The following is a 271,567-nucleotide window of genomic DNA, read 5'->3' as shown; positions in this document are numbered from 1 at the left end:
TTAAGATCCAAATTATCGTTTCAGACTAAACTTTCTTTGACTAGTGCGCCCACGTCAATTGATAATACATCACTCTAACTTAAGTTTTTTTACTATGTAAAGCACCTGTTCTGTCTTTGATAAATTAAAAAATGAAATGGAATACAGGAAATTTTATAAACATTATAAAACGCTTTTTTAAAATGTACTTCTGTTTCTGTTGCAAATATTGAGATTGTTTTGTAGATGTAGATGAATGTCTCTCTATGCCTTGTTTAAATAACGGCAAATGTCAAGATGATGCGAACGCCTACCAATGTGTTTGTCTGCGTGGATACAGTGGACCTACATGCGCAAAAAAAGGTAATAAGTTACAGCTATAAGATATGAATTTTGATATTTTTCTGACTATTATGTCTTATTAGTTGAGTCAATTTAAACGCTATTTCTCATTTAAGGTTTTTGTCTGGTATCGTTCTTTTGAGTGCAAGAACATTTCGAATTTCTTCGGCATCATCATTTACAATTTTAATATTAGACCGCTTTTCAATATTAATTCTTTTTTAGATTTAGTTTCTGGAAAATATTCGAACTCTGTGTATCTTTTAAATAAAAAACGCAAGGGTCTGAATACAAGTTTTTTGCTCAATTTTTGTTTCCAATAAAGTGTTTTGTGGATCTACTATGACCGCATAATGCTGTTTGTTAATTATTTTTTTTTTATTGTTGTATATTTGCCTCCGTTATATCCTTGTTATACATATCATGTAAATTAGGAAAAGAATTGTAAAAGTAAACTTTGAAATGGAATATAATATGACATACAGTAATAGTTCTCATGTCATTTTGGATTATGAATATTTTGTAGATGGGCCTAATTCAGTTGAATGTGGAACACCATATTTTAAACCTTATTTAATAAGTACAAGAATAGTTGGTGGAAATCGTGCGAAAAATTTCACCTGGCCATGGATAGTACAGCTACGACTTAATGAAAAACATGAATGCGGTGGAGCAATTATAGCTCCGAATTGGATTATTACCGCCAAGCATTGTTTTCTCTTGTATGTACATCTAATAAGGTTCAGTTTTACTTCATATTGAAATATCGTGTGATATTTCAAAGACGGCCAATGAATACCTATACTGTGATGGTATCAGTATTTACTTAGAGTTTAAGTTCTTCAACTTTGTACTTATTTGGCTTTATAAAAAGTTTGATATGAGCGTCACTGATGAGTCTTATATAGACGAAATGTGCGTCTGGCGTACTAAATTATAATCCTGGTACCTTTGTTAACTATTGTCGATAAATATCTAATAATAAACTATTTGAAGACTTCGTGGAATTTTACGATGAAATGAAAAACAATTGAAAACAAGGTGTAATACAAAGAAAGAAGATGTGGTATGATTGCCAATGAGACAACTCTCCCCAAGAGACCAAATGACACAGAAATTAACAACTATATGTCACCGTACGGCCTTCAACAATGTGCAAAGCCCATACTGCATAGTCAGCTATAAAAGGCCCCGAAATGACAAATGTAAAATAACTCAAACGAGAAAACTAACGGCCTTAATAATGTACAAAAAATTAACGAAAAACAAATATGTAACACATCAACAAACGACCACCACTGAATAACTTGCTCCTGACTTAGGACAGGCACATACACACAGAATGTTGCGGGGTTACACATGTTAAAGCATGCACGAAAACTTATATGTATCATTTATTTATACTTTTTATATTCTAGATAAAAGATATGATTACAAGTTAACAACTAAAATTGATAAAAAGTTGAAATAATTCAAGAAAAGTCGCCTAAACATCACGTCTCCTTATTTTGATTTTTAACAGACAAGTTAAAATTATTTTTATTTGTATTTTTTTATCATTATTATAGAGTTAATGATGCATCAAAGTGGACAATTTATGCTGGTAAGACCCACAAGTCTTTACAAGAACCAGCAACACAACAAAAAAGACAAGCTGTCAAAATCGTCGATGCAAAAAGTCCTAACCAAATTCTTCACAAGGACATCAGCTTAGTAAAAGTTGATAAGCCATTCCATTATAATAATTATGTTCGACCAATATGTCTGCCGACAAAAGAAGTCAAAGTCGGAGATACATGTGTTGTCAAAGGTTGGGGAGAGACACAAGGTACATTGTATACATTAGTTGCATAGAAGTGCTAATTTTTTCGCAAAATTAATGGGAATTAAACCATTACTTCAGAAAATTGAAATACTGCCCTCAGAATTATCAATACAGTCCTTAATCCATTACAATTCTATAATAATAAAAAGTTTCCAATTTTTTGTTCTGGTTATTTTCTTCTTTCTGAAATGAGAACTATGTTTTCGATTATCATGTTTTCCTATTTTGATTATCATAAGTGTAAAGATGATATTTCTGTAATGTTGTTCTACTATAGAGTGTCAAATTCAATATTTTAACAGGTACTGGCCATAAAAATGTACTTAAACAGACTATATTACCGATTAAGGATACAAAGAAATGTAATACAACCATCAATCCAGTTTTGAAGGGACAAATAACAGAAAACATGTTTTGTGCTGGTCACCAAGGTGGCGGACATGACGCTTGTCAGGCAGGTAGATTTAAAGAAATTTTCCTTCTGTTCAAATGCTCATTAGTAATTGACCAACAAGTGTATTTGAATGTCAAAGAAAAGTATTACTGAAAAAAAAACATACTGAAAAGAAATATAGGCGAATCGAATCAATTTCAATAACAATTTACGTAGAATATCAAAAGGTGGCATGCAATTGGAAGGTTGAGTGAGATATCCAACGAGATTTAACTCGCGCCTCTCCTTTGAAAATATCTCTGCCAGCCCTAGAATATGACACTTTTGTTTCACTAGTTCAGTTTATTGACAACATTTGATATCGATAAAGGTTGTATAGACTTCCCTAATTTGAAAATATCTTGGAGTTTGGTATTTTTGTTTTAGATGTGTATTTGATTGTTGCATATTTATGTTTTGCGTATATTAATTTCATAGGGTGATAGTGGAGGACCATTTGACTGCACATATTCTGACAAATGGTACCTTTCAGGTATTGTTTCATGGGGTATAGGCTGTGCAGGTATGTAAAGCCTAATAGCACTAGTTATAAAATGATAAAATTAACAATATAGAGATACACAATATATGTGGTACCATTGTCAATGAGGCAACTTTTCACTAAAGTTCAAATGAAGTGGATATAAGCAATTATAATCAATGTTATAGCTCAGCAGAGTTTACGATATTTGTCATAATTTTTTTTTTTAATTATTTGAAGATTCCTACTTTCCATTTAAGTTCAAATAAAGACAACAGAAGTATACCGCTATTCAAAAGTTATAAATCGATTAAGAGAAAACAAAATCCGGGTTACAAACTAAAACCGAGGGTAACAAATCAATTTTAAGAGGAAAACAACGGAACAAGGCATTGTTAAAAGTAAATGTAATTGCATTTTCACAATAGGCGGCATGGTGAGAGTCTCTTCTAGGTTATAGAAACAGAATTATGCATTTTTCAATAATCAATTGGATTGTATTCATATGAAATTGCGTTGTAATTTGGACAATGACATTAGTACAAACATGTCAGTTGTTAGTACGTTTTACCTTATAAAAATGGTAAATTCTGATGATATGAGACATATGCGAAGCCTTATCAAAACGAAATAGCTTACATATCTTTGTATAGGATTGTTTGTTTCAAAACACATTTTGGGTAAACAGTAAAAAAAAGATCAAAAAATCTATCTTCAATCCAATCTTCATTCCCCCGCTGTTTTTGCATTGTTTCATTAAATTATAAACAGAAATTTTAATTGAGAAAGAAAATGCATTGTAAATAAAAGCATGTCTTACTGAATATTATTATGTGTTTTTGGGTATACAGTTATTCTATGATATGGCAATAATGACTGTTTAGATATCTTGATTAATTAAGCACTGTTCTTAATTTTTATTTCAGAGAAAAACATGCCTGGTGTGTTTGTTAATGTGATGAATTTTGTCACATGGATCACTAGTACCATAGCATTAGATTGACAAAGGTTTTCTATGCAAAAAGCCTACAGTTAGATGTTAGCATCGAAGCAATATTTTTATCTCGCATAGTTTGGTGAATTTTACTTGCATTCATAAAAAAACTTTGAGAAAACGAAGTGCAAGTGACGAATATACTGTTTATCGTGAAATCCTTCAAGGATCATTTAAGATTCGTACTTCAACCATCAAATAGGATCGGAATATGGAGATTCTCATTCTATTTCAATATCCGAGTATGCATCTTTATTTTTGAAATTCAGTATCATTATTAATATAGCTTTTACTTCTACTATTATACAGATATAAGATGCGGTATGAGTACCAATGAGACAATTCTCCATCCAATTAACAATTTAGTTTAAAAGTAAACCATCATAGTTCAAAGTGCAGTCTTCAACACGGAGCCTAAGCTCACACCGAACTGCTAGCTATTAAGAGCCCAAATAATGAAGGGAAAATATACATGAATTGAGACAAATATGGAGACAAATTTTTTTTTTTGCTTTCTTTATTGTTATACACTCTATAGTAAAAATGGAGATGTGGTATTTTTTCAATAATACAATTATAGGCAATGATCATCAACAGTGAGCAAAATTCATAAAAGCCATTTCAATTGTTTCTATCCAATGTAGCCTGGAAAATCCAAGGGACAGTGATTGTTGTCCTGTTCGTGGTAACTAGTTTCAATGAGAATCGCTTAAAACAAATCTATACGACAAATGAGATAATGTCTTTTTCTCTTTCGTGCATTTTCCATTTTTAAGTAGTAACATTCCAGCAGCTCAGGTTTTGCATTTCCTTGACGGAGGGTTGCTGCTCTTAAGGAATCTATTAAACCAAGAGTTCAAGTGGAGAAGTTGAAATCATCCCTTCGTTAATTTTACGGACGCTATCATGAGTTGGTTTGTTTTTCACAGATGACGACGGATACGATCCAATTTTCTTAACTACAATCCCAAAGGTGCCTCGGTGGCCGAGTGGTCAAAGGAGTTACTGCTGTAATCACTAGCCAGTCAACACTGAGGTTGTGAGTTCGAACCCCAATCTTAATTGACTAGGATTGTCACTTTTCCTATTGTAGGTCGGTGGTTTTCCCCGGGTACCCCGGCTTCCACCACCAATAAAAACTGGCCGCTACGAAATAGCCTTAATGCGGTGCTTAAAATATGCATTAAAATACAAAACTAAAAAAATCTATCTACAATCCTATCATCTTCCCCCGATTGTGACCTTCAAAAGAGACATTTCATCGAGTTTGTACTAGGATGAGAAACACAATTGGTACTTCATATAGAGCAAGATCTGATTTACTAGTTAACGTTTGCTGATGTATATCTTTTGTTTTTTTTACTGTTGTTTACTTCATTAATCAGGCCGTGAGTTTTCTAGATTGAATTGTTCTACATTATGCATGTCACGGCTTTTTATAGCTTGCTGTGTAGTACAGTTTTTTTCTCATTGTTGGAAGCCACACAGCTGGTAACTTCAATGCCATTCAGTCTTTGTTGAAAAGTTGTCTCATTGACAATGGTATCTTATTTTTATATTTAGACCTATACTCGGAGTCATCTAATTGTTACAAGACATTTCATTGTCTATAACTAACAGCTCAACAACTTTAAAATGATTTCATCCAAATGCTTAGATAATGATTTTCGAATTCTGATATTGCATTTCAAATCAAGAAATTCTAAATGAGACATAAATCATAAAAATTTCATGTTTTGAAATTGAAATTGAAAAAATCAGTCTTGATCGAACGTCGAATCTCAAATGATACTTGTGGTCTTTCGCAATAAGGTCAGTAACTCAAACAATATTAAAGGTAGTAGGATTTTCCTGCCGTTCAATTACAAAACCAAACATAGTTTTATTTCACCGTATGGACAAATCCTGGAATGACCTTTTTGATGACAGAAGACAAATGTTGTTTTCTACATCATATCGTATAGGTTATTCCTAAATAAGGTCTCAAACGATCAAACAAATATAAAAGAAATATGGTTGATTTTTTAATGCAATAAATAACTTTTTCACTATCTTATTATATTTTGTTTTATATATTGAGTACGATAAAAATCAAACGTTTCCCTTTTTGCTTCGATCAATTGCTCAAAATCAAAAAGTTCTGGAAACAAATTGGGATTTGAATATTAAATTTTTATTGTAAAAGGTAGGCGAAAAATACCAAAGGGACATTCAAACTCAGAAGTCGAAAACAAACTGACAATTACAAGGCAAATAACGATAAATGGACAAACAGCAGTACACATAAATCTACATAGAACTCTAATAAAAGAATGAGCAACTCGAATCCCAATTGAGGAAAGGGGGAGGGGTAAGGTGCTCCGGAAAAGTAAGCAGAACCTACACCACATATGATAACCATTGTGTTACTTATATAAAATATGTTGATAAGTTATATCAAGTGATTAGGCATCTTGTGATAGCGGACTGGTAATCGACTCTTATCTTACCCTTAGCCATCACTAAATTAAAGTACAATAACCGATATAAACCAACACTGACTCATCCGAAAAAAAGAATTGCAACAAACAAGCAAATACAAAACAGTGCACATGCTGATTGTCAAAGCTGCTTTACTGACCCTACTTGATAAAACTTTAAAGAGTAAATTTGAAATCAAAGGTTTCACTACAAGTATCAAATAAACATTATCGATGATTCGTGACAATGAATTCAATGTTAGACAAATATGAGCGGCTTTGATCATTCCATGCACCAACTATAGTTGAACTCTTACTCGTCATATCCCGGAAACATTGACCAAAGATCCATGAATAATGAGGCTAAGGTCAGATGAACCTGCCAGTTAGACATGAACACATCACAATTGTTCAATGGAACATATATAGTTGACCTATTGCTTATAGTGTTTGAGAAAAAGAATGAATTAGGAAACTTAACATTGACTGATGACCATGAAAATGAAGTTAAGGTCAGATGCTCTTCAACTGCGTACTGTATTTGGCCTTTTTAACTTTTTTGGATTCGAGCGTCACTGATGAGTCTATTGTAGACGAAACGCGCGTCTGACGTATATACAAAATTTAGTCCTGGTATCTATGATGAGTTTATTATGCCTAACAGTCATGTGTACCATACAATCATTCCATCTACAAAATATAAATAAAATATCTTGCTCATAGCTTTAATTTCCTAGAATGAGATCAAACACTTAAACTTAACATTGGCCAATGTACCTTAAATATGAGGTAATGGTCAAATGAACCGAACACCTAACAGTCATTTTATATACCAAATATTATAGTTCACCATTTACTATAGTATTTTTACATCCAATGAACCATGAAAATGAGGTCCCGGTCATATGTATATATCCTCTACCAGACATACATGTACATCTTATAATCAAACCATGCAGTAAATATAGTTGGAAAGTTCCTGACAGACATTGGGACCTAACAAGTTACCCATATACCAAATGCAGTTATCCTATTACTCACAATAGGTAAGCAATTTACTTGACAATGCATTTATTTTTTCAAATCAGTTGCTGAACCATAAAAATTAAGTCAAGTATAAACATATGACCCCAAACTTCCTCAAAAAAGGTATTTGTATACAAGGTATGAACCTATCGGGTCTTCTTCCCTTTGAAATATAAAGCTTTACACAGATAATTTACAATGACAATATAATAATAATTCTTATTGCTCGCCTTCAACTACGCTGATCTCAGGCGGCATAAAACAAACAACACATCGTTACATTGTCCATACCATTGTCAGTGGTGTCTTATATATTCATTATTTGGAGAATTTGGCATTGACTTACTTTTGAAAAGTTGTGTTTTACTTAATCATCATTTTGTAGAATCTGAACAAATTACACCTATGATATATTGTACAGACACTTCTTTATCAAAGGCTGTATGTTGCCCTGTATATATCTTTTTGTTGTATGTAAAGCTGATGCATATCCCACTTTTCCTATTATCCATATAACGAATCATTTAAAAAATTATTAAAACAAACCAAACAATTGTGGTTAGTTTTATTTGTTTGCTGCTTTGCAATATGTATAGTAAATTATAATTAAATATTTAATCAAAGAGCTGATAGCTCTGGGGTTGAAGAAGGTGAATAAAAGGTAACTTGAATTACCATAAAAGCAGCCCCACTAACCCAGCATGATTTGTTCCATTATCTTTATGACATATTTTTTTCTTCAAACAAGAATGTGTCATAAGTACATGGATTTCCCATCCGTACAATCATTTTCTATGTTCAGAGGACCGTGAAAATTAGGTAAGATCTTTAATTTGGCAGTAAAATTAGAAAGATCATATCATAAGGAACACATGTGTGTTAAGTTTCAAGTTGATTGGATTTCAACTTCATCTAAAACTACCTCGACCATAAACTTAAACCTGAAGCAGGACGGACTGACAGATCAGAAAACATAATGCCCATAAATGGGGCATAAAAATAGTAAGACTTGTTACATACCTGCCAACTTTTGAAAGTTCCTATGGGGGTTTTTAGTGCACGACAACAATTTTTAGCAAAGTATTTTGCACGATCTGGATTGTCTAGAAAAGTGTCAAGCTTACATGCCTTTTTCTTAAGTCTGTTTGCATGATTCTAGTTATTATATCAGTAGAAAAGATGAACATGTAGCTAGCAGACCAGGGTTTATTTTCTTGTGTAAGAATATATGATGCTCGTTGAAATTTCCAATTTTGAATTATGCACGAAGATGGACCATTTACAGGTTGTGAACAACACTCCAAATGAGGGGTAACCCTAGTCCAAATAATTATAACGTCTGGCAAGGCTGTTTTAATTTTTTTCTGGGACGCCCAGACGTCATAATTATTTGGACTAGGGTAACCCTCTGAAAAACTACTATTCAGCATTATCTTTAATGATTTTATTGTGGTACTGCATCATTTAATTTTGTCAATCAGCCATGCTTTCATCCTTAAGCAGTGTAAGAACACTCTTTGCAGATGAAAATTTACCTGCGGCAGTGCCATGTTCACGATTTTATGTGTTCTAGACGAAAACAACAAAGTTCAAAATAGAATGTTAGAAAAATCTTCAGAGAAAACGTTTTTGATTGGCTTATTAATTTGATCATGAGAAACACAGAATTTGATTGGCTGAACACGATTGTTTTACTTTGTGAACAAAATAAGGAACAGATGATTTTCACTAAATCGTGTTTTAGAGGTTTTTTTTAACGATACCCTTAATATCAATATCTTTTTAATAAATGCAAGGACGTATTATAAAAAGTCCTTGATAAGAGTGAAGAGAATGAACACAGGGCGACGTACTGTCTATATAGTCGAAAGAACTCAGGACGAACAGACCAAGGGCGAACATGTAAACTAGGCGAGTCGACCCGATACCAAATTCATGCATGCGTACTACAAATATCTACATTAAAAACATCCGGTTACAAGTAAACAAACAACTTTCATGTAGATGAGATGAAATCTAATAATTTACATAAATAAAAGGGTACATATTTACGATAGTGATTGTTTTTCTATCCTAATTAACAAATAAAATGATTCAGATGCTTAATCATGTGTAAAAATCGGTGTCAAGAATCGGAAGTTGTTATGAAATTGTTATGCACAGAAACAGATGCGGCATACGGAGGTTCAATGATTTTAAAGTCGGCACCATAGGTCTTCAGAAGACTTGAAGTCTTTTTCCACCAAAAATGTATAAAAATATAAATCAAATATCACAGTATATGTACTATTATTGCACTAAGCCCTTGGTATAAATTACATTACAGTCTACTGAATGAGCACTTCTTTTTCACATATTCAACAAATCATTTTAACAGCAATCAGATTTTATCTTTGTTTTTTTATTATCCTTTTCGAATGAGTCATCAAAGGTGTTTTGATTTTGTTGGTTAAATAAGCTAATATGTTCATCTGGCTGTTGACTCTCTGTTGGAAGTTTTAGGATATAGTCAATGAGGAAATTCATAGCATCATCTAAAACAATAAAATAAATAGAAATAGATGCAAATAGATTCATATAATATTAGTTCATTTGAAATAGATATAAGTATTATATAAAACATGGAAAAGGTTTCAAAAGATACAGCTTGTGTATAGTTCTCATAATCATTTTTTATACAGTAAGCTTTCGGTATGTACAGATCCTATAACAAAAATAACAGCTTGTCCAATTTAGGATTCTTCTTCTTTAAGTAGATCCCTCCAGCGTTGGGTGCTAGCTGTGTTCCCTTAACGGATTAGTTTTTAAAATGTTAACATATTCACCAGTTATTCCAAACTTAAAATGTAGAAAAGAAATCCTCCACCAGAACATTGCACATGCACAAAATTTATTTACAGAAAAGTAAATATTATATACAAGGATAACCCATACGTTGATTACTAATCTTATTATACTTTCAAATGTTAAACAATTAAGGTTTAAAAATCGTACTAAAGACTTTATATTTGTTTGTTGTAATGATGACTTTAAAAGTTGACAAGAAAAACTATATGAATTCAATTTTTTTTTGTTTAATTTCTTTTTTTTTGTTAATCAAATACTAGTATACAAATAAGATATAATTGTTAGCCAATCACAAAGCTGTTAATATCATGCTATAATTCTAAAAACATTTACAATGACTAAAGTAACTGAAGATTATTCAACAGTTTCCTTGAAATACATTCAATAACAAACATGCATCTATGTATATAGAGTTCAGACTTTTATATATAAATCTACTTTTGGCAAAAAAACAAACCTCATGAGTAAGCTCTTTTATACTGTAAAAAAAATCACAAAGAAAATAGGTTTCTCATCTATATTTGATTTGAATTTCAAACATAAATTTTGTTTAAGGTGGTACCTAACACTACAGGGAGATAACTCTGTAAAGTCAGCTAAACGTTTTAATTACGTTGTGTTGTGAAAGGAATATTAAGCTTCTCAATGATCAAAATTGGTGGTTGTCAAATTGCTATATAACCAGTGTAATTTTTCTGACAAAACGGTAGGTTCAAAATTTTTTAATTTTTTATATTTTTGTTTAAGTGTCAAAGTAAATACTTTGACAAAATTTTATGAAAATTAAACGAGCCAAATTAATTTTAGTGAAAGTGTTGGGTACCACCTTAAGACAATAAATATGAACAAAAAGGAAATGAAAAGTGGGCTAAAAAATAAATTCATTATTTAGAAGTAATATATTTTATTTTCATTCAGAAACTTTTATTTACAGATTGATTGACAGATAGATAATGTAGTGACAGTTTTCAACAAAGATATATTTTAAAGGAGCAAAAAAGCTGAGTCAGGCCTTGTTTATCAAAGACCATCAATTATATGTCAAATTAAATTTATGGACATACCATAGATAGCTTTATATGGTATCTTGCACATGTAGATGAAACGCGCGTCTGGCGCACTAAATTATAATCCTGGTACCTTTGATAACTGTTGACTCAACTTCCCAAACTATGAAACATTTATTTTTTTCTTTGTCAAGTAAGCAGTCATCTTGTTGGTAACTGCTGGGCAGGTTTTTCTTTATGCATTTTATTTATACAATAAAAAGTCTAAACAGGTAAAGGGTTAGATTTGTGTGCATTTGAAACCTATTTTTAAAAATATCATTTCTTGAATTTTACACACTTGTCAATAGCGTCACTGTGAAATCAAAGAAAAGGGAAGTCCAATATTTTGCTGCTGCTGAATTTAATATGATAGCAAGAAAATCTTTAAATTTCGAATAAGATTTTTAAGTTTGCAGTTGATTCCAATTAGCTTATCAGATGTAAATATGGTTATTCAAACTTGTTTAAACACCAAGGTCTAGCTAACTATAATACTACTATTCTGAACTTCTAGTTAAATTTACCTATGTTAATATTATTTTTTGCTGATGTTTCAAACCAGTTTACAATGTTATTACTTTGACAGAATTGTGACAGTACTCTGGAATCTACAGTAGCATTCTCCATATCACACTGAAAATAAACCAATCAAAACTTTTAACATACTACCTATGTATTTCTCTTCTTTTTTTTTTGTCCTGGCCAACCTTTATTAGACTACAATTTTGGGGGTTTTATTATGAAAATGCTCTAAAGCAATAAGCTTTTGCATAGATATATCAAAAGCTGTTTCCATTGTACGATTATAGATAAAAATAAAAGGAGATACAAAAAAATCATTAAATGAAAAGCCAATTTTTTAAAAAAATAGTCAGGTTAGGTTATTACACTAATAATTGGCATTTAGGCATGAACACAAAGTTAGAAACAGATTTGATGACTCCAATAAGAAAATATATAGATGAAGTCTTCATTCTAAGGAGAGTACACTATCATGAGACAACTGAGGTAGTCACAGAAAATCTTGTCAAACTAAATGAATGTTTAACAAAAAAACAAAAAAATCGAATACCAGTGTACATGGTGGTACCGTGTAGATGAAACCTTCATCATCAAACAATGTTATTATTTAAAAAATGCATCCAAAAGATTAACATTGAAAGACACTTAATAGTATAATTATTGGTAACTATTTAACATAATCATACTTTATTGGCTAATAAAACCACTGGCACTGGTTCCTGATTGGCCAACATTACTTTGGAATGAACATCATTTAGCCACTGCGAAAAAAGAAGGGAAAATGGGAAATAATAATTATGTAAAAGCTTTATATATAAATAATTACATTAGATGTATGTTTCATTATAATACGTTATTCTGATTGGCTAACTAGCAATCTCTTGATATTCCTTAATCAATTGCATTACACAATGCAACTTTTCATTCATGATGACACGAGGTCCCACAATAAAGTGCACAGGTAAATGAAATAAAAACTTGATAAAAGGCGTGTTTTCATGATCCTATAGGTAAAAATGTAATTATAAGTATTGAATGCTTTTTTTTTGTAACTTTATAGGGTTGTAAAAGCGTTGACCGTGCGCACATTTTTAGTATAAAGCGCTTCCGCGCTTCATACAAAAAGTACTTCGGTCAATGCTTTTACACCCCAATAAATTTACAAAAAAGAGCATTCAATTCTTAAATAAATTAAGATTAGATTCAAAATACATGGAATGTTTTTAGACTTTTACAACATTTTTTTAGTTTAAACTGCTATTTCTATATCCAACTATTAAATTTAAATGATGAAAGGCTGCTTAAATATCTTATAACTTATATGAAATAATGCAATACAAAGCATTTTAAGTCTTTTAACTTATAATCAATTAAAATCATATAATAATCAATAATTGCAGTGGAGTCTTAACTGCAACCTAACATCTCAGACAAAATTATTCTGAAATTATTTTTAAATTACTTTTAGTTATCTCCCTTGATCTGATATCAAATGCTTGTTGTAGTGTATCAATTTAGTGCAATAAATGCAAATTAAAAAGTTCCACTAGTGTTTTCTACATAAGATTTCTACAATATACTGTATTAATTTAGGGACAATCTAATTTGAGTTTAGCTGCAAAACTGTCATGATTTTTGGTCAATTTGCAGACCATATTTAGATTTAAAATTTCATGACTCAAATATTTTTTTAAAATGTTTAATTTCTTTCCCCTCTGTGCCTTTTTTTGGCTTAAAAGATGAAGGAATACATTTCTACATTAGAGGATTTTTTAAAGACTTTTGCAATTTGAGATTTCCCATATACACTGCCTATGGTAACTATACTTTAGATTTTCCTTTGGTTACTATACTCCAATGATAATTTTCAACATTAATGTTTCCTTAATGTTTATCAATTTCACAAACTAAGCAAATGCTTACCTTCAATACAGATTCAAATGTGGCTGGTCTGAAATTAGAAGTGTAAGTGAGATAAATAATATGTTAGGTCAAAGGTCAAATGTAAGTGATCAGTTACAACACTTAAAGGTTAAACATCCACCTACTCATAATCCTATAGTATACATTCAGCATCTGTTAAATCTAAACAGTTTTTTTTTCAAACAACACTCTGAAAGTCTTTTGTGCTTATGTTTTGTTAATGCACACCCTGCATCATCTGCTTTTTTTCAATCAAAATTCATTTTCAAACAATCTTAAAATCAAATCTGTCAAAGACATTCTGTGAGCTTCGTGAACTTCTATGTTTTCTCATTTATTCATTGTTTTGGAAATACAAAAAAGAAGATTAGGTATGATTGCCAATGAGACAACCCTCCACAAGAGACCAAATGATACAGAAATGATCAATTAAAGGTCACCATAGGGCTTTCAACAATGGGCAAAGCCCATACAGCATAAAGTCGGCTAAAAGACTTGTTGATATCTGTTATTACTAAACTGTAATTTAATAAGAATATAAACTTTACCTTGTGAGATCAAAAACTATAATAGCTGCTATTCTGAAAAAAATAAAGGATATTTTAGAGTTAAATACAGTTATTCTGTACCTATAAATGATTTTTTTTATAATTTTTTATTATCTATAACTTCCAATTTACAACATAATATACACAAAAATAATAGCAATATATAATATATAAATCTATAGATATTATCTAATCAATACATCTTTCTATTAGGAAGCATTTTTTTTCTTTTTTTCTTCTTCAAATATACAAATATGAGCTGAGAGTAAAGCAGTTTGAACACTGGGGAGAGAGGGAGAGAAAATAGAGAGAGAAAGTGAGAATAGTGTGGTGAGTTTTCAATAAAATTCATCTAGACATTGAATTCTATTTTAGTATGGTAAATACAGCATTTTTATTTATAACATGTATAATATCAAATGTAAAGTATATACATTTGTGTACTTTATTAAAATATTCCATTCTCTAAGAAACCTTTAAATGAACTTATCTTGGCCTTTTATAGCTGACTATGCGGTATGGGCTTTGCTTATTGTTGAAGGCCGTACGGTGACCTATAGTTGTAAATGTCTGTGTCATTTGGTCTCTTGTCTCATTGGCAATCATACCACGTCTTCTTTTTTATATTATATATATCTTAAATATCTATTTAAATCCAATACATTTCAACATTCCTTTTATAGCTTTATGGTTAAATAAAAAAATAAAAAGAAGTAACCAAGTGTATTTAATATTATCTGTAAGTGAAGTCTGAAAACTTACGCATATTTGTAATAAACTCTTGTCATCTGGCCAAATCTTTCATGTCCAGCAATGTCCCTTAAAAGTGACAAAATAGATTTCAGCATGACACAATACATGTACTAAAATTATAACATTGAGACATACTTTTGATAAAAGAATAATATGCAGCTGTCCAAATGTTGCAGTCAATCTACTAACTGCTCTTTGTGATGGTTCTACATTTAACAGTCAATCTACTAACTGCTCTTTGTGATGGTTCTACATTTAACAGTCAATCTACTAACTGCTCTTTGTGATGGTTCTACATTTAACAGTCAATCTACTAACTGCTCTTTGTGATGGTTCTACATTTAACAGTCAATCTACTAACTGCTCTTTGTGATGGTTCTACATTTAACAGTCAATCTACTAACTGCTCTTTGTGATGGTTCTACATTTAACAGTCAATCTACTAACTGCTCTTTGTGATGGTTCTACATTTAACAGTCAATCTACTAACTGCTCTTTGTGATGGTTCTACATTTAACAGTCAATCTACTAACTGCTCTTTGTGATGGTTCTACATTTAACAGTCAATCTACTAACTGCTCTTTGTGATGGTTCTACATTTAACAGTCAATCTACTAACTGCTCTTTGTGATGGTTCTACATTTAACAGTCAATCTACTAACTGCTCTTTGTGATGGTTCTACATTTAACATTTTTAATCATTTAGACCACAAAAGCACTTTAAATCATTTCTACAAAATTTTATACTTTCTTACCATAACTGAAGGTTGATCTTTGTGCTGTCATCCCAGTTAACTGTTTTCAGGGCAAAATCCACTCCAATTGTTAATTTATAATTTGGAGAAAAAACACCTACATATAAAAGAAATGCATATACTAATGAGATACAATGCATTACAATCATGTACAGATTACCTTCAACATATCTTTGTATTTGGTTGATGTTGATCAGATACAATGTATTACAATCGTGGTGAATTATTTCGATTCTAATAGGACAAAAACAGCAATTCTTTGGATTGATGCGCTCTAGGTGAAGGCAAATATTTGCCGTTCCAAAATATAAATGCACTACTCTATTGACATAAAAGAACGGATTAAACTGAATTAGTGACATGCTTAAATCATTAACAATAACGTATTAAAATAGGTTTAGTTGAATTTAAAAGATAAGTTTTCTTAAATGTCTTGTATGTATACAAAAAAAAAGACTTATAAACACATTTTAGCATCGTTTGTTTACGTTTCCTTGTTGTGATGATTTTTGGTTTCAGAAGCGTGTATTTTCCCGTAAAATGCTTATATTCTAACGTCAACGTTCTATGACGTTGGGTAGCTCATTCATGAAAAAATATATGATGTGGGAGTACATTCGGAACAGCCAATACCATATATTCATATTTTACCACAGTTGTGTACTCAAAGCGTTTGAAGGAAGTCATGTTAGAATCATATATAGTTTACCTTCAGTGTATCTTCTGATGACTGATGTCTTCCCTATAAAAAAATATAAATATAAACTTTTGCCAAGTTAGTTTTAAAATGTTAAACCTCAATTTATGTTGATAATTTGCATAAATGAAATACAGAGTTTTCTTTTAATTAGATAAGTTTTAAATACAAACTGGTGTTTTGATCTGTTGTAGTCTTTGTTAAATCCTTCCAAAATGGTATATACTGTAACTTCATGTGAGTTTGTTGTCTCAATAATAAATATTTTACAGTGAATTTTCAAAATCATTTTTTTTTAATCTAAATCTATTATGCATTTAAATGTTCATACACACAATTGGCATTAATGTCATTTTTCATTCTTTAATAGATTTAAGGAAAAACAGTACTATAGTTGAAGAGTTCCCAACATCAATTGGCAGTTTGATGGTTGCAAATGCAGTTTTACTGGCGACACATAATTTTCTTTAGAAGATATTTAAAAAATTATATGAGATATCTTATAAACTAAATGAACTATAATCTTATAAAGTATACAAGATACCTTATAAAGTATATAAGATACCTTATAAAGTATATAAGATACCTTATAAAGTATATAAGATTCCTTATAAAGTATATAAGATACCTTATAAAGTATATAAGACATATAATCATGATCATCATGATTATATAAAAAATGTTTAAAAAATATCTTTTAAACTTAACATTCTTAAAACATGCTTAAGAAGATAACTTATAAAGTATGAAAAGTGTCTGGAACATGCTCTCTTGCTTAAAGCCACATGTTTATTAAAACCGTGATGAAGTATCAAGGGGAGACAATCTTATACAAGATGGTTTCCAATTAAGTGGAATGAGAGTTACCTCCCATTGTACATGTTGTACACCTTTTGATTCTTACCAGTAAATCTTATGTACTTCACAGTATGTTATTAACAGGTGGCATACGTTAGATTCTTAGTACTTATTATTTATATTAAATTATTGGAGAAAAATTATGATCGTTAGTAGTTTTAAAGTGTTAAAGCTATCAAGTCCAATATATCCTGTCCTCAAGGCGGTCATTCCTCCAACATGGACATTCCCCCAACATCGTTCATAGTAGACTAATACAGCCCGTAACAGAGTAGTGATCGAATTTGCGTTTCTTTACCGTCAGAATAAGTTACGTTATCGACAAACTTATTTCAGAAGTGACATTATTTAATTTTCTTCATCGACAAAATATTTCATGTCCAACGTGTAAGTTTTCATTGTTTAAGTCGAAGTTTTTTTAACACAGTAAAACATTTTTTATAATCAACCTCTGTCATTGGCATTTTCATTTTAACGGTAAAGGATCAAATATGGGATCTCCGAAATTTCTATCATTTGTTACGAGGAAAGATTGCGATTGTTGGTTTATTCACACCTTTGAAGTATTAAAATTATTTCAGTGTTTATTTAAAGTTAAATTTATTTTCAAATCTCTTCTGTTTAAAATTGTCGAAACTTCCGTTTAAGATTTCTGTTGTAAACTATCTATTCTATAGTTAGGACCATTTTATAATAAATACCCTTTTGTACAAGAATACTTTCTTTATAGAAGTATAGATCTGCTGGTTATAGATTTTTTTTTTATAACTTTCATTATTGTGACGATGCGCTATGAAATTCAGATTAATTTATAAATGAAGTTGTATATAAATTTTTGGTCATAAACACATATCTTTTAAACAGTTCGACGAGTGCGTCAATGTTTCAGTAGTCTGTTTACTGTAAGTTACTAAGCTTGGCCCGATTAATCTGTCATTTATGGAAACTAATTCACCACTTTATGAGACATTCATTTTTATTTCACCATCAGACATGGAGCTACATTTGTAACTAAAGGAAAACTCTCAAATTAAAGAAATTTGACATGATATACTGAAACTTTCTTATAATCAATTAAACGACTGCTTTTCTTGGATATGTGATTTTTCACGGTCAAACTTTTTCATTGTTAACGGACATTTTGAGATTTTTTATTGTAAAAAAATGGTGTTTTTTAAAGAAATCAACATTCAAAATTTAGAACTTCATGAACATGTACAGGAAGCTGAATTATTGCACATCTATGTACTACTTAAACTTGTACATCGATCTGTTGCGTCCTTAAAATGTTCTGACCGTCCTAAAATTTTATGTACGGAAATTAATTTCAAATCCGAATTGAAAGTTTATGACACACAAAAAGAGAAACCAGAATCTCTTGATGACCAAACGTATGAACACGTTGGGGCGATTTAGAGCTTTCAGAAGGAGTGAGATTCCACCCTTGTTGAAAGCCTTGCGGAGACCTCTAGATTTTTAAATTCCCTCAGTTTTTCTCATGGATGGAGTGTGGTCTCTCTGTAAATTACCCCATATCTTTTCATTTTCCTATTTACCGAAGGTTACATGTGAAAATTTCCATTGGATCATATCTGTTAAACTAAATGTACAAAACAGGCTCAAGAAAAGGCGAAATTTCTTTTTCAAACCCGAACTGGAAATCCATTTTTTTTCTAACAGAGCACCTTACATTATCGTCAATGAGTTCAGGCATGTGAAAAATTATATAATCATACACAAGAAAGAAACCCTGAACAGGCTTTCAGCAATATTTTTTACCTATTTAATATTAAGAAAATATTAAAATGTACATGCATTTGATAAAGTACAGATATAACAGAGAAACTGCCCGGTATCCGACGTAAGAGTACACTTTTTACTGCATGCGTAGTCGGGTGCGTTCACTACGAGGACACTTGTACCCAACTACGAGGGAAGTATGAGTACAGAATCGTCCCATACAGGACATTTTCTATGTTAACCTAGTATATTATCTGACAGTTAAGAATAGAATCTGGTCAAATTTTGAAGTTGAACATGTGGGAATTTTTTATTTTTGCCACGGACCATTTAATTTTCATGGAGGAAGGGGCCTGGTAGTTTTTAGATTTTGACTTAAAAAATCTGCTGCCTCAATATTTTGTCATATGAAAAAAAAATGTCAACAAAATTTTCCTGTATAAACTGTAATAGAAAACAGAGAAGATGTGTCTATGAGACACAGATGCTCCCGCCAAACAGGAAGTAGACGAATGACAGACCTGCAAAGGGGAGACACGGTACAATTTACCTTGATAAAGCTGCAGACCAAATATCAAACCATTCCGACATACACAAGCCGATATATATTTGACAAAAATTTTATAGACCGGACGTACAGACGTACAGACAAGGGTAAATCTTAATGCCCCGTCGCCTAAAGGCGGGGGCATAAAAATCTGACCAGCGATGCGGTTATTAAAATATTTTGAGATATATAACTATATAACCCCCCGCCCCCTTTTTTCCCCTCCTGAAAATCAAACTGTTTCGTGCCTTAGCAGATGTGTGTTATTTCAGCGTGGCGACCAAACATTTTCAAGAACTCACTGGAAACGATCAAGATTCTATCAAAATTTGGTTCCTATTTAATTAGTTGTTTCATTTACACAAGCACGGTGGGCCATGGAAGTATCAATGCAAAATGTTCACACTTCTTTGTCAGCTATAGAGCACATTTTTCTTTAGAAATACAGCGTCTAAAATGAATTTGATATACACTGCAATGAATTATTCCAAACATTTAACTGTTAAACAAGTATTCATATCTTCAAAATTTCTGTGCATGAAAATACCAAACTTTTTGTTTCATATTATTAGAATTATTTTCAATATTATCGGTATTAAACTTGATAATCGACACATGAAAGTTTGTCAGCATTGTCAATCTTTTTAACGTTAAAGTACCAATAGTTTGGTCACTGCTCAATTAAGTTTGTCGATAACGTAGGTAATTTTGACGGAAAAGAAACATCAATTCGATCACTTCTCTGTTACGGGCTGTATGAAATCAACTGGTAGAAAACATTGCAGCTTAAGATTTAGGACTGCCTTTCATCAGTTTGACTAACCAACCAAGGGTCCATGTTTCTTTGCCATTTGATTGGGTTTGTTTGTTTTTTTTTTAATTTCATAATTTAGGCAAATTTACAATGAAACCTGTGACCAATAGATTAAACTTATGAATTCGAAAGGAATCAGTAAAATAGATACTAGATTAAGTCTGTATGATTTCCAACAAAATTCGTTTACCAACACCAAATTCTCCAATAACAAGAATTTTGTACAAATGCTCCTTCGCGGCAGTGGGCGCCGCCATTTTATCCTCATGTGATACGAAATAAATCACATGATTTGATAAAGTCATAATACGGAAACACAACTGTCCCATATATGCCTAGCTGGTACATATATCATAGACTGGTTCGCCTGTCTAGATAAATGTGCATATTACATATTCCCAGTCTACATATATCAGACAGGTGCGAGATATATAACAAAACATATCGTATACCACCTGTTTCATATATCAGATAAAGTCCTGATATTCTAATTTCTTATGGTTGGAACATAATATAGCGACAGCCGTTATGGGTATGGAGTTGCTACATACACATATTTCGTTCCGATATTGGATATGATTGGGTTTTTTTTTTACACAAATCAGACAAACCGTAAGTTTTCTGGTTTTGACCTTTTATAGTTTATTATGCGGTTTAGGTTTCATATAGACGATATTTTTTTTTCAAATAAAATTACCGTAAAATCCGACATGTGTTGTGTACAAGATGCAAACTTAAATGTACAAATTATAATTAGTATAGCTGAGGGTTTTTGTAAATGTTTTTTTTAACCGGTACCTTTTTGCACCGATGAAACATTTCTTTGTTTATTATCGTAACCAGGGACTGTCCCTGGCGTTATGTCTTTAATCAAAATTTAAATATATACCTAAACCAGATATGTCTCTGCTTCAACCTATCAATATTATTTAGTGCTATTCTCCTTGTCCTTAAACTTCAAATAAGGACCGTAACCTGAATGGTTTAAATTATATTTTTTTTCTCTACTTAATATACTAGTTATTTAATTGCAGCAATCATGGTCTTGGACAAAAAGAAAAGCCGCGTGTTCGAAAACCAGATCCGATCAACCATATAGTATTTTATTAAAAAGACTGATTATTCCCCATAGAAATAATAATTATATATGGAATATCATTGCATTGAAAACGTTCTGGTCTACATTTTTAGTTTTAATTGTCCCTTGACAGATAAAATATGTGCAATGCGGTGGACCTTGGAGTTCCGTTCTTTGATATTTTTTACTTCATACTCGGACGTTAATAATAAATTTGGTTTGAGCATTATACCACACTGGTATTTTTTCAAGTGTTCGTTTTATGCTACAGTTGGCTTACACGGTTATCATAAAATTTGCCTTGTGCAGGCTAAATTTAAAACAGTAACTTATTCGCACTTTCTATTCTTAATATTTAAGATCATTTAACCCACCGTGGATCGACCTTATATTCTCTCGACCATAGATAGCCTGCGAAGCATAGCGGTTTTAAAAATAGCTTTTCTCGTATAAACAGTCAATACAAATGTATGATGAATGAATAGTACTTTAAATAAGCTGAGAATGCAATTGAATTTTTGAATTACTCTTTTGTAAACCATATAAATTCAAACGATACTACACTGAGTATAGAACGCTAGAAGATATAGTCGAGTTTCACGTTGATAGTAAACAGGCTCATACCAGGATCCTGTCCTCAAGCAACCATAACTTGATGAACTGTAAAGATTGGCATTAACGTAGAACGCTATAAACATGATAAAGACCCAAGTATAATTTCTACATATCAGTTTTCTGGGAAATAGTTCAACGGATGACACTATCTGACTTGTAATCTGACTCTGAGTTGATCAAATTTTTACTCCTACTCACTAAAGTTGCATGCACAACAGGGATAAGCAAAAAAAAAAAAAAAAAAAAAAACACTATTAAACTATTTGATTTGACTCGGAAGGGGACCGAACTAAATACATAGACAGAAAACCCATGTATATGGATTTTAGGATCTATAGGACTGAGTTTTGCCCGAATGAAATACATTGCTATTTCAATGGCGAGAATCTGAATATTCTAATAGTTGTTAATTTCTGTGTCATTTTTGTCTCTTGTGAAGAGTTGTCTCATTGGCAATCATACCACATCTTCTTTTTTTTTTTACTACTGTAACAGGCTCTTGATTTGGGAATGTTTAACCTGTGACAGTGGTGTAACAGCAAAACATAAGAACAAACTATAAAAATCATTTGAAAAAAGGCTTAACTCATCAGATCGCTACAAATAAAAACAAAACAAAAAAACAGACATGGCATGGCAGGTTATAAATGTATATCTCATCCCTAACAACAAAAAAGCGCAAAAGCGCAGGAATTAGCTAAACACATTTTTATTGAGAACATGAATATTTTAAATTTCAGCATACTGTCACAAACTGTACACATAGTATAACGGGGCTTTCTTGTGTGTGTTTTAGGACTATGTCATTATTTCGGATCTACGTATCCGGGATCGTAATTCATGTTGCCCGTTAATATAGGGAACTAGCTATAGTATATATGCCACCATAAAGTCACTGTTAGAATTGAACTAAGTCTCCTTAATGTTCACATGTTTAATCTTATAAAAGTACATGTATATATAATATATATTCACAATTATAACTTCCAATACACAACGTTACTAAATTCCAGCTCTATAAAACATGTTACTAGTACTTCAAGCTACTACTCCAATATAACTGACCAATACATAAAGTTTCTCACAAGATTCAGCTATACACATGTTCTTAATTTATGTAAGGCATTGATTAATGGTCTTAGATTATTTGGATAAACTATTGCAGTTCAACTGTGCAACTAATGTATCGTATAAAGTGTCACATTAAACAAGATGAAAGGTCATTAAACTGATTAAGAACTGACCATCAAATCTTAGATGGAATTGATTACGCCACATCACTCCCCGCTAAACAAAATTCGTTTTCACTCGAATTAAAAAAAATCATACCAAAAATATTACACAAAGTAAAAAGATAAGGGGAGGAAATGTGAACATTAAAAAATAAACTTTTTCTTTTACTAAAACTACTTAAAAAAAATCTAAACTAATAATAATGGAAAAAAAATAATGATAATTGCTATACCATGTAATTTATCAATTTACGTCGTGAATAGTTGTGGAAAACTTGCAAAAAGATTAATCTTAAAATCTAAATTAACAATTATCTTTTCAACTTCAAACTCTTGATATTTATAACTACAAAAGAGGCACTAAACAAAAATCATAAAAATATATAACACAAGTTTGACAATTATTAATCTATTCAAATACATTATGGTAAGGTCTTTCCGGAATTTTGACCGTTAATCCAAGCGTAAACAAAATGATAAAATAATTAAAAGCATCAATTAAAATCAACTAATCATTATCTCTGGGCAATCCAATTCAGAAAATCAGCATCTCATTAGCTGCAATTTTCACTTCTATGTGACCGTATCACCATAGAACTACCAACACTGTAAATCATCTTCACATGGACACTCCCATGAACCTCCAACTAGTATAAGCAACCCTTCTCGGTTAACTTAACTACACCCAATACGCCCACTCTCGTAATAACAAGAGATTAAAAATTAGCTTAATCAAACATGTGTAAACAAAATAAAATGCAAAAAAAAAAATACAATAAAAAACTAAACCTAGGCATAAAACATTCTGAATGGATAAAAACATTTATGAAAACTTAAAGTTATTTACAAACATGAAAATATTGTCCACATGACTTCTTCGGTTTGAACGTGCGGAGCCACTTCTTCGAATCTTTCATCAGGAACTTGTCATTTATAACGGTTCTCTGCCGGTTTCGGATTGACGGATACGCCAGTCTACTCTGTTATTTACATTGTACATATATACATTGTTACCTACACAAAAGTTTCGATATACAAGTTACTGCTAGTTTTTTTTTTTTTTTTGAATTGATTACGCCACAATAGATCTACTTGTAAATTATAAGTTAATGGTAAGACAATTATCCCCAAGTGTGTGTGATTATAATGAAGAATAATTATATACAAAACAACAATATTATACAATACAATGGTTGAACCAAAACTCAGTATTATTAATATTTTATATATGATCATAAGTGTTGTTTTTGTTTAAGCAGTGTAGATATGGTTGTTCACTTGATAAGCAGTCGTAAAAGTCAAAGTAGCATGGCATCCTGAATGAAATCAACGACTGTGGGAATCAATAATTTTGTTTTGTACATATTGTACTGCAACACGGGTTTATGATTTTATTTAATTTCTTTTTATTACTATAATAACATATTTATGAAATATTTACATGTTTGATAAAATACCTGGACGATAGTGTCAACAGAATGAAAACGTGACTACAGATATCTATCAAGAGTTAGTATTTGTGAGTCGTTCTGGCTTGCTGCTTAGGATATTAAAACAGTAGGGCGTTAGGGCGTTTCCCCCAAACATTCTGTAAGTTGAATAAGTCAACCTTCTCTCAAAAGCCGCCTACGAATGATACTTACATCCTTTCACATTAGAATCTTTTAAATAAGATTTCTATATATGTTAACCTTTTCTTCACATCATTGAATAATTTCACAGCTGATCCAATTACGTTTGTGCACTGATGCAGAGATTGGGAGATAAATGAAGGAGAGAATTTATATACTTACTTACCGATCAGAGGCGGATTTAGGGGGGGGCAGGGGGCTCGGCCCCCCCTTTTCCAGAAAATTTTGGTTGGTTATATAGGGAATCACTGAAGCGTGACGGAATCGGACCCCCCTTAGGCAGTCAGTGGGCCCCCTCTTATGAAAATTTCTAGATCCGCCACTGCCTATACCTTTAAATAGGCTTGCTATATAGAAAATCATGCGCTGTACATAAGCAATTGGGATACTAAACAGATATATCATGTTAAGGAGGGGTATTTTCGAAAAATACAAGTCGAGAGAATGTTAAATTTCACGAGCCGTAAGGCGAGGGAAATTCATTCTCAAGACTGGTATTTTTCGCAAATACCCCCGAAGAACATGCTATATCGGAAATCACACCGAATGTTAATGTTCAAAAACGCATTGATGATCGTGACTTTACAAGCGTCCAGTCGGATAGAGTAAATTTTTTTGGCAAATACCACGGCAGAGAGGGTAAAAAGGCAAATCCTTTTTGGCAAATACCCCGGCGGCGTTAAAAATGAACGATATTCATTTGAAAACAGTAAATTGGTGAAAAATACACTAGCTATCAACCAATCAAAATCCCGGATTCTTACATGAGGTGTAATTAAATACTGTAGAAACATTAATTTTCGTGGGGTTAAAATTTCGTGGTTTTGTCTCTCTGTAAGATTTCATGGGGATTTAATTTCGTGGTTTCCTTAAACTGGAAGTGGTTTTATATGGAAGTTAAATTTTCGTGGGGGGTTTAATTTCGTGGATATATTCTTTCCACGAAATAAACGAAATTAAATCCTCCACGAAAATTTCTGCTTTTACAGTAAATAAAACAACATTTGTTATCAGTCTCCAAAAAAAATGTCATACAAAACTATGAATATTACTATCAGCATGTTTTGTCAATCATGATATAGGAGGAATAAATGAATACAATACAAGTTTGATAATATTGTATCTCGAGAGAGAAGGAGAACAAAAAATAAATAGAGATTTTATTAAAATACTAGTAAACTAGATAAATTGAAGCCAGCATATAATCGAAGCTTTAAATTATGGTTTGAACCTTTTACTTACTAATATTAAAAAAACCTGTTCCAATATAAAAACAATTACTCTTTTCCTCACCAGTTACATAAAAGGTAAACATTAACACCAAAACTCTGTGGAAACTGGAGAGAACTCAATATCATACTAAAAATATTTACCGGTAAAATATTTGCATGTTCAACGCTTTCTTGTATTTACAACTGCATATACAATTACTAAAAAGAAGCGTTACATTCTTATAATTACATCTTTATGCTACAACCATACATGAAGATATGAGAACATTCAGCCTCTGTCTTATATTTCTATCCATTGTTTTATTTAGTTGTCATCTTAGGGTATTTGAAAAGCTTAGTATTTCCAAGAAATTGTTATTAGGCATTGTTATCATAATCCATTTCTGGGGTCCATTATATATTTAATCTAGGTCATTGGTTCGTGCTGAGTACAAATATAGTGTCATCATCAAATACCGTAATGTAATTTCGGCTTGAGTATTCACAACAATGCAATTCATAAAGACTGAAAAACGACAGAGTACCACTGAATTTACTAGTATAGAACTTGTACAATTCATTACCACACTTTGAGTTCTTCCTAATAAATAAGATTCTTGTGTTCTCGGTAGTGAGTGGTCTATGGGATTCATGTACTGTATCACTGGTCTTCTCCGTGGTTGTGATTTAGGAACCCATACGTAGCAAAGGCGTTCGAATCCAATCTTAATTGACGAGGAATGACAGTTTTTCTATACCAAAGGTCGATGGTTCTCTCCGGACACTCCGGCTTTCTCCATCAATAAACACTGACAGACACGAAATAACCATTAATCAATCAATCAATCAAATCATTTCAGAATTAACTAGCTATCATTGCTAGTAATAATTTGAAACGAAGAACCACACTCTATTGAATGCATTGCTTATCTCACAGAAATCAAAGAATGTAATCTCTATCCATTGTTATACGAAAATAATTTGAAATATATGTACTATGTGAATTACTGCTGAATCCCTCAAAGTGGAGAGCCGTGGTTGAGTGGTTAGCGTAACGGACTACTAACACAGAGATTCCTAGTTCGATCCCCGTTCCAGGGAGAAAATTTCAGGAACTAAATTTGCGGCTCTCCCTTGACACCATTTGCGAGTATGGTCTTGAGAAACGATGATAGTTTATATGAAGGGACGATACATAGTTTTAGTGGAGCGATGAATGTTGAAAAAGTCGCTTAGTTAACGATTTTAAATTACCTAAATACCTCATGGAATTTTAAGGTCTTAAATTGTTTATCGATTATTCCGCTTTAGAAAAGTATTTGTCGCAAATATCCAATGTGGTACAAATGACGTTAAAAATAGCCTTTACTGACGTTACCCAACTTGCATTGAATACCCCACTGCTGATTCGGTAGTCAAATTTCACAACAAACCCGTCCTAAAAAATAATTTGTGAATGAAATTGGTAAATACAGTTGTTCTTGAACTTTATACAAAGTAAGGGCATTTCCAAATAGTCCTAGATATAATGCTTAATGCATCTGATAATGGTTGAAAATAACACTAAAAATCAGCGTTTTCCATCTAGCATTATTTGCACGTGCAGTATAGGTGTATTTTAAAGGCACAACCGTGAAGCCGCCGTATAATACTTCAATCGACCGTCACCCGATTTACTTTTTGGTTTATTCCTGATAAGATAAGTATTTGGCTGAATATCTGCTTTTATCCAGATTTCAAGTCCGAATATTTGTCACAGATTTACCGACATTGTTGTCCCACATTCAGCGATTTAGCGAAGGTCATTTGTAGTCATTTTCAAGCATATTTCTTGTTCATTTTATAATTTCCGAAGCCTTGTGATTAATTTATGTTGTTTGGTATTGTTGTTTATTCGTTTTTGTTGAATTTAACTGGGAAAGTGAATTTCATTGTAGGGTTCGTTTGTTTTTCAGGTGTGTTTGATTTGTTTTTATTCAATCAAATGGACAATTTAACAATCTCGTTAAAACTGGTCCCGCCAGATGCCAAAAAAGGAAAGTGGAAGTTTGTGTTGACAAATGCATTATCTACGATTCTGTTATTGATTGAATATCAATAACAACAACAGAATCTGAAAGAAAAGGTCTGATAAATGCTGCAGCAAAGAGACGTGATGATTTGTTCAGTTATTTTAATGAATTCTGCAATAAAACTGCAAGTGAATTACCCGTTTTTAGGTACCATAGGTCATGTTATAAAAGCTATACAAGTAATCAGAATTTAAAATCAGTATCATGTTCTTCAGCTGAAAAGGAATCACCAGATTTTAATTCCGATTTATCTAATTGTTTGGTGTCTGAAAATAATGATCCCGATACATCAAAGTGTATAATTTGCAAAAAATAATGTCTCATAAAAGGGTGAAAACATTACATACAATTTAGTCCAATATTAAAGATGCTACTTTTAGAGCATGCGACGATAAAATGATTAATCGAATAGAGCAAGATAATTTGCTCAATAATACAGTGTATCACGCAGCATGTCTGACCACATACTTGGCATATATACCAAAATCCACTGATCAATCTGCGTATGATTTGGCATTTAGTAGTAGTTTAAATTATAAACAGAGACCTTATTCGTGACAAAAAGTCTCTTGTTTTGTCATCACTTTTGACAATGTATCAGTCTTTTTTACCTGATAAAATAAGTAAGACATACTGTAATTCCTCTAAACTTAAGGCTAAACTTGAGAGGTATATTGCATTTTTTGCTCAACAAGGACAAGGTAAATCTAGCATTGTATTTGCTAGCGATATTTCCATTGGAGACGCTGTTAAGACAGCGAATCACATCTTAGCAAAATTATCAATGCTTGAGATAAAAGCCGACTTAAGTAAATGTAGCTCCACCAAAACCAACGAACAAATCGGTATGCATGTACTTAATGAAGCATCCTCAATATTATGACAAAAAATGGAAAATGTTTTATATATCTGGAGGTTATTATCCTGCAAATAACCAAGTATCGTTGAAAATATCAGAAGCAATGTAGCCAACCTGTTTGATAAGTTTTGTTACTTGGCTTCTTGACAAAGTCTTTTTAAACATTTTCTTCAGTATCAATGAATATTTCGCATGACATTCGGAGAAAATGTGCTGCTCTCGCAGAGTGCCTGGTGTTAAATTGTAATTACATAATTACTCCATTTAGTAGTATTATGCCGGTCGTTCATGCTTTTGGTGGGTGTGACTCCACTTCAATTTTTTTCGGAATCGGTTAAGAGTCGGTATTCAACCTCTTTAGAACAAAACCAAGCCGTTTCGGTAATATTGTAGTCTTAACGCACGATGATGTTGATGGTGCTGTAGTTGCTGCTAGAGTGCTTGATGTTGCTTTATATATACGACTCGAAATACAAATTTAAGAAATATCTCAACGATTTAAATTTGCTGAGACATCAGTTTGCTATCAATAAAGATAAAAGTCTGATAATGCTTCCGCCATGTGAATCCGTATTTAAGCAACACGTACTACGTACAATGTGGTAATGCAAAGTTTGGTTGTCGGCAAATCTAGCCGACCCAAAATAACGGCTCCCCATGTGCCTTTGTTGGAAAACTGCGCAAAATGACAAGTTAGAGCCAGTTTTCTCTGAGGGACAAATGACATCAGACTTTCTACAAGATCTAATTTGTTCGTGTAAGGGGGAAAAGCATGCCAGGCAGCATGTGTTTGCAATAACCAGGGTCTTCTTTGCACTGATTTATTTTTGAAAAATAGCAATGGTATTGTTTCTCTAGATGAAAGAAGGATAGTTTTAAGTGATGACCTTTGACCTTGATTTTCGGTATAATTGTACCAGATTTTATATTTACGACACATATTTTCAAAAAGTACAGGATTTCAGCTTTCCAATGTGCTATGAAAATCCCATGAGGTATTTTGGTAATTTAAATTTCTAAAATTGTCCTCTCCGACGTTCCACTATTTACCCGTGTAAAGAGAGAGACACATCTCTTGCACGAAAAAGAAGCCTTTGTAGATTTCGAAAAAGAGTAGGCTAATGCCGCTACAAGGCAGCACTTGCACCCGCGAAGTGGAAAATATGGAAGCGCATATGGTACACCCCTTGTAAAGTTATTTTGTTGCTAATAAGTCGGAATTATTAGTCAAGTTGTGTGTTATAAGCTGGAATCTTATCATCAAGTTGAAGTCAAGTTGTCGGAATGATGTAGAAAAATTGTTTTACAATGTCGACTTGCTGATATAAATATAATGGCATAGTAATAAGAAGCCGGCATGTTGAATTCAACTTGTTAATTGATTAAGTCGACAACTTGTTTATTTGATATTAAATCATCATGTTGAAGTCAACTTGTCGGAATGATGTAGATAAAGTTTTTATTACAATGTCGACTTGCTAATATAAATGTAAATGACATAAAATAAGAAGTCGACTTGTTGATTAATTAAGTCAACTTGCTTATTTGATGTTAACTTTATTCGTTCTCACGGTCAGATTCCCACGGTCCGTATTTTACTTCCTGTCCTGACACATTAATGATGGAGATCGACAGCAACAGCAGCAGCGGGAGCAGTGGAAACGAGTCATAAGTAAGTTTATATTTGTTTTCTTTGGAGACTTAGCGTTATATTTTAATATGAAGCAATACTGAACACAAAATGAAAAAGATCATAGGGAGAAAAAACGTTATTGTTTGAATGAAAGGGCATTGAAAAGTTACAGTTTAACGTGACCTGTGATAAGATCTAGAGTAAGACGTCTGCTACTATTAAAGATATATTCTACTTAAAGGGTTTCACCCCTCTCCCCACCATCCCATCACAAGTACACTACCCGTTCTGTACGACTGTCAATGAAAAATGGAAAAAAACTGAATGGTCCCTCCCTTTCGCCTTTCAGAGTCCTTTGTAGATCAATCTCCATGACTCATTTAATTCATAACAGCTAAGCAAAAAAAATTTAGTAATCTAAACAAATAATTTGATTCACAACTAGCAGGGTGGATCTTGTCATTTATAAGGGTTGGGTATGGGGATCCTAGCCCACGATAAAGGGGAGTTCCAACTATATGTCCCCATTCAATTGCATTGATCTTCCAAATAAATGTAAAAAAGGGTTCCAACCCCGGACCCCCTGGATTCGCCACTAATGCCAGGTAGAAAAGCATGATGCGAAACGAAATATGTGTTCACTTTATTTTGATATTGACCGATTAGAAGATTTTGCTATTCATTAAACATTTCAATTGAAGAAATATCGTCTATTTCAGCTGCTTGGTCACCTGCCCGTCTAATAAATGGTCAAAGACTATGGAATCAAGCAATATTTTAAAGGTAATGTTGAAAGTAAAACAAAGAAATATGTTGCTGACATCGAACATCAAATCAACACACTTTGGCTTAAAAACAAACAAAATTTGTCAAAACTTTCTTGTATAGTTTTTATAATGTTTTTCTTCATTTAGACTAATCAGCTCCATCTTCGTGGAAAGTATGAAAAAGGTTTAATACTGTATTCTGATTTATTTTTTTTAAAAACTGCACCTTAAACGGCCAAAAATTACAAAAAATAAAGGATTACCAAAATAGGAAAAATGAGCACACATTTACACGGCTCTAGCGAAAAATATAGTGAACCATGATATAAAGTTTTCTTCATATTTTGTCTAGCATGCGCAGTAAAAGCGAGACATGTAGGTACGGTTTTACAGGCGACGGTGAATATATGGCGTTAACATTGCAACCAAGTTTGCTGTTCATGTCTTTATCTCGTGAAGCATAACGAGTAAGGTTCTTATATTTAGGATGCAGATTTCCTACATATTGTTCTTGCCAGTCAGTCATGTGCCATTTATCTTTGACCTATTTTAAATGCTTGAATGACCCTGAAGAACTCTAATAGTCAATTTTGCAACCGAGTTTACTGCTTAAGTCCATATCTCAAGAAATAGAAGTCTAAGGTTGATAATATTTGGAATTAACGTCTCCAACTACAAGGGGATGATAGTCTGAAGTGTAATTTTAGCTTTGACTTAGGTTGATGATATTAGACAAGGAGGTTCCCCACTACCAGGGGATGTCATTTTGATACCTGTAATTTGATCTTGGCCTTGTTTTTATGGTTGATTGACTTTGACAATATGCGACCAAATTTTATAAATTAGTCAATGATTGATAAAGAACTAGATATCATGTTTAAGGAGGCATGATGTTACAACAAATTTAGCAAAAATTGAAACATATTTTTTTCATAACAAATTTTATTCGTTAGGTACACTATTCGTTGTTTCTTTAAGATATGGTACAAAAATCAACCAAACAAAATAAATTCGTTTAGGCATCAGATGACTTTTAAAATGTTTATTCGATTGCAATATGCTTGAAGAAGATATGTCCTCTTGTTTGAAAATGAAAACATGTTCAAATGTAAAAATATCATATGCTTATACCTGATACCTATAACGGGTAAATTTATAAATGAAATATGTTATAAATATCGCCATGAAGATTTATTTTGGATTGTCAAAACTTACTGTGTATTTTTCCATTTCGTATTCCATTAAATGTGAAGGCGCAGCGCATTTCCTAGTAGTTTTATAGTAAGCTGATGACGTCACAGTGAACACCCTATTTAGATATCAAGCCAATCGGATTTTTCATTTTATCATTACATCATACGTGTAATTTCTATCTTTATGTTTCAGTTACTCTGTTGTCTCCTTTGTGTTGCTGATCATGACGTTACAGGAATACCTTACCCAGGCGATGATGCTTCTGTGCCTGAACTAGTCCAATACTATCATCAATTATGCTACACGTCCCTTCAAATATGTGGATTTCTCTTGTTTGTTCACGGAACATTCATGAGTTGTTCCATGTTAAAAAGACTTAAGAGAAGATTAAATATCAGACGGCGTAACAACCAGTCGCCATTACCTACAGTTGTAAGGACAATCCTGGCTTTACACCGTAATGGCCTGTCTAATGTTGGATACAGGTATATGTGGAGGACTCTGAACATAGGCTTTGGACTTTGCGTCACACAATCAAGAGCAAGGCTTTGCTTAAGAACAATAGACCAACAGGGTGTACTTAACAGATCGCGTCGAGTTCTTCGAAGGAGAGTGTACTACAATAGAGGACCAAACTATCTGATTCATGTCGATGGTTACGATAAATTAAAACCCTACGGCATAGCTATACATGGGGCAATCGATGGATACTCTCGTAAACTTTTATGGTTGATAGCAAGTCCCTCCAACAATAACCCCAGATATGTCGGTTACTGGTATCTTAATTGGATCAAACAAAGAAAGATGCTTCCAAGGGTTGTTCGATCGGATGCAGGAACAGAAAACGTCATAATGAGGGATTTACAAAGATCGTTGCGACATAATCAAAACGATGAAATGTCGGGACAAAATTCTTTTCTCGTCGGCAGATCTGTTGCAAATCAAAGAATAGAAAGGCTTTGGGGTACACTAAAAACGAGTTTCACCCAGTTTTGGAGAAACCGTTTCCAGGATTTCCAAGACACTGGACTTCTTAATGTATCGTGTCCAGTACATAAAGAATGTGTTCGATTTTGTTTCCTCTCCGTTATCCAACATCAATTGGACATGTTTGCTGAGAACTGGAACTCACATAGAATAAGAAGACAACGTGCTGAAGTTCTAACACCAAGTGGTATTCCAAATATGTTATACTATCAGCCAGAGATCTTTGGTGGAAGAGACTGTTCATTTCCTTTACCATGTAACTTACAAACAATTGACAATCTCATAGAGGAATATACAGAGAACTTTCCAGAGCATGGCTGTAGCAATGAATTTATTAACATTGTTGAGTTGCTTACTGGAAACAGACGAGATCAGTTTCCCATCATCACATCATACGATGACGCAGAGCTATTGTTTCGGACATTGATTGCTGCCTTACCGAATTGAACATTTGCTATACATTTTTTATACAATAATGATTTTGCATAAACATTTTTTTAGAAATTAATTATATATATAATATATAGGTTTGATATTTGGTTTTACCATACAAGAATTAAATCAAACAAAATTACTAGGAGTTACTATATACTGTTTCTTGGTCTAGATTTTTTGTTGTTGATTATGGTAAATATAAAAGAAAATACTCTCTACGCCTAGTGCAGCATGATACGATCACATTTATCAAGGGAACAAACAGTAGGGCAAGTGTTGATACAAAGCTCATGCCTGATTTGTAACGCCTGGTCTCGGCACAAAAAAGTTTGCCAATGGGATATGATATTCCTATGTTGATCGCATTCGTTTGAATGGTTTTGTTTCTACTTTCTTGTACTCAAGGATCTAGTTTAATGACAAACTTTTTGCGCCAATACTTTAGGATATGAAACAAAAGACTATTAAGAGGCTGTATCGCTCACATCAACCGTGGCTACATAAGCCAGCCCAATTTAGACCCCGATATAATAGGTATGTTCCCCGTTATTGCCCATCAAGGATGGATATAGCACTGCTTGAAAAGTGTTCATACAAAAACAAATGTTATCAAGTTTGGTCTCAGTAGTTTTGTTTAAGATCTTTGAACCCCCTGGCCCTCAGCTCAGGGTCCAATGTTAAACTATGTTGTTAGTAATTCCTGCAATCTTGGGTTATAGTCTTGAACCTACCAGACATAGTTTGCCTGTGCATTTTAAAAGATCATTGTGACCAAGTTTCATTGTAATTTGCACTGTACTTTTAGAAAATATCTTTCAATAAATTTCGCCATATGGTATAATCTCAACTACGTTCGTCACTGGCAATCAAGTTGGATTGTACCCTGTCCTGCCGAACACAATTTTGCTAGAAGGCCATCCAATGATAAGTTTTGCTTCAATTTGCTTAGTAGTTTCTAAGTAGAAGATCTTTCTATGCATTTCCAAATAAGATGCACTTACACTACGTTTTCCGCGGGCGGCCATCTACGATTGGAGACATACCTGACAGATATATTTATTGTAAGGATTTACTAGTAGTTTGTTTGCAATTAGTTCTATAAATTCTGTGTAAAAATGTGCTCCGTAGAGCGTAGCAAGTAACGACCGTATAAAGGGTACATTCGGGTAAGTGTTGACCCAAAGTAAATGTAGACATCTTAAATTGCTAGACTCCATCCAATTCAATCGCCCCGAAAGGGCCAATCACATCTCTAGACCCGATTTGGGCCTCTTGTTTGTTGGAAACGATAAACAAAAAACTTAAAAAATTAAGTAAAACACAATGTATGAAATCTACAAAATAAAAATATAAATCTATAAAGTATACACATGTCGAACAATATTTTTCGTTTCATCAAGTTGAAGCATTTTCAGTCTAGATCCTTTTTGGTACTCTTCTTTTTCAAAACCGCCAACAAATTACATAATCCATTAAAATACCTTCATATGATTTCTGTTCCAAACATCTTCATCAAAATCGGACAAAAAAAAATTGATTTCCAATTTGTTCTTGGTTCACCCCTTTTGGCCTTGTGTTTCTCAAAAACGGTAAATTCAACATCAAATATTTAAAACTATCTCCTACAGGGTCCAATGTGAAATCGTTGTTCCCCTCGGAGGCCTTGGATCAAACCAAAACCGGCCGGAAACAATTTGCAAAGGGAACTAGGTTTTGTTCCAATTGGTTGTTTTGAGCAACTGTTTAACTATGTTCCCGCTATGCCAGATCGTTTAAAAAGAATCAATACAAGAACCAATGTAAACAAGTTTGGTTCCAATTGACCTATAATTGTTAATGTTTGTGTCATTTTGGTCTTTTGTGGATAGTTGTCTCATTGGCAATCATACCACATCTTCTTTTTTATAAGTAAGTTCAGAGAAGATATTTGAATGCATTTCATACAAGTGTGGCAGTTAGTAGATAGATATAGGAAGATGTGGTGTGAGTGCCAATGAGACAACTCTCCATCCAAATAACAATTTAAAAATTAAACCATTATAGGTTAAAGTACGGCCTTCAACACGGAGCCTTGGCTCACACCGAACAACAAGCTATAAAGGGCCCCAAAATTACTAGTGTAAAACCATTCAAACGGGAAAACCAACGGTCTAATCTATATAAACAAAACGAGAAACACGTATATATTACATAAACAAACGACAACTACTGTACATCAGATTCCTGACTTAGGACAGGTGCAAACATTTGCAGCGAGTTTCTGATTTAGGTCTGGCATATCTGGAAAGTAGGATGAAAACAATTTTAAAACTAGATCATCATTGCTGAGTGTTATCCATGCCCGCCGTCATTTTACACCAAATTTATGAAATTTTGGAAGTCTTTTCGAATATTCTCTAGAAAATCTTCAATGGGTTTTTAATTTTTTATTGTAAATATACACACTGCAGTTTAATATTCATAGATCAGTAAAAAAAATATATTGTACTCTTGCATCCAATCACGGCGTTTCTAAGTTGACTTCCTTCATCTGCCTTGGGTACACAAAAGGCCAACCTAATGTTGGGGAAATGTAATATATTGTAGTACCGGTTTCCCTTTAAATGATGTTTTAATTTTTTTTTTTTTTTTTTATTTTTTTTTTACAAAACTTTGGAATTTGCCCAACAAATTTTGCATGCAGTATCACAATAATAATGATTTGTCCTCTGAAACGTCAAATATTACTTTTGAATCATATATTTTCTTGTTTTCCAAAAACAAATGCGTTAAATTTCCATCTTAGAAACTGCCAACTTTAAGTTTGAGAGTTTTACTCGAGGATGGTATTAAATTTATGTCTTCATCAGTCCAATGATCCTTGATTATATGTGCATCGAAAATTTTAATAAAAAGAGTCAATAAATAACAAAATGATTTTGGTTTTGGGATTTAAAGGCGACTACTAACACCGTAAATTGATGTGTATACCCAATTAAAAGTGCTAAAATACAAAAATGTGACCACAAAACTTTTTATGAACAGAAAGAAATTTAAATCTATATACTAGTCTATCATTTAAAACAATTTGCAGCAGTGTTTTATTCCGGAACTGTTATATTATAAAAAAGAAGATGTGGTATGATTGCCAATGAGGCAACTATAAATATCCACAAAAATGACCCAAACATTAACAACTATAGGTCATCGTACGGCCTTCAACAATGAGCAAAGCCCATACCGCATAGTCAGCTATAAAAGGCCACGATAAGACCGGTAAAACAATTCAAACGAGAAAACTAACGGCCTTATTTATGTAAAAAAAAAATGAACATTAAACTGTTAACTAAGCGTCTCTTTTGAGATCAGTTGCAGTACTGTAATGCCAATTATATAAAGAGGCACAGCCTGGACACTGTGTTATGTCTGGACGACCTGATCACTATAAGGCATCAGCCATATTTTGTAGCTGGGTCCTAATAAACCAATACATAACTGAACATACAAAATGTGTTTACAAAGAAAGATACAAGAATAACAGATACTAATAACATCTGTTTCATTGTTAATTTTGACTCAATCAGTGCCCAGATGAAGTATAAAGGCAAGTATATTCAACTTTTTAAAATGAATACTTGAATGTTTTGATAACCCAAGTCAAAGTGGACAGCAGTTTATTAGCATTCACAGTTCTAACTAATGACAGCAGTTCATTAGCATTCACAGTTGACAAATTCAAGGCAATGGCTAGTTTGCATAATAGGCATTTCATAGCAGTTTATTTAGCCTTCACAATTATTAGCAGGTTTTTGTGACGAAAATTTTAAATGAGATACATGTACCCCAAAAAACTGATGTCAGCACTGAATATTCATGAGAACTGGTATACTAACAGCTATCAATAATGCATATTCATACAAAGTGCTAAGTTGATTTTCTAAGCTGTACATCAGAGAAACAGATTTCACCACTAATAACTCGTGTATTACAATATTTCTCCATTCTCCACAGTAAAATTTAAAAAAACTAAGAAAGCCTAGCACTTAAAATATTGAAAATTGACTGTCTCCAGTGGAGAAATATTGCAACACACTTGTTGCAGTGGTGAAACTATATTAATTCTCTTTCTCTTTTGGATTTAAACAAAAAAAAAAATAATACACGTAATAATAATGTTATGTAATATGTAAAACATTGTATTATGTTTCCAAAATTATGTTTCCAATTTTGGAAACAAACTTCAGTAACATACATCAACTTCATTAAAAGAGGGACGAAAGATACCAGAGGGACAGTCAAACTCATAAAATGGATTGTTTGGTCAATATTAACCATAACCAATCGGCTATTTGCAGCCTATGTTTACCTAATACTCCCTCCCCGTTTTTCAAGTCTTGAATAATGAATATGATGTATTTTTGTTTTTTAACAAAATCATATTAAAATAGTCGTATCTTCATTTTCAAATAACATCTTGCACTGCAAGTATATGATATTAGTTTATTACATTCCTGCCAACATCAACTATTCTATTTGAATAAACCAGTATCCCCCCCTTTTTGGGCTGTCTGTGTGATTTCTGTTTTCCCCTACAAATTTATGTCAGAATATACACATGCATTAACTGTAACTTCAACTTACTGTACTGTGGGTTTGTGAATGCATTCCATTTAGCCTAAATTATAATTTATAATTGACAAAAATAGTTTTTCACTAGCAAGAATTTACACACAGTTTGGAGCCAAAAATGCACATTTGATCATTCAAATGAAGGTTTACTTTCAAGCTGAAAACACAAGTCAGGTCCAAGCATTTTTATAACAAAGATTAAAATCCAATCAGCTATCTAACTGCTATGGAACTGCTGTCATAACTGTTGTCCAATTGACAACACTTTAAAAGGTACCATGACTGCTAAGAAATGGTCAAATTAGACAGTTTTTTCAAACTGGTATTATATGGAATGCTAAGAACAGCTAAAATAATGCCAAAAATATGAAGAACTGGTAAATAACAGCTATTAGCTAACGATAGCAGTTCAGTTTGACTTGGTAAATTCATAGTTTGGGTGGAATTAATAAAGTGATGACTTCACCGAATATTAATCACATTTTTCTCAGCAACTACCCATCTTTGAATCCTGATGGACAATTCATTATGTATTAATGCCATACCCTGGGTGCAATCAGAGAGCAATTAAACATTCACTTCCTCTTTATCGTGGACTTCATTTTATATGGCCTCAAACAGTTTTTGTGGTTGCATATTGGTATGGCATGAATTGTGAGATCTGTTCCTTCCTATGCCAATTAGAACCAAACTCTATCACAAGTATTCACGGATGGCGTCCTTTAAAAATTGTGTCTGGTAGGTTCAATCTATAAGATAACTGCCAGCATGGAACATAGTTAAACATTGGACCATAAGGAAAGTCTTTGAAACTACTTGCCAAATTGTAACCAAACATGGTCAAAATGGGTATCCAGAAGGTTCGGGTCCGATCCAAGATGGTTAACAACATGCCACAGATCTTAATTGAACATTTGAACTTAAAAGGGAAAGACAATCTAAGATAGCTGAAAGTATTTGGCCAATAAGGATCAAAATTGATCATGGTGGTCCTTGGAATGTAACCTTTTTATGCAGTTAAGCTGCTTTATGCAAGCACCCTGGATTTGTGTTCTACCCAATAAATGCTGAAATACTTGCCATTGTTCTTATCTAGCTGGTAACTTTGCTATTTATAACTTAAAGGATAGTTTTTTCATACTTTTCGTTCTGGATTACAAAAGATATGACCAGAAAAACCTTAAATGATCGATTTTCCCTAAAGTTTTGAAGTTGCACATAGGAAGTAGAGCACATTAGGATTCCTTATGTTGTTTATAATCCCCCGAGTCGAAACAGTCGAGATCCCCACCTTTAAATTAAACCATATATATTCATGATTGAGAACTAATCAAATGAAATATAGGGAGAGTCCTTAGGGTCACCCTACAAACTCCTGTTTGATAACTTAGAAACAGAAATTTATATCCAAAATTTTCCACTTTATTTCATCTGGATTATAAGTCTGCTAGTCACTGATGTTTCAAATAATACTTCCTCAACCATATATATCCATGTATTGGACAACATAACAAATCAAATGAAATATACTAGGATCATCCCACCCCTCCTGTTTGAAAACTTGATAACGATTGAGATCCCCACCCCAAACCATATATATGCATGTATGGGACAAGATACAAAAACATTAAATGAAATATTAGGGCAGTCCCTAGGGTCACCCCATCCCCTCTTGTGTGTGTTTTGAGAACTTGTAAAAGATTGAAAAACCAACTCCTAAACTAAATCATATTCATTCCTGTTTGTCATTTCAAAAAGATTGAATGACATACAATGTCAATCTCATAGGCGTCACATATGCATGTCTTTCTATGTTGTGATGTTATGCTATTGTTTCTGTAAAAGGGAGAAGGTTTGGATCCATTAAAACGTTTAATCCCGCTGCAAATGTTTGCACCTGTCCTAAGTCAGGAATCTGATGTACAGTAGTTGCCGTTTGTTTATGTAATTTATACGTGTTTCTCGTTTCTCGTTTTTTTTATAGGTTAGACCGTTGGTTTTCCCGTTTGAATGGTTTAACACTAGTAATTTTGGGGCCCTTTATAGCTTGTTGTTTGGTGTGAGCCAAGGATCCGTGTTGAAGGCCGTACATTGACCTATACTGATTTACTTTTTTGAAATTGTTATTTGGATGGAGCGTTGTCTCATTAGCAGTCACACCATATCGTCCTATATCTATGTCACTTTGATAGACCTAACCAACGTGTACTAGATCTTGCCCAATTTTCGGTGACCATAGGAATGAATAATTATTGAAGTTTTGTTTGAAAGACTTCATAACAGCATTATGTAACAATATTTTTTTTTGATAATTGTAAAATTTTATTGATGGAAAATAATTAGTAGGTTTAAAGAATTTCCCTTAATTATAATTTGAATTATTACTGGTCCTATAAAAATTTGCATTTTCATATGGCTCATTATAAAGAAAACATATCTTTCAAGCCCAAGAATGTTTGACCAACTGTTTTTATAATTACCTGCCATTTTATTCCAAACTCAGACATCATAAACTTGGGGTGAAGGTGGGGGACATTAACATTTACTATGGACAGGTTAGTCAGACCTCACCTTTGATCCTTGTAGTAGTAAACATTTGTCTGATTTGTGTCTCATAACTTTTGTACTGTTGAACACAAACTCAGTTTTCTTTCCAGGGAAGCAAGTCCATTCATACTTTTACAAGCTCTTACTAAAGGCAACTTGAACTACTAACAGTCAACTTATACCAACGTTAACTATCAACTAGAAGAACTACAATCATTGCAAACTTGTACCACTGCAGACTCATTACCTTAAAAAAAATATACTTGATATATGCGATGCTTTTAAAACTTTGACAAAATATGAATTATTTGCCTTAATGATTAATTCATTAAATGAACATAAATGTACAATATATGACTGTCTAATGTTTGTTCATTTTAAAAAAATCTTTAAAAAAATTGAAGCAACATTGCCACAGTTTTTATAATTATGTTTGGCTTGGTTTTTGGTTAACTGCCTACAGCGCTTACGGTGCTTTGATTAAATTATGTCAGCAGTTTATGGTACCATCCAAGATTACCGCAAGAGGGAAACATTAAAACATTCGACCCTATAGGAAACATTCAAAGATATTTTCCAAGATGACCAACAGCTGTTAACAGAGTTTAACATTTAAACCTATGGTAAAACTTTCACAATTGTTTCCCTCTGGAACTAAATGGTCAATTAGAACCATACTTGGTCTCAACGACTCTTAAATGGTACCCTTTGAAAATTGTGTTGGACAGGTCAAGGTCCGTTCCAGTACATATCATACATCATGGAACTTAGTTTAACAATGGACCTTTAATAAGGAAAAATACTTCAAAGATCTTTTCTGAAACTTAGTCACAATGGTCCTTGGATCACTTGCTTTAAAATGTTAGTCCAGTAAGTTCTTTTCTAAACAAAAATTGTTGACAACATACATGTAACATATCAAAACATAACAGGACCTTAACATTGAAGAATCTTTTCCTCTGAAATTACTTGGCCAATGGGGTTATTGAGTGCAAACAATACATTTTCTTTTAAGATAGGGTTGTTGTATATCAAATGAAAGGTCATGATATGAACATATGAAATATCAAATTCCCGACCTCCAAAAATAAGTTGAATAGGGTTATTAAGTGCAAAAATCAAACTTTCTAGAACATGGAGTTGTCGCATATAAAATGAAAGCTCATATACTCTATGTTACATATATCATACTTCCGATCTAAAAAAAATTAGGCGGATGAGACCATTAAGTGTTATAAGCGAAAAGTTTTAGAAGGTATGCTTGTCGTATATCAAACGAAAGGTCGTACAAAGTACATTACGAAAACATCACTTTAACAGGAAAGACCTTTCAATTGTTTTACAAACAATTGAGATACTAGTTCTAGTTTGTAAACTGATGTAATAGAAATGACTGATGCCAAATGTGATGCGCTAAAATATATCTAAGTGAATGAAAACCAAAAACTGAAAACAACATATAATTTAATTAACAAAGTACAACTTTTATTATCACATGCCAAAGGTAATCAGAAATGGAGCATTCAATATCTTCAAACTCGTACTTAGAAAGCATGTAGCAAATGCACTAATGTACTATGGAGGCATGTAGCAAATGCACTAACCTAAATTCTGTTTTGAGAGCTTGGCTTTCCTTGGTTGGACTGAATATCAATCCTTAGAGAATGAATTCAAGATAATAATCTAAAACAAGAGGCTGGCTGTCACAACGACAGCAAACCGGATTTATTATCATTTATTTTTGTCCTGCCAATATCACAAGAACCATAACTGATGGACGGTGAAAGTGAAAATTGTCAGTATCAAATTTGACCTCCACTTTGTCATCAGTATCAACATATTAAAATTTGAAAAGCTTAGATGCAACCACTTGAATGGAAATGCCATTTCACATTCTTTCAAGAACCATAACTCCTAAACGGTAAAAGTCAAAATCGTCATTATTGAACTTGACCTTCATTTTGTCATCAATAATAACATATTAAAATTTGGGAAGATTTGGTAGAACAGTTCATGTGTAAATGCATGGACACGACTGGAAACTTCAATATTCTATCTTTCAAGAACCATAACTCCTGAACAGTAAAAGTCAAAATCGCCATTATTGAACTTGACCTTCATTTAGTTGTCAGTAACAACATATTAAAATTTTAAAAGCTTTGGTTGAACTGTTCATGAGTTAATGCACGGACACGACTGGAAACTCCATTTTTCCATCATTTAAGAACCATAACTCCTGAACGGTAAAAGTCAAATTCGCCATTATTGAACTTGACCTTCATTTAGTTATTAGTATTTTAAAAGCTTTGGTTGAACGGTTCATGAGTTAATGCACGGACAACATTTGATTGCCGCCCGCCCGGTTGCCGTACATCCCCAATCAATAACCGACATTTTTGTCCCTAAAATCCGGTTAACGAGTTCTATAAAATATATAAGTTTCTCAAAGGTTTTGCGACGGTGCAAATATTAAACTTTACAATATAAATAGATATCCTTTACCAATGAATTCAAATAGCAAAAGCTATGCTATTTAACAAATATATAGCGAATAAGCTTCATCTAAATCATCAAATAAAGAAATATGAAATCTATAATTTTAAACAAGGGAAATAATGATGACATAATAAATTTTGTTTATATAGATTAGACCGTTGGTTTTCCCGTTTGAATGGTTTTACACTAGTAATTTTGGGGCCCTTTATAGTTTGTTGTTCGGTGTGAGCCAAGGCTCCGTGTTGAAGGCCGTACTTTAACCTATAATGGTTTAATTTTTAAATTGTTATTTGGATGGAGAGTTGTCTCATTGGCACTCACACCACATCTTCCTATATCTATCTACTAACTGCCACACTTGTATGAAATGCATTCAAATATCTTCTCTGAACTTACTTATAAAAAAGAAGATGTGGTATGATTGCCAATGAGACAACTATCCACAAAAGACCAAAATGACACAAACATTAACAATTATAGGTCAATTGGAACCAAACTTGTTTACATTGGTTCTTGTATTGATTCTTTTTAAACGATCTGGCATAGCGGGAACATAGTTAAACAGTTGCTCAAAACAACCAATTGGAACAAAACCTAGTTCCCTTTGCAAATTGTTTCCGGCCGGTTTTGGTTTGATCCAAGGCCTCCGAGGGGAACAACGATTTCACATTGGACCCTGTAGGAGATAGTTTTAAATATTTGATGTTGAATTTACCGTTTTTGAGAAACACAAGGCCAAAAGGGGTGAACCAAGAACAAATTGGAAATCAATTTTTTTTTGTCCGATTTTGATGAAGATGTTTGGAACAGAAATCATATGAAGGTATTTTAATGGATTATGTAATTTGTTGGCGGTTTTGAAAAAGAAGAGTACCAAAAAGGATCTAGACTGAAAATGCTTCAACTTGATGAAACGAAAAATGTTGTTCGACATGTGTATACTTTATAGATTTATATTTTTATTTTGTAGATTTCATACATTGTGTTTTACTTAATTTTTTAAGTTTTTTGTTTATCGTTTCCAACAAACAAGAGGCCCAAATCGGGTCTAGAGATGTGATTGGCCCTTTCGGGGCGATTGAATTGGATGGAGTCTAGCAATTTAATATGTCTACATTTACTTTGTGTCAACACTTATCCGAATGTACCCTTTATACGGTCGTTACTTGCTACGCTCTACGGAGCACATTTTTACACAGAATTTATAGAACTAATTGCAAACAAACTACTAGTAAATCCTTACAATAAATATATCTGTCAGGTATGTCTCCAATCGTAGATGGCCGCCCGCGGAAAACGTAGTGTAAGTGCATCTTATTTGGAAATGCATAGAAAGATCTTCTACTTAGAAACTACTAAGCAAATTGAAGCAAAACTTATCATTGGATGGCCTTCTAGCAAAATTGTGTTCGGCAGGACAGGGTACAATCCAACTTGATTGCCAGTGACGAACGTAGTTGAGATTATATATACCATATGGCGAAATTTATTGAAAGATATTTTCTAAAAGTAAAGTGCAAATTACAATGAAACTTGGTCACAATGATCTTTTAAAATGCACAGGCAAACTATGTCTGGTAGGTTCAAGACTATAACCCAAGATTGCAGGAATTACTAACAACATAGTTTAACATTGGACCCTGAGCTGAGGGCCAGGGGGATCAAAGATCTTAAACAAAACTACTGAGACCAAACTTGATAACATTTGTTTTTGTATGAACACTTTTCAAGCAGTGCTATATCCATCCTTGATGGGCAATAACGGGGAACATACCTATTATATCGGGGTCTAAATTGGGGTGGCTTATGTAGCCACGGTTGATGTGAGCGATACAGCCTCTTAATAGTCTTTTGTTTCATATCCTAAAGTATTGGCGCAAAAAGTTTGTCATTAAACTAGATCCTTGAGTACAAGAAAGTAGAAACAAAACCATTCAAACGAATGCGATCAACATAGGAATATCATATCCCATTGGCAAACTTTTTTTGTGCCGAGACCAGGCGTTACAAATCAGGCATGAGCTTTGTGTCAACACTTGCCCTACTGTTTGTTCCCTTGATAAATGTGATCGTATCATGCTGCACTAGGCGTAGAGAGTATTTTCTTTTATATTTACCATAATCAACAACAAAAAATCTAGACCAAGAAACAGTATATAGTAACTCCTAGTAATTTTGTTTGATTTAATTCTTGTATGGTAAAACCAAATATCAAACCTACTTATATTATATATATAATTAATTTCTAAAAAAATGTTTATGCAAAATCATTATTGTATAAAAAATGTATAGCAAATGTTCAATTCGGTAAGGCAGCAATCAATGTCCGAAACAATAGCTCTGCGTCATCGTATGATGTGATGATGGGAAACTGATCTCGTCTGTTTCCAGTAAGCAACTCAACAATGTTAATAAATTCATTGCTACAGCCATGCTCTGGAAAGTTCTCTGTATATTCCTCTATGAGATTGTCAATTGTTTGTAAGTTACATGGTAAAGGAAATGAACAGTCTCTTCCACCAAAGATCTCTGGCTGATAGTATAACATATTTGGAATACCACTTGATGTTAGAACTTCAGCACGTTGTCTTCTTATTCTATTGAGTTCCAGTTCTCAGCAAACATGTCCAATTGATGTTGGATAACGGAGAGGAAACAAAATCGAACATTCTTTATGTACTGGACACGATACATCAAGAAGTCCAGTGTCTTGGAAATCCTGGAAACGGTTTCTCCAAAACTGGGTGAAACTCGTTTTTAGTGTACCCCAAAGCCTTTCTATTCTTTGATTTGCAACAGATCTGCCGACGAGAAAAGAATTTTGTCCCGACATTTCATCGTTTTGATTATGTCGCACCGATCTTTGTAAATCCCTCATTATGACGTTTTCTGTTCCTGCATCCGATCGAACAACCCTTGGAAGCATCTTTCTTTATTTGATCCAATTAAGATACCAGTAACCGACATATCTGGGGTTATTGTTGGAGGGACTTGCTATCAACCATAAAAGTTTACGAGAGTATCCATCGATTGCCCCATGTATAGCTATGCCGTAGGGTTTTAATTTATCGTAACCATCGACATGAATCAGATAGTTTGGTCCTCTATTGTAGTACACTCTCCTTCGAAGAACTCGACGCGATCTGTTAAGTACACCCTGTTGGTCTATTGTTCTTAAGCAAATCCTTGCTCTTGATTGTGTGACGCAAAGTCCAAAGCCTATGTTCAGAGTCCTCCACATATACCTGTATCCAACATTAGACAGGCCATTACGGTGTAAAGCCAGGATTGTCCTTACAACTGTAGGTAATGGCGACTGGTTGTTACGCCGTCTGATATTTAATCTTCTCTTAAGTCTTTTTAACATGGAACAACTCATGAATGTTCCGTGAACAAACAAGAGAAATCCACATATTTGAAGGGACGTGTAGCATAATTGATGATAGTATTGGACTAGTTCAGGCACAGAAGCATCATCGCCTGGGTAAGGTATTCCTGTAACGTCATGATCAGCAACACAAAGGAGACAACAGAGTAACTGAAACATAAAGATAGAAATTACACGTATGATGTAATGATAAAATGAAAAATCCGATTGGCTTGATATCTAAATAGGGTGTTCACTGTGACGTCATCAGCTTACTATAAAACTACTAGGAAATGCGCTGCGCCTTCACATTTAATGGAATACGAAATGGAAAAATACACAGTAAGTTTTGACAATCCAAAATAAATCTTCATGGCGATATTTATAACATATTTCATTTTTAAATTTACCCGTTATAGGTATCAGGTATAAGCATATGATATTTTTACATTTGAAAATGTTTTCATTTTCAAACAAGAGGACATATCTTCTTCAAGCATATTGCAATCGAATAAACATTTTAAAAGTCATCTGATGCCTAAACGAATTTATTTTGTTTGGTTGATTTTTGTACCATATCTTAAAGAAACAACGAATAGTGTACCTAATGAATAAAATTTGTTATGAAAAATTCAATTTTTGCTAAATTTGTTGTAACATCATGCCTCCTTAAACATGATATCTAGTTCTTTATCAATCATTGACTAATTTATAAAATTTGGTCGCATATTGTCAAAGTCAATCAACCATAAAAACAAGGCCAAGATCAAATTACAGGTATCAAAATGACATCCCCTGGTAGTGGGGAACCTCCTTGTCTAATATCATCAACCTAAGTCAAAGCTAAAATTACACTTCAGACTATCATCCCCTTGTAGTTGGAGACGTTAATGCCAAATATTATCAACCTTAGACTTCTATTTCTTGAGATATGGACTTAAGCAGTAAACTCGGTTGCAAAATTGACTATTAGAGTTCTTCAGGGTCATTCAAGCATTTAAAATAGGTCAAAGATAAATGGCACATCAGTGGCGGATCCAGGGGGGGTGTTCCGGGGGTGCGCACCCCCCCCCTTTATTTTTGCCGATCAATGCATTTGTATCGGGACATATGTTTTGCACCCCCCTGCACCCCCCCTTTGCCCTGGGTTAGCACCCCCCCCCTTTCGAAAATTCCTGCATCCGCCCCTGCACATGACTGACTGGCAAGAACAATATGTAGGAAATCTGCATCCTAAATATAAGAACCTTACTCGTTATGCTTCACGAGATAAAGACATGAACAGCAAACTTGGTTGCAATGTTAACGCCATATATTCACCGTCGCCTGTAAAACCGTACCTACATGTCTCGCTTTTACTGCGCATGCTAGACAAAATATGAAGAAAACTTTATATCATGGTTCACTATATTTTTCGCTAGAGCCGTGTAAATGTGTGCTCATTTTTCCTGTTTTGGTAATCCTTTATTTTTTGTAATTTTTGGCCGTTTAAGGTGCAGTTTTTACAAAAAATAAATCAGAATACAGTATTAAACCTTTTTCATACTTTCCACGAAGATGGAGCTGATTAGTCTAAATGAAGAAAAACATTATAAAAACTATACAAGAAAGTTTTGACAAATTTTGTTTGTTTTTAAGCCAAAGTGTGTTGATTTGATGTTCGATGTCAGCAACATATTTCTTTGTTTTACTTTCAACATTACCTTTAAAATATTGCTTGATTCCATAGTCTTTGACCATTTATTAGACGGGCAGGTGACCAAGCAGCTGAAATAGACGATATTTCTTCAATTGAAATGTTTAATGAATAGCAAAATCTTCTAATCGGTCAATATCAAAATAAAGTGAACACATATTTCGTTTCGCATCATGCTTTTCTACCTGGCATTAGTGGCGAATCCAGGGGGTCCGGGGTTGGAACCCTTTTTTACATTTATTTGGAAGATCAATGCAATTGAATGGGGACATATAGTTGGAACTCCCCTTTATCGTGGGCTAGGATCCCCATACCCAACCCTTATAAATGACAAGATCCACCCTGCTAGTTGTGAATCAAATTATTTGTTTAGATTACTAATTTTTTTTTGCTTAGCTGTTATGAATTAAATGAGTCATGGAGATTGATCTACAAAGGACTCTGAAAGGCGAAAGGGAGGGACCATTCAGTTTTTTTTTCCATTTTTCATTGACAGTCGTACAGAACGGGTAGTGTACTTGTGATGGGATGGTGGGGAGAGGGGTGAAACCCTTTAAGTAGAATATATCTTTAATAATAGCAGACGTCTTACTCTAGATCTTATCACAGGTCACGTTAAACTGTAACTTTTCAATGCCCTTTCATTCAAACAATAACGTTTTTTCTCCCTATGATCTTTTTCATTTTGTGTTCAGTATTGCTTCATATTAAAATATAACGCTAAGTCTCCAAAGAAAACAAATATAAACTTACTTATGACTCGTTTCCACTGCTCCCGCTGATGTTGTTGCTGTCGATCTCCATCTTTAATGTGTCAGCACAGGAAGTAAAATACGGACCGTGGGAATCTGACCGTGAGAACGAATAAAGTTAACATCAAATAAGCAAGTTGACTTTATTAATAAACAAGTCGACTTCTTATTTTATGTCATTTACATTTATATTAGCGAGTCGACATTGTAATTAAAACTTTTTCTGTAGCATTCCGACAAGTTGACTTCAACATGATGATTTAATATCAAATAAACAAGTTGTCGACTTAATCAATTAACAAGTTGAATTCAACATGCCGGCTTCTTATTACTATGCCATTATATTTATATCAGCAAGTCGACATTGTAAAACAGTTTTTCTACATCATTCCGACAACTTGACTTCAACTTGATGATAAGATTCCAGCTTATAACACACAACTTGACTAATAATTCCGACTTATTAGCAACAAAATAACTTTACAAGGGGTGTACCATATGCGCTTCCATACTATGTTTCCCAATCCACTATGCATACATATGTTTAAACTATTCTATCCAAGTGGAACCAGACTGGTTATATAACTAAGGAACTTGTTTGTTTTAAGGGATTATAAACATGAAATGATGTATATAGTGTTATTTATGGTACCTATTAAATCGACATTCAACAAACGTTAAGAGGCAAACAAAACATAAAAGCTTCATGGGTTTATTTCAATTTTACAGACAAAATTATATAACAGAGTCAGGTGTCTAAGTTTTATGATTTGTTTGTTCTACAAAAAAGGGTAAAAAAATATAAATCATTTCTCTGACACTTCATATTACAATAATATCCTTTCAGATGAAAACGTAACCGCATGGAAAGCAATACAATGTTCCTTGTGCTACAATAATATCCTTTCAGATGAAAACGTAACCGCATAGAAAGCAATACGATGTTCCTTGTGCTACAATAATATCCTTTCAGATGAAAACGTAACCGCATGGAAAGCAATACGATGTTCCTTGTGCTACAATAATATCCTTTCAGATGAAAACGTAACCGTATGGAAAGCAATAAAATGTTCCCTGTGCTACAATGCAAGTTCTTCAAAATATGTAATTATAAGAGGCCTTCTCCATACAGTTTCCTCACGTGGTGATCACTTTCTTTGACACCTGGCATAACATGTTCTTCAGCGCAGTCATTAAACCCTTATTCACTCTATACCATGTCATTGAGAACATTATTGTTGCTTGTTAGTTGGGGCTATTTTTTTTAAATTCAAGAAATGGCTTCGGCTTTATGAAAAAAATTGTACAAATTAAGATAAAACAAATTTCAAACCTCTTCTTATGTACACCCCCGAGTTGCATGACAATTATCACTGGTTTAATCAAGAAAATGTCGAGTATTTTTATGTGTTTAATGTCCCAATTTTCATTATAACCACTATAATGCCAATTTTCATTATACTGTGCCCGCCATAATGCAGTCTAAGTTCTCAATGTCCCAGACGCTCAATGCCGTGGTGTCAGCATGATAAAACAGACATTTCGATACAAATATATTTACAAATTCTTAAATTGCCTAATAAAGTAGTAAATTCTGTTAAAATAATACTACCTTTTGATTCCTTTTGCTGTTGCTATTTGAAAGTTTTTATGTATACGAATTTTAGCGAGCAGTATAGGTATTGTACGTTTATATTGTAAATAAAAGTTTCGGCTAGCAAAAATAAGTTGCATAGTTCCCTTATGTAAACCATGGAAGTATTATATAATACTTTCATGTGTAAACTAAAAAGTGAACAGAAAAAATTATCAAATAATCATATATTATAATCATTACAGTTGGAATAAAATTTAGATTTCTGTGTTTTTAGATTCATCGGACTGCGTCTGGCACACACTGGCAATGCTGTGTTCCATTATTTATTCGTTTTTACAAGAAATTTTATGTTTTGTTTTGATGCTAGAACATGAAATTTTTTTTTTATTTAGCAAAAATTACTATGATGTTCATGTCAATGGAGCTAACAGCAATTATTCCAGAAATGTCCTACGTGGATATATAAATGTGCTCAGGTGCGCCACACAAATATTTTAGGTTTCAATTTCCATAAAAAAAATTAATAGCCGGTTTCTCATTCATTTAAATTTATTTAATGGACTTGATCTGCTTTTCAATGTGGTTCATTGTAGACCGACTATTACAAGTTTTAAATTTCAAAATATGATCGTCATACACACGCAATAAATATAAATAAGACACAGTCGAATGTTTATGGATAGGCTTTCATGACTTAGCTGTATTTGATTTTTTTTTTTTTTTTTTTTGAATTTTGGGTCCTTAATTTTCTTTAACTTTGTACATTATTTCGTCTTTTAACTTTTTCAAAAGGGCACCACTAATGAGTTTTTCGTAGACAATTGACACGGCTTGCTTACAAAATTTGAGTCTTGGGATCTATGATAAGTTTATGATTAAGAGCTACTTTATATATATATAAGTTATATTTGGTAACATTTTTACAGTTTAGCTAGGTCCCCATTTTGGCCTTAAACAGAGTGTACAAACTACTAGTATATAGAACATTTAGACAAATGCAACAATACGATAGGAACAAAAATATACAGCATCATCATTATTGTCATGTAATAATTTAAAAGCCAATAACACAGTCTACGAGTTAAACGGATAAAAACATGAAAAACTATATAACATTTATTTAATATGCTATAGTATAACAATGAAGTAGATGTATTTAGCGGGTTCAAACATGATTGTGACAACTCAACATGGGAAATAGGCAATACATATGAATTTGTAGTGAAAATTCATTGAACTAAAAGGATATTTATAAACAAGACTATGCAAATAGCACTTCGAAGCGATAGTAACCTTAATCTAGAATGTTTAAAGGAAAAACATTAAAAGAAAATTACGTAAATCTGCTACCCTAGAACTCAGTAATGGCAAGTGTTAAAATTGTTTTCTCGTTTGGATTGTTTTATTTTTGTCATTTCGGTGCCTTTTATAGCGGATATATAGGCTTTGTTCATTGTTGAAGGCCGTACTGTGACCTATAGTTGTAATTTCATGTCATTTGGTCTCTTGTGGAGAATTGTCTCATTGGCAATCATACCGGTTTCTTGTGGAGAGTTGTCTCATTGACAATCATACCAAATCGTCTTTTTATTTATATACAAGTACACACCCGTGATATCGCGGGTCCGTGACTGAATTAAAGTATATAACTATGCCTAAGCCTTATTTTAGTAATTAGTATTGTCATCTGATAAAGTCATGTCGATTATAAGATACAAAGTTTTCTGTGCGTTCAAATCTTTCTGTTTGAACCCGTCGACCTGGAACTTATCAATTATTGGTAATATTAATTATTTGGAAAACAAAAGGTCCTGGCTATCCAGGAATGGAGTATTTTTTAATTAACAGCATTGTCCTATATTAGTTATCTTAGAAAGTCTTGCTGATTGCTGAATAAAACTACAATAGAGACCAATTTGACAATGATTGAATTTAGTAGTGTTAGCCCTTTGATTATGACCCATGTATATAGCAAAATCCTAAATACACCGTTTGGTGGTGCGCCTGTCAAATGCGGAACGTACAGATAAGGTAAACAGGTGAATATACTATTGGTATCGGTATCGGATTCGACCCGGAACTTGTTAATTATTGGCAATATTAATTATGTGGAAAACAAAAGGGTCTGGAGTGGTGTAATTTTTAATCTACACCATTGTCCTATATTAGTTATATATAGAGTTGAATTCTTTGATTTGTCGTTTTTACCCGATGACGGCTGACAAATTGGACCTCGTAATTTTAGTATTATAGATAATTGTATTTTAACATGAAATTTGAAAGACGACCTCTTTTGACCTTTGGTGCCCAAACTTGTTTAAATAAACCAACATAATCTTAAATTATTTTCTATTTATGTTAACTGTTGGGTATAAAAGGTTGATTATGATCAACAGATACATTTCTTCAAAGGGTCGTCAGGACACTCTTTGTGAAAAATAAATACTGAAGGAATGATTACAATCGATGAACCGTCAGGGCGGAGATGGTTGTTTGTTGACAATACTAGCCACAGAAAAACATTCACACAATTGTAATGACTCAATCTTTATTGTCTAAGTTAAATGGCATAGCTATTTCTTTTGAATATTTTATGAAGGTTATCCACAACAGTTGTATAGAAGGCATATTGAATATCGTATACAATCGCTCTTCAAAATACATCAACACGTAATCTGCAATTATCTAAAGACCATTATAAATAATTATATATATTGTTAAATCTTAAATTATTCATCTTTAATTCTTTTAAATTTATAGTCTGTTAGAAGAGTCTACCAGTATGCAGCAATGTAGGTTGGACAACAGGGCTCATCATATATACGAATTTTGAAAAGGGGACTTATAGAAAACTAAGACCATCTTGTCCATAATAACCACAAACCACAGACAAAAATCAAATCAAGCCAGTTTTTACCACTATGCTTCCCAGTTACAAAAAATCATATTGACTTCTAGCTAAGTTAAGGACTTTATTTCAGAAACTTGAATAACACATTGAATAGTTTGTGAGTAGAACGATTTAGAAAATACGAAAAAGAACAAGACCGATCCAAATTGAATGTCTAAAGTGACAAAGATTGATACCTTGTTTTCAGTATGAACATGCTATAAATACATGTAGGTGTACCGGTATTTAATCGGAAAATGTTGTCATCGCAAAAATATCCCCTTAGAATTGTATGGATGGGAATGAACTGCATAACATCAACTACTTACATGTAATAGAGGAATAAGGTAGTAACAATTTACATGGAGGCCGTATGGTAGTCCATAGCTGTACTTAATAAAGGGATAAGGTAATAACAATTCACATTGAGACCATATGGTAGTCCATAGCTTTACTTAATAAAGGAATAAGGTAGTAACAATTTACATGGAGACCGTATGGTAGTCCATAGCTGTACTTAATAAAGGAATAAGGTAGTATTAACAATTTACATGGAGACCGTATGGTAGTCCATAGCTGCTTAAATCAGCTTCATTTGAACGCTGTTGGATAGTTGTCTCATTAGCCATCCTATCTCATCTCCTAGAGATTTTTAGAAACTTGAAATTTGAAGTCCGACCCTTTTACCTGCATTTTGTTGTGTGGTTGGTAGGACTACTGATTCATGAGAAGTTGTTGTACGTGACAATTTATGGTTGGTATAACTACAGATTCAAGTTAAGTTGTTGAACATTAAGGTTTATGGTGTGTAGGACATGGGAACAGTATATGTTCCTGGCAGGACTACTGATCCAGGTGAAGTTAGTGTACGTTAAGTTTTATGATTGGTAGAACTACAGATTCAGATGAAGTTGGTGTACGTTTAAGTTTTATGGTTGATACACATGTCGGACTACTTATTCCGGTGAAGTTGGTGTACGTTAAGTGTTGTGGTTGATAGGACTATTAATATACAGGAGCAGTTGTTGTACGTTAAGTTTTTATGGTTGTACGACAACTGATGATTCATGTGAATTTGGTGTACGTTAAGTTTTATGGTTGTACGACAACTGTTGATTCTTGTGAAGTTGATGTTCGATTGTAATTGAATAAGACAGAACAGAAATATCAATATTGACAGATTCGTTGCATTTTTAATTTTTCACTCTTTGTAAAAATAAATACAACACAAATTAGTCCCACTATAAAATAACTTATTTAATGAATGGCTATTATCTATTTTGAATTTATTGAACCATAAAACTAATTTTTGACTCTTCACATTGAATAATCCGCGAAGCGGATTATGTAAAATGTGAAGAGTCAAAAATTAGTTTTATGGTTCAATAAAATCAAAATAAATAATTGCCATTCATTATAAATAAATTTCTATCAAAAATAAGGCTCAAAGAACTTTTTATATTATTTATATTAACAATAACAACGTACACACATGTTGGCGTATGAATACACAACGTCAGAGTGGGCGTGTCACGATCAAAATTGACAACATTGAAAATAAAACTAATAATTTTAACCAATCAGAAGACAGTAAAAACACCAAATTTATTTATTAAAACTTGAATAGATTTGAACACCATATCGCGCCATGAAGCGTTTCTTTTCGTTGCCATAAAAACGTATTACACACCTATTTCATGTCAAACTACTGACTTTTAAATATAATAATACCATATAAATATCAAGGTCATACTTTTCCGTTAATTTTCATTGAAACGAAAATCGCACAAAAATTTATAATCGGATTAATCCATGATCAGGGTTTTCCTCAAAAGATATTGTAAAATGTATTTGTTGAAAAAGTATTAAAGCTGTTATAACCACGTCTGCTGTGTTCACCACTTCCATGGTTCAACAAAAACCGCGAACCTCAATTGTAACTCGATGGCAGCATACATATTTTGTTTTATAAAAATAGATATACTAGTATGCCGGAAACCTGATAATCGACACATATTGTCTACCAACTTTAAAAATCATTTGTTATTCAATAAATCTTAAAATATTCTGTGATGAATTTGCATAGTGATATCAAATCTCTACAACAATCAACTTAAACCTGAGAACTTATTTATGGAATCAATGTTTTAAATATATTATCATTCTATGTACCTAAATTTGATCGCAAGAATTTTGTGAAAAGAGTCGTTGGTTGATAACAAAAAGTTAAGCCGATGAACTATGAAATCGAATTAACCCTCAATCAGAGTTATATTTTACAATTGAGCCTAGTTTCATTGTGATACAAGTGTAACTGTGCTTTAATACGTCTGTCGTAAAGCATTGAACTATGAATTCAAGATTAAACACAATACTCTAGACTTTTATGTTGGCAAACGATTCTCTTGGGTAGTTACATTGTGCTCTCTATACCAAACCACTTAGTATCTGTATATCAGAAACATAAATCAAATATTTTAACATGAAACGGACTTGTAAATGGACGGATACGCAAATAGAGACAGAACACGCATATTGCTTGACATGGCGGGACGTTTAATACTGTGGATTTTTTTTTCAAGAGTACCAATGTTCGTGGATTGAGGAAAGCTCACAATTTCGTGGATAATCGATTTCGTAATTTTTCAAAAGTTTGCATACAAGCCTATTGAAAAAATAGATTTGTTGAAAATTAAACTATGTGGTTCACCTCACCCGTTTCTTTGAAATCCACGAAATTTAATATCCCACGAATAATGAAACCACAGTAATACATCTACTTTAATTTTCCCAACCAATGAAAATTGACGGTACTTGTACGATGTTGCTTGAGTTTCTTTTCTGTATAGTTAAAAAGGAAAGGAACACGTTGTTTGTGGTCGGATGATTCCATGATATTATGATCGTTGGTCGCAGTGCACTTAGACTGACTTGATGATAATGTACATGCTGACACATCAGCTTTAGGTTGACTTGATATTAATGTACATGATGACACAGCGGTTTTAGTCTGACTTGGTGAAAATGTACATGATGACACAGCGGTTTTAGTCTGACTTGGTGAAAATGTACATGATGACACAGCGGTTTTAGTCTGACTTGGTAAAATTGTACATGATGATGCAGCGGATTTAGTCTGACTTGGTAAAAATGTACATGATGACACAGCGGTTTTAGTCTGACTTGGTAAAAATGTACATGATGATGCAGCGGATTTAGTCTCATTTGATGATAGTGTATATCCTGACACAGGTGTTTTAGTATGAATTGCTGACACACCGATTTTACTGTCTAAAATGTCTGTATCTGATTCTAAATTAAAATCATTAACATCACTAACTAAAGTAGTAGAACCTAAATCGTATTCTTCTCTCTCGGTTTTGATATTACAAATGGTGGTATCCATGGTATTTACAGAACCGCCCTTTTCTGTATATGTTTTGTTTACATCTATACCTAGAGGAGAATACACACTCTCAACGTCACTTAAAGCTATATTCATTTTCTCTGAATATCCACTGTCTGTATCACTTAAAAATTTACCACGAGGTGAAAATGCGTAACTATGACTTCCTCGTGGTGAATTAAAAGTACTACTAGATTCAATTGAGGAACCGACACTTTTTATTTGAGTTGAAAAGGGATCACTCTCTATATAAGGATGTGGAGATAGAATCAACATATCTTTTTCATTTGAAGAACAATTGCTAACAAAATCTCGTTGTTCAGTTTGTTGATCAACAAAAGAATGCACAGAAGGACCATTTCCAATAAAATGACCACTGTTTTGGGGAATTTTAGTGGCAAGGCCATATCCTCCGTCATCCGGGTCTCGCTTAATTCTTTTTAATGGCATCATTTCATTGTCATGTTCTTGTAACAAGGAAGTATCTTCGATATATCGAGGTGATTTACCTATTGAAGCGGACACTTTACCCATTCGATTATCAATCTCTTTTGATACATCACGGGCATGAATTTTATTTTTCTTAAAATGTGTTAAAATGTGGTCTTCTAATTCCTTCTCTTTTACAAACTTTTTATCGCATATATCACACTGATGTTCTGTAGAAAAATCAGTATTAATAAAAGTTCGTCTATCGACATCGCTGGTCAACGAGACTGTTTCATTAAAGTGATAGTCGGGTATGAAAGAATCACGTGCAGGACTATATGTCGTGCCCTCCTTTTCTGATTCCGATGTATCACATGTAGAACTGGTCATGTGATCAATTCTCACGTGTTCTTCTAATTGTTTTAGTTGAGAAAAAGATTTACCACATGCTTGACAGCAACAAGTTGTAATATTTGAATGAATCAAAAGATGGCACTTTAAAAGTTGAAATTTTGCAAACTTCTCCCCACAAAATGAGCAATCATATATAGTTTTCTTCCTTCTAAACTTGTTAATCATTTCTCTCTCTGAATGTCTGAGAAAATGTGATTGGAGATCTTTTGAGGTTCTAAACGTGTCACAACAAAGATCGCATTCAAACACTTGACGATTTTCACTTTCTGACAATTCCTCAACATTGCTGATTTTTTTCCTGAAATTACTGGCATTTTCGTTCAAGTGAATTTGTTCGTGATCTGATAGAATATTTTTACACAGAAAAACTTCGCCACATATGCCACAGGCATAAGGACCTCTCGTGTGGTAATTATACTGTTTAGAAAACGATTTACCACCCCCATATTCAAGTTTGCAAATCGTACACGTGCAAGGTGCATCACCTTGATGTCGAATCAAAGTTTTCGCCATATTGTTTCCTGCAGAACACAGTTTTCTGAATTTATGAGATTCATGCAATTTCGGAATGGCAGATACGTGACCTGGCAAATTTGAATTTAGCTGCATATTTTTATGAGTTGATTCATGTTCCTTTAAATGGCGTTCGTGGTTAAATCCAGCCCCACATGCTTTACACTTGTAAGGATATATCCCTATATGAGTCAGAATATGTTGCTCCAGAAGGTTGTCAAACAAAAATTCTTCTCCGCAAACAACACACGTGTAAGGATTCTTCGATTCATGAGTTTTTATATGAGTATGTAATGATTTTTCCGTCAGAAACCTTGCATCACAAACATGGCACTGATGAAAAAAAATTTCTGCATGTGTCTTCATATGTTCTAATAGAAACATATTATTAACAAACTTTTTCCCGCAATTATTACATTTATGTTCCGATTCTGCTATAACATGTGTTTTCAAATGTTCCTGAAGTTCGTGTTTCCATCGAAATTGTAATTTGCATATTTGACAAGTGTTTATGACGAGGAAGCTGTTGTGTAGCGTTTCATAGTGAACATTGAGGTAATGTTCTGACCAAAATTTTTGTCCACATCTTGCACACTCATAATTCTTTTCTGAAGGATGTGTTCTAGAATGTCGTATCAGAATGTCATATGATCGAAACCTTTTATTGCATACATCACATTTAAAAGATTTGTTGGCTGATGGGTTAAATTTAATCGTCCGTTTGAAGTTAAGCGGCAACATGGCCGTTTCTTGGTAACTGTCATCGGAATCAGTAGTTTCCTCGTGATCTTGTTCTTCACGATGGATTGTTTTAATTCTGTTTGCTTTTGATTGACAAACTTTACAGCTACATCGTTTCTTTATTTTATCCTTACATGTACCAAGATTATACATTGTTCCTGAATGTTTCGGCTGTATTCTCTCTAAACTCGTATCAGATCCGTCAGAAAGTGTAAACGGTTCTTCTTTCACAAGAACAGGTATATCCTCATTACTGTCGTTGAGATGTTTGTCTGTTTGGTTTCTTGATTTGAGTTCTGTGTCGGATAAATCACTTGTTTTAGAATCTTCGTCTGTATTACCATTACAAAGTTTATTTGCTATTAACTCGTTGAATGTGTTTTCGTCCAGATCTTGTAGTTTTGTTTTCATAGCTGTCTGAAGACCTGAAAATAAAAAAGATAGGTCATAAAATGCATGACATGACTAAAATGTTAATCCAATTTTTTTCAGACATGCATAATAAGAAAAGTTGGTATAATTCAATGACTTCATTATCAAAATATATAAACATATAATTAATTTTTATTATAGATAAATCTCAAATTCTTACTATGAAATATAGTTTTAAAAGGATTATTTTCAATTTGAATAGATTAAAATGAAAGAATAATCAAATCAGTTGTGGTATTAATCTTAAAACGATGGCAGGAGATATATGAATTGGAATCAATTACAGGCAGAGTATTCAATAAGTACACATTTATATTTCAACAAACGGTTCTACATTCAAAAAATGAATAAACATCCGAAGTATTTTTTGTCTTTCAAATTCGGTTCTTGACAAACATGCATTCATTTCAGGTTCAAAAATATCCATTTGATTTGTTGTTAAATTTTTTTATTTAAAGCTTACGAAAAGAGATTCTTAATAAAAAAAAAACCGTAAAAAAGTTTAATTTCAAACGAATTAAACATTTTCCAAATAAATCTACCCGGGTGCCTAGCATTGGTTTAAGTCAAAGTATCGGTTCACATAGCTATACTTACGCTTGTTAATCCGAAGTTAAATTATTGACCAACAATTCATTAAAATAAGTAAAATAATATTTACAAATGGAATTTGTGATGATAAATCATAAATAAGAATCTGCTTAGCGTTATATAAATACATATATCATAAGTTAACATTATTTACAAAAGATATAAGAAGATTTGGTATGAGTGTTTATGAGACAACTCTCCATCCAAGTCACAATTTGTAAAAGTAAATTATAAAAGGTCAAAGTACGATCTTCAACACGAAGCCTTGGATCACACCGAACAGCAAGCTACAAAAGCCCCCCAAAAAGACCAACTTGTAAAACCATTCAAACAGAAAAACCCGTGAACGGTCTAATCTATATATAAAAAAACGAGAAACACTTATGAACCACATCAACACACGACAACACTGAATATCAAGTTCCTGACTATCACTTAACTTACACTAACAGTATTACATAACCAGTTCTGAACATGTTTTTGGAAATTATTTAATCATGAAACTTCAAAGTGTTAGGTGACTCTATTCCTATAATGAAATGTTACACGAAGTCATTGTTTTCAACAGACATCGGAAGTTTAACCATTAAAAAAGTAATAATATTCATCATCAAAGCATCTACACTGTGTAAGAACTTATTATCCTCGAAGTTATGTATATCCCTGCATCAAACACAGATGGTAAATAGAAAGAAAAGTAAACTGTCATCTCAACATGAACAGTAAAGGTAAAAATAATATTATTGTTCACTTTTTTTGCAACCGACACTTGAAAAATGATTGAATATTGCAGACAAAAACAAACAAACTTTACACACTACATGCATATATTGTCCGGATTAATCATTAATGTAGCTCTATACAGGGGGTGGATTCTTGGCTCACTCTAAACCACATGCACATCTTAATATCATTAGATTATACATTACATTTTGATATCTTATTACTTATAGCATCAGAGCTACCAACAAAAACTTAAAGTTGAGCAAGGAATCATGAAAATAAGGTCACGGTCAGATGAACCTGCCTGAGAGTAATTATACCTAGAAATCATTCCATACCGCAAATATAGTTAATCTATTGCTTATTGTCAGAATAACTAGTATGCACGCAAAAAAGTAACTTCCGATTACCAATGAAAAGAAGTTCTAGGTCACATGAACCCTGCAAAACATATATGAAACCTTAAAATTACAAACATTTATAAGCCAAATATAGATGACGTATTGCTTAAAGTATCTGTTATGTGGACATCATCTCGAAAACTCGACGTTGACCAATGCTGAAATAGTCCGATGAATGCTGCTAAACGGACATGTTTATATAACAAATAATCCATACACAACGAAAGCTTAACATTGATCCATGCGAAAGATTAAATTTTTTGTAGTAATCGAAACAGATATGACATCTTCGTGTGTTATTTTATTACTACCCTTCAATTACAAAATGTACTTTTCGATATCTTGTTATCTTTATCGTTTTCATGTTCAGATTTGTTATAACTTGATGCATTCATTGAAGTCTGTCAAAATATTATTTACAAAATTAATGTAATAAAATAAGAAAACTAGCGAAATGTTGTTTTTATAGATTTTAATTTATACAGACAGACGTATGGAGTTCGATGAAATGTGTAAAAGAAGACACAATAATTAATACATGTAATACGAAACTAAAAAAACCTCATATCACAGTAATAACGTGTCCTTTCAAACGTAACGAAACTTTTACTACACCTTTTTTTAAAATACTTTTTACCTCGTTTTTATTGACTTTTTACTTAGTTTTTATTGACTTGACCACGTGAATGTTTAAAACATTTAACATTTAACTTATATTGCAGCAATTAAATCTTCAATTGAAAAGACGAAGCTTTGTTAAATGTGGTTAAAACTATGTTTGCTCTCTTGCTTTTTAAGTTTAATGGTTGGTTGGTTGGTTATTTTGTTCTTACTTCTACAGTCTTACAGTATTTAGGTTCATTCTTTGATTATGTTGATTAATACACATGTTTTTCATAATCATGCATAACATTGAGAATGGAAATTGGGAATGTATCCAACGACAACAACCTGACCAAAGAGGAGTAGAAAACAATCCAAGGACACAAATGTGTCTTCAACTCAGCCCCGGAGCGGGCTTCAGCTGGCCCCTCATGAAAAAGAGTACTAGTTCAATAGTTCAAGGAAAATGGACGACGTCCTAAACTCCGAAATATACAACTGAATTAAAAAAAACAAACAAAATAAAACAACAACATACAAGACTTACAAAGTCCAAAGGATCATAACTTGGGACAGGCGCAACAATGCGGCGGGGTCAAACATGTTTTGTGAGACCTCAACCCTCCCATATACCTATGAATAATAAACATTACACAGCAACACGCACAGCAAAAGTTCAGTTAAAAAGAAGTCCGATGTTAGAAGAAGCTTAATTATATGACAATGATACATACATTAACAAAGGACCTCACGCACTTGCCAGACATGCCAGCTCCATACATCAACTAAACTTATTAAAAGAATATGCCTTCATCATATGAAAATTAAGCACAATCCCTGTCGATATGGGTTTAGTTTCATACAATCATAAAATATATGAGAGGAACATTACTCGTATCATGTCAATGACTGATTTTAGAATAAATGTGTTTAATTTCCGATACATATATCCAACGCATAACAGAATTATAGACAATTTGTAAAACTCTAAGCACCGTATTCAGCAGGTTTTGTTTGTTACCCTCCTTTTTCAAAGCTGTATTATACATTAATCAATTAGCCTTCCTTATAAAAAACCCTTTTAGACACGCCTTTTATTATGAAATACAAGTCGAGAGTCGATTTATCTTGGTGGAACAACAGAAAAATCTATAATTCCTGGTCGCCATTGAATTGAGAAGTTTAAAAATAAAGTATTAATATCGCTTCATGTTATTGTCGATGACATTTTTCAATAAAATATTACATGTACTTACATGGCAGCATTTTTAGTTAGAAGTTTTTCAAAGTCCTTACAACACATACAGTGTATAATCATAATTATGGTGAAATATTTATTTAAAAATGGCATTTCATAAAGTTTGATTCCAGTGAACCATATCGAACACGGTTTAGATTTTACTACATGTTTGAAGATAAACATACTATTGTATTATTAAATCCTTCTATTGATTATCATATTACGATGTCACGTCAAAGGTTTCTTTTGAACACTCGGGTAGTACGGCATTTTACGCATCGTTGAACAATATCACCTTTGTTTTATTTGAAGTAAACATTGGTGTACTAGAACCAATGAATTCGAGCAAGGTTGCTTTGATTAGAAGGTCATAGAATATAAGTTGCTTTGAAGTAGTAATTATAAATGGAAGCCATAATCTGTAACAAAATTTCCATTGGAAGAGCAGTATTCGTACAGGGACAGATATTATAGCATTGTTTATAACAAAAGGAATAGGGGCAAGGCCTGGTTTTGGCCCAAGAAAATAAAATGTTTGATATCTATTTCAAATTGGCACATTATGTTTAGAAATGCAAAGGATCAAGAAATATAATTGAAAAACATCACAATTACGTCATAATATGTACTAATTTCACAAAAACGATGAAATTACAGAATATATGCAGTTTTCTATCTTTATTTCCGTTGAGGAAACATCGTGCGCAGGCAAGAAACAACAAAATAATTCAACAGAAGCTTTATTATAAGTATTGACATAATCTCACCAAATATAAAGTTGTTTCTTGTGTGCGCATATACTTTTTCAATCTAATATATAATACTTAAAATTTGATGAAAATCAAGGAAATCACGAAATTAAACAAAATATGCAAATTAAGTCATGATTTGTTTTCATGGTCACTTGTTCAATGTCAAGTTTGTTTTGATTTTCTGAATACCTTGTACCTTAGTCAAGTTTTCAGTAATTTAAAAAAATTGAATGTATGATAACTTTTAAATTTGCAGTAATTTTTAAGCCAAATACGGGCCTTATTGCACCTACTCTTTTCTTTATGATCCTCTGTTGTTAGGAGCGCATATAGTTTACAACTATAGCTTTGGATTAGTATTGGTACCAGCACCCATTTTTTTATAATGATTGCTGTTAATAAGTAGTCCGTACTATACTATGGTAGTAAGATAAGGGATATAGTTTACTGTGGTTGCTGATTTGCCATGCGTTCTAAAGGAAAACAATAAGGCTTGAAGACGATAGATAGCAAAGAGACAAAGATACTTCATTTTTTTCTCTCTATTTCATCAATTTCTGGATTCAACAACAAAACAAAGGACGAGGAATATCCCTTTGATTTTTTTTTATCAAATTATCCCACTGTATATGAAATTCTTCAATATTCAGTATAATTGGTTAAACATTTCCTGTTTTATTGAATCTTAACTAGGCGAATATTTGTTTTTCTAACAATGAATGGAAGGTATTTTAGTCAAACTTACAAAAGGACAATAGCACTCAAACAACGTTTTAAACAGTTTTTAACAACTTAAAAATAAATAGAAAATGATCGAAATATGTTTCAAGCTAGTTATTGTGAAACCAAATCACTCCTTTTAAATTTTTGCCATATCTAATTGCTTTTTAACTGCACAGTAAACTTTAAAAATGAAGTCTAAGGTGAAGGCAGTTTATTAAAAAAACATTCAAATGTAATCAGTTGTGCGTGAGATTGATTTTGTTTGTAAGGTTTTATGACCACAAAACCTCGGAAATTTTGTTGAACAAGAAAGAAATAATGTGCGAGAGAGGAATTATGTTGGTAAAATGGGTGGTATAACGAAAACGCCTAAATGACAAAGAAGTTATCCGAAGTTTCATTGAACGAGAAATTTAACTTGTTAACTCTAAACACATACATATGATCCTTTAAAAAAACAGGAAACAGCGTTTTTTCGTCAACAAATGTGGTAGATAAAATGAAAAGATGAAAAAGTATATGCCAACCAAATATTAATGTGGATATGATACTTGTAATGTGTCAACCCAAATATTAATTCAATTTTGACAACTTTTTAGGACGTCAGTAAAGTATTTAATTTTAATGATTATTTCAAGTATCACTGTACTATAGATCCAACCATTGGTAGTCATATAAGCTCATCTTTATAATAGACATGGTTTCAATTGTTCATGGAAGATATTTAGTTTACTATAAGAATTAACTGCAAATATTAAGTTCTCATGCATGTCATTTTAAATACTTGGGGTATTATAAATAGTAACGTCATTCAAATTTTATTTCAGTAATGTTATCCCTGTCTTCACATAAAACGAAGATGTTTTATGGCGCCAGAAAACATAAAAGTTTGTTTTTTTTACTTTGCCCAATGAATGTGAATTGAACAAGTGTGTGATTTCTATATATATTTTTTGCTTTGAGCATCACTAAAGACGCGTTTATTTTTGAAATACGTATCTAGTGCAGTAAAATTGGTACCGTTAATGGTGTTAACGAAAAAAAATTGTGATAACTGTCTCTCTTCAAAATCTCACCTGTATACATATATAGAAGTAAAAAGATATGGTGAGAGCCAATGAGACACAATCGAGGAAAAGTTTATGGGAATGCCTCAATTGCTACAAACGAAAACATATACGTGGTTATCTGTGTCATTGTAGGAAACACAAGCTCATATCAGTTACGAGATATCTGCGCAACAGAATTAGTCGATTTCGCACTTAAAACAATTTTTAGTTTTTTAATTAAATTTTGTAAAGACCAAATATGATAGAGGTTAACAAATGTATGTAAAAAATTGTAAATAATAACTAACAGACCAGTGTCTTATGAATGTCTTTAGAATAATTAATTTATGTGTAATACTATAGTATGTGTTGTGCGCAAAAGTGATCATACTTTCATCAATTTATTTTTGTTCATATATATATATAAAAAAGAAGATGTGGCATGATTGCCGATGAGAGAACTCTCAACAAGAGACGAAATGACTTAGAAATTAGCAACAGTATAGGCCATCACATGGCCTTTAACAATGAGCAAAACCCATGCTGCAAAGTCACGTATAAAAGACACATACATGACAAATGAAAAACGATGCAAACGAGAAAACTTACATAGTTATTCGTTAATTATAAAATAATGAATTGAAATATTACAGTAAAACAATTCTTACAGCTGTACGTCATTTTATAGTATATCCTATATTCTCTTGAACGTCGACACCTGTATATGTAACACATGACAATTATATTGGTTTTGTCTCATACCTTATCTTCTTATTTTTCTATCTTTGTATAGCATACACTTGTTTACTCGATTTAACATACAGAGCAATGGGGATTTGTTTTCTCACGAGTTTCACAAATAGTCTGAAGAAGGAGGCGTATGGACCAGAGTATAGGAGCTGGAAATCCGCCACATTTGACTAACTTTGAAAGCTCTGCAAATTTGATTTATAGTTATACACAGTAGTTTTCTCGACATTTTTACATTTCGCTTCAATGTCGGTTTCTATTAACGCTTACCATACAATAGGTAGGCAGTTAGTCAGTCTTTATAGTTGCCTACATAGTTTTTTTGTTCGTTCAATGTTGAAGGCAGTTAGGCAGTCTTTATAGTTGCCTACATACTAGTAGTTGTTTTGTTCAATGTCTGCCTTCAACATTGAACAGTTGCCTACATACTAGTAGTTGTTTTGTTCAATGTTGAAGGCAGTTAGGCAGTCTTTATAGTTGCCTACGCAGTTCTTTTGTTCGTTCAATGTTGAAGGCAGTTAGGCAGTCTTTATAGTTGCCTACATACTAGTAGTTGTTTTGTTCAATGTTGTAGGCAGTTAGGCAGTCTTTATAGTTGCCTACGCAGTTCTTTTGTTCGTTCAATGTTGAAGGCAGTTAGGCAGTCTTTATTGTTGTCTACATACTAGTACTTGTTTTGTTCAATGTTGTAGGCAGTTAGGCAGTCTTTATAGTTGCATACATACTAGTAGTTGTTTTGTTCAATGTTGTAGGCACTTAGGCAGTCTTTATAGTTGCCTACGCAGTTCTTTTGTTCGTTCAATGTTGAAGGCAGTTAGGCAGTCTTTATTGTTGTCTACATACTAGTAGTTGTTTTGTTCAATGTTGAAGGCAGTAAGGCAGTCTTTATAGTTGCCTACATACTAGTAGTTGTTTTGTTCAATGTTGTAGGCAGTTAGGCAGTCTTTATAGTTGCCTACGCAGTTCTTTTGTTCGTTCAATGTTGAAGGCAGTTAGGCAGTCTTTATTGTTGTCTACATACTAGTAGTTGTTTTGTTCAATGTTGTAGGCGGTTATGCAGTCTTTATACCTGCCATCATAGTTGCTTACATTTGCGTTATATGGGATCTTGTGGACAGTTGTCTAAGTTGCAATAGCACTTGATGTAATTATTTTAAGTTATTTGTTATAATACAAAACAAGCACACGTAATTGAATCTTACAGTAAGAAAACGATAAGATAAGAAACTTTTGGTGTTGGTATCTGTCTTCTGTGAATTTAAAGCAACGCGTTACAATAATTCGTAGTTGGTAGATGCACAGATATACAAAGCAATAATGAAACACTTATTCCACATTTTGTATCAGTATAATAGAAAACACTCTTGTCAAGGACAAGATTGATACAGCCATTTCAAAACCAACGGAACCCGCATCGATATTCATTAAGATTATATTAAGATCGTAGTCAACAAGCAGTCCATTAAATTCAGATAAAGTTTTTATTTCTTGCAATACAATGCAGGCAAAAGGGTTGTACATAAAATACATAAAATGAATACTTACCATGTTGAGTTTCCATTTGTAAAACAACAGACTTATATAGTTATGACAATGATGTAAGTAATACAGGTGTCACAATAACATATTGCTACAGTATATATAATAATATATATATATATATTATTGAATATCTTCACTTCTATTGATTAATGTACATTGTATAGGAGATGACCTATCAGAATGGTATTTATAAACCATCACGAAAACTTCCGTATCATTATAAATGTAAAATGTGTAAAACAACATAAGCATTTAAAAGAACGGTATAAAGTAAAGTATTTGATTTAGTTAAACACAAATATCAATTGGTATATTTTCGGATAAAAAATATCTAAATATATATTGCTATTTGTATTTTATTTATTTTTGACCAAAAATAGTGATAATATTCTTCAAGCCTTAATCAACTGATTATTGTTCTTATGCTAAGCTGTTTCAACAGTGCAACGATAGGTTCTTTTGTACACACATAGTTGTTTTGTGGTTTGAATTCTTAAACATTTTGTTATTTAGGGGTCTTTTGTAGCTTATTTACCGTATGGGCTATGCTCGTTGCTGTGATGCCTTGTAGCCGTGACCTTTAGTTCCCTATAGTTGTCTCACTGGCATTAACTTGGAAGCTAGCAATCCCAACAGCCACTTGGAAACAAACAATCTATATACGCACATGGAAACTTACTATTCCTACAGCAAATTGGAAACAAACAATCTCTTTACGCACATGTGAACTGACAATCCCTATCCGCACTTAGAATCTTACTATTCCCACAGGCACTTGTGAACTGACAATACCTTTACGCACTTGAAAACTAACTTTCTACTGTCACTTGTGAACTGATCATCCATTAAGGCACTTGTGCACTAACTACCCTTTAAGGCACTTGTGTACTAACTACCCCTTAAGTCACTTATGCACTAACTACCCCTTAAGGCACTTGTGAAATAACTATCCCTTCACGCACTAGGAAACTAACTATTCCTAGACCTACAGGCACGTTGGAACAACAAACCTACACGCTCTTGACTTGAAAGCTAACAATTCCTTTAGGAACCCTGGAACTAATAATCCCGACAAACATTTGGGAACTTAATATCCCTGCATGAACTTAGAATCGTACTTATCATATAGGCACGTTGGAACAACAAACCTACTCTTGGAAACTTACAATTTCTACTGGCACGTGTAAGCTAACAATCTCTAGAAGCACATTGGAACTTACAATCCCTAAGGATAATGCACTTATCCTACAGGGACTATGGAACTAACAATCCGTACACACTTGCAAACTAGCAATCTCTACAATCCCTTTAGTTTAAACATATTTATTCATCATCATTACAGTCCCTTTGGAACTAACAATCCCTAAAGAGACGCAGGAAATTAAAAAAAAAAAAAATAGGCTCTTAGGAACTTATAATACCTACTGGCACTTGAAACTAACTATCGCTTTACTCATTAGAGAAACACTCTCCTTTCACGTAGCTAGGAATTTATAATCTCTATACGCTTTTGGGAACTAAAATATCTCTATACGCATTTGGAAACGAACAATCCCTACACGCACTTTGGAACTGGCAATCCCTACACGCATTTGGGAATTAACTTTTACTACAAGTGCTTTGAAACTAGCAATTACTTCATAATATTACTCGGGTCCAAGATAAGAAAAATGGCTCACTTACTTTTCATCAATTTTGATGGACATCTGGTTACCAATAGAATAAGACAACATGTATACTATTATCATTATTAGCATGTGCGCGGTCTAGGTATATATCTACCTCTATTTCATAGTTCTATAAATAATATTGATTCAAAACTAAAAGTATCATTTCTGTTATAAGGTTATCGACTAATTATGCTTGAGAAGCGTTACATTGTTAATTCCTTAGGATAACGGATGCCACATGTTCGTTATGAGAGTTTTGTATAGTTACAAATAAATTATTCATATTTAATTTAATGGCGGACAGTTTTTTTTTATTTTAGATACTTTGTCTTAACCCGAATAATACAGTCGTTATATTCCGCTGATCTACGAAGGCTACATCGTGTGGGAGAAAATCGGACACGGAAAGGGCTTGAATTATTCGAGTTAACTTTGTCTCCGAATTTTTGTTGGTTTCAATTAACTACTTTTGGTTAAAGCTGATCTTTTTTTATTTTTTGTATCCAAAGCTATTCTCCGTAATTGTTTCATCCGTCGGTATTCATATTCTTACATGGTTATTCCATGATATTGTTGTCACAGATAGTGCTCCTTATTACATCCTCTTCAATACATGAAATTTCAAAATAAGAATGTCGTCTATGTTTGTTGGATCACATTTGTTGTGTTTATCATTGAGCACTGACTAAATAGTAAGTACATGGTTTTGTACCTATTAATGACAGGGTTCAGTACCATAAAGCTATTAAAAGTTTCACCCTCTGTTGGACCTTGTCAGTTGTCGTTGTCTCCATGTGATCTTTGTGCAATAAATAAAAAATACGGTCTATTCACAGTCCAAGGTTTGACTTTAAAAAATCACTATTAAACCTAATTGCTGTATAGTGTTATACAATCATGTTTCCTTTATCCTATAATACACCGATCAAATTTGTCGCATAGTGTTTAATAGAAATAATTAATGTGATTTACTCGATTTCTCTATCAAATACATTCAGTTAGTGTTTTGGTAACAATTATTACATCAACGGTTGCCCGACCTATAATTTCACCTCAATTTGTAAAAAAAAACCAAGAGTTTTGTATTATTTGAATATGCTCTCAATAACTGTATTGAATATTTAAAAATCAGTACATTTATATTGTATTTGCATTTAATACCTAAAAAAGAACACGTAGAAATGTTTTACTATGGAAAGATTATTTTAAGACATGACATGTCATATCGATATCCTTCAATGATTTATGAAGTGGTTAATGAAACAAGTGGCCTTTAGTTGATAACATGACATTATAAGCTATCTTGACATTTTAAATGGTGTGAATTTTCGTAAAGAAAAACTTCATGTTTAAAATGAGGGAGGGGGGGGGGGGGGGGGTCGGGGTGAATACCTTTTGATGTTAACCTGTTTTGGCCTTTTTCAATGTCTTGTTATCTGTTATCTGAGATTTTAAACTGTTAAATATTTTCAACCCAATGTGTTGACTCTTATCAGCATTTTTGCATTTGTTGTTAACTGTTTTTGCCAAAATCAAGGTGTTGTTAACATGTTAAAAGACCCCTTATTGCCCCCCCCCCCCCCCCTGAAATCTATATATCAACCAGCGCTTAGTCCTATTCGCCTCCTGTTGAATAGTTATATATAATGACGAAATATTGCATTTTAAAAAAAATATTTCAGGGATCCTGTTTCCAAAATAGCGTCCATGTTATTTGAAAATAATAATTCAACTCTGCACTGTATAATAGGATATGATTTTTTGGGGGGTAGGGTGTAGGGGTGTGGCGGTTTGTTGGGAGGGGGAGCTGTTCCTGGAAATCATTACTTTTATTTGAAAAAAAAAGATGTATCATATATATGATTTACTGATCAGAATCTGAAAATATACGCTTACGTGTATTGTAATGTGATACAATCTAAAGGTATTCAAATGTTTCCTGAATCTCATAATCTCCTTTTAGAATGTGAGTATAGACTATAACAAAGCCGTCACTTTATACTTCATCTTGTTAAGGAAGTCATATTTACTAGTCACCCGTAAAGTTAAAAGAAATATTGATAGCCGACATTAAATGGCCTTTCATAAACAAGTGCATGAAACCATGAAAAGCAATATAGTATTATAAAATCAACCCTGTTATGCATGCGTGTCTTTTGCTCATGGTTACAGGTAAATATTTTTGTAATGCTTACTTTGTATGCAATTAACTTGAATTTGATTTAATGCGCAATCCAATGCGGGGCTGTCATTAAAAGGAAAACTATTGCATATTATACAGATGTGTTACAAGATTCCATAATTTTGATAAGCTGACGGCAATCGAAAGGTATATCAAAATAATATTGTATGTCCCAATACAATATACATGTATTCTTACAATAACATAGTAAAACAAAAGAAAAGTTGGATTTCACGTATTATTTCATGGTTAAAGCATTAAAATGAAGTTTTTTATTTTTTATTTTATGGGATACTATGATTACTAAACGAACCATGCAGTTCTTGAAAAGAATTTCACCTGCACTATAACAGATCGATTTTATTCCTCACGTTTTCAAGGGGAATCATTAAATTCTCAATACTCTATACAGAATTTGTCAATATTTACAGTTAAACACACAAATACATAGTACATGATAACCGATCAATCAGCAAGCTACCAGTAACGGGTAGACATAGAAATGGTATTTAAATGCCGAACTTAAAATATTAATTGTGTTCTGAGAATCATATTTCTTAAAGCCTGGCCTCTGGTTTTATCGGTGAATTGAATATAAGTAAAGAACTTACGTGTATATTGACGGGTTCTCATGGTGGAACCTTATATTGATTGCACTTTCATCCGACATCCATCCAATCACAAACAGTTTATGATTACCTGTTCTGACACACATTACAGATTCCCATTCACTCATGCAGTCAACAGTGACGATCAATTGAATTGTATAGAGTATATCGCATCAATGATATCTTTATTAAAACAACCTTGTTTTCTATTTTTTAAATTCGCATTCCCAAAATATCTTTTGGAGGTAACACGTACAACATTTTTTATCTATGACCAGGACACTCTGACAATACAATTACTTCCGCTCCAAAATGAACAATAAATATAATGTCGCTGAATTAACCTAATGAACAAACATCTTTCATTAACCAAGAGTAATATCGAAAGGAAACTCTGAAGAGAATTCAATACTCAAACTTTAGCTATCTTTTTAGTATAGTAACTGGATAGTAAGTCAACAAGATTATAGAATAATTTAAGATTGTGGCTATATTTTAAAATTTAAAATACCGCGCTTTTTCTATGGTGCACCATATTTGCATAGTAAATGTATAATGCGATTGTATAAATTTATAAGGAAACTTTATTTTCTTTTATTACAAAAATTGTAGAATGTTTTACTAGGATTTCTCTGTATCATTACTGTATGGTTCTTTGTGTCTGCTTTAATATAAACTACCATGTGAAAAAAAGCGGCAGAATTCTTTTTCTAAAAGCCTTACCCCATTATTTGCTTCCGAATAGTCAAGTGGCTTTGAATTTGTGTAAAAATAGCTTTGAAATTTTAATTTTGAAATGCTTGTTACATACTTACACGTGGTCTTTGAGCAATAATTGACACGGCTGCAAAAACATGGAATTGGTTATGCAGGTTCTCTTGGTAAATGTATCCCCATTGTATTCATCAGACACAAACACATATTCCTGCGACTATTTAGCGATAACAACTTTTGAATTACGAATGTTGTAATTCCCTGAATAGTTACTGCAATTCCTTGTCCGTACTTGCTTCTTCACTCGATCACGTGTTCATTATTCCTTTGAAAATAATTGCAATTAGTCAACCGGGTAGCTATTTAAAATCAAAACATCTAATATTACCTAAAACCGTTATGTTTGGCGGGTGTTTTAAACATTTAACTACTACGTTGTATGTTTACATCAATGGAACAAAATAATAATTTAAAAGTTGTAAAAAAGTTGTAAAAACTCACCTTTCTTATGTCTAATAATAGTATAACAATGACAAAATTGACAACTATCAAGTACTGGGTCATAAGTAGCTACATCTTGTAATTCACCATCAACCTTTAATAACTGGGTGGGTTTTCTATGATATTTAAATTGAAATAAATGTAATCGGATGTTAATACAATAATCATATTTTTGAATACAATTGTGTATACCATTCAGACGGGAACTAAATGGGTATAGTCTAACGCTATGACTAGAAGTATGAGAACATATTTGTTCCTATATATACGTCAACTGGGTGTGAAATATTAACTCTGTCGATAGATTTTGTTTAGATAAATTCAAAAGAGACATTCCACTATTGATATCAGGCAAATCCGATTTCCTTTTAGGAAAAATGTATTTCCCTTTTAGGACCAAATACCATGACCGTTTTTGTGTTAGATGGATAAATGACCAACCAAACTGGCGACTCACACAGCATGCATTTGCAAATACGTAGATTTCGATAAAGCTTCGGATAGGAGTAATGTACAGTTGCTTGCAAAATTTCAATTTTTTAAACAAAATTGATTGAGTGACATTTGTTTTTATTTCTAAACTGCCGGCGGTGTACTGATGTAGGGATGATCCTGTCTTTTCGTTCTTCCATCTGTCCTACTTTCTTATCCGCAATTTCTCACATAATGTCTTGAACTTTCACAGAATAATACTCACAAGGTGTATTTTGAACCTTTTATAACATTTTATCTGAATGATATTTATGCAGGGTTTTCTGTGGGATTAAATTGACGTCGTAATATCTGCATATTAATATATACTATCTGGTTATAGAATACATCTTTATTCGCTTCTTTACCTGAACCCGGAATCAGAAATAAATGAAACTTTCTCAGAATATATACAATACAATGCCATTGTACACCTCTTTTTACGTCCGAATTATTTTGGGGTTTCCTTTACCAAAGCATGGACTTGAAAGTCTTTGTCATTAATTATTTTGGGGAATCGTTTCGTAACATTAACCCCTTCTAAACCCATTACTACAATTCATATGAATGTATTCTCCGTCTTAACCATAAAATAAAATTGTGTATCTTCTATTCATGGATTTGGCTTGTGGTTGGCTATAACTTTGTGACCATTAGTCACAATACCACAATTTTAGAAATTCCAGAACTTCATGTATATCATATATAAATAAATGGATAATACGAATAACACAAGTGTGGGGTAATAGTCAAGGAAACGGCAACCCGGAAAACAAGCGTAAAAGTAATAGTAAGAAAACGTCTGGTAGGGTAATATCCATGATATTATATCATCACGAAAGAAGTAATAATAAAAAGTCTTTTACTATCTTTCAATGTATCAGTTTTGTCAAAATCTTTCTCAAATGGCTAAAAATTGCCAAAATTAAAATTAGAATAAGTAGGATTGTACCTAATTCCGGGAACGAAAGCAACATGAAACTCGTTCGCAACACTTTTAAAATACAATTCATACCTTCAAGACTCATGTAAAATATTTGTTCACTTTTTATGCATGAATTAAAACAAAAAAAACTAAGCTATGGAAAAATGGATATAAAGTTCGCGGACTTATCACACAAATATCAAAAGCACACCTTCAATAGGATTTTTAATGTTCTACCATATTTAAGTACCTTGAATTTTGAGATTTTGTTTACCACAATTTTGGATAACTTCCTAGATTTTTTTTTATATAATCTACATCGTTAGATTTGTTAAAAAAATTTCTTTGGTTTATCAACCACTTTCCAAGTGACAGATTGTGTGTCCTAGAGATGCAAGATATACGCAACCAGTACCATAATTATTATATATGTATAGACGGAGAGTAAAAGTATAGCAGCTTCGTAAAGTAGTAGTAATTACACTTCAGGTATGAGAAATAATTCTTTTTTTTCTTCAAAATATATAAATAAGTTTGGAATGATAATTATGCTTCAATGTCAAATATTTTTATGGTTTACCTTCTATCTTGTATTTTTAAGAACAATTCAATAGTTGACTTTTTCTGTGTTGACATGAAAAATCATGCGTCGAATCCTTGCTTCAGTGACATCGTTACAATATCTCCGGCAACGTGTCCAGTAACTTTTTCCTCTTGCATAAATTAGATTCAGATATGTACAATAAAAATTCACAAGCTAGTTCCTGGTGTCACAAACAAGCAGTTTTACGTAGTTAATTAAAACAATATAACAAACAATTCAACAAAAGTTTAAATATACCAATTCTACGACATATATCGACTGGATTAGTTTAGAATTAATAGTATATATCTGTATGGCCATCTGCTACTTTAAAACAGTATTGTCTGATATAAAATGTTTTTCTAAAAACAAATGGTCTTTTCTCAGATTTAAAAGATAAAAAAGTGAGAGATGTATTTTCTAACAACGTTTTAAAAAAATCTACATAATTGAATTTAGCTTGAGGATGCAACAATACGAATGTTCTACTTTTTATTGATACTTAATCTTGCTACACTCATAATAAAATTTGTAAAATATAATTAAAATTGTTTCTTTTCTTAAAAAAAAAACAACAACATAGGACCACTCGAACACCTGCGTTATAAAAAGAATATAGCTTTCGCTGGTCGAGTAATGCTTGTCCTCGTCGTCTTAAAGTCATATGAAACGAGTGGGTGGTGAAACAAATGTTTATCCAATTCTTTTACCAATGCATTTATATATCATAAACTTACTCCTCTGTGCACGATTTTCTCATTTTTTACGCAAATAAAACGTATAATCGTCATTTTTTTTTCTCTCTGTCTGTTATGATTTAACAAATATGGCTGCTCATTAATTGCCGTGTTTTGAAGCCGAAGTTTACCGATTGTCACCTTATAGTAAACAAATAACAAAAAGCATGGGTATTGAGCACGTGTTTAACATGTACAATCAGAGAATTGTTTATTTTAATGACAGATCAATGCGTATTGCGACCACCGGATTTTTACGAGGAGGGTTACGCTCAGGTCACTAAGCATACGGAAAATATGTCGGCGAATTGCTTCCTAAACTTCTTCTAAATGTTGACAAATTAAAGAATTTTCCTAAGAAAAAAGTATATGTACAAAAGTTGTGTAATGAAAACTATCCATTTAGTTATGCATATGGTTTTTTTTTAATTTGAGGTTTCTTATGACTTTAATCTATGGTTTTACACAGCATGTAATGTATAGTGGCAAGTATAGATGGTGTACCTTTCAAGTCAGCTATTTTTGTCTTAAACGGAAATTAATGCATCAACAGCATACAGTTTTTAAAGAAAAGTATATACATGTATATGTACTCAGAAATTACAGATTTGATGATTTTAAATCCGAGATAAATGCATTATTATTTTTTATTTTCATTTAATGTAAACTTTATAGTTATTGTATTTAAAATTACATAGAAAAGAAAAAAGGGGATCCATGCCAAAGATGACTACGAAAGAAACGAAACGAAATACTTATTTGAAATCTATCTCTTTTGATGGCGCAAATGACCATACAAAGTTGTGGTCAATAATGTTTATTTTTAGAAACGAAGTTGTCAGTAATGGGTTACCGTACTTGACGTGTGTACTTTGGATGAAAATAAATAGATAATAGCAAATATGTCTACTGAAGTAAATATTTCGAGCGAAAATTTTGGGAAGACAAATGATGGACAAGACATCAAACTGTAAGTAAACAAACTATCAATATGATGTCTGTTAATATAAATAGCAAATAAAAACGCCCACAGTAAGGTTACAGATTTCATATTATGAATGTAAATACCAAGTTAAAGTACACATGTTTACACGTTAACCATAAGCATATGATATTCATCGGAAGATAGATTTATAAATAAATTATGTTTAACTTATCAATCTAACAACTTTGAATTGCAGCCTTCATAAATGGGAAAACCCAGAACTGTGTAGCCAGGAAGCTATTAAATGTTCCACGTGCACCATTACACAATAAGAACAATTCAAACGAGAAAAACCATTGTCATTGTTATAACTTCAAATGAGAGACATAATGCAGTTGAAAAGCTTTTGTCCTTTCTTAAGCTAAAATACATATAATGTTTAATGAGGTTAACTAAATGCTGTTATTCAAGTTTAAAATACTGCATTTGTTGTGTCTACTCATCGGTTTGGCAAAATGTAACCCAATGTTATAAAAGAATAAGTGATATAAGTCATTATTTTATAGATTTACAATGACCAACCAGAATAAAATGACAATAAGGGTAATCAGTTATGGTGCAATAGTGAAAGACATTTTGGTTCCCGATAGAGACGGTAATATAGCAGACGTAAATCTAGGCTTTGACAATATTGAAGGTAATTACATTACATACCAAAAGTTTGAAAAATTGGAGGTATATTTTATACTCTGGATACGAAATACGAATGCACGTTATTTTCTTGAAATCTATGTTTTCATATTTTGTAAATATGAATAAATTTTACTTAAAATTCCCTCAAAAATGTTTTGTTTGATTGTTGTAAAAATGGTCAGCTCGAGAAAAGTTTGTTAATTATGATGAGTTTTTCTCTACATCTTATGATTTGTTGATAACTAAGACTCAAAGTCTTATCATACTCTTTTGTAACATAATAATGAAGATGAGGTATGATTCCCTATGAGACTATCAAACGAAGTTCAAATGATGTGTATTTAAGCAACTCAATTTATACACTCTATCAGTGATTACAAAAATATACCTTGCAATACAAATTGCAGAACTTGATTGATAAAAAAAAAATGTGGGTTGAATGCGAATGAGACAACTCTCCCCACCAGACACCAAATGACATAGAAGTTAACTATTATAGGTCATTGTACAGCTTTTAACAATTAGCAATGCCCATATCGCATCGTCAACAACGAAAGGCTCTGACGACACATGTTAAACAATTAAAACACAAGGCAACTAGTCTAACGGCATAATTTATGTACAATACAACAAAAGAAAACCACTGAATTGCAAGCTTCTAACATCGCCGGACAGCCACACACAGAATGTGACGGTGTTTTAACATGTTTGCGGACGACGTCAACCCGCCCCTGGTATCAGTGGCGGATCCAGGGGGGGGGGGGGGTTGGGTTCCGGGGGTTGGACCCCCCTTTTTTTTGGCCGATCAATGCATTTGAATGGGGACATATAGTTGGAACCCCCCCTTTGTCCTGGGTTGGGAACCAAATGGCTGGATCCGCCACTGGGTATAGTGGTGTTACGATATGAACAAACTATGAAAATCATTTGAAAACGGCGTAACTCATCGGATTGATATAAAGCAGAAAAAAACAAGTAATACGAAATCACACCGGATGTGGCAGGGTATCTTTATATCCCAACAAAAAAGACATTTAGTACAGATCTGAGAGTACTCGCAGTATACTGACAGCAACATCAAATCCAATAGCAACTATTACAAAAATCATGTAGATAAGACTAGAATATTCAATGGATTTAATCTAGAGACGTCAAATCTCATTAACAATTAGAGAAAACCATAACCTTTTGCAAAGCCAAAATGCAGGTATTACAGATTGTAGAGCCGTGAATTTTCATAAGTAAACTGTTTATTTGTAATTTACTGATAACACAAGCAATATTTATACCTATACAACAATATACAAAGATCTAATTACAGTGTTGAATTGACAACCTTTTAGAATAACTTAACTTCGATTAACTTACAATATCAGATTACGAACAGAGAAATGATCCGTATTGTGGTGCTGTTTGTGGGAGAGTAACAAATAGAATTGCTGGTGCAAAGTTTACGCTTGATGGAAAAGAATATAATCTTGCTCAAAATGATGGGACGAATCATTTACACGGTGGAGTAAAAGGCTTTAATAAGGTAGGTCACAGGTATACAATGCAGCATTTCCAAATTGATTAGAGATGTATACTTATGCATCTACGATATAACAAAGAAAAAAAACCAATCATACATATTATAATTATAATCTTGCTAAAACAAAATCTCATTCAAATTTACAATACGTGCTTACAGTTGTTTTAATCATATTTTTTCAATGCTTTTAAAAGTACCTAGACCTATGTCACATTGTTGAAGACAATTTCGACTAGTCATAATGTTAATTGTCGGATAAGTTACAAAATGACACGTATACCACTACGCAATACGCCTATATCAAGTATTTAGTTTCTAGATGCTAATGTCATCATAGGTTTTTATTCACAAAAGTAAATTATTTGAAATGATCTTTTCATACAGGTTGTGTGGAATGGTTCTATAAACGGTTCAAAAGTCGAATTGACCTACACAAGTCCCGACGGAGAAGAAAATTATCCGGGGGAAGTATCTGTAAAGCTGACATATGAACTCACTAATGACAATTCATTGATATTAGACTATACTGCAACAGCCAATAAAGCTACGCCAATTAACTTGACTAATCACTGTTATTTTAACCTAAATGGCCAGGTAAGATTCATGTTCATTTCTTTTGCTTTGATATCATATTTGTTACCCCCGAATTATAGAGGGGTATAAATAAAGGCAACAGTCTTATGCCGCTGTTCAAAAGTCATAAATCGATTGACAGAAAACAAATCCGGGTTACAAACTAAAACTGTGAGAAACACACCAACTATAAGAGGGAAACAACGAAACAACAGAATCACTAAAATGTAACAAAAACAAACGACAATGCAACATACATAGAAACGAACTATTAGATATCAACTGCCATACAAAATAGGGTTATATTGCAATCAAATTCTGTCCGTTCGTCTAAAATGATTCGTCAGCGTATACGTATTTGAAACACTACTTAACAGAATGACTCCATATTGGTCACCAGTCAGCAACTGGACAGGAATGATCCAAACGTTCGAGACCCTGTCCGTCAGACACGATACTTTGATTTTTTAGATATAATAAATGAACTTAATTTTCTCTCTGTCATACTACTGAACATAATGACTACACTTTCGCTCCGCCGCCAGACTTTACATAAGGAAAGATATTTACTCGAAACCTAATAATGGAAATGAAAAAAAAATATGTTAACAATATTAAAAGGCAGTAGAAAGATTTGGTATTGGTGCCAATGAGACAACTTTCAAACAGAGACCAAATGATGTGGATGTATGCAACTATGTTAAGTCTTAGGTGACCATCATACTTAGGACTAAAATAACTTCATATTAACTATGTTAGGTCTTAGGTGACCATGATACTTAGGACTAAAATAACTTCATATTAACTATGTTAGGTCTTAGGTGACCATGATACTTAGGACTAGAATAACTTTATATTACATGACACTAGCTAACTGACACTTTTGTCTGATGCAGAGTTTATCGGGTACGTACATTTACCCGAGACCTTTATCAAGTATTTTCCACTGAGTAGAGGAAATCAAACACAAAATATACAAAAAATTGTAAAGCATAAAAATCAGTGTCTTAACAGAGAGTTGAAATCGTTCAATGTTGCAGGTAAGAAATCTAAAGATGGGTTAAATCATTGAATTTTAAGTTTGAATTGTATAATTCTATGTATTACTTTTGATGTGTAAATCTGGATTAGATAGTAGATAAATGAACTGCTTATAACAGTCGTAAGAAATAAAATAAATATTGCACCCTTGGTATTTAATAATTTCCGCGTTTTTTGTTATTTTGAAGAAGAAAAACATTTTAATAGTGTACGATAGATTTCAATACTTCGTTGTTTTATCGTTAACTCTAATGGTTTGTATCAAATTTAAATTTAAATTACAATGGATATAGGGTTCGCCGAATATAGACGACCACGTACTGACAATACATGCGGATTCCTATACAGTGCAAGACAAAGCTTTTATTCCGTCTGGTAAGTTTTGATTTAAATGATACCAAATCTTTAAATAGTCCAGTCAAGTTTTATGCATTTGAATGCATTCAAGATAAAGTATAAATAACTATGTAATTAACATTATAAATAAGCAGATCCAACATTTTGTTTCACGTATAATGAAAGCAGTAAGAAAACAAGCGGAAGTCACCACCTAATGTCTTCATGCATTTCAAATTTCCCAATATTCACTGCATTTTAAGCCTTACATATCACATTTTAAAATCATAAGCAAAATAAAAAAAAAAAAAAAAAAGAAAACTTCATAAAATGTAAAACAAAAGCAAAATCACAAAAAACGGATAGATGCCTTTATAATCGCATTCTGGATAAAAAAGAAAAATCCATCTATTATTTTACTACAACACAAATACAGAAGCTGTCAATACCTCTACCAACTTATTTCTGAATCGAATCATGATAAAAGTCACAGAAAGCTGGAAGTGATTCACTCTATTCTTGTAATGATATACATTTGGTATCTCTATTTCAAACTGGTATCAATGGGAATCCTTGCGTCTGCGGTTGTTTTGATTTAATATTAATATTTCAGATTTTGTTTTCTGAAAATCCCTTAACTATTTTAGTGTATATATAATATATGACTTTGACCTTGAAATCTGTGATGTCAAAATTCTACTGTCATAAAGTTTGTACCAGTAATCTCCTTCGAAATGTTAGCCAAATCTGTCATATAACTGTTCTATGATTTAGAACAGGGGAAGTAAGCCAGATTTCCCCGTAAATCACATTTATATATAAAAGATTAAATAGAGAAAAAAACTGCGGTCTGAATGTGTTCTTGGTTTTAGATGTCCAAAACCGTTCTAGAGCAGAACATGGTTTTGACAGAAACTGTTTCAGAACAGTTTTGATGACAGTTCATGGCAGATGTTATGAGTTGTTATAACTGATTGCAACTGTATATTTATGTTTCGGTGCAATGTCATGTTTTGTTTTTTAGTAAATAAATATCTATTATCCGGCAACCCATTTTTTTTGTACTTTCTCACTCCATTGGTCTATTTTAAAATAATAACAATATATCTTTGATCTACCACATGACAAGTTATTTGTGATTAATCTTTCTGTATGTCTGTTTTAGTTATTTATGGTTTGCCTTTACATAGATATAAGGACCTTAAAATCAATAAGGATATTGTTCTCATTTTAGATGATCATATGTTTAAGAACTAAAGGTTGCAATCTAGTATAAGGTTCTTGAGATATTTGTCGAAAATTCCTTTTATACGATGTATGTAACATAAAATATTGTCCTCAATGAAATTTTGTCTGTCGGACAAATTTGTATATAAAATATTTTCCACTGACAGTATTTCTTAATGAAATATTGTCCTTGTCCATGAAATTTTGTCACCTCCTTCTGGACAATATTTCACTATGGAATTCTGTTCATGACAATACTTCTCTATGAAATACTGGCTTTGAAAGTATTTTTTAGTCGAATTATTTCACTATAAGAAATAGTACACAAGCATGCAGCATGCACATTTTTAGATTTATAACTGAAATTGTTTTGTATAGTAGAGAACTTATATTATTACTACTAGTGAGTTTCAAATTTGCATAGAAACATTACAAATGGTTTATTATAGATTAAAGAATTGTCTTAGCTCTAACGTAGGTTTCATTTTATTGCATTATACTGTACACATATAAGACGTAATGTACTGACAATCGCTTATTTTGTAAATATATACACAGGCACATGTCGCCGAAAAAAAATATATGTTGATAACCTCCCCTTCATTAGACAAAATTCCATGACAATCTGTCTATGAAATATTGTCTCAATACTCACGAAACATAACCAAAATATAACCTCCCCTTTCACAGGACACAATTTCGTAGTATTTGTCTATGATATATTGTCTTAATTCACACAAAATATAACCTCCCTTTAACAAGACAAAATTCCATAGTATTCATCTGTGAAATATTGTCTATATACAGACACAATTTCACTATGCAAATTTGTCCTTCTCTGGACATTTTTCCATAGACGAGGACGATATTTCAGGATACATAGTTATGAAATATTGTCTTGTGGTACAATATTTCATAGGACAGTATTTTGCTTTACATGCACACACATTTTGACCTGGCAAGAAAAATTACAGGTGTTTTATTTCCCCAAAACAACGTACTATAGATAATCTATAGATAAAGACTAATTTTAATTATTGAATATATATTTGAAGGTGAAATAGCCAAAGTGGAGGGTACGCTTTACGACTTCCGCAAACCAGAACGTCTAGGTGACAGACTAAGCAGTATAGATGATGGCATAGGTTTGACAATAAATTACTGTGTTGGTGAAAGCGGGAAAATGAAAACAAGTGCAAGGTAACTTTTACAGTGTATTAATAACATTTGGTATTTGATTGAATACTGTGGCAATAATTTTTCCTGAAAGATTGTTTTAAAATTTTCCATATGAAAACATTAAGGTGTGAACCCAAATGTATTCCTAGTTGTTAAAAAAATCAAACAATCCGTATTTAATCACTTTGATTGTTATCATCGAAAGTGGTGACGTGTAACGACGATTATCATTGCTGTGTTTACGCCAAAGGGTTGAGTTGAATTTATGCATTACATTCAATAAGGCGCCGGGGTTTCTAGTTCCCGAATCCAGTAGTCTTATCTCCAGAGAGTTATTTCAAGGTGTCAGAAGATACTACTCATGTGGTACATATCTTTATACTTTTGAAGGAGGGGAACTCTCTTTAAAATCTCTTTGAAAGGAATAAATAATCAGACTGATAAAATGTAAATGTTTATTGCTTTATAATGATAAAAGAAACTGGTGATGTTATTTAAACAAGATTATTACTTGCATTTGAATATTTAATCATATAGTATTACTCGATTTATTTCACTTGACTGGGCGGAGTTTAACCGGTTCGCTCACAATAAACCAGTCCATCTATAGATAGGTGTTTTAGGATAAACTCATCAAATAAAGTGTCCAGTCATTGTTTTGTAAATTCCTTAGATGACACTGATAGGTGATTAGAAATCAGTAATAATTATAACGGCAATCATCCTTATCACACACATCGACGAAAGAGTGTGTTTTATGTGTAATGATAAAATAGAAGACGAAAAACATGTAATACTATCATGTCCTTTATATGCAGATTTGCGCTTTTGTTTATATAGCGAAGCTATGAAATATAATGTAGATTTTAATGATTTGTCTGATGATGATAAATTTGTTTATTTATTTAAAAACATTAATTGTTATGATATGGTTGCCAAAACCTGCTTTGATATTTTAAGTAGAAGAAATACCTTTTTATATTCTTAAAATGAAATTATTTTAATAATCGTATGTATTTTAACTAGTTTTATATAGAAATTGTTTTATAGTCTCTCATAATTCTTAATAGAATGGTACTTGTAATTTATATTTGTGTATTGTCTGTTTTATAGTGTGTATATACTCTGTATGTACTGTATATTTATGTATTGCAAGTAGTGAGACTTTAATAAAATATTGAATCTGAATCTGAATCACATCTTCAAATAGACTGCCCTTATGCAAATTAAAACGTAAACTCCGCCCGATCAGGTGAAATAACATTGGTAATATCATAATCACTACAGAAAAAAAAATTATAATTGTAGTGTCGAGCATCCTCCATCTGGTCGTGTGTTGGAAGTCTCTTCAACAGAGCCTGGTCTCCAGAGTTACACTTCATACTTCTTAGATAATGTCAAGGGTAAAGGTGGCGCCATCTACAAACAGTTTAGTGCAATATGTTTGGAATCACAGCATTATGCTGATAGTGTTAATCATGTAAGTTTAAAACGTAACTAGGCAATAAAGGAATAGCAATTTAAAACATAAATACTTTTGAAAAATTGGATAGCTTAGATATTGTATTACGCATATTTTGTATAGTACGGTAATTGATTTTATATAATGCATCAATAAAAACTGTATCCAATAGATATAGGATGATACAAAGAAGTGGTATTTGTGACTAAGATATAGGACAAAGGAAACTTTTATTAGTATAAAATTACTTATATGCAGATATGAGGGGTTTTTGTAGCTTAATGGCCCGGTCACAACAGATCGTACGATTTTTTTGTCGTGGACGATCTATTAATTATAGTTGTCGTGGCATTGTCGTGCAAAATGTCAAAAAAATATTTCGAGTGTTCACATTAGCTACGACATGTTCACGATGGTTCCACGATGGGTACAGTACAGAAAAAAAGAATTGTAATTGTACTGTCGTGGGTTTGTCGCTAGTGAGTCGTGTGATAGTCGTACGACAGTCGTAGAACAATTGTGAGTTGTTTGGGGCTGTTTTCAGGTTTTCATGTCATGGGATGCATGTGTTACTGTCGTGCCACTGTCGTGCCACTGTCGTGCCATTGTCGAACGACTGTCGCACAACAGTCTCTACTAGTAAATTACTAGTATATAAAGGCTCGATTTTTTGCGTGCGATTTGCCATTTGCTTTCAATATTGTTCAGTGTCATTATACATTCTGTCCAAATAAACGACGTTTTTCGTATTAATTTATATTGTTCATCTAGTTTAAAGCAGGATGCCCCCGAAAAGAAAAATTAACAAAAGAAAGGTGGTAGCAGTAAACGTGGGTTATATTGACCAGACGGAGGACCTCCTACCAGAAGCTGAAACAAATAACGATTCGGAACGTGATGGAGACGACCCTGCTGATAAAAATGTCGTCACTGTTACAGGGGGACGGGAAGGAGTCTATGGACGTTCACGCAGAATTGTATTTTTCTAAATAAAACAAAAATATGTCGCACGACGAACGTTCCACTGTCATATGACAGACAATCAATGTTGTGCGAGCATCGTACGAAATTGGTAATATTAAAACAATCGTGCGACTGTATTAAGAGTGTCTTGTGACAGTCGTGAGATTGTTTTTATTTAAATTGTTTGTTTTGGTACCCACGACGATGCGTTTATCGCACGACAGTGGCACGACTGTGGAAAGACACTCACGACAGCCACAAGGCAGTGACACGAAAAATGTAGTCGTGTCGCTGCATAGATGTGTCGTGGGTTCGTTGTGACCAGGGCTTAAGCAGTTCCAATTAATAATGTTTGAACCGTACCTATCAAATGTTAAGGTTTGTTGTAACTTAAACATTGCCAGTTAATCATGCAAGTTTAAACCTAAACGGTCAAATAGATCTCTAATATGAATTCGGGAAGATATTGTTTTACGTCAATGAGAAGAGATATGCGACAACCCAACGACAAAAACAACATAAGACATCTAAACTTGAACAATAGACATGAAGGCCTTAAAATGAAACATTTTAAACTGTTTTGAAGAATTTTTTTTTTATCGAAAATCGAACTGTGTTGTACATTGTATATTATTTATCTATTCATAAGAAACATTTTAATTATCCCTTCTAAGACCATTGTCTCATATCTATTTCTTTAAAGGATTTTTTATTTATTTTCAGGACAATTTTCCAAATGTTATAATAAGGCCAGGAGAGACATACAGACAAACATCGATTTACAAATTTTGTACAGTGGCGTGATTAACACTGTAAGCTGCGAAAACACAAAATAACCAACAAAAAATAAAATTTTAGAACGGTCTTCACATCATATTACCTACTTAGAACATAAAACAATATGCCTGATATTACAGGCTACGCAAGCAATGACGTATAATATCGAAGAAACTATTTATTTTTGTCTTGAGCGAAATAGTTAAAACCTATTTCAGAAACACATATCGTATTTATTGAAATTGTAAACATATGTTTGGTTTATTGAAACTATTTTGTTCTGCTGCTGGGTGAAATGTTATTCCCCTAAGGCACCAGTGATCAGTAGCTAGTGCTTCAATATACTTCTAAATTCTACGCATGCTAAGGTAGTAATAATTTAAATCCCCAAAATACTGAACTCCGAGGAAAACTTCAAAACGAAAAGTCCCTAATCAAAAGGCAGAATTAAAGTCAAACGCTAAAACACATCAAACGAATGAACAACAACTGTCATAATCTTGACTTGTTAAAAAATGTGTTAAACTAAGCAAAATGATGATTATTAAATACATTACAGAAAACTGGAATTATGAATATTTTGACACAGCTCGTTTTCACATTGATGAGTGTAATTTTTGAATAATGTTTTATTTACTATTGAGCTTTCGAAAGAGGTGAAGGGTCGGTTATTGTCTGAAATCTTCAACAACATGCCAAAACACCTTTCTGCCCCGTGGTCTTGTATGAGAATCCGAGAAATGTAAATATCATACGTTTTTCCTGTGCAGACATGCCGTTCTCTAAAATATACAACTATATGTAAATAATTCTTTAAACCTCTTTAAACCATGAAAATGGAAAAGATTTAAGGCAATATAGAAGTATACTGATGTTCAAACCAATTTAGATACCAATACGGTTAAAAGGTAAAGCTGAGGAAATCATATAAAATCCAGAAGTGAAAACGTATAAAAACTTATAAAGATAGTACTATGCTTAAAAAAGTGAACACCGAACGCGCTTTTCGTGTACCAAAACTGATCAGTGACGATAGAATAAAAACGTGAAAAGGCCAAATAAGGCCGAAGTAGAAGTACATTGACACAAGAAATTCTCAAAGTTTTTAAAGTTGGTGGTAAGTACCGCACGAGCGTGACTTTGATACTAACAAGTCTTATCTGGTAGATGCGCTTTGAAACCAATATAACATTCGAAAGCTTATCACCTTGTATTATAAAAAATGTCTTTCATTTACATATCATTATTTGATATCATAAAATTCTGCCATTTATGTAAGTTCGCTAATTCGGCTGATTGATGGTCCTAATTAGTGCTTAATATAACTTATTAGTCAGTGATATTATTCATTGATATTATTCACATTACAGACTAACATATAGGGAAATCACTAAAAAGTATGGTTTTATGGGAACAATGTTGGTACCTTTGGTAACTATTTACACCACTGGGTCGATGCCACTGCTGGTGGGCGTTTCGTCCCCAAGGGTATAACCAGGCCAGTAGTCAGCACTTCGGTTTTGACATGAATATCAGTTAAATGGTCATTTTAATAATTTTTAATAATTATTTTTTTCGAAAAACTAAGGATTTTTTTTTATATTCCAGGCATAGATTACCTTCGCCGTATTCGGCATAACTTTTTGGAATTTTGAATCCTCAATGCTCTTCAACTTTGTACTTCTTTTGCTTTACTACTATTTTGATCTGAGCGTCACTGATGAGTCTTATGTAGACGAAACGCGCGTCTGGCGTATTAAATTATAAGTCTGGTACTATTTGTCATATATACCATGGAAGTATTATATTGACAGGAACTACTACGACCCGACTTCAAACGGTTCATCTGCGATGCCGCGTACCATTTAATGACATGTTAATTAACTTGAAACATGGCACTATATTAATACACCAGCGTGTGGCACATTGCGATAAAGTCATGTGTCGGTTGTTTCCGGGGTACGGCAATACACGAAGAAAGCGGATGTTGTCATAAATCCTAAGGAAACAGTTTATATATATATACACACGTGTATAGATGAATGTGAACGAGACATACAATCATTAATTCCAAAGAAACACTTTGACAATGGATGAATTTGAGACAAATAATATACCCGATGATTTTTTTTTCCTCACATTTTGAAAGTGAGATATATTGTTCGTGTAAATCGGATGATTCGTCACATCTTATCGAATGTAAAAGCAAAGAGTGCAAAATAAAATTTTATCACATACAATGTGTTGGATTGCAAATTGGCAGCGATGGACCCTTGGATTGGATATGCTGTGAATAGTTTTATAAATTGACCATAATTTGTTTAGTGAGAGTTTTATGTCTCTAGCATATTTTGATTTTTCGTATGGTAGGTGGTGAGCAGTTCTCTTTTCTGTAGTTCCACATAAACGACAGTTATAGTCTGGGTCCATTATTTACCATATCTGTTGACAAAAAAGACTATATTGGATTTGTTTTAAAGGGTTGAAGGGTAGAAAAAGCACATCATAAGTTGTGATTGAAAGTTATTTGTCTTACGTCCAGTGGCATGTATTTCATTCATATTCGGGACTGTACATATTGAAAATTGAGCCGATTTAATCAAGATTTTAAAAAAGACAATTTGATTATAGAGCAATTATAAGACTTACTCCAAATCCAGGGTTGGTATAACACCATGTTAAATAAGGCAGTAGAAGTTGATAACTTTAAGATTTGTCCTTGTGAGAAAACAACTTCGGGTCATAAGACTTTTTTTAAATCTTGGCTAGTATTGGCATAGTCATACATGTTCAAATGATAAAATACTGACCATGGCTTTATATGATCGGAAAGGTCTTTCAATTGCGGGTAGACATGAAGTTTTTATATTCACAATTAAAAAGATATTAACCAACATTATATAAATAGCTACACAACGAAGTGAGATCTCTGTTTTCTTCTGCTGTATTTTGTTGATGTTGGTACTTGTTCGATTAATTTTCGTATTTTAAACTGGAAATTTCTACTTTCCAGGATTATCCAGTACCTTAACTATATAGATTACTCAAAACTTCACAGTATTTATTTTTATCAAATATATTTATTTTTAACCGGCGGTAACCGGAACACACCTTAATTACGATTTAAACTTACCCCACAAACTAATGAAATATTGTCACTCACCATTTCAAAACGTTGTAGTATTCAAAGTTCTCGTCCGATTTTTTTGTTTTGTACATCAGTCGATTTGTTTTGAAAAATTGAATAATTCTGAAAGACCACAGACGAGATTGAAATAAACAAAGGGGTTTTCCGACAGGTATTAGAGATAACCTTTCGCAATAAAAACCACGTGATGATAAGAAGTATGTCTGGTCAGTTTAGGACGGCGGCATCGCACATGGTCACAAAGGGCTATTAACGATAACATACTAATTAGTCAGTTTCCATATCTTTTCTACAGAGCTCCCCGGGTTATAAATAAGTGCTAATAAATCGTTGTAGTTCCTGTCAATATAATACTTCCATGTATATACCAAACAATTTTCACTAAATTGAAACAACCCCATTGAGTTAAAACTGCAAAATCTAAAGATACGGAAAGGCTGGAAATATAAGACATTTGTATCTCAGTTAGTAACAATTGTTTTTCTCAAACTGCACGGTGTACGTAAGAGTGCATTATTACATGAAATTAAGTTATTTACATCCATCGTTATATGTCACATATGTTTGATAAGATCAAAGGTTATAATAGTTAAGAAACCTTTGATCAAATAAAAAAATGAATTAATGTTTTAATTTCTTCGAATTACATTTATTTATAAAACAAATGCATATTGAAATGTAGATTATAAAACATTAAATACATTGATTTTCTATACAAAATAAATAAAAAAACAATCGCACAAACTGAATTATTTACAAATAATTATAAAACTTTTCAAAGATTTTGACAAATTATTTATATAACTAATATCACATTTCCTAAGATCTTACATCATTATTATGCATTTCGAAAATTCATAGACCAAAACGTAGCTTTAAGGATACATACAATGATTATATTTGACTGCTTGTATCTTTATTTTTTTTTCATCACAAATATCCTTTCTGTAAGTGTGACTGCATTTTCAAAAACAAAGAGTCTGCATAAATTGGAAAGGCTAAAATGTATTGTGTATCAAAGTAATTTACAACATTTACATGTGCTCCTCTGCTTTTTGTCTACAGGAGACTTGTTTACAGTCACAACTATTTCTTTCACAAGTTCGTCAACACCATCTTCTGACAAAGCAGACACTTCTATATAACTTTCAGCATTTGTTCTAATAGCCATTTCAGTAGCTAGCGTAGGAGAGACTTTTATATTTGATTTCACCTGAAGTATAAATACATAACTTTGTCATTAAATCATTGCTAATATGATCTTATGGTACACTGCATATGTTTAGGCAATTCAAATTTTGTGCGAGTTTTCAGTGACTTAAATCAATTATTCTTGCCTAGAATAATTTATCAAAGAGGGGGCATATACTAATTAGACAATACATGTCAAGAACTAGAAAGAAAAAAAAACCCAGATATTGCCATGTCCGAGGGAAGAAAAAATAAACTTAACAGCAGTCAATTAAACAACACCCCTGATTAACAAAGATTTTTAAAACACTCAAACTCCTCACAGTAAGTGCGAAAAGATCTCCAGCTTCTGCTCCACTACTGACACCCACCGTTTAATCCTGATAAATCTTTGATGTTATATAACCGATCATTTGGTATCACAACATTGCTTTGGTTAATGTCTCTTATCTAGTTCAAAGAAATTACTACAGTTTCGACGTCACAAATTCTCTAAACTATTGAATTCCAGAATTTAAAAAAAGTAGGAAATCTAAACAAGGATTTTTATGACAAAAGATAAGACTGTTTCGTTATCAGTATCAACAAAGTACATTTAAAAATAAAAAAAAGCACTTATACAGCACCAAACACCCTTTTAAATAACAAAGGGTTAAATCTGGTGCTCTGGTCGAATTTGCAGTTCCTGTTACACTAGACGCATCTGTTAGGTTGTCCATTTCAAGTTCAAGTCTGGATTTCATAAACGAGGAGTAGAAATAGGGATTATCCAACACTACTGTAGCATAGTCCACATCGTTCAAGCAATTCATATATAATGTAATACATCAATAAAATCGGATAGATTAATCCAGCTTAAGAAACTCTTTACGCAATAGCTTCCATATAAACAGCAACCATGTATTAAGGCTATAATGAAGGTAAACGCGAGCTCTGGAATATCGTATCTCCTTATGGACATATATCCGATATGCAGGTAGGACTAAAATGTCGCTAAATAACTGAAAATGATTTTACCAACGTGACTTGATTTCCACGCCCAACACAAAAACTAATGCATAAGGAAGATAATAATAAGAAGGGCTTCTGTTTATCTGTGATGAATATATACATTTTTAAATAAGGGTGAAGGTTTGGTATCATTAAAACGATTAACCCGTTGTTTCTTGTTTTTTAAATATAGATTATAGTTTAGTATTTCATTTTATACAAGCTAATTAGACATTTATTTACCTGTATATCTGGCGTTTCAAATCTTTTATCAATCTGTGTTCCGACTAAGATAAATGGTGTGGTTGGTTGATGCATGCGTATTTCAGGGATCCATCTTTCTTCAATATGTTTTAAACTTTGTTCATTTTGTACAGAAAAACATACCAGAAACAAATCACATTTAGAATATGACAAAACTCTGAGTTTACTGGAACTTATGTCATCCTAGAAAACAAATTGGTTTTGGGTTATACTATGTAGGCTTAAAGACTTCACATATTTTTTTCAATTGTTGGTACAAATCAATGGAAATTTTATTTTTAACGAGACGAAATCCAAGCAAGGTAAATTTAGACAAGACATCTAGTACTTACACTATTACATAAATTCTAAACAGATAAGAGTTACAAATAAACTTTCATTAACAGAGACTTTAAACACTTTGTCTATATGTTTAAATGTCAACCACCTCCCCAAACAAAAAAAACCCAAACAAGCACAAACAAAAACAGATACATAATGAGAAGTATTGAACAATTAGACAATAGCTATTGTTGAAGCGCTTTGACGTCCAACACATATATTGTAACTTTTAAAGTTATAAAAAAAAATGTTTATTTAAACATAACACACACACACACTAGTAAAGAATATTCAATATTAATCAAACGCAAGGATTTATTCATGTTTTCAAAATTATTTGATTAAGTCGTTGAGAACCTTTTGTCGACAAAAAAGTTTAAAGGGGCACTAGCTACGAGATATATAAAAAATCTAAAGTTTAATTTTTTTTGTTCAATCAATAATGAAAGTGAAATAGTGAAATAACAATTCGCTTTTTGCAGCCAAAAAGGTTCAATTTTGTCAAATTACGCTAAGAAACATTGATAATATAGGTTTTCACTTGCAAGTGAATGAGTCGACCTCTTTAAATCCGTATTTATGTGAACTTCAATTTAACCCCTAGCTAGAGATTGACAACGCATGCATTGTACGTGTACTGGTTATTTAAAGAAAAATAATGTCAACAATGAAAGTGAAACTACGGTAAAGCATTTGATTACTAATTCTATGCACATAAAATCGTTCTTATACGGTTAAAATCAATGAGAAACATCTATTTTTAATCTATAAAATAAAATCAAACAGACCTATACAAATCCAATTGCACATGTTGGTTCAATCTATTCATATCTTTATTTATGTTTACATCGCTTATATGGTCATCTGAGGTCAAATCGATAGTTAATTAGATGGCGTCTGGACTAAAATACACACGAAACTAACCTATATTTTATCTACCCCATGCTCTGTAAACTTTATTTTAGACTTTTGATAGTGTGGATAAATGTTTTACATTGTTATAAATCAAATATGAGAATTTGAGTCATATCGGTGACCATGAATTTGACAGCTAGAGCCCCTTTAAATGCCAATAATAAGTACAACGGGATGAGTGGATGTATTTGGCAAAACCTTTAGGAATTTTTTGTTCTCAATGCTCTTCAACTTCGTATTTATTTGGCCTTTTAACATTTTTGATTTGAGCGATTTGTAGACGAAACGCACGTCTGGCGCAAGTAATAAATTTCAATCCTGGTATCTAGGATGAGTTTTTTTACAGCCTAACAAGCACATAATCTGAGCAAATCAACTGATGAGTCCTGAGCGCGCCAAGTAATGGTCTCGACCACACTGTTGTGAAAACGATTCTATATCACTGGTTATGTACAGAAACTGTTAGGGGTCAATAAAATCGGAGGGATTTTTTTACTTCTAAAGTCCCTCATTCGTAGCCATCAGAGAGAATGGCGCCCAATTTCTCGTCACTAGGTTTGATCACATTTGTGTGTCAATTTACTAATATTCTAAAGTTCTGAAGCAGAAATTCGAATACATTTTCAATTGTCCAATACAAGCAACATTTTTTTGAAGGAAGAGAAAAACTGCAGTTGAGTTTAAAGTATACGGAAATAAAAACAAAAGCTAACAAACTCATATTTTAAGCACTTATGAAATTAAAAAAAATATGTTCCCATGAGAATCAACCTAACACAAAGCTGACGTCAATTCATAATACACAAACCTTTTATGGAAAGTTGAACTTGTAAAATACATTATAATTCATCATAATCCGGAAAGAGGAAAACTTACCCGACCGGAAGTATCAAATAAGCTGAGGTGATATGGTACATTATCAACAAATATTGTTGCTGAAAAAGTGGAGAAAAATTAAATTATCTAACGAATAAAAAATTATTAAATTTATGTGCTGTATGGATACTCATTTTACATCTTGAATAATCAACTTATAGACCTGTGTGTGCATAAGATGTATTTAGTTACAGCAATCCGGCCTACAAATTAGACAATATACATATAAATGTACATTAATAAAAAAAAATACCTGTTTTGCAAATATCGAAATAAAGGTATAACAAAATAGACTTTTTGATATATGATTTAACAAAAGCCATTATGATCTTGAACGTATACCATTGTTTGACACCTAAATCTTACGTCAATATGTTTTTTTTCATTCTGTTGTTTTGCTTCGATAGATCTATTTCTCTTTATTTCCTTTACCTCGTATAACTTCCTCATGTTTATTGGGATAATCTTATATGAAATCAGCTTAATGAATGAATGGATCTAGTAGTGAAAGAAACGGGTTGGAAAATAAAGGCAACAGTAGTATACCGGAAAACTAAGGAAATATATAGTTGAAAAGGTTCTTTTGGTACTTATTTTGAATAAAGGATAAGTATTGAATTTTTATTAATATATATATAAACCTACAATGTAGACATTTGAGCAGTATATAAAGATACAGATATATTTCATAGGCTCTTTACTTAACTTAACCCGACCATGTGGGATAGACGTCTATGGAACCAAAAATGAATCCTTGATGGGAGAAGGGTTGAAACTTTGAAAAAAACCCTTCATCTTAATATCTTTTCTCCCGGGTCTATTCTGCGATTTTCACGCTTACATTTACATATATATATATATATACTATTACTTTACCAGCAAAATTGTCGAACATAGTAGGTACATATTCCGCTCTGAACTCCTTAGATGTTATTCTGGAGGCAAGAACAGTTTTACCACATTCACTATCTCCAACTAATACACATTTTAAACTAAGTTTACCCAGCAATTCATACTTCATGGCGCAGATGTCTCACTTTTTATCGTAACATTTGTCGATATTTATGTACAGTATTGTGATTAAGAATATTACAATGTAGATAATGTATAAATTGTGTATCGGAAAAACAGGAAAGAAATGAAAAATTCACATTTCAGTGAAAAATCAATAATATTAATGTATACATGTAATGATGTTAAGAGGGGCGTAGATACGGATTTCCTAGTATTTCGTACTAATCAATAATTACTTGTGTAAGTGTATTGTTTTAACTCAATTTTCCCGAAAATTATTTCGTGAATGTTTTATTAAGTTCAAAACTTTTTGTTAAAACATTGTTGTGACGTCATTCTCTTGTTGTACCCGTTCTTTATTTCAGTGATTGGACTAAACAATAGTCAAAGGACTGAAAAAAAATTATTCACACAATGTTTTTCAAAATTATCGACGTCATCTTTTATTACAATAATTTCGTCAATCATCAAGATTGTTTCTAAAATAATTTACATACCTGATGAGAATAAATCTTGACAAACGGTGTATTTGTTTTTTTTTCAACTTCTTTGATCTTGTTAAACAGTGATTTAGGCAAGAAATAAACTAGTACTTTTGTGATTTTTACATTTTCCTGTATAATACGAGAATTATATCCTCTACTTAACCTGTTTTTGATCTTCTTTTGATTGAAAGAACTTTATTTTGATTTTGCCATGTGATTATGGACCTTCCGAATTGATTTTCCCTAAGTTCAGTATTTTTGTGATTTAACTTTTTATTTGATTGGAATAATTTTTACCAATTGTGATACTTTTGCTTGCCATGAAGTAATGGTTTCAATCTAGATTGTGCGCTCTTAGACGTTATTTTACAAAAATATTTAGCCCTAGGTATCATAAATGTCACAAGCAAGGAACTGTGAAATAATAAGAACGAATTATGCAGTGTTTATCTTAACGTAGGCTAATAGCAAAGATCAGAAAAACGTAGGCTAATAGCAAAGATCAGAAAAAAGGTAAGAAGAAAATGATTCTCATAAAGGCTAACAGGGAAGATCTATCCGCAATACCTGTAGCATGTAGACATTACTTTTCACATAGTTGACCAGCAAAGACCTGTCACAAAGTAAGGAGAATGAAGAATTGCATATGCTTAGGTTAAACAAATAGACCTGTAAAAACGTACGAAGAAATTATTGTTAACTAAGTTATGAACAAAGACATGGCAAAATGTAAGATGAAATTACTATTCATTAAGTCTACCAGCAAAAATCTGTAAAAACGTATGGAGGAGTTGTTTATCTTATAAGCTACCAGCAAAGATCTGTAACAGATCATCAAATATACCAGACGTATATTAATGAGTGCACCAGACGTGCGCTTTGTCTACATAAGACTCGAGATTGTCACTCGAACTAAAGTAGGTGGAAAGCCGCACCAAATACAAAATTATAACGCATAAATAATAGAAAATTCCGCAAAGCTGTTCCAAATACACTAAGGTATTCTATACCTCGCAGTCCATGTCAGTATATAAGTGCGGCTACTGAGCTGGTGATACTCTCGGGGACAAAACGTCTTACAGCAATGGCATCGACCCATTGTTTGTAGAAACGAATATAATGTTCATGTACTTATGTTACCAAACAAAACCAGTAAAAAGCTCAAAGAAATTAGTTTTTCATAAAGGATACACAAATATTTTAACACAGTAGGAAGCAATAAGTTTACATATCGGCTTCAAGGAAAGATAAGTAACAAAGTAAAAGTAATGTAGTTTTCATATATGTACTGAGGTTACCAGCAAAGAATGTAAAAATGGCATACGAAATTAGTTTTCATGAAGGTTATTCGCATAGATCCATAACAAATAAATCAGTTGATATAGAGGTAAACTAGTTCTTTTTTAGTCGTTTGTATTTGCAGATTAGTGTTTTGTATTCGTTCATATACTCTAGGGATACGCATGCAATTTTCAAATACTGATGATTAATGAATTTAGTATTGTGTGAAAATTAAACAAATGACACGTATTCCACCATAACAAAAGTAACAGCGACAATTGAAATAAAAAGCAACACGACTCAAAGATAAGTCGATGTGTTTTAAATGTATATGTGTAGTGATATCTGCTTCAATAGTGACACCATTCATGCAAGCTATTATGGAATATAAACAATGACGTTTTTTTACAGTTTTGCCAATTATAAATTCTTTTAAATTTATTGGTTATTGAATGCTCAATTTTTGTTACCGGCAAATTAACCTATTAAACCTTATTTCCTATAGAAAAAATGTGAATAAAGGGAATTGCTATGGTGAACACTGGAAGCAGCACCCAAAATACAAAATCAACAGACAGATACACAAAAGAACAAAACCAATCAGCAAATAATTATCCCCAAAAAGGAAGGACGTCATATACGATCTTCAACAAAAGACCGGTACCTCAACCATACTTTTAACCATAATTCGTCCAGAGTAAAAAAAAAGGAGGTGAATAACTTAATAGAGGCTACCAAAGTTATGTCACCAAAACATATTGCCCAATATGACAAAAATATATTAAATTATGAGAAAAAAGCACCACTAATGGGGTTAATGACTAAGCCTTAATTATCTCAGATACCCGAGCCATGTGTAAGTATTGAACAAGTTACTTGATATCACAATCAGGCAATTATATATTAGCCATGCTATAATCAATAATAATAATCTATAATGCAGCATTCCGATGTATTGTGCACATGGAATGGAAGCTGAATATCAAACAGATTATTGATTTTTGATAAAACGTACAAGGTTAAACCTTTTTTCGGACGCCAACACCTTCCCTACTTACAGCATGACATCAGTACAAATTATAAAAAATCAGCCGAAAAGGACTAGACCCATCAGGTCCATAGTAAACACAAACAGGCTAAAGACACAAAACACCAGTTTCTAGTACTCGCAGACCAGAGCTTATTACAACTAATATTTATATACAAAAAAGTAAGATATTAACCAAAAATACCGAACTCCAAGGAAAATTCAAGACGGACAAATCCTCATCAAATTGGAAAATCATCAGTTCAAACACATCAAACGAATGAACACTAACACTATCCGCACAGATCCAATGCATTTAGTGAAGAGATGCCAAAAATAGTGAACATGAACATGTGCAATGTCAAAATGTAAGGAAGGACAAGATGAAGGATAGTAAGTGTTCATAACTGCGTTCTTTCTTGTGTGCATAAAACAGAATATGTTATATGTTGAAAGGTTATTTGTAATATATCATGCTATGAATTGATTTAGGTGTAATAATGTACTTTCAGACATGCGAATGAGATAACGCCATACTTCTTATCACAGATAAGACATTCAACGACTTATTAGTAATTTCAAAATAGTTAGTGCGTAGATTTAAAGAAGATGTTAAAGTTATTGCTGTTGACTGTCTTTAGTTGCATCACTATGGGTAAGCGTAATGAAAAATATAATACTGTAACACGTCAAATAATATTTCTGCCTTTCTTGTTTTTCTTCTGTAAATTTAGTTTGTTAGTGTTTTTCATACTTACTTTAAGTGAAACTTATATTTTTAGGTTCATCCTTTCCTGCTTCCCAGACAACTACAGCCTGCCCTGTGGCTCTGACTAATTGTTTAAGAAATCCATGCGAAGGTGCACCATGTCCTTTACGAAGAACAGCAACATGCGTGTGAGTCTTGTGAAATAACCAAATCTTTTCCAAAGGTATTGAACATAACCATCCAATACCCATAAATGAGGACATAGAAAATTAAGTCATAGCCAGAGGAGCAATCGGATTCATATATTTATTACATCATTCGTACAGTCGTAGTTCGTGGATTACATTTTGTTATAAAACTTATTAAGATAAAGACTGATGAAATAAACAGTATCGCTTCCATTCAAACGAAGTAATAACTTCTTGGATATAAAATTTTACGTTAAGCTAATTCCAGGTTGTAAAGTTTGACCTGAAATATTGACTTTCGTTTCGAGACAAAATTAATGTTTGTTTTTTTATGGTTTTTTTTTTAAATTCAGAAAATATTGCGGTGTTTTTATTATGCAAAAACGCGACAAAGTTATAATCGCAATAATTCAAACTCGCATTTTGAAATTTTTCTTATGAATTAAACAGGTTTTTTTCCAAATCGCAAAAATTCAAATCGCATTTTAGTATAAAATGACAAAATCGCATTAATAAATGCACGCAATGAATTCTGAATTTACAGTATTTAGATAGATATAAGAAGATGTGCACGTGGTTTGTTTGTTTAATGTTATTTGATGTAAGGGCGAAAACCATAAATCTTAATGGGAGTCAATTCATGAACATTCGCCTGTGTTTAATTTACTTTTATTGCAAGGGGAAACAATCCAAGTTGCTCATGACATGATTATATAATTAACAATGTGTCAACATTTAATTTTACACAAGGAAACTAGCTGATGTAGTATATTATAAGAATTAAAATTGCATATTTCTCGTAGGGATGATCTGATTCGAACGCAATACATTCTCTAGTCTGTCACTTCGGACCTTTCATTCTCTCTCCGGCTGATTTTAGTATTTTGAAAGAGTATGCACGATTAACGTATTAAAAAAACGTTCCAAAAAAGATCTTAATTTTTAGTGGAATTTCTGTATGAATTAGTGTAAGCAGTTATACTAATAAGTCATAAACAACGACGTGTTTTTTTTTTCTTGAAATCTAATTAGAAAAACTACAATTAAACATGAATGTTAACATGATTTGGTGTTTTACTACGTTTAATTTTTTCGCCAGTTATCCATACCAAGAAAACATTAACTTTTTTTTGACTGTTTAACTATTTTGACATACAATATGGTGGTCTGCTGATTCAACTTAAAACGTTTTAATCTGTTTGTTTACAGCAGTTTGAAACATAATGTCCATAGTTTTACAGAGGAGGGGAAAAGGTGATAAGTAAGGTGACTTTAACAACTTTGATAAAATAAAAAGTTGGTTGTGGGCCAATAAAACAGCAACAAAACAACACCAGAAAGCAAAAATTATTCAATGAGTTCAACATAATGTCTTCAGCAGAGACGAGTGCCCAAACAATATGTTATCTCTAAATCGTCTATAACAGTCGTGAATAAAATCATCAGAAAAAAATCAAACACATATCATTTGACAAGGATGAGATTTTGGCGAATCATAAGTCCTTCATGGCTTCAAAGAACATTGCATTAGACAACAAATCGGAGTAACCTTGTTTTATTTGATACCTTAGCTTCACAAAATCCCGTACAAACAACGGTACATTACCGGATCATCTGCATGTTCGATTGAAGAATTGTGCATGACATTGACAACAATTGTGTTCACAGTGAAAAAGAGTTTTCAGAAATACAGTGAAACTGTTTACTCGCGTAGTATTAACCATATGTGGATTCTTAAAAACTGTAAAGAACTTCTTGATAACTTTTAATTTCGATCTTTTTCTGACATTAGTTTTATCAAAACTTTAGATTTTTCAACCCTGTAATCCACCATTCCACATGTGAAATTGAAAAATAGTCAAAAAGAAATAATCTACAATGCTTTTCAACATAAAAATGGTAGCATTCGCTTTTGGGATACCATACGGCATAATTTGTTAAAAGTAAACAAAAAGGTTGATTTTTACACAAAAGAATAAAAATCAGTATACTGAAGTCCATATTAACAACATATGTGTAGAATTTGGAGGTAGACTTTTTCAACAAATTGACACGGCTTCCTCCGCTTCACTATTAGAGTTATATCTCGAATTTGACAAACACGGTCATCTCAGTACCAGGATCTTTGACAAATGAGACGATTTTCATCTTGAATTTATAAATTTCCGCCACCTTTATAGTAGCAATATACCAATTTCACCTGCATATGGGATATAAATGTCCCTACTTATTCGTTATTCGAGAGCTTTCAGCTCCAACTAAGACGTTGTAAACGTTACCAAAGTCTGACAGAAGGTTGATGAAACATGGTATGCCAAAATACGTCTCGTCCTTTTTCTAAAAAAAGTTCATCAGAAGGTACTAAGACCTTGTTGATAATTTTCCGTATCAACTTCCACAAATAATACAGGATGGTCTTGAAGTATAGATTCTGGGTACTGAGGTCTTAATACCGTGTTGTGTATTCTTTTTGTCTTTATGAATATAACTTTTACAGTTTAGTCTGTTTTTGGTGATATCCATTTGACGTGGCTCTATACTTATACATCCTGTCGTTGTGTTAATGTTCTGTGGTACATTTTTTGGTATTTTTTGTCTTTCATTTTTTCTTATGTGTTTTGGCTAAATGCCTTTTGTGTTTCTTTGTTACATCTGACGTGGCTCTGTACCTATACATCCCGCCATTGTGTTATTGTACTAGCATGGTATCATTTTTGTATGCTTGTCTTTCATTTTTGCGTATGTGCTGTTGTCTATTATATGCCTTTTTGTGTTTCTTTGTTACATTGACGTGCGTATGTACTTATACACTCCGTTATTGTATTATTGTGCCATGTTAAATTTTTGTATCCTTTTCTTTCCTTTTTGCTAATGTCGTTTGTCTACATCATGTTTATGCCTTATTGTGCTTCCTTGTTACATATGTTTGCTTGTGTTTTTTTTTATAGTGATTAAGATTATAACACAATATTGATTGCTGTTACCCCTATTTTTGACACTTTTACCTATTATGTCTTTTTGTTTTGTTCACACATCGTTGTCAATATAATGAATTTTTATACGACTGTCATACAAGTGAGATGTTTAGCTAGCTATAAAACCAGGTTTAATCCACCATTTTCTGCATAAGAAAAAGTATGTACCAATTCAGGGATATGACAGTTGTTATTTATTCGTCTAATGTATTTGAGCTTTTGATTTTGTCATTAGATAAGGGAATTTTCGTTTTTAATTTTCCTCGGAGTTCATTTTTTGGGGGATTTTACTTTTTGAAATCGTTGGATACTGTTTTATATATCATGGTTTACCGTACATTTGTTTTGTTTAAGTATTTTTCTTCTTTTCAGCCCTAACTACTGTGGTGGATGTTATGACACTTGGTATGAAAATGGAAAACGAGTTTACTGTTGGGGACCATGATGAATCTTATAAGTGAAAAAAGTCGTTGCTGTATTTTTCTGTTTGTATTAGTGAATTATAATTTGATGTACATCAAAACACTAGAATATCTGTGTCATATTTTTTTGTGACTTGTTTATTAATTAAATAATTAATTATTATGTTTTTCCTATTCCCAAGATTTCAACACGACTCCACAAATCACGCCCTGCAATGTTATTAAAAAGTATACTTTTTCATCTCTGAAACTTACGTTAATAACATTTTTCCAAAAAACAATCGGCATTCAATTGGTAACCAATTGTTCTCATCTTCTTGTCAACGTGTTCCTTTATTCATATGGGGCACTCTCCATACAACAGTTTCTTGCAAAGAATGAAAAAAAGCTAGCATTATCACGTTCCGCTTTATTGATGGAGTATTCCACGTCTAGAAATTGACAACGGATCTTGGTTTATAGAACAAAACTTCAAGACATAAGGTCCGAGACCACAATTATTTCGTAGTGCTTTTCTTTTAGAACATAAATGAAAATTAAAAAATCCCACCTACGCTTTCTCAATGAAATTTCTACAGTGTGTTGTACTACTTTTGGGACAAATTATATCAAAATTATAGAAAACTTCATCGGCTCTAACTCAAAATATGGACAATTTTATGTTTAGGGCATCTTGAAATTTTTTGACAGCTTCCGAAGTGCTAGTTTTTAACCTTTTTCAACTGGACCAACTCACTACTTTCCTTTAAAATTCTGGACACAATTTCTTTTAGTGTAATTTCACCCCCCCCCCCCCCCTCCTTCCCCCCTCACTTGCCATTTGAGGCATAAAACATGGAGAAATAAATTTGGAAGGGGTATACAAAATATTGGCAAGTAACCCACTGTCAACACTAGGGACTGTATGAAAATCAAGGGACGACAATTGTGGTCTCGGACCATAAGAGATGATTTCGCTTCCCAATTGTGAAATTTCAATTTCTATATAGCAACACATGTGTAGCAAGCGTCTGGCGTAGGAATATATATCTTCCAGTTGATATGACATTCAAGAGCTTGTATTTCATTTCAAGATTTTCATTATAGATGATTCCTTCTTTCAAGGAAGCTACTGTGTCACGAATTTAAATTGGTGCAGTTGAAGTCATCCCTTCGAAAACTTTACGTACAGTTTGTTGAGTTGGTTGACCGTTATATATATGGGATACTCGACTATATATTAAAGTATCTGTTTGAAATATGACGACGGATATATTCCAATTGTCGTAACCACAACCTCAGGATGTGATCTATTGGAAAAGACTTATTACCGGAAATGTTATAATACAGGCAGCACGACTCAGACTTTCTATGTTGTGTTTTGTAGTCTTTGGTTTGTATTTTGGTCGTTTTTCGTTTTTGTTCTCTATATCACGTCAGGTCTTTGTTGACTTATGAGTTTGGATATTTCTTTGCCCCTTTTCGCCTCTTGTTTGTCGTAGGGAGGATAAATCGTACCTTGCAAAAACAATCTTATGTTTTTTATGCCCCACCTACGATAGTAGAGGGGCATTATGTTTTCTGGTCTGTGCGTCCGTTCGTCCGTCCGTCCGTCTGTTCGTTCGTCCGTCCGTTCGTTCGTCTGTCTGTCCCGCTTCAGGTTAAAGTTTTTGGTCAAGGTAGTTTTTGATGAAGTTGAAGTCCAATCAACTTGAAACTTAGTACACATGTTCATTATGCTATGATGTTTCTAATTTTAAAGCCAAATTAAACTTTTGACACCAATTTCACGGTCCACTGAACATAGAAAATGAAAGTGCATGTTTAAGGTTTAAGTTTTTGGTCAAGGTAGTTTTTGATGAAGTTGAAGTCCAATCAACTTGAAACTTAGTACACATGTTCCCTATGTTATTATCTTTCTAATTTTAATGCCTAATTATATTTTTTTTAATCCAATTTCACGGTCCATTGAACATGGAAAATGATAGTGCGAGTGGGGCATCCGTGTACTTTGGACACATTCTTGTTTTTATTTAATCTCTGAAAATGTTAGGAATTTTACAAATTGCATTATCATATCTTTAATCCATGTATTTTAGAAATGTAAGACTCAAGTTCATTTTATTAATAATTTCAAAAACATTTACTGTTTCCTTGGTTGTATTTTGTATCGTTAAATAACCCAGAGTACTCTGAATATACTGCCAAAATTTAACCAATGGATTTACTTAAATTCGATTTAAAAAGCAATTGTAATTGTCATTTATGATATTAAGAAGTTTCAGTTTCACATGGGAAAATCTATGCATCAGAACAAAAGAAACGATTGCTCGTTCTACATGTATGTTGTTATTATTTTTAAAAAGGAGATATTGTATGATTGCCTATAAGACAACTATCCACCAAAGTTCAAACGAATTAATTTTAGACAACCGTACGGCTTTCAACAATGAGAAAAACCCATACCGCATAGTCGGCTTTAAAAGGCCCTAAAAAATAATTAAAGACCCTCTCTCTTACTGTTGTGACGTTATAAATTCAATAAATGTATTCTATACATAAAATGTATCCCGGATTAATTGATATGTCAGGAATATTGATACCAAAAATTGCTTAAAACCGTTACAAAAATTTTGACTTGAGTTTGGTTGTTACATTGGGAAACTTATTTCAAACGGGATATAACCTGCTAATGTAAAGTGACGTTAGTCAATAGAGCACGTACATTTCCGGGTACGCTTATTGAATGAATTAAAACGTAACTTCATGGTATTGCTATACAGCTGTGAACAATAACGGTTCTACATTCTGTTGATCATATTACCACGATGTTTTGGATTAATACTTGCTAAATCTGAGTCAAATTATAGGCCTTTCAAGAAATATAAAGAATCTATAGGTTTGTCTGGTTCTTATTTTTCTTCCCTTTATTGAAACGATTCCATGAATATTTCAATTTTTAATCCGGTATTTCTTATAGTTTTCTTTTAAATGTCAACGGGGAATACGGACGTTTATTGTTTTTTATATCTATAATCCTTGAGTGATTTAGTATTTGCATAATTGCATACATGTTATATTTGCAGGACTTGACTGTTCTGTGTGTGATGGATTTTTGTTGTTGCAAGTTTAATTTCTTAAAATTGTGATAAAAAAATGGAAACGATGGAAAATATTTTACACATATTGAACAGTTGACCAATTACAAATATGTACTGAAAGCGTTATTGCTGCATCCATCAGTCGAATAAATAAAGATATTAAAGAATAAAAAAAAAGAGTTAATGAGCTATTGTCTTTTTCCAATGAATCAACATTTTCACTGTGTTATTTTCAGTAGCCACCCTGAAAATAGATTGAATAAATAAATTGTATATAATTCGAGTATGAATGGAAGTTTAGTATATGTGGATTATGAAAAGTTATCATAGTTCATAGATACATGTACAAGGACCATAGAGAAACAATGGATTTTAATTAAAATGGAAAGATAAAACACAGCCGTATTTACATCACCCCGTATTTGTCTTTAGTTATTGTATTATTTATATCTTAAATTTGAAAATAAGTAATCATAAGACCATTACAAGAATGCCTATATATATATGACAAAAATTACATGTACTGCTAATAACACGAACAACAAACACATAAACAGCGTAACATTCTCTGTGTAAATGTTATTCTTAACATCCACTTCATTTGAACTCTGGGGCCGGTTTCACGAAGCTATCCTAAGACATGTCATAAGACATATCTTAGGACATGTCTTATGATCCTCTTATGACTATCCTAGGACATATCTCAGACCTCGTCTCGAAGCTGTCTTAGGATCATCTTAGCTAAGACATCCTAAACCTGTCGCAAGTTATTTAAATTTTCAAATATAAATATGATCTACGGAAAAAAATCATGTAAATGTAGTATGTCTTACCATAAATTATTCTAAACGTATTGATTGATATAATGACATAATTTGCAAAATAAATATAAAAAAATAAAAGTAATTTATATATAAATTATCTTTAAACAATACATCAACATCAATATGAAATTTTCAATGCAAAATTAAGAAAAAAGAATATAAAATTATAACATTGTTTTGGTACAAGTGAGTTAAATTCAATTTCGACTTTATTGGTTATAAAAGGTTAAGAGATAAAATCGTGCAATTTTTATATCAATACATCGAATTTTCATTGTTGACAAATCCTGATAATCCGTCAATGTATATATGTTTTAAGCAGGAACAGGAGAATAGATAATTACTATACTATATATAAAAATATTAATTTTCGCGAACCATTTAGGTCACGGAAATTCCAAAATATGGCATCAGTAAGGAGAGTTGTACAAACAATGTAAATACACAGAACCCCATCCAAACTTGCTTTAGCTAATAGTATTCATCTTTTTCTATTTTATATGTACTAACAACATTCCATTTTTCTACAATTTCGATTGAAAAATTCCAAAATCTGAGTTCAAATAGGTCGAATGCCCCAAATAAACGTTGTCTGATTGGTTGAAGTACTGTGGCGTCGATGATAAGCATAGAAAGCCTCGATGTAAGCACACGCTTCACAGGAATAAGGAGAGTTTTACAAATAATGTGAATACACAGATCCTCCATCCTATTTATGTTTTGCTGAAAATGTTGCAGTGTTCATCATTTCTGTTTTGATTCTGCTAACAAAATTCCATTTTTTCTATAATTCCGATTTAAAGATGTGGAAACCCGTAATAAAAATAGATGGCCTCAATGAGTTAAAGCAACGCAAAAAATTCCGTTAATACGACCCTGAGTTCAACCGGGGTTATATAAACCGATTCACAAATAAACATGGTAAAGATCTCCTTGCGCTCAAATGTAATTCTTAGTGAAGTATACGGGTAAATTCGTTTACGGAAATTTATACACACTTTATCATTAATATATTACCAGGCTTTTGCATATTTAGGAGATAACTGTATTGTATTTTAAGCTTGGCCTTCGTAAAACGTAGATTTTACTGTCGCAAATTGAGTTTACCTAGCGACGCGGAGCGGAGATAGGTAAACGGATATTTGCGACAGTAAAATCAAGTTTTACGAAGGCCAAGCTTAAAATACAATACAGTTATCTCCATTCTAATGCCACATATTAAAATAAATGTCATTTAATAAATAGTTTGGTTAAAAATGGCATAAATGAAAAAGTCCGCGAAACTGTTGCATTGTCTTTAGCATCTAAACAATGTGACGTCATGTGTTTACTCTGGATGTCAAACATGAATACTTAACATATTTTTACTTTCCGTACGCTTCAGAATGGTTTCAATATAGACTAAAAGAAGATTTTGAGGCTGAAAATGTGAATATCTTGTTAATTTTTTGAGAAATTACATATCCCAGAATTCAAAATGGTGGCTTTCTTAGTTACGGACTGGTAGAACGTGGAATCTAACCCCTCAAAATATTTATCAACGACCAATGAAAATTATCGTTACAAACTAATTGCATTAGAATCACGTTTTTGTATGCTCAACTTTAGTCAAATTCAATTCTATACATTTTTTTTTACGTAAAGCAAAAGGAGTAAGAATATTATTTCGCGCCAATTTAACCAGTATCATCACCATCATCAAAATTATTTACCGTTATCTTTGTGAAATTTCAGTTATATAGTTTATTAATTAGAGAAATTTTGGTAAGTTTTACTTATTAATGTTAAGGTTCTACTGATGTGCTTCTCTAGACCTTTTTGACGGTCAGTTTTATCCAATTTATCTCAATATTATCCCCGATGACAGAAATGTCAACCCGACCTGTTCGTGTCAAAAGTGAAAATCGCATCTATTTGATGAACTAATTTCTTCATAAACTGTACATGCATTATTTCTGTATTATTTGATAACCAATCACATTCACGTTGCATGTTTGCATGATAATGGGTTATGTATTAGTGGATTGTAAGGGCGATGCAACATGTGAGGTCTGCGCGATCACGTGACATTATTATTTGTAAACAAACATGCTCCCCGTGTAACACGTGTGAATTATCCTTTGAAAGTGTTATGAATCTTTCAATCACTATTTTATGATATATTTTTCTGTTTGTTTTTAGGTTTGCATATCAGTAGTCAAAGTGAATTAGACATAGTTCTGAGAAGTGTGTTTTTTTTTTAGAATTAGAAGGTAAGTCTACATAACTTCATAAGTCATTATTTAACTGAAGTTTAAAAAGATGACTAAACTTTCCCTCTAATTCTCCCTCTATTTTTGAAACCTCCATACCAAATTAAACGGCATTTGCTCCCCTTGAACACTATTTGGCCCCTTCCCTGTCATTTCCCTTTAAATTTGCTCAAAAGTCATACTTTTAGTCCATTTACAGTAACGGCTGATTTGTGATTTTACCATCTTAAGTTAACTGCAATTTTCATATACATCTTATTGCTATTTGTCTGCCATTACTGGATATCACACAGGTTCCCGTAAAATTTTGACGTCATAAAACAAAATATCTGACGCCACAATGGAAAAGTGATTGTTATGTAACCGGAGAGCATGTATCTACTCTACAAATTCATATCGTCACCACCGGGATTCAAACCTCGGTCGTCTGCAGAGATGCAAACAGTTTTTTTTTCCTGTCAGACAATGGGGCCTACAGGGTACCAAGTTTTGCCAGACCCATCAAATTTCTGCCAGACCCATATTTTCACTCAAAAATAGCTTGAATAGGTGACTGGTTTGGTCTTTTACCGGGTTTCGACCCACTTACAAATTTTATCGGCCATGACATATTTCCTGAACTTATCAACTATGCTTAATAGACCTCCTTCCTAGAGAGCGAATTTCTAAAACAAAAAACATGACGGAAATACGGAGAATTGTTCGGGGCGAGATGGACAAGGTACGAAAGACTATTACTGGGCGGAAATACTGGTTAGATAATAATAAGATATTTTTTTTCAAAATTAATATAAAAAACGAGTGTAATTTATATAATTAAACGTATAACTATCCTAAGACCATCATAAGACACCTCTCGCGTTGTCCTAACTTTATGACCAACTTTAAGAGATGTCTTAATTTAGGACCGCTTTGTGAAACCCACTTAGGACTAAGATATGTAGTAAGACCATCCTAAGACATGTCTTAGTCCTAAGACAGCTTCGTGAAACTGGGCCCTGGTGGATAGTTATCTCATTGGCAATCATACCACATCTTCTTATTTCGATATAAATGTAGGACATTCAATGTAAAAGTCTCTGGAAAAATGACATTTAATCATTTCAAAGACATGTTAGACCGAAAACAATGGTCATTTTTATTCTTTGAATTTTTAAACGGTGTTAATAATTTTAGTAGCGTGAAGTCAAACAAGACGTTAATTTCAAAACCAAAACTGAAACTTTAAAGTAAAACAGTTGGATAGATGGATATCTGTTTAACGTCTAGTAACAAATTAATAGCATATTCAGTTTTAGAACATGTTAGTGTGATATGAGCTCTGCTTTGTACTAGTAGACAGACACGCTGAGGCGGTTTTTTTTTGCAGGAAGACATGACAGTCATACTAACCGGACACATTCTGACTCTGGGCCAAACAAATCTTTGCTCTTACTGCATAATACCATATGCTTCCCGGATAAGCACCAAATACCAATTCACAGTTTTTGGTGTAACCTGGCTGGGTAATAATTGATAATATTCTGTTCTATTTCTCAGCTTTTTAATTTCCATTTTTCTTGGATACGGCACTTTTTCTCTCACTATTGTATAAATTTGTCAAATTCTTAATTCAACTCACCTTAGGTAGCTTTTGTCCGTACTTCGTTCTTTTGCTATATGGCTTTCTATTTTTCTCGCGACGTGTCCCGCCATTATATCTATTATAAATCACATTTCTTGGCCTATTATTTCTGCCTTGGCGACGATTATTAGATCTGCGCTGGGGTGCAACTCTCCCATTGGTTCCTCTATTAGCCATGTTGCCCATTCTTCCAACTCGGGGTGTATTAGGTGCGACCATATTAGCTGATTCTGATAATCCAATCCCGCCTCCACCACCAGCCATATTGCCCGATAATCCAACACTACCTCCACCACCAGCCATATTGCCCGATAATCCAACACTACCTCCACCACCAGCCATATTGCCCGATAATCCAACACTACCTCCACCACCAGCCATATTGCCCGATAATCCAACACTACCTCCACCACCAGCCATATTGCCCATATTACCAACCGGCCGGGAGGCACCAGATCTAATCATACCAGCCGCTCCCCTAGCCATGTTGTTCATTGGGTTACCCCTCTCTTCTGCTTTTACATAATCCTCTACGGGCTGATCTGGATCTACTGGAGCCATCGGATCAGGACTATTTGCCCTTGGTGTATAGGCTTGATCTCCAAACATCGGATCTGAAACACTGACTGTGTTAGGAGCTGGTCCTTCAGCAGCCATGCTATTCACAGAAGCATCAAAACCACCATCAAAACCACCAGCAAAACCACCAGCAGAACGAGCCCTTTCAACAGCTCTATTTACAAAAGGATCAACAGCGCGATACTGATTATCAAAAGAGACACTCTCCATTCCAACATTGTTGCCTCCTTGAGATCTAGCTGTTGTGATACAGAAGGAAACGACTACTATAAGAAGCTTCATCTGTAATACATAAATACATAATTGATTTCTAGTAAAATTACGACCAAAAAGATCATATGCATTACCAGGAGGTCTATAATTCTTCAATTCTGCATGGTCCAACGAGATTTTGAGATGTTACAATCTTTAATTCGGTGTTAAGCGTCTTTTTACAAGTCTTAATATATAGTATTTTTAAGAAATATAAAAAAAAATATTATAACAAATATATATGTAAGTATGGAATAAACAATGATAGTCCATTGTTTAGATAACTCAATAAAAAAGATATGGACTAGTTGGTTGTAAGTATTATGTAAAAAAATGCATGACATATTTGCGATTTCACTTTCTCATATGTCGTTTTATACTCTTGAAGATATAGAACCACTAATTCAGGCCTAGTCAGAAAGAACTTACAAGAAAGTAGTACATGTTTTAAAACAGTTCCTACGTATAGCTGTATCTTTGTCAATAGGGGGAATATTTGAGTAGTTTTTGTATCAAATGAAATCTTGGGGACTTGGATAGCTGTAGAACCGTATTGAAATTTTTATTTGAATAATAAAGAAGTATATGAAATTTTAATAGGAGGGCACATTTGGCCTGTTGTTCAGATCAGAAATTCCTGTTTTTGTACTATCAAACTTCCGGGAACCAGTACGCTCTTATATGGAATTAAAGGTATGTTGATTTTTTCAGCACAAGTCAGGATAAGGTACACTTTTGACATGAAATAACTGCCACTTTAAATAATTTACTTATTATTTGGAGCCAAAAAAGACGTTTATCGAACTTACTTGGTTAATTATTCAAATATAAAAGTGATTGTGCAATAAAATTATTTAATACATAGCCGATTGATAAATAATCAAATATATAGACAATGAATAAAGCCTCCAAAGTGGGTTTATATGAACCTCAATATTGAACTCATACAAATTTTTGTACCACATCTTCTTATCTATATATTTACCCATACATGACACAAACAGTAAGCTTTATTAAGTAATATTAAGTATATAACATTTATGACTGTTAGTTTAAAGTATTATTTCTATCTGTGTACTGCTACCTAAAAATGATTTCAAAATGTTAAAGTAATCGAAATACTGTGGTGTTTGTCTGCCCTAGGCTTAATGCTCTTTAACTTCGTATTTGAATCGGCCTTCAAAATATTTTCATTCGAGTCGCACTAATGAATGATAAGGTGTATACGATTCACAAGTCTGACATATCAAATTATAAGCTAAGTATCTTTTATGGGTTTTTGTTTTTTATTTAACCTGGTTTCAATAAATTTGATTAATTATTTCCGACTTCCTTATCGTCGCTGGGCTTCTAAAATGTCGTATATGACTTTTTTGGCTAAAAATACCTTTTGACACCAATGGTCTCGGCGGGAGGAAATCTTTGGTATAACAAAATAGAATACAGTTAGACCAATCAAAATGTGTGAAATAAGACATATTACAAAATTGCCAATGTCAGTTGCTTGTAAAGTTTGCTTCCAAAATGTTGTATGAAAACTTGAAAATCGTTGTAGAATGTCTTTGGGAAAAAAATAATTGTACATTTCTTTATTTCCGTGAAAATAGTTTAAGTTCTTGGATAATCCATAAATGTCAAAGTTTTTATTTCACTGCTATTTACAAAAATGTTCAAGTTCACATACGACATTTTGGAAGCATGCATTTTTCCAAAATTTTCAAAGCCTGTTTGTGAGATATTTTTTTATTGAAAAATTTGTAATTTACAACATTTTAGAAGCCCAGCGACGTTATGTTCTTTCCTCTAGTGTGCAAAGTATTGGTTCTATGTGTTATGTGTTATTTTTCGTGCATAGATACTGTGAAATAACAGGTGATCAACACACTTGATTCGCACCTGTCATTTCATGTCATTTCACATTGATATTTAGTAACATGATTACTGATACCTAAAAAATCTTTTAAATTAAAATACCGCTTTATAAATTTAAATGAGAAATATCTAGCCTCTAAAATGAATGTGCCAAAATTAGTGTGAAATTAAGCGTTACCTTTGTAGTTACAAAAAAATATTATATTATTATCGAAAACCATATAAAGACCAACAATTTTTTTTTGTAGACGATTTGACAGAAATTTAGACAGTGACAATGTTTCACCCGCCACATTAAGTAGGTGTCAGTCCGAAGTCAGTAGGTTTTTCGTTTATCGTTATATAACTTACATAAATCAAGCCGGATTTTCTTGTTTTATTTGCACGATTTTTTTCATGACTGGTCTTTTATAGCTTTTTGCTCATTGTGGAAGACTGTACGATGACCTACAGTGGCTAACATTTGCGTCATTCGTTCTCTGGTGGATAGCTGTCTCATTTGCAATCATACCATATCTTCTTATTTTACATTCATAATTGTGCTCATATTTTTTTCTCTCTTCACTGCATCTATAAATTCAGTATCAAAACCCATCAAGCATAATTGATTGTAATGAACTCATTTGAAAAATACAAATTTAATAGAAGAAAGAAAGGACACTGTTGTAAGCAAATAAGAGCGGTACGAATTAAACATCATGTTAATACATAGTTTCTGATAAAAAATATTAAAATAAAATATATGGTGAAGCGAAACAATAATTGTGGATTAGAATATTTTGTAAACTTTTGCAAAATTTGTTTATTATTATTTAGCGAATTAAATCAAAAGCAGAAATAAAAACTTACAGTTTCTGCAGTGCTGTATTTTAAAGATTTGTTACTATGAAATCACACTTTTGCAGAAAGGGACTTTGATGAATCATTTATACAATAATAAGTTTTTAAATCGTGATAAAAATATAAATGATACGAAAACAATGTTATTAATTCTTGTCAATCATATATTTATTACAAAACAAACACATAAATTGAAAGTTTATTTGAGGAATATTAAAACTCAAAAATTATAGCGAAGACAAATGTCGCATATCTAAAACTTGTTAATGACTGTACTATGTGTATAAAACTAAAAGTATTTAGTTATTCCTTTTAATAGTTTCAAGATAATTGTATTGGTAAAAAGGAAAGAATGAAGATAAAAAACTGTTTTCTTGTTACATAATCACATGTAAATATAATGAAAGCACAAAGATGAATTAATGGTATACTAAAAGTTTGATGATAACTGAAAGGACCGTGTCAATGAAAGTATCCTAGGATATGTCCTAAGATAGGTCTTAGGACATTATTTAGGATGGTCTTAGGACGTGTCTGAGACATGTCTTAGGATGTAAAACAAAGCTGTCTTAGGACAGTCCTAACTACGATGGTCCTAAGACCATCCTAACACATTTATTTTATTGAAAAAAATATGGAGAGATTTCTATGACATAGATTTTATTGTAATTTAGTACCTATATGTAAAGATAGGGAGGATGACTCTTATATTGAAAACAATTAACGTAAAATTAAAGTTAAAGTTATAACGTAATACTAATAAATACGTTATTAAATATTATAAAAGATATAAATAAATTTAATGCGAAAACAAAAGTAAATAGTAACAAAACCTATTAAATGCGACAGTCGTGCAGCAATTATAGTAAACTAGTTTTGTACTTAGGTCCACTCGATTTCATTACATGTATCGAATCAGGATTATTAAAAAAGAAGTAATTTTTTCTCCATATTTAAATTAATATTGCACCGTTTTGATAAGTCGCAAAAAATGTTGCTTATGATGATAATATTTTTTGGGCTTCAGCACAGCATAATTTAATATAATACAATTGAATCTTTAACAAATATTGAAAAATATTTTGTTTTATTAATTTAATTCTAATAACAGTATATGATAGTTTAATATTGTATTGGTATTTTTAGTATTGAGTTTATGCCATATTTGTTGTTTTTATTACGTTTTAGGACATTGTAACCTTTAGGACTATCCTAAGACACCTATTTGTATATCCTAACTTTAGGACCAAATTTAGGACATATCTTATTTTAGGAGACTTTCGTTAACCTGACTTAGGACTAAGACGTGTCCTAAGACCATCCTAAGACATGTCCTAGTCCTAGGACAGCTTCGTTGACACGGCCCCAGGGGCCGTGTCAATGAAAGTATCCTAGGACATGTCCTAAGATAGGTCTTAGGACATTATTCAGGATGGTCTTAGGACGTGTCTGAGACATGTCTTAGGATGTAAAACAAAGCTGTCTTAGGACAGTCCTAACTACGATGGTCCTAGGACCATCCTAACACATTTATTTAATTGAAAATATTTGTAGAGATTTGTATGACATAGATTGAATTGTATTTTAGAACATATATGTAAAGAGAGGGAGGATGACTCTTATATAGAAAACAATTAACGCAAAAAAATTTAAAGTTTTTACGGAATACTAATAAATACGTTATTAAATATGATAAAAGATATAAATGAATTTAATACGAAAACAAAAGTAATAGGTCACAAAACTTTGTGATATTCGTGCTGCAATTTTTGTACATAAACTAGTTTTGTCCTTAGGTCCACTCGATTTCATTACATGTATCGAATCAGGATTAGGTAAAAAAAGAAGTAAACTTTTTCCCATATTTGAAAATATGTTGCTTATGATGATAGTATTGTTTAGGCTTCAAAAACGGCATCACGGAATAAAATTTATATAATACAATTAAATTTTTAACAAACATTAAACAATATTTTTTTTTATTAATTTTATCAAATGATAGTTTAATATTGCATTAGTATTTTTATACGGTATTGAGTTTATGCCATATTTGTTGTTTTTATTACGTTTTAGGACGATGTAACCTTTAGGACTATCCTAAGACAACTAATTGTGTATCCTAACTTTAGGACCAAATAGGTCACAAAACTTTGTGATATTCGTGCTGCAATTTTTGTACATAAACTAGTTTTGTCCTTAGGTCCACTCGATTTCATTACATCGAATCAGGATTAGGTAAAAAAGAAGTAATTTAGGACCAAATTTAGGACATATCTTATTTTAGGAGACTTTCGTTAACCCGACTTAGGACTAAGACGTGTCCTAAGACCATCCTAAGACAGGTCTTAGTCCTAAACTTTTTCCCATATTTGAATTTTTTAAATATGTTGCTTATGATGATAGTATTGTTTAGGCTTCAAAAAATGCAGCACGAAATAATTTAATAGAATGAAATTCAAAACAGTGTGGCTGTGGCCATTGATTGACACATTAAATTCATGCATTGACTGGGACAATTTTCGTGAACGTTTGTCTGTAACGACCACTGTTCACGACGTACCTACGATAGACATTTAAACTGTGGGGTCACTAAAGGTTTCTTAACGGCTTTAATTATAAAATAATTCGAAAAATTAATCAGGAATAACCTATATGTTTTAATTTATATAATTAATATAAATCAAAACATCGTGTTATTTCTGATTAATTTTTCGAATTACTTTATTAAGGTGTTGAAAACCTTTGGTGACCCCATAGTTTAAGTGTCTTTAAAAAGTACATAGTAAGCAGTGGTCGTTACATACAAACGTTCACCTAAATTGACCCAGTCAATGGTTGAATTTAATGTGTCAATCAATGGCCACAGCCACACTGTTTTGAATTTCATTCTATAATACAATTAAATCTTTAACAAACATTAAACAATATTTTTTTTTAATTAATTTTGTCTAATGATAGTTTAATATTGTATTAGTATTTTTAGTATTGAGTTTATTGTTGTTTTTATTACGTTTTAGAACGATGTAACCTTTAGGACTATCCTAAGACACCTAATTGTATATCCTAACTTTAGGATCAAATTTAGGACATATCTTATTTTATGAGACTTTCGTTAACCCGACTTAGGACTAAGACGTGTCCTAAGACCATCATAAGACATGTCTTAGTCCTAGGACAGCTTCGTTGACACGGCCCCAGGAACCTTAAACAGAATAATTACATTGAACATACTAAATAACGTTTGTATACTTGTCTGATAAATAGATTATATCAGATGGCTCTTCACAATATCAAATCCGAATCAACCGAAAACACCGATTGAATCTCAAAAGCTAACCAAGGCCGTATATGAAACACTTTATAAGGTCTGATAACGTGTGTAATATTTGCAGACACTGATCAATTATTGTGTCGGAATGAATTCTAATTTCTTTTTTTTTTTAAATAGTGTAGTACGTAGACATTGTGGTGACATCGTCACCGTGGAAATTTTTTATGTTTAAGCTTTGTAAAATTTGACACGTAAAACACTGTTGGTAATAAATTTTAATTGTTGGAATACTCAGTAGTTATTCGAAGTCGCAGAGAGTCTATCGGCATATAGTATATCAATGGAAATGTTGGATGGATATCGACTATGAAATAGAAATCTAAAGGAAAGGAATTTAAAGACACAGAGATCATTAAATATGCAAACGCTAAATATAGACTGGTGTCTATACAACAAAGCGAACGAATTGGAAACTAATCTCAAAGGTTAAGAGATTCCAAAAGGAACAATGCCGCACAAAAAAAAAACGTCTTTTGTGTCTTAAAAACATATACTTTTTAAATTTTTCCATGTGAAGCTTAAATATGCAAAGTTGTAAAAGGACAATTATTACTGTTAGTATAAGAATTATTTAAAGTATAATTTCCTTTGGTTATATTTACGTGGTATAATTAAAGAATTCTTGTTTATCTTAAGCAAACATGGCTTCAAGACTACGGTGTGTTATTAAATCATCAATTTAGACTGATATTTTAGTTATTGAATTTGGCCATACACTTTACTGACTTTGGACATGCACATTCAGAGTGTGGAGAGAATATACATGTTTGCAGGAGGACAACCCCCCTAACCTAGGACTCTCGCTTAACAGCACAGTATAAAAACAAACAAACAAAAAATCAAATGAAGATGGCTTTACTCATTGTTCGAAAAAGCATAAAAATTAACTAACTAAAAAATAAAGACAAGAAGTACAGACCTGTGAGTTTTCGCAGTTACACGTACTTAAAGCAAATTCAGAGATAATAAAATCGCATATCTAAGTCTTAGATATCAACCAGTACACACATCCAACTTACATTATGGTATTTCAAATGCAGTTTTTTTTCTTCTTAAAATGGGCTTACCACTAACCCGCTTATTAATTTCTAAATAATTTTCCACAATATAGAATGCAGAATAAAACAGTAAATGTGTCAAAGAGACAGCAACCCGAACAATAAGTCTAGATTAGTAGTGGGGATGATTGTGCTCACGTTAAACTGGTTTAATGGTATCAAGTTAATAGTTGATGAAAACAACTGGAAGATGCAAACAGCATGAAAAAAAATAATCGTGGTATTCTTCTCTCTCCATATCAGTAGAATGAATACAACCACTCCATTAACAGTTGAACAAGACACTATAGTCGCAATGGGCATTGACTACCTTTTCTTTTGTTTTAATTTGGAAAGAGATAGTTTCAGATGTTTTCATCAACATTTCAAAATATTTGTCCATATTTAATATATTCTAGCTCTTTTAACTATAATCTTACAATAACAATAGTAGTGTATACGTATTTTCCACCAGGGAGGTAAGATCAAATTTCAAATATCGCACCACTGCGCATTCCTCTCGCGTACTGAATGTGCCATGTTTCCATCAACTGATAAAAAAACAAACTTTTTCGTTTCTTTTTGTATTTTGTGTATGAAATCAAACAGTTATTCAGAAATTTCAAATTATCATTTCGTAGTGGCTTCAATTTTCGTAACATGATTATAAGATGTGATACGATTGTCAATGAGACTAACTTTTGAATAGAGACAAAAATAAGAAGAGGTGGTGTTTATTTCTGATGACAGAATTAAATGTCTGACGTAAGTTCGGCTCAACGTGTCATAAAGTAGACTCATACTGCATTATATGTTAACCCGAAGTTCGAAAGGTTTTCATGTTTAGACAGGTACAAACGTCGATTGATTTTGCATCTGACTATTACATTTGTTATTCCGTCAACCAAAATAGACTTCATGAAAATATGAGCAAATGATGAGGGAAAATTTGAAATTTTAGATAGTTGAGTTATAGTTAATATACATTGTACCAGGAAATATTGATAAGCTGTTCATTGAACAATCTGAAAATGAATGAGCTATTTCAATGGCCTTAAAGCAACCTATTTATTCCCTAAATTTTTACCGATAATGACAATACCATGCAGTTAATTATGACAAATACTTTAAATGTATTTTTAACTCTAAGCTCGAAAATAAAAATGCAATTTCAAGAATAATGCGAAATATTGATTCCACAAAAAGTCTTTTTAGATTATGATTACATAAAATTATTTACATCAGGCTTAAAAGTTGATTCCCCAGACGCGCGTTTCGTCTACATAAAATTCATTAGTAAAAGCCAAACAAGTACATTGTTGAAGAGCATTGAAAACCCAAAATTCCCAAAAGTTGTGCCAAATACGACTATACCACATCGTTTACTACATCAAGCAATGAGATATTTCATAAGTTTTTTTTTTAAAGTAAGGTTTCAAATCAAACGAATAATACTCAAGTCTGAATGCCATTTTGCCTGTGCATAAAGGCGACAATAGTTAACAGGTGTTCAATATTTCTAAATCGATAGAGAAAACAAATCCGGGTTACAAACTAAAACCGAGGGAAACGTACCAACTAGAAGAGGAAAGCGATAGAACAACAGAAACACTGAAGCTGATAGAAACAAACTACTGCAATATTTCTGACTTGTTGTAGGACATTTATAGGAACCTGGTTTTATGGCTAGCCAAACCACACGCTTAATGGCAATATTAAAAATATCACTGATTTTTCCCGCAACTACCTGTTTATGTAGATTTTAGACAAACAGTTTCGACAAGTAATTTGTAAGATTTTGTATCAATTGTACATTTATTTTTACGAATTTCACAATAAAAAAAAAAAAACCAAAAAAAACAAACAAACAAAAACAAAACAAAACAAAATAAAACAGAAACAAACTTACTGTATCGATGATGCTTACAGTTTGAGTCGAGATGTATTTCTAAAAGTCGGCCAAATGAAGTCATACCTTTACAAAAACGACATTGATGAATCGGTAATTAGATATGTATTTCAACAACAACAAAATTTAATCGTGGATAAAATTTGAATAATAAATAACGATCAAATAAATATATGCCAATCATTTGTGTTACAAAGCAATATGTATCAATTAAAAATGTATTTACGGAATATCGAAACTCCATAGGGTTAAAGAAAAACAAATGTCATACATCAGGCACATGTATTTATAACTGTATGATTTTGTTGACTAGATGTTTCTATCCTTTATGATATTTTCATTATGATTTAATTGGTCAAACCAGAATAAAAGTGGAGGCGTTTCAACGTGAGAGTGTAACATTATCCCATGCAAATCTATTGAAAACAGATACAATAATTTAAAGAAATTCCCAGTCCTTCCGTATACGTGACCCAACACCCAACTGAAAATGACAAAACATCCTGTTATTTTACCTTTATATTTTGAAAATGTGGTAGAATTTAAGTATTGTTATCTTGGTTGTTTGTACCATAGCGTCATGGAAAGTGCAAAAAAATAATTAAAAATGTCAATTTATATTATTCACGAAACAAAGTACTTGTAATAATTAAATATACATTTTACCAATCATGTTTGTAAATTTGATATTTTAGTCTGGGAGAATATAGTTCATTTTTTTAGTCAACGCCTAAAACTCAGTTTTCTGTGTATGCCTGTTCAAAACCAGGAGCCTGTTACTAACTTATTTTTTTTCTCTTTGCTGTTGCGAAAATATTGTTTTATAGATTGCGTCAAAATCATTGCACAAACAACAAGTGTATCTGTTGCTCCTTTGATACTAAGTCTTGATAAACCATATAGTCTTTGGTGTCCGTCAGTTTGTAGAAGTCGTCCCTCATCGTTTGTTTTCAAAACATGATTACAAAACTAGCGGCCCAGTTGGAATCAACTTCTGTCATTAAATGTGATTTTCAAGTTTTTTGGGTTCTAAAAATGCATCAAATCCTCTTTTTTTAACGACCGTGGCCACTGAAATAGTCAATTGAATATATTAAAGCAAACAAAATAAAAAGTTTGTCATGACCATCTTTGTAAATAAAAATCTAATTTTAGTCTATAGTAGTTATCAATTATACAATCAATTGCCAAACGAAGCCAATATACTATAGAACTGATATTTCTTCTACTTATTCTTCTAATTCAACCAGACCATAACGTTCATTATTCTAACACTTGCTTATGATATTTGGCATAAAAATGGAATACCATAAACAGTGTGTCACATATCATCTTGATCTGCATGTGCCCTTGATTTTGCTTCAAGGCGCGTACATTGTTTATCCTTTTGTGTATGCTTTTGATATATAGCACATCAAAATGATGCGTAACGTACCACTGAAGATGACGTTTGACTTTGCTACGGGATTTGTATATATTCATCCCGAAACCATATACAATCTTGCTTGCCATTTCAAGAACTTGAAAGTTCATTTACGGGTTTGCCTATTATATAAGCGATTGTGAATTTTACCGTACATATCAAAACGTCGACGCCAATATCTCGATTTTTGGCGTACCATAGATAAGTAGCAATAATTGTTTGAGTGCTATTCAACCCCCTTATATCATTAATTTCACAACAACGAATAGACTTAACATTCCCAACCATTACACACGCATATACGTTTTATTTTTATTTTCCATGCTCCAGAAGGGTAGGCAGACCCTGCTCCATATGTGACACCTGTAACTTATTTAATGAAAAGTATGTGATATCTTAATTTTGCTATTATTATTAGCATTGGTTAGAACCCTTCAACTAAGATAAGTCGGGTAGGAATGATACACGAACCTCTCAAATTTAAAAAAAATGATACTAAGTATCGAAAATATCTCTATGCTAGCCTCTACGATGTAATGTCATTGGGAGGGGTACTATTCGCATCAGATCGTTTTGGTAAATTACCAGGAAAGGTCATTATAAAAAAAATCTCAACTTGTCAAATACCTGTTTTACCACTCTGAATCATTGCTCAATGAGTCGTTGAATAACAAAGACCAAAAAGGAAATTATAACCAAAATAATTTACATATATAAACTTATATAGTTCAAACTAAAGTTGACTTGATAAACCCCTGAGTCAGTTATTATGAATTGCACTCTTGTTGTTAGGTGAGCGATAAGCCACATATGAAGTAATTATAAAAGAGCCTGTAGTTATTCCATTTGTGTGAACATGCATTCTTATTATGGTTAATGTAATTTATTTATGTAAATTCATTGTAAACATGCAATCATATCTATACTATTAAACGAGAAGACCTCATTTTGTGTGTCGCTTCTCTTCTTTCCACAATAAATTAATCATCATGCTTCTATGTCCTATAGGTACATGGCATAGTCACATTTGTCATCCATTCATATGAATATTCAGATTGAGTTATTTTGGGAGAAAAACGAGAAAAAAAGCGTCCGGATATTATTCCGACATTGGACAAAATTTTAAGTCAGGTTAGACTTCCGGTTTGCGTTTTCTTTATACTTTGAACATACATTTACTACGAATAAAGAGTATACTTTCTATCTGATATCATTTTCAAGTTAACTATCCATGGCGGTCACAGAGTTTATTAATTGAGAGAGTCTGTATAATATATCAATGACCGCTGGCCCGTGGATCGATCAGTAAAGTGAGAATTAAAAGTAAAAAAAACAAATACACTTTATCAAGTTATAGTAATGAATGTACATAATATACAGATATAAGCGCTAAAATTATCCATGTGTTATAAAAATTAATAGAAACAAAAGGGGAATTTTTTTGGGGGAAAGACGGAGCCGGGCTAGAAAAACAACTGTCATGTCCAAATGTACCTATGACTTTTGATACCTTTTCCGAAATTCATTACAAAAAATTTTTGATTTCAATAAAAGAAGATGTGGTATGTTTGCCAAAGAGACAAAAATGACACAGAAATTAACAACTATAGGTCACCGTACGACCCTCAACAATGAGCAAAGCCCATAGCGCATAGTCAGCTATAAAAGGCCCCAAAATTACAGTGTAAAACAATTCAAACGAGAAAACTAACGGCCTTATTTATGTTCAAAATATGAACGAAAAACAAATATGTAATACATAAACAAACGACAACCATTATTTACAGGCTCCTTACTTGCATGTTCATAATATACCTAATATATGTTCACACTGTACTTAATAGAAAACAAAAAAAAATGGGAATTTTTTAAATAAAGAAGAAGGGATAAAAAAGATATTTTCCTGTCCCCAAGTACCTATTCCCGAAATTTTCAAGTCATTAAATCTTCCTACAAAACTTTACATACTTGAACCACGCTCTGAATGCCCGCGATTTCGCGGGTGTGTTCTAGTTGGTTTTTAATTAAGTTTACCGAATTACTAATTTTTATGATTTTACATATTATTTTTTTTTTGATATTATGATTCATAAAAACTACAATGGTTTGTGTTAGTTTAATGTATCACAGTTAAAACTGATAAGATAATTATATGTCTTCTACAATACGAACAAAACTAGTTTGCAATGTTTATTCGTTACAAGAATTAAAAGATATGCAGAAATTGTTTACTGTTTGTTACTGTTCCTCTTTCTAAATATCATTGCAAACTGATTACGTGTTTTTCCTTTCTGAAAATTCTTAATGATAAAAATGAAGATTTTGCACATCATTTCAATAGATCCCCCTTCCCCTCCTTTGCAAAAAAGAAGGTTTTTGTGAGTTGTAAAACAGTTTATTCTATAATCATAATAAAGTTGATAAATGATCAGACAATGTCACTACACAGAAACGCAGCACATACCTCAACAGAAGTGCCGGGTTAACCACGGTCACTACACAATATGCAGCACAAACCTCACTAGCACTGACAAATTGATTCAGTTAAGGAAGGGTAAAGAATTGTTGTCCCACTTGTTACATCGATCTTGCTACTCATCTTCCCCTCCAGCGGTTAACAGTATACACACCTTTCGGAATGTCTCTCGTCTAACACTAAGACATTACTTCATTCTTATGCAAGCTTTTACTATAAGCTAATTATGTAGCCCTAAATCATAAACGAATATGGATGTTTGAAATGCAAATAGAAAGTACTTCAGCACAAAGGTTATGCAAGGAACATCTGCAGCTCATAAACAGGGCAAAATGTTATGTCTTAAGGTGAAAAAAGCATGAAAAATTCTTACATAAAATAACAAACCCTTGGGTAATTTATTATCTTGTATGTAATTTAATAGTGATATCTGTATTGGTATGAGACTATCTAACACATTAAGGTGTCTTAGATATACAGAAGATGTGGTATGAGTGCGAATGAGACGACTCTACATCAAACTCACAATTTGTAAAAGTAAACCATTATAGGTCAAAGTACTGTCTTCAACACGAAGCCTTGGATCACACCGAACAACAAGCTGTTAAGGTCCACTAAATGACTTGTGTAAAACAATTTAAACGGTCTTATCTCTGTCTATTTCTGCGGACAGTTTATGATAAACAATTAAAATTTCCTGGTCAAGTTCTTCTATTTTCCCCAATGTGATCGAAATGTTATCTTTTTGTTGTGAGAGTAGTAGAGACTTAAGGTGGTACCCAACATTTTCACTAAAATTAATTTGGCTCGTTTAATTTTCATAAAATTTTGATAAAGTATTTACTTTGACCCTTTATCAAAAATTTTGAACCAACCGTTTTGTCAGAAAAATAACAATGGTTATATAGCAGTTTGACAAACACCAATTTTGATCATTGAGAAGCTTAATATTCCTTAAACAACACAACGTAATTAAAACGTTTAGCTGACTTTACAGAGTTATCTCCCTGTAGTGTTAGGTACCACCTTTACAGGAGATGGAGATCTTACATCTGTTTCCTTTTGTGATACCCTGGACTTATATATTTGGTACCCGTGTCATCTTTTGTACTGCTTACGTTTTCAGCTTTTTACCCCACATACTTATCTATTGTATCCCACTCTGTGTCTTTCCCCCTCTTACACCGTTGAATAACCACCTTCATCATTGTGCTCTATTTCTGCTAGATCTAACTCATCTTAACTCCATTTTGAGGGTAATTAAAAGTTGGTGTTCTGATAGTTTAGCCACGATGTTGGCCGAATACTGCTCTCAACTGCCCTTTCATCTACAACGTGTGTAGGCGTGAGAGCCAGCACAGTCAGATCATATCTGTTTTCATTAATATAATTCTGGTGAAATGTCATAGAGTCATGACTGTCATATACAGCTGCTTTTATCAAATGGTTCTTATGTATGTTGCATTGGCGTTTGTTTTTTGTTGCACTCAGTGTTTCTGTTGCTTCGTTGTTTCCCTCTTATAGTTGATGTGTTTCACTCGGCTTTAGTTTGTAACCCGGATTTGTTTTCTCTCAATCGATTTATGACTTTTGAACAGCGGTCTACTACTGTATCTTGACCTTCTACAATAGATTCGTTAAAAAGCTGAATCGCAACATTCGTTCCCACAGGGATGTTTCTCAATCAGTACATCTCTTTAGTCTATCATATGATTGTATCAGTCTGTTTGAGCTTTATCTCAAAGAAGGGTATTTGCATTTAAGAAATTTAAGAAATGAATACGTCTCAACCTATGGCGATCTCATTTTCTTACTGTATCATATTTTGTGAATCTATTCTATCAAATAGTTTTCCAATACTATATGGATGTTCTACTATTCTGATCACAGTCCCCTTTGTGTCTGTTTCGAGATGTTTGTTATTTCTGCTGTAAAGTTGATGTACTCCTTTCAGACAGTAAATTGAGAAAGCCATGAAATGAGGTACATTTCCACGCAGTAGTTGAATAGGTTCTCATGATATTTATGGTAATTTACAAAACCATAATCTTCTTTGTGTTTTTACATACTATTCTGCTTTCTTTGTATATAACAATTTCTTCCACGTTTACCAATTTTCCCGAAAATTCATAGAGCTAACATTTTTTTTTGGTTTCAATTTTAAATTATATTCACTGATCTTTTGATTATTTATCAAAAGTTAAGACTTATATCTTCGTATGTTTTACAACGAACTATAATATCACCAAAATATCATAATACTGGCTCCCATGTAATGCCTCGTTGAACGAGCTGAATATCACGTTGAAATGTGGCTGGACGTTGCAAACAGGCCCATATCCATATTTTAGACGAGTATGCTCGAATATTTCATATTTTGTAATGAGAGCAGTATTGTTGCAGTGCTCTTCTTTACTAGTAGACTGATAATATTCCAACACAATATCAAGTATCAAAATATGTCACAACCTGCAGAGTATAAAGAACAGTTTTATTTTATGAGTAATGGAAATGAATCCTTGATAGTTCTATCGTTTAACAAACTAAAATCAATGTACCAACAAAGACCTCCGTTTTTCTTTGTCACCAACGCTTGCGATGCTGCTAATTTAAAATACTAAGTCCAATGTCTCCAGCATACAACATTTGTTGTTCAACTCTTCTTGCTGCTGAAATCCTAAAAGAGTCCTTTTCATTTTCATCTTGTGTGTTGTGTGCTATTTAGGTCCTGTTTGGCAATCACATTTTTGTATTTCTTTCTACTTATAATTGTTGATTCAGTAGCTTTTTTGTTTGTAGAAAATTTGTATCGAAGAAATCCTGATTGGACACACATGCGTTGGAATATAGTAATGCTTTGGGGATATGTTTCTATTATATATGAGCTGATGAAATTTGATTAACAATCTATCAGAGCTACAGCATTATTGGTGACTTGAATAGGAAGTACTAGCAAATGTTTATGGAGTGACCACGATGCATCGTATCAATAAAGTCATTTTCACAAAGTGAGTACATTGGGAAAAAGGATTAAAAAAGTTTTGACTTGAATATAGGACATCAAATTAATCGTATATCGGCATTTAACTGCAAATATTTTACATAGTGTAATAAGACGTAATACTTACATATATAGTTTATAACTAAATTATGATATAACATCTTGTATAATCATATACTTCAATAAAATGTGACAAGGACACTCGTAATTAGATCATTTAGGATTTGAAAACTGTGAAGTAATGAATATATTTTAGAAGTGAATGTAGTATTACATATTAAAAAACATGAACTCAATTTGTAAAACATCATTTAACGAATCCTGAATGATGTCGCACATCAGAAATGTCGTAGCATGCTATCATTATTGTTACATCGAACAATCCGTAGTAATCGGTGAGGAACGTAGCGATTTAATCGTGCTAAACGGATTGCAACAGGTTGGAATGCATTATCTACTAGACATGTATTTCACCTTGTGAGATAGTTTAGTCTTTGTTCTTTGCAGGTGACCATAATTCCTTTCTATACGAACAAAAATAAAGCTGAGAAAAAGCCATCAATTCAAAACGAAGAACTAATAACTTATTTGTCGTTGAGTATCTTTCGCCGATTGTCTCTTAGTGGTATAAACAACAATATTTCAAATAAATCTAAAAATTAACAAAGTACATCTGATTCAAGAAGCATTTATTACCCTTCAACGATGAAAAAAACAATAATGTGGTTAAACATTAATATGGTTAAATTATCATTTATGTCAATGTCACATAATTACAAATAATTTTAAAGACATTTCCGTCTACTTTTTTTTATAACACTATATTCTAAATTTAGCTGTTCGTCGATTAAAAAACTAAATTAATTGATATCAAAAGATTAGGGACAAATGCACCTGGGAAAACAGTCCAATGAAATTTTAGAAATAGACTAACATATTACTATAATGCGATTCTTTGTCAATACAGTTGCTAGAAGATTTTTAGCGATAAACTAAAGAGTTTATAGCTACAAAAAAGACTCCCTTAGTGTCGAGTAGGAACACAAGGTCTATAGTATATCATTGATAGATACAAATCTCTGGTATTACTAGAAAAAAAAAAACATAATGGTTCTTGGTTGGATATTAAAGGGATATTAGAAATTTTATATAACCACCAAAAAGTATTAATATTTGGAGAGACAAAAAGCACGAAACAGATGGGGATTTAGTGAAGAAACAGTGTCTTTGACATCTTTTTTGTTATGTTCTCACCGCTAAGCGAAGGAGTATTACGTGTTACGCTTGATCGTCCGTCTTTACGTCTTCCAATTTTCGTTTCCGCACTTTAACTGAAGTTTGTATTAAACTCGCAGACAGATTTTGAATTTCGACAGTGAGTCCCTTATCGTTCTAGAGTTATGTCTTTTATTGCTTGACAATATTATTTCAAATAAACTCATCATAGATACCAGTATTAAAATGTGTACGTTTGTTTCCTCACTATAACCTAAGGCAACATGACACGTAAATGCACAATATCAGGGATCTTTATGTTTTTCCCCAAGCAATTGAGGCACGTAGTTCGGCATATGAATATCGATGGGGTGGATGTAAATAACTAGTAAACTTTTGAATATAAAGAAAATTTAATACTTTTTTTCTGTAGGATGCACGTAAATATCAAAAACATGTTGAAACATAGCCTTTGAATTGCCTGTTCTCAAAAACGTTTGATACGAATTTTCTTAATTTTGTTATTACTTAAATTTCCGTTTATTGATATGAAAATTATAGGGATCACCGAATTTGTTTTGCTGTAAAAGTAATTCAAGTGTTTGTTTCTAAAACGTGAAACATAAGATTACTAGTCACGATGTCATGATTATTTTCACTAAGACAAGGAAACTTGAGCGGGGGCATTTGTGTACTAAAGCACACTCTCATTTTATTTCATCATGTTTCAACGTCCAAATCATGAAATACATTGACATAGTATAATAAGAAAAGATCACAAGTAGAACTGAATAGGCTGTTTGGTCGTTCACTAAGCTTTAAACTGACTAAAAGTCTAACTAAGTATGAAAGCTTTCTTTCAAATGGTCTCAGAGGATTTGCATTCAGAAATTGCCATAATGTTACATAGGTAAAATAGTTGTCAAAGTTACGATACTCCCACAGAAATGGTCAAATTAAAATGACGGTACAGAATGATCAACTAAACATAATAATACAATTCTACTTAGTGTAAAATCGTTCTGTCCAATTTTTAAGTCTATGAGAAGTTTTGATGAAAATTTTATTGTGTTACTTTATAATAGAATTTCCTCAAAGTAATATTTAGTAAAAACAATTTCTCTTGAGGAAAAATATTTTTCCCTTGAAAAATCTTTTGATGAAATTGTTGAAGACAGGGACATAAATTTTTCAAAAGTGGTGCCAGAGCCAAAACGTTTTAGGACAAATATTAAGGAACAAATACCAACCAAGTTATCAACTTAATTTTGACTTAACTCCAAAAATTAAGGTGACAACTTTTGCACTCAATAGAATTTCAAACTTTTCCCGGACACTGTTATTTCCCCCTTCCCCTCCAAAATTAAAAAATAAAACAAGTGATCACGCAGCTATACTAAGCATAGAAGTTTTCTGCCAAATGACAGACAGCATTTGCTTTCAAATGTTTTTGATTTTTTCCATTTGATAAGGCTTTTGAGTTTTCCTTGGGTTTTTTTTGTTATTTTACTTTTAATCGTGTAACAATAGTGAAAACAGAGCGAAAATCCTTCTGCGAAATCAAAATGACGGTATTGTAATAGTATGTACGCACCATGATGGACAAACATCTAAAAAATCAACATGAGGTTATGAGTTTTCTGTGATTCATTGTGTATTATTTTATTTTTCAAATACGATATGTAACGGTCTTGCAAATCATTTGTCCTCAAAACTGGGTGTTCATTTCATTTGTAGAGCAGGAACTGCATACACTTCTGGGGCACTCGAGTTATTGCTAAAAAAAAATTTTGGGTGAGATGTTTTTGGAACATTATTAATTTTGTCTTCTGACCATAATGTTATTATCCTTCCTTCGAATTATGGTCTTTGCTTTACTCATTATACATTAGTATCTCAAGTCCTTCTATAACAGAAATCCTAACTTTTCATGACAAATAAACATGTTGCTTGTATAATGCATTATTTAAAGCAGTTAATCATATACATCTATCAGGTTATTAATCAAAGGTACATAGTGCAATACAAAAAAACTTCGGAATTTTAGTATTAGAATAAATTTGAGACAGACATCAAAAGACACAATCCTTAGATTTTTCAAGAAAATAGCAATTCGTATAATTATTTTCGTACAGTGCAAAACAATAAATTCCATTAGAACCGCAAAGTCATTGACATTCAGTTTGCTTATAGATTTACAACTTTATAACACTGGATTATGATAAATGTAATGATAATTGAATTAGACAATTTGTGGTCTATGATTACAACATGTTTTAGTCATCATCTAATTAGAACACCTATCTAGGTATAAGTACGATTCTTGTTATTGTATCATAACGAAACAGACTATTTTAGATTAAAAGGTTAAATTTATATATGTTTATGCATATGAATATATTCGAACTCAGTTTGTGGAGATAGGCAGCGACAACACCGGTTACATGGTGTCTAACTTTCTAGATCACTCTTCAAACTAGACTATATTAATAATAGCTTTGTTTAGTCGGTCGATGATCTTTCTCATCAGCTTATTCCAGAGGTGCGTAACAGCACATGATGTATGGTGGCGTTGAGACGGTACATCTGTGCAGTTCGTCTTCATTTTCACAATTTTGTAAAGGATCACAATGTTATTTGTCATACTATCACATATCTCTCTTTTAAAAAAAAAATCTATGATACATACATATATTTCATATCCTCCTCCTTTGGTATTTGCGGGATTGCATGTGGCAAAATTTTGAGTACTTTAAAAATTTTCATAGCGACAACATTGCTCTTTAAGGTCGACCACCATTTCAAGTAGACAATGCCAATTCCTAAGTTCATCAACAATTTGTAAAGATATAGGTGAATTGTACACGTATTTTTCTTCTTTCTGTTCTATGTAAAAATGAACATTGTGAACTTAGAAACCTTTCGCACTTCTTAAATAAAAATCGGAAGCATGGTCATCATGATATTTTTATATAAAACACGAAAATCGTTTAAAAATAAAACCCAGATTGAAAATAAAATAAGGGTAAAAGAAGATATAGCTCATCATTTGTCGCGCAAATGGAAACACATTAGAACTTGCATTTTCAGGCTAAATAATTTTGAAAAGATTGGTTTTTTTTTTTAATTTTTGGTCAAATTGTTTTAAGAAAACATCATAATGTTATCTTTCCCATTTCAAAAATATTCAAATTTTTCATCAGGGTTAGTACCTGGATCACACAATATATATATAAATATCTGCCTTCCGAAGTTTTCAAAGGAACATTTGATTAAGTTTTCGATCCAAGGCGGGAAAAGACTTGATGATCCGCAAATCAGATAGTTAGTTAATCATTTTCAGTTTACCACCAAGGAAGATAATTTATCTAGAAGGGCAAAGTCAGATGATTCAAATTCAACGAATAAAGTACCTAGGTTTTTCGTGTGTTTCTTTGTCAAATATGTTCTCCGATTTATTTATATTGTAGTCCTGTAATGTTGTGTTGTCATTTTAATGTTATATTTAACATGGCCATTAAAGCGGGAGGTTTGGCATGCCACAAAACCAGGTTCAACCCACTATTTTTGTCTTTAAAAAATGTCCTGTACCAAGTCAGGAATATGGTCATTGTTATATTATAGTTCGTTTCTGTGTGTTGCATTTTGGCGTTGTTTTTCTTTTGTGTCGTTTGTTTCCTCTTATATTCGAGTATGAATTCACATTATTATAAGACGTGTCACGGTACTTTTCTATCCCAAATTCATGTGTTTAGTTTTGATGTTATATTTGTAATTCCACTCGGATTTTGTTTAATGCTTAGTTCCGTTCCTGTGTGTGTTACATTTTAATGTTGTGTGTCGTCATTCTCCTCTTATATTTAATGCGTTTCCCTCGGTGTTGGTTTGTGACTCGGATTTGTTTTTTCCTATCGATTTATGAGTTTTGAACATCGGTATACTACTGTTACCTTTATTTTCCATATGGTTGTATCTTTTGTTATCCTACCATATCTCTATTTTTGTATTCTTAATACTTACGACAACTCTATGATATATTGGAATGAAGATTTATACCTACTTGGTATTTAAATCCTTGTAGAAATTGGCATGTCCAGATTTGTACTAGGAAGATCCTCAATTGTACTAGGTATATACATCAAATGAACACGATTGAATGACATGATATCAATATTTCGAGTTACTTCTTATTTACTTATATTAACGAAGTAAACTACAATGAAATCTTGTCTGAATCATTTGTTGAATCAAACGTTGAAGATTATTGTTAATTGGTTTTTGTAATGAAATGTAACACATTGTGTTATTCATGTTGTAAAGCCATATTTGCGAAATGTATTATAAGTGAACCTATTCAAAAGGTTTTTAAAAAGATGAAATTATTAAACACTGTAAGTATTTGGTGCTTCCGAAGTGTTTTACTGGATTTACATTCACCACGAACGCCCAACCAAATAATTAGAAAGCCACTTATTATATGATGTATAAATACCTAAATACATGACTACCTATATGACCAATAAAGGCAACAGTAGTATACCGCTGTTCGAAAGTAATAAATCGATTAAGAAAAAAAAACCAAATCCGGGTTACAAACTAAAACTGAGAGAAAAGCATCAAATATAAGAGGAAAACAATTAAACAACAGAAACACGGAAGTGAACAAAACACCAAAAACAGACATAAAATGAGATACTAAAATTCATCTGAGGCCAACGTCTGAGTGTATTAGAACCTTAGCTTCTTAATAGTGTTTAGATTCACAAGAAAGTGTTAATAGTACACCAAAATTCTGTCTATTATAAAATATAGTTTATTTATAGCTCTGTTCTTTTATTTTGTTACCCTGCTTACACATCAATATGAGCAACCGGAAAAATAGAAAACAAAATATAAATCCAGTTTTTTGGTTACAGTTCAGCCTCACATGTTAGAATTACAAATACAAAAAATGTAAATGATACAGAAATCAACAACTATAGGTTAATGTACGGTCTTCAAAAATGTGCAAAGCTAATACCGCAAAGCCAGCTATGAAAACTTTGATTAATATATAAGCTGTTAATTCAAGGAGTCTTTGAACTTTCTAATGAACAAATATCCTTACATTTTCTACATTTGAAAATGCCTGTACCAAGTCAGGAATATGACAGTTCTTGTCCATTCGTTTTTGATACGTTTTGTTATTTGATTTTGCCATGTGATTATGGACTTTCCGAATTGATTTTCCTCTAAGTTCAGTATTTTTGTGATCTTACTTCTTACTTTGAAATTTGTTCAAGATTTTATTAAAAGGTCAAAAGATTTCTTCTTCTTCATGGAATACCATTGATATTGACACGGACCATCATCATCATCTTCACAGAATAAGATTATCTCCCACTCTTTCATTCTTCTTTTCATTTATGTTTTATATACTATCAAATGTTTGCACCTGTCCTATGTCAGGAATCTGATATATGGCTGTTGTCGTTTGTTTATACATGTTTCTTGTTTTTTTATATATAGATTAGACCGTTGGTTTTCCCGTTTGAATGGTTTTACACTAGTAATTTTGGGGCCCTTTATAGCTTGTTGTTCGGTGTGAGCCAATGTTCCGTGTTGAAGGCCGTACATTGACCTGTAATGTTTTACTTTTATAAATTGTTATTTGGATGGAGAGTTTTCTCATTGGCACTCATACCACATCTTCCTATATCTATCAAATACATTTTCGCGGTTTATTATCCTCATTATCAATATCATTTTTATATTAGGATTTATATGGTATCATGGAGATGGCTGCATAAATATGATTATGATTAATATAATAGATAAATAAACAAATATCTATTTGAAGAGGACAATTATTAGGTTTCTAATTATTTACAAAAAAAACTTTGATTTAAATGTGTCTCGTCCATTTTCTTCAACTTATTTTTAATCTGACTTCGACAAAATTGAACCAAGTTAACTGCTAATATCGATTATTATCTCAGAATTACGTTCTTGTTACTGTTTAAGGGGTGGGATTGTAGAAATCGAATCTAATGGAACATTATATTGTAATAGGCTTTAAATCAAAAGACAAATATGTTTTGTTTTTTTTTTCTTTTTGCATCCTTTTATCTTTCTTTTCTAAATGGATTATATGCATCTAACACTCACCACCATTTTCTCCTCAGAACACAGTGATTTATGTACTGAAGGCAAACTGTTTTTCCTCACATAATTCATCTACAAACAAACATCATTCTGAACAAATTTTATCATCGTTGGTGCATCAAAGTACTATTATAAATAACCTTAAAAGTATTGCATGTTAAATAAAATCATTAGGAAAGGTGACAAAACACATTAGTTGACGATAAGGTCATGCATATTAAGATTTTTGTAATTCTATTGATATTTCAAAGCGTTGATACAGGCATTTACTGCATACTAACAATGTGCACACGATCATCACTTTTACAACAGTATAAAATTACGGAAAGAAGCATTCAATTCTTATTGTTGCATGTATTTGTTAACCTTTTTCCCCTGTGCATGATTGTAGTGACATTGTTATAAGAAGCAAGTGCAGTCATGATTGATGTATTTTCATTAAAAAATAAAGAAATACAAGTTGATTTTTTTTTCAATTCATTCTTAAAAATAATATGGATTGGATTCTGTCATGTATTTCTATATTATTCAGGGTTAGAACAAATTAAACGAAATTTCTAATAGTATGGCTCTGCAAAGTAGAGCAACAATAATGAAGCTCTTATTCATTTTGACTACGAATAGAAGATGAGGTCATGTCGGATTTACGGATAGAAATGTTTGCTTGCACCAGGCCACTTTAAATTTTCACCTAATGTTATGTGTTCTTAAACACGGAAAGAACATCAGCTTTCACGTTCCAACCATGATTGCACGTGCCTAAATATTGACACATCCAAACAGTAAAATTGGAGGTTGTAAACTAAAGGTCGTCTAGTTTTAATTATGTATATACTATTTAACTTAAATCATTATTTCAGTTCATTGTAGTGCGTTTTAAGTTTTTTTTACACAAATCGTTAATTTTGACTTATTGAATGATTTTAACTTTGATAGATGAACATCCTACAGGTGGTTTCGGTTTTTTAAATTTAATTGACAATTACACATTGGCTACATGCGTGTTTGCATAAAAGTGGTAGTCTTCAATTATCGAATGCACCAAAACACAAAAGGGTTATTCAAAATCAAATTGCTCATGCCACAAACCAGAGAAAATAACTATTACACAATTTACAATTAAAATAAAAAATAGACAAAACTTTATTTCAATTTTCTCGCCAAAAAAAAATATCTTAAAAGTTGCAAAAATTTCACTTCGAGGAGAGACACTGCTAGGAGTAGCTGATATTCGTTCTTACTAAACTTATTGAACATGTTAAAAGATAATGATGACATATCAGAAATTCTCAATCTTAAGAAGTTCATAAAACAGAAAGAATGATTACAAAGATGATGTATGGTCCGTTACAATTAATTTTCATCTTATATGATATAACTACACATAACAACCAATTAGATTGAGAAACAAAAAAAAAACATAATCTGTCTTCTGATTATATAAGTTGTGAGTAATCAAATGTAACATGCCCTGTTACATGATAAATCATAATGTCAGGGTAATTTGAATTTCATTTTGAACAAGAAAATTTTTTTAGTCCTATAATACAATGCTAGTTACTAAAGAATGTTATATGACTGATTCAAACATATACCTTTCTTATTCAATTTATTTAGTAATGCACTTTGGCTTTGTTTGCTTCGTATCGTTCTGAGGAGTCAAACCATTTCCAACAGATTTGTGCAAATGTGTTTATCTTGTGTAGTTACACCACTGTCAAATGTTAGGGTTTATAGGTGTTTGACCTATGGACATGAAATGGAACGATACTGCAGAACATTTACAAGATTTCTTAGATCATTGCAATCAGTTCCATCACTCAATTAAATTTACATCTGAATTTTCAAGCGAGAAAATTGCTTTCCTCGACACCACCACATTTGTAAAAAACGGGGTCATGACAACTGATCTCCACACAAAGAAAACTGATAAACACCAGTTCCTTTCTCCAAAAACCCGAAACACTGCTCCAGGAGTATACCTTACAGTCAAGCCATCAGATTAAAACGAATTTGCTCCTCGGAATCCAAACTAAACTATCGTTTGGGACAACTAAAACACAACTGAAATCAAGAGGATGCAAGACCAAAAACATCACATACGCTATTGATCAAGCCCAAGAAAAAGATCGAGATAGCCTCATGGAATACAATGATAAGACGACCCGTGTAGATAGAATTCCGTTTGTTGTCACCTTCCATCCCGATTTGACAAATAGTTCATCTACTATCCGCACGCACTGGCGTCTTATCGAAAATGACTCTTCCTTAAAAAAAAGTTTTCCATCCCCTCCTATTATTACCTATCGCAGACCCAAAAAATCTCAAACACATACCGGGACATCAAAAGTAAAAAACAAGAAACTTCTAAATTTGGGTGTTACAAGCAATGATGTAGAAGCAATTGTAAGTGCTGTAAAGCCGCCAACACTGACCACTCTTTCGGCAGGACAGTAACAAAGCAACGATGCAACATATATGTTACATCTAACTGCAAAACGGAAAATTGTATTTATGTTCTTACTTATGGAACTTGCAAGCTGCAGTATGTTGAAACAGAAACTAAATTCAACATCAGACTTAACAATCACCGATCGTTTTATACAAAAGGAAGAAACTTTCCAATTACGAGACACCTCTTAAGAACAGGACATACTTTTGGTAATATCACCTTTCAAATAATTGAGATAAACCAAAATTGGGACTCCGAAAGGAGAAAACAGAGAGAAAGGTTCTGGATGCATCAGCAATGTACTCTTGAACCTGATGGACTTAATGAGAGAGGTGAAAAACAGTTCTACCCAAAACCAAAGGAATAAATCCTAAATTTCATTCTATTTAACTAAAACAACTATTTGTTTAGATTTAAGAATTTTTATGTACAATAAGCGGCAAAAATATGTTTTATATAGACCATCAATAAATATGTTAAACTTTTACACAATTTTTTTGTAATTCAAGTTACAAAGATATTTTTTGTCATGCATCCGATTTCACCTAGATAGATGCACACGCCCGATGAAGCTAATTTGTTTAGCGAAATATTGCGTGATTAATATATAAAATAAAACAACTAATTTTATAACACTCATTAGTGTGTTAAAATTACATTCTTAGACACAACTATATATATATATATATATATATATTTCACAACATGTATAGCAACATATATTTGGTCCTACAATGTTTTTTACTGTTTGCCTTCTTTCGTCGTTTTTTTTCCCTGAACGCACGAAGTTCCTTTAACAGGTGCTTTGCCCTATGCACCAATCTATAGTTTGATGGAATTTCCATGATGCTGAACAACAACAGCCTAACGAACATTATTGTAAATTAATTTGTATATTTACATGTAATTATCAAACGGTAGTATTGCACTTTCAAACTTTTGATATAATAATAAATAAAGATATGTAGTCTTTCTCCCTTCTTACTCTTCAAAATAAAACGACCATTGACGAACTAAATCCAATTGACAAATTTCTAGTTTTTAGTTTAAAATATATATATATACGATATATGTGTGCGTGACAATTTTTCGAGTTTTGACGATTCTATGTGGTCTTCTTTTAATTGCAATTGTAAGCAGCCGATATCTTTAATCATTTACAAAATGTAAAAATAAATATCTCTCTTCATCAATTTAATAAACATCGTTCATTTCAACAGTTATTGGAATTACCAATCTTACTTTATTTGAACCTATACAGAATACAGATATATGTATTTCAAAAATATACACTCAAGTTGGAAAACATAAATATCTTTTCATTCTTGTTTAAGCTTTCATGAATGCAAATTCTTCTTTTTTTCAACAAGGCAAACTCAAATGAGAGCTATTCCGGCTATTTGTATAACTATATTGACATTTCTTTTGGACATAGTGTTGTCTATGTTGGTTCCCTTTGTAAAATATTCAGAATGCCAAACTTACGAACTAACGACCATAGAAGTTAACGTTGCTTTTTTCGACTTTTGAGTTTTTATTATAATCCAATGTATATTCATTTTTTTTACAACGTCAAGTTTCTATGAAATTATATGACTATTTTATGAAAACGTTATACCAGGAATAATGAGCTTCTTTTATTTAGAACTTAATACCCGTTCCTTTGATACAATTATTGCTGCAAATCAAGAGAAGTGGTAAGTTTAGTTCAACAGCAGTTGCTAAACTTAAATCTTGGAACGTGGAAGATAGACTTCAAGAGTTCTTACCAAGGTTACAAGGGGACGCTAGATTTCACGTTTGACAAATTTCCAAAGAAGACTATCAGGGACTGCAAAAAATTGGTTCAAGAGCTAAAAAATAGATCTCTAAAAAAAAATATTAACCCGTTTAAAGTTTTTCTGGAATGAAAAATAAGGTTAAATCTAATCAAATTATGGTAAACAAATCATATCTATTTCAGCCCTTGGAATTGCCATGTGATGTGGTTTGTAATTCGAATGGACAAATCGGATAATAAGATACTTCAAAATATACGTCTCCAGTTGTTAAATCTTTATCTCCTTTTTTTTTACAACGAAGCACCGAGTAGTGCATCCATCTCCCATTCATTACTTATTCACGTCGAATGCAAAACAAAATACAGAAACGAAAAAAGTAAGAGTATCATAAAGAAATAGCATTAAGTTAATTTTTGGTCTGATAGGCATTTATACCACTACTTATCTTGTTTTTTTTTGTATACAGTGCATTTCAACGTTTGGTTTACTACATTAAATTATAGTTCTTATACATGCAGATTGCATTTACTCATATAGACTGTACGATGAAAGCTCGATGGTACTTTCTGATAACTGTTTGTCCCTATTTTCCGTGCAATACAATTCAAGTAGTATCATAACACATTCTCTGTTAGATAAGACATAATCTTAATTTATGGAGGATGAAATCACAGATGTGGCCTTATTCTCGACATACTCTGCTGTCTACTTTACTCAATTGTACCACGAGAGGTTGTGACTCAGAGACTTTAGTAAGCTGATCCTTTAATAACTATTGACTACACATATAATACATGTCACAACCCCTTAAACAGGTGCATTACCCTATGGGTCAAATTTGTTGTTTAATAGAATCTCCACTGTGTTGAACAGCAGCTGCCTTATGATAAGTAATCATGTATACATGTAAGTATCATATAGCAGTCACGAAATAATCAAACTTTTTTAACCATGTATAAGATATGCTACTGACAAAAACATAATTCTATGAAGTTGCTGCAGAAACTCTACTAAGTGAATAATAACTCTTATAATAATAAGATCATTCAAAAAAAATTATCCAATTGATCTTATTTCTAGTTTTCTCGTTTAAAAAATATATACTTTATATGTGTGTGTCTGTGTGTGTGTGTGTGATTAATTTTTTGAGTTTTGACCGTTTTGTGTGGTCTTCTTTTTAACGTCAAAGGTAAAGGTAATCATTTATAAAATGCAAAAACTAGAAACCTATTTCTATATTTGTTTTTATGAACATCGTTTATTTCAATAACTATCGGAATTATCAATCTTCTTTGATTTGAACTTCTACGGAATACAGATATATGTTTTTCTAAAATGTACATTTATGGTATTAGACAGAAATGTTATTATCTTTTTTCTGTTTGTTTTTATAAATGCAAATTAAAAGTAAATATATTGTTTTCTTTTTTTTTCTTCTTCAAGGCCAACTCGTCTTATGATTGATTGAACTATATTTTGTTGAAAACAAAGCTTATATAAAATGTGCCTTGGATCAGGGTTGATATACATTATTTTGAATGCTTAATTTGAGGCAACTGGCAGCTACAACGTTTCAATAGTCGTTTATCTTTTGAAACTTTCTAAGCAAGAACAATTCTCATTCAAACAAAAAGGATTTAACTGATCAAGATGGAATGAAATTAATTGCCAGTCAATCTTTTAAATCCTACTTGTATACTACACTGAAAGTATATTGAAGATCACGTATAAGGGAAATCTTATAGTTCTCGTCGTTGTTCTGTAGTACATTATCTATATGTATTTGATGCATGCTGCTGTCGCAAACTTCTAATATGCATACGAAGCATCATATATGCGTGATTATGCACTTCATTATAACGAAAATTCGTCAGATTAGGAATGGACAAGTTTATCAAGTGAAATGATTCAACAGAACATGCGATAAGTGTATTCAGTAAGATGAATTATAAGGGACCTGGAAACAGCTAATAAAATTCCATAGGATGCCGATTTTTGAAATGAAGATCCAAAGCCAAAGTTGAAAAAAGTTGGAAAATGAATTTCTAAAATATGGACAAATGCGATTTTTTGACGAAAGTTTGAAACAACTTATGCAAGACTACGAGTATAGTGTTTCGACAGATTCGTTTTATTTAATCAATTGATTTATCTGGATGACATTAAAGCATGAAAAGACGATTCATATTTGTGTAATATTCTAAACCTTAAAACCTGGGAATTTTTTTTTACATGCTAAAACAGGTCTTTTTAATTAATTTTGTGTGCAATTTTACCACAATCCAGATTGAAAGGACGATTTATTTATCAGCATGATTTAAATTGTTTAGTGTATGGAATTAACTGGGGATAGTTGTTTTGTTTTGCATCATTCAGTTGTGCATTTTTTCTTTTTTCTTTTACAAGACTTTTAACTTTATCAATTATCTTAACAAATAAAATAAAAGATTTTTATTTGGTGTTCAATATATTTTTTTCGTTACAAAAATCATTTTTAAACGATTTTTTTTATGTATGCGAGTCAAAATGTTCCAAGAAATCGAAGTTTTGGAGAAACTCTTCTTAGAAATTAAAATGTATGGCAGATCAGTATCAATGACAAAGATATCGTTATTTATAATGACTGCCAGTCTGATCTATTTCAGGTTACAGAATAGTTGCTGTGAAGTCGAAGGAAAAGAAAACGAAACCATAATTTCCAGAGCCTACACCTTTCAATCTCGATTGTTTCACAGAACATCCCAGTAACATTATTTTTTTTGGAGTGTGAAATTAAATGTTAAGGTAAGAGGTATTTCATTACGAATGATATCGCGTGTCCTTAAAAAAAAGAATGATAGAGGGCTATATCTGGTTAAAAAAAAATTGCAATAACGGTACACCGGTATCATCAGCATAATAGTCAGTATTTTGATACTGACTTGACTGAAACAAATCTATATGAAATTTAAAAATTATGAATAAACTAAGGTTTCAACTCACTAAGGCAAAGTTTATCTTCCATTTATTTGACTTTTTTAAGACCTTCATATTCTGTAAGCTTTCCAACTGTTTCAGTTCTTATACACAATTTGAATACGATGATATAGTTCGGCCACTTTTAAGTGCTAATCTGTTTTGTGTAATGTAATTGTGACGTCATTGCATAAATGGCTTATTGACATTATTTTTTGGGGGTAAACTTAAGTATGAACAGGAGCCTTAACAACAGATATTTTTTTCGCTTTGTTAATAAATTGTGTTTATATGTCTTAACGGAAAGGCTATATATATGAATTTATACTGCACCTGTGCTATTTTTGCAATATAATTGCATTGGCCTTATATTCATATGTGATATCAAATCCCTGCCGTCGAACGACTTGTTTTTTACGGTCTTTATGTGTTTATGGAGTGTTTTATATATGGCGTCAACAAACAATACCGGTTATTAAAGTATTCCATGTATTGACGTGATCTAAAACAAACTTTTTTTAAATTTCCACCTTGATATATTTAGAAATTATTATGAATCTTAGGTCCAATTCCCTCAGTCAAAGATGATCTGAGATAACCTTGGCTATTTTTTGCGATCGCTTTTGGTCATAAAGCTCTTCTTAGTTGCATTTGGCAAAACTTTTAGGAATTTAGGTCCTTAATGCTTTTCAATTTCGTACTTTATTTGGCCTTTTTAACTCTTTTTTTGATTCAAGCGTCGCTGATGAGTCTTTTGTAGACGAAACGCGCGTCTGGCGTAAATACATAATTTAGTCTTGGTTTATTCACATCTTCGGTACTTATACACCTTTGGTTTTGAGCGTTCCTGAGGAAGGTTGATCTTATAAAGCGCTTCGATAGCATGACAATAAGATTCATTTTAAAGATCTGGGTCGTAACCGCTTCTGGTGGACTATTACATGTGGTTCACAATGGTATCACCAGGTCAGTAATAAGTACTTCGATATTGACAAGTTCTGTAACAAACCGTCTTTAAGTTCCCCTTGATAAATTGAGAAACTATTATGAAACTAAGGTAAAAACTCTCACAGAAAAAGTTGATCTTTGATGCACTTGGCTATAATTTTAGATCGCGTTGGTTATGTTGTATGAAAAAACTATCTGCCAGAGTTCAAATGAAGTAAATGTAAGCAACTATAGACAACCATATGACCTAAAAAAAAATCCATATATTCGGGTATACAAGGCCCTGACATGAAATATGTAAACAGTAGACAATTCAAACGAGAAAAACTAACGGCCTAATGTATAACAAAACATTTAACTAAAAACACATAACCAACGACAACCACTGAACTACGGACACCTTAATTTGACAAGCTCATAAAAAATGTGGCGTGGTTAATCATGTTTGTGAGCTTTCAATCATCCCCTAACTTGTAACAGCGGTGACATAACATCATGAAAAACAAACCGTAACAATCAATTGCTAGTGACTGAAATCATATATCAGTACGTGAAAAAAAGAATAAAAAAATACCGAAAATTTCAAAAAGGGGTTGATGGTGTGTGTTGTTTGACAAAATCGAACTTAACGGAACGCTTGTGTGAAACATATCTGTTATATTGCAGACATAGTACAGGCATTTCCCGAAGAAAATGGAGGATTCATCCTGGTTTTGTAGTTAGCTTAACCCCCCACTTGTATGACATTTGGTTATAGTTGGGTTATATTGACTAAAAAAGAAACATACATAATAGGTTGATGTGAACATAATTTGGACCCAGCAGCAAAATATTTTTAAACGTACATTACAGACTTGCAACACAAATTACTTTTAAAAAAACCAACTTGTTTTACATTGTCATATTTGTGCCTTTTATAGCTGACTATGCGGTATGGGCTTTGCTCATTGTTGAAGGCCGTACGGTGACCTATAGTTGTAGATGTCTGTTTCATTTTGGTCTCTTGTATACAGTTGTCTCATTTGCAATCATACCACATCTTCTTTTTTATAGAAACAAATAAACGAATGAATACAAACCACTAAAGGAAAAGTCTAGAGCTTACCTATAAAATGAGGATAATACATACTTTTGTACAACAAAAACACTAGTACAAAAATAATAAACAGTATAATTGTGTATCATATAATGCTCACATGAACTACAATCAAGTTTTAATGTCCTAATTAATTTTATTTAAAATCATACCGTTCTACGCTTTACTATCGGTAGCTCATAAAAGGTTTGAATTAAAGTCATAAACAGTAGGGAAAGGCCTTCTGCAAAGCTAAAAAAAGACTATGAAAAATTTCAAAGCAGCAAAAACACAGGAAACATTTTAAGTCTTGCTTTAAAAATATTTCCCACCAAGAAGGTGGAATAAAACAGAAATAAGACTTTTTCTTTACTTTTTGTATTTCTACGTTGGTGACTGCACCTGAGATAAACAGATTTGTATCATTGTAACATCTCAGCTTCTAGGCTCGTCATGATATCTGCAGATTCATTCTATATATATGCATTGAGTTTGCTACATAAAAAAAACTGTTGACAAGTAGCACATAATAACTCACATCAACGCAAAAGACACAAAGTATCGAGCTTAGAGTACTCGCAACTACTGAAATCTTATTTAAAACGAGACCCATTGGTGGCCTTTGGCCATTTTCTGTTCTCTGTTCGGGTTGTTATCCATCCCTTTAATACATTGCCCATTTCCATTCTAAACTTAATTTATATAATTTCCACGAAATGATTCTGTTCTCAGATTTTTAAATTTAATGTTCTTAAACTTGATAAGAATTAAGATTTTTTTATAAAATGTTTTTACGTGTAGCATAAATAGTCGAAAAGTCATAGCTTTGGGACATTTTTCGAATATAAAGGATCACCAAAAGATAGTATATTTCAAATAAAACTGAGAATGGAAGTGGGGAATATGTCAAAAAGACAACGACCCGACCAAAGAGTAGAAAACAGCCGAAGGCCACAAATGGGTCTTAAACACGGCGAGAAAATCCGGTTTTCGGAGGCGTGCTACAGCTGGCTCCTAAAGAAAAATGTATACTACTTGTAGTTCAATGATAATGAACGTCAAAAGCCCGTTTGCTAGTATTTCGTGCAAAAATGATTTTTGTCAAAACAAATAAAAGCATTTAGAAATTAAACTGAAAAATAAATATAAGGAGTTATATATGAGTTCTGTATGTATAATGACAAACAGTTTCGAGTTTACAACTTTGGTCAGTATCTATCAGATGCTAAAAATATTCCTGAACCAGAGGAGATTGATGCAATTGATGTTAAAACTGCAGTTACTGAATAATTACATTGATAACTGAACACGCGCTTTCACTTTGCATGAATTACATTTGAACATGATCGTAAATGTGTATGCTGCATTGAACACCTGTTGGTGACCTTCTGCTGTTGTCTGTTCTATGGTCGGGTTGTTGTCTCTTTGACACATTCCCCATTTCCATTCTCAATTTTATGGTTGTCAGCTTGCATACCTCATTTGAGATACAGTTTCATAAACTATCCAATTGAAATTGAATAGAATTTTTAGATATTGGTTATGAAAATAAAGTTAATAACTTAATGCAGACGATCTTGTATTATTTACACAAATAAAGGCAACAGTAATATACCGCTGTTCAAAATCCATAAATCGATTGAGAAATAAACAAATCCGTGTTACAAACTAAAACTGAAAGAAACACATCAAATATAAGGGGAGAACTCTTAAACTCATAAAATGAGAAAAATTACAAAAAGTGTTAGACATTTTTGATATTTGATGTACTAAAAACATTTTCCTGTAAATCTCGAAAAATAAATAAAAAACTCATTTCAGAACTTAGTTTACACCAGAGTCAAATTTTACTTATGTATTTAATAATGATAATATGGAAACTGTTCCTCGATATTCTTATTTTGGTTTATTGTAAACATAGTTTTTTTTATAACAAAGCAATGGCAAAGGCAGTACCCAAACCTGCAAGCACGTCACTATGTGTGTTGTTTAGCTTATGAAGGTTTTCAATTTGGTACATTTTTAAACCCTTTAAATCACTTAAATCTATTTTGTGGTTTGTGGTTTTGTGTTTGCCTTTTTGTCTTTTCTTTTTTGACATTGCTTTATCTGTTAATTCGTCGACTTAAGAGTTTGAATGTCCCTTTGGTATTTTTCGCCTCTGTTTTATGTCTGTAGTTGATCTCTTCGTCTCGCTGAAAAATGCTGATATATTTTCATGATGGTATTTCTTATAAAAGATTTGCCAACATTTTCTTACCTTGATTTGATACAAATTTACCACATAATTTTAAGACATTTTTATACGGAATGATTATTTAGTCAAAATGTCCTTCCTTACGATAATTGCTTGAACCAAGTTAGTGGTTACTATAGCTTTCAATTCAAAATCAAAAAATGAATGATTTATAGAATATTATTTCAAAATAATTGCATTGCATGTATGTTTCATTATAATACGTTGACTCACAGCAATCTCGCGACATTCTAAAATGAATTCAAAATGAAATGTAACATTCATGATGACAAGTGCTTCTACAATAAAGTTAACAGCTAAATAAAAGAAAACATTGATAGGATTCGTGTTTTCATGATCGTAGCTAAAAGAATGATTATAAGTATATTTTGACGGTGCACGCATTTTGAAAATTAAGCGCTTCAAAATGTACTTCTGTCAACGCTTTTACACCTATATGAATTTACAAAAAAGAAGCATTCAATTCTTAAATAAAAACACCGCATGAACACTTCATTTCAGTGGGTTTTGTTTTATAAATCTTGATATAATTTCATTTCTTGCTTACCTTGGCAACCACATCTTAAAGATGCATTCACATATAATAATTACCGTTTTATGATCAATAACTCATCCTTTCTATAGTATCAGCAATCTCATTCGTGCGTCAAAGTTACTGCAAAACTACATGTATCCAATATGGGCGTTGTGAATAATATGTGATATCTATCAAATCTTTCTAGTTTTACTCATTACAGCAAATATACTGATGATACCGCAAATCGAAAAATGTAGATGCACCATGATTATGGGACCACTTTTCCTACAATAAAAGACACACGAAGTATTAAGAGTATTATCACAAATATTGAGAGGACATTTACAAAAAATAAGAGTATTTTCACAAATATATAAGGTATAAAAATATATATAGAGTATAATCACAAACATGTAAAGAATACAAAAAGAGACACTACACACTACATCAACAATATAAAGAGTATAAATCAACAAACTACAGTAAATGCCCCCCCCCCCCCCCCCCGGGCCACCTTCATCGAAGAGGCTCGTTGTCGAGAAATAAAGAAAACGTTGGGATAGCGACACTCAAGGACTGTTAAAAAATGAAAATTCCAGACCCAAGAACCAACATAAACTCTTATATTTAAGCTAAAACAAAACATTACAAACACACAATGAAACAAAAGAATGGTTAAAAAGGCAATAGTAGTATACCGTTGTTCAATGGTTACATGTAACATCTTATTAAGATAAAATACAAAACTATGATTAAAAATTGATACAGATGCTAGTGGTGTAAACATCTTTTGATCATGTACACTATAACAATATAAGTCTTACATACTGTTTGATAATCGAAAGAACTGTATCGATCTTCCAGTTATTTCATTAAGTCATGTTATACAGAATGCGAAAAAAAGTATAGACATATTTGCTTTTTAGTCAGATCCGTATATTTTAATTTCTCTCAAAAAGTAATAAATGACAAAAATGCAATTAAACATTAAGAATAGTCAAAAGTAATTTTGAAGTAAAGAAGACAACGTTTGATTATAGTTAAATTAAAAAGCTGTGGTAATTTTGTACTTATGAACTGGATGTATCCTACATTTCAATTCAATTCAATAAAACTAATTTACACATCAAAATGAAATTAACATAACCAAAAAAAGTACAATTGCAACATGTTATAAAGACAAATATTCATAAAACATTTGAAATGTTTACTAATAAGCTAATGGATCAATTAGGAAGTGATAATAATATTTGTTATGAATTTAAATTGTACATAAGAAGAATATGCGTTTTATGATTGATCATCAAATTACGAAATTGATGGATGTGAAAATCAAATGTTGGTATGGTATAAATAAGTGTTCGAGAGAGAGGAGAGGACAGACCTGAAAGATTCCGGATCTTAACAAGCTAGGTATGTACAGCACTAAAAGTCCTAGAATATCACTTTTTACTGTCGTGTTTAAAACAGTAAACTTTTTTTAAACTTTAACTGTGTTTATTAAATGCGTTTTTTATACTTAAATTGAAATTTATAAAAATATTTGTTGTATCAGATATTATCCGACTTTGTCTGTTTTTATAATGTTCCTACGTTTGAGGTTTTTGTAAAATATTCATTTACTTAAAGTCTTTTGTTGAATTTAATAGCATTAACAGCATATGAAAAACGAAGCAGAACGAAATTTTATTTTAAAATGAATTATTTTTTTCTTTTAATATCTGGACAGAATTATAATCTCAGTACATACCTTTATTGATCTCACTTTGACACTGTGGATGTTTGTCTTCATTTGAGACATTACACAATCTGATAAAAATAACCATCCTGTGTCAAATCTTTGCCGACAGCAATCTGAATACGCTCTTTCGGAATACTCTAGTTTTGTCGAATTAAATCAAACCTTTACAAATTGGAAGGCTGAAATTTCATTGGCTGGTGTAATAATTATTTAAACATAAAAGTACATGAGATAAAGAATTGTAAAGTTTTGTACCACACTAAAATCTTACAAAGACAGTAGAACAAGCAATTTCTGCTCCGCTGGTATTTTATGTCGTTCATCTTGTATTTAATAATATTGTAGGTTCAGCATACCACCATGAAGTCAATTATCTGTTTAATATTTGTTTTCGTCGCCGTAAGTGCTGCTGGTAAAAGGAAATATTATCCTCAACCATACACCGGCGGGAATGGCTACACTGGTGCTGGAAATATGTACAGTGGGGTAAACGGTTACAGAGGTGCACCAAATGGTTATACTGGTGCACCTGCTGGCTACACTGGTGCACCAGCTGGCTACACTGGTGGAGCACCTGCTGGATACACTGGTGGTGCACCTGCTGGATACACTGGTGCAGCACCTGTAGGCTACACTGGTGGACAAAATCCCTACACTGGTGCACCAAATCCCTATGTTGGTGCCCCTAATGTCTACACTGGTGGTAACGCTGGTGCACCTGGAGGCAGTGGTGGTGCTAGCTACATGCCAGTGGTAAATGGTTATCCTGGTAATGTTGCTCCTTATGACCCAACTGTAGGGACCGGAAGTGGAGCTCCATATGACCCAACTGTAGGGACCGGTAGTGGACAACAAGGACAAGGAGCTAGTGTAGATGTTGGTAAATTGTTATCAGCTCTCGTTAATGTACTCGTAGAAAGCAAAGACAAAGCTCCCGAACCAACATACAACGGAGCAGTAAATGGACCTGCTTATGACCCATTAGGTCAAGGAGGTGCTGGTGGACCAATGGGTCCAGGAGGTGCTGGTGTACCTGCTTATGACCCATTAGGTCCAGGAGGTGCTGGTGGTCCAATGGGTCCAGGAGGTGCTGGTGGACCTGCTTATGACCCATTAGGTCCAAGAGGTGCAGGTGGACCAATGGGCTCAGGAGGTGCTGGTGGACCTGTTTATGACCCATTAGGTACAGGAGGTGCTGGTGGACTAATGGGTCCAGGAGGTCCTGGAGGTGATAGACCAGCAGCTGGTGGACCAGGTGGTCAACCCGAGCCTTGTGACCCTGCTGATCCATACTGTCAAGAGCCATGTGATCCTAATGATCCATACTGTCAAGAACCATGCGACCCTAATGTTGAATACTGTGGTGGTCCATGCGATCCAAATGACCCTGCTTGCCAACCCGATGTTGGTCCAGTCAATGGTGACTTAATGCCATATGATGGTCAAGGTGGTCAAGGTGGTCAAGGTGGTCAAGTTGGTCAAGGTGGTCAAGGTGGTCAAGGTGACCAAGGTGGTCAAGGTGGTTATAATGGTTATGTGAGTAATACTTTAGTTTTCATCTGTAGTCATTTTTGTTAATACATTTTTTTTTTATTTTGTGAGTTCATAAAACACGTAACGAAAAATTGAAATACTATAACTAGAATTTATGTTGTAATATCAACTTTAGTAAGTACTATGAGCAAATCGTTAAGGTAACCATAGAGGAACCATTTCTTGAGGGACCTAAATTGAACTAAAAAAGAGTAAATCATGTTAGTCAGTCATAGTATGTGTTGACAGATGTTAAAATGAGACAAACATAATTATTTGTGATATACCATCTATTTGCATACGCCATTGGCCCAACAGTTTAAAAACATTCAGTTTCTGATTTGTAAAATGATTTTTATTTCGCAGGAGTCAAATGGAGATAAATATGGAAACAACAATAAATACGCTAAAAAATATGGCGGCTATGTAAGTTTAAATTCTTGTCATATTTTGATATAATTTTTAAGTTATTTTTATCGAAACACTTTCAATTAATGATGAAATTACAATACTAGAAAGCATACGTGTATGTAAATATTATATAGATAAAATAAAACAAACCAAAAAACAAAAAAGAAACAGAAATAAGATCAATATTTACGATAATTGTTTTGTACAAAACTATGAGAGAACTGCATTGTTTCTAATGTTTTATTTTTTCTATATGACTCATCATTGATTTTATCTACTGTTGTAGGGTAAGAGAACCACAACTACACCTAAACCATACGCTAAACCATACGGTAGATCATACAAGAAAAAACCAACAAGAAAACCATATGCAAAGACATATTACACTAAAAGATACAACAAGAAGGTAAGGACTATTTGATAATTATGAACAATGATCGTCATTTAAAGTTTTATATAACGAAGATTCACAATTTATTATATTTTTTCAATTGCATTAATGACCTTTTTTTAAATTCTTGGATACATTAAGGATGTTAAGCAGAAAGTTTTTTAAAAATACAATGATATACCTTCAATTCTATAACGATGTATAGAACATTATCTAAGAAAAAAAAAATCTAAAATAAAACCGACAAGAGTATTTTACAAAAAAGGCCGGCACGTCAATTTGATTTTGGACAAACACAAGACAATCATTACCGGAATTTTAGGTAAATCAAATCTAAAGATGAATATTAATGTTTGAAGTGCAAATTTGTAAATATTTATTAATTTTTTTATTTTATCGATTTTATTTATTTCAGCCTTATGCACCAAAACCAAAGGTAAGCGAATTCGTTGTGAATTATTTTATTCAACAGCCTAATATCGTTAAAACATTTATGTAATTTAATTTAAACAATGTTATAATATTTTTTTATAACTAATAACCAATATTCTCAAATAAAAAGAAATATAGATTCCACAACTGCAACAAGTGTATTACGATATTTCTCCACTCGAGACAGTTAAATTTTAATATTTAAAGCGCGAGGCTTGCCGAGCTTTTTAAATAATTAAAATCTAACTGTTGAGAGTGGAGAAATATCGTAATACACGAGTTACGGTGGTGGAATCAATATCTCTAATGATTTGATCTTTCTTTTTCAAAGATTTGAGGAAAGTTGTGTACTTTTGATGTGACGTCATCAGACATGGTCGCATTTTTTTCTTGACGTCACAATAAGAAAATTCAGAAGAAAACAAGAAAATTTAACGTCACAATTAAATTTCAACCAATAATTTGCCGAGAACAGATTTTTCACTAGTGAGGAGAAATATTTTTCTCACACCGGCCAGGAAATGTGAAAATCGCACAAAAATTAGAGAAATAACAAGATTGCTGTAACAAACAAGCAATCAAAAACGAAATGCACAAAACATTTAACATGACGTATAAGGTTGACGACCAAATCGTATTCATTTGTACTTAATATGCCAATAACGGCAGTCGGGTGAGGGTGGGAATTTGTCTTTATTGTCAAGAACATTGTGATTAAATAAATATCTAACTTCATTCATGAATGTTCATGAGTTGAAAAAAAACTAAACGGTAGTGGTGTGTAACTTTTGCTGCTCAGTGGATATACACATGTACCTGAAAACAAGAAAATGTGAGCAAAGAATTTCAATTTCATGCACACACTAGGACAAAAATTTAAATGCAAATGTGTAAAGTGCCAAAAACGTGTGTTTTCAATCTCTCCTACTAATGTCTTTATAACTAACCAAAATAATTATTTGGAGAAATAAAAGTATTATGTTGTTTTATTGACTGAAATAAACTGACTTTTTCATTATCTTTTCAGGGTGGATATTAAACAGACTATATGAATGATATTCAGTCTGAAGAACTGTATTATATTGTAAAAGTGTAAATAAACTAATTGCAGCATACTATACTTAATGTTTCTTGTCATTTGAATATCAACCCTTACTTTTCGTCTGTTGTCTATGATATTTCCAAGTGTAATCTCTTAACTTTGCATTCAAATTTGAGACAAGATAGATTTCAATATTGTCTTAGGGTTTGACGTGTTGTTCCATATTATCAACAAATAGACTACCATTATAACACACCTTTTCGCTATTTGTCCGCCATTTATGGATATCACCCATGTTTCCGTAAATTTTTGGCGTCACAGTACAAAATATCTGACGCCACAATTGAAAAGTGATTGTAGTATGACGTCAATAGTTCAAGCGGTAAAAATTCTCTGGTCAGCCGGGATTAGCGATAAGGCGTATGGAGAAATAACAGTTGTAAATAATCAATCGAACCACACTTGCTCCACTCTCTGAATGAACAGGGACTTGTGCCGGTGAAATGTTTTAAATGTATTGAACTATTTTTTGTCTGCCCTTGTGAGATTTTTCTAAAAAACATTTTGTAAAAATCCTTGTACGATGATTCAATTATAAATTTTGTTTTCAAGGCACTTTTACAACAGTTCAATAGGTTTTACTTACGATTTCATTTGAAAACTTATTACCACAGAGATAAAACGAGCTTGTGATTAGATATATGAAGTTGTGGTATGAGTGCCAATGAATCAATTCTCTCATCAAAATCACAATTTGTAAAAGAAGTTATCTAGATTTTTTCCATCTTTATGAAATGTTTAAACCAAAGGACAGTTAATTGATCATTGCAATTGGGTCATTTCAGAACAATCAAAGAATATAGATTTAGATTTGAGAGTGTTTTGTTCATAATGATGTCATCCATCGAATCGACATATATTGCCAAAAACCAACACCCAACATAGCCACTTCTACCGAACCTGTATTTGCTGGATCGTTCGTCTTATCCTTTTATTAGATTTTGCAGGTCATACTGTGTGTATCTAAGGGCCAATATTAATCCCTCATGAACCTGTTCTATTCTCACTCAAAATAGACCCTCCTTCCCAAGGCTACTATAAATTGATGCTTTATAACATTGCTTATCACATACAGTTTTGTCATCTGTTGATAATATATTCCAGAGATGTTATGCCATTGAACAGAAAATTAAAATTTAATATAGTGGAATCTAAAAAAAAAAATAAAACGGTCTAGCCATTTAACACCGTTCATTAATTGATGTTTATAATAATAAGTCATGAATTATTATGTTTTTTTCCTCGTTTATGACATAAACATCAACGAATGAAATTATGAAACTAACAAATTCTAAAGTACCTACATCCAGGGTATACATAGAAATCTTCCTATTTCGCACATACATGTCGTTACCTAAATCAAACAATCAAAGCACAAACAAACCGGTAACGTGTATGCACCACATATAAACACATCACCGTTTTCGTGCATGAATACATATTAAAAAGGTTAAACAATATGGTAAAAGATATTCTTTATATAGATATAAGAAGATGTGGTATGAGTACCAATGAGACAACTCTCCATCCAAGTCACAATTTTTAAAAGTAAACTATTATAGGTCAAAGTACGGTCTTATACAAAGAGTGGGGCTCACGCCGAACAGAAAGCTATGAAGGATTTCAAATATTTTAGTGTAAAACCATTCAAACGTTCTAATCTATATAAAAAAAAGCAAGGAACGAGAATCACTTATGAAGCACATGAACAAACGATAACTACTGAACATCAGATTCCTGACTTAGGACAGGTGCAAACTTTGCAGCGGGTTTAAATGTTTTAATGATACCAAACCTTTACCTTTATCTGAAAAAATAGTGTAACATCACAACATAGAAAGACACACTATCAAATATCAACTGAAATAACGTAACTTAATCAAAGACGTAGTTGAAGAGAATTGAGAACCCAAAATTCCGGTGTCGTTAAGTACAGCTATGGTAATTAGTTATCAAAGATACCAGGATTATAATTTAATACGCCAGACGCGTGTTTCGTCTACATAACTCAGCAGTTACGCTCGGATCAAAATATTTATAATGCCAAACAAGTATAAAATTGAAGAGCATTGAGGACCCAAAATTCAAAACAAGTGCCAAATACGGCGATGGTAATCTATGCCTGGGATAAGTAAATTCTTAGTTTTTCAAAAAGCTCAATGTTTTGTAAACAGGAAACTTATAACAAGACCATATAATTGATATTCATGTCAACACCAAAGTGCTGACTACTGGGCTGGTGATAGCCTCGGGGACGAAACGTCCACTAGCAGTGGCATCGACCCAGTAGTGTAAAAAGTTATCAAAGGTACCAGAATTATAGTTTGATACGTCAGAGGCGTGTTTCGTCTATATAATCTATTTTAAAATGAACTTTTTTTCACTGCAACTTGAAAATGGATTTTTTTTTTCAAATAGTTTATCCATACTATTATAAAACATTGAAAAAGCACTCTATTTAATAATTCAGGAATTTCATGTGCCAAAGACGAGTGTATGCCTAGTTGCTGTTTGCCACACTTGATTTTAGTTTTTGTTTTATTATAAATCAGGCTGTTGGTTTTCTCTTTTAGATTGATTCTAATTTCTACATGCTGTTTTTTAAATAGCTTACATCAAACCTTCTTATTTTATAAATGTTGATATTAACTATGATAGTGCAATCCTAAATCTTAATTATCAATTGCATCTTTACGGCGGTTTTGTCTTGTGTCTTGGTATTTGTCCGCTTAAAGCTTGTTTCCGACTTAAAGTTTGAATCTCTCTATAGTATTTTTCACCTCTCTTTTTAAATATATCAACTGACTATATTCTATGTTATTCAAAGACTTTAAAAATTGGATATGATTACAATCTTACAGGTTTGTCTTGACAGTTTAATATTCATCTGTTTGATGACGCCAATTTATTATTGAAATACAACGGTATATTGAATACATTATCAAAATAAGGAAGAAAACACAAATTTAAATTACAAGGGGACAGTTATATAGTTAAATTTACGAGACAAGCGGACTTTGAAATGTTGATAATGCTTGAGCATAAAAAACAATATTGTTTGTTATGAGCATTCTAGAATCAAAATATTAAGTTTAAATGTGTGGCCCAAAGAAGTACTTCAAACCTTTGTGATTATGTGGGAGACCCTCCGGCATGACGACTTATATCAAAAGGTCTGTCACCATTAAAATGTTCAAACCCGTTTGCTTTCAGCTGTTTATTTTCTTAAAAGAGTCAATAATCTGAGCCATTTTTTAATCGGTCTTTGGTCTAAGGATGTTGGTCCCTAAAGGAGCTCAAATGTCAATAGACCACATTACTAGAATTTCCTCCATCATTTTAAATAATAAAATAAAAAAAACACACGGTCGATTTTGCTATACGTCTTCAGAAAATAATAAATATCAAATAACTATAAATGCCATTCCCAAGACTGGAGCCTGTTATTCAGTTGTTGTCATTGTTGCTTATCATATCTGTTTTTCGTTTATTTTTTAGTCAAAACTCAGGTTGTTGAGTTTGTTTTTACATTTTATTATGTAGGTGTTTTATAACTGCCTATACGGTAAGTATTTTGCTTATTGTTGAAGGTCTACGGTAGCGTACAATTCCTTACATCTATGTTATTTGAACTCTTTTGGAAAATTTGCAATCATACTACATCTATTTTTTTTTCTTTTCCTCATCACAGGTATTGACAGACTTTACATAACGACGAGTAAGCAACATATGAATTTAATTAAGATAAAACCCAAAATAAAGCTACATTTTATGTTCTTGGAATTGATTATTTCAAAGTAGTGCAAGACTTTATATTTCTTCAATATAAGGATTATATATCATATGCTCTCGTCGCTTGTAATTTCTAAGTCTGATTCTTCGTCATTCTCGGAACATGTTTCAACCTCAGTGTTATCAGAATCAGAGCTATCTTTCGTACGCAAATTTTCATAAGCTTGTATGCCGACGTTGTGAAACCCCTTGTTATTCCGCCGTTCACTGCCAATTGCAGGTATTACTGCTGGTCCATTTGGTTTTGGAACAATTCGATCCCGTCGCAAAGATTTTTTTCCTTTCCCTTTTGCTTTCATTTTGGGAGAAAGCTTCACCGGCGGAAGTGGTACTGATCTCAGATTTGATCGACGTGGTGGAGGGAAACGGTCTTTATCAAACTTGTCGGTAACCGGTTCGAGCGATCTTCTCGGAAAAGCAGATCGATCATACCCAGTGTCCTGTCGGGAAGATGATAATCCTTTCATCAGCTTTGCAAAAGTGATAACCTTCTTAAATCTTCTTTTCGCTTCCTGTTGTCTCTCGAATGGAAGTAAATCGTCAAGCGTAAAGCCATTCTTCTCCAATAATTCTTCTACGGTCATATCATTGACTGGGTCGCGTACGTACAAAGAGGCCTGCCCTTGTTGAAATAAGATCCTAGCACAGGAAATAAATCCATTTCTAGCAGCCATAACTATGGGTGTAAAACCCTCTTTGTTTCCATTATCAACTTTTAAACCTAGTCTCCGGAAGTGTCGAACCAAGGAATTTGTTCCTATATCATTACCAACCATTGTACAGTACAGCAATGGACTGTTTCCTGGAGAAGAAAAAACGGGATGTGTATATTTGCATTGGTTTCATGTTGTTTTATAGTTAAATGAAATACCTTTATAGTATTACTTATTGTCTATCTTTATAATATAACTTTATACGAAAAAGAACCTAAAAACTTTTAGAACAGAGACAAACAATCACTGACAAGACATACTTTGAAAAATCTTATCAGAAAGTATTTGATAACAAAAAATGTCTTTTCAGAAAATGATATTAAGGAATAAAAGCCTTAATATTTATGTGTTATTCAATTTCAATCATTCACTTATCTCAATCCTTATAAGGTGTAATACTACCATTGATTTTCCCCTATTAGCCATTGTTAGATTTACATTTTTCAAATAAATAGTGAAGTATTTATCTGTGTTTTAAATAAAGAAATACTTGGAATGACAAGAATTTTATCCTGTCCAGTACTATACACGAAATTTCACATAATACATGACATATCATTGCATATAAGAAAATAACCATCACTGGAAGTTAACCAATCAAATTTTTGTTCCTTTTTACCCGTTGTGTTGTCAGTTTATTTTCGATCTAAGGGTTTGATTGTCCCTCTGGTATCTTTCGTCCCCCTTTTGCAACTATAAACACCACTATTTAATGCTTAAGGAGTTTTGTGATTGTGATATTATTAATTAACTACAATCGCATGTATATGTTTTTAAGAATAGAGAAACTTTTGATAGTTCATACAGTTGCCCTAAATGAAAAGAGTATCTTATTTTTTTATATTGCTGTATTTTTTAATAGATTGTATTTAGTCCATATTACATAGGAGCTGCTTATGTGTTCAAAATGACAAAACGGTGAAAGAAAATAATACACGCGACATCATTGGTGCTTTTTCGGAGCAACTTTAGTATAATTATTGTAATTTCGAAATGTAAAATATGCCAACATGAATAAATTCTTCATTTGCTTTGTAATTGCATATTATATTAAATGAGTGAAATATGCAGCTATTCGTTCTTATATCAACCGCTGTTCCTTGAAGTAGATTTTACATGCCACACCATGAACTATACAGAATTGTACTAACCTTTATCATCCGTCGTGTCAGGATCTATGTCTCTGTGTTTGACGAAGACTTCTACAAGGTCGTTACATCTTTTTTCACAGGCGTAACTCAGTGGTGTTCTACCATTATCATCAGCAAGATTGACGTCTCCACCATGAAAGAGTAAAAGTCGGGATACCGAAGTGCGTCTCAACTCCTCCTATAAAGTTAGAATTTATACATCAAAATCAGCGACAGTCTTTAATTTTTCGATATGTTTTTGAAACATCAAGTGATTACAAGAATAAGGTGATTTAACGAATGTATTTTTTGTTTACAGTGATTACAAGAATAAGGTGATTTAACGAATGTATTTTTTGTTTACAATGACCCGTTACTCTCTAATAAAACTTAAAATCTAAGACAGAAGTAAGCAAACTATATATATTGATATTGTCACCAGAATCGCTTGAATAGTTTAGTTGACTAACAAGTTGAAAATCGTTTTTTTTTAATGGTGTACTTTATTAAGATCCAATTTATTAAATTTGTAGCGCTTTTCATTTTACATTATTAGAACTTAATTATTTTATTTTACCTACCTTAATAGTACAAGCTACAATCAAGGGAGTTTTCCCGTTGAAATCTCTGGCATTAACAATATTTCCTGGAGATGCCTCAAGAATAAACCTCACTAAGTGTTGTTTTCCTTTTCTAATGGCATCGAACAACATTCTCCCATCAGTGTCATTATCAAACTTTTCCTCGTTATTTGACATCCAGTTTACTAAGGAACGGATGTAGAAAAAATCAAATAGTTCAGCTCGCTGGTTAGAATGTTTCTGGTATTTCTTTAAAGTGGTGGTCATTTTTACGCCAACTTTTGGTCATATATTTTGCACGCTTCCAAATTTTCTACCAGACAGATAGCAATTATTTCCCAAGTAACACGTCAAAGAACATTAAGGCATGGTACAATCATACTTTACACGCTATAACTGAATGTGATTTTCATTTTACTAATGCAACATACGAATGTATATTTTTTATATCGTTGGTTTTAAGTCAACAACGACACATATCAAAGCACGATTCTTCTTTGTAAACTCTTGACTTCTCATATCTTCAATTAATAAGATTATGTTTACAGACATAAAATCAACTAATATTTGTAACATTTTTTTTGCTAATTAATACACTTAACGTTTCTCTTCTACATTCTTATCAACATCGCTTGCAAGCAAAACATACATCATGTTATGCTTTTCACTGTTAAATGTATCATGCATCTCTTTATTAATATTTATAAATTCCTTTTTCCCTCTAACAACACCGGATCAACTTAACAATCAATTATTTTCAGACGTGCCCACAGCGGTAAATTCAATATTGTTCAGATAATTCGTATACCACCAATTCAGTAAGATGGTACTAGAAAAATAGCAACTACTGAACATATCTCAATTGACTGCAAGCAAGTTGTCTGAACTGTATTAAATTAACCACAGTGAATACGTCTGCAAGTCTGAAAATTAACTGAAAGACTGAATGACTTCATATTTACTGTTGATTTTGTTTTGTTTGGAGCTGTTCAGATTAAAATGACCGTGTCGATCGAAATTGGTTTTCTTACTGAATGGGACTTCATGCATTTATCCGCTATTTACTCAAAAAATATGTTTCGCAATTCTGTAAGATGTAAGTGGATTACCAGATGTGGCTTCATTTTACAAACTAGGCTAACTGTAAAAACATAGCAGACTCACAGATTGACAACTATTTATATAATAAAAGGCCATGTTTTACCATGGACAAAAAATATATAATCGTTTGAAACAGATTCTGTGAAATATTCATTTAAATCTAGACGGTGATCTAGAATGTCTCATTATGTGGATGTAGGTATTTTATCTGTTTTAATTTACATCGCAGCCCCACTAGGCCACGATCGCAATACGATCTGTGAAAAAAATGCAAATTTTTACGATCGTAGTGCGATCGTGTAGATCGCAGTAAGATCGTATCACGGTCGTGGTGAGGTCTTCGAGATTGCGATGAGCGTGGCCAACTATGAACATGTTCAAATAATCGTGGTGCGGTCGTGGCGAAATCAGGTCGTATTAGAAGCATAGTGAGAGCGCACTAAGGTCGCGTTAAGATCGCAAAAATCGCTGTATCATCGTAGCGAAAGCGTGATTCTATTTGGAGAGACTGCGCTACGAACTCACAGCGACGTTATTACGACCTCACAACGACCATCACGTTCTCACTGCGACCAAACTACGCTTTCAGTACGACTATACCATGTTTACATCACGCTGTTCAAGACCATAGTGCGATTCTAGCACGCCCATGTCGTCCTCGTCACGCTCTTCTTGCGACCTGACTACGTTCATACTACGACCATCATTCTCATTGTCATTGTCATTTTCACATAAAATATTAAATCTCTCCAGGTTTTGTTCGTCTGTATGTAATTAGGATCTCTTGTTCATTTTCTCTAACGGCTCAACCATGCTTGACACGTCTGTGTCATCTCTGCTATCGTTCAAAAACATTTGAGCTTGATGGATCAGCAATAGGTTGTAATTTAGGTTGGGTTGGTCGGTCCAACATCTCTGCTGGATCAGGATTCGTTACTATCAGAGCTCCCTCTGTCTCTACGTCTACTCCTACTAACACGCCCACGTGTTCTAGTAGATTTTGGTGGCATGACTTTACTGTTTCTGAGAAATCTATGTATTAATCAGAAATAGAAGGAATGGAATAGTATTTGATATGGAACACGATGTTGACGTTATTGCTGAGAACGTAGTAAGATCGCCGTATGAACGTATTATAATCGTGGAAAGAACGTGCTATAATCGCAGTAGAAGCGTCGTAATATCGTGTTGCAATCGGATAACTCGTGGTATAGTCGTAGTGAGAACGTGATGAGCGTAGTAAGATGATGATAGTCTAGAAAAAGTCGTGGTATGAACGTGGCATACTCGTAGCGGGATCGTTGTAAAAGCGTAATGAGGACGTAGTATCATCGTGAAAACATCATACTGCGACCTCACCACGATCTGAATTAATTTTAGGTCGCGGTGAGCATGGTGCGATCGTGGTCTAGTGGGACTGGGGCTTTAGATTCATTATAAAAATATTGGTAAAATCAATATGTAAGCACATTAACATATATGAAACCCAATCAGGGAAAGGTTCAATAAAATATGATTAATATTTGTATAAGAGATATTGTGGACAGAATATGTATACTTTATTTTATGTTGTAGATTTTTTTAAGTATACATTCATGGAATATATATTTATGATTACTGAAATCAAAGTATTGGTTTGAAGAGTTGATTACACCCTGATTTAGATATCGAATAGTCTATGTTTTGCTGCAAAATCAAAGAGAGATTCTGTAAAAGTTCCATCGGATTTGGCTATACTTTTTAGACCTTTTGGATTATAGCTCTTCATCTTTTATATAAGCTTTGGATTTCAAATATTTTGGCCACGAGCATCACTGAAGAGACATGTATTGTCGAAATGCGCATCTGGTGCAAGAAAATTGGTACCGTTAATTTTATTTCATCGAGATTCAGGAAGAGGTTTATATGGAACGCCACAGCTGTCTTATGTGGAACTCTGATATTACTTTATGTTGTTTTATCATTACTTAATAATAGTTTGTCTTTATTTGATATGGTTTTGACATTACGTAATGATGTTTTAATATAACTCAATATGGACTAGTCATTACTTAATGATATTTCTATATTACACGATATGGTTTCGTATTGACTTGATATAGTTTTGTCATTACTCAATATGATTTTGTCATTACTCGATGTGGTTTCATCATTATTTAATATGGTTGTGTCATAAGTCAATGTGGTTTTACCATTACTTGATGTGTATTTGACTTAACGTAATGTAATTGTTTAATTACATGATGTGATTTTGTTATTTCGTACTGATTATTTGTCTATTCTTTATATGGTTTTAACATGACGTAATGATGTTTCAAAATTTGACCACTTTACACTACTTGATGTGTTTGTTTCATTATTTGATGTGGTCTTGTCATTCTTTGATGTGGTCCTGCCATTCTTTGGTGTGGTTATCCCATTACTTGATGAGGTAAAACCACGTGACCAATTCGGAAAAACCTGTTCTATTTTTAGATAGATTTCCCTGCTGTATCTGCATGTTGTATGTGCCTTTAATGCATTTGGCCATCCATCTAATTAGTGTTCAAATTAAAGTTTGGGTTGCTGTTTAAGTTAAACTTTGAGTTAGTTTTCGAATAAAAGTCATACTTATGATTAAAGTTCTAGTTAGCATTGAGTTGCGAGTTACAACTTTGAACTGCAGTCACTTCTTGAGGTAGAGTTTGGATTTGAATTTAAGTCTCATTTAGATTTATTAAGATTTCAAGTTGAAATTCGAGCTATTTTATATGTCTTTTTGAGTTCGTATTAAGATTTCTATCCCGAAACAAGGGCTTTTGCTCGGGCTTCCGAAAAGAGGGCTCCGGGATATGTGTACTAAATAAACAATGTTGCAGTATACAAAACGCAACATATGAGTTGAAATAAAATTAGATGTGGTGTGATTGCCAATGAGACAACTATCCACCAGAGTTTAAATGCAGTGGATGTTAGAAATTTAATCATATATCGGTAACCGTACGGCCTTCAAAAATCCGTATAGTCAGCTACAAAAGGCCACCACGCAGTATGTGAAAAAATTGAAACGAAAAAACTACCGGTCTATTTTCCAAAAAAAAACCAAATATGACACATATGTATGCAACGACAACATTTGAACTGCGTGCTCCTGACTTTGGTCAGGTACATTAAGAAAGTGCACGTGGCGGAGTTTAACATGTATGTGAGAAAACATCGAACTGAACCAGTAGTGTAACAGCACAACACGAGAAAAAAAATGTATACTAGACAAATCGATGCCCCGCACTCTACTCATTTAACCGCGTGTACCCCAAAAAGGACAAAGTTCAATTTTTCTCCCAAAAGAGGAAAAATAATAAAAAGAAAAAACCCTGACCACATGCACACCATCAATACATGTACAAACAGCCAGCAGAGTGATAAATTCCTAGCATTCAATCTTTAGTAGGAGTTATCTGGAAACTCCCTACTTATGCTAGTAAATTGCCCAAAAATGACAAAGTTCAACTTTCTCCCGAAGAGCACAAATTAATAAAAATTAAACCCTGACCACATGCAGCACACTTTCAATATATGTACAAACAGACAGTAAAGAGAGAAAACTTCATAGGATTCAAACTGTTGGAGGAGTTATGTTGAAATAACTATATACCCATAATGGGACGGAAAGACGGACGGACGGACAAATGTTAAACACTATGTCCCCAACTTTCAGTTGCTGTAAAGTTACGGTGGCTAAAAAACCATTTCAATTGGCTGGCGCAATAGATCGGTATGACTGGGTAATTAAAATCCATCGGGGTGATCTCGGGTTCCCCAGAAAGGTAAGGAGACTCTGCTCAACGGATGGCATCCGTCGTGATATTTGCGAAATTACAAACCGAGTGATTTCGTCTTATTTGGAAGTTCACATTCGAGTAAAAGATGAAGGTATTATGGTTACGACAAGTAGAACATGTTTGCCGTCACATGTGAAACAGATATTCCAAAAAGTTTATTTTTCAATTAGTGCGAGGTAGATCAGAGAATTCAATTGTTTAAAACTAAAAGATTGATATTCGTATATATGTTCACATGATCATTATTTTTTTTTTTTAGAATTCTTATTTTATAGTATTGATGCTTTGTCGCTTAGTCCGAGCCCCCTCCTCTGATTTTCCTGTGACTTAGGTGTGATTTGATTTGAAGTGTCTCATTTTTTAACAAAAACGTCTTTTGGTTTGTGTCGAGCCTGCGACATAAATGTAGCGGCAGTGAGACACAACAACGTCATCGAAAGTGGCGGGACCTTTTATAGCTTACTATGGGGTATGTGTTTTGCTCATTGTTAAAAACCATACAATTTTGTTTTAGTAAAATAAAACCGAATTAAACTGTTTTGACATGATAAATTTATTACCTCCATGAAGTGTTTTAAAACTTGTATAGACGTTTTTCTTCAATATCAAGAAAAAGCATCTACAGAAAAACATTTTTTTTTACATTTTTTGACCGATTAATGTACAGCCAATCAATATTACGCTTTTACACTGAAAGCAGCAATATCAGGCGAGACACAGCGTTCCGTGGACTTTTTTTACAAATTTATTATAATACTGCTTCTATTTGAAAACTTATAGATCAAATAACAGGACCAAGTGGTTTGGGGATATCCCAATTATGTCCGAAATACTGTAATTTTTTTTAAGATTTTATGTTTTTATTATTGTCTGCCGTTCCCCTTTTTCATACCAAATAGCTCTGAACAACCACTCGAACTTTAATTTGATTTTTAACTTTGGGAACACCCATCCAAAGCACATTAAACAAACGATCTGTTAAAAAATAGATTTTTTTTTCACATTGTGCATGGTGGCCTTATTTATGTAGCTGACTATACAGGGTGTTGAAGGCTGTACGGTTGCCTATACAGTATATGATTTCTTACATCCACTGCATTTAAACTCTGGTGGATAGTTGTTGCATTGGCAATCATACCACATCTAACTTTATTTCAACTCCTATGTTGCGTTTTGTATACTGCAACATTGTTTATTTAGTACGCATATCCCGGAGCCCTCTTCTCGGAAGCCCGAGCAAAAGCTCTTGTTCCGCGATAGAAAATTTAATTACGAACTCAAAAAGACATATAAAATATCTCGAATTTCAACTCGAAAACTTAATTAATAAAAATTAGACTTAAATTCGAATCTTACTCAAACTCTACCTCAAGAAGTAAGTCAAATTCAAAATTGTAACTAGAACTCTGCCTTTAAATGTGACTCGAACTCGACGTCCAACTCTAAACTCAATGCTAACTAGAACTTTAATTATAAGTATGACTTGAATTCGAAAACTAACTAAAAGTTAAACTCAAACAGTAACCCGAACTTTAATTTGAACACTTATTAGATGTATGGCCAAACGCATTCAAGGCACATACAATATGGAAATCTATCTAAAAATAGTACAGGTTTTTCCGAATTGGTCACGTGGTTTTACCTCATCAAGTAATGGGATAACCACATCAAAGAATGACAGGACCACATCAAAGAATGACAAGACCACATCAAATAATGAAACAAACACATCAAGTAGTGTAAAGTGGTCAAATTTTGAAACATTATTACGTCATGTTAAAACCATATAAAGAATAGACAAATCATCATTACGAAATAACAAAACCACATCATGTAATGAAACAACCGCATTACGTTAAGTCACATACACATCAAGTAATGGTGAAACCACATTGACTTATGATACAACCATATTAAATAATGGTGAAACCACATCGAGTAATGACAAAATCATATTGAGTAATGACAAAACTATATCAAGTCATTGATACGAAACCATATCGTGTAATATAGAAATATCATTAAGTAATGACTAGTCCATATTGAGTTATATTAAAACATCATAACGTAATGTCAAAACCATATCAAATAAAGACAAACTATTATTAAGTAATGATAAAACAACATAAAGTAATATCAAAGTTCCACATAAGACAGTTGTGGCGTTCGATAGGTTTAGGTAGCGCTGTAAATACAAGAAGTGTTCCCCTTTTGTAGATATTGGAAACTAAATGACTATGAACAGTCAAATACTTCGGGCCTGAGTATTTCTCTCTTGTTTAAATCACCTTCTGAGAAAAAAACTTAATGTACGACAGACAATCAAACAAAATAAAATACTATATATTACTTTGTTAAAGGATATTGTATAATAGTAGAACTTTAAAACATAAATCATGATACAAAGAGCTGATTTCATGTTTGCTCATCTAACTGATTTAAGTCTAGTCTTTTTACACAAGATATTTTTTTTTGGTAGTCTTTAGACTTTTCACAGCCACGAAAAACCATATCATTCGTTTTTTTTGTTGTTGTTTTTGCTTTTAGATACGACTGATATGAAGGAAAGTAACACACTTTTGATAATAATGTTATTAAATATTTGGTATTATGCATTAACCCCGATTTCGTTACATATTTGTTTCGCCAACTGTCTATCGTGATTGCAAAAACCAAATAACATGAAACTTGTGTGTCAATATTGCGTCTTTGTGATATATACCCGATGTTTTTTTTTTCTTCTGTAACCTAGAGGTGTTGGTAAGACACGAATCCATAATCTGTATCATCATACGGTCACAATTATCTTGTGAATTTTAAATATAAAAGATCTATACGCAGTTAGACATGTTTTCTGTTTTAAGTTTGAATGACAAGTCATTATTTATTGTCTGTAATATATAATACACCTGATTATTATGGAAAAGTAAAAACAACAAAAAAAAAAAAAAAAAAACAATCATGCATCTTATTTAATATTTAATGATATTCTATGGTGACAATTTCTAGATTGACATATTCCGGCCAATGTTCAAGTTTTTAGACCGTCGGTGCTCAAACGAATGACAACTATCACAGCAGAGGCTATCAATATACCAATCAGACAATCAGTGTGGTTTTATGGCTAACAGGGAAAATATGTAATAATGTTATACTTACATCATAAATAATATTTTAAATACCGCCTATAAAGTTAAGTCATTGTGTTACAGTATTTTTTGAAAAATGAGAAGTCTTTTGATGTAAACGATGATTGTTAGCAGCAATTTTTGAATTCTCTAGTGAGGATAATATATTTAAAATCTAGACGATGCTTAGATGATCCAGTTGTTCACCATGTTTATTTCATTTCATAATAATGATATTAGGATAGTCCTTAAATTGCAGATGTTATTATGAAATAGTCAGTCTCTATGTATATTGGCGTTTGTTTTTATTGCATGCCTTTATAGTGTTTCTGTTTTTTCTTTGTTCACTTCTTATGGTTAATGTGTATCCCTCGGTTATAGTGTTTAATCCAGATTTGTTTCTCTCAATCGATTTATGGCTTTTGAACACAAGTATACTACTTTTGCTTTTTTTTTTAGACCTATGTTAACACAGTTTTTTTTTTTTTGTTTTTTTTTTCATTGAAACCCTTATATTTATTCCAACAGTACCATACGCGGCAAACATGTAGGACGCAATGAAACATTATTTTGAATAAGTTTGATATATGAAAGTCATATTTTCTAAATTTCATGAGGTTGCAATGAAAATAGGTTCAAGTCATACTGATTTATGTACATGTACGTCATTCGAATGTATTCTCATGTGTATTGATTGAAGGTCATGTCTGGTTGTCCTTTTATTTTTTAGCCATTGCGTTGTCAGTTTATGTTCGATCTATGAGTTTGACTCCTCTGGTATCTTTCGCCCCTCTTTTGTACTTGGTTATTAAAGTTCATGTTCTAAATAATAGTATGGGTTGTTGTGAATTTTCTATCCTGGTGTGTACAGGTTACTTAATTGCAAAATGTAATAAAAATTTTAAAAAAGCGTGCATATCATATTGATTTCCATGATATGCATAAATACAAGACCGACGTATTTAACAAATAGATTTATTAACAATCAATTATAATTGCTGAATAACGTCATATTATATTAACAACATCATTTAGTAGTTTATCTTACATTTCCACCTACACAAACATTCGTGTCAATATGTTTCATATTCCAGTTAGTATACTTTACAGTTACTTTCTATCACTTATTTTCCTAGTTTCTGTTTGTTTCTTATTTAATATCAAAACTCATCTGACATGAATTTTTTCTAAAGGTTTTTAAAACATGGCCTATTGTTAAACAACCGATATTGTCTGACTCTTTTCGCTAATATCTGTAAATATAAGAAATACAGCATTTGAAATATGAACATACATGTGTGTTGTGATATATGAAAAAATTTAAATACACTCGTCATTATACATGTATAGATTTTTTTTTATGGAATTAGTCACACAATATAGATTCATCTATTGAAAATCTGTTATTGTATATGATTGTGTTAAAAAAAACATTTGTACATTTGAAAAATTAACTGTTACCATTTCAGTTATTTAAACACGTCTGTTATTTACACCACAGAGTGGCTAATATCGTTTTAAATTCTCATTCAAGACTTTTTTTCTTCTATGAGAGTTTTGTAATAAATGACATTATACAAGTAAACATTCAAATGGTATTCTGTACTTTAAATATTTAAATAAAAAACGTATTCACTTATTAACATGTTATCGTAACTAAGTTCTTACAATACGGTTGTGTCATTTTTGCGGTATTTTCAACATTGCAATATAGTGGGACGTTTGGCTAGACATAAAACAAGGTTCAATCCATCATTTTTTTTCTTTCTAAGTCAGAAAAATGGTAGCTGTTGTTAAGTAGTATGTTTATATGTATTTTGGAGTTTGTTTTTGCAGCAGTTCAATGTTTCTGTTATTCTGTTATTCAATTGTTTTCCTTTTATAGTTGATGTGTTTCCCTCGGTTTCGCGTATCGATTTATGACTATTGAACAGTATTAAACTACATTTGCCTTATTTCTGCTATCAAGACCATGCTGCGTTTATGTTCCTAAAGCTAACATTGCTCTACTCATAGGCCCATGATTTGTATAGATTCCAAAAATTTATATTGTTCTGGAAAAAAACTTATCTGATAACCTACTATGATCTTTTCTGGAACAATTACAGGATAAATTACTGTAAGCTCACTTAGAATGAAATGATAAAATACTGAAGTCGTTCTTAGTACTTTCCCTGGAACAAAACTCACCTGATACACTAATGGAGGCGTACTCATGATTAACTTACCGGATAAACTGGTTGAGGCGTACTCTTGATAAACTTACCGGATAAACTGGTGGAGGCGTATTCAGGATCATCTCTGGATAAACTTACCGGATAAACTGGTGGAGGCGTAGTCAGGATCACCTCTGGATAAACTTACCGGATAAACTGGTGGAGGCGTAGTCAGGATCATCCCTGGATAAACTTGTCACAGATGGCACATACACTGCAATTGAAGAATTATATATGTAGATAAGTTTGCAAAAGCTTTCCGGTTAAAAACAATAAAAATGATTATTAGTTGCAGGTTGAACAAGTTTCAGTAACTGAGAGTACTCTTAGCTCGATACTATGTCTTTGTTTAAGTTGTTGTTTGTGTTTTGTATCGATCTGACGAGTCAAACCATTTTTATATTCCATTTTTAGAAATTTACCTGTGATATCCCTTTTTTGTGGCTTAGATACATTCGTGTGACGCATAGATCATAAGCCCATTATTCTGTATTTGTGTATTGTCGTAAATTAACTTTAGGTGTTCGTTGTTATTCTGTGGTTTACATGGTTTACATGTTGAAACGTACTTTTATATTACTTATTTATGTACTTCTTTGTTATGAGTGTTCTTGCATTTATTTGTACTGTTTTACTGTCTCGTAATTGTCATTTTAGCGGTATTTTTAACATTGTCATATAAGCAGGAGGTTCGGCTAGTCATAAAACCAGGTTCAATCAACCATGTGTTCTTAGAATATCATGTACCAAGTCAGGAATATGGCAGTTTTTATAAAATAGTTCGTTTCTATGTATGTTGCATTGGCGGTTGTTTTTGATGCACTTCAATGTTTCTGTTGTTCCCTTCTTATAGTTGATATGTTTCCCTGGGTTATCGGATTTATTCTCTCAATCGATTTATGACTTTTGAACAGCGGTATATTACTGTTGCCTTTTATTATTGTGTCCTAATTCAGGCCGGTATTTTTTCGTCGAATTGTTTCAAGGTTTCACGAGCTCGAGTATAATAATAACCGTTTCATTTCTAATACGACATTCTGAAATAGGAATAAAATTCTGAATAATTCCTATAGAACCGTGTGGAAAACAATCCAAACCAGTGTGGTAGTGTAAATGTATATTTGTTTACTTTAAATTCCAGTTTAATCATAATCTTATTAAAATTATTAACTATCGTTAAGGATTAACTGGTATAATCCAAAGTGGTTGGGTATTTCGTTTTGAAATGTTTGTGTATAGTCTGTCTGAACAACGTGAATAAAAGCAAAATACGGTACGCAGTTCAACCAACTCCACTATTGAATGTGAACTATTTGACTGACACTTGTGGAAATATTTTGTTGGTTATTTATAAGTATTCGCACCTATTGGTGATAATTGGGGTTGATTTACCACCGCTCGATGGAGAACAGATTAAACAACTGAATTAAGATGTGAATTAACATATTAAAAGATAATAATTTTGAAATGCATAAAAATGAAATTGAACAATGATAAGACTAATTTGCTGTGATAAATGAATATATAAAAGAAACTCCAAACCAGTATATATCGATATTTATAAAAAAAAAAATCAATTTGATAAGTGATATAAGATAGCGAAATCCCCCCCCCCCCCCCCCACGAAGGTTAGCATAGCTGGTAATACTATACCAATATAAAGGAAAAAAGAGAAAGAAAAATCCTATGATTATTTTTGGGTAATCCTTTTTTTAACAAACGTTTCAACCAATATTCTGACGATTTCACCGCGATGTGTTTTAAAGAAAGGTTTTAACACTTGATAATCTATTTATAATGCTTTCTCTTCTTGAACATTTGAAATGAAGAAGAAAAAAACGCAAATCTGAAAAACCTTTTGACAAAATTTGAAGGAAGTTCTTGGTTAACAATATAAATGGAAAAAGGTTTAAAAGATAATTTCCACCTCACTAAGCGTAAGACTTCCTATATAATATTTGCTTACTTTCACGTCCAAAACAATATGATCTACAGACAGCAACGAAAATCACTGAAAAACAGGCACATATAGAATTTGACGGGGATGTGAGCGATCAACTATCTCCTCAGTAATATAAAGCAGAATTAGTGTAAAAACGTCATCAACTGTCGAAGTAAAAAAAAATATGACCTTGTGCGGTTAAGTCTACGTCGTCAATTTAACAATAAGAAGATTTGGTATAACTGCCAATTGGAAAACTATTCACCTGAGACAAGATGACGTATACAAGCAGTTGACTACCTTTAACCATATGGTAAATTATAAAAAGCAGTACTGTAGTTGTACAAGAAAAATATTATCAGGTCGTTTTTTGTCAAATTTGAAAACATTTGTTTATTCCCAACTCTCAAGGCATACTGAATAGATCGCTATTTGATGGCGGGAATCAACCTATAAAACGTCTCACATGATGATGAAATGTAAAACAATTAAAACGAGAAAACCAACGTTCATGTAAAAAAAAAACAATAAACGATTTACAGATAGGATAGACAAAACCAATAATAAGCATTGATTACCACAGAATCCTTACCTTCAACATACTCTTTGTTAGGAGGCGGGGTAAAATATGTTTGCAAGCCCTCGACCCTCCAATAACCTAAGACAGTATTGAAACAAAACAACAAAAGAAAGCACTGTAAAAAGGTGAAAAAGGTTCAAACTTGGACTCATTAGATCGACAAAAAATTCGTAAGGGTTCCACGGAACCCGGTGTCTCGCCTACTTTTTCTGTTAATCGCAGACTCAACAAAAATGAGGAAAAACATTAATAAAAATTTCCCTCACGATACTGTCTTTTGATTGAAAGAAGCTTCCAAGTTTGGTAAAAAAAATCCAGGATAATTTATGAATCTAATAAATGTTTTATAAACTTTAACTGCAGACTGTATGTAATGTTAACTGGAAGAAAAACTAAGTCCATTTATAAGTAAAATACGGAAAAAGTGATTTTTTTTTTTACAAAATTTACTTCTGAATAATATCTTATGATCAGAAATAAGCTTTTGTCTAAGTTTGGTAGAAATCCAGGATAGTTTAAGAACATTATAAAAATTTTAAAAACTTAAACCACAGAGTGAATGTTTTGTTTCTGGCAAAAAAACTAAGTCCATTTATAAGTAAAATACGGAAAAGTGGAAATTTATTTTTACAAAATTTTCTTCTTGATACTATCTTATGATCATAAACAAGCTTCTGTCCAAGTTTGGTACAAATCCTTGATAGTTTATGAAAGTTATTAAAATTTTAAAAACTTTAACCACAGAGTGAATGTAATGTTTCCTCGCAGAAAAACTAAGTCCATTTATAAGTAAAATACGGAAAAGTGGAAATTTATTTACACAACATTTTCTTCTTGTTACTATCTTATGATCATAAACAAGCTTCTGTCCTAGTTTGGTACATATCAAGGATAGTTTATGAAAGTTATTAAAATTTTAAAAACTTTAACCACAGAGTGAATGTAATGTTTCCTCGCAGAAAAACTAAGTCCATTTATAAGTAAAATACGGAAAAAATGGAATTTTATTTTTACAAAATTTACTTCTGGATACTTTCTTATGATCATAAACAAGCTTCTGTCCAAGTTTGGTAGAAATTCAGTATAGTTTAAGAAAGTTATTAAAATTTCAAAAACTTTAACCACAGAGTGAATATTTGTGGACGACGCCGACGACGACGACGACGCCGACGACGACGGAATGTAGGATCGCTTAGTCTCGCTTTTTCGACTAAAGTCGAAGGCTCGACAAAAAGCACTGAAAAAAAACTAACAAAAACTTAAGACACTAAAAATCAATATTAAAGTACTAGATATTAGACTGTCTGATGTTCAAATTCGACTAAGATTTGTTAGATTTTTTAATTTTTGACACCAATGGAGGAACAAGACCCACTATTTTTTCTTTGTACTTGATCACAGTATCTTATGATCTGCAGGCGGCTAAGTGTAACTGCATGAATTTAGATTTGGCTAAAACATTTCTGGATTTCTTGTTTCGTAGCAGAATTCTTGACAATATATGGATAATCATTTTCTACGGAATTTTCTAGGTTTCGATTTTATTAACCTGCACGACTTGAACGTGAATCTTTAATATAATGTTGCAACAAACTGAGCAGAGCAGGAAGGTAAAGTTGGAAAACAAGAACATTCTGAAGTAGCAACATATTATTAGGACGTGTACCAAATGCTCTACAGAATCATTGGCAAAATTATTTTAAACACCTTTGAAAAACAAATATCGTACTGACCACTGTCCGTAATAGCTGAAAATAGGTTTGGTAACCAATGAAACTCGTCTGATCTTGCATCTATTGCTTCGCATTCGTCTAAAGCAGGTGGGATGTAGCTATCTTCAACAATCACCGGTATTATATCTTTACTGCGAACCTTATTTTCATAGTAAAGTCTCCATTCTTGATTGACAAAATCATCAGAGATGACGACAACTACCTTTTCTGAACGTCTCAACGCGTGTTCTATTGATTCTCGTTTTGATTGTCCTTTTTTGAAATTTCTGGCGGGATAGCAGCAAACTATTCCAACCTTGGGTGATTCAAGCATTTTCACTACATCTGCAACCCATGGCTTGTTTCTAGATGTGTGTGCGAAAAACGCGTGGTACTTTTTCTTTGGAGGTAATTGAGGACAAGCGCCTCGAATCAGCTCCAAAAATTGGTCCCACCATTTAACTTGCTTGCAAGTAGCGTTAATGAACATACAGTCTTTTAGAAACGGTGGAATATTACAAGGTTCAATCAATACGGGAATGAAGACTAAATCGTTGACGTTTCCTCGAGACAATATTTCCAATTCCATTTTTGCCCAGTCACCGTTAATGTAAGTATTCGATAGAACTATAACAATTCGCATGGATTTGTCAATAAAATGCTGAATATTTGAAGAATATGATTGGCTCTGATTTTTATCTTTTTCATAGACACAACACTTGAAACCTTTATTTTCTAGTTCCCGAACTACAGCTTTTACCCAGTTTCTGTCACGATTTGCATATTCGTAGCTGAAGAAGACGTGGTATTCCTTGTCTTCTGGCAAAGAAGGTGCTTCATTTACATTAAAATACGAATCTTTTAAAAGCGACATTGTATGTGATCTTTCGAGTGTTGTAGCAGATTTCTCATTTGTAATTTCTCTGGAAATGATAAGAGAAGTATTGTTAATGACAGCATCAAGCGGTGAACACAGTTTTTTCCTCCCTTGCTTATTCGGCATTTTATCCATTGAGATTTGCTCAGAATTCAAATGATTTATATTAAATCTTCTTCTACATCCGTAATATACAACTAGATTGTAAGATATATTCCGAAATGATAGTGTCACTACTTGTTTAAATATTCTTTTTCAAATATGAAGTTAACAGTTTTCAATAAAAGATGAATTCAAAAAGTCTAACACGTTCAGATACACATCATATTATGTTTTTTACACAGACACAAACTTATTCGATAAGAATGTTTTGTAGATTTTAATTTCGATAATACCGTAAGATATTGTTCAATAATGGCGGTATGTAGGTTTAAATCTTACTTCTATAGGAACAATTAGCCTGTGACTGACAATCTGTTTTGAACTATTGTTATAACCTTGTTGAATTAACCCTTTTATTCGAGTTTAATACATTACCTTAAGAAGTATGTGCTATACAATCTAATCCATACATTATGTTTGGGTTACATAAAGGTGGATTTTGATTATGTTTATTTCTTTTGCAACGAGAATGTTTTGAAATACAAAAGATGCAACTGTTTATTTTAAATAAATCTCTTTTAATGGCGCATTACAATGTTCTCACACACGAAATTGTATATTTGATGGTAAATCGGTAGAGGATGTGACCATTTTCTCTGAATACCCAATAGTGGTTGATCACCGCCTTTAAAAAAAAACACTTGACAAAAATGAGATACGTGTGAATCACTGTTTACTATCTATATAATCTGCAGCGTTTCGATTGAAGTGTCGTTTTTTGTTTATAATAACCAGTCTTCAACTAGACCATATTTACCCACGGTAAAATTTGAGGTCACAAAATGAGATTTTTTTATCACTTGCGTTTTGCTTAACAAGAACAACACATACAGTGTGGACTACACAGAACAGTCAATCGTAGACTTTAAAGACTATTCAAACGTACTATACTTCATAGACTAGTCAAACATAGGCTTCACAGACTTTCAAACGTAGACTTCACAGAAAAGTCAAACGTAAATTTCAAAGACTTTTCAAACGTAGACTTCACAGAAAAGTCAAACGTAAATTTCAAAGACTTTTCAAACGTAGACTTCACAGAAAAGTCAAACGTAAATTCAAAGACTATTCAAACGTAGACTTCACAGAAAAGTCAAACGTAAATTTCAAAAACTATTCAAATGATAAATGAAGAGTGTCTATGTTTTATGCCATAGGTCAAGTTCTGATTATCAGGGGTCTTGATAGGCACCATTAAACGATAAAGGAGCTAAATTAATTGACTGTTTTGAAAAGTTCTTGCACACTTGGGCTATTGATATAAGCATTGTTAAAACAGTGTTAATATTTAACAAACAAGAATGTGTCCTAAGTACACGGATGCCCCACTCGCACTATCAATTTCCATGTCCAATGGACCGTAAAATTGGATAAAAAAATCTAAATTGGCAATAAATTTAGAAAGATCATACCATATGGAACATGTGTACTAAGTTTCAAGTTGTTTGGTCTTCAACTTCATCAAAAACTACCTTGACCAAAAACTTTAACCCGAAACTCTCACTTTCATTTTCTATGTTCAGTAGACCATGAAATTGGAGTCAAAAGTCTAATTTGGCATTTAAATTAGAAAGATCATATTATAAGCAACAAGTGTACTAAGTTTCAAGTTGATTGGACTTCAGCCTCATCAAAAACTACCTTGACCAAAAACTTTAACCTGAAACTCGCACTTTCATTTCTATGTTCAGTGGACCGTGAAATTGGGGTCAAAAGTCTAATTTGGCTTTAAAATTAGAAAGATCATATCATAAGCAACAAGTGTACTAAGTTTCAAGTTGATTGGACTTCAGCTTCATCAAAAACTACCTTGACCAAAAACTTTAACCTGAAACTCGCACTTTCATTTCTATGTTCAGTGGACCGTGAAATTGGGGTCAAAAGTCTAATTTGGCTTTAAAATTAGAAAGATCATATCAAAAGCAACAAGTGTACTAAGTTTCAAGTTGATTGGACTTCAGCTTCATCAAAAACTACCTTGACCAAAAACTTTAACCTGAAGCGGGACGAACGAACGGACGAACGAACGAACGGACGAACGGAGGCACAGACCAGAAAACATAATGCCCCATCTACTATCGTAGGTGGGGCATAAAAATGTTAAAATATATAAATCAAATCAAATAATCAAACGTTATAAATATAAGTTATATGTTAAAAAACGATAACTGTATTACTAGAAGTTTTAAAATATAAATCATACTTTTTATTACTGTGACAGTGTCTATGTTTTATTTTTGTACAAAATAGCTGATCACCTGCACGTTCTATTAACCGATATTTGATCGTATGAAATACTTTTAGGCTGTTTTCATTTAGAGATAGATAACGCACTATTCTATGAAATATTTTTACGTCGGAGCAGTATTGCCGTGTTGACTCTTTTTTTTTATTCATATTAAAGTAAAGACGTGGACATTACGTTGGAAATTTTTGTTTACTATATTCATCTTTAACTTTATACATTAACTGTCTTCTTCTTCTAAAACCATATCGTGCAGACAGAGTTAGTTAATTAAACGCAAATCAATTTATATTGTTCAAAACAAATCATTGATAAAATGATAAGATGATTTAATGTGTATATTTGGAAAGGTCATCATTAAATAACAATCAGCTGATTAATTTAATGATTTTTGTTGGAGTATATTGATTAAATTGGCTACAATCCACTCATCACATGTTCATTTTAAAATCTATGTGTCGAATCTTTTTTCTTTTGTCAATGTACTCCAAGTGTAGGTATATATGTCGTTGTTTTACTCTGTAATATACTATATCGCACATTTAAAATACTAGGTATATCGCACATTTAAAATACTAGGTCAGTGACGGTAGCTACAGTATGTTATGAGCTACATGTAAAACAATCAATAATGCAGCAATTTTAAACGCTGCATGAAATACGCAGTCAAATTTAATTTCCCATCTATACGCTTTCTGGAATTATAAGTTATTTAGGAACTGTCAATCAAAAACAATTTTAACTTTTTAAAATCCTATATAAAGCTATGAATAAATGCTCTACGATGCACTGTGTTAATTACGGAAGCCAGTTTAGGAGTTTTACAGTTTTAATTCCTCATTTACATGTGTGATAAGTGGTGTGTTGGTTTTTATTGTACTATTCCCGTAGTGCCTGAAGTAAAGTCCTAAGCTTAACAGTGAAAATATTTTGGCATTAATTAAATATATTGCATATGGTTTCTTAATGTTCTTATTGCTATATTTGTATATGTCTGATCTTATTGTCAATGTTTTGGACAATCAAGTATGTTCAAATTATTATATTGTATATGCCTGAACATCCGAACTTTTTCCACAAAAAGTAAATTTTCAGATCGATGTCCTTTCTGTATTGGATCTAAAGCTTTAGTATTAATGTCCCCATCATATATCATCGACGATTCCCCCTACCGCGGCCCTACCTGCTTTCAGTTCTGTCACATTTTAAAACGTCACGTAATGCATATGTTATTTGACCACTTATGTATATAAAAAAGAAGATGTGGTATGATTGCCAATGAGACAACTATCCACAAAAGACCAAAATGACACAGACATTAACAACTATAGGTCACCGTACGGCCTTCAACAATGAGCAAAGACCCATACCGCATAGTGAGCTATAAAAGGCCCCTATAAGACAATGTAAAACAATTCAAACGAGAAAACTAACGGCCTTATTTGTGTAAAAAAATGAACGAAAAACAAATATGTAACACATAAACAAACGACAACCACTGAATTACAGGCTCCTGATGCATACATGTTTCGGGTTGTTTACCAATTTTAACAACATCATAGGAAGAACTATATATAATTGATATAATATAACGGTAACAATATGCCCCTAGTAATAAATGAATGTTTTTATAGAAAAATTAAAATATAAAATTGTATATAGGTAAATAAGTCAGTAGATTATATATTATAGTGACTTCTGTAATAACAATAATGCGTCAATTAAAATAATATAACATAATATACACACATACACCCGATTTATAAATGTATTTCATTCATAATGTTCGGTTTTTTGTATTGCTGGGTTTCTGTTATTTACGTACATCCTACATCGTTATATATATTCCATGTATGTATATAAAGAAATGAAGTCTAAATTGAAAACAACTTTCAAACCTATGATTGCGTTGAATAAAAACTGCAATTTTTATACGTGTGCATGTTAAACAAATTTCGTTGTAGAGGGGTCTAAATATAGCACAAACATCATTTTCAAAAGGCTAAAAGTGTGAAAAAGTATAATTTAACAAACGCAAACGAACTGGTCGAACAACTGATGTTCTTAAACTCTGCTAACTGCCATTGACGATTGCCAAAGAAATTGATCACAAGATGTAACAAAGTGGATTTTAATATTAATTTAATACGAAATAAAAAAATAATTAACTTGCGGCAAAGACGGTAAACCTTGTACAAACATGACGTGTTAAAATTTGTACACCATATCCGGATTTCGACAATTAAATTAAGTCTCTTCAGTGATGTTAGAAATCAACAATATTTGGAAGGCCATATAATTTACCTCAATTTAGGATAGACTCTTAAATTTTAAAGAGTCGAAATAGGATGAACGGATTATATAAACCGAAGGGAAAATATAGCACAAGCCCAAACGAAATAAATATAAACAAGTCTAAATTGGAAACAACGTTCCAATCTATGATTGCGTTGGATAAAAACCGCAATTTTCATACGTGTGCATGTAAAACAAATTTCGCTGTAGAGAGGTCTAAATACAGCAAAAACAACATTTTCCAAAAGACAAAAAAGGAAAAAAGTATAATTTAACAAAACGCATATAAATATATATATTTGAAAATTTGACAAGGACTTCTAACTACTATAGTTTCGATTTTGGCTAAAAAGTAGATTTTCGTATTACGACTTATAATTTATTCAGTTTATGTGCGTAAATATAATTCAAACCTATTAGCGAATCAGGATATCAGGCTGTCAATGATTTAAACAACATGTTTTTTTACTATTATTCTAGATGTCTGTTATAGCAGAATAAATTAATTTGATTTGAATTTGGGTCACATATTTTACCACAGTCACGTTATTTATGTTTTTTTAATTTATTATAAATAATGATTTCATTGCTGTTTACAGTGATATAAAGTTAAAAAGAGAAAAATACTGTCGATCTGTATAACCACTTTCTAAGTATGTGGTTTCGTCAAATATTTTGACATGAAATTGCACTGTTGTTTTTTATTTTCATCAGATCTTCGTATTGTTGGCAGTTAAGACGTATCACCTCTCAGTTAAGCACGTTATGTCCTTTGTATGGTATTTATCTCATGATGGTTACCAACAACATATTTTTGCGAAAATGATTTGAAACGGTGGTTTGTTTGGTCAACATTGAGCGCTATTATCTAATGTGTTTCCTACGACACGAGAGTGCAGAATTGTACCTTGAAAATTTACATCGTTGATGGTAAATATCATCTGAATTCTTCTAAGTCTAGCGATATGGATTGGAAACAAACAGGTGTTAAAAAGCAGACAATTATTTGCAGACAATTGTTCAGATGTAGAAAGATGGTCGGATAACAACCGAACTAATGTATATTTCGGATTTTAGTGTGGCGTTCATTTCGCCGAACTAGTACCAGTATACACTATTGTCAACTAAAGCCCGCCGTCGGGTGTTAGATTTTCTCGCAGCGTCAAAGACCCATTTGTGGCCTTGGGCTGTGTTCTTCTCTCCATTAGGGTTGTTGTCTTTTTGACACATTCCCCGTTTCAATTAGACATAAATAAAAAAAAAAACATTTATTGGCTGTTTGTCATTGCTTAAAGACCTCGGCGACTAGCAAGATAGCCAGTTGGTTTCTTTTTATTTACGTACGCGTATGATATATATGCCACCTATAACTTAAAATTGCATTTGTTGTTTTAAAAAAACTTGTATTTACGTTAAAACACTAAGGCCAACAATCATATAAATACTTTGGACTAATAAAGCTAATATTTATACTAAATAGACAAAGCTTTGATAGTGCGGCTCGCAACTTTAATTTTTGTCAATACCGAATCATGGATACTGAACTACGGGTACTTATATTTATAGATAAATCAGTCGAATGATTCAAATCATTACCAAATAATAATTGCTGAACCAGCTATATCTATATTTTTTGCTGCCGATTTACGAAAACATGCAGACATAGTTGTTTTATCAAAGACAAGTCATTCACAAGATTAAATGCAAGTTGATCATGACGCATGAATGTTTTCATTTTTTACATGCAGCCCTGGGTCGATTTGCTGATGGTGGACTACCAGTCTACGAGGCTAAAGCCAACTAAGTTGCCAGTACTTCGGTACTGACATGATTTATAACAAACCTTTCTGAAATTGTCAGTTTATAAATTTATAAATTATAAAGAAACTAAGATTTAAACTCCCTCTGTCTAAGTTCACCTTGAATAGATTTAGATAATACCTTTAGGTCCATTCATATAGCTCTTCAACTGTTTTGGTCTTTATAAAATTGGCTTTCAAATATTTGGTTTTGAGCGTTCCAGCTGAAGGTAAATTCAAAAAAGAACTTTGGACGCATGAGATTTATAAAGTTTTGTTTTCGTTTTTTTAGCCATTATGATACGCTTTTTGTTTTGCCGAGGAAATTTCGAAGATTCTGTTTTAAATCTTAGGGGTAGTAGGAACAGCGTGTGTAACTTCACAGCCAATAAAATGGATGCAATTAAAACAATTAATGTAAATATGATATATCATTTTCTATAAATACAACATATGCGAAAGGAACAGTAACATAGACTATAATGTGTATGGACTCACCTTCTTCGAAGTGTTATATACCAAATATCAAAAGTTGCTATTTGCAAGATTTTATATTTGTCCATGATATCACCTATATTTGACACTGTATTATTTTTCTTTATACACATGAACAATTTTTGTCTTTGAAATATATTATTAATTATATATAGTTACATAAAACAATGGTTTGTACGTCAAGGCATTGTATGGAACTAATAATAAAAATGAAAGGGTATAGTGTACGTTTGTGATAAGCTATATCAGGTTTGTTTGCAATTAAAATAACTGTTATTGAGTAACTAGTGGTACATATATATTGTTACATGTGTATGTAACATTTTTAAGACACGAATTCCAAGGTATAAATAATTTTCTTTACAAGTCTCATATAAATAACTTAAAGTTTCATCTGTTCTTCATAGACGACATACATGTACAGAATAACCAAAATATCAATTCGACATTGATTATATCCCATTACCAAGTTTTTATAATCACTGAAATGACAGAAGAAGGGCAAAAACAAGTATAAGCAAAATACCTCCTGTGTTTTTCGAGAAAGCATAATATGCTTTATAAAATTAAAACGGTTATTTCCATCCAAATACCAGGGTATAGCTAACCTGTATTTAACAAAAGAAGATACTGTTTAGGGTATAGCTCAATATGATAGCAAACTAACGAAAAGTGTCTACGAATCATGTCCCAATCCTTAAATACCACGTGTGTATACATTTGAAATGGGACTATTAAGCACTGAACATCGAGTTCTCTAAAAAACAGATAAAGATAACACGAATGAGTTTTCTAATAGCGATGATGAATGGCTTCTTAACATCCAAATCAGGCAAATCAATTATTATATAGGACTAGAAAATAGGAATGCACTATGAAAATGAACCTGTAACTGTACTAGACAAACATACTAATCCGGATTCTTGGACGTGATAGTTCATAAAGTAGCAAACCTCAGAAGGACGTTTCGCCTTACCCGTACTATACTGACTCCTAGCAAACCAGTCTTTGCCTTTACTCCTTAATGCTTAGCTGAGAAACAGCAAATGACAATTTTAAATTCTTTGGTTTTACCCGATCGGGAATCAAAAGCACCTCCCAAGCCTAAGGCCAGCACGAGACCGCGGTACCTTAGGCACCGAGTTGATCCCGTCTCAGTAATCTCGATTAGTAGAATAACGTGCAATACTAGCCGATTAGAAAACTCTATGATACTATACATAGTGTTATACAGATAAAAAAAATAATCATGCGAGTTGGTATGTTTCATTTTAATTATAAGAGGTCACGGCGATCATCAAGATGTATGTGCTTCGAATGACCAATGATTTAAGACGTTATTCTTTTATATACAAAACCTTCAAGTGTACGTCCTTATATTCTGGACGTGTACATATCAAATAACAGTGTAATTAATTTTTAGTGCCAAAATTGTTTGACATTTCAATAAAAAGATCATCATTGGAATCTAACAATAGAGACCTGAATTTCAATACCCCTTTTGATATATGTTATCACATAGATAGTTTATTAATTTTCAATTCATTTGTGTAGAAATGAATATGACATTATATAACCACTACTGTTCAACAGTATATTGTTTCTGACATGTTTGTTTTAAACAAAAGACAAAAATAGAGACATTTGAACCAGACAAATACAGTTAATGAATTTCATAATCTTGGCACCTTAAGTCTTTTTCAACTGTATGTTTAATATATATAAAAAACTTTAGAATACACTTTTAATAACTGTCAACCATGGAATCAATTTCAACGATGGTCACTGACGGCCTTCAACAATGCACTCACAAAACCCATGCATTCTAATAAAAAAAAAAAAAAAAGAAAAACACGTATGACAGACAGTAACCAACGACACCCACAGATTAACAGGTACGACTTGGAACAAGCAGATAATAATCGAGTCGCATTTACACTTGATAAGACTGTCACCAAAGGGAGAGGTTTAGCGCTATAAAACCAGGTTTAATCCATCATTTTGAAATTTTGAATTGAAAATGCCTGTAACAAGTCAAGAATATGACAGTACTTGTCCATTCGTTTTTTTAAGGTGTTTTGACGTTTGATTTAGCCATGTGATTTTGGACTTTCCGATTGGATTTTCCCCTGAGTTCAGTATTTTTGTGATTTTCCGTTTTTGTATAAGTGCTCAATTTACCTATAACTTGGGACAGTTTTGAAACACCACAACATAAAAACAAACTAAAAAATCAGTTGTATGATATATATACATCATATCAATATTAAGCCATACAATCCAACGCCAAATTAAATAAAATTTTAAAAAAATCCCTACTAACAAATGCAATTATTATATTAATTAATTACTAGATGTCACAACTAGAACGAAAAAAGCAAAGCAGTACTTTGTGCACTGCCAAAAAATAAGGTTTCGACTGGAATTATGAAACTAGAAAATTGGTGTTCATGCATACTATATAGCATATTTTTTCCATTCTGTCATTAAGGAACAAAAACATTAATAAAACCGATAAAGACAATTTTTCAAATATATTGCTTCATTGTTAAATTGATACTCTTTATAATAAGTTGATGGTAGGTTATTTCTTAATGTTGGGCGTTTGTTTTTTTCTACATTGGATAGAGGTATAGGGGAAGGGTTGAGAACTTAAAAAAAAAAACATGTTTAACCCCGCCGCATTTTTGCGCCTGTCCCAATTCAAAAGCCTATGGAATTTTAAAATTGTAAATGCATATGAATTTTACACACAGAAAGAATTGCAATACATTCCTATTCTGACAGAAGACTGAAACATATAACGGAGTTGGTTAATGTTCACTCTAAAAACACACATAAATGACTATGCGGTATGGGCTTTGCTCATTGTTGAAGGCCGAACGGTGACCTATAGTTGGTAATTTAAAGTTCTGTGTCTTTTGGTTTTTTGTGAAGAGTTGTATCATTGGCAATCATACCACATCTTCTTATTTTTATATATGCAATACGTTTGAAGGTTTCAACTCTGACCACTGAGTGAGAACAAAAGGATTAAACGATAAATTTGGGAAAAAAAAGATAACAGTGAAACTGATACTGTAGCAGACTTTCTGTTTGGTCATAAAACTATAAACATAACTTTGTAGCAATTTACAAAACTAAAACAAATGAACAGCGCTTTTAAGCTGTACTTCATCTCAAAATCTCCACTTTAGAGTGTTTTGTCGTTGTACGTGTATTTATCAATTTATGACTAAAGTAATTGTTTTTACTTTTCGTGTTTCTAATGAAGGCCGATACCGAAATATGCAAAAATTCTCATAAACACCGGTTGCTAACAAAAAATGCAAGGACTTTGTTTTAATATTTTTTTTTGTTTACTTTGTTAAAACGGGACTTGTGTGTGACAATAGCTTTGCAATACCTACCTCTTTTCTAGACCAAAAGGAACATATTTGTACAGCCCTTTATGTAGCATCTGTTAAAATCCACATTTTTATTTTCAACTTCAGACCCATATTGAACTGAGGTCCATAAAATGGTGGTATTTTTGTTACTTTTATACTGTATTTGATGGTAAACAATTTAGACATTAGTATACCGAAGCACCAGAAGACAGGTACATGTAGAGGTTTTCAAAATCGCTCTACAATTAAAGCCAGATTTTTCACTTGCCCCTATTCTAAATTCAGTTTATGAAAATCCAGCGCACCAAAAAACCTCTATTTATCGTATAACAATCAATAGGATAATATGAAAAACTGATCATCCGGTATCAATTTACTTTCAAGTGAGAAAATGATTTATATATGGAATTCTCTTTGTGAAGAATCGTTCGAACATGTGTAATATTCATTACTACAGTTCATATTCTTTTGTACTGGCGCAGAGAATCAGAACCATAAGTCTATTTCAATGTGGTATTTAATTTTCATTTGATTTATTCACTATAAAAAGAGTTAAAAGTGTGACGTCCGTTAGGTTGTGAGGAATGTCTTAATTCATACTGTCATAACTTCAAGTCGGAATAAAGATGTTAAATCCGGTTTCTCTTGTAGCGAAAGATGTCACCACATACTCTGCGCGTTAATAACACCATTGCAATATTTTTGAGGAGTGTGTAGGTGACATGTGACTGAGCAAAATATCTATTATCAAAAACTACCAATATCCAATTCATTCCCATTTGTTTCTACACAAGAAAATGTCTTACCAAGTCAGGAATATCCTTTCGTTTGATGTGTTTTAGCTTTTGATTTTGCCATTTGTTAAGGGACTTTCCATTTTGAATGGAGTTCAGTACACAAAAAGTGTAGTAGAATTTTTCAAACTTTAAATTTACAGTTCATACCTATTGTAAAAAGTGATTTAAAGACATTTCTAATCCTACCTTTCTATTATGTCATTTATAGAACTAAAACAGCGAAAAATAATAAGTTTAAGTTTAAAAAATTTCTGAAATCTTTCAACAGGCGTGATAGATTCACTAATACAGTAAATAAAGGTAACTGTAGTATACCGCTATTCAAAAGTCATAAATCGATTGAGAGAAAATATTTCCGGGATTCCTTGAAAGAATTTTGTTATATTTTTGGTCATCGGTTAAATCAGTTCTTCAAAAAGTTCCCTCAGGAAGAACTTGTACGTCATAGTTTGACCTAAAGCATCAATGAAGAGACACATTTGTAATGACATTGCCGTGGAAATTAATACAAGAGTGCACACGCTGAAATGTCTCGCCTTCTATACTAATCATTGATATTATGTTGATAGTCCTAAGTATAAAGCTTAGTTTTATTACAACTGTCTCATAAACTTAACATTAACCAAGATAACTAAACAAAGACCAATAAACCTTGAAAATGAGGTCAAGGTCAGATGAACCATGCCAGGCAGACATGTACAGCTAACAATGCTTCTATACAACATATATAGTTGACCCATTACTTATAATTTAAGAAAAATAGACCAAAACACAAAAACTTAACACTGTGCAATGAACCGTGAAAATGAGGTCACCGTCAAATAAAACCTGCGCGACTGACATAAAGATCATAAAATATTTCCATACACCAAATATAGTTGACCTATGGCATACAGTATTAGATAAAAAGACCAAAACTCAAAAACTTAACTTTGACCACTGAACCATGAAAATGAGGTCAAGGTCAGATGACATCTGCCCGCTAGACATGAACACCTTACCATCATTCCATACAACAAATATAGTAGACCTATTGCATATAGTATGAGAAAAACAGACCAAAACACAAAAATTTAACTATAACCACTGAACCATGAAAATGAGGTCAAGGTCAGATGACACCTGCCAGTTGGACATGTACACCTTACAGTCCTTCCATACACAGAATATACTAGCCCTATTGCTTATAGTTTCTGAGATATGGACTTGACCACCAAAACTTAACCTTGATCACTGATCCATGAAATGAGGTCGAGATCAAGTGAAAACTGTCTGACAGACATGAGGACCTTGCAAGGTACGCACATACCAAATATAGTTATCCTATTACTTAAAATAAGAGAGAATTCAACATTACAAAAAATTTGAACTTTTTTTTCAAGTGGTCACTGAACCATGAAAATGAGGTCAAGGACATTGGACATGTGACTGACGGAAACTTCATAACATGAAGCATCTATATACAAAGTATGAAGCATCCTGGTCTTCCACCTTCTGAAATATAAAGCTTTTAAGAAGTGAGCTAACACCGCCGCCGCCGCCGCCGTAGCCGCCGCCGCCGCCGGATCACTATCCCTATGTCGAGCTTTCTGCAACAAAAGTTGCAGGCTCGACAAAAAATAAGAGCGATGAATTCAACAAAAGCAATGTATCTCTCTCACACATATCTCTGGTCACTTCTTCTGATTGGACTATAGTTTTGGTTCTGTTCGATAATATCTGCATTTCAGCGGTTGAATAAGTTTTTGGATTTGCAAATATTTTGGCTTCGAACATTACTAAACGAATATTTTGGCTTCGAACATTACTAAACGAATATTTTGGCTTCGAACATTACTAAACGAAAATTTATCCAAAACACATTTAGTGCAGCAAAACGGGTACCATGTTACTTAAAACTAAAAGATCAAAGTATCGCACAAGTCAAAAAAATAAATACTGCGACTTGTTAAGTTTTAAATCCATCATGTTCTATATCTAATTTGACATAATATTGGTCATAAAATCAATATACCAATATTGAAATAAAAATGAAACTCACCTTTATGTTATTCAGACCATTTTTAACTGATAGTGTGAATTTAAGGTTTTAAATCTATTAAGGTTTTAAATCTATTGACTTTACCAAGACTGATATACAGACTAATAGTATACAGATAATTTTCAATGGAGATCATTGCGACTATTATACAGAAATGTAAATCTATACGATATATAACATATAAACTCATAAACACTAGTTAACATTGGAAATTATATACCTTCATGCCTCATATCTGATGAATTACAATGATAACAGATTTTCATCTCGATATCTATTTTCCTCTATTAAACTATTTAGAAATTAATCTATGATATGTAATATGTAAAACAAAAATATAATATAATAGGTTATTTTTTTTTCAGAGAACAAAAAGAATGTCTTTATTTCGAGATCTCCAAAATATTGATTTACTACGTTCTTTTGTAAACAAAGTTGTAAAGTGCTCTGTTGGGTTGAAAGTGTTTCGTGATTTCTCTACTAAATACAATTCTAGATACTTTTATGACAGTTGTTGTCCATTCGTTTGATGTGTTCGGACTTTTGTTTTTTGCCATTTGATTAGAGACTTTCTGTTTTGAATTTTCCTCGGGTTTCAGTATTTTTGTGATTTTACTTTTTATGAATCCGCAGTAACCTGTTTATTGAAAATTTTATAATTCAATAGGTCATATGCTCTAATGATATCAATGTCGATGTAACAGACAAGAAATGTACTTTAAAACAAAATCGTTACTAAGTATTTAATTAGGATGAAATTGACTGAGTAGTTTCAGTGAAGATCTTAGAGAAGTACACGATGCATATGGTATCGGGTGTTGCTAAACGGCGGAAACGGAAAACGGAACGGAAACGGAAAGAAACTTTTAGAATCATATTCAAAACAGTGTGGTTGTGGCCATTGATTGACGACCTTAATTATCCCATTGACTGGGACAGATTAGGTGAACGTTTATCTGTAACGACCACTGCTCACTACTTACTTATTATAGAATTTAAACTGTGGGGTAACCAAAGGTTCTTAACGCCTTCAACAATGAAATAATTCGAAAAATTAATCAGGAATAACCTTTATGTTTTGATTTATATTATTGATATAAATCAGAACATCGTGTTATACCTGATTAATTTTTCGAATAACTTTATTTAGGTGTTGAGAACCTTTGGTGACCCCACAGTTTAAGTGTCTTTAACAAGTACATAGTGAGCAGTGGTCGTTACAGACAAACGTTCATATAATATGACCCAGTCAAATTCAATGGGATAATTTAGGTCGTCAATCAATGGCCACAGCCACATTGTTTGGAATATGATTCTATATAGACGGAATTTAAGGGGGAAAGAAAGAACTATGAAAATCAATAGATCTTGTCTTGCTGGTAAATTTTGCTATTAAAAGTTATATCTATTTACCATATATTTCAATATTTATAACAGGCGAACATGCAAGTGAGAAAGTTTGTCATATAAGGTCGATAACTCCTGTAAGAAGTCATTTGACTGTTTTTACGTCAATGGACATTAGGTAGAGCTCAACTTTCTAATAAAATTGAGAATGAAAACGGGGAATATGTCAAAGAGGCAACAACCCAACCAAAGAGCAGACACAATCCGAAGGCCACCAATGGGTCTTCAACGCAGCAAGAAAATCCCGCAGTCGGAGGTGGTATCAGCTGGCCCCTAAAATCAAAGTGCTGGATAGCACCTCTGGAAAGCTTGCAACTGTATATGTGTATTATTTCAAATAGGTTATAGACATGTATTATTTCAAATAGGTTTTAGACGTGTATTATTTCAAATAGGTTATAGACATGTATTATTTCAAATATGTATTTAATCACAGTTTTGATTTTTCAAACTAAACCATTGTCTCGCAAGAAATTTAAAAAAAAATCACTTTTTATGCCCCATTTATGGGCATTATGTTTTCTAGTCTGTGCGTCCATTTGTTCGTCCGTCCGTCCTTCCGTCCGTTCGTCTGTCTGTCCCCTAAAGTTTTTGATTGAGGTAGTTTTTGATGAAGTTGAAGTCCAATCAATTTGAAACTTAGTACACACACTTAGAACACACCCGTGATATCGGGGGAACGTGACTGAATTAAAGTATATAACTATCATGACTATGCGTAAGCCTTATTTTAGTATTGGGATTGTCATCTGATATAGTCATGCCGATTATAAGATGCATAGTTTTCTTTGCTTTCAATTTTTTTCTGTTTGAACCCGTCGACCTGGAACTTGTTAATTATTGGCAATATCGTATATGTGGAAAACAAAAGGGTCTGGAGTGGTGTAATTTTAATCAACATCATTGTCCAATATTGGATATATATATATAAAATTGAATTCTTTGATTTGTCGTTTTTACCCCATGACGGCTGACAAATTAGACCTCGTTATTTTAGTATTATAGATGTACCCTATGATATAATCTTTCTAATTTTAATGCCAAATTAGAGTTTTTACTCCATTTTCACGGTCCACTGAACATAGAAAATGATAGTGCAGATGGGACATGCGTTTACTATGGGCACATTCTTGTTTTATATATCTATACTTCTAAATCTAAAGACCGTTTTTATGTTCACCTGATGAATATATAACCGAAGAAAGCTAAAAGTCAAACTTATATGGGTATATATACTTGATAGGATATACTGAAGATTTCACCATTACATCTAGAATGGTAAAAGTGAGGCCAACAAAATTCAAACTTCCTTGACTATTGTTTTGTGGTTTATAATTTCTACAGCACTTGTCTTTAGCTTGATCTCGGTCTTACTACACTAAGATCACTGAACTATAATATTCTAAGAAGTAGATGATGACTCGGTTGCTTTTAAATTATATACGGATGCTATAATACTAATTGTCATTAAGACAATGTATTTATGTTGTCAGTTTGATCCACTTGAGCATGCTAAACGAGTAAAGGTTCTTATATCCACATTGGAATGTGAAACAGCTAGTATTTAAATAACGGAATCAAAAGTTTTCAAATGATTTTTGGCATTAAAACTTTCAGATCGATGTCAGTTAGACAAAAACAATGCACTTTTCAATTAAAGCCGGTATTTACCTGTACTCGTCCTTGGCGTGAGCCATAAGCCATATACTTATCTATTATTTTATATTTTATCACCTGCGTATTGTTAAAATAAATCAAACCATTATCACTTGTCAATTATCAGACAACTTGGTCAAATATCAACTTGTTCTCGCATACCGACTTTTTCGATACTCTCGGGCTTTTACTTATTCAATAATAAACAGTTGTAAATATCGTACATAGTAAAAAATAGTGCGGGAAAATGTTCATTCGTGAAATATTCATGAATGAAGCCGTCTCGCGTAGATTTCTTTTGATTTTCTCTTCAGCCAATGACCGATCGCAAAGTAGTGTTTGTGATACTTATTTTCAAAATGAAATTTAATTCATCTGAATTGTCGATGAACATTCATTCTTTTTTTTATTCAAGCTGTCATCTTTTCAAAAGAGTAGCAACTCAAAATATCCAAGAATCAGAATTCAAACACTAGTACCAGTCTTACAACTAAGCCCGAGAAATCACATCAAAATGATGTTGGGCTTATCATCTGCACCACTTAGAAAAACACCATAATTTCAAATTAAACTGTCACTCCAATTAAAATTTGTTAGATGACAGGAAGCACATGTTATTTTATCCTGATCCACAAGTGGTAATTGTTGCATACTAGTAAATGGATTAAAAGTAAAAATACACGATACTGCCTCCCCCTTTTTTGAGAGGTTTTATATAAAAATGACCCTCCTTTTTATAACATACTATATAAAAATGCAATTACGTTTGATAACTATATATTGATTTGGGGTATGTATGATCTTCATTTCATATAAGAATATGCTATTCAGAATCTTAAAATTATAATATACTAAATTAAACTAATATATGAATTAATATGTTCACCTGCAGAATAAGTTCCAAATGTCCCCCCCTTTTTTTCATGGGAAAAATTTGGTTCATTATTTAGGGAATCACTGATGACTAGAGTGGCCCCCTATTAGGTCAGTCGGAGCCCCCCCCCCCCCCCCCCCCATTTTACAAAAAGTTCTGGATCTGCTCCTGACTATAGGTGCTGAACGTTATGTTACATGTATATTAAAATTGATACATTTTTTAGGCCAGAATGGCACACCCCTACCATAAAAATATTGAGGTATCATTTAGTATCAATGGGATCTATAAATATATCCCCTAGATGAGAAAAGACCTAATTGTTCTTCTTATATTCTTTTTTTTTCTTCTTAACATCTTTTGACAATCTATCAATACATGCAATAAGAGGGTGTGGCTGAGCTCTCATAGTATTTTAGTAACAACAAATTAATGTATATGTAATGAACTTAATTAAGCTGTTTAAATTTACTGAAATTTACCATATTAAAGATTCAAAGCTTAAATATAACATATAAAACTATGAAAAATAATACATTATTCAAAACTCGTGCTTCTTCTTTTTAATATCTGATGAGGTAATGTGTAGATGTAAAACTAAATCAGAATATTTACTTTTTACTTTGTAATTTCTTTACTTGAGGGTTTATCAAAAATTTACACTCAGTTTTTTTTTTAAACATCTGTTTTATGTAATATCATCTGTCCCTAATCAGTAGTGGATGACATATTTATACCTCTACTTAACCATTTTATAATTGAGAGAAGATATGAAATTTTCACTCTGAAGGGCTTAGTTGGAAGACTGAAGATGCTGCAGCATATAGTATAGTCCAACATAATGTGTTACCGTCTAGATTATTAAAATATCATCAATGCTTTACGTCTTAGATGCATGATTCTTTTATTAGTTGTTAGTGGCTTTGAAATAGCTGTCAGTTAACTGCGAGTACTCCCAGCTTTGTACCTAATGTCTTTTTGTTGTTGGGATATACAAGTACCCGGCCACGTCTGCTTGTATTTGTATCTATCTGAGGAATTACGCCTTTTCAACGGATTTTTATAGTAAGTTCGTTGTCACTGATATTAGGGGGAGGGTTGGGATCCTGGTAACATGTTTTTCGTTCATTTTTTTGTACATACATAAGGCCGTTAGTTTTCTCGTTTGAATTGTTTTACATTGTCATTTCGGGGCCTTTTATAATAGCTGACTATGCAAAATTGAGAGGAATTGAATTTTCAGAGAAAATTAAGCGGCATGATATTTGAAGCAGCGTAGACAATTTGATTTTGAAAACCGTAGGACATGACTACGACTGACTTGGCGAGGGCACTGTGCAAATCGTATATATCCATGTAGGCTACTAATTGTTCGCCACTTTTTGCATAACAATTCGTATTTATTGATTTAAATTCTAAGAGATATAATGCTTTTCCTATGTAAATACCAAACAGCATATATCAGTATTGCAAGGATTTACTATACAAATCCTTGAGTATTGCAAAACGGTGAGAAAGGCTTTGTATAGCGAGATATATTGTCAAAAAAATCCATAAAAATAAAGTCTATTCTAGTTCCCTGGTTTCCATATATATCGGATTTTTTTCCATACACCATTGTCCTATTAGGTTTCTTTTACGTTTTCTATCCATATACAAGATAACGAAAATCACCAATGCAGAACAACGCAACAAGATACACCACTATGGCAAGCCGTTCTCGTCAAAACTATGTTTAAACCCTTTTTTCGAAAAAAATACACACTGAGATTTTAAAACCTAAATTAACACACTGAGAAATCGAAATTACACACTGAGATTTAAAATAATACACTGAGAATTCAAAATTACACACTGAGATTTAAAAAAATACACTGAGAATTCAAAATTACACACTGAGATTTTAAAAAGACACACTGAGATGAAATAAAGTGAAAAACACACACTGAGAATTGTTAATTACACACTGAGATTAATATGCAAATTACTAATGAATATTTATGAGATGAATAATTCAACAGATTAATATCTTGATCTCAAGAACTCGTCATAATGAAATGCGATTCCTTCAACCAACATTCGTAATAAATTTCAAGACTTAATCCCTCTAACATGTTTAACCCAGTCACATTATTTATGTATGTGCCTGTCCCAAGTCAGGAGCCTGTAATTCAGTGGTTGTCGTTTTTTTTTTTGTGTTACATATTTGTTTTTCGTTATTTTTTTTTTTACATAAATAAGGCCGTTAGTTTTCTCGTTTGAATTGTTTTACATTGTCTTATCGGGGCCTTTTATAGCTGACTATGCGGTATGGGCTTTGCTCATTGTTGAAGGCCATACGGTGACCTATAGTTGTTAATGTCTGTGTCATTTTGGTCTTTTGTGGATAGTTGTCTCATTGGCAATCATACCACATCTTCTTTTTTATATTAACATCGCTCATATTCATAAGTTTGTTGCCTGTAATTCAGATCATTACTACCAGTATATCGGGAATTTTTTTTACTTAAAACCGTTTAAGCATGGGTCCCTTTTCAAAAGTCTTCCAACTGATACCCTGATTTCGCAAGGTAATCTTTTATATTTTTGTTACGTTTATATGCTATAATAAACACTTGAGTAAACATTTCACTGCACTCTTTGTTTTTTTGCAGATTGTTCCAATGTTTTCTTATAATTTAAATAAAGTTTTTCACCATTTTTGGTTATATTTTGTAATAAGAGTAAGTGGGTGTTTTTCTTGTTCTTGTATTTCTAAAGTTTTTTTTATAAATAATTTGGAACCAAATCGAAGGACTAACGAGTTCTGTCCCCTAGTTGTTTTAAGCTTGTAATAGATTCAGATTAAGTATGCTAATTAGATATGTGCGCATAAAAAGTGCGCACAAATCTCAGTGTGTAATTTTAAATTCTCAGTGTGTAATGTCAAATTCTCAGTGTGTGTTTTCAGTTTATTTATTCTCAGTGTGTCTTTTTGAAATCTCAGTGTGTAATTTTCAATTCTCAGTGTGTAATTTTCAATTCTCAGTGTGTGTTTTTCATTTTTGTAATCTCAGTGCGTCTTGATGAAATCTCAGTGTGTAATTTTTAATTCTCAGTGTGTAATTGTAATTCTCAGTGTGTAAATTTTTCGAAAAATGGTTTAAACATAGTTTTGACGAGAACGGCTTGCCATACACCACAACACTAATCTTGATTCAAGGCAATTAAAAGAAAAAAAAAATGCAAAGGATTTCCCCCAATACTTCACAACCTATTTATAGAATCGAGGCCGATGTCAACCTTTTTTAGGCCTATACAGATTATTTGTTGTGTTGTTGGGTTGCTATCTTATTGACATTGATCAAACTTTTTTTTTAAAAGAAAAGTTGAACAGACTATCCTAAATCGCACGAACGACGTACACATGACTTTATCAAATATTTCAAAAACATAGTCTCATCATCTCCTGGTAATTATTTCAATAGTTTTTGCTTTAAAATATTTCATTTAAATTTCATTCCTCTGGATTTTTTCTTGTGTAATACTATATAAAACATCCCTATGAAGATAAAATAACCAACTAGAGGCTCTCAAGAGCCTGTATCGCTCACCTGATTCTATTTGGGTTTTTGAAATCATATAAAAAGAAAAATTTGGCTACAAAGTAACAACACTTGACCAGCACCTCATTAAGAAAGGTACATTTATGCTATGTTTGCTTTCATTCAATTCAATGGTTCTCTAAAAGAATATCTCCCATAGGGTCCTATGTAAAACCAAGTCCCCTGCTGGAAGCCACCTTGGTTGATGGATTGGCTACAAAGTAACAACACTTGGTCAGCATGTTATAAGGAACATTCATGACATGCTTGGTTTTATTCCATTCAGTGGTTCTCTAAAAGAAGTCATTTGTATGCATTTCCCATAGGGTCCTATTTTAAACTAAGTCCCCCGCTGGCGGCCATCTTGAATGATGGTTCGGCTACAAAGTAACAACACTTGGTCAGCACCTTATAAGGAACATTCATGCCATGTTTGGTTTCATTCCATTCAGTGGTTCTCTAAAAGAAGTCATTTGTATGCATTTCCCATAGGGTCCTATGTTAAACTAAGTCCCCCGCGGGTGGCCATCTTGGATGATGGATCGGCTACAAACTAACAACACAAAATTTCTTTTATCATTTATATAGGACCATAATTATACTACATATGAGTCATCAAGTCGGTTTCTAGTTAAATGAAATGTTTTGTAGGTATTGTATTGCTGATGGTTGTTGCCTTAACCAGCTTGTACTTAACTTATAGTTTTTTATTTAATTAGTAAAACCATTAAAATGAGTCAAAAGTCGTGAGTTAATGGCAATAACTCTAAAATAAAGAGTCATCTGATTAGAGTGATGAAAACCATTAGTAGGAAGTTACTATTATTCTTAAGCGGCTTTTGGCCCGTTAGATTTAGTCTATTATAGTTTTCAAAATATGACATTTAATGAATTTAACTCTTACATTCTATTGCTTCTATAATTATTTGCTGATCAATTTAAATACAGCAACTTTATTGTAGATATCATGAGGATAATTCACCCCTAGTAAGGATGAAATTGACTGACCCCTCTTGGTCAAAATGGAAATATGTACTAACATACAATTATACTAATTTTTTACATTTAAAAGATATCAAAATAATAGACTCCTTGTAATACACGTTGTGCAAAAGAAACAAAATTACAATTTATCCTACATATTTTCGTCTTTTAATTGATATTTGTATATACTGTCCAGTTAGATAGAAAAAAAATTGAAGATTATACGATATATTTGCGTAAAAAATGATAAAATCGTGCACAGAGGACTAAGTTTATGATATATACATACATTGTTTCAAGAATTGGAGGAACATTATTTTTCACCAGTCACTCGTTTCTTATGACTTTAAAATAAACCTAATTTGTATTTAGCTTAGTAATTGTAAATAAGAGTTGGAGTTATCTACCTTTGTTCATGATTGTGAATTTATGGTTGAACACACTTTTACTTTTAATACTAAGTTTTCTTACTAAGTATTGCAATTCGAATACATATAATATTGTAACTTTGAGTGGAACATATCATTAAGAAATTGCATAGCATTGCCTGGATAGGATATACAAAGTGATCACTTCACTGCAGTGCTTTGTTTGAACTTTCAAAAGTAGTGATAAACCCTGTGAGATATAGATATCAATACCATAGGGTGTTTTGCTCACACATTGTTGTTAATATAATGGAATTCTATAAAACCAGGTTAAAACCATCATTTTGACATACGGAAATGCCTGTACCAAGTCAGAAAAATAACAACTTTTTTCCATTCGTTTGATGTGTTTGAGCTTTTATTTTTATTTTCCATGGAGTTCAGTATTTTTATTATTTTCCTATTTTCATTAGGAACGATCAAACCTGTAATCTTTAAAGCCAAAGATGTTTAAAATTCTGGAAAATCATCTCAAGGTCTTATTCATAATGTCATAATTTAAGCAGATATCAACACTTTTACAACCGTTGACATTATTCGTGCGCTTTAATCTGTCGATTTTCAATTTTTTTGAAATTTAAAGTTTCTCTTTCTGCATAAATATTCATAAATTATCATTTAAAGAAAATAACTCAATTGATTGATCATCGAAAATGTTCCTAGATTATTATTTGACCTTCACTTTCCATAGCATTTCATTTAAACAGCTGTTGCTTTGTGTTGCTACTTAGTCTTGTACGTTCATTGTACATTAAGAGTACCTAGACTAGTTCGAAAATATCAGAAATTACCATCAAAGTCAATACATAGTAACTGCTCTGAACTAATTATAGCATATATTTAACTGTCACACTCCTGTACCAAGTTAGGACTGTGACACTTGTTTTCCATTCATTGGAGGTGTTAACGCATTTGATTTTGCCATTTTTTAATGACTTTCTGCCCTGAATTTCACTTAAGAGTTCTGAATTTTGTTATTTTTCTTTTAGAGACTAAAATGTTCTTTTTTTTAATTCTGAGTTATAGAAATTGACATTGATTAGATATATTCTGCAAGAGGACATAAAAAAGAACTGGAATGCAAACAGTAATTTTGATCAATTGGTAACCATTCACTTATAGAAGATGCAGAATACCAGAAAACAACATATATATACTATATCTATATCACTTTTGTTTATCTATATACATATGTAATTGTCTAGTAAAATGGTTTATTGCAGGATAGATGTAAGTAATGCAATATAATTTTACAATTACATATACATGAATATGGTGATAAATGGTAGCATAAAATACATTAATATCAATGACAGATAGATAAGTATACCCCACCATAATGGCACCACAAAAAGTAAAATTACATATACATATACCTCCACCAATACAGCACAAGAATGGGATAAGTATAAAATCATAATAATTTTGTATCTTTTAAATATTTTTTTACAAAAAACAACAAAACAAATTTCAGAATAAACACAGAAAACAACAAAAACTCCCCTATTATATATGTAAAGATATATATATAAAATAATTTCGAGTTAGTTTATGTAAATTATTTGTAGTTTCGACAATGAATCTGGTGAAAAGAAGCAAATAGTTTTAATAAATTGTTGACACAGAGATATGTCTTGCATTTATGTTATTTTGATATTAAAATGCAAATGTTGAACTTAAAACAGCAATACTAGTAAAGAATGCTAAAAAATCAAAGCCAATGAACCATGACTAAATGATAAGACCAAATATCCTCCAGGAAATGAAAATGCCAATGCTAATACAACTGCATACCAAATACCATTTAATACCATATGTTTCATCTTGCACTTACAAAACCAAAACCTTCACATGTAATCTAAGAAAGTCTATAGACCATTACTGAGAGGTTGGATGAAATTATCTCCCTGGTAAGGAAATGTGTCAATTCTTATACAAGCCTAAGTCTTGTTTCTTTGGTTTTGTCAAGGCAAGACAAGTTAAATGATACTGGTACATAATCAAAGCCTAAGTGGACAGAAAAACTTTAAAACTTTACTAACATAAACAGACTGACAATCTAGTGAAACAATAATTCATATCCAAACAAATTGGTAAGTAAAAAAAATCTTTCTTTTTAGTAATAACATTAGCTTCTTTATTATGTTTTTTTTTAATTTGATAAAAACATTGAAATATACTTAAGCAATTGAAAACAAATATTTGAGCAATAAAATAGTTTAAGGTTGAAAGAAAATAGGTAAATATCCTTTTTAATATACTTAGTTTCAGTTTTTCAGAAATGAAGTAGGAGTTTGTCAAAACGGTTTCTGAAACCATCAAAAATATTCAGATAATTTTAAGATCCTAGGTGAATAAGCTGAGCTTGAACAAAACATCAGAAAAAGTCCTTTGTCACCATAGACATCAATATATACCAAAGTGAATAAACTTTGTGTGTGTGTGTGTGTGTGTGGATCAGTTTTTGTATTCCTTTTAATATATTTTTGTACAAAAAGGCTATAACCATTTCATGTGTTTCTAATACAAATACAAAATATGCACAGTTCAAGCCTAAACTATTTATCAGTGTTTATTAATTTAAAGTTTTAATCACTTTGAAAATTTATATTCATTGATATATTCCCTTTCTTTTCAACACTCAAATAATATTTGCAACATGGTTGCACTTCTTTTTTTTTTTAGAATAAGCTGAAAGCATTATGCCATATATGATTTCCTCATAAAATTCTCTCTAGTTGAATTCATGAATATATAGAGCAGTCATGAAATACAAATAATTACCAGAAAACATTAGGTACCAAATATAAAAAGTAAAGTATCTATTAGGATTTTGTTGTTAAATGCTGAAAGAAAGTATCCCTAATGTGATGATTTTCTGGATTTTCTAAAACACTTTGTAAAAAACTGCTGGAATCCTTTTTAAGGTTATCCATTTCAGTTTGTAATTGTTTATTCTTTTTCAGCAAGTCAGCAGTTTTCATTGTAATGTCCATTAAACCTGACATTTTGAGTGCCTCTGCTGTTTTGTTATATCTTTTTGCTTTCAACCCATCAGGCGGAGACTTTATATCTATCCCAGAGTACTTGTCCATATTGTCCTCAGACATCTTGCGAATTTTTTCTGGAGTTGTAGTATCAAAATTGTCAATTTGTTGGAAGGAATGTTTTCTTGAAGCACTCTGGATGCTTATAATTGGATCATTAGTATAGTAGTTAGTATTGGTAACACTAGCAACACAGGAACTACTTATTGGTGATGAAACTCCTTGCTGGTCCATTGTAGGATAGAAGCCATTAGAACATAAACTACTTCTCCAAGGTTTTGATATAAGCTGAGATTGAATAACACTATGATCTGCTGAGGATGATTTCTAAAATAAAATAAAATATATTCTAATTGACATTGTATTCTTTTTAAAAATGACTTTTTCTTTGAAAGATTAAAGTCTTATAGCGAAAAAGTTTAGAAAAGAACATTACAATTATCGGTATACAAATTACACTATGTTATGAAATTTAAAATTGTTCACTATCCTATGATGTATCATTCAAAGGTTAAAATAAGTTATATGACTGCTATACAGTTAATTCTGGAAGTTGTATGTTCTTAAGCAAGAAACCAATAACAAGCTGAAGGGATCAATATATCATTGTGAAAATATATGTATATATTCATTTTATATACAAACAAGGAACAAGATATAAAATTGATAAGAAAATAAAGTTTACTGTATTTTGAATGCATTTTCAGTCTTGTGTGTCTCTGCAACATTACATTCAATCTTTCAAGAACCACAACTACAACCACAAATATGATTATGAAAATAATCAATATTAAACTTGACCACCATTCTGTCATCAGTAACAGCAATTTAATATTTAAAGAACATTGGTTTATTGGTTCATAAGAAATTGTATAGAATTAAGAAACGATATAAAGTGTCATTTTCCAATTCATCAAGGACCATAACTACTTAACAGCAGAATGAAAATCATCAATATCCAAATTGACCGACATTCTGCTATCAGTAACAACATTTTCAAATGTTATAAGCATTGGTTTAACATAGTTATTGCATTAAGTGTCATTTTTTTTCAGTATAACAAGGACCATAAACTCCTGAACAGTACTAGTGAAATTATTTTATATAAATTTTGTAATCAGTAAGAACATATTAAAATTTGTAAAGCATTGATGGAAAGGTTCATAAGTCTTGTTTGGTTGATTATATAGGGAATCACTTGAAATTGTCTGGAGTAGGCCCTCTCTAAAGGCAGTCAGTGCAACCCCCCTCCCTCCCCCCCCCCCCCCTACCACCTATTAAAATTTCTGAATCTGCCACTGATGAAGTTATTCAGTGTGCACCACATGTTTGATGTTATTTCTTCAGAGACAGAAAATGTATTACAGTCATTCCTTATCATTCAATTCAAAAATCCAATTTTAACCAGAGTAGATTATGTGAAAAAACGTCTATGTCTATGAGCTGACAGACAAAACGCTTTCAGCCAATCAGAAGACGTGTTACATCCAAAATTAAATTATAATTATATATTATTAAAAGAGAGACTGGAGATACAACTGTAATATATATTCTAATAAGTCAAAACAAAGGAACAAGTTAAGGCTATGGGGGAAAAAATGAAAATGAAAGACCACAAGACAAAAAATAGTCTATAAACAACAACATAGAAAACTTAAGGTTGTAATCAGTAACAACAGTTTAAACTTAAGGTTGTAATCAGTAACAACAGTTTAAACTAAAGGTTGTAATCAGTAACAACAGTTTAAACTTAAGGTTGTAATCAGTAACAACAGTTTAAACTTAAGGTTGTAATCAGTAACAACAGTTTAAACTTAAGGTTGTAATCAGTAACAACAGTTTAAACTAAAGTACCCCACTCTGATAGAAGTTCTGCTATACAATAAAAGGGTTATTGTGATGTATATTGTTTGTCCCTTGGATAATTTATGAAGTCTTAGTGTATTATTAGATAAATGGACAAATTTCCTGTTCTGGTTTTCAAATCAAGAACAGAAGTTTTACTTTACATAGATTTATAATAAACCTATGGTTTTTAGATGTTGAATTGAAGTATGTCATTTCATCATGTCCATAGCTAAATAGTGATTCAAACTAAACAAAGGTCGTTACTTTGAATCTTGTACAGATTTGGATTTTGCAGTTATAAACTTTATTCCGCACTTATTTCAAATTTCTATGCAAATGTATAATTCAAAGCTGATTTAAAAATTATAGTAAACTATTACCTGAATATAAGTAACATTGGTATTGGTTTAAATACATGTTGTACATGCATTTAAAAAAAACATTTTAGCAGTCATGTATCAAATCAAAATATTCTTTTTAATAATAGTCAAGTCATCAGTACTAAGGATCTAAATAAATTATCTGGAATTTGGACATATTAGAAACTGTTGACACAGAGATTTTTCTATCATGAGGCTTTATTTTTTTTTAAAAATCTGATGGACATCAACATTCAATATTTGTTCAGTCACTGGACCATGATCAGGGTTTGAAAATGGTCGACAAACTGAGATGTTTAAACGGTAATGTAACTTTACAGAAATTATTGGTGTTAACAGCAGAAAAAAAAATGACATAGAAAATTGCTACTTAATTCATAGCCACTGAATACTGATCTAGGGAGCATGGCCTAAAAACGGTCACCTTATTCAGTTACTGATAGTATTAATGCAACTCTATGCAAAATAGTATGATCTATCTGACAAGTAGATCCTATCAAACTATTTTAAGCAGAGAGCTTTACATGTCCTAGGAGGAATCAAAATGATCAACAAACTTAGATGTTCAAGGTGTTCAAACAGTACTTAATAAACTAAAATAGAAAATTGTGTTGTTTATTGCAAGTAGATCCTATCAATATATAATTTATTAAAGCAGAAAAATTATAAAACATTGAAAATTGCTACTTTTAATATTCAAAGTAAATGAAACATTTCCTAGGGTTCAGGGATTGAAATTGTCTTTAAACTGAAATGTACTTTTTACAAAATATCATTAATCTTACTGACTTAAGCAATTTTATCATACTGACTTCAGCAGAAACACTTAACATTGAAAATTGCTAATTAATTCATAGTTTCTAAACCACCTAGGGTACAGGGCCTCAAAATAGTCATCAAAATGATATGAATTGATAGAAATGCAACTTTTTACAAAATATCATTGGTCTACACAAGTAAATCCTACCAAACTAACTTAAGCAGAAAACTTTACATTGAAAATTGCTTAATTATTCTGCCACTTGACCATGTCCAAGGGGGGCAGGGCCTCGAAATATTTTGTTATATCAATTATATAATTCATGTGAATCTGCAAATAAAGTGTTCCGTTTTTATTTAGCAGTGGTATTTCTAATTTTTAATCTCCTAACTATGGACACTGCAAGCCATAAGAAGTGAAGTTATAGCCTATAGCAATCCTCCAGAATAAAAAATCAATTATTTGAATGTACTTTTCTTTCCCAGCCTGTAAAACAGATTTCAAAGCCACTTAATCTAATTTTTGAGTTCTGTATAAAGTGCACTGAACGATATTTGCAGAGGTTATTGATTTCTCAGTTGATAATAATGGATTTTTCTTAGAAAAGACTGGAAACTTCATCAATATTTATAGAATTGGTCAAAGTGTTTTATTCATTTTAAAGATGTAAAACATTTTTTTTTAATCTATTATTGTCTGAATTATAATTGTTCTTGTTTTTCATGTTAACAGCTCCGAATTTAAGATTGTGCTGACAACAGCCAAGTATGATAAGTAAAGCAAACTAAAACAGATTCTATATACAGTATAACCTGTCTAATCCGACACCTGAGTATTCCAACATCCTGCTATAGCTGACACATTCTATATACAGTATAACCTGCCTAATCCGACACCTGAGTATTCCAACATCCTGCTATAGCTGACACATTCTATATACAGTATAACCTGTCTAATCCGACACCTGAGTATTCCAACATCCTGCTATAGCTGACACATTCTATATACAGTATAACCTGTCTAATCCGACACCTGAGTATTCCAACATCCTGCTATAGCTGACACATTCTATATACAGTATAACCTGCCTAATCCGACACCTGAGTATTCCAACATCCTGCTATAGCTGACACATTCTATATACAGTATAACCTGTCTAATCCGACACCTGAGTATTCCAACATCCTGCTATAGCTGACACATTCTATATACAGTATAACCTGTCTAATCCGACACCTGAGTATTCCAACATCCTGCTATAGCTGACACATTCTATATACAGTATAACCTGTCTAATCCGACACCTGAGTATTCCAACATCCTGCTATAGCTGACACATTCTATATACAGTATAACCTGTCTAATCCGACACCTGAGTATTCCAACATCCTGCTATAGCTGACACATTCTATATACAGTATAACCTGTCTAATCCGACACCTGAGTATTCCAACATCCTGCTATAGCTGACACATTTTCTTGAACTGAAAATAAGCCTACCCTTGAGAGAAAAATCTGACTGACCTTAGGGGGCCTGCTCTAGTCATAATTCAGTGATTACCTGTATACTATATTATCAACCAAATTTTTCCCCCAAAAGGGGGCCTCCTCTTGGATCTGCCTATGTTCATTTGCCTCATAAGTTTAAATTTCATTTAGGCTGAAAACCAAATACCTGTTTTGTGCCATATGTCTTGTTACATAAATGAAGATAAGAGATAATGTAAGCTTGGTAAAAATATAAATACTAATTTTGCGCAATTTGTCAGGTTACATAAATGTATCCCAAAACACCTCAAGTTTAAATATTCATAAAATATGACAAACTTTTTTTGTGGGTTACATAAATGAAAATTAATGTTTCAATGTATGCTGTTTTATTAATGTCACAAGTATAAATTTCAAATAAAAAAATATTAATTTTGTGAAATTTGTCAGGTTACATAAATGTTGTATCCCAACACCCTCAATCTCCGGTTTTAAAGTCATAAAACATAACCATTGATCTAAAGTATAGTCTAACCTATATAAAATTAAGAATTATGTAGACTATTACCTGATCATTTAAGTGAGTTCATACTCATCTTTTATAAATTACTTAAAGTCAATTATGTTTTAAAATTGAATAGTGTTTACATTTTTGAGGTGACAAGATAGACATAATACAATCTGAGTCATAGCAAAAAAAATAAGTTCTTAACTGTTTACATTATGAACATGCATGAAATATTTGCTACTGGAAATTAAGCAACCAATAATCAATCAATTCATGATGAAATATATCAAGTTGCCTTAATTTCCCTTTACAAGGTTTCATAGTTCACACTTTGTTTTCAAAGTACGTAATTGCATGGATGACAATTGATCACTATTTTAAGATGGTGCTATACTCTATAAATCAAGGTATAAAGAATCATATCTGTAACTCTTTATTTAAATGAAAGACACATTATTTAGATTCAAAGATTGTAATCAGCGGGAAATATAAGGAAATAAATGTGTAAAATAAATTACAAACTACAAACAGAGACTGCTACAAATGTATTTAATTTATTTCATAAAGCAAGTGGCAACTTTTTTTTTAATATACTGATACGATAAAGTAAAAACTTACCCTTGTGGTCATTCATGCCTTGCATGATTCTTAGTACACGGAAATAGTATGTACTATGTATTTAGAAGGCAAATTCATGCAATTTGAGAAGTTGTATGTGCTAAATTGTGTTGAGGAAAATGCACAAACTTTTCATTTCTGATGTATTGCTTATTCCTATCATATTTATTTGTTAAAAATAATTGCATAGACTAAATTTATACATTTTGTAATCTCATCTTAAGATTGGAATTTATCAAGTTCTATACTCTAGACCCAAAAGACCAAAATCAAGTACAGTGTCAAATTAAAAATGACCCTCAGATGTTGCGGGTGTAACAATTAATGACCCTGAATTTCTGTTGAGTCAATATGCTGATGATTCTTCCGTAGTCCTGGATGGTGACCAAAAATCCCTAAATCAGTGTTTATACTTGTTTGATAAATTTTCACAATGTGCTTGACTTAGGTGTAATGTTGACAAAACCGAAGCCGTATGCCATTGGGTCAAAAAAGGGTAGTATGGAAAAACTTTTGCCAGAAAAAAATCTTGTTTGGAACCATTCTGGGAGGTTTAAACTATTAGGTATATGGTTTGAGCTTGCTAAAATGGATAAAACTCTATGTAATTTTACAGCCAAGATAAACAGTATCAAGTCATTACTTAATACATAAAAGGGCTTATAGAGAACTACAGCCCGTAACAGAGTAGTGATCGAATTCGCGTTTCTTTACCGTCAGAATAAGTTACGTTATCGACAAACTTATTTCAGAAGTGACATAATTTAATTTTCTTCATCGACAAAATATTTCATGTCCAACATGTAAGTTTTCATTGTTTAAGTCGAAGTTTTTTTAACACAGTAAAACATTTTTTATAATCAACCTCTGTCATTGGCATTTTCATTTTAACGGTAAAGGATCAAATACGGGATCTCCGAAATTTCTATCATTTGTTAATCATTATTCAATCGAACATATGTCTTTGTAATACTATAAAGCATGGGGGAAATCTGGATTCAGAATATTTTTTGTTGTCCTCTGCTTACACAGATTTTGTTTTCTCAAGCAAATTGGAGATCAGAATATTTTTATGTACCTGTACCCCTCGTGGAAGTATCCAAGTAAAAAAAGTGTCACTTTAGTGACTTTATTTATATATCGGATTCCCAAAAATATAACTATTTATCACTGCATGATATAAACTTTTTAAAATGATTTTCAATTTCTAAACGCCGACACATACAAATTGATCGATGGGCGGTTAATGTACGGCGGCAACTATTACATAAATATGAAGGCTGAAAATAATGTATATGTTATACGTTTATGATATGAATGTATACAGCGTTTGCAAAACCAGAACAATCAGTTGAATGTTAACAACTTTATTTGGCCCTTTTAATTTTATTTGACTTTATTGGCCTTTTTAACTTAATTTGATTCGAGCTTCACTGATAAGTATTTTGTAGACGAAACGCGCGTCTGGCGCAACTTCATATTTTACATTCTAGTATCTATCTATGGTGACTTTATGTAGATACCTTACAGCAGTAGCCTGGTTCCAAGCTACTAATATTGGTCTTAATCTGAATTTCAGCGTAAAAAAATATCAAAAACCTCCCACATTCCAGACACGCACAACGTTCATTGCGACACCATGAATTCAGTATTCCTGCTGTACCCATACTTAGATCTGAACTCGTTGATACAAGGCAATATATGATCGTCATGCATTCGATAAAGAATGAATACAAAACGTTAAAACTTACGACCGAAACGCTTTTCTGGATCTACCTTAATCTTCAGGAACGCTCAAAGCTGAATATTTAAGGCCAACAATTTATAAAGAACAGAAATAGTTGATTAAAACGTTAAAGACGATCGTTCAAAATGTACATGGAATGATACATTCATCTGCCGACGTGATTGCAAAAAGTAAGAAATCGTAAAATATAACAGAAAAAATTGAAATCAAATGAGATAATACAACGTGTACTGAGCCATTTTATTGTTTAAAGTTCAGTAGAATATATATATACATCTTCTTTTTTATATACTCAACCTTACCATACTATTTGACCTACTGCGAGTTGGTCAGTTTTTACTGTTACTCCTAAAATATGGGTGTTGGGAAAACCAGCAAGTAAAATGGTCAGTATCAGAGCCGTGCGTATAAAATGAATTCTCTTCTTTTGAGAAATATTTATTTTAGTCATCCAATTTTTCACCTGTTACAACTACCTGTCTGTGGTTTTATGTTTTACATTAACTTTTAAGTATCAGTATATGTCTTCATTTCATTTTGATTCGTTTCGTTCTGTTTTATTTCGTTTTGCAGTTTACAAGTACCCCTCTTTTCGCCCCTTTTCTATATTTGATATTTTAATCAACAATTTAAAAAATCAAACTTTCAAAAAGTGAAATAATCAAAATTGCACGTTAGGTTTAGTATTTTCAAAATTTGATCAAATTTCTAAACTATCAAATTTAAAAACGATATTTAGAATTTTAATATTTTATCTATTTGGTTAAAATTTCAAAATTTCAAAACTTTTACACAATTTGGAATTTTGATATTTTGAAACTTTGATCAAAATTCCAAAAATCTAAAATTTTAAAACTTTTTAAAACTTTGAATTGATAAGTGTTACACGGACCCCTATGTTGTTTATGGGTAATAGGTGAAATGTTGTATGATCCCTCAAAATGACAGCAAGCGCAGTTTCCGGACGATTTTCATTTGTACACTGCTAAAAACTGTCAGGTCCTGGCCATGGTATATTTTGGAGAAATTTTTACTGATTTTTACTAAAAAAATTATTCTGTGTGTGTGCCATTGTCAGAAATAGTTTTGCTTGTTATTTTGTTTTATTAAAAAAAATTCTCAACAAAATTTTCCCGTTTAAACTGTACTAGAAAAAAGGTTGGCATGTGAAACGGACGAAGACATATTCTAACAGAAGTACAAATACCAGTCCTCCCTTTTGTGTATACATATGAGAAAACATTTCAAAGTTATTGATTGAATTCAAATTCATCACACATACAGTACACATTGTAGTCCGAAAAAATAGCGGACTTCATTCCTATCAAACACCTTTTTAATTGTTTACCAGTATATTTCTTTTAGTTTTGGGTAAAATTGTAAAGGAAATAATACTATCAAGACGTCCTTCCCTAAATCTTTTTTTTCTGTTCTGACTTTGAAGAAATGACTACTTTTCGCCCAATCAAAATGGTGCATGGACATATTTTGTTTCATATTATTAGAATTATTTTCAATATTATCGGTATTAAACTTGATTATCGACACATGAAAGTTTGTCAGCATTGTCAATCTTTTTAACGTTAAAGTACCAATAGTTCGGTCACTACTCAATTAAGTTTGTCGATAACGTAGCTAATTTTGAAGGTAAAGAAACATCAATTCGATCACTTCTCTGTTACGGGCTGTAACATATATTGGAAGGGTTGTAGTTATTAAGACTTTAGCACTTCCCATTTTGGTTCAAGTTCTGACTGTCCTTCCTAAACCCCCAGAAGGGGTTTTGAAGGAGATTCAGAATATATTTTTTAACTTCTTATGGTAAGGAAAACCTGATAAAGTGAAAAGGGCAGTGATTATGTCCGAACACTGTAATGGTGGTCTTAAGATGCCTAATATTTATTATTTTTGCTATAGTGTCTTGGCTGTATAAATTATTAGATCCCCAAAATTACTCTCCTTGGAAAGTCTTGCTACTTATTTATATACAAAAATTTGGGAGGGACAAAATTTTACACTTAAGTCAAGAAGGTTTACTTTATTTAGCAGAAAAAGTTAATCCATTTGGCATGATATCCTGGTAAATTTTTCCAAGTTAAAAAATAAGCTGAAAGCTGAAAACAATACTGAAATTTTGACCCAGTCGATATGCCTGAATCCAAACATCAAAATGGATGGCAAGATGATTTTGAGGTTCAAATATATTGAAAATAGTATATTCTTCATTAATGATCTGATGTCAGATAATAATACATTATTCTCATATGATGAATTAAAAAAAAAGTATGATATCAATACTAATTTTCTAGAATTTTATAGTATTTTAAGTGCGATTCCAAAGAGATGGAAAAGTATAATAGAAGTTAAAATGCGAATGATAAAATTTTGGTGTAGATTAGTAAATGGTGAAGAGGAAAAAATCTCCTCAATTCTTTACAAATTGCTGTTTGTATATTTTGAGAATTATGGCTTTGAAAGCAAATGGTTGAAATTTGTTAAAAGCATTTTTGATAATTGTGGTCTATCAAATGTATGGAGATCCCAGTCTCATTTTTCTACAGATTGGATAGAAAACTGTGTAGAACGTAGACTAAAAGACCAATTTAAGCAAGAATGGTCGTCTGACATTTTTAATTCAAGTAAAACAATTTGTTATAGAATATTTAAGAATGAATTCTGTTTTGAACGTTATTTGCCGTTATTACCCTCATATCTTATGTATTATTTATGTAAATTCAGATGACGTTTGCCCATTGCATCGGGCAGATGGCATAAAATTCAAAGAGACGAAATAACCTGCAATGTATGTAACTCAAATGAAATAGGTGATGAGTACCATTATATTTTAGTTTGTAACTTTTTTAGTTCAGAAAGGAACCAGATGCTCCGCAGGGCACAGCTTTATACGATGGCAGAGGTTAACCCTGAACGGTTAGGGTTAGTATGGACACAACATTCAAGCTGGATATAGCTCTGAATTTGGATTGTGATTAAATAGTTAACACAACATAGGTGTCACCCCAATTTTTTTTTCACCTCCCCCTTTCCCTTATTCCAAAAATGATCTCAATTCAAATTTCTAATGGAGTTTGCAACAATATCTACTCATCTAAATACACCATAAAATATTAAAATATAAAATGTCATACAGTCATGGTTAAAATTAATATTAATAGTAACTTCTAAAAAAATAAATGGGGAATGTGTCCAAAGGGAAACAGATGATGCCCCCCCCCCCCCCCCTAAGCATATAACGTTATAAAGGGACATAACTCAAGAACTGTAAAAGTGAAGCTGCCAAAAATTGAACCTAAACTGAGTTTAGAGGTAATAAGCATTATATACACAACACATTTCATTAAATTTAGTTGAGACAAACTTAAGTTAAGAGAACAGAAACTAAAAGATTCTTCAATTTTTCCATTTGTAAACGGGCATTACCCTAGAATGGTAATCCAAGTGCTTGTAATCACTGAATGGTAAAGACTGCTTTAATTTATCAGTTGGTAGTAAAGTGAATATTGCATTATATATTGTATATAGCATTGATTTAAATTGATTCAACTACTATTCTGGACAAACAAAGATAACTCCAATTTTCAAAGAAGATTTCATAAAGCATTGGTTTTAGGTGATTCAACAACCATTCTGGACGAAGAAAGATAACTCCAATTTATTGTCTTGAAAATACAAAAATGCTTGTTTTTGGACACTTTTTGACCCTTTATTCCTAGACTGTTTGCCCCATAATCCCCAAAATATATCCCAACCTCCTACTTATGGTATTAAACATTGTGGTACAATTTCAGAACAATTGAAATACTTATACACAACTTTTTGTACTGACACCTAAGATAAATGCTTGTTTTGGGCCCCTTTGGGCCCCTAATTCCTAAACCTTAAGGACCATAAGCCCTAAAATCAATCCCAAGCTTCCTTTTGTGGTTATAAACATTGTGTTAAAATTTTATTGATTACTATTTACTTATACTAAAGTTATCCAGAAACCATCCGTCTTTGGACGACACTGACGACGACGACGATATTTTTGCGGTCGTATAAAAATTGTTAACAAAATATTGTCAAAAAAATGTAAATACTGCAAAATTTAATCAGTTATTCTCAACAACTGATATTATTGTATTAGAAAAACTAGCAAGATTCATTAAACATGTATTATCAATTGTCGTCCCTCCTGGTGAGTTAAATTGTGTTTATTAAACATAATTAATTAAATGAACTGTCTTTTTCCATATTTATTTACGCATGCACTATTATTGTATTATAATTGTATACTAATTTCTCTGCAACTATGTAACTATGTATGTTTATGAGAATAAAATATTTGTATTCGTAGTTTTAGTACCAGGAATCTGTAATTATAATCTATTGCAATCGATAACTTTTTTTCATGTAATCAACTAATTTTTAATCAACAAACTCAGCAAAAATTCAGAAATACTTATTGATTACTTTTTGATATCACATCAATTACTTTAGAAATATAGTTTGATGAAATACACATGAAATATAACACAGTTAAAATAAAAACAACAACATGTATTCATCAGTTTATAGTACATGTAGTACAGATGAAATTAAAAGTAGAAATAAGACTTGAGACTTATATCAAATAATCATTCAGATCTGTTGTCTTAAGCTGATTTATACATTAAAAAATCTGAGTTATCAATAAATTGATTACACAAAAAAACTTCAAGTTATTCATTATTAATCATTTGTCAGTTTTAAAGTACTAATATTAACTCTTCATGGACCATCTCCCTATAAATTGTTTAATTTATATATATTACAAATCAATTCTGAAAAATATAGGTCACTATAATTAATTTTGAGAAATATGTGCAATAGAATAAATCAAAATATTTCAAAGATGTTTTCCCAAAAATTATAATAATTTATAAAATATTTAATGCAAATGTTCATCATGTTCATATAATAAAAATGCAACATTTTGTTAATATTTTTACTATTATTCTTTTATGATTTAATATTTACCCAAAAAGTAGAGCGTTTTAGTTGAGCTAAAATATTGTGTGATATACTTTCTTGTTAAAGACTTATAAAACTTTAAATTTTAGAAAAGAGTTGAATATGTTATATATATTTAAAAGGCTTAGTTTTACTATACTGAACGACTTTAAAAACACAACAATCATTTTGTTGATTTTTTTCCCAAATTTCGTTGGAATCTCTTACAACTACTTTTCATGCTTACCACACTTCTTTGTCTTTACCAAAAAATATACATCTGACTTACCTATGGTTATTGAACATATCGAATTTTTGAAGTTGCACAATTTTTTTAAAACGAAATTTGGGACCCATAAAGATTGTTTCAGTTTTTTTGCTTTGTGGAACAGTTCTTTCAATCCTTGGCCACACTTAAATCAGTTAAAAAATGTTGCATCTCCATGTTGTCAAGACTAAGAAATACAAATCTTAATCAGCCCATAAGAATACTGCAAACAGAAAAATATTAATGTGCTGCAACCATACTGTATGACTTCAAAAGCTCGTCTTATTGTTCTTCCGACAATGATACAGGAATACAGGATTTGTTGCTGACCATCAATGACCAGATCAACGTGTGGTGACAATGCAACGTCAATAGAATTTGATAATGCAACGATCATTTGCGATACATGTTTACGGCCACAACGTCAAATGTTAATTAAATTGCCAATTGCCATTGCGTATAGAATCATGCCATAAATGTTTTTATCAACCAAACTGCCAAAGAATCGACTGAAGGAAAACCTTTAAAGCCCTTAAATTCCAACTGCCTAATTGCCAAAACCCACTTAATTGGTTGACTGAATGCTAAATCAGGTGTAAAACAGAACCCATTACACGTCAGACAGAATTTGTTGACCTGTCTGACAATCATTTTTGCGTTTGTAACAGGCAGTCATTGCTTTTGACATTGACACATTCATTCAAAAATAACAAAAAGATAATCTAGTGTTGTGTTCGTAAAGTCAGTCAGTATATAAAACCTGTCTACATGGACTTTCAGTTAAAAGAAAAATCCTCCATCCTCTCCAAATCTTCAAAAATATCAGCTATTGAATTAAATTTTACATGTACCCTTAATGACTTTAACAAAGACAACAATTGTTAGAAATTGACCATCCCACAGTGCAAGTATTAGGGAAAAACAGTGATAAACGAAAAAGGTAAACAAAGGTGGAAGCTAGAAATAAAATTAATTGATCCTAAAAGAAACATTTTAATACACCAAACCGTGTAACAACATTTATTACAAAGTTTGATTTACAATGAGAATGCATGGGAAACATGAATATTAACAAATAAACAACGCTCTATTCATGCTATCATCTCACTTATTTTTCTAAAGTTCCATGAATCTGTTTTGATTGTTTATGAAGGTCGCCAGCGTAAACTTCGTCATCAGAACCTGAGGGTTAATTAGCAGCTTAAATTTTAGTTCAACCAGAATGAAATATCTTTTGCAATTATACATAATGGATTCATGATAAATGTAAATTAATAGAGGACATAGCTTAATGTTTTATGCATGCATTGGTTCACTTATTTCCTTCACATTACATAATGCAAGAATTTTGTTTCATATAACTTTAAAGTTTGTTATGCACTAGAGAGGTTTGAATTGAAACAGGACAATATTTCTCCATATCAGGTACTACTGTTATAGGCTATAAAATTCTCAGTTTTGTTTAAATGTAAGCATACTAACAAAATAAAATACCTCAAATTAAATATGTTAGTATATGAACATCCAGACACTACGTCCATGCATGTCTCTGATACAGAAAAAAGATGTGTGTGGCTATTCAAAATGAGCATCAAATAGCTAGTAGATTTATGTTTCAATATAAAATTAAGTAAAAATCTGTACTAATGAAAATAAATAATAAAGATACTACTACATATATATATATACATAATATATATACACATAATAATCACTTACATGTTAATAGATTTTCATGAGGAATTATATAAAACAACATGTGTCAACATATTCTAACACATTGTATGATTTATACTATAGTACACAACATACACATGTAAAATATGTTTTTTAAATTCGTGTCAATTTAAGTGTATACATGTAATAAAATAATCATAAAAATTATATTCTTTGAAGATTAAAATGACTTAAAAAATCAATTAATACTGTTAAAAATCATACATAGAGGATGAAAAAAATAACAATAAAATACCTTTATGAACTATCCATTATTAAATCCAATATTTACCTTTTCAGTTGTTAAGCTAGCACATGTCAAAACATCTGCCTGATCTACAAGATAAAATTATAATTAGTAACCTCATTAAAACTCTTCACAAGATGGATCAATCAATACACATACATTTTTTACTGTTTCAGCTCCACAACTATATGAGAAATGATTTTTATGAAGGCATTAGCAGTGAATATTATAATCCAAGTATGACAATGTTAATTAATTAAAAATCACTACTTCAATATGACAAATGTCACATAGAATCAAAACCAAGCAACAAATCAAATAGCAAATTAAAATGATATTTACTCAGAAGTGTCATCAACAAAGGATTGAAATTATCTATATCAATACAATGACAGTCAGATGTTCAAATATAAATGAGGGCGGTAAAGGGTTATTTTCGTGCAACGTGATCGCCATTTTTTATTTCATGTTCAACATGTTTTTACTTTTTTATTTGACGTTCAGTCGTGCAAGACGGGTGCCTCGTTCAATGTGTTCTGCTTATTTAATTTTACGTGCATCATGATTTTCAAAGTCTTATTTAGCGTGCTCTGTATTTTTCAAATAAAATTCAAACACTTGGCAGGGATCGTCAAGAAATACTTTTTTAAAAGCCGTAAACCAATTATATCACTAAATTGGGAATATCATGTAAAACAAAGAGTTAATATATACAAGAAGACAGTGACTCAGTCACAAAAGATTCAAATAAAAGTATTTATTTTTCGTGTAACGTTCATTACACAAATTATTTCACGTTCAACGTGAAATTATGTCTTATTTCACGTTTTTTTCGTGCAAGCACCCCCCTTTACCACCCTCATAAACGTGACAGGCTTTAATTGTGAGCAAAATATATATTTCTTCTTCTCTGATAAAACAAAAAGATTGAACAGTAGTAAAAATTGATATACATTTATTTCAGACTCAATGTGTCACTCACCTGAATTTGTTTGCTTAAATTTTTCATCAATGATTATTTATATTAATGAGTGGCTTAAAAATTCCATTCAAATGTTCTTTGTATCTGTTATATTTTCTTGAAAAGCTAAAAAATGTATTTTACCCCTATATTCCATTTCAGCTATAGTGGCTATGTTTCTCCATGTACAAGGAAATAAAATATAAAAATTTATACAAGTTACTCTGAAACTCATTCAGCCTAAGTTCGGATGAAATTGATTCAGCAGTTTCAAAGGAGAAGAGGTTTTAAAGTAAGCAAACTGGATGAACAAGTTGTGAAAAATTGTCTTTAAAGGGTAACCAGTTGGCGCAGCTTTATACGACCGCAGAGGTTGAACCCTGAACAGTTGGGGCAAGTATGGACACAACATTCAACCTTGATACAGCTCTGCATTTGGGCTGTGATCAAATTTTGGACATAATATTAGTTTTTGACACAAAATAAATGTCAATATCTTACAAATATATTGTGCAATATTGTGCAATTAAAGATTTCTTAATCAAACTTTTAAAAGATTTGGAATTTGAGAAATTTGGAAATAAAAAATTGAAAACTACTTCCACCCCCTTTTTTTGCAATTAGTCCAAAACCTGACATTTCTTATACTTAATTTACAAGTAGTGAAATCTGAACATACCCAACGTTGTATGTTAAATGATTTTGAATTACCTCCCTTACACTGCTTTTAAATTGTTTTAATTGTCCATTGACTAGAAAAACCTAGTTTTCCCCCTTTTTTGGCCCTTTTGCCCCTAATTCCAAAACATTTTGAGCAATAACCCCCCCCCCCCCCCCCCAGTCAATACTAACCATCCCTTCATGGTATGGAAACTTGTGGTATAATTTCAGAGATATTCATACACTTAAACACAAGTTATTGTTTGAAAACTACAAAAATGCTTTTTTTTTTGCCCCTAATTCCTAAACTACCTGGAACATAACCCCCAAAATCAATCCCAAACTTCCTTTAGTGGTATTGAACCTTCTGGTAAAAATCTATAGAGATCAATTCACTAAAACAAAAGTTATTGTCCGGAAACTAAATGTGTCTTCGGATGACGCAGACGCAGACGACGCAGACAACAACATGATAACATTATAAGATGCAAAAATTTTTTTGCGGACGTATAAAAACTCCTAAAAGAGGTCAATTGACTATTTTGGTCATGGAAAATTTATTTGTAGATCTTATTTTGCTGAACAATTTTGCTTTTTACATTTTATCTCTATCATTAATAATATTCAAGATATTTACCAACCAGATGCTTCCCCAGGGTGCAGCTTTATACGACCGCAGAGGTTGTACCCTCAACAGTTGGGGCAAGTATGGACACAACATTCAAGCTTGATACAGCTCTGAATTTGGATAGTGATTAAATAGTTGACACAGCATAGGTTTCTGACACAGAATAAATGTGGTTTAATGAACTTAAAAAATTTAAATTTACTTATTATGGTCCAATATCCAAAATCTTAATTAATGGCCATGGATTGATTCAGCATATCAAAGAATCCCAAAAATTCAATTTTTGATGAAATCAAACAAAGTTAAATTTTGGACCCCAATTTTGACCAACTTAAAAAAAATGGCCCATACTTAATCAAAAATATAAATACATGTTTAGATTTAGCATATCAAAGAACCCCATGTTTTCAATTTTTGTTAAAATTAAACAAAATATAATTTTGGACCCTTTCGACCTTAATGTAGACCAATTTGAAAATGACCTTGACCTAACAAACATTTTTACCTCAGTCAGATTTGCTCTAAATGCTTTAGTGTATGAGATATAAGTCAAAAACTGCATTATACCCCCATGTTCTATTTTTAGCAATCATTGGCTGTCAGGTTTTTTGATGAAACAGAAAATAAAACACAAACTTTATTTTAGATACCCTAAGGATCTTTCAGTTTAAGTTTGGTTTGAATTGGTTAAATAGAGTTAGAGAAGAAGATTTTTTAAAGTTAGAAAACATGATAAACAAATTGTGTAAAATTGTCCTTAAACATGTTAAAGGGCAATAACTCCTTGAGGGGTCAATTGACATTGGTCATATCAATTTATTTAAAGATGTTTCTTTGCTGAACAATTTTGCTGTTTATGTTTTATCTTTATCATTAAAAATATTCAAGATAATTACCAAATAGAGACTGTCAAAGTGACACCAAACTACCCTGCAGAGGTCAAACACTGCACAGTTGAGCAAGAATGGACACAACATTTATGCTAATAACAGCTCTGAATTTGGATTGTGATTGAAAATTTGACCCAGCATAGGTTTGTGACACAAATTGAAAGTGGTCAAAGAACTATAATATTTGAAATTAGACATTTACCTAGCTATTATGGTTCAATATTCAAAATCTAAGTATATTGTAAGAATTACCATATCAAAGAACATCAAGCATTAAATTTTTCATAAAATACTCATTTCTGTTTAAAGGGAAATAACTCAAAATTCATATAATAACCCAAATTCATGAATCAATAATCATAGCTACAACATGTGATGACTAAATACTCTTAAATTTTTGATGAAATTAAACAAAAGTTTAATTAAGGACCTTTTGGACCGCAATGTGATATTATCTAATTAATAATGAAAATAAATACAGTTTTAGATTCAGCATTTCAAAGAACCCTATATGTTTAATTTAACGTTGAAATCAAACACAGTTTAATTTTGGACCCCATTTTGACCAATTTGAAAACTGGGCCCCCAAATCAGAAATCTAAATATATGTTCATTAATAGACAATATACATATAAAAGTTTTTAAAGGAGTTCACTTCATCAAAAAAAAAAAAATATAGAAAGCATTCTCAAAAATTAGTTTTTAAAAATTAACTACAAGCACTTGTCTCAGATTTTTTTTATATTAAGGTATATATAAAAAAAAATCTGAGACAAGTGCCTGTGAGAATAAAAAACAATCCTACCAAAAAATTCTTCTAACAATTTACAAAAGAAAAGAAAAGATATATATAACATTCAGAAGTTGGTTTTTACATAATAACAAACAAACCTATCACAACATTCTTCAAGCAATTTACCAAAGAAAAGAAAAATAAATGTCTATAGGGACAGTAAAAGTGACGCTACCAAAATTTGAACTAAAACTGAGTTTTGTGGTTATAAGCATTACATATACATGTCATAAAATTTAGTTAAGACGTACTTAAGTTAGAGAACATAAATGAAAAACTAGAGGCTCTAAAGAGCCTGTGTTGCTCACCTTGGTCTAGGTGCCTATCATAAACGAATAAAAATTTACAAAATTTACAAAATTTATGAAAATTCTAAAAAAATTACTATAAAAGGCAATAACTCCATAAGGGGTTAATTGACCGTTTTGATCATGTTGACTTATTTGTAGATCTTACTTTGCTGTACATCATTGCTGTTTTACAGTTTATCTCAATCTATAATAATATTCAAGATAATAACCAAAAGCTGTGAAATTTTCTGAAAATTACCAATTCTGGGGCAGCAACCTGATTGGTTGCCTGATTGGTCTGAAAATTTCAGGGCAGATAAACTTTGACTGAACAAACAAATTTATCCTCGTCAGATTTGCTTTAATTGCCTTGGTTTCTGAGATTTTAGCCAAAAACTGCATTTTACCCTATGTACTATTTTTAGCCATGTCCACCATCTGGTTCACAGACAGGGTCATCCGACACATTTTTTTAAACTAGATACCCCAATGATGATTGTGGCCAAATTTGGTTAAATTTGGCCCAGTAGTTCAGAGGAGAAGATTTTTGTACAAGATAACAAAAATTGATGAAAAATTGACAAAAATTGACCATAAAGGACAATAACTCCTTAAAGTCATAAGAAACCTCAAATTAAAAAAAAATCATGCATATGTTTTTTATAACTAAATGGATAGTTTTCATTATACAACTTATGTACATATACTTTTTTCTGAGCAAAATTCTTTAATTTGTCCACATTTAGAAGAAGTTTATTTGTTTTTAATTGCTTGCTTCCAGGAAGCAATTCACCGACATATTTTCCATATGCATAGTGACCTGAGCGTAACCCTCCTCGTAAAAATCCGGCGATCGCAATACGCATGGATCTGTCATTAGAATAAACAATTATTTGATTGTACATGTTAAACACGTGCTCAATACCCATGCTTTTTGTTATTTATTTACTATAAGGTGACAATCGGTAAACTTCGGCTTTAAAACACGGCATTTAATGAGCAGCCATATTTGTTAAATCATAACAGACAGAGAGAAAAACAAGAATGGTCCAAAGTACACGGATGCCCCACTCGCACTATCCTTTTCCATGTTCCATGGACCGTGAAATTGGGTAATTATCTAATTTGGCATTAAAATTAGAAAGATCATATCGTAAGCAACAAGTGTACTAAGTTTCAAGTTGATTGGACTTCAGCTTCATCAAAAACTACCTTGACCAAAAACTTTAACCTGAAACTCCCACTTTCATTTTCTATGTTCAGTGGACCATGAAATTGGAGTCAAAAGTCTAATTCGGCTTAAAAATTAGAAAGATCATTTCATAAGCAACAAGTGTACTAAGTTTCAAGTTGATTGGACTTCAGCTTCATCAAAAACTACCTTGACCAAAATCTTTAACCTGGACGGACGGACGGAGGGACGAACGGAGCCACAGACCAGAAAACATAATGCCCCTCTTCTATTGTAGGTGGGGCATAAAAATTGACGATTATACGATATAATTGCATAAAAAATGACAAAATTGTGCACAGAGTTCTAAGTTTATGATATATACATGCATTGGTTCAAGAATTGGATAAACATTATTTATCACCACTCACTGGTTTCATATGACTTTAAGGGGTCAACTGACCATTTTGATCATGTTGACTTTTTTGTAGATCTTACTTTCCTGAACATTATTGCTGTTTACAGTTTATCTCTATCTATGATAATATTCACGATAATAACCAAAAACTGCAAAATTTCCTTAAAATTACAAATTCTGGGGCAGCAACCTAACAAGGGGTTGTCTGATTTATCTGAAAATTTCAGGGCAGATAAACAAATTTATTCCAATTCAGATTTGCTCTAAATGCTTTGGTTTCAGAGATATAAACCAAAATCTACATTTTACCCCTATGTTCTATATTTAGCCATGGCGGCCATCTTAGTTGGTTGGCCAGGTCATTGGACACATTTTTTAAACTAGATACCCAAATGATGATTGTGGCCAAGTTTGGTTGAATTTGGCCAAGTAGTTTAGAGGAGAACATTTTTGTAAAAGTTAACGACGACAGACGAAGACGGACGACGACGACAACGGACGCCAAGTGATGAGAAAAGCAATTTCTCCATTTGTAAATTGGTATAACCCTAGAACATTTTAAAATGATGCCACCAAAATTCATACCTGATATGTGTTTTGTGGTGTAATAAGCATTGTGTATTAGTTTCATAAGATTTAGAGGAAGCAAAATAAAGTTAGAGAAAGGAAATGAAAACATTTTTCCATTTGTAAAGGGGCATAACTCTAGAACGGTCAAAGTGACACCACCAAAATTCAAGCTTGACCTGTGTTTTGTGATTATAACATTTGGTTCAGGCAAACTAAAACTAGAAAACAGAAACCAATTTTGAGATGTGCAAACAGACAACAGACAAAAGTAAAACTTAATGCCCCCACTGCTACGGGGTTAAAAAAAAGTATAAAATTGATAAAATCTTCATTTATTGGCAATAACCTTCAGAAAATTGGTTGAATAATTAGTTGGTGTTTAAATGTCACTGTTGGCTTATTTTAGTTGCGCTATTTGTGGAGGAAGCTGAAGTGCATTGAGAGCACTGCCAACAGTCAGAAGTAAAAACTGACAATCCTTGTCAATTAAGATTGGAGTCGAGTGCACCTGTTCCATGAAGGAGTTAACAGGCTAGCAATATAGATATTTGACTACTTAGACCACACCTACTGAAGAATTCAGCTTTTCAATTGATTCATAGATCTTATCTTGCTGAACGTTTTTGCATTAAAATGTTCTCCTATCATGCATATCTATTGCAGTTTTCAAGGTAAAATTGAACCAGATGCTCCGCAGGGCGCAGCTTTATACGACCGCAGAGGTTGAACCCTGAACGGTTGGGGCAAGTATGGACACAACATTCAAGCTGGATTCAGCTCTAAATTTGGATTGTGATTAAATAGTTGACACAGCATAGGTTTCTGACACAGAATGAATGTGGTCTAATGAGACTTACAATATTTTTTTTGCCTTTGAGCAATTCACTATGCTGTTGAATATTAATCCTCTCAAAAAAATGTTTGAAGAAATTTTCTTTTTATTTATGAAATCTGAAATGAAAAAAATTTAACCCCCCCCCCCCCCCCCCCCCCTTTCCCTTTTTCCAAAACTGATCTCAATTTAAATTTCTAATGGAGTTTGCAACAATAACTACTCATTTTAATACATCATAAAATATTAAAATGTAAAATAAAGCGCTTGTTATCACTGAATGGTAAAGATTGTTTTAATTTATCAGTTGATAGTAAAAGTGAATATACATTGTATATTGTATAAAACAATGATTTAAGTTGATTCAACTACTATTCTGGACAAAGAAAGATAACTCCAATTATTGTGCAATTAGATATTTCTTGCTATTGCGCAATACTGTGCAATTGAAAATATTTGCTATTGCACAATACTGTGCAATTGAAGATTTCTTGCTATTGCGTAATACTGTGCAATTGAAAATTTCTTGCTATTGCACAATACTGTGCCATTGAAGATTTCTTGCTATTGCTGAATACTGTGCAATTGAAAATTTCTTGCTATTGCACAATACTTAATATAGTAATTTTGGATCCTGATTTGAACCAACTTGAAAACTGGGCCCATAATCAAAAATTCGTAAGGGTTCCACGGAACCCAGTGTCTCGCCTACTTTTGCTGTTAATCGCAGACTCAACAAAAATTAAGAAAAACATCAATAAAAATTTCCCTCTCGATACTGTCTTTTGATTGAAAGAAGCTTTCAAGTTTGGTAAAAAATCCAGGATAGTTTATGAATCTAATAAATGTTTTATAAACTTTAACTGCAGACTGTATGTAATGTTAACTGGAAGAAAACTAAGTCCATTTATAAGTAAAATACGGAAAAAGTGATTTTTTTTTTACAAAATTTACTTCTGAATAATATCTTATGATCAGAAACAAGCTTTTGTCTAAGTTTGGTAGAAATCCAGTATAGTTTAAGAACATTATAAAAATTTTAAAAACTTAAACCACAGAGTGAATGTTTTGTTTCTGGCAAAAAAACTAAGTCCATTTATAAGTAAAATACGGAAAAGTGGAAATTTATTTTTACAAAATTTTCTTCTTGATACTATATTATGATCATAAACAAGCTTCTGTCCAAGTTAAGTACAAATCAAGGATAGTTTATGAAAGTTATTAAAATTTTAAAAACTTTAACCACAGAGTGAATGTAATGTTTCCTCGCAGAAAAACTAAGTCCATTTATAAGTAAAATACGGAAAAAATGGAATTTTATTTTTACAAAATTTACTTCTGGATACTTTCTTATGATCATAAACAAGCTTCTGTCCAAGTTTGGTAGAAATCCAGTATAGTTTAAGAAAGTTATTAAAATTTCAAAAACTTTAACCACAGAGTGAATATTTGTGGACGCCGCCGCCGACGACGACGACGGAATGTAGGATCGCTTAGTCTCGCTTTTTCGACTAAAGTCGAAGGCTCGACAAAAATCTAAGTACATGTTTGGATTCAGCATATCAAAAAAGCCCAAGAATTCAATTTTTGTTAAAATCAAATTTAGTTTAATTTTGGACCCTTTGGACTTTAATGTAGACCAATTTGAAAACGGGACCAAAAATTAAGAATCTACATACACAGTTAGATTTGGCATATCAAAGAACCCCAATTATTCAATTTTTGATGAAATCAAACAAAGTTTAATTTTGGACCCCGATTTAGACCAACTTGAAAACTGGGCCAATAATAAAAAAATCTAAGTACATGTTTGGATTCAGCATATCAAAAAAGCCCAAGAATTCAATTTTTGTTAAAATCAAACTTAGTTTAATTTTGGACCCTTTGGACCTTAATGTAGACCAATTTGAAAACGGGACCAAAAATTAAGAATCTACATACACAGTTAGATTCGGCATATCAAAGAACCCCAATCATTCAATTTTTGATGAAATCAAACAAAGTTCAATTTTGGACCCTTTGGGCCCCTTATTCCTGAACTGTTGGGACCAAAACTCCCAAAATCAAACCAAACCTTCCTTTTATGGTCATAAACCTTGTGTTTAAATTTCATAGATTTCTATTTACTTATACAAAAGTTATGGTGCGAAAAACCAAGAATAATGCTTATTTGGGCCCCTTTTTGGCCCCTAATTCCTGCACTGTTGGGGCCTCAACTCCCAAAATCACTCCCAACCTTCCTTTTGTGGTCATAAACCTTGTGTTTAAATTTAATAGATTTCTTTTTACTTATACTAAAGTTATTGTGCGAAAACCAAGAATAATGCTTATTTGGGCCCTTTTTTGGCCCCTAATTCCTAAACTGTTGGAACCAAAACTCCCAAAATCAATCCCAAGCTTCCTTTTGTGGTCATAAACCTTGTGTCAAAATTTCATAGATTTCTATTTACTTAAACTAAAGTTATAGTGCGAAAACCAAGAAAATGCTTATTTGGGCCCTTTTTGGCCCCTAATACCTAAAATGTTGGGACCAAAACTCCCAAAATCACTCCCAACCTTCTTTTTGTGGTCATAAACCTTGTGTTAAAATTTCATAGATTCCTATTCACTTTTACTAAAGTTAGAGTACGAAAACTAAAAGTATTCGGACGACGACGACGACGACGCCAACATCATACCAATATACGACCAAAAATTTTTTAATTTTTGCGGTCGTATAAAAACTAATTGACAAAATTAGTCATTTAAGGGCAATTATTCCTAGAAGTCATAATATAACGGTTTTGAAGTAAATGGACAGTAAGTAGATCTCAACATTTTTGCCCTATTGGATTTCTCTATATAAGTTTTAGAGATAAAAGCTACCCCGTATGTTCTATATTTAGCGATGACAGAAATGATGGTTGGAAGGCAAGATCATGATCATATGACAAAATTTTTAAACAAGATAACCAAATAATGATTGGGGAAAAGTTTGGTTGCAATTGGCCCAGCAGTTTCAGAGAAGATTATTGTAAAAGTTAACATATGATGGTGGAAACCATGTGATAAGAATACACAGCTTACTTGACCTTTAAATTCAGGTGAGATAAAAAACAGAATATTTAGAAGGTTTTAATCAAGAGTCAGTAAATTGTTCAATTTTACTGAAAAATAACAGTTTCCAAGTAAGGAAATGTTATTTCTCTGACAGATTATAGACTTCGTGTATTCTACATGTTTAAGAGAAGACTAAACAACCAAATGATGACAGCAGCTCCTCCTGTATGTGGACAAGTTCAGCCAAATGATTGGACTGACAGAAATGGTAAAACTGTATCCTTGGTCACTATGTAGGGTCATTTAAAGATCAATTACCTGTCTGGATGTTTGCCTTGTCTGCCCTTTGTTCCTCCTTCATTGGAAAATCAGATGGACCACTGGAACTGTTCTTTAACAGCTTCACCAATGTTGAAGCTTCTGTTACTGGAAAAAGAAGATGTACATTTATAATATAAAAAAACATGGGCACCTATGCATTGATAAAAGTCACAAATGTTTGTATGTTGAAACTTTCATCTGTAAAAAAACTACATTTGAAAGTCTTTTGGTTTTATGAAGAAAAAAAAATAGTTCACCTTTCTCAAAAGTACTTTTGAATAGAAAAAATGCTTATATTAATTATCGATATATATTTATAACTTCAAACAGTATCGTTTTTTGTTGTTGTTGTCATTATTAATGTTAAACATGTTAAATGTGAGCCTAAATCTAATCCTGATACTCCCTTCTGCTAGACTGTATTTTTTTGTCTATCCATTATTATGATTATAGTTTTCAAGATAATAAGCAAAAATAAATAAACAGCTGGGCCATGAGAGCACATAATACACCCGTCGCTTTTTCAATGAATAAAGTTTTCAATAACTTCTCAATGTAATATATGAAATTCATGAAAAACTAAAGGGAGGTTAACTTGATATATATAAATTAGTCACTAAAGTTTCATAATAATTGCTCAAAGTGTTGTATGAAAACTGGAAAATCCCCCCTTTTTTATGAATAAAATCACATAACTATGAAACCTAAAATGTAAAATTTATAAAAATCCATTGAGAGCTTAATTCAATAGATATAAACAATTCACCAAAGTTTCTTGTAAATTCATGAAATTGGTGAAAGTGTTATTAAGTTATTGTACGAAAACTGGTAAATCTCTTTTTTAATGAATAAAACTCTACAACTTGGAAAAAAATTTAAAATCAAAATTGAGCTCATCACAATTGATATAAACAATTCACTAACGTTTCTTGTAAATTGGTGAAAGTATTATTGAGTTATTGTCCGAAAACTGGAAAACCCACCTTTTTTTAATAAATAACTCGGAAATGTAAAATTTCAAATTTAATAAAAACAAAAGGGAGCTTACGTCAATAGATATAAACAAGTCACCAAAGTTTCATGCAAATTGTTAAAAGCTTTTTTGAGTTATTGTCCAACATGTTGACGACAGACAAAATGGATGGACAGACAGACAATGGTATATCATAATTACAATACAATACAAATACAATATTTTTTATTGTCAATCAAGGACTCCCCAAGAGAGCAGTATAATTACAAACAATTTATTACAATGATTATTATTAATTCTTGATGATATATAATGACAAAAAATAGAATAAAGAAAATAAACACAAAAGAAAAATTAAAACCCAATGTCCTGTAAACGGGCTTATAAAAATAGATACTGTAAATTCAGATATTATTGCAAGTTTATATTAATGCAAATAATGGGACTTCGTGAAAATTGCAATAATCAAAACTCCCAAATTATTGCAAGTTTATATTAATGCGAATAATGGGATTTGGTGAAAATTGCAATAATTAAAACTCCCATTTTGATAACCGAAATATAGACCTGTATGCACAATTTTAGAAATCGCAATTATAAAACTCAGCAATAATATATGCACACAATCACACAATTTTATAAATATCGTCCTCTACACTTTCATTAGACATTAGTCTGTTAGCTATCAGAATTATTGACACTTTACTGTACAACATAAACACTGACAAAATAGTCTTATCTTGGGATCTCTTTGTTATTATTTAGATAAAAACAACAGCCTTACCCAATGAAATATTTTGCTGTCATGATTTGCATGATATTTTGTAATCCTGTTCATCTAACATATATATATGTATGTTACGCACCATATGAGTATTTGGACCATACGCGTATGGTCATGACCGTATGGCTATATACTCATATGGTAGGGGTAATTAATAAATTTATACAGTTCATACCAACTCTTCATAAGGTTTGACTCTTCCAGTTGTCACGTCATCAAAAAGACAATATTAAAGGTCATTTTATTATATTATATAATGATAAACTAAATAAAAATAAGCAGTTTCGCACATTTTATTTTACTCACTATAGTCACATCTAAACTAAACACAGTTAATACCTAATTGTCAATTTTTTATTACGCTTGAATGGCAACATGTCGACTTCTAAAATAGAACCGTTTTGGAATTATCAAGACCTCTTTATCACTGAACAAAGCTGCTGAGAAGGTTAATTTTTCACTCAAAGCAAAAAGTGTAACTGCGAAACGATCATACACAACCAAGACGAGCTAATGCAGAAAAGTTATGGTACGCCGACTAGTACTGTGTGGAAAAAAATTACACCCTGTGCATCAATACAAGAATACAAGTAGCGATGAAAAGTAACTATGGCATCAATATTTTATGTTTATCTAAGCCTTTGAATTATAAAGTTTATTGAATTGTTGAAACGGTTCTAATACATATTTGAAAAAAACCTATATGGTCCAGCCCGTTAAAAACCAAACGAGTATTAATACTCATATGGTCCGACCATATCAGTATATAGCCATACGGTCATGACCATAAGTCCAAATACTCATATGGTCCAGAACATATACATATATCTATAAGTAATTCAATATAACCATTTATCTAGCTACTGGTATAACAAGTAAACTGAGAATTTGATACCAAACAAATCCAATGACTTAAAAAAAAAATTGCTTAAGACACGTGGAATAAACATGTATACAGGTATCATCTGCTAATGGCATGCCTAAAAACACATTGTTTCCTAATTTAATCTATTTTTCACATACCAGGTAGCTTATTAACACCTCTTTAACCTTGGCTATTTTCACTTTTCTCACCTGATTAGACAATGAATGGCAAGAAATTTATTACCTGTCTGATTCTGTATCTCGTTAGCCTTTTGACCTTTGCTCTTAGGAACACTTGTTGGACAACTAGGATTCCTCAACAATGTTAATAATGTCGAGGTTTTACTTCCTAAAACATGTAAAAGATAAAAATAAGTGTTATCTTGTTATACTTTATGTTATATGTCTATTTTACTTTATATACATGTTAAAACTGGTAGAACCCCCATTACATTTGTGGCCCTTCCAAATCAGACTACCATGTGTTGTTTGTTTTGAAGGAGTCGTTGATCATGTTGGTAGGTGGTTTTTGTGGTTTGCTTTGTACTGTCAAATACTTTTTGGTAATTCCTGTTATATTTTTTATGTATTATGCATGTGCAATGGTAAATAACTGTCATGACTGTATCACATTTAAATAATATAAATGATATAAGGGACAAATAGCCTCATTGTCTGACAGGAGAATGACCTATTACATTAAATATTGCTGCTACTAGGTCATGTATGTTTAGTTGAAAATAAGAAAATTATCTATTCTACACAAATTATTCACTCATCATAAAAAAATTGTAAGAATGAAAAAACTCAAAACAATACATGTATTGCTACACTATATAATGTTTTTTCAAAACTGTAATTTTAGAAATAATGGCATGCATTTATTATTGCTATTTTTGAAGAACAAATGAAGAATGAACAAAAATGTGAGATTACTCATGTGATTTCTAGAACTTGTAGAAAAGTTTTATACAGATATATATATGTATTAGATATCAGAATGCTGATTCTTATTGTTTCAATACCAAGTGATATTATTTGCATAAATAAAAACCTTGCAATAATTTCTGAATTCACAGTAGTTTGGTAGTTTTTTAATGTTAAGTTCATTGTCATATATACAGATTTACAGTATTACCTTCTTTAGAGCAAGAACTGGAGGAATCTTTTTCCATAATCTAACATTTTTCTATTTTGTTGTAAATCCGATCCAACTGAAAATATATATATATACATGTATATATAAGTCTAAAAATTTGCACAACGGTATTGATATAAGATGTTATTATACGAAAATGTTGTTATTAAATCGTGTTGACAAATATTTCAGCTCAACAAATGGCCTTCTTCTGTGTCACAAGTTTTAACAATACTACATTATGTATCAGTATTGTTAAAACTTGCGATAAAATTTTTGACATAATATGAGTTTCTGACACAAAACAAATGTCCTGATCTTACAAATTTATTACGCAATATTGTGCAATTAAAGATTTCTTCTTTTTAAATTTTCAAAAATTTGGAATTTGAGAAATTTGAAGAAAAAAAAATTGCAATTAGTCAAAAACCTGACATTTCTTTATACATAATATACAAGTAGTGTATGGCAGGTAAATCCGAACATACCCAACATTGTATGTTAAATGTTTTAGAATTACCTTCCTTACACCTCTTTTAAATTGTCTTAATTGTCCATTGACCAGAAATACCTACGTTTTTCCCTTTTTTTGCCCCTAATTATGGAACAATTTGAGCCATAACACCCAATGTCAATACTAACTATCCCTTCATGGTATGGACACTTGTGGTATAATTTCAGAGAGATTCATACACTTAAACATAAGTTATTGTTTGAAAACTACAAAATATGCTTATTTTGGGCCCCCTTTTTGGCCCCTTATGCCTTAACTATTGGGACCATAACCCCAAAAATCAATCCAAACCTTCCGTTAGTAGTATTGAACCTTCTTGTAAAACTGTATAGAGATCCATACACTTAAACACAAGTTATTGTCTGTAAACTAGAAAAATTTGTAAGGGTTCCGCGGAACCCAGTGTCTCGCCTACTTTTGCTGTTAATCACAGACTCAACAAAATGAGGAAAAACATCAATAAAAATTTCCCTCTGGATACTGTCTTTTGATTGAAAGAAGCTTTCAAGTTTGGTAAAAAAATCCAGGATAGTTTATGAATCTAATAAATGTTGTATAAACTTTAACTGCAGACTGTATGTAATGTTAACTGGAAGAAAAACTAAGTCCATTGATAAGCATAAGTAAAATACGGAAAAAGTGAATTTTTTTTTTACAACATTTACTTCTGAATAATATCTTATGATCAGAAACAAGCTTCTGTCTAAGTTTGGTAGAAATCCAGGATAGTTTAACACAGGCACTTGTTTCTGTCAATGTGGGGTTTACTATCCATACCAGTACAAAAAAACACAAGGTAGCTAACGGAAATTTTCAATGTGTTCGCTTCAACCAATATTTTATTAATTTCCCTTGATTTTTTCACAAATAAAAGTACACCAGTCTGTCGGTAATTGATTTATCTTTACAATGAAACAATTTTCACGTACCTTGAGAATACCCCTCAAACAGAATAACACACTTCAGATGAGAATTATTGACCTTTTTCCAGACCATTGAATTTGTAAGGAGTTAACTTCCGGTAATTTTAGGAAGTTAATATAACTGTGCAATCCCATTGGTTTAATTCATCTGGTTACCTGTTTATTTATACTAGTTACCAGTAACCAGAAAAATGTGACCAATGGGATTACACAGTTATATTAACCGGAAGTTAAGTCCTTACAAATTCAATGGTCTGGAAAAAGGTCAATAATTCTCATCTGAAGTGTGTTATTCTGTTTGAGGGGTATTCTCAAGGTACGTGAAAGTTGTTTCATTGTAAAGATAAATCAATTACCGACAGACTGGTGTACTTTTATTTGTGAAAAAATCAAGGGAAATTAAAAAAATATTGGTTGAAGTGAACACATTGAAAATTTCCGTTAGCTACCTTGTGTTTTTTTGTACTGGTATGGATAGTAAACCCCACATTGACAGAAACAAGTGCCTGTGTAGTTTAAGAACATTATGAAAATTTTAAAAACTTAAACCACAGAGTGAATGTTTTGTTTCTGGCAAAAAAACTAAGTCCATTTATAAGTAAAATACGGAAAAGTGGAAATTTAGTTTTACAAAATTTTCTTCTTGATACTATCTTATGATTATAAACAAGCTTCTGTCCAAGTTTGGTACAAATCAAGGATAGTTTATGAAAGTTATTAAAATTTTAAAAACTTTAACCACAGAGTGAATGTAATGTTTCCTCGCAGAAAAACTAAGTCCATTTATAAGTAAAATACGGAAAAGTGGAAATTTATTTTTACAAAATATTCTTCTTGATACTATCTTATGATCATAAACAAGCTTCTGTCCAAGTTTGGTACAAATCAAGGATAGTTTATGAAAGTTATTAAAATTTTTAAAACTTTAACCACAGAGTGAATGTAATGTTTCCTCGCAGAAAAACAAAGTCCATTTATCATGTTTATAAGTAAAATACGGAAAAAATGGAATTTTATTTTTACAAAATTTACTTCTGGATACTTTCTTATGATCATCATGATCATAAACAAGCTTCTGTCCAAGTTTGGTAGAAATTCAGTATAGTTTAAGAAAGTTATTAAAATTTCAAAAACTTTAACCACATAGTGAATATTTGTGGACCCCGACGACGACGCCGACGACGGAATGTAGGATCGCTTAGTCTCGCTTTTTCGACTAAAGTCGAAGGCTCGACAAAAATGCTGCTTTTTAGCCCTTTTATTGCCCCTTATTCCTATATATTGGAGAAAATCAACCCCAAACTGAATCCCAGCCTTCCCTGTGTTATATGGAAACTTGTGATACAATGTCAGAGAGATCCATACAGTTACACACAAGTTATTGTCTTAAAACTAGACAAATGCTTGTTTTTGGCCCTTAATTCCTAGACTGTTTGCCCAATAATCCCTTAAAATAAATCCCAACCTTCTACTTATGGTATTAAACATTGTGGTACAATTTCAGAACAATTGAAATACTTTTACACAACCTTTTTGTCCTGAAACTAGATAAATGCTGTTTTTGGCCCCTTGGGGCCCTAATTCCTCAACGTTTGGGACCATAACCTCAAAAATCAATCCCAACCTTCCTTTTGTGGTTATAACATTGTGTTAAAATTGTATTGATTTCTCTTTACTTATTCAAAAGTTATTATCAGGAAACAATCCGTCTACTAACAATGGTGACGGCGACGACAAGGCTGATGAAGACAACGTGATACCAATATACATATTGTACGACCAAAAAAATTTTAATTTTTGCAATCGTATAAAAATGTCTAATTCTCCATTCTCCTGATACTATGTATGAGGATATGAATGCCCTCTTCTGTCAGGTGTCAAACAGTTATTTTCGTATACTGTTAACTTAGCGTAAAATTGGTTAAAATATTAATGTGTTTCGTCAAAATATCCTGAACTTTATTCTTCAGAGGTCTCAAATAATAATCATTAATACAAGTTATTATCTGGAAACTACAAAAATGCTTATGTGGGCCCCTTTTTTGACCCCTTATTCCTAAACAGTTGGGTACATAACTCCCAAAATCAATCCCCACATTCCTTTAGTGGTTATAAACCTTGTGTTGAAATTGTATTGATTTCTATTTACTTATACTAAAATTATTATCCGGAAATCATCTGTCTTTGGACGACACTGATGATGATGACGACAATGTGATACCTTAGATACAACCAAATTTTTTTTAATTTTTGGGGTCGTATAAAAATTAAGTGGACCAGCTAAAAGACCAAAGTACAAGAAATGACATAAAACTGACTCTGAATTTGTACATTAAATTGATGTAGAAACCCACAAACAGAAGATGTTCAGGAATACATTTATACTACTGAGCAGTTTCTCCCCTCAAATTTTAACCAGATGCTCCGCAGGGCGTAGCTTTATACGACCGCAGAGGTTGAACCCTGAACGGTTGGGGCAAGTATGGACACAACATTCAAGCTGGATTCAGCTCTAAATTTGGATTGTGATTAAATAGTTGACACAGCATAGGTTTCTGACACAGAATGAATGTGTTCTAATGAACTTAAAATTTTTGTTTTCTCTTAGAGCAATTCACTATGCTGTTGAATATTAATCCTCTCAAAACAAGAATGTGTCCTCAGTACACGAATGCCCCACTCGCACTATCATTTTCCATGTTCAGTGGACCGTGAAATTGGGGTAAAAACTCTAATTTGGCATTAAAATTAGAAAGATCATATCATAGGGGACATGTGTACTAAGTTTGAAGTCGATTGGACTTAAACTTCATCAAAAACTACCTTGACCAAAAACTTTAACCTGAAGCGGGACAGACGGACGGACGAACGGACGGACGGACGAACGGACAGACGGACGGACGGACGGACGCACAGACCAGAAAACATAATGCCCCTCTACTATCGTAGGTGGGGCATTAAAATGTTTGAAGAAATTTTCTTTTTTATTTATGAAATTTCAAATGAGAAAAATTGAACCCAATTTTTTTAATCACATCCCCCTTTCCCTTATTCCAAAACTAATCTCAATTAAAATTTCTAATGGAGTTTGCAACAATAACTACTCATTTAAATACATCATAAAATATTAAGATGTAAAAAAAACTGCTTGTTATCACTGAATGTTATTTATTATAATTTATCAGTTGGTAGTAAAAAGTGAATATACATTGTATATTGTATATAACAAAGATTTAAGTTGATTCTGGACAAAGAAAGATAACTCCAATTAAAAAAAATCTTGCTATTGCACAATATTTTGCAATTAGATATTTCTTGCTTACTATTCTGGACAAAGAAAGATAACTCTAATTAAAAAAAAATTTGCTATTTCACAATATTGTGCAATTAGATATTTCTTGCCATTGCGCAATACTGTGCAATTGAAAAGACTTGCTATTGCACAACACTTAATATAATAATTTTAGATCCTGATTTGGACCAACTTGAAAACTGGGCCCATAATAAAAAATCTAAGTACATTTTTGGATTCAGCATATCAAAGAACCCCAAGATTTCAATTTTTGTTGAAATCAGACTAAGTTTAAATTTGGACCCTTTGGACTTTAGTGTAGACCAATTTGAAAACAGGACCAAAAATGAAGAATCTACATACACAGTTAGATTTGGTATATCAAAGAACCCCATTTATTCAATTTTTGATGAAATCAAACAAAGTTTAATTTTGGACCCCGATTTGGACCAACTTGAAAACTGGGCCAATAATCAAGAATCTAAGTACATTTTTAGATTCAGCATATCAAAGAACCTAACTGATTCATTTTTTGTCAAAATCAAACTAAGTTTAATTTTGGACCCTTTGGACCTTAATGTAGACCAATTTGAAAACGGGACCAAAAGTTAAGAATCTACATACACAGTCATGACAGTTAGATTCGGCATATCAAAGAACCCCAATTATTCAATTTTGATGAAATCAAACAAAGTTTAATTTTGGACCCTTTGGGCCCCTTATTCTGTTGGGACCAAAACTCCCAAAATCAATACCAACCTTCCTTTTATGGTCATAAACCTTGTGTTTAAATTTCATAGATTTCTATTTACTTATACTAACGTTATGGTGCGAAAACCAAGAAAAATGCTTATTTGGGTCCCTTTTTGGCCCCTAATTCCTAAACTGTTGGGACCTAAACTCCCAAAATCAATACCAACCTTCCTTTTGTAGTCATTAACATTGTGTTTAAATTTCATTTTTTTCTATTTACTTAAACTAAAGTTATTGTGCGAAAACCAAGAATAATGCTTATTTGGGCCCTTTTTTGGCCCCTAATTCCTAAACTGTTGAAACCTAAACTCCCAAAATCAATCCCAACCGTTCTTTTGTGGTCATAAACCTTGTGTCAAAATTTCATAGATTTCTATTAACTTTAACTAAAGTTATAGTGCGAAAACCAAGAAAATGCTTATTTGGGCCCTTTTTGGCCCCTAATTCCTAAAATGTTGGGACCAAAACTCCCAAAATCAATACCAACCTTCCTTTTGTGGTCATAAACCTTGTGTTAAAATTTCATAGATTTCCATTCACTTTTACTAAAGTTAGAGTGCGAAAACTAAAAGTATTCGGACGCCGGACGACGACGACGCCACGCCAACGTGATAGCAATATACGACGAAAAATTTTTCAAATTTTGCGGTCGTATAAAAAGCATCCCAGAAAATAGCAAAATCTTTTGATTCTCAACTTTCAATCCTCTTTATGGTTCCTGAGGCTCAGATGAAAATCAAAAAACTTTTCTTTTAACAATCAGTATGATCGTCTTGCTGATCACATATATATATATGAATGTATGAGATGCAGGAAACTTGGAATGAATTCATGTCATTTCGTTACCTGGTAGATTTGTAACTACGTTGATTTGTAACTGAGACGTTTCGTACCTGGTGTAATTATATATGGTTATAATGTGTTAGTTTAAATTAATTAATTTAAATGAAACAGTTAAAGTTATTATCTATAATTTAATGATCAAATTGTTCATCTCATAATAACAATATTGTAATGTTTTCAATTTAAAACTTTCTTAAATCTTTTTAATTATTGGCTAATTGGCTAATTGGTAATTACGCTTGGTGACAGCTTTAATGTTTTTATGACAACTAGTGACAGTTAATAAAAAGTAATTATGGTAGGTGTAAAGTGATTAAGTTGATTAATGGCACATGACCTAAAACTGCTTATTAAAAATAATCATTTTCTAAATTTTTCTCACTTTTACATGCCAAGCTGGGAACCGGTGTCATATTGTATTTTGAACCCCCTAAAAAGTGAACCTGGGGTCAAAATACCATGCGGTTAAATGACCCCAGTCATTATACAGCATGGTATTTTGACCCCGGGGTCATTTTTCCCATACAGTATTTTGAACCCCCCTGTTTTTGATAAATAGTATTGCAGATAATCTTATTTTCGATTTGTTGGCTAACCTTTTTTTTTAATTTGAGGTTTTTAGTAGGGGGTTCAATATACTGCAGGGGGTTCAAAATACCATGGCTATGTAAAATTTTCAAAACATCTTTTCTATCATGTTAAACACATACAAACTACTTAACAGAGTATTATTACTATGTCAGGGAGTTAGAAAAGATAGAATTTTTGAAATTCAAGGTCTATAGTAGGAGGTTCAATATACCACAGGGGGGTCAAAATACCATGGGCCATGGCAAAGTAAAATTTTCAAAATATTTTTTCCATCATGTTAAATACATACAAACTACTTATTTGAGTAATATTACTATGTTAAGGAGTTAGAATAGCTTGAATTTTTGAAATTTAAGGTCTATAGTAGGGGGGTCAATATACCGTGGTTAGGGGGGGGGGGGGGGGGGGGGGGGGGGGTCAAAATACCATGTCAAAGTAAAATTTTCAAAACAACGTATTATTACCATGTAAAGGAGTTAGAATAGCTTGAATTTTTGAACTTCAATGTCTATAGTAGGGGGTTCAATATACTGCAGGGGTCAAAATACCATGGCAAAGTAAAATTTTCAAAATATCTTTTCCATCATGTTAAATACATACAAACTACTAATTGGAGTACTATTACTATGTTAAGGAGTAAGAATAGCTTGAATTTTTGAAATTCAAGGTCTAGAGTAGGGGGTTCAAAAACAATATCCTGCAGGGGGGTCAAAATACCATGTCAAAGTAAAATTTTCAAAATATCTTTTCCATCATGTTAAATACATACAAACTACTTATTAGAGTATTATTACCATGTAAAGGAGTTAGAATAGCTTGAATTTTTGAAATTCAAGGTCTAAAGTAGGGGGTTCAAAGACGATATCCTGCAGGGGGGTCAAAATACCATGTCAAAGTAAAATTTTCAAAATATCTTTTCCATCATGTTAAATACATACAAACTACTTATTAGAGTATTATTACCATGTAAAGGAGTTAGAATAGCTTGAATTTTCGAACTTCAATGTCTATAGTAGGGGGTTCAATATACCGCAGGGGGTCAAAATACCATGGCAAAGTAAAATTTTCAAAATATCTTTTCCATCATGTTAAATACAGCAGGGGGGTCAAAATACCATGGCAAAATAAAATTTTCAAAATATCTTTGCCATCATGTTAAATACATACAAACTACTAATTGGAGTACTATTACTATGTTAAGGAGTAAGAATAGCTTGAATTTTTGAAATTCAAGGTCTAAAGTAGGGGGTTCAAAGACAATATGGACCATAATTTGCTATTGGGCTCGTTTCCTATAACGATAGAAAAGTGATAAAAATGTGTATTTCTGTAAGAAAAGTTGTAACTACAACTAAAGATGCCTTTATTTTTATCAACATACAAGTGTATGCTACTCTTCCCTAGAAAAAAAATTGAAATTAACAAATTTCAAAGATTATACGACCGTATTTTTGTGTCGTTTCTCGCGTTACTTTTCGCTTCCGAAGTGCATAATGCTGACTGATTTATAGATAATAGTCACCGGCAAATTCGTAACTTTTGCTTTCAAATAATAAAGAACATCGACCAATAAGAATAGTCAGAAGAAAATGCCGAGAACTATAAGTATTTCTGTAGCAGGTGTAAGAACACTGGCGTTACTTTCGTTTTCGATTTCGTAACTTAAATTTTAGATGATGTAATCTGCTTTGTTGTAACAGAATTCTTTATATCAATATGCAAATATGAAATCTCGCGAGATGTTCAAACAGGTAAATCAGAGATGATTTACATTCTAGTTTTGTTCGTCGTAATAATTAAGTTAGAAAATGACGTTATCGTTATGCGTTACATTTCACACGAAACAGAAGTCCAGTTATTTCCTTTTTTTTATTAAAATTGTTTTTGTCGTTAAGTTCTAATCATTTCAGGTCATACGTGAAACATGTGACTAATATGTGATCACGCCCTTACGGCCGGATATACGAAATACTAGGTCTAAACATTGTTTTTGTTTCCAACGGGATGTTAGCAAACATAATCTGTAGACTTGTTTCGTCTTGTTACAAAAAGGAAAATACAATTTTCAAAGAGATTGCGCCAATGGGTCTATTATTTTTCCTATGTGCATAATGTTACATACGATCTTGTGTGAAAATAAATGCCCAATGACTTGACAAAATCGATTTCAGATTTGACGATGTTATAACACACTTCGTTTCCGGATAACGATGTAAAGGGTCCTTGGAAAATTCAATCGAAATTACGTCTCTTATCATTGTGCCGATGCTCGTTGGATTGATTTTGCTTCAGCAGTAAATATTACTGGATATTTTAGGTGAATTAAGATAATTTAATAAAAAATACATGTTAATATACCGTTACACTTGGAATGTACAAATTTGGTATCTTTGTCACAATTTTTAATTATTTTTTTTTATTCATGTTCTGCAAACACTTTTCAGAAATGCAATAAACTTGTCAAAGGAGAAGTAAACTTTTGCCATGCATGACTTGAAAGGAAGTACCTTATTGATTTTAGCCCACTAAAGTAGGTTAAAATGTGGAAACCATGTAGATGGTGTACAGGTCACAAATATCACATGGTGCCTATTTTAAAGATTTTAATTCCAAGTTCAAAGTTTTTTTCTTTACTGGATTTAAAAAATTTTACATTGCTAATGATTTGGAATAAATTGTATATAACTGGAATTTCAAAACCAAATATAAATACATTTTTTTGGCTAAAACATCAAGATACAACGATTATGGTATCCTGTATCAATGAAGAAAATATGGAAATTTCTGAATAAATTGTACTAATTGTTTTCAAAACCAGCACAATTTAGGAGTTTTATAATACTGTTACATTTAAGATGGATTTTAAGAAAAAGTATACTGTTCAAATTATTTTAAGCAGATTTTGCAATAAAATAAAACTAAATCAAAGCACTGTAAGCAGTTAACCAAAAACCAAGCCAAACATAATTATAAAAACTGTTGCAATGTTGATTCAATTTTTTTAAAGATTTTTAAAAAGAACAAACATTTAACATTCATATATTGTACATTTATGTTCATTTAATGAATTAATCATTAAGGCAAATAATTCAGTTTTTGTCAAAGTTTTTTAAAGCAACGCATATATCAAGTATATTTTTTTCATGGTCATAGAGTCTGCAGTGATACAAGTTTGCAATGATTGCAGTTCTTCTAGTTGATAGTTAACGTTGGTATTAGTTGACTGTTAGTAGTTCAAGTTGACTTTAGTACGAGCTTGTAAAAGTATGAATGGACTTGCTTCCATGGAAAGAAAACTGAGTTTGTGTTCAACAGTACAAAAGTTATGAGACACTAATCAGACAAATGTTTACTACTACAGGGATTAAAGGTGAGGTTTGTCTAACCTGTCCACAGTAAATGTAAATGTCCCCCACATTCACCCCAAGTCTATGATTTCTGAGTTTGGAATAAAATGACAGGTAATTATAAAAACAGTTGGTCAAACATTCTTCGGCTTGAAAGATATATGTTTTCTTTAAAATGAGCCATATGAAAATGAAAATTTTTATAGGACCAGAAATAATTCAAATTATAATTAAGGTAAATTCTTTAAACCTACTAATTATTTTCCATCAATAAAATTTTTTAATTATCAAAAAAATGATTGTAACATAATGCTGTTACGAAGTCTTCCAAACAAAGTTCCCATAATTATTCATTCCCATGGTCGCCTGAAATTGGACAAGGTCTAGTACACGTTGGTTAGGTCTAGCAAAGTGACATGCATATGTGACGTCCATGAGATTGACATTGTATGTCATTCAATCTTTTTGAAATGACAAACACGAATGAATATGGTTTAGTTTAGGAGTTGGTATTTTAATCTTATACAAGTTCTCAAAACACACACAAGAGGGGGTGGGTGATCCTAGGGACTACCCTTATACTAGTTTTTCATTTAATGTGTTATCTTGTCCCATACATATAAGTTCTCAAACAGGAGGGTGTACAGTGACCATAGGGACCCCCTTATAATTCATTTGATTTGTAATATTGTCCCATACATAAAAATATATTGTTCAAGATTGTGGATCTCGACCGTTATAAATTCTCAAACAGAAAGGGGTAGAGTGGCCCACGAACTCCACCTATATTTCATATGATTTGTTATATTGTCCCATACATGAATATATATGGTTTAGGGGTGGGGATCTCGACCGTTTCCAAGTTCTCAAATAGGAGGGGTGGGGTTACCCGCAGGGAATCCCCTATATTTCATTTGATTAGTTAAATTGTCCCCTACATGAAGATATATGGTTTAGGGGTGGGGATCTCGACCGTTACCAAGTTCTCAAACAGGACGGGTGGGGTGACCCCCAGGGACTCCACCTATATTTCATTTGATTATATATATATTGTCCCATACATGAATAAATATGGTTTAGGGGTGGGGATCTCGACTGTTTCCAAGTTCTAAAACATGGAGGGGTGGGGTGATCCTAGGGACTTCCCCTATATTTCATTTGATTAGTTATTTAGTCTCTGACATACATGACTGTATATGGTTGAGGGGTGGGTATCTCATCCGTTTCAACTTGAGTAATCAAACAGGAGGAGGTAGAGTGGCCCAATGGACTCCACCTATATATCATATGATTTGCTTACATTCAGGTATCATATAATATAGTTGCACTATTTGTGCCTGTCCCAAGTCAGGAGCCTGTAATTCAGTGGTTGTCGTTTGTTTATGTGTTACATATTTGTTTTTTGTTATTTTTTTTTATATAAATAGGGCCGTTAGTTTTCTCGTTTGAATTGTTTTACATTGTCTTATCAGGGCCTTTTATAGCTGACTATAGTGTATGGGCTTTGCTCCTTGTTGAAGGCCATACGATGACCTATAGTTGTTAATGTCTGTGTCATTTTGGTCTCTAGTGGATAGTTGTCTCATTGGCATTCATACCACATCTTTTTTTTTTTATATAAAAAAGTTCCAGCTATTTTAAATGACCTATCAAAATGGAGAAGAAAAAAATACCCCTTGAAATTGCAGTAATATGTTTAACTTTAAAAGGATCTAACATGCATTACCAACATTTATCACTGATAAAGAAAATTTATACTGTTACCAGGAACATATATATTGTCAGATAAACTGTTCCCAGCTGTCACATTGTATTGGATTTTGACATTAAAATTGGTGTACAAAATATTTTCTGCTTTTTCTTTCTTTTACATATATGTTTTGGTTTTCAATTCAAGTGTTTATATTTCTTTACCATGCAAAGATGTATTTTGTCACCTGTCTGGATTTTTTAGTTAATAGCCAAAACCCGGGATTACCCTTATCCGCTTCCGGAATCGGATCCGATATTGTAATTGTCTTCTCGCGGCAGCCATTTTGTTTTCAATGTTGTTTTTGACAGATAGTGAGATACGATTTTACTCGGATTTACACATTATATGTCAGCGATTTTCTGTATAAAGCTAGCGGTTGAGCAAATTGAACATCGCTGTCATAAATAGTAATGATGAAAATAAGTTTGAGATCGTTTATTAGATCGAAACTTTGGTAAAAACGTTTGCAAAGTTATTTTCTTATTTTCTTTCAAGGTCCGTCGGGCATGTCGGGCGTAGCTAGTAACCAAGTAGAAAGTCCGACTGCAAAAGTGGAATGTCGCAGACCTCGGACAATCGCTAATTTGAACCCCTGCGTCCAAATTGAAAAGATACGAAAATTTCGTCTTCTAATTCAAAATTGCCGCCAACAGCGTGATCAGTTGAACTTATATTAATAGACTACTGACGTAGTTGACTACGTATTGATGACAAACAATATTCCTACGACTTTTGCAATTTGGGAAATCTTAACTACTTGTCTTTAGAGATTTATGGCGATTAAATATTTCATACATTTGTACTTTGACATCTTAGCCAAAAGCTCAGGGGACAATAAACTACATAAGGATTCCTAATGTGCTCTACTTCCTATGTGCAACTTTAAAACTTTTGGGAAAATCGACGATCATTTAAGGTTTTTCTGGTCATATTTTTTTGTAATCCAGAATGAAAAGTATGAAAAAACTGTCCATAAGTTATAAATAACATAGTAGCCAGCTAGATGATAACAATGGCACATATTTCAGCATTTATTGGGTAGAACACAAATCCAGGGTGCTCGCATAAGGCAGCTTAACTGCCTAAAAAATGCTTTTGGTTTCTTATGGTTTCCTGTCGCGTTTTAAAAAAACTTTAATCTAACATCGAAAATAGATTTTAAATATAAACATGAAGCAAGTAACACTAGTAATGGTGTTCATTTATGTCTTTTGAAATATATTGTACAAAATAAAGAAAATAAGATTGGTTTCCTGTTTGGTTTCCTGTCACGTAAACGGTGAATCAAAATGTATTAATTTTTTCTTGAAAAACTCAATTGTTTCATTAATACTATTCTAACACCAACACAACCCACAGAATAAAAGTTAAAGTTTTAGAACTTATAATAAAGGATACAAAAAGAAACCAAAGACCGAATACCAAATTATGGTCCATATCCTGCAGGGGGGTCAAAATACCATGTCAAAGTAAAATTTTCAAAATATCTTTTCCATCATGTTAAATACATACAAACTACTTATTAGAGTATTATTACCATGTAAAGGAGTTAGAATAGCTTGAATTTTTGAACTTCAATGTCTATAGTAGGGGGTTCAATATACCGCAGGGGGGTCAAAATACCATGTCAAAGTAAAATTTTCAAAATATCTTTTCCATCATGTTAAATACAGACAAACTACTTGTTAGAGTATTATTACCATGTAAGGGAGTTAGAATAGCTTGAATTTTTGAACTTGAATGTCTATAGAAGGGGGTTCAATATACCGCAGGGGGGTCAAAATACCATGGCAAAGTAAAATTTTCAAAATATCTTTTCCATCATGTTAAATACAGACAAACTACTTATTAGAGTATTATTATCATGTAAAGCAGTTAGAATAGCTTGAATTTTTAAAATTCAAGGTCTATAGTAGGGGGTTCAATATACTGCAGGGGGGTCAAAATACCATGGCAAAGTAAAACTTTCAAAATGTATTAAACTTGCTGGAAAAGATATTTTGAATATTTATATAAATCACAATTAATTCATTTTCAGCAGAAAACAATATGGACCTTAAGGGAGCTACCATTTAGTTTTAGCTACAAAGGGGGGATTTTGTTAGAGTCAGATTTTTTTTAACGCTATCAATCCACCAAAAAATTTAACACTAGAAGGTATAGGGATAATCTGGATTCAGAATATTTTTTTAGTCCTCTGCTTGATTTGAATGTTTTTTTCCTTCATCAATTTGGGAATTAGAATATTTTTTAAGAAAAAAAAACCAATACTTCCCACCTTTTGAAGTTCACTGATTGTTCCCTAAACATTTTCCATCTAAACTTATTATTTTATTTTAGACAAAAACTTTATACATAGGACATTCCACCTGAACCTACATGAAATATTTTCCACTGGACGTTAAGCAAAGATAACCAAGGCAACAATCAATCAATATGTAGGACATAGTCTTTTACAAGCTGACATTCAAGGTAGCGCCTTCCTCATATTAAAAATGAGTTTCTTAAAGGCTATTCTATTTTTGTTTCGACGCCTTCCTGCGCCTTAGGAAGGCATCGAAGAAAAAATATTAAATAGCCTTTCAATACATCATATTAAATTATTTCAATATTTGGACTAAACTTTGACAGCCTTGGTCTTGGAATGTAAAAAAAACACCAGTTAGTACAGGCCCGTAGCCAGAAATTTCCAAAGGGGGGTTCGTTGGACTAACAAACTCGACTTTAACAGTCACAATTCGAACAGAACATCGACTTTAACAGTGCTTATTTGTTTTCAAGGGGGGGTTCGTCCGAACCCCCCGAACCCCCCCTGGCTACGGGTATGTAGTATCTTATACTTTATGATGGACTTTAAAAGGGGAGCATATACATCAGCAATGTTTGCAAAGAAAGACATCAAAGCATAAAAAAATCCCGTATTAGAATAGTGGAAAGAAGAATAACGTCACAGATGATCTGGCAGATTTAAGATTATGAAGATATGGTACAGTTGCGATCTGTAATAATGAAACTGACACTGGGGCGACAACAATTTCACAGTCACATAATAAGTGTATGTGGTTAATGTTTTTGTTTCTTTGGACGTGTAAAGAGGACAACCTGTAATCTATAGTAGCTGCTGTTTTGGTGTCAACAAATACCTGAAGTGCGTTTCAGATTTACAAAACGCTTATTCGTATCTCTCTAGTTTTGTCTATGTCATTTATTGCGATGTTGCTCTGGCTACTTTCGGCACGATTTTTTTTCGCACCAGGCAGTTTCGCCCTGAATCACGTTTCGCACACTTAGGTTTATGCTGGTATTTAACAATGTATATGTCCCTGGTCTATGTGACAATAGTAAAAAGTAAAACTAAAATAAATATCAGAAATATTTTTGTTTACTTTTAGGAATGACGTTCTTTCCAACAACGTGGAGATGTGAATAAATTGTAAAAAAAAACCGGTATCAATTCATGTGCCCTTTATTCATAAATACTGGACGTTTTAACTTTCATTATTTAAAATATGTACATAGGAGCTACTAGTACTGTCGTGTATTTTTTACCAGAGGCAGTTTTCGACCACTCACATTTCGGGAGCGATTTCATGCACGTGAGGCGTTGTTTTCGCATCCTTTTCACGTGAAGATCTGCAGAACTAAATATTTGTCACGGAAGGTTAGGTTAGCTGCAATTCACACAAAGAAGTAGTAAGTAACACAATTTATTTCAGTTGTCGTGGAACTTCTCGCCATGATAAAAACAAATATAACGTCATGTGTTAAAAAATATCTGTCTTTCAAAAAATATATTTTCAGTAAAAACACCTACTGTTCAAGCATGAAAACCTAATGAGACTGTTCGCTAACTTGGCTCCTGAGAATAAAAAAGTACAAATAAATGAACAAAAAAGAGTTAAGACGCATTTTAAAAAATATCTTCCCGATAATCAACTGATATCCCTTTCACACATGTTTCGCCTATTTTCGACCATTCTTGTATATTTATTGTTACTATGGACGCTTTGTTTACGTTTTTCAAGGCTACAGTGACGTCACAGTATAAATGACGTAACGAAATCGGGCACCTTGTATTGACAATGTCATCGTCAGAAGGACAATGTTATCGTTATTGGAATGTAGGATACACTGTGATTGTATTTTTTTTTTACTAGCTTAAAATAAGAAAATCAAAACTTTTTAGAATTGAGCTTGAGATTTAAGAAAATTATCTGAGCAACAAGATCAAAATGCAGACTGCTTTTGAAATATATTGTATAGTCCAAACTTATTTTGTTTCCTCGCGAAATCCTAGCAATCTGTCTACATGTCAATAGAAAAACCGAAGACGTTTATCCTCCCTAAAAGAGAGTCGGATGGGCGGGGTTTGACAAGGGGTAGGATTCACCCCTTCCCTTCCTTATAATATCAACTTGAGGCAATAATCCCTCCCGTTTACTCCCTGTTCTCACTCACCCTAACCCCACCCCCTTTTTTTACTCTCCGTCTCGGTCTCTCCCAATTATCGTCTCCCTTATCCCAGGGATCCACCCCCTGTCCACCAACTCCTACCTGTTTTCTCTGTTGTGTTTTTTTTTTTTCTCGTGGTGCACTGGTGTCACCGTTCAGTTTATTAAAATCTATATGTTTTGTTCTCTTTTATTACGCTAAAAATGTACATGTTTTAATATAAATAAGAAGGTGTGGTATGAGTGCCAATGAGACAACTCTCCATATATTGTTTGTTTATAGTGTATTAGTATTTTCGAAAGTGTAATCATATTTGTATTTAATTTTATGCCCCCAGTTTCTACGGTTTGATTTTTTTCTGCCTGTTTTATTTGCTTCATCCGTTTGTCCCTTGACATGCCAAATATACTGTATATGATCATTTCCTTCATTTAACTTGTCTTGTGAAATACAAAATGACCGGGTCTGCTAAATTCATATGTACATGTGCAAAAAAAATCGTATTGATACATGTACTAGATACTTTTAAAAGCAATAAAAATAGGACATCGTCAAGTATAAGTGAATTCCATTCAACCCCATTTCGTCTCTTTTGTACATCCTTCACGCCTGGATTAAGTTTCAATATTGTCATAAAATACATGTTTTGGCGCGTCGGCACAGTTTCTTGTTTTCGTAACTTTTTACCTCACAATTTTCTGCTTTCAGATTTTCAAACAAATGGGAAAACGAAACAAGTACAGAAATTATGCTCTAGAGGATATCAAAAATGCAGTACAAATGGTTGAAATAAGTCAATGTCAATTCGATCCGCATCACGACGATACAATGTTCCAAAAACTACTATAATAGACAAACTTAATGGAAGATCTAGTCTTCAAGCAAGATCAGGACCTAGTCCAGTATTATTTGATAGTGAGGAAGAAATGGTAGTTCACTGGGTCATAGATATGGCAAAAATAGGTTATGGCCAAACAAGACAGCAACTTCTGTATACGGTGAAGACCATTTTGGAGCATGACGGTCGGAAAACCCCCTTTAAAGAGAATTTGCCGGGTAAGGATTGGCTATATGCTTTCTTGAAACGCCATCCTGAGGTTTCTACTCGCACTCCACAGAAACTTGGTAAGGAACGCGCAGTTATATCTTGGCAAAAAATAAAATGGTGGTTTGAAGATTTTGCAAAGTACCTAACGGAAAACTATCAAGAGGGAATAGATATATTGAAAGATGCTTCCCGCATATATAACGCAGATGAAAGTGGTTTTCCGCAAGATCCAAAATCTGGTAAAATTTTGGCTGCTAAAGGCAGTAAGAATGTGTACTCAACATGTTCAGCTGACAAATCATAGATAACAGTTCTTGCATGTATGAGTGCAACAGCACACTACTTACCACCTTTGCTTGTATTTCCAGGGGAGCGTTTCCGGTATAATCCACTCGAAGGTTTCACTGAAGCAGTACTTGGTCGGACAAAGACTGGTTGGATGGATTCAGAACTATTTTACACCTGGGTACGTGATCAATTAAGGACCGAAAAGTCAAGCGACCGGTTATTTTGCTGGTGAATGGACATACTAGCCATATTAGTCTGGAAACAGCTCAGCTTTGTAAGTCTGAGAATGTTATATTGTACTGTTTGCTCGAACATGCAAGTCATATATTACAGCCTTGTGATGTTACTCTGTTTTGGCCTTTGAAGAAGCACTGGAGAGATTCAGTGAGAGATTACCAGTTCAAAAATCCGGGTGAATTTGTCACAAAAGGTACCTTTGCTTCTGTTTTTAAGTCGGCATGGGCAAAAGGAACAACAGTTGATGTAGCAATTAAAGGTTTCCGTCATACGGGGCTTTATCCATTTTCAGTTTAAAGTGTAGATAAATCTAAAGTTGAGCCATCTGAAGTATTTGCTAGGGCAAAACCAGACCAGGATCTCGGTAATGACGACAATATGAATTGTAAAGATGCTCATGTTGATAGTCGTCCAGTTACCAATAGTTCTGGGACCTACATTCTAGATCAAGAACCCGTACAAATTGATAGAGAATTAAAACGCAAACTAAAGGAAGAGGAAAATGCTAAAAAGGAGGAGAAGAAAAACGAGAAAAAGAAAAGGATTGAAGAAAATAAAAAACGTAAATTATCCCAAAAACAAAAGAAATCGGATAAATCAGTAAAATATACATATATATTCCGATAAAAATTCAAAACGGAAAGTATTCTTTCACAAAGTGATAAAACTTTAAATGACTTGTTTCTCTACTTTTGTCCACTCTTTAGATACAAATGAAAATAAATGCAAATATGTGTTTACTGTGTAACATATGTCACCCAAACGTATCATGGAAAAATAAGTATTTAAAGTGTTGCTTGACTATATGGAAGGTTGGTCCGTTAATCGTATCGTTTATACGTCTGTTGAGAGTAAAACGCACAATTTAATGTTAAACTCTGTTAAATATACCGATTTTTGGCATATTGAAAGAATAATAAAAAAAAAAAAAAAAATTGTCTGCCAAATAATATCTATCCTGTATCATAGAACACTTTTCACCTGAAAACACATTTCATAGTCTGCGCAGTTTTCAGTAAAACTAACAGCCTAACAGACATTATGCAAGTATGTGGTATTCATGCTTATATGATAGCAATTTTTTGGATAAAAAGCAAAAAAAAAACATTTTTAGATATCATTTAAAGGACACAAAATAGTATTTTGGTTCTAAAAATAAATTGGCATTAGTAAATATTTCATAATTGTAATATCTATCTTATGAACATAAACAAGCTTCTCTCTAAGTTCGGTACAAATCCAGGATAGTTTAATTAGTTATCAAAAGTACCAGGATTATAATTTTATACGCCAGACGCGCGTTTCGTCTACATAAGACTCATCAGTGACGCTCAGATCAAAATAGTTAAAAAGCCGAATAAATACAAAGTTGAAGAGCATTGAGGATCCAAAATTCCAAAAAGTTGTGCCAAATACGGCTAAGGTTATCTACTCCTTGGGTAAGAAAATCCTTAGTTTTTCGAAAAATTCAAAGTTTTGTAAACAGAAAATTTATAAAAATGACCATATAATTGATATTCATGTCAACACCGAAGTGCTGACTACTGGGCTGGTGATACCCTCGGGGACGAAACGTCCACCAGCAGTGGCATCGACCCAGTGGTGTAAATAGTTATCAAAAGTACCAGGATTATAATTTTATACGCCAGACGCGCGTTTCGTCTAAGAAAGTTATTAAGATTTTAAAAACTCTAACCACAGAGTGAATGTAATGTTTTCTGGCAGAACAGGGGCGGATCCAGGAATTTGTTAGGGGGTGGTCACCTTTTGTTATCTTAAATTAAAACTTTTTTTATTGATATCATGAAAATAGTAACAACAATAGAATAAACAAGCTACACATGATTTATAAAATTGATTCTAATTTTAATTTCTTGGATACCTGCGTGCAATCATGTCAACGATCACATCAAGTTCTAAATCTAAATTGTAATGCACTTGCATCAGTGCAAGTACACTTAGTCGATCCTAGACTATTGTTGCACGAACAAATGTTTATTAGTGAGGGCCCTCATGGGGTTTTTGATTATGTGATTACTTGGCCGTTTTTTTAATGATTATTTGATTATTAAGCCAAATATTTCATGATTATTTGATTACCTAGGACTGTATTTTTAGTTTATGATTATTTGATTACTAAAGATAAGCAAATATTTAATGATTATGTGATTATATTGGCAAAAAAATGGTGATTATGTGATTACTAGGACCCCCCCCCATGAGGGGCCTCATTAGTGACCCGAGCTCGCTGTTTGAACGCTCACATTCCAAAGTTGTTTCCCTTATTTTCAAACAATTCTAAGAATAACATATATGTTCGGATAATAAAGTTTGTTGCATTTCATAATGGTTTCTGCAGATGACATTGGCAATGTATCTTTGGTATGTTTCCAGAAATGCAACCACATATCTACTTCCGAAGAAATTCCACATGGACTAAGCAAATCAGAGTTATAATATAAAAATCAAGAAACGGTTTTAGGTTCTCAAGTATAACATTACGGCGTGTTGTTTCTGGATTCATTTTTCATCTCCAGAATTAAAACAAGAGCCATGATAGCGGCTTTTGAAAGAGAAGAAAATATATCATTAATGCCAGAGATCATAATTTCATTCTGTATAGTATTTGATCTATATATGACATATATACAGAACAGAGTCCACTAAGTCCATTTATAAGTAAAATACGGAAAAACAAGATTGTTTTTTTTTACAAAATTTACTTCTGAATACTATCTTATGATCATAAATAAGCTTCTGTCTAAGTTAGGTAGAAATTCAGGATAGTTTAAGAAAGTTAATAAAATTTCAAAAACTTTAACTACAGAGTGAATATTTGTGGACGCCGCCGATGCCGACGACGGAATGTAGGATCGCTATGTCTCCCTTTTTCAACAACAGACAAAAATGAAAGGCGGCCGGGTTTCTCATCAATAAATTTATCCACATTTTACACACACTAAATGTACACAAAATGACAAATGGTTGAATTTACTTCCATGCAATATTTTGTGGGGAAAAAAAAAAAAAAAAAAAAGACATTATGTTTGTTTACCATAGTAATATCAATATGTGAAAAAATCTACACGAAAATCTGATTTTTGGTGACATAAATTAATTTTTATTAAAAACCAGTAGCACTTTTCACAAAAAATAGTAAAATTAATCTTACGATACAAATATTTAGTTGAATTGTTAAGGAATATTTTAGACTTACGATACATTTTACACTTAAGATTTTTTGTGAAAAGGGCTACTGGTCTGTTAATGGGTCGGACGAGAGTTATGAATGGCAATAAAAGTATAATTTACATTGCTATATGGGGTGTTATCGGAACAAATTGGTAGGGTCAAGACGAGTGGCTTAATTATGACAGAAACAACACATGAACAATGAAACATAAATTTAGAGAATGGAAATTGAAAATTGATTAAATGGTTTCAAAAAGTGTAATGTTAAAGTAATATTAATTTTATTCAAGAATGGTCACATATACATTATCATGTCGATTCTGTTTCATTGTAATGAATGACACCAATATTTCATATATACATTGGTAACCAGTATATAAATTAGAGATAAACTTCGTATACATGTTACTAAACACCAGTAAGTAAAATGTTGGTTTTTTTTTTTAATTTTAGCATGAAGCGAAAAAATAAAAACATAGGAACAGAAAATATAGATGGAAGACTTTGAATCAAAAGCCAACTCGTCTGATGTTCTAGCTGATGACACCATTCTTAAACTTATTGAAGATGATGAACATGAAGAAGATGATAACGATGATGAAGATCATACTGACGCTGATGACTACGACGACAATGTTTTCAATGGGAAAACATGAAGGTAGCAAAACTATTGTCGTGGCTAAATAACGCTTCACTGACACAATTTAAATTGTCCAACCCATTAACAGACTTTATTCCCCTAATATTCACTAAAATGTGGTATAACTCAAGTTATTATATCCGGAGGTAAATTTTGTAAAAAAAATCCATTTTTTTCCGTAGAAGGAAATTTTGTTAAAACTTTGTACCTGTTTATCCGTATTTTACTTATTTAAAACGGACTTAGTTTTTCTCCCCAGTTAACATTACGTACAGTCTGCAGTTAAAGTACTAGTTTTTAAAATATTTACTAGATTCATAAACTAACCTGGATTTTTACCAAACTTGGACAGAAGCTTCTTACAATCAAAAGATGGTATCGAGAGGAATATTTTTATTAATTTTTTTCCTCATTTTTGTTGAGCCTGCGATTAACAGCTAAAGTATGCGAGACACTGGGTTCCGCGGAACCCTTACACATTTTATAGATCGTTTGTCGAAGCTAGATAGCCACATACACAGGTAGATTAACCGACCAATATCTCGGTTTGCCGAGTGACGACCGTGACACTGGTCATTGTGTGGCCTCCTGATTTTGCAGCGCGGCCCAAGGCTTTACGTTGAAGGCAGTACGTTTATCTATTGCATATATCAATGACATTTGGTAATATATACATTAGTAATGTTCAAAAGGTTTATGCTGTTCTGAACAACAAAAAAAACTTTCACATATATTCATAGTTTAGGCCAGAGCCCCCAATTAAACGTTGACAATAAAATTGTTTCAAGGCATCTTTTTTTCGTGGTTGCGATATAAATTCCACATTCACATATAAAACAAGAATCAGTTATGTGACATGTACACATAGACTATTTATAGTAATGGTATAATACTACATTAAATTTGTCGTCATTTATGAAAACATGTATTGTATTAACTGGTTTTGACTTTTCAAAATAACATGAAGCACTACATCCATTGGATGTTGGATGCGTACGGATTAATTGTTTAGTCTTAGATGCATGATTTTTTTATTAGTTGTTAGTGGCTTTGAACTAGCTGTCAGATAACTGTGAGTACTCTCAGATCTGTTCATTGTGTCTTTTTGTGTCGGGATGTATAAGTACCCGGCCACGTCCACTTGCATTTTTGTCCATCTGATGAGTTAAGCCATTTTCAACTGATTTTTATAGTTCGTTCTTATGTTGTACTGTTATACCACTGTCCCAGGTTAGGGGGAGGGTAGGGATCCCGCTAACATGTTTAACCCCGCCACATTATTTATGTATGTGCCTGTCCCAAGTCAGGAGCCTGTAATTCAGTGGTTGTCGTTTGTTTATGTGTTACATATTTGTTTTTCGTTCATTTTTTTTACATAAATGAGGCCGTTAGTTTTCTCGTTTGAATTGTTTTACATTGTCTTATCGGGGCCTATTATAGTTGACTATGCGGTATGGGCTTTGCTCATTGTTGAAGGCCATACGGTGACCTATAGTTCTTAATGTCTGTGTCATTTTGGTCTTTTGTGGATAGTTGTCTCATTTGCAAAGCATTAGCTAAGCCTGAACATATATATTAAATATGATTGGTAAAATAAGGAAAGTCTCCTTTCTTTTCGACTTTTTGAAGTTTTCGCCTAATAAACAAGCAGTACTCTTATTAACATTTTATTTTTATTTGCCATTTAACTGATGTACAGTTTCGTTGTGAAAAGTAAAATCACAAAAATATCAAACGCAGGGGAAAATTCAAATCGGAAATTCCCTAATGAAATGGCAAAATCAAAAGCTCAAACACATCAAGCGAAATTCAATGGATAACAACTGTCATATTCCTGACTTGGCACAGGCATTTTCTTATGTAGAAAATGGTGGATTAAACTTGGGTTTATAGCTAGCCAAACCTCTCACCTGTATGACAGTCGAATACAATTCCATTATATTGACAAGAATGTGGGAGCAAAACAAACATAATAGGTAAAAATGTCAACATTGTTTGTGATAGACCATTCCACTGTGAGAGAATACAACAGAACGCAGCTTTCTGAGTTTGTGAGTCAAAATGTAACTATGAGAGAATACAACAGAACGTAGATTTCTGAGTTTGTGAGTCAGAATGTAACTATGAGAGAATACAACAGAACGCAGCTTTCTGAGTTTGTGAGTCAAAATGTAACTATGAGAGAATACAACAGAACGTAGATTTCTGAGTTTGTGAGTCAGAATGTAACTATGAGAGAATACAACAGAACGCAGCTTTCTGAGTTTGTGAGTCAAAATGTAACTGTGATATACAATAGAGAGGCTTATGAGAAAGGAAAAGAGGACATAGCTTTATGATTTGGTGTGTCTGAAGGTAATTGCAATAGACCATTGAGCTGGTTTGGTCTGTCGAAGGGTACTTGTAATATTCCATTGACTTATTAGAAAATAAATCCTGATTTAGATTTCTGGTTTAGAGTATATGAAGGTGCATGTGCAGTGGCGGATCCAGAACTTTTCCTAAAAGGGGGGGGGGGCCTCTCCAGTCATGCTTCAGTGATTCCCTATATAAGCAACCAAATTTTTCCATCAAAAGGGGGGCCCGGCCCCCCAGGCCCCCCCCCCCCCCCCCCCTGGATCCGCCTATGATGTGATAGACAACGACTTATGAGAGAATAAACGTAGTTTTCTAAGTTGGTGTTGCTGAAGGTACAACACTATACAAAACACAACATAGAAACCCCATTAAAGACTGAGCAACATAAACCTAGTCATAACTGTCAACACATAGACAAGGTTTTACAATAAAACTGATTATTGGTGATTATGTATACATAGGGAGCATGCTTGGTATTAAGTAGCATCTTTGGGATTCTGTGTCGATAACTAAACGAGTTTGTGGTATAAGGCTGATTTAATGTCATATATTTTTGTTCAAAATCAAACATGTTGAATAAAGGAAGAAGTAGTTTCTGTTTGTAGCTCTTGGTTCGAAATAATTAACGTTTCTGTACTTTGAAATTCGTATATTCACCCTGAAAGTAACAGTTACGTTAATGGATTATTGGGAGATTTTTAAAAGAAATTGTATACACGTAGAACTTTTAAAAAGATAATGAAAAATCGAAAAATTTAAGTTGGTAATGGATCTAATTTCCGAGTTCCAGACATTTGAAAATGCCAAGAAAACAACATAAAGTATATAGATATAATGTCGTACAATATCAGCTGCGAGTCACAATACGAACTTTTTGGTCGAGTGAGCGCAAAAGAGTATTGTTTAGCGCGATGTATAAATATTGTATTATAAAGCTGATGAAAGTAAAGTTTCTTTTTTGTTAAAGTTCAAGCTAATCATATTTTTGTTTATAAAAAAAAACTACGAGTAGACCGGATATGTTATGTCAATCATACCTATTTTAGAAAGTTCATGGCGCCACTTTGACATTGAAAATGACATAAAATGACATAAAACACTTAACTTACCATGCATATATAACCTTATACTTATTATCCACTTATCAAGAAATTAACCATTAATAAGTAGATTTTAGAATTGAACTCTGGAGGTTAAAATATTTTCTTTTTTTCGAAATCGGGCGGAAATAATCAATCATATTAAACACCATAACACTACGGCTTCCGTATAACGCCGCCATGAGGTTGAATACAGTTAAAAAAGGGTATATATCTAATAAAACATTAGCACACGTGAAAAAAATATAAATACATGTAGTGTAAAGATGAAAAAACCCACTGTTTCCTATAAAGTGTAAGTATTTGCCAATATATGTGAATATATATAAACAGCAGGTGCAAACAGTTTGTAATTAAATAAAAGTAGTTTAATACTATAGGCCTATAGTAGCTGACATATTATAACGACCTTTTTGATTTATGTAAACCCTAGGAACACAATGTTTCAAAGTATCGTAATCCCTTAATCCGTTTTTCTACATTAATGCTTTTTAAATATTTTACTAAAAGGAGGTTAAGTCAGATTATTTAATTTTAAACTTTAAACAAAATTGTTTTTTCAAATGGATCATACCTTAATTATTCTTTTACAACTATCAGTGTCCGTTAATTATATTCTTTAAAATTTGGAAGTCCCTGTTTAGCTGAAATTATGGGTGAGTAATCTGTAGCTGTGTTTTTCATAGAATATGTTTATAGTGCTATATGATAATAACATATTCAATACACAAAAATGTGTTTGGATGTTAAAGAAATTGTTGATATGAGGAGAATTGAAATTCATGGACATAATAAAAGATTTGTCTAACGTGATGTCTGTCATATTTTAACCGTTTTCATATTGATTTTATATCAGTAGTTTTGGACTATTAGGTATTGTTTCTAAGCATCAGCGAAAAATAACGAACATTTATTTCTACGTATTTATTCAATTCAATTAAACAAATATCACTTTATAAATTTTATACCTCCGAAGCGCTCTTCTGAATTATAATTAATGATGAACGCAAAAAGCCAAGTATTTTAAAGTCAATTGTACATAACAACCGAAACAGTTTCTATTTGTAAATTTATAAACGTATAATTTTATACTGTAAATTATGCCAGTACCGAAATATTGCCCGACGAATGAGTTGATAAACGCGAGGAGTGGTAGTCTTCCAGCAGTGGTGTCGACCCAGTGTTATAAAAACATGAAAATAGCACTTCATAAATTCTATGCGTCCGAAGTGATTTTCTGAATTTACCTTCATTGGGAACACTCAATGCAGAAAGTTTGACAGCAAAGGTTTTATAAGAACCAAACCAGTTGTACAGTCATATGACCCCCCCCCCCCCCCCCACAAAAAAAAAAGAAAAAAAAAAGACCCAGTATAATAATATTACTAAATCATATGCTTACGTTTGTAATACATATTATTTAATACAAAAGCTTTACTATTGAGAAAATTATACAAGCATTTTCGTAGGGTGACTTTAACGGCGTGCATTACCATCGTATATATATATAATCTATCTTGTCTTTGTTTATTCAGTTATCATACTAATTTTTTTTTCATGTCTGATGTCTGATGTATTTTTTAATAGCGATCAAATATAAGAGAAATAAATGTATTTGGACTTCTGGTCTATACTGAGTACCAGTTATACTGCTAGAAAGAAACAATTTTTACGGAATATGATAATAAATAAATGGTTATATAATTTTTTACCAAAATTGGGGTTTTGCTTCATCAACTGTTACTTAAGATCATCTTCTTTGTAAAAAGAAACAACTAGTGTGGCAATTTTGCAATTGTGTATCAAAAAAGAGAAGAAAGTTGATACAAAAAAGACTAGCTGCATCGTGATTCCATCCATAAATTTACAAACTTATGTCGTCCTTATCTGAATCTAATTCACGATGGGTGCCACATCTGAAACAGGATCTGGTTACCCTTCCGGAGCACTTGAGATCACCCCCATTTCGTGGGGTTCATGTTGCTTATTCTTAATCTTCATATCTTGTGTCATGTGTATACTATTGTTTGTCTGTTTGTCTTTTTCATTTTTAGCCATGGCGTTGTCATTTTATTTTTTATTAAGGACTGTCCCTCAGGTATCTTTCGTCCCTCTTTTTTTAATCATGGCTTTAATGCAATGCAATAGTGGCATATGTAGGGTACGAGAGGCTTATAATAAAATTGTTTAAAATTACGCAAAATAATTTAAAACACAAAAATTGCTCCAGGGAATACGCTCGTGTTCTAGTGGTCTGAACGAATAAAGCTGATACACTGTACCAACGCATAATAAATTATTAACTGACTACTGGAACTATTATAGTATATTAGTGTAATAGTCCCAGCTGACTAGTCCATGTCTTTTAGAAGTCTTAAAGTTTGTGTCATTATTTTGTTGTTACGTTAACCTATACCTTACATCGCTATTTGAATTTTTGAAAATAATATTGACAATTAAAAAAACCATCTTTTATAATGTTTTGGTGGTAAAAATTGATTGATGAGCAATTGCAATCCCATTAGAGCTAATTTTGTGTGTTGTCTTGTTTGACATTATATTGTAACATGACTGTAAAAAAATATGTTTATGAAAATGTTGAAAGTGTGTCTCGACTACTGGTACACATATCGGCTACGTCCTGGCTTTTACTTATTTCGGGTTTTTTTTTTATGGTTAGTAGATTGCAAGCGATCTACATCTATTTATTTTTGTTCTGTTTGTGCAGGTTATTGCCTATATCTATATTCTATTTATAAAGATTACTGGCTATTTGAGACTGTTCATTGGCATTACAAAATAAGATTAGATAAGGCAGGATTTATGAAAAGACATTATACGATACATTAAAACTAGCCAATTGTAATTGTATTTGTTTTTATTATTTTTAGTGATTTGAAACGTATAGGTAGTAAAACAATACGTTTCAGTTATCTAATTTTAGTTAAAAGATTAATGTACAAAATATATTTCCAGAAATGCTGGTAAATTTTAGATTTTTTTTTTATTTCAAAACTATTGATTGAAATAAACAAACAATTTACATGTAATAGATAACCTTGATAAAAAGAAGAGTAAAATTCTTTATTTGAAAAATTACATCACTGATTAAAAAGAGTATGAAACCGATATACGTTTCTAAGACAATATCATTTTTAACATATATATATGTTAAAAGTATCCACCAAAAAATCGAAACAGATCAAATGTTCGTAAAAAATCTTATATTTCTATTTTTCATATACATTTACGTACTTTTCTCAAAATCCTGTGCATCAGGTTTGCTCGAGACAATTAGTTTGAAAATCTTTCGAGATCAGAAAAATCCAATCAACCTGAAAAGAACAGAGAAAACGAATAACGGTCAATTTTGCTTAACAGAGATGTAAACTTAATTTTGTACATAACATCGTGGTTGAACTGGAATTTACAGAAAACTAAATGTTTCGTTTAACATATGCAGAAAGCATACTCGAAGCAACTGTTAGTGGTCAACGGGTACAAATGTATCGTTATCGATCGAGTTGAAGAATAAAAGAAAAACCATATAGACATAAGTGTCTTTCCTTTCATCTCATATTGTAAAGAACAATGGATGAATTCGGCTCTTTAAATTAGACAAGTTAATTGGTATATAGCAATGTCACATGGACGGACTAAATTTGAGAAAAGCAAAATAAAAGAAGGAGTTTGGTCTTACAGTAAGATCAACTTTTATCTTGCAATCTTTCAAAAGGAGCGCACCATTTATAAATATATATGATATCATTTTTTTTTTTGTCTTTGCATGTATTTCGTTATTTAATGTGGCCATTAATCATATTTTCAGCGACTGCTGTTGAAGAGAAACCAAATCTAGCTAGAGACCATGGATTCGATATCAGTATGCAAGATAACACAATGGCTGTATCGACAAGTGCCTTAAAAGAATATCAGAAGAAAGTTTCAGTACTCTATAATGAATTTATCAAAGACATGAATGAACATCTGAGAGAAGAGAAGAAAGTTAGAAAAGTATTTACACAACTACGTAAAGAGAAACTGTTGAACAGTCAGTACTCATTGTACAGGTCTGATGGTGCTGATCTTTTCTCAAAGGCAACCGCAGATAGGTCTAAATTAATGGAGAATTTTGTAAGAATGTCACCAGTTATACTTGATGACTATCGTAATTTCACTCCTTGGGGTCTTGACATGATAATAGACGAGGATTTAATAGGTCCGTCGTCAGTATCTGGAGTAGAAATACGCCCTCTAACAGCTCCAGTTGTCGCAGTGCCAGGTGAGGAGGATACCAAAGAACCAGTTGTAGAGGACGAAGTGCGTCCAAATACAGTAGTTCCTAATACAGCAAATGTATTTGGAAGTGCTATTGGTAATGCTATGAAAAGTATGAACATCCTTCAACTTACTAACACTCTGCTTGGGAAAGCCGAACCTGAACCACAACCACAAAAGCAGTCAAATAATGCAGCTTGGGATCAATTGAAAAATGTCGTAAATGAGCGCAATGAGGATGACATGCCAATTGAAGACCTTGAACCAGGTATTGATGGTCACGTTGATATGAAATTAGATCAAACAAAGGCGAGAAAAATTATGATTAGAGCTAAGGCATTCGAACATCTTTCACATGGAAAAGCATGTGTTAAACTCAAAGAAAAGAACGGGAAATTCATCATGAAGCCGGCACCGGCTATACATAAACCTAATGCAATTCAAGCATATTTTATGGCAAAAGATCCTAACAAGGAACAGATGGCATTAGTCAGACAACGAACATCAATTGTAACACCTACAGTGTCGTCTGATATGAAAGTTAACAACAAAATACCTATAATGAAATCTCTTTTGGGGCATAAAGTTAAAAAGACAACAGTGTCAGAAATTATGTCGGATGCAAGGAATCGAAAAACAAAGCATTATAAAGTTGTTTTGAGAAACTATCGACAAGAAACTAATGAACAGGATGGAAAATCGCACGCTAAAGATGGTACTTCAGAACATAATGAAACAAGTCCTCAATGTTCGCCACGAACATCATCACGGAATAAAGTAAATAATGTGGATGGTGATCCCATTTTGAGCGAAAAGAATTTAAAAAGACAACTTCATCAAGATTTAGAGCGACATAATATGGAGAGTATTCAAAATAGAATAAAAGTCGTAATGGAGGCTTGGGGTAAAAATGAAACTCCTCGACCCCTCGGCGGCGTGTTATCAAAGAAGACTCAGGGTCAAACGACATCTTCTAATGATTCAGTGTTTATCATTCGACCACCCTCTCAAAATGACCATCACATGGATAAACATTCATCCTCCCAACACAGAGTTAAATTCATTGACGATAGCTCACCTTCACCATTAAACAGATCTGCATCCTCAATGTCTTTTCGGGAATATAAGGAAAACATGCATACCAACAGATCACCTACAGACCCAATGAGACTTATTGTAGAAAACAAAAGACCAGATAGTAGATCCGAGAGTAGTTTGAGTTTCGCAACAGGCTATGGATCTTTAAGTAAATTGCCAAAAAGATCTAGAACCCCAAACCGCCGTTTCCCCTCTAGATCTACTCCAGTTTCTAATAGCGATACCTTTTCGGAAATAAGTATTGATGCTCCAGCCAAATTTCTAAGCTCTAGAGATGCACATAAAATGGTTAAAGAACAAATGAGAAGAGACCAGGAAAAGGAAAGTGCTTTATTTTCATTAAGGCGTAGAATGGCTACAGCCAGTGGAAGAAAACCCTGATACATAAATTAGAAAGATTTCATATTTTTTATACGAAAAAAAAATTCAAAAAAATTCAAACAGCTACATACAATTCAATTATATAGAAATACACATTTTAGGCCTTTGGAAATGTTGTAAGAAATATTCCTAATTTCGTTGTTTCTTTTAACGTCCATCAATATTATGTCAGTGTTATATTCACAATCAAAGGACTGTTGAGCGTAGAACACCTGTTTACAATTCAAAAGTATGATCCTAATCAAAGGATATTTGAGAACAAATCGACCAACTCGTGTTTAAACTCGTTTTTCATTTTATCATGATTTTTGTAATATCTCCGAAGAAATAGGACGTTCGATGAGGACCCAACATCATCCCTATTACTGACGTTCGATGAGGATCCAACATCTTCCCTATTAATTTTCATATTAGGATGTTATGGTCGTTTTCAAATTTAATCATTCCTTTAACATTGACTAGACAGGAAAAATATTCTGTTTTAAATATATGCATCAGAGTTCTTTTTCTTACGTCATTACAATGATTAATTGGATTTTCCACCAATTCAAGGAAATGTCTCAGCTTACAATTTTTATTTTTTACTCCAATGTGTCCATTTAATGAAAACTAGGACACTAAAAGATAACATATTTGCACAATTAGAATGAAGTTAAGCTTAAGTTAAGATATTTAAATCATGAGAAATGAAAATTTGAATACATTTCCATTACTGAAAGGTCTGATTCCTCGCCCGGCTTTTGTTATACTTCTTTCCATTTTCGAGTTGTGGAACCAGCAATGCGTTGAAACAAAATAGTTTTTAACTTTTTGTTGTAGTAAATTAACTATCTGATTAATTGATAGGTTGGTGGTACAAACCGTTTATGCACCCACAAAACATACGGCGGCTATATCATATACCATTCGGAAGCATATCGTCTCTACTAGTAATTTTTGCTCAGTCGTCAAATCACGATAAAAGGTTTAGGACAAACAGTTACTTATTTTACCAAATATCTGCATTTTGCGTATTCTATATTTCCGAATAAAACAAAGTGTATGGAACTATAAATTTCTTCAGAACAGACTGATATTAAACGTTACTTTAAAATATCTATGACGATTTTTTGATATTTTTTTTTAGAAATTAATATAAAGGGATAATATGAATGAAAAAAAAAGAGTGTCTGTGATTGAACCATAAAACCCAGTTACACAATATATTCAAGAATTGAATGCTTCTTTTTGTAACTTCATTGGGGTGTAAAAGCGTTGACCGAAGAAGCGCTTCATTTTAAAAATAAAAATGTGCGCACGGTCAACGCTTTTACAACCCTATGAAGTTAAAAAAAAGAAGCATTCAATACTTATAGTGACATTTTTTAGCTAGGATAATGAAAACACGATTTTTATCAAGTTTTTATTTAATTTACCTTTGCACTTTATTGTGGGACCTCGTGTCAGCATAAATGATACATTTCATTGTACATAATGAAGTTGATTGAGGAATAACGCGAGATTGCAGTTAGCCAATCAGAATATCATATTATAATGAACATACATCTATTGTAATTATTAGGTCTTTCCACCTTTCCGTGGAAAGACCTATTGATTTTGTTCTGATTATTATTAGGTCTTTCCACCTTTCCGTGGAAAGACCTATTGCTTTTGTTCTGATTATTATTAGGTCTTTCAACCTTTCTGTTGAAAGACCTATTGTATTCGTTCTGATTATTATTAGGTCTTTCCACTTTTCCGTGGAAAGACCTATTGGATTTCTTCTGATTATTATTATTTTTTTTTTTTTCTTCCGCCTAATTTTTTTCCTTTGCTGTTTTTTTGTTTCGCAAGATGTCGCTTTGATATTTGGAATATGATATCGAACTGGTAATACGCTTTTGAAACCAACTCTGCTTAACTGCATACTTTCCCATATAAGAGTTATCTCCCCGAACACTGTTTTTCTTGTGGCCACTTCTCCTTCGCAACCGTAAAAGATTACGACAAATTTATTTTACCAAATTGCTCATTATCTCCTCAAGATGTTCTGTTTCATTTTGAAACATTGAAACATTGAAACATTTTATTTCACTAAAGGCCTCACATGAGGCATGATAGTACAACAATATAACAAACATATTTACAAATGCATGAATAAATGGGAAGGTAAATATCATTTGTAAATTGACATTACAATTTTACAGAACTTGGCTAAGCCAATAAGAACAAATTTATCTTTGCTATTCATTAAATTAGAGAAGCTCATAGTATTTTTAATTTTACAAATATCTGCAGGCAAAAATTTCAGCCTTTCAGCATTAAAGAAAGTACAATCATATATATAATGAAATTCATCTCCTAACACATTGCTGTTACATAAATCACATATTCTTTCTGATCTATCAATGCTATAAAATCTACCACATTCAATAGGTAACCTATGACTACTGCATCTATATTTACACAAATTAATTCTAAGATCAAAAGGCAATGTAGTTAAATAATCTTCAAAACCAAACTCAGACTTATACATTCTATAATTTAAACATTTTGAGGTATTAAATATCTGAGCCTTCCATTCATTTACAAACAAATTGTGGTAATAGTGTTTCACATTTTTAGACAACTGACAATTTGTATCTATATATTGATTATTCCAGGCATTAATAAAACCACATTCAGATATAATATCTTTTACACAATTCAACCACTTAGAGTGGTAAACATTACCAGAATCAAGTTTATATAGCATTTCATACAATGTTCGAGAAATTTTCTCTTTTTTGCCAGTAACAATACGTTTCCAAAAACCAACCATTCTTGCTTTAATATTAACAGACATTGGTACTCTACCTAGTTCACCATATACAATGCAATTAGGTGTACATTTTTTAACTTTCATTATATATTTACAAAATTCTAAGTGCAGTGATTCAATAACATCATTTTTCTCATACCCCCAAACTTCTGCACCGTACATTAATATAGGGGCAACCATAGCATCAAAAAGTTGTAATAATACATCAATAGGTAAATACAATTTTCTTGCCTTACGTAATACATAAAACATTGCTTTTCTGGCTTGTTGAACCAGTCTAGATTTATTAACATGAAAAGTACCTTTTCTAGAAAATACAATACCTAAATATTGAAATTCATCAATAACAGATAAACGGTCATTATTATATGTAAAATGAACATTATCAGCCTGTCGGCTTTTAGAAAATATAACAACATTGGTTTTTTCAGTATTAACTTTGAGATTCCATGTTTCACAATATAAATACATTGCATTCAATGCTGATTGTAACTCAATTGCAGATTCTGCAAAAATGACTGTGTCATCCGCATATAACAACAGATACAATTTAAAATACACTTCAATATCATCATTGTCAAACAATAAATGAGACATATTACAAACATCATTCAGACCACTATAAGCATGTGACATAAACTCAGTCAAATCATTAAGAAAAATAGAAAATAATAGGGGCGAAAGGTTTTCACCCTGCCTCACACCAATATTAGATGCAAAAAAATCTGAACAATTAGATCCATCTCTTACACAAGATTTTGCATTTTTATACAAGTTTTGTAATACAATCAGCAATTTACCATCTATACCATTGCGTAACAATTTTTGCCATAATAATATTCTGTTGACAGAGTCAAAAGCCTTACGAAAATCAACAAAAGCACAATACAATTTTTTTCTTCTAAATAAATACAAATCAATGAGACATTTCAAGTTAAAGATATGATCAACAGTGCCATACCCCTTTCTGAAGCCTGCCTGTTCTTCGCATAATAATCCTAAACTTTCCAAATAATTGAACAATCTATTATTCAAAATACATGTAAACAATTTTCCATAACAGCTCAATATTGTAATACCTCTATAGTTGTCAGCATTTGCAGGATCACCTTTCTTTTTAAATATAGGGCAGATAAAACCCTTTGACCATGAGTCCGGTATAATACCACTATCAAATACAATATTAAATATTTTCAAAAATACAGGCATAAGTTTACAAGCTGCATGTTTCAAAAATTCATTCAGTATCATGTCATCGCTACATGCTTTGTTATTTTTCAAAGACTTAATTGCATTTACAACTTCTTGTTCACAAATAGACTGATTAATTACAGTATTATACTCGCTAATATTCTCTGGTAATACAACATCAATATCATTTTCTACATTATTCAAATTTTTAAAATGGTTAAAAAATAAATCAAGAGCAACCTTCTGAGATACATTTTTACCTTTCTCACAGCCCTTGTTTAACAATGACCAATAAGACTTAGGATCAGTGGTACGCAAACCACGTAATTTTTCTATAAATGCCTTCTGAAACTCGTTAAATTGAGTTTTCAAAGTTTTCTTGTACTCTCTACTTTTACATATCAAATCATCATAATTAATTGTTGAACGTACTCTATAGTAATACTTCTTAGACCTGCGATAATTTTTACGTTTTATATAGCATTCACTATTGAAATACTTCTTACGATGTACAAATTGAGAGTTACATTTTTTTTTAACATTTTTATCATTGATTTTAACAAACATATTGGCTTGTTCTGCCGCATTCCTTATAATATTAACACAATCATTTACAACATTATTGACAGTTACATTATCAGTATTTTGAGGATCAATATCCTCTAATTTATTCAAAAGTTCATCTATACTGGTATCGTCTAGGTTCTCCGTGAAAACTGGTGCTCTGTCTCTGGCCCATATTGGTTTTACAATAGACTCTGATTCACCATGCAAGGTGATTACAATGTTAGAGTCATTTGTATTGTCCATATCATTGTCATTTACATAAGAGTTATTCAAATCTACATCAACAACACAAGTTAAATTTGTACACAAATGTAAACAAATAGGTTTATGAATATCACTAAGAATTGGATCAAATATCAATACATTGAAATCAACAATCGATCGGAATAGATTTGGTGATACAATGGCATAATCAATAACAGAATTATTACAAGTCGTGAGCCCAATATCCTTATCATTACCCAATCTACCATTAACAAAGAACAGTTCTAAACTTCTACATAGTTCTAATAATTTTTTGCCATATTTATCAACTTTATGCTTATCTTGAGATTGTCTTACAACAGGGATACCACATTCCTCTAATATATGTAAATTATTAACAAGACTTTGCTCAATATTTGGCACATTACAAAAGTCAAGAATATTATTGTCAATGTCAACATATTCATTACAATTACTACAATGTGCATTGAAATCACCAAGTAAACAAACTTGTAAATCTGATTCATTTATAACATTTTCAATTTCATTAAACATATCAACACTACTATATAAGCTACCATCAGGTGGAATATAAACAACCCCAAATAAAGTTTTTTGAAACAATAGCTTATCATCAATGGTGAACCATAATACACAATGACTAGAGCAAGTAAATGGGTCCCTTACATGGACATAGTTGCCCGAAGCCGTATAGAGATTCCATATGAGAGTTAGTTCCCCTTTTGTATTTGAAATTTTGAAATGTATTTTAAACTGGAAAACCATAAGTGATAGAGACCTAGGGTCTTTTGATTTGAGATCCTTGGTCCAAAAAAATGAAAATTAGGTCAAGGTCAAAGGTCAAGGTCATATTCTAAATTTTGATTTTGGCTTATTTTCACTCATTTTCATTAACCTTATAAGATATCGACAAATTATTTTTACTAAATTGTTAGTTGCGACATGTCGTAACATAATAATTTTGGTTGAAAGGGTGCGTAGACAATAAATGGGAGTTTTAGCCCCTATCACATCTAAAATTATGCGTAAAGTGATATAACTTATTAACCATACATATTAGAGACCTAGGGTCTTTTGATTTGAGATCCTTGGTCCAAAAAAATGAAAATTAGGTCAAGGTCAAAGGTCAAGGTCATATTCTAAATTTTTGATTTTGGCTTATTTTCACTAATTTTCATTAACCTTATAAGATATCAACAAATTATTTTTACTAAATTGTTAGTTGCGACATGTCGTTACTTAATAATTTTGGTTGAAAGGGTGCGTAGTCAATAAACAGGAGTTTTAGCCCCTATCATATCTAAAATTATGCGTAAGGTGATATAACTTATTTACCATACATATTAGAGACCTAGGGTCTTTTGATTTGAGATCCTCAGTTTGTGACCTTGAATTTGAGGTCAAGGTCAGAGGTAAATTTGACGTTCTAGATTATGACCTTTGCTTAAAATTCATATCTATACATCATAAAGCCATAGGAACTGACATTTTAGACTGATTTTTAATATTTTAATATCAAAATAGATATTTACTGGTGGAAAGACCTTCAATTGTTCTCTGAACAATTGGTTTTTAATTATTATTATTATTATTATTATTATTAGGTCTTTCAACCTTTCAGGTGAAAGACCTATAGGGTTTGTTCTGATTATTATTAGGTCTTTCAACCTTTCAGTTGAAAGACCTATAGGGTTTGTTCTGATTATTATTATTATTATTTTTTTTTTTTTTCTTCCGCCAACTTTTTTTTCCTTCGCTGTTTTTTTGTTTCACAAGATATCACTTAGATATAAGGTAAATGATATCGAACAGTTAATACGCTTCTGAAACTGACACCGCGTAACAAAAAACTGTACCTTGTAAGAGTTATCTCCCCGAACACTGTTTTTCTTGTGGCCACTACTCCTTCCCAACCGTATAAGAAACCGACAAATTTATTTTTCCAAATTGCTCGTTATATCCTTAGGATGTTCTGTTTCTTTCAACCGAAGCTATCTGGAGACTCCATATGAGAGTTATCCCCCCTTTTATATATGATATCAGTGATATGCATTTCTAACTGGTAAACTATAAGTGATAGAGACCTAGGGTCTTTTGATTTAAGATCCTTGGTCCAAAAAAAATAAAATTAGGTCAAGGTCAAAGGTCAAGGTCAAATTCTAAATTTTGATTTTGGCTTATTTTCACCTTTTTTCATTAACCTTATAAGATATCGACAATTTTTTTTTACTAAATTGTTAGTTGTGACAGTCGTAACTTATAAATTTTGGTTGCAAGGGTGCGTAAACAATAAAAGGGAGTTTTCGCCCCTCTTATATTAAGAATTATGCGTAAAGTGATTTTACTCATGAACCATACATATTAAGGAACTAGTGTCTTTTTATTTGAGATGTTTAGTCTATGACCTTGAAATTGAGGTCAAGGTCATAGGTTAATTGGACGTTCTAGATTTTGACCTTTGCTTAAAATTCATAGTTATACATCATTAAGCCATAGGAACTGACATTTTCAACTGAATTTTAATATTTTCATGTGTAAATAGATCCTTATTGGTTGAAAGACCTTCAATTGTTCTCTGAACAATTGGTTTTTAATTATTATTATTATTTTTTTTTTTTTTCTTCCGCCAACTTTTTTTTCCTTCGCTGTTTTTTTGTTTCACAAGATATCGCTTAGATATAAGGTAAATGATATCGAACAGTTAATACGCTTCTGAAACTGACACCGCGTAACAAAAAACTTTACCTTGTAAGAGTTATCTCCCCGAACACTGTTTTTCTTGTGGCCACTACTCCTTCGCGACCGTATAAGAAACCGACAAATTTATTTATCCAAATTGCTCGTTATATCCTTAGGATGTTCTGTTTCATTTCAACCGAAGCTATCCGGAGACTCCATATGAGAGTTATCCCCCCTTTTATATATGATATCAGTGATATGCATTTCTAACTGGTAAACTATAAGTGATAGAGACCTAGGGTCTTTTGATTTAAGATCCTTGGTCCAAAAAAATGAAAATTAGGTACAGGTCAAAGGTCAAGGTCAAATTCTAAATTTTGATTTTGGCTTATTTTCACTTATTCTCATTAACTTTATAAGATTTCGACAAATTCTTTTTACTAAATTGTTAGTTGCGACATGTCGTAGCTTAAAATTTTTGATTGGAAGGGTGCGTAGACAATAAACGGGAGTTTTTGCCCCTCTTATATTTAGAATTATGCGTAAAGTGATATTACTCATGAACCATACATACTACTGACCTAGGGTCTTTTGATTTGGGATCCTTGGTTTATGACCTTGAAATTGGGGTCAAGGTCATAGGTTAATTGGACGTTCTAGATTTTGACCTTTGCTCCAAATTCATATTTTCATATCATAAAGCCAAAGCAACTGACATTTTCAACTGAATCTTAATATTTTCATATCAAAATAGATCCTTATTGGTTGAAAGACCTTCAATTGTTCTTTGAACAATTGGTTTTTAATTTTTATTTTTTTTCTTCCGCCAACTTTTTTTTCCTTCACTGTTTTTTTGTTTCACAAGATGTCGCTTAAATATTTGGTATATTATATCGAACAGTTAATGCGCTTCTGAAACTGACACCGCGTAACAAAAACCTTTACCTTGTAAGAGTTATCTCCCCAAACACTGTTTTTCTTGTGGCCACTAAGGCTTCGCAACCGTATAAGAAACCGACAAATTTATTTTTCCAAATTGCTCGTTATATCCTCAGGATGTTCTGTTTCATTTTGACCGAAGCTATCCGGAGACTCCATATGAGAGTTATCCCCCCTTTTATATATGATATAAGTGATATGCATTTCTAACTGGTAAACCATAAGTGATAGAGACCTAGGGTCTTTTGATTTTAGATCCTTGGTCCAAAAAAATGAAAATTAGGTCAAGGTCAAAGGTCAAGGTCAAATTTTAAATTTTGCTTATTTTCACTTATTTTTTGATTTTTGCTTATTTTCACTTATTTTCAATTACTTAATAAGATTTCGACAAATTATTTTTACTAAATTGTTAGTTGCGACATGTCGTTACTTATAAATTTTGGTTACAAGGGTGCGTAGACAATAAATGGGAGTTTTCGCCCCTCTTATATTTAGAATTATGCGTAAAGTGATATTACTCATGAACCATACATAATACAGACCTAGGGTCTTTTGATTTGGGATCCTATGTTTATGACCTTGAAATTGAGGTCAAGGTCATAGGTAAATTGGACGTTCTAAATTTTGACCTTTGGTCGAAATTCATTTTTATACATCATAAAGCCATAGGAACTGACATTTTCAACTGAATCTTTATATTTTCATATCAAAATACATCCTTATTGGTTGAAAGACCTTCAATTGTTCTTTGAACAATTGGTTTTTAATTATTATTATTATTTTTTTTTTTATTCTTCAGCCTAATTCTTTTCTTGCGTAGTATTGATGTTTCAAAAGATGTCGCTTAGATATTTGGAATATGATATCGTAAAGCGTATGCACTTTTAAAACTGACCACTGCGTAACCAAATACTTTACGTTGTAAGAGTTATCTCCCCAAACACTGTTTTTCTTGTGGCCACTACTCCTTCGCAACCATAAAAGATTACTACAAATTTATTTTACCAAATTGCTCGTTTCATCCTCAGGATGTTCTGTTTTATTTTGACCGAAGCCGTATAGAGACTCCATATGAGAGTTAGTTCCCCTTTTGTATTTGAAATTTTGAAATGTATTTTAAACTGGAAAACCATAAGTGATAGAGACCTAGGGTCTTTTGTTTTGAGATCATTGGTCCAAAAAAATTAAAATTAGGTAAAGGTCAAAGGTCAAGGTCATATTCTAAATTTTGATTTTGGCCTATTTTCACTAATTTTCATTAACCTTATAAGATACCGACAAATTATTTTTACTAAATTGTTAGTTGCGACATGTCGTAACTTATATATTTTGGTTAAAAGGTTGTGTAGACATAAAATGGGAGTTTTTGCCCCTCCTATATTAAGAATTAAACGTAAAGTGATATAACTCATTAACTATACATATTACAGACCTAGGGTCTTTTTATTAGGGGTCCCTGGTTTATGACCTTGAAATATAGGTCAAGGTCATCAGTAAATTTGACGTTCTAGATTTTGACCTTTGCTCAAAATTCATATTTATACATCATTAAGCCATAGGAACTGACATTTTCAACTGAATTTTAATATTTTCATATCAAAATAGATCCTTATTGGTGGAAAGACCTTCAATTGTTCTCTGAACAATTGGTTTTTAATTATTATTATTATTATTATTTTTTTTTTTTTTCTTCCGCCTAATTTTTTTCTTGCCTTGTATTGATGTTTCAAAAGATGTCGCTTAGATATTTGGAATATGATATCGTAAAGCGTATGCACTTTTAAAACTGACCACTGCGTAACCAAATACTTTACGTTGTAAGAGTTATCTCCCCAAACACTGTTTTTCTTGTGGCCACTACTCCTTCGCAACCGTAAAAGATTACGACAAATTTATTTTACCAAATTGCTCGTTACATCCTCAGGATGTTCTGTTTTATTTTGACCGAAGCCGTATAGAGATTCCATATGAGAGTTAGTTCCCCTTTTGTATTTGAAATTTTGAAATGTATTTTAAACTGGAAAACCATAAGTGATAGAGACCTAGGGTCTTTTGATTTGAGGTCGTTGGTCCAAAAAAATGAAAATAAGGTCAAGGTCAAAGGTCAAGGTCATATTATAAATTTTGATTTTGGCTTATTTTCACTTATTTTCAAAAGTCGTATAATTTATCGACAAATTATTTTTACTAAATTGTTAGTTGCGACATGTCGTAACTTATATATTTTGGTTGAAAGGGTGCGTAGACAAAAAATGGGAGTTTTTGCCCCTCTTATGTTTAGAATTATGCGTAAAGTGATATTACTCATAAACCATACATATTAAGGAACTCGTGTCTTTAGGTTTGAGATCCTTAGTCTATGATCTTGAAATTGAGGTCAAGGTCATAGGTTAATTGGACGTTCTAGATTTTGACCTTTGCTCCAAATTCATATTTAGACATCATAAATCATAGGAACTGACATATCAACTGAATTTTTAATATTTTCACATCAAAATATGTTGTAAGTGGTGGAAAGACCCTCAATGGTTCTCTGAACAATTGGTTTTTAATTATTATTATTTTTTTTTTCTTCCGCCTAATTTTTTTCTTGCGTAATATTGATGTTTCAAAAGATGTCGCTTAGATATTTGGAATATGATATCATATAGTTTATACGCTTTTAATACTGACAACGGCGTAACCAAATACTTTACGTTGTAAGAGTTATCTCCCCAAACACTGTTTTTCTTGTGGCCACTACTCCTTCGCAACCGTAAAAGACTACGACAAAATTATTTACCAAATTGCTCGTTACATCTTCAGGATTAGGATTTTAATTTTGACCGAAGCTATCCAGAGACTCCATATGAGAGTTATTCCCCCTTATGTATTTGATATAGGTGATATGCGTTTCTGACTGGTAAACCATAAGTGATAGAGACCTAGGGTCTCTTGATTTGAGATCCTTGGTCCAAAAAAATGAAAATAATGTCAAGGTCAAAGGTCAAGGTCATATTCTAAAATTTGATTTTGGCTTATTTTCACTTATTTTCAAATACTGTATGACATATCGACAAATATTTTTTCCTAAATTGTTAGTTGCGACATGTCCTTACTTGTATATTTTGGTTGAAAGGGTGCGCATACAATAAATTGGAGTTTTTGTCCATCTTACATTTAGAATTACGCGTAAAGTGGTATTACTCATTAACCAAACATATTAAAGACCTAGGGTATTATGATTTAAGGTCCTTGGTTTGTGACCTTGAAATTTAGGTCAAGGTCATAGGTTAAAAGGACGTTCTAGATTTTGACCTTTGCTTTAAATTCATATAAATACATTATAAAGCCATAGGAACTAACATTTAAAACTGATTTTTCATATTTCAATATCAAAATAGACCTTTACTAGTGGAAAGACCTTCAATTGTTCTCTGAACAATTGGTTTTTAATTTTAATCATAAGATTG

General features: G+C 32.3%; 9 protein-coding genes and 4 long non-coding RNA genes across 18 annotated transcripts; 4 read left to right on the top strand and 9 right to left on the bottom strand.

Annotated features, from left to right (window-relative positions):
• Positions 1–9,533: 9,533 nt before the first annotated feature.
• On the bottom strand, positions 9,534–20,913 carry LOC143067853 (ras-related protein Rab-32B-like). Its single transcript, XM_076241436.1, has 9 exons — positions 20,783–20,913; positions 16,646–16,678; positions 15,937–16,033; positions 15,191–15,247; positions 14,429–14,461; positions 13,881–13,908; positions 12,644–12,718; positions 11,960–12,068; positions 9,534–10,073 (listed from the first exon to the last, which is right to left on the bottom strand). Exons 1-9 carry the CDS (start codon positions 20,895–20,897, stop codon positions 9,910–9,912), a joined length of 711 nt encoding a protein of 236 aa, XP_076097551.1. The 5' UTR covers positions 20,898–20,913; the 3' UTR covers positions 9,534–9,909.
• Positions 20,914–30,466: 9,553 nt separating this feature from the next.
• Positions 30,467–34,445, top strand: LOC143067852 (uncharacterized). Its single transcript, XR_012976053.1, has 3 exons — positions 30,467–30,962; positions 31,643–31,706; positions 33,077–34,445. It is a non-coding gene; the product is annotated as an uncharacterized LOC143067852 (long non-coding RNA).
• An 11,682-nt stretch (positions 34,446–46,127) lies between these two features.
• On the bottom strand, positions 46,128–49,921 carry LOC143067851 (uncharacterized). The gene is made up of 3 exons (XR_012976052.1): positions 49,774–49,921; positions 49,028–49,091; positions 46,128–47,495 (listed from the first exon to the last, which is right to left on the bottom strand). It is a non-coding gene; the product is annotated as an uncharacterized LOC143067851 (long non-coding RNA).
• Positions 49,922–55,709: 5,788 nt separating this feature from the next.
• Positions 55,710–76,388, bottom strand: LOC143067849 (uncharacterized). The gene is made up of 3 exons (XR_012976050.1): positions 76,220–76,388; positions 73,844–74,067; positions 55,710–60,187 (listed from the first exon to the last, which is right to left on the bottom strand). It is a non-coding gene; the product is annotated as an uncharacterized LOC143067849 (long non-coding RNA).
• A 1,405-nt stretch (positions 76,389–77,793) lies between these two features.
• On the top strand, positions 77,794–88,235 carry LOC143067847 (galactose mutarotase-like). The gene is made up of 8 exons (XM_076241433.1): positions 77,794–77,929; positions 78,451–78,581; positions 79,954–80,111; positions 80,493–80,702; positions 82,016–82,097; positions 84,341–84,485; positions 85,773–85,944; positions 87,613–88,235. Exons 1-8 carry the CDS (start codon positions 77,862–77,864, stop codon positions 87,691–87,693), a joined length of 1,047 nt encoding a protein of 348 aa, XP_076097548.1. The 5' UTR covers positions 77,794–77,861; the 3' UTR covers positions 87,694–88,235.
• A 1,641-nt stretch (positions 88,236–89,876) lies between these two features.
• On the bottom strand, positions 89,877–91,179 carry LOC143067850 (uncharacterized). The gene is made up of 2 exons (XR_012976051.1): positions 90,830–91,179; positions 89,877–90,108 (listed from the first exon to the last, which is right to left on the bottom strand). It is a non-coding gene; the product is annotated as an uncharacterized LOC143067850 (long non-coding RNA).
• Positions 91,180–91,441: 262 nt separating this feature from the next.
• LOC143067848 (cell division control protein 42 homolog) lies at positions 91,442–96,545 on the bottom strand. Its single transcript, XM_076241434.1, has 4 exons — positions 96,248–96,545; positions 95,372–95,430; positions 93,239–93,442; positions 91,442–92,027 (listed from the first exon to the last, which is right to left on the bottom strand). The coding sequence occupies exons 1-4, from the start codon at positions 96,390–96,392 to the stop codon at positions 91,830–91,832; spliced, it is 606 nt and encodes a 201-aa protein (XP_076097549.1). The 5' UTR covers positions 96,393–96,545; the 3' UTR covers positions 91,442–91,829.
• Positions 96,546–106,622: 10,077 nt separating this feature from the next.
• Positions 106,623–121,138, bottom strand: LOC143066402 (uncharacterized). Its single transcript, XM_076239339.1, has 3 exons — positions 121,073–121,138; positions 111,250–112,113; positions 106,623–106,796 (listed from the first exon to the last, which is right to left on the bottom strand). Exons 2-3 carry the CDS (start codon positions 112,111–112,113, stop codon positions 106,785–106,787), a joined length of 876 nt encoding a protein of 291 aa, XP_076095454.1. The 5' UTR covers positions 121,073–121,138; the 3' UTR covers positions 106,623–106,784.
• Positions 121,139–148,628: 27,490 nt separating this feature from the next.
• LOC143067846 (uncharacterized) lies at positions 148,629–152,944 on the top strand. The gene is made up of 6 exons (XM_076241432.1): positions 148,629–148,729; positions 149,403–150,593; positions 150,957–151,016; positions 151,288–151,407; positions 151,808–151,828; positions 152,852–152,944. Exons 2-6 carry the CDS (start codon positions 149,418–149,420, stop codon positions 152,861–152,863), a joined length of 1,389 nt encoding a protein of 462 aa, XP_076097547.1. The 5' UTR covers positions 148,629–148,729; positions 149,403–149,417; the 3' UTR covers positions 152,864–152,944.
• A 3,326-nt stretch (positions 152,945–156,270) lies between these two features.
• LOC143066401 (uncharacterized) lies at positions 156,271–159,632 on the bottom strand. Its single transcript, XM_076239338.1, has 3 exons — positions 159,143–159,632; positions 158,583–158,760; positions 156,271–157,520 (listed from the first exon to the last, which is right to left on the bottom strand). The coding sequence occupies exons 1-3, from the start codon at positions 159,407–159,409 to the stop codon at positions 156,766–156,768; spliced, it is 1,200 nt and encodes a 399-aa protein (XP_076095453.1). The 5' UTR covers positions 159,410–159,632; the 3' UTR covers positions 156,271–156,765.
• An 8,519-nt stretch (positions 159,633–168,151) lies between these two features.
• LOC143067845 (uncharacterized) lies at positions 168,152–181,567 on the bottom strand. Its single transcript, XM_076241431.1, has 4 exons — positions 181,519–181,567; positions 173,664–174,565; positions 169,557–169,622; positions 168,152–168,445 (listed from the first exon to the last, which is right to left on the bottom strand). The coding sequence occupies exons 2-4, from the start codon at positions 174,514–174,516 to the stop codon at positions 168,408–168,410; spliced, it is 957 nt and encodes a 318-aa protein (XP_076097546.1). The 5' UTR covers positions 174,517–174,565; positions 181,519–181,567; the 3' UTR covers positions 168,152–168,407.
• A 16,305-nt stretch (positions 181,568–197,872) lies between these two features.
• Positions 197,873–243,856, bottom strand: LOC143067844 (uncharacterized). 5 transcript variants are annotated; one of them, XM_076241429.1, is made up of 7 exons: positions 243,745–243,831; positions 228,627–228,702; positions 227,733–227,837; positions 224,865–224,972; positions 214,340–214,383; positions 213,440–213,513; positions 199,913–200,049 (listed from the first exon to the last, which is right to left on the bottom strand). In XM_076241429.1, exons 2-6 carry the CDS (start codon positions 228,661–228,663, stop codon positions 213,448–213,450), a joined length of 360 nt encoding a protein of 119 aa, XP_076097544.1. In that variant the 5' UTR covers positions 228,664–228,702; positions 243,745–243,831; the 3' UTR covers positions 199,913–200,049; positions 213,440–213,447. The 5 variants fall into 5 exon arrangements, 4 of the variants coding, with proteins under 4 accessions (XP_076097543.1, XP_076097541.1, XP_076097544.1 ...); XR_012976049.1 differs by lacking the exon at positions 213,440–213,513 and adding an exon at positions 203,523–204,194 and having other exon boundaries at positions 199,921–200,049; XM_076241428.1 differs by lacking the exon at positions 213,440–213,513 and having other exon boundaries at positions 197,873–200,049; positions 243,786–243,856.
• Positions 243,857–250,329: 6,473 nt separating this feature from the next.
• Positions 250,330–260,811, top strand: LOC143067843 (uncharacterized). Of its 2 annotated transcripts, none has more exons than XM_076241424.1 (2): positions 250,330–250,517; positions 257,787–260,811. In XM_076241424.1, the coding sequence occupies exons 1-2, from the start codon at positions 250,400–250,402 to the stop codon at positions 259,712–259,714; spliced, it is 2,046 nt and encodes a 681-aa protein (XP_076097539.1). In that variant the 5' UTR covers positions 250,330–250,399; the 3' UTR covers positions 259,715–260,811. The 2 variants fall into 2 exon arrangements, with proteins under 2 accessions (XP_076097539.1, XP_076097540.1); XM_076241425.1 differs by lacking the exon at positions 250,330–250,517 and adding an exon at positions 254,504–254,613.
• Positions 260,812–271,567: the final 10,756 nt, after the last annotated feature.

The sequence above is a fragment of the Mytilus galloprovincialis genome, chromosome 3 (genome assembly GCF_965363235.1).
Source record: "Mytilus galloprovincialis chromosome 3, xbMytGall1.hap1.1, whole genome shotgun sequence".
In the NCBI taxonomy this organism is placed as follows: Eukaryota; Metazoa; Mollusca; class Bivalvia; order Mytilida; family Mytilidae; genus Mytilus; species Mytilus galloprovincialis.
The sequence above is the reverse complement of the archived record's forward strand: the minus strand, read 5'-3'. Positions and strand labels throughout refer to the sequence as shown.

Coding starts and splice junctions, on each gene's coding strand:
- LOC143067853 (XM_076241436.1), bottom strand. CDS start 20,897: ATGACTTTATCAAATCATGTGATTTATTTCGTATCACATGAGGATAAA. Junction 15,248..15,936: donor AAGATCAACCTTCAGTTATG/GTAAGAAAGTAT, acceptor GTCACTTTTAAG/GGACATTGCTGGACATGAAA. Junction 12,069..12,643: donor TGGTTTTATTAGCCAATAAA/GTATGATTATGT, acceptor GTTTATTTTCAG/TGTGATATGGAGAATGCTAC.
- LOC143067847 (XM_076241433.1), top strand. CDS start 77,862: ATGTCTACTGAAGTAAATATTTCGAGCGAAAATTTTGGGAAGACAAAT. Junction 80,112..80,492: donor GAGTAAAAGGCTTTAATAAG/GTAGGTCACAGG, acceptor CTTTTCATACAG/GTTGTGTGGAATGGTTCTAT. Junction 85,945..87,612: donor ATGCTGATAGTGTTAATCAT/GTAAGTTTAAAA, acceptor ATTTATTTTCAG/GACAATTTTCCAAATGTTAT.
- LOC143067848 (XM_076241434.1), bottom strand. CDS start 96,392: ATGAAGTATGAATTGCTGGGTAAACTTAGTTTAAAATGTGTATTAGTT. Junction 95,431..96,247: donor TATGTTCGACAATTTTGCTG/GTAAAGTAATAG, acceptor CCACTTTTTCAG/CAACAATATTTGTTGATAAT. Junction 92,028..93,238: donor TTGAAACGCCAGATATACAG/GTAAATAAATGT, acceptor TTTATACTTCAG/GTGAAATCAAATATAAAAGT.
- LOC143066402 (XM_076239339.1), bottom strand. CDS start 112,113: ATGAAGCTTCTTATAGTAGTCGTTTCCTTCTGTATCACAACAGCTAGA.
- LOC143067846 (XM_076241432.1), top strand. CDS start 149,418: ATGAAGTCAATTATCTGTTTAATATTTGTTTTCGTCGCCGTAAGTGCT. Junction 150,594..150,956: donor AAGGTGGTTATAATGGTTAT/GTGAGTAATACT, acceptor TTTATTTCGCAG/GAGTCAAATGGAGATAAATA. Junction 151,017..151,287: donor CTAAAAAATATGGCGGCTAT/GTAAGTTTAAAT, acceptor CTACTGTTGTAG/GGTAAGAGAACCACAACTAC.
- LOC143066401 (XM_076239338.1), bottom strand. CDS start 159,409: ATGACCACCACTTTAAAGAAATACCAGAAACATTCTAACCAGCGAGCT. Junction 158,761..159,142: donor TTGTAGCTTGTACTATTAAG/GTAGGTAAAATA, acceptor CTAACTTTATAG/GAGGAGTTGAGACGCACTTC. Junction 157,521..158,582: donor TGACACGACGGATGATAAAG/GTTAGTACAATT, acceptor TTTCTTCTCCAG/GAAACAGTCCATTGCTGTAC.
- LOC143067845 (XM_076241431.1), bottom strand. CDS start 174,516: ATGTCGCTTTTAAAAGATTCGTATTTTAATGTAAATGAAGCACCTTCT. Junction 169,623..173,663: donor TTCAGCTATTACGGACAGTG/GTCAGTACGATA, acceptor CTTCAATTGCAG/TGTATGTGCCATCTGTGACA. Junction 168,446..169,556: donor CGCCTCCACCAGTTTATCCG/GTAAGTTTATCC, acceptor TTATATTTACAG/ATATTAGCGAAAAGAGTCAG.
- LOC143067844 (XM_076241428.1), bottom strand. CDS start 228,663: ATGGAAAAAGATTCCTCCAGTTCTTGCTCTAAAGAAG. Junction 224,973..227,732: donor CGAGATACAGAATCAGACAG/GTAATAAATTTC, acceptor TTCTTTTTCCAG/TAACAGAAGCTTCAACATTG. Junction 200,050..214,339: donor CTAGCTTAACAACTGAAAAG/GTAAATATTGGA, acceptor ATTTTATTTTAG/AAATCATCCTCAGCAGATCA.
- LOC143067843 (XM_076241424.1), top strand. CDS start 250,400: ATGACACCATTCTTAAACTTATTGAAGATGATGAACATGAAGAAGATG. Junction 250,518..257,786: donor TTCAATGGGAAAACATGAAG/GTAGCAAAACTA, acceptor TCATATTTTCAG/CGACTGCTGTTGAAGAGAAA.